Genomic DNA, 275,308 nt, shown 5'->3' on the forward strand with positions numbered 1-275,308 from the left:
CCTCTGCTTGCTGCAGTGATAAACAGTATTGGCATAAGTGAATGTCGCACAGACTTCAAATCAAATGGTGAGTTATTACTTATTTTCTTGTTTCCATTCACCCCGTCCCTATCCTTGACAATTGAAATTACTCAGACTTGGTGTATTAGCAATTATTTTTGCAGTCATGCAGACTAAGGTCTGCTTGGAGCTATGCAAGCTCTTGGAAACATCAACAGATTTTAGTTATTCTTCGTTTTGAGTTTTCATTGTACAGCTAAACTTGACATGAAGTATACAGAATATATGGGCTATATCCAGTTTTGAAATATTATAACAATATTTCTGTACTGAATTCATCATACAAGTATGCATTAAACTAGGAATACTACTGGCCAGAAATTACAACCCAAATGCTGTTAGCAGCTGCAGAGTATGCTTTTTGTGCACCTTTTCCAGAAAAATCATGAGTTAGGCTACCATTAGTATCTTACCAAAATTCCTGATATTGAGTCCATCATTTAGAGGTCTCAGAGACGAGAAATCTAATATTTTAAAAGGTTGTGAAATAGTCAAGAAAGAGCGACATGATGGACTCTGGAAATTTCCATTTTCCGTCATTCTCTTCAGCTAACAAATGACCTCGACACGTGTGGTCTGTTTCACCCTGTTCTGATGGGTGGATCCCTTTCTACACACGGGGCAAGCTGAGTGGATTGATATCGTCAGAGGTAAAATATAGTGTTCAGGACTCTCATGACTTAACTATTCTAAACACGTCTTTTTGGAGATTTGGAGACTGAATTTTGTGACGTCCGAATTATTCCGCGTACTTTGAGTACCATCACGATAATGAGACTTGCAGATTGAGACGTAAATATTTTTTTGAAAATATTGCATCACAGATTTTCGGCGGGAAGCAATCGCAATTATACTTGGTGCGGTCATGTTCCTTGACGTCATTCACGGGAAGATTTTCGAGGTGAAAGAACGTCAGTTTGAAGCAGCTCCGTGGGGCCGAGATTTTTATTACCAGAGTTAAGTCTGTATTTGAACTTCGAAACTGAACGAGTTGTCCCAGTGGAACATGCCATTTATTACAAGTTATCTTGGAAAAATTTTACTAAAAGGGATCAGAGTATGGGAGAGAACATTAGCACTGCTTTGGCAGTGTTATTCAACGTAAATAGTACTCAAGTCAGGCCGTGAGAAAGTAGTATTGTCGGTTAAAAGCAAGGAAACCGTCTACACTCTCGCGATTGTCCAAAGGGTGTTAACTGTTTCGTCGCAGTGAGCGAGATATACTGTACGAGGGTGTCTGCTTTTTAGTTCACGTACACAGAGCTAAAGATTATGAGGCAATTGTAAGTATAGCATGAGTGCGGGCGATACATTTCCGAAGTGGTTTATTTGCTTGTGAAGACGATTTGTGAGGGTACTTTGTATATGTTTTATATTTCAGATTCTTAGCTTAAGTCAAGAAATAAAAATCATAAATATGTGGAATGTCATGTCGGAGTTACATTTAATGGAAATCACCGCGTACATGATGTGTATTTAAACGACCAGAGGCCGCTGGCGAACTGAAAATGGAGCAGGAACGAGTTAACAAGATCTGTGCCTTAAACACTCTTCTCATGTAGTCCTGGGTATTTTGTTATGCTAATAACTCATTTCGTTATGTGAAGAGCTGTTGTTTCATTTAGTGGAAGTTTACCAAATGTTCAACTTTATTTACTTGAATGCTGATAACGTTCACGGGCGATTCGCGATATGTGCGTGTGTTAGAAATGTCACTGTTTTAAAATACAATTTTGTCATTTTTGTGCGTGGAGATGTTCAGTTTTTATTATTCTCAAAAAATCCGTTCAGATTCATTGGGAACCTGTTTACGGTAGAACAGTTACATTTAGAGTCTCTTCCGTGTCTTATGATGAAGAGGGATTTTTAACTAACTTACGTCATTTTTCGATATCTCATGTCCATAGTCGTAGAACCAGTTGCGTACGTGAATTTAGAGGTCTTGGTCAACCTGTAATTATGTAGATGTCATTAAATAATAATATGCAATGAAACACGTAATATTTCATGTCTGTGTGGTAGAATTCGCTTTGTAGAAGGTCATTCTTAGATATTTTTTGTCAGGAGGTAACAGTGCTCGAGTTCAGTCTACGAGGTCTGAGGTCAACATTGAAGTATGTCACGTGTTTCTGGACTATTATATTTCCGAGCGATGGATTTTGGTGTAGAGGAGTTGTGTTAATGTCCGATGTTGTATTGTAGCCTTGTTGTTGTTGTTAGAGATGTTGTATTTGGCTCAGGCAGTGGTGAACCCCTGCGACTCAAATAGTGAGGCATATTCCAGGTCGAGATTCCTAATATAATGTTTTAAATAATGCCAGGATTTTTGAGTAAAAAGGCCCGAGAGAAAGTTGTCATGATAGTGTAACTGAAATGTGGGACGACATGTCCAGAGGGATAGTTTGCTTCAAGTGAAACTCACCAAACGTGTATTATACTCCGCAGATTTCACTCGTTATAGCAGAGGTGGTCACGCTGGGCATTTCGTCCCGCGGGTCCCAGCACTGTAAGTGGGCGGACAGGCAGGCGATGGGCGTATGCTATTCAATCACAATGACGTTGTGGTTACGTCAGAAACCATGCAGATAGGGTGATGTTCTCCCAATCACTCTCATCACTCCTGCGATGCAGGAGTTTGAAATGGAGGCAGAAAATAATGAAAGAAAGAGGGCAAAACTCCACGTCACTTTCCATTTACGTTGTAAGAAATAACTTACTTATGTTCAATGCAGTTTACGTATTTTGACCGGATACAATAAAGAGTCCTACAACCTCAAATATTTTTGTAATGTACGTAATGAATTACAAATACAATTACATTTTATGAGGTACTTTAGAAACATTTATAATATAATACAGAGTTAAGGTGGTTAAGCTGTGGTTTGTGGTTGCTTGGGTTTAAATTATCTGATAAATTCACCAACAAGCCAATCATGCTTAGTGGGAACAACATGTGAAGACATACTGTACGTGTATTTGGTAGATACATTTACATCGTTGTTGTACTTTAATCTTGGATAATAAATATCTATGCCCCCCTCGATATGAAACTCCATCAGCATTTAGAGGCTAGCTATTATTATCGGACGCCTGATAAGTTTTAAATACTATTTTCAAATTCAGTGAGCAGGGAAATTTAAACAACACAACACTGTGCAAAATCGGGCAGTCAAATTGTTGAATTATGTAAATATATAACTTTTTGATGAATGAATAACAGAGGAGTGTGGCAGGCTTCGGCAGCCGGCACAATTCCGATCCTCACCGCTAGAACGGGGATCCATTCATTCCATTCCCGGCCCGGTCAAATGAATGGAAACAGGCTGTGAATTTTCATTCAATAGCTCTATAAGGTAGGTTTATTTAATATTGTTACAAAAGTGAAGGAAAATATTTTCTAGACTGCAAAAATAAAACAGAAGTCATGGCAACCCCGTAAAACACATTAGTTTTGAGCTGTGCACACTTTCAGGTTAACAATACATTCACTAGAGTGTACAATGACATTTAAAAATAGCAATAGTCAGTCATTTAAAAACTTCATCCTCCAGAAAGTCAGTAAAACAAAAGAATAACTTTTAGGACCATATGCAAAAGGTAATTGATTTCAATTTTAGTTGCCAAGCTAATGAAGAACACTAGGCGAAACTCAAATATGAATTAAACTATCAAAAGGGAGTCATCATAATTTTTTCACGAAAAATTTCATATTGCAGATTCTCGCTGCCTCCATGTTCCGTTTCTGCTCTTTGCAGCACATCCACATAGTATGGAAGCTCGGAAGGTGTTCTCCAGTTTTCACCGAAATTGGACAACAGCTCTGCAACGTCTCCACTTAACCTTTGTACGTTGTTCGTACATATTTCTATGGGTTTAATTTCAGACATGGAAGTGTTTGTTTCAGAACGGTATGCTGTCTCCCTATTACTTTCACATCGCACTTTTTGACACCCCGTTCTGGTATTAATCGTTTGCTTGGAGCAAATTTGAAGTGCCGTACTCCAGTTGTCTTCAGAACAGCAGCTGTGCTGGTTTACCAATCAGAATCTTTACAGCATTCTCCAAGATTAATAACCGTTCCGTGATTCCTAACTATGCCCAAGTAAGCTGATGGAGTAATGATCTCTATTTCATTCTTGATGTCTCTTTCGATATTGCCAAAGACAAGATCAGGGGTAATGACAGAGTGGTCTCGTACAGGTAACAGCAGATCGGTGAATTCAATTTTACTTGAAGCAGACAGAAGCTTTTCCACATACGGAAAAGAGGTTCTCATTTTTACTTTGACACCCACACGAGTCACAAACATGTCTCTCGTCTTTGTACTGTAATTTCTCGTGTCAGTTTTCATCAGCTTATCATAAAGCGGTGAAGCAATCTGATTAGAACCATTTCCATATTGGTCCTCCACCATAACTGTCTTTGGTAAGCCTGCTTTTGGAGGTACTTTGAACTACAGCAAAGGTGTGAAAGTAAAGTTGACGGGAGTAATAACCCTCTTGATCTGGGCCCTGGTATAAACGATGGATTTCCCGTAGTCAAAGGATAATAAAAGAGTCTCTTCACCAGCTTCTTCCAGCAGAGTGTAAAATACTTTCACTTTTAGTTTGTGGACACGCTTGTTCATCATTATTTAATTTCGTTTAGTGGAATTTTTCTCTTGTATTAGACGCTCATCAAGGTGTATGCAGAGAGAACAACAGTCCTTACTAGGGTCTTGAATCGAGCTGATTGGTTGTTGTGGGGATTGTCCCACTTGACCCCAACAGATGGCGGAGATCGTTCTGTTTGAAACCAACATTGTACTTCCATGCACTGAAACGGCGGGATTTCGTCCTTTCTAAAAATTGTGGCAACACATTCCTTCTGGAAGCATAAACGTGTTTTCCTATATTATTAATTCTTGTAAATCAACATTGTTTTGTGTTTCCTGAATACAGGAGCGAATTAATTTTGGAGATCACTCTCTTAGTTCTTCAGTAGCTTTTCGTTTAGCAGATGCTGTAATTTAAGGGCGAAGCATTGTGCTTCCTGAGCACGATTCATGGTTATGTACATCGGCACTTGTCGTTAGATTTCTTCCATTAGGCTCTTTTAAGAAAGAAAGAAAGAAAGAAAGAAAGAAACCTTACAAGTTATACAGTATGTACCTATTCTATTCGTACGGGCTGTTTGCTTTAGTATTTCAACGCACTGCCAGAAAATAATAAACTGGAAAGGATTTTATTCACTGAACATATATTCAACAAAGCTTTCAGAAAACAAATATCTACTGTACCTGTTTGCAATCATGTTAACAAAACATACAGCTTCTAATCAAGAAAAGCGCGCTCATAATCTTGTATCTTCCCTATTCGTACATGCAAATTGAACACTTGAAATAAACAAAAATATATAGGGTACCTGGAACCTGTTAGTATCTAGTGGAGTATCCCCTAGCCTTTATAACTGTCTGACATCGCCACCGCACAGAATACACTAATTTCTTGCACATGTCCGGGCTGATTTTCTACTATTCCTGAAGAATCACACGTTTAAGTTCATCCTTCGTACGCACACGTTGCCTACGGAGCTTCCTCTTCAACGTAGCCCAAAGATGTTTGATGGGATTTAAATCCGGAGACTGGGGAGGTGTTCTAAGCTGCTTGGGAATGTTCCAGATCAAACATGTCTTATTAACATCAGCAGTGTGTTTTGGGTCATTATCATGCTGGAACATATAAACAGGTGGCTTCCCCATTTTCTCGGCACTCTGCTTCACGTTTTCCCTCAGGTTTGCATTATAGCACTCCTTGTCCATTATTCCGTCAATGAAATGTATGTTACCCACACCTCTGGCTGACATACAGCCCCAAAGCATTACAGACCCACCACACGTATTTTACGGTTAGGAGTGTATTAGCCACATCATTGTCCGTACCAAATTTTCTTCATATTCTGTGGATGCCATGTTTATTTTTGTCTCATCAGACCAGATAACATCATTCCAGAATTTGTTCTCCTTATTTATATGCTCCTTAGCGAATGTAAGTCTAAACCGTCTGTTTGTTCTACTTACATATGGCCTTTTCCGATGGCTTCTTCCGTAGTACCCATGCCGATACAGGATCCGACGGATGGTGGAGTTGCTGATCTTTCCAGTTCGTTCCTCCGTGAGTTTCCTCTATACTGGTGTACTTAATTTGGAATCTGGCTTTATCAGCCGAACAGAAAACCGTTCTTCCCTTTCAGTTAAACACTTTCTACTGGGGTTTCATGGCGTGATGTTAATAGTGCCTTTGTGTTTAAATTTATCAACCACATATCGCACCGTATATTGTGTTCTATTGACCAGTTGTCCCATCTTTCGTAATGAAAATCCTTTAAGTGCCAGTTTAAGTATAGTGTTCTTAAGCTCCGTACTTAACTCTTCACTCCTACCCATGTCCACCACAGATACACTAGGAAGGAGAGTAACGCACTTGACCAGTCGTATGCGGTCACTGAGACTTTTCCGTGCATCACAACCAAACGGTGGGCATCATCCTGTCCATGTGTACGAATACAACTGGTACACCCATTCGTCGATGCCGGCACATTCATAGCAAATATTCTTGCCTGTATGTAAATAAGTATGATTTTCACCAACAAATTATCATTGACAAACCATGTTTTTACCCGCAAAGTACGTTTTATTTCAATTTTTCAATCGTTAATGTGAATATACGAAGCTTGATAAGAAATTGAAGCCTGTACGAATAACAGAGCCACGTACTGTATACTTACAAATGAAGAATTCCGTCAGAGGAGGAGCTCACCAAAAAAAGTATTAAAATATGCTTTGCACTACCGATTCACACACTGTCATTTTGTCTCCCCCGAAGGACCGAATTGGTTCCCAAATGGATTTGGAAGTTTCCGAGGTGGCTTTCAAACTGAGAAATAAGATAAATGGTTCCCTAATCAAACATCTAACAAATGTACCGATTTTTCTAGTGGTTATAATATAAAGCATTACTAAGTAGGTTGGCAGGCCTCGTATCTCTCTCGGTTGTTGATCTCCGAGCCTAGATGGAGGGTGGCGTATTCATCGGCATTCAGTTGGATTCCGATTTCTTCCAGGGGTTACTTCTTTTTAAACGTAACTTTGGTCGCCACTGATCACTCATAATTATGTAGATTGCTGATTTGATTCTTTGCTGATCGATTCTGTTTTAGCATCCGCTAAACCCATATTGGGTTTTATTAAATGTTTCTTTTAGTGTGCTACTTGCTTCGCATTGAAAGGGAGTGTATGAAAACTAGATGTCTTGGCCTGGTGTGGATCCTTGTTCGGTTTTACAGTCAAACGGGGTCAATCACTTAATAGTCTATTAGCCTCAAAGTTAAAAAATCAGGTTTCATAGTTTTTAACCATACCATTCGGGAGCCACCTCACCCTCACCCCGATGCATGAAAATGCCGGGGACGAGACGGATTCCTGGATAAACGAAACATACTTCAGCCGGGGACAAGACGGGTTCCTGTATTAATGAACCGTAATTCCAGATAGGGACGAGATGGGTTGTTTATTTACAGACCGGGGAGGAGACGCGTATCTCCCATCTGCAGTTTAGTGTAGCATTATCGTCCATGATCCAAAAATAGGAGCCAATAGCAGCTATGAATAGAGTCACGAAGGGAAGAATGATTTCATTACAGTACCGCGCTCCAGCACATGAAGCTCTGTACATAATGCCTCCACAGAAGAGAGCACCTGCTCCGCTTGCAGGACAATACCGTGTTCCAGCCTCTTGCCAGATAGACTGGCGTCCAGACTCATTGCAGTAAAGAGACCTACCCCTTGTCCAGTCCTTGTGCTCTTTGCACCACTGTAAATGGCGCTTTACTTAATGTGACATCGTTCTGGTCGCCAGGCACACAGTCCACTTCTGTGTAGTCTTCTGGCTACGGTAAATCACGCCAGTCTGAGCGCTGTGCCCCTTTGCACTTGGTGTACAATGTTACTCGTGGCCTGGCATCACTCCTCTTGGCTTTTAGGATTACAGTACATAGCGGTCCTCATTCGGTGTGGTTTTCCGTGAACGACCTCTGCTGTTCCGTCGTATAACTGTATCTGTCATTCTGAAGGCTTTTCGTGCTTGCCACACGATGTCCTGGGCTATATCAAATTCCTGAGCCTTACTTGACATACTCCGCCCTTCCTCGAGCTTCCCTATCATTCTACCTCTCGATTACAGTCATCCAGATGTTCTTCGTGAGCCATTTAGTCGTTTTGAGTGCACGATGAAATGGAGTGTTTCCCCTCTGGAAACTCTCATTCATGCGGTGCATTTGCATTGTATTCAAACATAACATAACAAGGTCAGAATATGTGTTGTTAGATCTTTCTCCATATACCTTTTAGTTTGGTTCTAACAGTTATCAATGACGTTAGGTGTTTTTGTAAACTTTGTTCTTAAGTTTTGCACGCCACTATATGCAGTATATTACTAGACACTCAATAAAATATTAGCATGTATGTAGGATATAATGAAACATATTCATTAAACATTGGACTGCATGCTGTTTTAAATGCCAAGGGTCATTTGATAGTAGCTTGAAAACTAGGGAAGTTGAATAATTAAATCATGATTCGAAAATAAGTCAGGGTGTTCAATGGAAGAAGTTACTTCACTCTATATGGTTCTTAAATTTTGTTTTACAGATTTGCATGGTCCTGTAGGCCTATTTCTGTTTGGAGGAAATACATATCCAGAATCTAAAGAGGAGAATGCTGTATGCCAGACGGCAGTATGTTATGAAACAGGTAAGAAATTACACCCGTCTCCTACAATTCAATTGGATACGCATTTTTCAACGGTAGTTGGTAAATTTTCCAATTTATATGAAGCTCCAGTATAGACATTGAAATATTAGATCATATACCAACCTCTGTAGGCACGTGCACAGTAGTTAAACATTGCCTTTGAAAGAACTAGGGAGTTGAGGATGAATTGCTGAATCCCATGGCATGGCAACTTCTATTGACGAAATGTAGTGCAATCTCCTCGTGTGGTTTAGTGAGTTATTTCAATTTCTAGAGAAATATAGTGTCAGAGAATTCCCGTGTACATCTCAATACTTGCGCAGGCTTTATACATTCAGCAAGTACTCATTTCTGAAAACTATAATCTGCTCACACTTGATACATGTAGCTGCTACAACTTTCGCACATTATTTGTTTACCCTCGTGCCACTAATATGATACTTCTTTATTTATCTTCTTTGGAACTGATGTACTCCCTACAACTACGTAACTTAAGGGTGTTTTAGACGTATAAAATACGCGCACCTCTCATACAATACGGTGGAGCACTACACTATAATGTAACTATAAAGCACGTTAAGCATGTTACTGCTCATTACCTTTGTATTCATCTAACATTTTTAACCACTACGTTTTTTAAACAATCATTCATATTTCTCACCATTATACTGCATTACTGATAAAATTCCCATTGGTATGACTTACAGTAGAACAGCAGGGAATATGAAATGACCTAAGCTAAGATTAGCTGAATCATAGGAACTAACCCGAAAAATGTGGGTAATTATCGAGCTTTGAAGTAGCAAATGCACTAACGTACATCAACGCGATATAAAGTGCTAGGAAAGGCGTAAAATATAATCATTCTAACGATAATATTACTCTCCATATCATCTGTAAAGTAAGAAAACTTGTAACTTTTACCACTTTCTCTGAATATGTTGTTTAATTTTTGAAAATTTTGAAGTGAAATTAATTCGTCGATAGCAGTTCAGTCTTGTGAGGTTCTGTAAAAGTCATTATTCAAAATGGACATTATCATCGCTCGTTGTTCCTTATAACATGCAATGTAAGTATCAATGCAGTATAGTCTAATGGACCGAATAACACTTAGGCCTACTTATAAAAGCATTTTTCAATGTGCAGTGTTTATCATTGTCAGTTATTTGCCAGGAAAATATTTCAATATATCCATGATTGTGTTATTATATTGTTAAATGATAATTCAAATAATCATGAATTTGCAACTACTAATGAGGTTTCTTCTACTTCTAAGTTTTACACATTGAAATCATACAAAATGGAGTCAAACCATCGTGTTCTAGTTCTCCCTTTGTTTTCTTAAACGATAAAGTTGCCTGTTGCACCTGTGTTGTATTGTGTGTTCGTATTTATTTACCTACATTGAATATTGTGCCCATGATTTCGAGCATCACAAAGAATCATTAAATAACATCAGTTTTATTCTGCGATTTTTTCGCGTATCCAAGCATGAGATTTGCAAATCCTAAAGCAGTTGCACACCTTTTGCTGCAGCATTATGGAGATTTGAATGGCGTTCCAACGAGATCAGATACTGGCATGTTCAACCAAATTAAGGGAATCCATAACAAGGAAGAAGACATTATCAAATGGATCAGAACATTTGGCTACAACAACGTATATATTCATGACGAAGATGAACTTAACTACTTTGGCGATTCTGATGAATAGATTTCCTCTCATCGTCAAGAATCCTGACAAACATAATATGAACCATCTTCAAAAACGATGAACATTTGACGACCCAAGATTAACTGATAAGAATCTGGAAGAAGCCAAGCTGTGTTGGACAGATGATGCTTCAAGAGTGGAGAAAGGATCTCGAAGAGCACGGTCTTCTGTTAACAATAGATTTAAAATTCTGAAATGTCATCTGATGAATAGTCTAAGTCAATACCCGTTTATCGGAAAGAATGCTACTTTGGAAAGGCAGGAGAAGCGCAACGGAAGCATTAGGTTCTTAATAAGTGGATAAATGTAGGGAAAAAGTAGACTTGATATGAGGGGAGGATCAAAAATGAATTGTGGAAGGAGAAAGAGTGTACGTGCCAACTAAAAATGACGGCAGTACAAATGACCCATCATACTAAAATAGGGATGTCAAGAGACTGAAAAGGCAATGTTGGATGGCAAGGAATAAAATTAGTGAAGGAGGTTGGAAATAAGGGGAACTGAAATTGCTCGTATCAAAATGGAATTAAATAAGGTAAGAAAGGAGGCAAAGGAAGTAGATAGGTTTATAAATACAGGTGGATAAATATATATAGTTATGTTAGAACACAGAAGAGGTGAAAAATAACGTTCCAAATCTAAAAGGGGGGGGAAAGGAAAGTTAATAACTGATTATGATGAAAAGACCGAGCTTTTTAATAAACAATATAGTGATATAGTTACGATTCAAGAGGAAGGGGAAGATCCAAAAAAAGAAATAGAACATTACTATGATTCTGGACAGCTGAAGATCAATAACAGTGGCATTTATAAGACAATTAGGAAATTTTCAGTTGTCTTTTATTTTCTAGGAAGAATGTTATTTATTTACATTATCTTGTACTTGTATAATGATTTTTTCTCTTTGTCAGAAGTATTGTAGTTATTTCAATCATATCTTCTATTACAGCCACCCTAATTTATAAGATACATTTGTTTCGTTAGATCAGGTTAGGTTATCATAAACAGCCGATATGGAAAAGGAAGGTCGAACGAGAGCGCCAAATTTAGTGGATTTGAAAATGAAATGCTCATTAGCTTACACGATTTCTTGGCGAAACAGGATTATTTCTACGAGTAGGGAACTCGAGTCGGTCACACTCTCCTTCCCGAATCGAAATCTGTTTTGAAACGAGGAGTCCATCCAATCTTTGAATGGATTGCCCCTGTCACTTTCTCTCCTTACTCGTGAGGTTATGTAGAGTACGTAGGAATTACAGCCTCCACTAGCTGCTTAACCGCTCGCTCACGACCGGTACACCGTGGTAAAACGTCAAAAATTTCACAACCTGGCCCGATGCAACCGAAATTCAACTTAACCATAGAATGAGACTGTGGTAGTACCATTGTACAAAGTGAAAGGAAATTAGGAAGACAGTGGTAATTACACACCAGTGAGTGTTACATGTATCATACGTAAAGTGATTGAAGTCATATTAGACAAACATATAAGGGCATGTTTAGAACATATATGTTGGCTTAACACCAGGCAGTTTGGTTTCAAGGCAGGGTACTCTTGCGAAGCCCAACTCACTGGTTTGCAGCAGAATGTGTCTAACGTTTTAGACAAGAGTGAGTAGCTGGAATTGTATGGAGTGCTCATCTTGTAAGACCTCACCTGGAGTATATTTTAGGCGTGTGGGACCCACATGAAGCTTTTTTGATAAAAGAATTGGAGCTGGTCCAGAGGAAAGCAGCTAGGTATGTGATGGGGCACCACAGAAAGGCAAGCGATGTTCTAAGGAAACTCGGGTGGGAAAGTTCATTGGTAATAATGTCATTGGCTTAACGTCCCACTAACTACTTTTACGGTTTTCGGATACGCCGAGGTGCCGAAATTTAGTCCCACATGATTTATTTTACGTGTCTGTAAATCTACCGACACGAGGCTGACGTATTTGAGCACCTTCAAATACCACGGGACTGAGCCAGGATCGAACCTGCCAAGTTGGGGCCAGAAGGCCAGCCCCTCAAACGTCTGAGCCACTCAGCCCGGCAAAATATTTATCGTGAAGGAGATCGAGAGCAAGTATGGGGTATGCACTTGGCAGATACAGGGAAAAGAGTTTGTGAGGACACTGGAAAGTGATTAGAAACGGAAGGGGTTTATATGAGTGGGTTTGATCATGAGTTAAAAATGATGTTAAATCAATGGCACAATATGGGGGGAAATATTAATTTGCGGGAAGGGGGAAAGCTTGCGAAAAGTATTCTTCAACCCTTTTCCAAAGGATGTGCACTCGTTCAAATGTAGAATTAGGTGTGGCAGTGTAAAGAAAGAGCTCAGCTGAGGAGAATTTTATGAGTAGTACGGTATATGTAAATATGTAGTTATTTTGTAGTTCTTATAATTTTGACACCGGGAAAAATACCCCATTTGAAAAATAAATGTTTTTTTATTCTTAAATCAACAGAACTCATGCTGATATTTAAGGAACTCGTTGCTGCTAATATCTACATTCATGACACTACATCACGTGCAATCGCTTTGAAACATACAAAGGTTGTTAATCCAATGTGTATCGTTTAGGGCATTGAAATCTGGGGTGGTAGCGCAAGCGATGGAATAATATGGTATTTAGAGTGTGGGACGTAACCATTCAGCTACAAACGTCGACCTTTAAAACAATGCCGATTCCTTAATTGAATAAGTGTGAAATATTATTTCGCAGGAACTTCAATCTCACCAGTTATTTATTTGACAAGGAAACTCACAGTTCACATACATTTTATGCAAAAGGCGACAAGAATGCCTTCGCTGCAGTAGGTTCGGTTGCTGCTGGCACTCATTCGTATATGATTATGCCAATAATATCTGCAGACAGTAAGCTTCAGTATCTCTCGTTTATGGTGGTTGAGAGTCAAATGGAATATTGCCTAACTATTTTCTAGATGCATCTGAAATCATCAAGGCCTATGCACATGCAAATATGACGAGAATGCTTTTGAATAACTTCCTTCGATATATTTTGTTTTCAAGCGGTCAAAATAGAGAGGACTCTCCTGTTTGTTGACTCGTGGAGCGGGTATACTGATAGAGATGGTTCTTGAAGACCCCTTATTCTGAATATTGACATTTCATTCGAACAAGTGCCTGAAAATATTCTGGTCTTGTTCAGACTCTTCATGTGTATTTCTTCCGTCCAGACAAGAATGTTGTCAAGCATATTAGAGACCTGCCTCTCATCGTAGCACCAGATAACAATGTGTGGCATAGGGATAGCTTAATCAAAATGCAAGCACTTTTCATTCCATTTATCCTTTCTTCGCTTTCAGAACTCAGTGAAGTATGCTTTTTACAAGCGTGAATATGAAGATGAAATACCTGCTCCATTCGTGACTCCTATACAGCTGAAGTTTATGCTAGGTACTCTTTATGCAAATTCTTAATTTTATCATCATGCCATCATTGATTCATATAATTTTAAATTGTAGGTAACACTAAACTGAAGACATGAAAAATGCCTTAACCAGCTCATATATAGCAGTTACCCGCGGCTTCGCTTGCGTGGATGTCGTAATTTGTTACAAGAAATCGCTCCTCGGTACGGTACTAAGACATTATCTGAAAACCCATTAAGTATAAAATCTCACCGAAAAATTGTTTCATTTACCCCAGAAACGCTTTGTAAACCACGTTTGTGGTATTGCCTTTTGAGGCTAAGATGACCATGCGACATAGAACTGTACACGTGAGAAACAGTCTTCTCACAAGTCGAAAAAAAAGACCAACATGTTTCGTTATTTTTAAAAGAGATTCCAAATACCTGGAGCCTCCGTGGCTCAGACGGCAGCACGTCGGCCTCTCACCGCTGGTTCCTTAGTTCAAATCCCGGTCACTCCATGTGAGATTTGTGCTGGACAAAGCGGAGGCGGGACAGGTTTCTCTCCGGGTAGTCCGGTTTTCCCTGTCATCTTTCATTTCAGCAACACTCTCCACTACCATTTCATTTCATCCGTCAGGCATTAATCTTTACCCCAAGGGAGTGCGGCAGGCCTCGGCAGTCGGCGCAATTCTCCTGCCCCGGTCACTGACTGAAAAACAGGTTGTAGGTTTTCATTTTCATTCCAAATACCTATTTCCAGGTCTATAACATTTTCAGTTTTGACACCCCCATAAAAAGAATTCAACCCATTTATCAGTCTTTGCGCTACCCCCACTAAGTAGACTTTTCGAAATTAAAGAAATACATGTTTCTTTGCTTTTAAAGGAGATACCAAATAACAATTTTCATGTCTGTAACATCCTCAGTATTTGAGATATAAGTATCCTCATAAAAATATTTCAGCTCTTTTTTCTCACGTTTCACCCACGTTAAGTGCCTTTTCCGAAAACAAAAGAAATGCATGTTCCTGTATTTTTAAAGGACTTCCCAAATACCAAGTTCCGCGTCTGTAATATGTTAAGTTTTTTACATATACTTTAAACATACGGGTACTTATATTAAAAATTCATCCGCTTTTTCAATTCTTTTCAGCTCCATAAGTGAATTTTTCGAAAACAAAAAAATACGTGTTCCTTTATTCTTAAAATAGATTCTAAATGCCAGTTTTCACGACTCTAATATCTTCAGTTTTTGTGATATAAGTATCCTCATAAAATCAAATTACTCACTTCTTTCCACCCCTCTCCCCACTTAAGTGGACTTTCCGAAACAAAATAATACGTGTTTCTTTATTTTTAAAGGAGATTCCAAATACCAATTTTCAGGTCTATAACATATTTAGTTTTTGAGATATAAGTATCTTCATACAAAGAATTCAACTAATTTTTCAATTCATTCACCCCTCTTAAGTGGATTTTCCGAAAACAAAGGAATACGTGTTTCTTTTTTACTTTGATAGAAGATTCCAAATTCAAATTTTCGTGTCTGTAACATCTTCAGTTTTTGATATAAGTATCCTCATAAAAAGAATTCAACTCCTTTTTCAACCCAACCCCGTTAAATTGATTCCTCCTCTCCCCCCCACCAAAGTCGTGTTTGTTAATTTTTTAAGAAATTCCAAATAGCAATTTTCACGTCTGCAACTTTCAGTTTTTAAGATATAAGTGCCCCGTAAAAATAATTCAATTACTTTCACCTTCTTTTCACCCTCCCCCTTCTTAAGTGAATTTTCCAAAAACAAAAATACGTGTTTCTTTATTTATAAAAGAGCTTCCAAATACGAAGTATTATTACTGTAACATCTTCAGTTTTTGAGATACATGTACCTTCATAAAAATAATTTAACTCCTTTTTTACCCTCCCCCTCCCAAGTTGATATCCCCACAAAATGCGTGTTTCTTTATTTTTAAAGAAGATTTTTAGTAACAATTTTCACGTCTGTAACATCTTTAGCTGTTTTTAAATGTAAGTATCCTCATACAAATAATTCAACTAATTTTTCAATTCTTTCACTCCCCTTACGTGGATTTTCAGAAAACGATAGAAGACATGTTCCTTTATTTTTAAAGGAGATTCCAAACACCAATTTTCAAGTCTGCAACATCTTTAGTTTCTGAGATATAGCTACCTTCATACAAATAATTCCATTAATTTTTCAATTCTTCACCCCTTTAGGTGGATTTTTCGAAAACAAACAAATACGTCTTTCTTTATTTTTAAAGGAGACTCCAAGTACCAATGTTTACCTCTGTAACACCTTCAGTTTTTGGTATATCACTATACTAATAAAACGAATTCAACCCCCTTTTCAGTCCTTTTTACCCCCATTAAGTGCTTTTTTCCGAAAACAAAAAATACAGTTTTCTTAATTTTAAAATAGATTAAAAATACCACTTTTCACGAATGTAACATGTTAAGTAAATGAGATGTTCTTTAGATATCCTCATTTTTAAAAGTGACCCCCCTTTTTGAGTTCCCCTCAAATGGATTTTCGGGAAATAAATTATGTACGTTTTTTTACTTTTACAGGAGATTCCAAATACCAATGTTCATGACTGTGACAATTTACTTTTCTGAGATATACTGTAGATATAGTCGTTTTAAAATATCAACCCCTTTGTAACTCCTGTTTTCCCCACCCCCAATAATTGGATTTTCCAGAAACAAACGTTTTTCTTTATTTTTAAAGGATATTCAAAAACCAATTTTCATGTCTGTAACATCTTCAGTTTTTGAGATATAAGTATCTTCATAAAAGGTAATCAACGCTTTTTGCACCCTTTTCACCCCCTCCTTAAGGGGGTTTTCCGAAAACATAAATACACAATTCATAATTTTTAAAGGAGATTCTAAATACCAAGTTTTACGTCGGTAAACTTTTAAGTTTGTGAGATATAGATCTGCTCATTTAAACAATTCACCCCCCTTTTCACCCCCTTAGCGACGGGATATACAAAAATCCTCCCGTTCGAGGACATGTTCGACTCGCCAGGTGCATGTCTTTCGATTTGACTCCCGTAGGCGACCTGCGCCTCGGGATGAGGATGAAATGATGATGAAGACAACCCCGTGCTAGTGAAATTAACCAATGATGGTTAAAATTCCCGACCCTGCCGAGAATCGAACCCAGGACGCCTGTGACCAAAGGCCAGCACGCTAACGATTTAGCCATGGAGTCGGACTACGCTGCCGATATTCACCCGCCTTGTGCTCCAGCCCTTAACCGATTCAGCCACGAAGTCAACATTCATGACGCTTGTTAGAGTTTATTCCTTAAGTACGGCCGTTCCACCTCGAAAGTTAACACACGTGCCAAAGTCTTCAATGATGTTTTACAGTGTTCATTTAACTTCCTTATATTACAGAGCACGTGGCATAACCTATTAATTCGATCGTATTATGGGCACCTGTGGCATTTCAAGGCGCAATAAATCACATGTTTGCAGAATGGTCCTTAGTATTTGGCGCGGAATTGCGCATAGTAGTTTCTCCTTTGCTGGGTCTATGGATCAATTTACAGTGATAACACACAGGGAGGGGAGAGCCTTGTTGACCATAAGGAGAAATTTCAAGTTATTTGGTATTCATAAACCCGGTCTCGAAAGCCCAGAATAACGGCCGAGAGGATGCGTCGTGCTGACTACACGGCCCCTCGTAATCTGCAGGCCTTCGGGCTGAGCAGCGGTCGCTGGGCAGTTCAAAGCCCTTTCAAGGGCGTTTAGTGCCGTGTGGTTTTGGTTTGGTTTGGTATTCATAAAACTAAATTATAAGGATCTTTAGGTTATATGCGTTATTTGGGTTGCCTATCCCCGAACAAATAAGAGGATGTTGAACCACCAGGTATAATAACATGTCCTGACTGACTGAAAAATGGGGGAGTGGGTTGAAAAGAAGTGAAAGAGATGAATTCTTTTTAAGAGGATACACATGTATAAAAACTGAAGATGTTACAGACGTGAAAACTGGTACTTGGAATCTCTTAAGGATTCTTCTTTTAATGAGGATAGTTATATTTAAAATACTGAAGACGTTATAGACGTGAAAATTGGTACATGGAAACCCCTTTATATACAAAGAAACGCGTATTTTTCGTTTTCGGAAAGTCTACCTATGGGGGTGAAAATAAGTGAAAAAGTGGGTGAGTTATTAAAATGAGTATATCTCAAAACTTAACACGTTATATATGGAATCTCCGTTGCAAATAAAGAAACAGATTTTTTTGCTTTCGGAAAATCCACTTAAGGGGTGAAAATTGAAAAAGTGGGGGAATTTTTAAAATGAGTGTATCTACTCTGCATATCAAAAATTTAACATGCTACAGAGGTGAACATAGGTATTTGAAACCTCCTTTAAAAATAAGGAAGCACGCTTTTTATTTTCGGAAAATCCACTTAATGGGGGAGTGGGGATGAAGTGAAGGAGATGAATTCTTTTTATGAGGATACATATGTATCAAAACCTGAAGATGTTACAGACGTGATTATTGGTATATGGAATCTACTTTAAAATAAAGAAACATATTTTTGTTTTCGGGAAATCGACTTAAAGGTGGAGGGGTGTGAAAATAGTGAAGGAGGATGTGAATTCTGTTCATGGGGATACTTACACCTCAAAAAAACGGAAGATGTTACAGACGTTTAAATTGGTATTCGGAATCTCCTTTAAAAATAAAGAAACGGGTTGATTTTTTTATGGTGATACTTATATAAAATTTGAAGATATTTCAGACGTGGATATAGGTGTTTGGAATCTCATTTAAAAAAAGAAACACGTATTTTTTGTTTTCGACTTTAGAGAGAACTGTTATCTGCCATGTAGCCTCATGTAGTCTCATGTTCCAGAGTTAGCTCTGCCATTAGCCTGGTCATCTTAATCCCAGAAGGCAATATTACAAACGTGGTTTACAAAGATGTTCTGGAGTAAATGAAATTCAGTTTTTCGGTAAGTGTTTATACTTTAGGGATTTTTTATAATGTCTTAGTGCAGTGCCGAGGAAGGATTATTACGAAATCCACGCGAGCGAAGCCACGGATAACAGCCAGTACAGTACATGTTTTTAATATGTTGCTACATGACTTTCAGCCTGATAAGTCTTCAACGCATAGACGTCAACCAAAAATGGACTTCACTTTAGGAGGCAATTACGTGCCTGTTTTCTATGAGCCAAGTTTAATTAAACTGCTCATCTTGCATCCATTGCACTCCCCTTGTGAGACATACCGTATGCAGGAATGTTTTCAGGACTGTTTCATATTACAATATGCTATTTGTAAGAAAGAAGTCGAGTGTCAAATTATCCATATATGTTTATGAAAAGTTACGGTATATGTCCTTGTTTGAATAAGAATAGCCATTGATGAAGACATGGAATATGTAGGACCATTGACTGTATCACTCCAAAGTGCTATATTGGAAATGTCTTCAATGGATTCAGTTCAGGAAGTAACATCACAATAACAACAATGGCACCGTTCATTACATAATTTTCTTCTAGCCGAGTTCAGAAAGCTGAAGATTATGTTATACATGTTAGACACTGTCCCTTTCCAGAGAATTTATGGGCGAGAATCCTGCAAATAAATATTGACACTTAGTTTATAACTGTAATATTATAGCACAGGTAACTTTTAAACGGGCCGATGACTTAAATTTGAAGCCCTTACAACAACAATAATAATGATTTGAATATTCGAAAAATGTACACATTTGAACTGATTTCATTCATCAGTGTCGATGTAAGTCAATATAGGCATGTCAAACCAGGAATACAATGTTCTAATTTTACATGCTTCTTTCAGCAAAGGACATTCTTCAGAGCCTCAATACAAGCGTCGATCCATGTGAAGACTTCTATAGATTCTCATGTGAAGGTTGGATAAATCGTAATCCAGTGGCCCCAACGGAATCATATTATGATCAATTTGACATCGTGAACGCTAAACTGAGTTTGCAAATAAAAGGTAAGCGCTGTATTATAAAATGTAATTAAAACTAATTAACTCTCTGGCTGGTGAACAATGTTAAGGTTCTTTCAAGAACAGTGGCTTCATTTCATCTCTTTGAACTCTTTCTTCTTTCCTGTTGAACTTGCATTTTCAAGTGTTACTACTACTACTACTACTACTACTACTACTACTACTACTCGACTTATTTCCTTTAATTCCTTGGTGGACTATAGGGCCTTGTCGAAATTTCTTCAGCGTGTTCTGTCCACTGGCAGTGCTTTCAACACTCTCCATGTCTTTTTGACTCCAGCTATCTCCCAGTCTATGGTTCTCTTCCAGATGTTTCTCGGTTTGATTTGCCTACGATTGTCTTGCGGATTTCAGTTCATTTCCTGCCTTGCGATACTTTATTGTGGTCTTCTCAGAGTGTAGCCGATCCACCTCCATTTTCTTCTCATTATCTATTGCTGTACGGGACACTGACTTGTGGCCTCCCAGAGGTCTTCGTTTGAGACAATCTTTGACCACAGTATTCTCTTACTGTACCTCAAGTAACGATTTGCCAAAGTCTGTAGCTTTGTGGTAATGCCTTTGGTCACTTTCCAGGTCTCATGTCCATACAGTAATACGGAATTCATATTTTAGTTAAATATTTTATAGGTCTAACAGGTTGAAAAACCTTATGGCTGACACACACACCGGCACTGGCTGTATGTCTCTTTCCCCCGTCACCATTGCTGTGGTACATAGTTGCAGTGCTCGTCATCTCCGGACGTGTGTATTTCTTCACACACATTCACTCCATTGATTATTCTGGCAATCTCAGCTTCAGTAACACAGTCGTGATTTGATTATTCTTTATCCTTAGCTTGCATATGCTCACAACATCTCTATTTATCGACCGTGTATTCCTGTAAAAGTTTTCGACATAGCTCCTTTTTTCTCATTAAAGAACCACCAACTGACAGTTGCACGACTTGACTTTTAATAGTACCCCCAAACCAGTTCAATTGTATTGAGATCTGGATAGTAAGATGGTAAGCGCAAAGGAATGTGGCCGTAGCTGTGAATAATATCATCGACTAAACAGAATTTTTCTTCAGGAGTGCTTTGGACTAATTTAACGAGTTCATCCCTACTCCTCGTGGCATCGAATGAAACTCGATGTTTCTCTAACAACTGAACTATGTCGTTTTGTAGAGAAGTTTGAGTAGGCACTTTGTTGTTCTCAATGCAGTGGTATGTTGCGTTATCCATGACGATAACACTTGGACACGGAAAAGCTTGGAGTAGCTGCGTTTTGAGCCATTCTCGGACATTCTCGAAGTTCTTTGACATGTGATAATCGCCTGATTTTTGTCCTAATATAAAAATCAACGAGGCTCCGTCCCAAAACCTTCCTCCCAGCTCCATGAATAATGATTACTCTTTGTCCATCCCCAATGTTTGCCGTTGCCCCTATTTATTCTTCCGATTGCCAAAATTTCGGTAAAATGTGCGACTGCTGAATGTACGTCTCGACAACGTAAACAAAGTTGTAACGTTCATGGCGCAACTGCCCGATTTGTTGTAGGTATCTTGCCCGCCACTTTTTAGACTCCCCTTAGACTGGCATTTCTTCCAACTGAAACCCAATTGTTTTATTCCTTGCCTTAAATATTCCCTTCCGCAATCAATCAGACCATCACCATAAAGAGAAATAAGGGGTTTCATAACATTTGAGAAGTGAATTTTTTGCCTAATTGCGTATTTTGTTAGACTGTATATTTCGAATCTCTTCTTTCTTGGCGCGTTTTTCCCCGTTGGAGTAAAAGATATGAGTTTGTTCCTCGCAAGATTTTCGTTGCCTTCTTTCACGACTGTACTTACAGTTTTTCAGAACTCACTTTTACTGTCTTGAATTATTGGTAAACTTTGTACACTAATTCTCACTCTTGAACCCTTAGAGTGGAGTAGAGTGGGGGTTTGCTCTTCCTCCGTGCTGGCGCACATGCGCAGACCGACTCTTTTTTTTTTACAAGCTGGTATATCTTTGTTTTTATGGACAGTAGCGGCGACTAAGTCCCCCCCCCCCACTTGGTAGAGAAAACATTACATTTTTATTCAATTTTAGCCGGCTGAAACTAGGAATTATAGGAATTATTAAAAAAACTGTGCAAATTTTTAATTATTAACAAAATTATTGTCGAAAATACGCACAAAATGTAGTTCGTCGTGGCTAACCGATTTGTATAGCGCCACAGCAAATGCTATGAGGAAGGGTAACAGGGATATATTTTTTGCCAAGATCGTGAACACTGAGGTATGATTCACCTGCTTGCCGCGTGCATTCGTCAGTCTGGCAGTATCGTTAATATTGTCTGTTATTTTGTTAGAGTGCAGTCAAATATATTTTAATTTTATAATCACGCCGTACTTCTATTTAATTGTAATTCTTGTGTAATATTGTTTCTTTGGTGAAGGTATAGTATTGAATCAAAATCTCAAAAAACTATTATTGCCGCACTTAAGTTAGTAAACTGTCAACCTTTACCTTTCTGTCGAAATTCGCTCAAAGAGCATCAAAAACTTACCATTTGTAGCTTTTTTGTTCAGTTTTGATGTGTATAAACCGCCCCCCCCCTCTCGCGCTTTATCCCTCAACTCGGGTACTTTCTGTTGTCTGCATATATTTCCCCCCCCCCCCCCCACTTCCTACTAATCCCCAATCGCCGCTACTGTTTATGGGATCTCCAAATCGGTCGTAACTGTGCGAAAACTCCTTTGCGTTCATTTATACGACTCCCCACCTCTCTAAATGTTCCCCCATCCTGACTGAGTAAGCTTCCTGTGTAACAAAATTCGTCTACCCTTCTTATATCCATTTAATCTGGAGTCAGGCTAGAATTGTTACGATGGTTTACGTTCATTTCCTTGGCATTTTCCTTATTTATCTTTAAGCCTACTTCATTAGGTTCTTTTTTCAAGTCATTCTGTTTGATTTCCATGTCCTGAAAACTTTCTGCAAGAAGACAAAGATCCTCCGCGAAATCCAGTTCTCCCAATCGGCTATTTAATCCCCACTGAGCGTCCCGCAAACTATTCGTCGGCTCTCTCAAAATGCAATCCACAGTCATGATAAACGAGATTGGCGGCAGGAGACAACTTTGTCTTACTCCTGATTTTACAGCAACAGGTTGAAACAGCTCCCCTCTATGTTCTACGTGACAAGTACCGTATAGACATCGTACATTGCCCGTGTAAGGCGGACTATCTTTGTGTGACTCCCTATGTTTCCATAGCCCTCCAACTTTTCCTCCAGTTAACAAAATTAGAGGCCTTTTCAAAAGCAATGCAAAGTATGTACAAAAATGTTTTGATACTCAGCAAATTGTTCAATGATTATTCGCATTGTGTGTATCTGATCTCCAGTAGAACTCCTCTGAAACCAGAAGAGGAGTAAATGATTACCGGAAATGTTTCAAGAAAGATTTCTATGTAATTGTATACCAAAAAAATACCACCCTTGAAGCTGTTCCTTCCCCAGTTGATTCCGGGAAGTTATACTTGCGTTCCATTATTATGTATGGCACTTTTGTAGTGTTTGGTTAGGCCGTCACCAGCTATTCTTTCAGTTGATGCGACACTTTCTTGCAGTCTTTTCACTGATATTTTGAACAGTTGCTGGTGGACATTTGGTACGATGAGTGATAAAATGAAAATGGGAGTTATTAGGTAGTAGATTTATAATAATAATAATAATAATAATAATAATAATAATAATAATAATAATAATAATAATAATAAATGTCCGCCTGTGTGGTGTAGTGGTTAGTGTGATTAGCTGCCACCCCCAGAGGCCCAGGTTCGATTCCCGGCTCTGCCACGAAATTTGAAAAGTGGTACGAGGGCTGGAACGGGGTCCACTCAGCCTCGGGAGGTCGACTGAGTAAAGGGGGGTTCGATTCCCTCCTCAGCCATACTGGAAGTGGTTTTCCGTGGTGTCCCACTTCTCCTCAAGGCAAATGCCGGGATGGTACCTAACTTCAGGCCACGGCCGCTTCCTTCCCTCTTCCTTGTCTATCCCTTCCAATCTGCCCATCCCCCCCACAAGGCCCCTGTTCAGCATAGCAGGTGAGGCCGCCTGGGCAAGGTACTGGTTATTCCCCCAGTTGTATCCCCAGACCCAGAGTCTGAAGCTCCAGGACACTGCCCTTGAGGCGGTAGAGGTGGGATCCCTCGCTGAGTCCGAGGGAAAAACCGACCCTGCGGGGTAAACAGACTACGAACGAACGAACGAACGAACGAACGAATAATAATAATAATAATAATAATAATAATAATAATAATAATAATAATAATAATAATAATAATAATTGCCGGGCTGAGTGGCTCAGACGGTTAAGGTGCTTACTTTCTGAGCCCAAGTTCACAGGTTCGATCCTGGCTCAGTCCGGTGATATTTGAAGGTGCTTGAATACGTCAGCAAAGACTGCCTGGCCGAGGCGGTAAAGGCGTGCTCGGTTCGCCCGGAAGGACGTGGGTTCGAATCCCCGTCAGGAAGTCAAAAGGTTTAAGAAACGAGATTTCCACTTCCGGAGGTGCATATGACCCTGAGGTTCACTCAGCCTACACCAAAAATGAGTACCAGGTTAATTCCTCGGGGCAAAGGCGGCCGGGCGTAGAGCTAAACACTCTACCACATCAAGTGCCAAGGTTACGGATAGTGGAAGCCTTTACCTTCCATTATCTTTACCAGGCCTTCATGGCCTGTACGGAGATAACTTTGCTTTGCTTTTTTTTAATACGTCAACCCCGTGTCGATGATGATGATGATGATGCTTGTGGTTTAAAGGGGCCTAACATCCAGGTCATCGGCCCCTGCAGCCCCGTGTCGGTAGATTTACTGGCACGTAAAGGAACTCCTGCGGGAGAACATTGTGGCACCTCGGTGTCTCCGAAAACCTTAAAAGTAGTTAGTGGGACGTGAAAGTATTATTATTATTATTATTATTATTAAATTACATGTTACCAAGCAAGGCTACTTTGCCTTATGAGCTAACTCATGGAACTGATAACATACTATACATCTCATGTTTCATCGGACATCATACTTGAATCCCTCGTCTAGAAATATCTGAATTAAATAAATTATCTGCATTTTAAGCCCCCTTTCTCAAATACTCCTTCATACATACCACAATGAGGACACTCCTTCTCTTCTCATAATTATTTCCATATTCTAATTTCATCTTTTAGTTTAAAGCTTTTGTTTTCTGTATTTAATTTCAGGAATTTTAGAAGAAGGTCCACTCCCCAGTGAGCCAACTCCAGTCACGAAAGCCAAGAAATTTTATGCTGCGTGCATGGACACAGGTACTGTACAATGTATTACCTAAAAATGAATATATTTGGTGATAATTGGTGACACTATTTTAAATTTAACTTGCAATTCACCTTGTAGACACATCCTAGTTCGTGAACCACGGGCAACGACTGAATAACCTACTCGATGGTCCTGAGAGTCGGAATACCAGTTAATGTTGAAGAGAAGTGAGCATCTCAGACATATTCTGAGTCGCCCCTCCTTGTGTTCAAATGTTATTATTAATGAATAATAATAATAATAATAATAATAATAATAATAATACCACCGGGCGAGTTGGCCGTGCGCGTAGAGGCGCGTGGCTGTGAGCTTGCATCCGGGAGATAGTAGGTTCGAATCCCACTATCGGCAGCCCTGATGATGGTTTTCCGTGGTTTCCCATTTTCACACCAGGCAAATGCTGGGGCTGTACCTTAATTAAGGCCACGGCCGCTTCCTTCCAACTCCTAGGCCTTTTCTATCCCATCGTCGCCATAAGACCTATCTGTGTCGGTGCGACGTAAAGCCCCTGGCAAAAAAAAAATACCGGGCGAGTTGGCCGTGCGCGTAGAGGCGCGCGGCTGTGAGCTTGCATCCGGGAGATAGTAGGTTCGAATCCCACTATCGGCAGCCCTGAAAATGGTTTTCCGTAGTTTCCCATTTTCACACCAGGCAAATGCTGGGGCTGTACCTTAATTAAGGCCACGGCCGCTTCCTTTCAACTCCTAGGCCTTTCCTATCCCATCGTCGCCATAAGACCTATCTGTGTCGGCGCGACGTAAAGCCCCTAGCAAATAATAATAATAATAATAATAATAATAATAATAATAATAATAATAATAATAATAATAATAATAATAATAGTCATAATAATAATAATAATAATAATAATAATAATAATAATAATAATAATAATAATAATAATAATAATAATAATAATAATAATAATAATAATAATAATAATAATAATAATAATAATAATAATAGTTACCGTGTTTGTGTGGGTCACAGAGGTGAAAGAAGGTGCGGGTATGAATGGATCGATATAAGACGATCCGAAGATAATAATAATAAGAATAAAGCATGTGTGATGATAATATGATACTCTACTTATCGGAGAACAATCGACCCCGAATTTCTAGAAAAGGTAGATAGAGATTTTTGGTCGGCCATGCGATGAATTCTAAGCTATGGATGGCTCCTTTTGGTCTAGTAGTTTCCGAGATATAAACTTTTAAATTGAGATGTAATTTTACCCCCTTACGAATTTTCATAATATAACCTATAAACAAAGAATGGACATTACATTTGTAATTTTCAGGCAAACCCACCTTATATATTTGAAAATACGGATGAAGGGTGAAACGTTATGTCAAGATATAGAGCTGCTAATACGAAACATTTCAAGCCAAAGAACCGTTTTCTAAGATTACCGGTTTGAAAGAAAATGAAGTTGTGTTTACTTACTTGAGAATTGTTTTAGTATTAGGTGGCCCATACTGGGCGAGTGTCTTTCGCTTCTAAGTTGCTACTACTTTCTTGTGATGTCATTATCAACCAGTCAACTTACTGCCTGTTTACGTGATTTTCCTTGAATCAGCACTCAGTCCGTCGCTTTATACACTGCGAATTTGAACTGTTATGATCTGATCGTGGAGAGTGCAACATAAATTGAGGTCTGTTCCTGGGAAAGATCGAACGAGGCTGGGGTAGCAGCGGTAGCAACGTAGGCAGATCATTTCCTAATATGTGACATTACCTGTGTGTGGCGAAGGGTGGATACTTGTAGCAAGTATCTATTAGGACGTCCTGCCTTTACCTTATTTTTAATGTAGGTTTTCCTCATTTTCAGTTAAGTCTATTATGTAGGTTTTCGAGGCTGTCTACAGACAGGGTGTAAACCCCTTGTGGGGACTACGTAAATTTAAGGACGTACGAGTGTCTACCCTCGTTTCCTTTATTCATTTTGCTTTCTGGTGACTAAGTTTTTAACTCTAAATTTCTACCCTATGTTTCGGACTTACACTTCTTTCTGGTCATAGTCACCTTCTTGTACGCTTTATAAATTTTTAATTACGGGGTAGTTTCATCCCTCAACATATTTATACTCTAAAATTAATTTGAAGTATAATCCGAGACTGTTTTCCACGTTGGAGATTATTTTTACCGGAAATTTTCAAAATAAGTAGTTAGGAGTGAGTTGATATATAAACTGTTCAGAGATTACTTTTAATAAATTTAAGCTATAGCAGTTTTCTAGAACTACCCATTTTGAAGATGAATGAATTTTTAAGTATTGTAAGTATTTTTACAATAAAAAGTAATTTGAAGTATAATCCGAGACCGTTTTTAACGTGGGGGTTATTTTTACTCAACATTTTGTATAGTCATATTGTTAAGTAGTTCTACCATAAGAAATATATGGCCTGCATTTACGGCTCTAGCAACTGAATAAATTATCGGACAAAATGAAACTTGATAAATTGGGTCGGAAACATACCACTTGAATCCGTTGGTGTAAGTTATAAGTTTGTAGCTCTTGCGGAGGAGAAAATAAGCAGTGTCAGCTCTGCTATAAAAATACATAAGTTACATTTAGGTCTCCAGCAGCTGAATAAATTATCGGACAATCATGAAAGTTGATAAACTGGATAGGAAACATGTCACTTGAATCTGTTGGCATCAGTTAGAAGTTTGCAGTGCAGCTCATGCATGAGAGAAAATAAGTATTGTCAGTTCTTCCATAAGAAATACAATGGCTACATTTAGGCGCTTAGCAGCTGAATTATCGGATGAACATGAAAGTTGATAAAGTGGACCGAGAATATATCATTTGAATCTGCTGGCACAAGTTATAACTAGGGTAAGGGTTTTTAGGTACTAATAGGTTAGAATTCAAACGTATTTAAGCAGGGCGCAAGTGTTTTCTAGTTCTCACAACGGTTCTGCATTGAGATCAGGCCTATCAGAAACCATAACATGTATGCAACTCACTAGAGCGGCTAGATGATACTTGCCTCTTTTTCAAATACGTTTGCATTCTAACCCATTAGTGCCTAGTTATGAGCATGTAGCTCATGCGGGAGAGAAAGTAAGCAGTGTCAGTTCTACCATAAGAAACACATTAGTTACATTTAAGCCCTTAAGATCTGAACAAACTATCGGATAAACATGAAAGTTGATAAATTGGTTCGGAAACATACCACTTGAATCTGTTGGCATAAGTTACAAGTTTGTAGCTCATACGGTTAGTCTGAGCGTCGGACTTGGTTCTCTCAGATTAGCGGCCCTGGGATGTTAAGTCTAGTGTCGAATCCGAGACTGTAAGGTTAAGCTTGAACACGTAGCGAGCGTTAGATTATGACGTCATGTGAGGTTAAACATGCACTCTTAGTTTAGCCCCTGCGCTAGCTCCCCTGAATTAGTGCCATAAGACCAATATATCGCGGCCATTTTGCCCATTAGCCGCTGCACCAGAAGCCCCTTTTTATAACTTCTAACATGGAGCAGATACGGAGACTACTGGGAACGGGAAGCGTTTACTCAACTTCTGTTGTAGTATAGAGTTATCTGTTGCTAATTCATCATCATCATTATCATCATCTGTTTACCCTCCAGGTTCGGCTTGTCCCTCGGACTCAGCGAGGAATCCCGCCTCTACCGCCTCAAGGGCAGTGTCCTGGAGCTTCAGACTCTTGGTCGGGGGATACAACTGGGGAGAATGACCAGTACCTCGCCCAGGCGGCCTCACCTGCTATGCTGAACAGGGGCCTTGTGGAGGGATGGGAAGATTGGAAGGGATAGGTAAGAAAGAGGGAAGGAAGCGACCGTGGCCTTAAGTTAGGTACCATCCCGGCATTCGCCTGGAGGAGAAGTGGGAAACCACGGAAAACCACTTCCAGGATGGCTGAGGTGGGAATCGAACCCACCTCTACTCAGTTGACCTCCCGAGGCTGAGTGGACCCCGTTCCAGCCCTCGTACCACTTTTCAAATTTCGTGGCAGAGCCGGGAATCGAACCCTGGCCTTCGGGGGTGGCAGCTAATCACGCTAACCACTACACCACAGAGGCGGACCTGTTGCTAATTCATTCTTAAAACGTAAAGCTATGCATGAGAGGAAATGACAAGTTTGTAATTTTTTACAAGTTGCTTTACGTCGCAACGACACAGGTCTTATGGCGACGATGAGGCAGGAAAAAGTCTAGGAGTGGGACGGAAGCGGCCGTGGCCTTAATTAAGGTACCAGCATTTGCCTGGTGTGAAAATGGGAAACCACGGAAAACCATCTTCAGGGCTGCTGACAGTGGGGTTCGAACCCACTATCTCCCGAATACTGGATACTGGCCGCACTTAAGCGACTGCAGCTATCGAGTTCGGTAGTTTGTAATTTTACGGGGCATCATGTTATACGTGGAATCCTAACGAAAGGGATGTGACTTTTCATTTCCAAATACATCACGTGCTCTGTCTTGGATTCAAACTGCGGCCGCCTTGGTGAGATATCAGTGACGCTATCACCCAACTACTACGCCCTCTACATACGAGAGGGTAGGAGTACCAGACCCATCATTGACTATATCAGAACTGAGTTTAAATTCAGAAAATGTCGCACTAGTTGGCTGAATGGTCAGCATACTAACCTTCGGTGCAAAGGGTCCCGGGTTCGATTCCAGGCCTGGTCAGGGATTTTAACCTTCATTGGTTAATTCCAATGGCTGGGGGGCTGGGTGTTTGTGCTGTCCGCAACATTCTTGCAACTCACACACCACACATAACACTATCCTCCACCACAATAACACGCAGTTACCTACACATGGCAGATGCCGCCCACCCTCATCGGAGGGTCTGCCTTACAAGGGCTGCACCCGGCTAGAGATAGCCACACGAAATTATTGTTAATTCAGAAAATGTATTAGGAATGTACGAATTTTCTGGAAATTTTTCGATGATGGATACCTGGTGCAGAAATTACAGTGATCTAAGTACAGGGTAAGAGAAGTCTGTCTGCATATTGATAAGAGAGGAGGTACCGGGCGAGTTGGCCTGCGGTTAGGAGCGTGCAGCTGTGAGCTCGCATCCGGGAGATAGTGGGTTCGAACCGCACTGTCCGTAGCCCTGAAGATGGTTTTTCGTGGTTTGCCATTTTCACACCAGGTAAATGCTGGGGATGTACCTTAATTAAGGCCACGGCCGCTTCCTTCCCATTCCTAGGCCTTTCCTGTCCCATCATCGCCGTAAGACCTATCTGTGTCGGTGCGACGTAAAACAAATAGCAACGACATAAAGCTCCAGGATGCGGAAATTAGACAGAAGTAGTTATGCGTTCCATGAAATTTTCCTAACAAAAGACAGCAAGCAAGGACATGATGTAGGAAGGGACGGACAGCCTACAGGAATTCTCTGAACGAAACGGGAAGGAAATTATTGTAGAAACAGTGTGTTAAAATGGGAAGAAGTGAACATCTTACGCACTAAATGGAATCATCTCGCCATGCTGGTTTCTCTTAAGGCAGTCAGTAATTTTGAGGGTATATGTCGTCAATGCCAGGTGCCTGGTTCCTATTTTGGTGTGTCACAGCTCTGTCGAATTCTGACCTCAAAATTGGGTCTCCCATTTCATTAGCATTAACAGCCTCTTCTTGTTCAGGAACATTATCGTCTACTCCTTTCCCTTGATACAATTGTTGGATACGTTCTTGCAATCTTACTTCCTCGACTTCTTTTCCTAGAAGTGGTCGTACTTCTGAGTTCTTAACATCGATACACCTAGTTATCTTGTCTCCAAATGTTTCCTTGATTTTCCTGTATGCAGCATCTACCTTTCCTACAACCATATACCCTTCTATATTCTTGAACTTCTCTTTCAGCCATTCTTCCTGAGCTGTCCTTGCACTATCTGCTTCATTTTTAATCGCCTGTATTCTTATCTGCCCTCCCAATTTTTCGCATTCTTGTTCTTTTACCGTCCGTCGATCAGATCTAGTACGTGTTGTGTATGAAGACAGTTATTTCACACACACGAAACACAATTTTATTAAAGGAGAATTGCAATGATGCAGTATTGTGAAATATGCGCCACTTGCACATTAAACCCAAAGCCCAGCTTCTGTTGAAGGAAAAGTCTTTTCATAGAAACGACGGTTTTGACACATAAACAGAGTACTACAACATTTGAGACAAATACAATATTTACACGTTGCCAGTACACAAACTAAATGAAGACTCGCTCAGGGAGAAATGTTCTATAGCAACTGACTTGCAAAGTCAAAGTGCTCATTCAAGAGCTGAAGACTTGAGAATGCTAAGCTTGGAGAGATGTCAGCGAATCCAGAGATGGAAACCTCACGAGTTAGCTTCAGTCCACTTGTTCAGTAAGTTGCTTATACAGAGCATCCTCTGCGCTTCTGAAGTAAGGAGTAGCTAGCCGTTGGACGAGTGACTGCATTCTCTCCCGGCTCACTCGCTTATATAGGGTCTCAAGCGGTGACGTGGAGCGTTAGCTGGTCGCCTGGCCAGCTCTGCCGGTGAGAACTGAATACAAGCCGCGCTGTGCGCGGGATTTGAATTCTGGTACCACAACACTCTACCCTTTTAACTTCGCTGGTATGGCATGGGGTGACGACGGCTGCGGCGTCGGCGAATTTGAGGTGGAGAGTTCGCCAAATTTGTTGTGGTGGCGAGAGGCTGGTCCATTGTAGGCAAGGAAGGTTCCTCCTGAAAAGGACTCATACCAATTAGTTGGTCCAATGCACGGTTCGCGATACCTTGCCTTTGGGGGTGTTGGAGAGTCCACCTCTGGTGCTGCATTGAAGCGTCGACGCAGATGATCTTGATGGCGGTGGATGGTTTTGTGCTCCGTATGGACCTGATATAATCGGGCCCCAAGGGTTTGGAGAATGGTACCTGGAACCCCGGGTGGATGTTGCTGAAAAGTTTTGGCGCAAACTTATCTACGGCCTGAAACTTCCTGGAACGGAGCGACTGATTTTCAGGAAGGGGCTGTAACAAAGAAAATCATGTTCTGTGAGGACGTCCATGTAGCTTTTGGGCTCAGTTGAGGCCGTCATTGTCAGGGATCGTCCTATAGGTGCCAAACAGCTGTTGTAATTGCTTGTTCCTTGTTGATTCCAGTGTGTAGAGATTTACGCATACTTCTCTTGAAGGTCTGCACAAACCGTTCAGCTTCACCGTTGGACTAATGGTGAAAGGAAGGTGCCAGTACGTGGCGTATACCTTTATACTTACAGAAATCTTCAAAATTAGCAGATACAAATTGTGGACCGTTGCCAGAAATAATAATCTGAGGTAAGCCTTCTTTAGTAAAGATTTTCTGTAAGACACGAACAGTGGCTTCTGTGGTGGTCGAGTGCATTTCCACCACAAAATGAAAATTAGACATGGCATCCATTACTATGAACCACATAGAATTTAGGAATGGGCTTGCATAGTCTATATGTACTCGTTCCCATGGTTTGTTTGCGGGAGGCCATGGCGATAAATCGAGAGGCGGCTGATTTTGAGGCCCTTGACATGTGTCACAATGTTGGATGAGCCGTTCAATATGTTTATCAATACCAGGCCAGTAACAATGATGCTGAAGATCCAACTGTTTAGTACGAACAATGTTCTAATATCCTTCAGGAAGTAGATTGAGGACTGATTGTTGAAGACTAGGCGGATTGATGACTCGGACATGAGTGCCGGTCTCAGGAAGGAGAACACGTGAGCGGACGGATAGGCGATACTGCATCTTGTGATATACTTGTAATTGATCGCAGAGCATCTCAGTCTCGGGCCATCCATTATGAACATAATTTCGAACTTGAGCAAGAGTCTGGTCACTATTAGTTTTCTTTGCTACTTTGCAAGCGTCTATCGGGAAAGTGGAGACTGCGTCCTCTAATTCGATGTCCAATTCTAAGCACTCTGTTTATTGGGAATCGAAGGTGGTATCCGGACCTGACGGAGGACGAAACAAAGCATCAGTGTTGGAATGTTGAGTAGTACTGCGGTACTTGATCTGATATGAATTTTCTGAGAGGAATAGCGACCACCTCTGGAGTTTGCGGAGAATGTGCTCCGGAACCTTGTTTCCAGAGTTGAACAAATGTACAAGAGGTTTATGATCTGTTATGATCAGAAAATGGTTGCCAGAGAGATATTCATGAAAATGCCGAACACCATAAACGATAGCTCAGGCCTCTTTCTCAATTTGGGAGTAGTTCCGTTGATGCTTATTCAGTGTTTTAGAAGCAAAACCTATGGGATATTCTTGTCCATTGCCATATTTTTGAGATAAGATTGCATCTAAACCGTAATCTGAAGAGTTAGTGGCTAGCGTCACAAGCTTGCCTGGTTGAAAATGTGACAACTTTGTAGCTTTGATCAAGGCCGTCTTTATCTTTTGATTTGCTTCTTGACAGGGTTGTGGCAATAGAAACTTAATGCCTGTCTTTCGCAACGCATTGAGAGGAGCTGTTACTGACGCGAAGCGAGGGAAAACTTGCTATAGTAGTTAGCTTTGCCTAGGAATGATTGTAGTTTCTTGATATTCCGGGGCACAGGTATGCGAGGAATGGCTGCTACGTTAGTCTCACTAGGGCGTATACCTTGCTTGTCAAAGATGTCTCCTAGGTAGAGGATTTGCGGACGGAAAAAGGTAGATTTCTCTAGCTTGGTATGCAATCCGTTCTCTTGCAATTTGGTTAGCAAGAGTCGAAGATTGTTCATATGATCCTGGTGATCCTTGGCTGTAACTATTATGTCATCCAAGTAGTTTGCGCAACCAGGGATCGAACCCATCATATGCTGCAAATACCTCTGAAATATTGCCACAGATGAAGCTACGCCGAAAGGAAGTCTCTGGAACGGTAGAAGGCCTAAAGGCGTATTCAAAGAAAGGTACTGTTTCGATTCTTCATCTAAAGGAAGTTTTAGATAGGCATCCTTAAGGTCTATCTTGGAAAAGAATTGTCCGCCTGGCAACTGCTGAAAACGTTACTCCGAACGGGGCATTAGAAACAAGTCGGTTTCTAGTTGACAGTTTATAGTTATCGAAAATCTCCACAGAGCCGAATACCTCCATATTGTTTTCTTGTAACTACAAGAGGAGTAGCCCATCGGCTAAAACGAACAGGGGAAACAATTATTTCGTTTTGCCATCGTGTCAACCCTTGCTTAACCTGCTCTTTATGAGCTAACGGGACCGGACGGGCTCAAAACACGGGGAGTAGCTCCTTGCTTCAATTGTATGTGAGCCGCAAACCCTTGAGCTCTACCTAAACTAGAGTCAAATGCGGCAGGAAATTGCTCTAGTAGCTGAGTCACGTCAGTAGTGGACTGCAAGTCTGAAAGTATATTAACTCCATCATGACGTTGGAAACCAAACAAATTGAACAGATCCATTCCCATAATATCAGAGAAGTTGCAGTTATTAACTAGTAGTAACGGTACTTGGCGGTGAATGCTGTAACGGTACATGGCGGTGAATGCCGCAACGGTACTTTGCGGTGAAGGCCTTTTTAGTCAGCGGAAATGCAGATTTGACCTTTAATGTCAATTTCCCGTTTATTGAAAGTGACGAGTTGAACGTCGGATGCTGAACAGGGAGGTGCTTCTTGGTGATGATATGTCGCTAGATTTATGATAGAAACAGGAGAGCCAGTGTCTAGCTGAAAATCTATAGACTGCTAGTGGAAATTGACCGGAATTATAATTTTCCTTGAATCCTTAGTAGGAACAACCGGGTTAAGTTGATCGATTGCCATCCCATTTTGGTCTGTTCTCTTGGAAGGCTGATTGAGTGGGACTTGCTACGACAAACTGTTCGGATATGGCCTTGTTTCTGACAATACGAAAAAATGGCCTTGAAGAATCGGCAGTCACGCCGAGTATGATACTAATGACATCCGTGATCGGACTGTTAGTTGCTCGTAACCTGTTGTTGACTATGCGTAGCACGCTGAGTTAAGTTATGCCTCCCGCGATGATTACTCTTCGCTACAGGTGGGCTAGCCTTGCGACCGGGAGGCTTAGCTTGTATGTTGCGGGTGCGTAAGCTGAGCTATCTCACCATTCTGAGTGATCTCCGCGGCAGTCCGTTTTGTCATCTCATATACGGTAGCTAAACGCTGAACATCTTCTAACGGTCGGTTGCTGTGTTGGACAGCGTCAAAGTGGACCTTGTCTTCAGGAATGTGTAATATGACCATGTCACGGATGAGGGAATCAGCGTAACTTGTACGACAGTCTGGTTTCTCGCAATGGAACTTGCTAGTTTTAGCAATGCCACGTAATTATGCAATCCAATCTGTATGGGTCTGTCCTGCTTTCATGCGGCATTGAAAGAATTTATATCTTGCTGCTACGATGTGAGGGTTTATCATGAAGTGTCCCGTTAATCTAGTAATTAACTGGGCAAAAGGAACCTCGGAGATGTTGTCTTCAGGACTCTATTTCCGAATTAAGTCTCGTTGCCAACCGAACTGAGGAACAGGGCTCTCTGGCTCACTTCGTCCTGAATACCGTGACATATAAAATGCGCTGGAGTCTAGAACGCGGGAACTGCAGGAATCTGCCGCTGAGCAGCGAATATCTTTAAAGCTTCAGCAAAGGCTGCTTGCTGCTGTTGTGTTTGTTGCAAGATAACCTCCAATTGAGTGGGCTTCGCCATGGTGAAGAAATAACGTCATAAGCCCTAATTGACAGGTATACTCCGAGAAAATACCGAACGGAGAACTGTATTGAGAGTCTGATTGTAAACAGTGTAGTGCCTGAGCGTTGTTGTACTGCACACATATGATGTCAGTTTCGTGGTGTACTGACGGAGGACTGATTTTGCTGTACGAACTTTTCCTCGTCACCAGTTTCGTGTTGTGTATTAAGAGAGTCATTTCACACACACGAAACAAAATTTTATTAAAGGAGAATTGCAATGATACAGTATTGCTAAATATGTGCCACTTGCACATTAAACTCAAAGTCCAGCTTATGCTGAAGAAAATGTCTTTTCATAGAACGGACGGTTTTGTGACATTTGAGGCATATGCAATATTTACACGTTGCCAGTACACAGACTAAATGAAGACTCGCTCAGGGGGAAAGTTGCATAGCAACTGACTTTCAAAGTCGAAATGCTCATTCAAGAGCTGAAGACTTGAGAATGTCAAGTTTGGAGAGATGTCGGCGAGTCCAGAGATAGAAACCTCACTAGCTAGCTTCAGTCCACTTGTTCAGTAAGCTGCTTATACAAAGCATCCTCTGCGCTTCTGAAGTGAGGTTTAGCTAGCCGTTGAACGAATGACTGCATTCTCTCCCGGCTCACTCGCTTATATAGGGTCTCGAGCGTTGACAATGAGTGTGTAGCTCTGCCGGTGAGAACTGGATACAAGCCGCGCTGCGCGCGGTATTCGAATACAGGCACCACAACAGTATGTCCTGAGTTATCCACTGAATCTTACTTTTCTTACCTTTCTTCAGCAGCCTTACTCATCTCATTCCTCACGACTGTCCACTCTTCATGTATTGTGTTTCCTTCAGCCTTTTCATTTAGTCCTAGTGCAACATGTTCCTTAGAACAATCCCACACTTCCTTCACCTTCAACTTGTCTGGATCCAATCTCCTTGCATTCCTTTCTTCAAATTCAGACAGTATTTCATGGCCACAAAGTTGTGGTCAGATTCCACGTCTGCTCCTGGGAGGGTCTTGGAATCCAACACCTGGTTTCCGGATCTTTGCCTAGTCATTATACCTTCCAATGTCTCCAGGTCTTGTCCACATATACAGTACAGTTGTTGTTTGTGGTGTTTGAATAAAGTATTAGCAAGGACTAAATTATGATCGGTGAAGAATTCTACCAGACAACTTCCTCATTTATTCCTTTGTCCCAGTCAAAATTCTGCTACTACATTATGTTCCTGCTGACGTACATCACGCATATCAACTACATCTAACTTTAGTCTGTCTATTTCATTTCCCTTTTCAGATTCTCTAACGTATCACAACGATTCAAACTCTGGCATTCCATGCTCCGACTCGCAGAATCAGTATTCATCTTCCTGATCCTTGACCCCTATCGTGTAGTCCCAACCCCGGAGATCCAAATGGTGTCTATTTTACCTCCGGAATATTTTACCCGGAAGGAAGCAATCATCAGTATATCATTCATTTATGTGGAGAGAATTGCATATCCTCTGGAGTTAGTTACGTCTGTAATTCCTGTTTTTTTTTCAGCCGTGTAGGAGTATCAACATAGCTAAACCATGTTAACCTTTCTCAGCTCGCGCCTCTAATCGGAACACAGTTGCATGAACGCATAATTGGGGACCGCATTTTTTTGTAACAACTACAAATAATATTCCTGGATTTACTTGATTTTTATTTTCTATTGTTATTGTAAACGCGATTGCCAGACGACTATTGTAAAATAAAACCAGCATTATAAAGAAATTAATTGTTTCGTTTACAAAAGTTCAGGAAGTCATGATTTTTGACAGAAATCAAGTAGATCGTCCAAATCACACTTGAACTTATTCTGAAGGATTATAGCGCTATAAATCTTCAACTTTATGGAAAAGACACATATTTTTTTCACAAATGTTCTGTAAGTATTATGTAGGCACAAATAATTTTTTTTTAAAATACCATGTACAAAAACACCCGCGCGGAATGTGGGACAGCAAGTCAAATTCTAGACTGACATGTTCAGTCGATAATTTCATGCATCATACTGACTGACGTGTCTGGCTTCCTGCAAGACAATCCGGAAGGATCCTTGATGCCTCAGCATTGTTGCCGAAGTAACAAGCCGAAAACGGCAGATGCGGGCTCGCAGACCAGGCGCGTGTAATTGAAGGTTAAATCGTCAATCGTCCAGACTAGCTGCCTGGTGACCGTGAAGGCGCGGGATGCCCCGCGTCATTCTCCTCCTTCCTGAAAGGCGTCGGCAGTGGGTGCTGGCGTCCTGGTGTGTTCCCTGTCCTGTAGGGCACAATGGGACGTCTGCATGGTGAAAGAAGCGCTAGCAGGCCGGGAGGCCTGGGTTGCAGCCTCGGCACGCCAGAGGTAGTCCTTCTCCACCTCCATGCTTCCATCCGCTCTCCGGGGCGCTGTCCTTGTTTGCGCCCGGGTGATGGGCTCTTCCTCTGCGGTCCGCACAGGTGGGTTATGTTCCTGGCTTGCGACCTCAGGCGCCTGCGTCCACTTGGAAAACCAGGGCAGGACGAAATGGGTTGGGCCGTCGTGACTCTCGGGAGCGTCACTGTCCCGTCTGGAACTCGCGTCAGTGGATTCCACGACTGTCCGTGCCACCTGCTTCTTTATCTTCCTCCTGGTAGTCGGGTGCCCGCCTCCTATTTCCTCTTACTGCTCTGACCTGGCTCCTTTTCCGGGTATCTGTATCTCCAGAAAAATACCAGATAAGTGCTTCTCGTATTCTTCGGGCCCTCGGAGCGGATGCTTATGGCCAGGGTAGCACAGACTCGATGATTCTTGATGGATCGTCACTCTCCACGTTCCACAGACCATCGAGGCCTGCAATCATATCGCATGCCTTCTGACGGCTATCTGCGTTACCCTACGGGTAGTACACCGTCGAGGGCGGATAGGCCTGGTCCACGTAGTCGGTCTTTAAGAATATGTTCTTGATGAAGTCCTGTAGGGCTCCGTATTGACAGGACTCCGTGTCCGTAGTTGGTCCTGTAAGAGAGTAAGCACTAATAAGTAATAATAATGTTATTGGCTTTACGTCCCACTAATTACTTTTACGGTTTTCGGAGACGCCGAGGTGCCAGAATTTATTCCCTCAGGAGTTCTTTTAGGTGCCAGTAAATCTACCGACACGAGGCTCACGTATGTGAGCACCTTCAAATACCACCGGACTGAGCCAGGATCGAACCTGGTGTCAGAAGGCCAGAGCCTCAGCCGTCTGAGCCACTGAGCCCGGCACCACTAAGAATTGCTGCTTGGGCAATGCTCTCTATTTGTACTTATAGCTACAAGTGTCCTGGCTGTACTGTAAGCCCTGGCGAGGAGAGGGACTGCACAGTCAGCTTACTTCGCACTCGAGAGCTTATGATCGCAGAAGCTCTCCTTTCAGCGAACGATATCTAGTGGGGAGAGAGCCCCGCCTTCTTCAACAGCCCTCTGATGACAGATGGCTAGTGGAAAGAACCTAGTTTTGAACTACGCCACCTGTTCACGAGAACTACAATCCATGGTTTCCATCACCACATTTGCTGCCAAAAGGGATACCATGATGTCAGGGAGAAATGTAAATGTACCGAGCGAGTTAGCCGTGCGGTTACAGGCGCGCGGCTGTGAGCTTGCATCCGGGAGATAGTGCGTTCGAATCCCACTCTCGGCAGCCCTATGGTTTTCCGTGGTTTCCCACTTTCACACCAGGAAAATGCTAAGGCTGTACCTTAATTAGGGCCACGGCCGCTTCCTTCCAACTCCTAGGCCTTTTCTATCCCATCGTCGCCATAAGACCTATCTGTGTCGGTGCGACGGAAAGCCACTAGCAAAAAAAAAAAGTAAATGTGTGCTGTGCGGACCACTATGTATGTACGCTGTACCATGTACTAGACTGCACAAATAGACTATTACCCCTCTCGTACAATGCAAATGATGATAATTTCACGTAAATGTAGTCCTTGTGCACAAAGGTTTTTATAAATATCTCTAACACTTAATGTCCGCTCGTACGCACAAAAGATTCAATAATAATAATAATAATAATAATAATAATAATAATAATAATAATAATAATAATAATAATAATAATAATAATAATAATGTGTTTATGTCCCATTAAATACATTTGCGGTTTTCGGAGACGCCGAGGTGTTGCCAGACTTTGGTCCCACAGGCTTTCTTTAACGTGCCGGTAAATCTACTGACAGGAGTTTGACGTATTTAGGCACCTTCAAATATCATAGAACAGAGCCGGAATCGAACCATCCAACTTGTGCACAGGAGGCCAGTGCTCTACTGCCTGAGCTACCCAGCCCGGTAGAAGAAAATTTATCGTACCTAACGGTAAAATGGACTTACTGTGGATCGCTCAGAATATTTGGGTTGTCAGCATAGGTCTGGATTGATGGCGAATTCATGTAAAACCTATCAGTAATAAGGTTATTATTTTTACGTCTCACTAACTACTTTTTACGGTTTTCGGAGACGCCGAGGTGCCGGAATTTTGTCCCTCGGGAGATCTTTTACGTGCCAATAAATCTACCAACACGAGGCTGACGTATTTGAGCACCTCCAAATACCACCGGACTGAGCCAGGATCGAATTTGCCAAATTTGGGTCAGCAGGGGTTAAACCTATCACCATACAACATTTTAAAACCACTCTTTTTGATACCTAAAGATAATATTAAGTTATTAAATTCTATGACTGTGTATTTCTGTCATTGTCTTTACCTATATGATGTAAGTTATTCGAAAGATTAATTGGGATATTCTGCAACCACTGCTTTATTACAGTGACGGTGGAAGCAGAGGGACTCCATATACTCAACGGAATTTTAGAGGAATTAGGAGGATGGCCCATTATCATGTCGCAGTGGACACCTGAAAACTTCAACTTGACACGTGTGATGGGGATTATGATACGTAAATATGCTATCCCATCGTTGTTTCGAACGTACGTGCATATGGACTACAAGAACTCCAGTCGCTACATCATTGTTGTAAGTAAAATCCCACAACCATATGCAAGGAGGCAGTTGATGATTATTTATTATTATTATTATTATTATTATTATTATTATTATTATTATTATTATCAACAAATACATCGCAATTGGGAAATATCCTTGTGGCAATGGTTACTTACAGTAGTGTGATAATAAAGTTAAACATAATTACACAACAACAACAACAACAACAACAACAACAAGCATCATCGTATACAAATTCACACACAACTTAAGTATTTCCAGTGTTTAACACTACGGTTTACGGTACTATAGGTTGAGCTTACTATTAGCTTAACATTACAAGTGATAATAAAATTAAGTCAAAACATAATTACCCAACAACAACAACAACAACAATAACAACAACGTGTACAACAAGCAATGCCATGGAAAGTAAATATTACAAGAAATACTACTAGTTTAACATTCTAAATCAAGCATCATCATATACAAATTCACACACAACTTAAGTTTCTCCAGTGCTTAACACTACGGCTTACAATACTATATATTGAGCTTACTACTAGTTTAACTTTACAAGTGATAATAAAGTAAAGTTAAAACATAATTACACAACAACAACCAACATCAACAAGAGTACAACAAGAAATTCCATGGAAAGATTATATTACAAGAAATACTGCTAGTTTAAAATTCTAACTTATGAATTCTAACTCCAGCATCATCATATACAAACTCACACACAATTTAAGTATTTCCAGTGCTTAACAATGTTATAGGCTGAGCTTACTACTAGCTTAACATTACATGTGATAATAAAGTTAAAACATGATTACCGAACAACAACAGCAACAACTACTACTACAACAATAATAGTACAACTAGCAATTCCGTGGAAAGAAAATATCACAAGAAATACTGCTATTTTAACATTCTAAATCCAGCAGAAAACCATATATTCGGTATCCGTCATTTACAACTTTCACTTTACACTAGCACTAATGATCTTCTTAAACGTTTTGATACCGGAAGGGAATCTATCAAAGACTGCTGCAGGTAATGTATTCCAATCCCTTATGGTCCTGTTTACGAAGGAAAACTTGCCCATATTCGTATGCTGGTAAGCAAAGAAGAAACTGATTCCAGAAATATTGTAATAAGAGTATTACATCTTACTGTGTAACAAGTGTGTTGAAACATTATGATCACTTTCCTAATACTGCATTGTTCCTCCGAGTGTTGCGAAAACATTCTATGCATGATTCCGGAGGATTTATACATGTTTCAGCAGAGATCTAATAACAGGACATTACGAAAAGTTTCTTTAACTCATCATTACAAAGATAACGAATTGATTCAGATCTTCCAAAATACTCAATCGATCTGTGATCGGGTGAATTTGGTGTCTAGGACCAGAATTAGAGATTTAGCAGTGTCGAGAGGCCCGCAGTCCTGCTAATGACTATCAGTACAAACGCTGTCGTGAAATGGTGTGCTTTCTCTTCAGTGATACTGAGGTTTGTGAAATATTTCAAAGAACCTTCCACAAAATATAACACAAAGAGCATTTATCGGCAGAACGCAGTCTAAACCACGTTGGTAATGTAATGCACTCTGCTTCATTATTAATTTCTATCCACACCTTCATCACAGCCATGGCAGTTTGAGCCCCAGTTGGCTTATACTTCACTACGAATATATATTCTTCCAGTACGGAAATATGTGCCTTGCCTGTTGCATTTTAAAGGAATTCTTATTGTTCTAACGTCGAACACATTCGGGTGGTACTCATCACAATCCAATGTTAAATTCGATGAGATATTTGGAGTTACAAATACTCTTATAGCGCCATCTGACAGTATCAGTAATTCCACATTTTAAAATCATTCAAGACTTTCCTGTTTTCTAAAACTGTCACACTAAAGATCGAATATATTCCGGGGGTACCCTTAATAATATTTTGTATTATCGATGAATGTACGAAATTCTCTACGCAAGATGCCCAAACTTCTGCACGTGTGGGTTTCACTGCATGAACGGAAGGAAGGGTGAAGATACTATCGTGAAAATATTATGGAACGATTTGGCAAGTGTGCATCGAGAAACGTGTGGGACATACGTCTCGCTCCATTTCGTTCAAGGAAATAGCTCGGTTCAGTATCTCAAGTCAGTCAGGTTCATTTCTTTCTCTGATACATATTTTCACATATTTCAATTTTTGAATGATTTTCTTTACAGTTTTTACTTTCTTTCCGGTTCCTTTGAAGTCGTAGGAACAAAGTTATCGTAACATTTTAAAATTTATCGGAAAATGTAAAATAAATCGAAATATTTGTGTCGATGGCTAGGTACGGAGACGACAAATTTTATGTTCCTTCTCCGTTCTCTTTTGTTCTGTGCTAGATGATGAACTTAACTAAGGGATAGTCCCAGTTTAACTTTCAATTGATCATCCCTAGAGGTTGGAGAGCTTCCTCTTAATCCTGTACCTTCCTCAGTTATTTCCTTCATGTCGTCTACTTTTCTAGCTGTCTCTCCCAGGAAGTGGTGATGTGATTGCTATATATGTACATACCAGAGTTCGAAAGGATTATTTCATTCGAAATGGATTAATTGCGCCAATGTTTCCTCCAAGATACTCTCACCTGTATACTCTTCATTCGAAGGTTTCAAGACTTTTCAGGTTAGATTATAAAGTATCTACGTTTCGCAGGCTTATGTTCCTATGAGAAAGATCAACGTTTTTACCAACATTACTTTGGTGTTATTTGTAATACTCGTTATCTAATTTTGCTTGAGATGTCCTTCTCGTACCTATTGTCTGCTTGATTCCTTAGATACAACCTCCTAATTGTCCTTTGTTTATAACTTGCGTTACGTCGCCTCGACACAGGTAAGTCTTATGGCGATGATGGGATAGGAAAGGGATAAGAGTGGGAAGGAAGCGGCTGTGACCTTAATTGTGGTACAGCCCTAGCATTTGCCTGGTGTGAACATGAGAAACCATGGAAAACCATCTTCAGGGCTGCCAACAATGGAGTTCGAACCCACTATCTCCCGAATGCAAGCTAACAGCTGAGCGCCCCTAACCGCACGACCAAATCGCCCGCTCTCAGGGTATCTCATTGTTAAGCTGTAAGTAATAGATATGGAAGTAACAAGAATGATTACTAGTACAAGAAGGTGGGAATAATGGCAGAATGTACTCGAAATGAGGAGGTAGAGGCTGAGTTAGAAAACTCGATAAACGAAGCTGTGCTTATAAAACGGCTTCGGTGTTGGGATCACGTATGGCGGTTGGATGAGATTAGGTTACCTAGGAGAATAATGGACTCGGTCATGTAGGGTAGGAGAAGCAGGAGGAGACCAAGATTATGACGGTTAGACTCAGTTTTTAATGTCTTAAAAATAAGACATGGGATGTTTCAAATAGATGATTGTGGTGGCGCTTAGTTAATCAATTCACAGCGGCTTGCAGACTGAACGCTGAAAGGTATAACGGTTTATCACGAATATGTATGTATGTACAGGGTGACCCAAAAGTCTGTTACCGGGTGAGTTGGCCATGCGGTTAGGGGCGCGGACCTCTGAGCTTGCATCCGGGAGATAGTGGGTTTGAACCCCAATGTCGGCAGCCCTGAGGATTGTTTTCCGTGGTTTCCAATTTTAACACGAGGAAAATGCTGAGGCTGTGCCTCAATTAAGGCCACGGCCACTTCCTTCCCACTCCTAGGCCTTTCCTATCCCATCGTCGCCATAAGACCTACCTGTGTCGGTGCGACGTAAAGCAAAAAAGCAAAAAAATATCCGTGAACATTTGACGAGGCAATACTTCACGGAATATTGGAGGTAATAATTGACAGTATGATTGGCAAGACATGAGGTTTTATTAACACCAAAACAAAGTACAGTAAAGCTTCACTAACAGTGATAACGACAACATGCCACGATTGCAGGTGTTTTTGACGCCCTCTATGCCGTACACGGCATCACTGACATGTTGCTATTTAGCGCCATCTGTTAGCCTGTTTGAGCACGCGTTGTTGGTGTCAATAAACCCCCATGTTATACCAATTATGTGTGTTAATTATTACCTCTCTAGCTCCAATATTCCGTGAAGTATTGCCTCGGTAAATCTTAACAGACTTTTGGCTCATATTGTATAACGTACGCTAGTGAAATTACGGGCAGTCCCTATGACCACACATTCACCAGGCTGATGGTCAAATATATCTCCATCCCCTAACATGAGTTCCAGTACATGAGGCCTGTGTGTTAGGCTAGTCGTGTAACAACAATGTAACGTTTCTCAGAGGGTTTTTGCATGTGGTGGAAGACGCTTTCTAAATTAAAGTTGTTGAAGCCTAACGTTGAGCTGAATACCTGCGTTTCATGAGTATCCGCTAATGTACAGTACATAGCCGTAATTATTGCGGTCTAGGAATGGAATAGATATGTGTGGATAAGTTAACATACGTCAGATATTTCCGGTTAAAATGTTAGGGAAAGAGAGCAAGGAAGTACGTTCTCTCTAAAGATAGGCAACTAAAGCTGTCGTGGACCAGAAAGAAATCATGCAAGTTTGCTTTTTGAGAACTATCGTAGAAAGAAATCATGCAAGTTTGCTTTTTGAGAACTATCGTAGGCTATAAAGTTTATCTCTTTAATACACTTAACGGTGTTGTAAGTTTGAACTGTGCGCTCTGTAAAACGGGTACGTATTGCAACCGTATCATTGACCTGCCCTGTGATGTGAAAAACTTTGTCCTACTAACGGGGCAATTGTCTTCCCTAAAATCTAAGCAGTTATTGTACTAACAACCAGGAATATTCTTTAACCTATTTTTTGCTGAGGATTTTATTATTTTGCAGTCTTGAGTTGGTTTTATTGAATTTTAGGTTTAGTTCTTATTCCTTAGTTTGAACTTAAACGTTATGCCACTATTTTAAACATGTATTGCTAATTTTATTTTAATGATAAGGGAATATCCGTCAAATTGTGATTTGACAGGCTGTTGTGCATGGCAATGTTCAGTGTATTTTTTCAAAGGGGAATGTACTGTGTTTTTGAATACGTAAATGTTAATTTAGTTTCAAACATTATGCTTTTTTCATCCTCAGCTTGACCAGATTCTTCTAAGTCTTCCAAGATCATTACTAACGGAACCTAAAACATATTCTCAATTTATTGAGGCATATCGTCAATTTATTGCACAGACGGCCATTCTGATTGCAAAATCGAGGAATGAAACCATCCCTTCGGAAAGCCTATTCAACGATACACGAGACATCGTGGAATTTGAAGCTCATCTAGCCCAGGTAAATATGTGATAGTCCATATCATTGATGTTGTCCATGAATACGAACTACGATATTTCCAGTTTGCAGCCAAGAATCATTATAATGGTTGTCTGTCATGCTGAAAGTTTTAAAGTGAGAAAGTGAGGAAAGGAGCTTGATAGTCTTTTAACTTTGTTCTGTTATTTTGTTTCCAATTCTGTAGCTTTAAATATAATTTTCAACTGCAATCAAATCTGATTCTAAGATACAGTAATTCTTACTTATCGAGCAAACTTTAAATTATGTTCACCCCTTGGAAAGCTGATTGATTACTCGTCAGTAGGCTTATTCGGTCGAAATGAGTGCACATTTCATTGTATGCCGTAATGCAGGAGGAATCTATTTCTACGGGTATTTATCAAAGTCTGAACGTTATGGGAAGAGATTTTATCAAGCATTGATAAAGTAGAAATAATTAAGAGCTAGTGCTTCGGTCTCACAAACAACTAAGCTTGTGGGTCGTTCGACAACCACTGTGATTAAAGATGATCAGGAATGTCATAAAAATGGGAAGATACTGTTCACTGACGAATCTGCAGAGGACAGCAGAAAATTGGTGTAAGAGTTGAGTGCAGAGTTGGGAAATTTTTAATAATAATAATAATAATAATAATAATAATAATAATAATAATAATAATAATAATAATAATAATAATAATAATAATAATAATAATAATGTTATTTGTTTTACGTCCCACTAACTACTCTTTTACGGTTTTCGGAGACGCCGAGGTGCCGGAATTTTGTCCCGCAGGAGTTCTTTTACGTGCCAGTAAATCTACTGACACGAGGCTGGCGTATTTGAGCACCTTCAAATACCACCGGACTGAGCCAGGATCGAACCTGCCAAGTTGGGGTCAGAAGGCCAGCGCCTCAACCGTCTGAGCCACTCAGCCCGGCGAAATTTGTAATGGCCAACCGCTATGGGGTTATTCAACAGAAATCAATCTGGAAGAATTCTAGCGTCGAACATTCACTCGTACAGGTTATCAATCAATCAATCAATCAATCAATCAATCAATCAATCAATCAATCAATCAATCAATCAATCAATCAATCAATCAATCAATCAATCAATCAATCAATCAATCAATCAATCAATCAATCAATCAATCAATCAATCAATCAATCAATCAATCAATCAATCAATCAATCAATCAATCAATCAATCAATCAATCAATCAATCAATCAATCAATCAATCAATCAATCAATCAATCAATCAATCAATCAATCACCACTGATTTGCATGTAAAGCTGTTACCCAGATGGTAGATTCCCTATTAGTTGCTTCTCTAGTTTTCTTAAATGATTTCAAAGAAGTCGGTAGTGTATCAAATATCTCCTTTGAAAAATTGTTTCAGTCCCTAATTCCTGTTCCTATAAAGGGATATTTGCCCCAGTTTGTCCTTTTGAATTTTGTATTCATATTATAATCTGACCACTTTTAAAAACTCCATTCAAGATTATTCGTCTATTATTGTCATTCCACGCCATCTCTCCAGTGACAGTTCGGAACATACCACTTAGTCGAGCAGCTCGTCTTCTCACTCCCAAGCCTGCATCATTTTCGTATTACTATTCTTTTATCGGAAATCACTCGGAGCTAATCGTGTCTTTCCTTTGTATTTTTCCAGTTCTCGAATCAAGTAATCCTGGGAAAGGTCCATACATTGGAAACATACGTCAACTAGGATCTTATCAGTGAATTATACGCCGCTCCTTTACATTCTTACTACGAGCCCTAAATACCCTCATACCATATGAAGAGATCTGTAAAGTTTATTTACATTCCGTTTATGTGATTGCCCAAGTGAAGATCTTTCCTTGTATCAGCAACTAGGCACATACACTGATCCCCATCAGCACAGCAATTAAAACTGGGAGGACTTCTCCTCTTGGTGAAACTTACAGCCTGACTTTTCACCCCGCTGTCTGCTGTCCATCTCACAAGATTGTCGAAGTCTTTTTGGGTTATGGTAACACATGACCGGTACACACAATCCATCAGCATTAAACGTCTCGCGTAAGACTGGAAGATGTTCTGATCTGATGAGTATATTTGTTTGTAGCTGTAATGATGTTTAGCACTGAAAATGTGATGATCTGGATCAATCATTCATGGCTTCAACAAAACGGACTAGAGGAAGCAGTAATATGGTATGGGACATGGTTGACTACTTACTAAGGGCACCCATCCTCATTAAATTCATTTCTCTGAATAAAATAGTGCCCTTAGAAATCTGGGCATGAATTAATACATTGTACCAACCTACGACTAACATGAGATATAAACTCGTACACAATTTATTATAGTAATTTGCATTGAGTTTACTTTATATTTCAGCTTGAGATACAGTGTTATGAAGTAGCATTGGGAAGAAGTACTATGGATATTAGATAAAGTCAATTTTTTTACAATAACCGTTGTTGATTCCTCCTTTCACATTACATGAAGACTCTTTTGAAAAGAAAAGTTATCATAATGGAATGAAATCACAGTTTGTTTCGAATGCTCAAAAGAACATTTTCAACTCTGTTATGTAACATAGAAGGAATTGTGTTACATTAGCATTTGCATTATATTACATAAAGCTTCACCTTATTCTCTCGGAAGCACTTACAGGTATACAGTAGGTGGAATACTGCTACCGAAGTGAATTTCAAGTTTCCAAACCCCAGGTCTACAAAGGATTTTTTTGCTGAAACTAACTCTTCGGGGGTTGCTGTATTTATATACGAGCGCTATCCAGTTATTCATTCAGTTCTGTTTTCTTGTTCGTATAGAAATAACACATTATCTTTTCCTTTTGGTCTCAGAGATTCACACACAAGTTTCTCTATGATTCTGTTCACACTATTTCAACAATTGAAAATCCACGCAAGCATTTCGCAGTACATTTCCACCCATAGTTTATTGATATACCCAGCTTGGTGTGTATCTCATCCAGCGACTCCATATTCAAGGATTTGCTTAAAAAATAATAACTCTCTAAGTTCCCTCATCTTAGCGGTGATTTTTTTCAATACCCTCGTAGTAAATTTCAATACTGTTTATCCTTCTTTACTGATTACAATTACATTCTGATGGATACAATTTATATATGTATTGCTTAGTGAATTTTAGACGTCACAGGTGCTTTCGATCCAATCTTTTGCAAATAACTTGCGGTAACTTCGGACTTTGTTCGGCATATCACTGAGAAATAACATAAATTACGTTCCAATGGTACAAATATGTACCACAGACTTAATTTGTCTAATTTCGTCTGAGTTTATACTTCTCTGCACCCTTTACATGGTAACTGTCAAAAACTTGAAACCACTCATACATCTACATTTCTTCCAAACTTTACTTTCTTCACCGTAACATTTTACCTCCCCTTTCAGAGCGTTCATTTATTTGCGGTACCCAAGCCCTCCCCGAGCAACTGTCTAACTTATGTTTAATGATTTTCTTGGTACTTCGCAATTTTGCCAATCCTCTTTCTTTCTTTTCTTGTAATAACGTCCAATGTGGACCGGTATACTTGTATTAGTTTCCTGTTTCTATTCGTATAGACAAAACAAGTCGTGCCATTTGTGTGCTTCCTAGCCCTCTACACATCAACTACACACACACACACCCACACACACACGCACGCACATACACACTCTCTCTTATGTGCGCAATTGCTACTAAATAATTATAATTAATTAATCATTTAATTATAAGTAATACAATACTTCTTTGTTCATAGTTGTCATCACCAAACGAGAAACGGCGTGATCCATACCGTCTTTATAACATCTTCACTTTGGAGGAACTTGGACAGTGGACGTACAACTGGACAGAAAGTAGCACTGGAATGGTAAGCCAGACTGAATGTACTGAGTGCATTCATGAACATCTGTGTGTATTTTCTACGATCAAATTGAACATTGAAAGTGTCAACTATGTGCATAAAAACGTTTAGGATCAAAGTTTCTATTTGTGATGTGCCTTGTGATTCGCAGATAGAAATGAGAGTCGTTGAAAAACTCTGCAGGGTTAGCCACCTAAGATATTGTACGTAAATAACTTCCAATCCATTGAAGTCCTCGATATTCTGTTTTCATCAAGGGGCTTGTGATACATTGTGCTACGCGTTTCCGTGCGATTGTTAATGACGGTAATTTCTACCACTAGCAGAAAAGTTTGAAGTGTTATGAATTTAGACACGTTATTAATCAGTACTTCAGTTTGTGACTCTAGTGGCTGAGAGTGGGCACTGGTCATACCGTATGGCACAAGGACGTGTTGACAAGTAAGATGTTTCCTGATTGCGATCCCAGTGACACAGCTGGTACTGTGCAGTACGTACAAGCACGTTTCATCTATCCCTTAGGTCTAAACATTTCTACAACAGGCGAATAATGTACAATTTGCTTTACGTCGCACAAACATAGATAGGTCTTATGGCGACGATGGGATAAGAAAGGCCTAGCAGTGGGAAGGAAACGGCCGTGGTCTTAATCAAGGTACAGCCCCAGCATTTGCCTGGTGTGAAAATGGGAAAGCATCTTCAGGGCTGCCGACAGTGAGGTTCGGATAAATGAGTTCATGTTTTTAACAGAAAAAAGATAATAGTGCTGGTTACAAAGGAAAGGTATTGTCCCTGCTTTGAGAATACAGTACATGTGAAGAGAAAAATGAAAATAACACAACAAAACTGAACAGCTTCTTAGAAAAGTAAATGAACAGTGTCCGAGTTAGACTGAAAGTGACTCAAATTTAGCAATTGTTATAGTTAGCATTTCAAAATTAGCAATTCAGTTTTAATTATGGTGATTTATTACATCGTAAGTTTCTCACACAAATATCATTTTTTAAATTTATTTTACCATAGCACAGTAGCAATGCTCATGTTAGATATACTTTTATTTTTTTACCACATTTTGATCTTACAAATAATTGAAAATATACAAATCATATTGAATCATTCCTTGTAAAATCAACAAGGCTCACAATATGACCCTGTAAGATTCTAGAAATTCTTTAGGTTCTTCTTACAAACAGCCAGAAATGGCATTTACAAAATTATATATCTCCCATATATTTATGGAAAGATTTATTGATAAATGAATTACTGAAAATATTGCTAAACTAGCGAATGTACCCGTGCTTCGCTACGGTATTCTACATTGTATTCGGTTATCGAAGTAAATAGTGTACATGCAGTACATAAGATTGTTTTAAAATTGCATGTGTCTTAGCGTTATCCGAGAAAGAGCATGGGGAGTTCCCCGTACGTTGTTTCCAATGTAAAGTGTTTGTTACGGATTTGTGATATAGCGGCAGACTCACTTGCCTACTGCCATTCACAATCGAGTTGGGATGATTACGTAATAATTGCAGGCCCCATTGCCTACTACGCGGACAGAATCGATTTGGGGAATTTTCGTTAATATGGCAGCCCCCTTCCTACTTCCAGACAGATTTCAGGTGAGGAGTTTTTATTATAATGGCAGGCAATTACCCTACTATCACTCGAAATTGAGTTGTGCAGTTATCATTATAATGCCAGGACCATTTTCCTACTGCCAGCCAGCTTACTTCCAGTCACACCAAGTTGGTGAGTTTCCATCAAAATAGCAGGCCACTATGCCTAATGCCAGTCACATTTTAGATGAGGACATTTATTTATAATGATAGGCACCCTTGCCTACTGCCAAACACAATCGGGTAGGGGAGTTTTAAACAAAACTGCATGCTCACTTGCCTTCTGCAAGTCAAATCGAGAAGGGAACTATTCATTATAATTGTAGGCTTTCCTTACTAATGACAGTTACACAGGAGTTGGAGAAGGAACCCTTTCCTACTGCCAGTCAAAGTCGGTGTGGGGAGTACTTATTACAATAGCAGACCCACCCTTTCTCGATCGCTAAAAATCGACATCAGTGAATATATATAGATCGACATACGAAAGTATATGCGTATTTACAATATTGAAGACCTTCATTTACAGATTAACTGCTACTAAACGTACGTCATATCGACAAAGGATTATACCATAAGACACGCCGGATTTAGTGGCCTAAATGGCTGGTCCTATGATATGTCATCTATTCTTGGGTCAGATTGAGTTAGAAACGTGGAACAGGGTAAAGGTTTTGTAAGATTATCTCACATTACATTACTTTTCGGATACATACATAGCATTTGGCTCACATATGGCTACTGGGTGGGCCAATTTTCGTGAAGAGTTTAATGATTCTGTATTTCTTATAAGTAATTGAAAGTATGAATTATGCATGTGAAAATTCCAAATTGACTTAACATCGATTAAAGAGAAAAATCAAACGTAAAAGGCATACAGATACGGCAAAAAGTCATAAGACCACGGTTGTAGATCATTCCAAATTGAACGGAGATTGTGCAATCCGTTATAGGATAGGAATTTCCGAAGGTCTGCACCATCATTAAAATTGCCTGCGTATTTCGATATTCTTCGGGGATTCAAAGTGAAAAATTTAATGATCTAGGAAGTTTTCCGTTCGTTACAGGCTTAAACGTATAATTTTGTCAAATTTCAATTATCTTCTTTTTCTTCTGGCAGATTATGGCGCAATTTGGATTTTGGGCGAGGCGGGTAAAAATTAGTACTTTCAGGAAACTAAACCAAAAATTATGGAGATGGACATTATTACCCCTTAAACGGAAAGCTGTACGAAAATTTCGCCAAAATAGTCAGTGTAGAGGCACACAGTCGTTACGATTTGATTTATATAGATAAGGAATCTGCTCCATGTAAAACACCTTTTGGGCTATGTCCGCTGGACTTAACCTGCAAAAGTGACCATTCATGATATCTCCCTTAGTAATCCTCCTGACGAAAGAATGCACATGAAAAAAAGGTTTAGAGGTGGAATTCCATCACGTTTGGTCGATTTCCAGTCAGGTTGGTCTTGTTCTGTATATGTTGTGGAAGAGTAAAATCACCATTTCGGTTCCCTATAAACCGCCAGTCCATTCCGGAACATGAAATGTTATTTACGTTTAAAACCTACCTTTGGACAGGTGGATGCTAAATATAAATTTTGGTTCGAATGTCTTCAGTAGTTTTCAAATTGTAAGGAGTACGCTTTACACGCACCCGCTCGGGAGTTAAGTCCGATGGGACTTGTACAGAAAAACGGTCCGTTAATGATATCTCCCTTATTAATCCTCGTATCGAAATGATGCACATGAGAAAAAAGGTTTAGAAATTATTATCTACCAAGGTAGGTAGATTTCCATTAAGTTTGGTTGTGTATATTTTGTGGAAGTGCAGAATCACTGTTTCGGTTTCGTATAAACCCCCAGTCAGTTCAGGGATTTAGAAACAATATTTGCCCAAAACCTATCAAGGACAGGTGTATTCTAAATATGAGTCTTGGTGGAAATACATCCAGTAGTTTGTAGCACTCGCGTACATACGGCGTAATTAAGGAAGAAATAATACAGTTAAGAAAGTTGAAAGTAATAGAAAATGGATTATAACTGCGGACAGCCGGATAACGACAAATATGTAAATGCCAAGTGAATGTATTGGAAAATCAAATGCCCCTCAATAAATTATGCTAGTGTGAGTAATGGATATAATAAAGCGGTAACAGAGGAGAAATTTAGGTCAGTGATTCTTAGGTAAACAAATAATAAGAAGATGACTAATGGCGTTATTACTTAATCTATTCGAGGGCGGTTATAATATCCAACGATATTCCGCCAATATCCCGCAGATAGGCCGATTGACGCCTCTCTTGCCTTCTACCCAAGGAACAACCACGAATTTAAAAGCATGATGAGGAAAATGGCAATACGTTACTTCCCTGCTGGCATGCAGTCAGAGACGTTGCCATGGTAACCTGTAGTTTCGTTGTCGGTCTGTCGGTCACTCAATGCAGAGCATGATACCAGCGGAAAATTGTAAATTTCTCCGTCATGTGAAGAGTAAGGTAAATTATGAACATAACGAAAGTTGTTTATAATGAAGAGACGTTTCACGGACGGTAAACGAAGTTTACAGAAAATCAATAGTATAAGAGAAAATGGAGGAAACCCATTCTGGTTTTCCTATAAACCACCCGTCTATTCGACGATTGTAAAATAATATGTATATAGAAACCTTCCCCGAGATGAGTATTCTCTAAATATGAAGTTTGGTTGAGATCTATCCAGCCGTTTCGAAGTGATGGTGGAAAAACCATTCAGATTTTCCTATAAACCCCCGTCTATTGAATGATTTTAAAATGATATGCATATCGAAACCTTCCCCGGGATGAGTATACTCTAAATATGAAGTTTGGTTGAGATCTATCCAGCCGTTTCGAAGTGATGGTGGAAAAACCATTCTGGTTTTCCTATAAACCCCCGGTCTATTCAAAGATTTTAAAATAATATGCATATCGAAACCTTCTCCGAGATGAGTATACTCTAGATATGAAGTTTAGTTGAGATCTATCCAGCCGTTTCAACGTGATGGTGGAAAAACCATTCTGGTTTTCCTATAAACCCCCCGAGTATTGAAAGATTTTAAAATGATATGCATATCGAAACCATCCCCGGGATGAGTTTACTCTAAATATGAAGTTTGGTTGAGATCTATCCAGCCGTTTCGACGTGATGGTGGAACAGACAAACAAACAGACAGACAAACAGACAAACAGACAAACAGACAAACAAACAGACACGAAACGTAAAAACCACCGATTCGGTCTTGAGTTGACCTAAAACGGATAAATATCTGAAAAATTGGCAAAACAAAAGAAATTACAGACAGCGGACCCCCTACAATTTTATTTATATAGATTTAGGGATGAACTGAAATGTCGTATGGCTTTTAGTGCCGGGATATCCCAGGAGGGGTTCGGCTCGCCAGGTGCAGGTTTTTCTATTTGACGCCTGTAGGCGACCTGCGCGTCGTGATGAGGATGAAATGATGATGAAGACAACACATACACCCAGCCTCCAGGCCATTGGAATCAACCAATTAAGGTTAAAATCCCCGACCCGGCCGGGAATCGAACCCGGGACCCTCTGAACCGAAGGCCAGTACGCTGACCGTTCAGCCAACGAGTCGGACAATTTAGTGATGCAGCCTTTCACATATTTTTTAAACCTTGGGTTCTAATTAAAAAATGGAACTGAGTTTCAGCTTAGTTTCTATGACAAATATTGGTCTTTAATTTTAGGCACTTTTGAGTTCCACAAAACTTATAAAAAATAAATACAAATTTCAATTTCTCAGAATTATACATATTACATTTGTAAAAAAATAATTCAAATGAGGCTAACATATTCTGAAAGTCTGAAGTTGGAACTAAAACAAATCTTGAGAGTTACTGTTTCTTTTGTTAGGTGGTGTGTTCATTTTGGGTCTGATTCATGAGTTTAACAATGAGATCACTACACTGGTGATTATTAGTTCTTTCTAACATGAAACTCTAACTGTTTTTATAATATTTTCTATTTCTGGAATAGAAGTCACTACTCCTTAGATATCTTTACAAGTACTTTCATAAACACGTAAAAATACACAAAGGTTTTCATTAATAATTTTATGTACATTATTATGTGGCACTTCGTCAGAATCTATGTACAGAAAAATAACACTCTGATTCTCATTAACAACTGACCATTTATCAAATACTTGAACGGAATAGTTTTCCCTTAATGTTTAAACTCTTGGTGATAGATGTCTGTAATGCTCTTGCTTCCTGCTTTTCTTCCTTTTATGATGGTGCATCTTGATGGAATGTGGATGTCTTGTTCAAATATGATGGATAGTTTGGAAGTTTGCATGGTACAGCCGTTTTAGTTAACTGTGATTTACTTAATGGCACAGTTAATTTCTTCCCGGTCGTTGAATCTACAGCTTTGGATTCCTAGAATAGGTCGTTTTCCATGAAATGTAAGTGAAACACCTGTGGAAAATTAATGAAATGGCATTAGCTAGGTACTCCTATTTTAAGAACCTTCTGTAGTAACCCAGGGAATGATAGAATATCAGTTTTTATCTATATGAGTCTGTTTAACTACACGGTGGGGTAAGTAATGTAGATACCTGACCTAAATCATCTAGACATAACCTCATTGCTAAATCTCTTATTCTTATCATTGATTTTATATGATATGCACCTGCTCATATTTGCGAGAGAGAGAGAGAGAGAGAGAGAGAGAGAGAGAGAAATTGATTGACAAGGACAGTATAACATAAGTCACTATAAATAAAGTCAATAGCTGTACTCACAACTCACCACTGAATTGTTTGTAGGTTGAAAATCTTTCCTCTTAATGCCTCTTAACCATTTCTCTTCAAATATTCATTTGGGATTCATTTTGGAGAAATAAAAAAATATGCATGTTGTTTGCAGTATTGTAATTCCCTCTGAAATTGAGGACAAAAGATGGAAAAGGGCGAAAGTGCCGAAATATGAAAAGTGAACAGTGCCCGACTTAGACTGAAAGTGATTCAAAGTTAGCAATTGTTATAGTTAGCTTTTCAAAATTAGCAATGCAATTTTAATTATGATGATTTATTACATCGCAAGTTTTTGACATTATATTTTAAAAATTTATTTTACCACAGCACAGTAGCAATGCTCATGTTATACTTTTAACTTTTTACCACATTTTGATCTTACAAATATTGAAAATATACAAACCATAATGAATCATTCCATGTAAAATCAGCAAGGCTCACAATTTGACCCTGTAAGATTTTAAAAATTCTTTAGGTACCTCTTACAAACAGCCATGAATGGCATTTACAAAATTATATATCTCCCTTATAATTATAGCAAGAGTTATTGATAAATGAATTACTGAAATATTGCTAAATTTAGCGATGCAGCCGTTCACATATTTTATAAATCTTTGGTTCTACTAAAGAAATCCCGGATTCAGCGTGGGATCTCACCTCTACCGCCTCAAGGGCTGTGTCCTGGACGTGGGAGTTTGGCTTGGGGATACAACTGGGGAGGAGGACTAGTACCTCGCCCAGGGGGGGCCTCACCTGCTGTACTGAACAGGGGCCTTGTGTGGAGATGGGAAGATTGGAAGGGATAGACAAGGAAGAGGGAAGGAAGCTGCCGTGACCTTAAGTTAGGTACCACCCCGACATTTGCCTGGAGGAGAAGTGGGAAACCACGGAGAACCACTTCGAGGATGGCTGAGGTGGGTTCAACTGACCCATCGAAGTTGTTTGTTTGTGAATGTTGGCATTACTAGTTGTTAATCATCCCCCCAATAGTTACCCGAAGTACAGTAGCGTTTAAATACATAATATTTAGTATAACATCCTTAACCCTCTCTTGTATGCAGTTCTCATATTCTCCAGTCTTTTTTTAGTGTATCAAGTGTTGCATTTGCTTGTATCTTTTTAAATACTTCTATTAACGCATTATATGCCTCATTCCTACAGTCCTCGTTTGCAGGACATGTCCCACAAACACCTGTCTCCTTTATAACATTCCAATAGTTCAATATTAATAATTCTACTTTCCTCGTCAGCTTGCGATGCCATTTCAAATCGAGCATCAACTGTCGCTTGCTAACAGGAAATGAAGCATCAAATTGTCGGCCGGTTGGCTCAGCTATGTTAAAGACTATACGATAAGTTTGGTGATGTGGTGGGGGAATCAGCCCGACATGCCCGCACAACAGACCTGCATACTGCACAAATTGTCGCGCTGGTCAAGCAGTTGGTCTGACAAGTTGGAGAGTGCGTAAGGGCCTTTAGTTGCCGTGCAGGCTGATCTCTTTGAAACACTCACTTCTTAGGACAGACGACGTAGGGATGATGTTGGAGAACGTTCGAATGTTGCCCCAGTTTCGGTCAGTTTTACTCCCGTTAACACTCTTAGTCTCTGCCTTTAGCATTTAGTGAACTAGTCTCTCTCACTTGTCAGCCTTTTATCTCTGTCGGGAACTTCAATGCCAGGGAATTCCTGTAGAATTGCTTTTTTTTTTTGCTAGTTGCTTTACGTCGCACCGACACAGATAGGTCTTATGACGACGATGGGACAGGGAAGGGCTAGGAGTGGGAAGGAAGCGGGCGTAGCCTTAATTAAAGTACAGCCCCAGCATTTGCCTGGTGTGAAAATGGGAAACCACGGAAAACCATCTTGAGGGCTGCCGACAGTGGGGTTCGAACCTACTATCTCCCGAATACTGAATACTGGCCGCCCTTAAGCGACTGCAGCTATCGAGCTCGGTGTAGAATTGCTTGTAGACGTCTTAAAATGATTCGGTTTTCACATATATGTCATGAAAATTCCTTGATCTAATGCGAACTTTCCGACTACCACTGCAGTGGAATAATAACAACGAAAACGTACTGTAAGCACACCGCAATTTCACTGACCAAAACCAGACAGCAATAAAGAATACAAACACGGACTGTTATTTGTACGTACTAGCAGGCGGTAGCACTACTGGAATTCAACTGATTGCACATAACAGTCATCCAGATTCGTGCCAGTAATGTGACCAGTGGAAGCCTCTGTGGCTCAGGCGGCAGCGCGCCGGCCTCTCACCGCTGGGTTCCGTGATTCAAATCCTGGGCACTCTATGTGAGATATGTGCTGGACTAAGCGGAGGCGCGACATGTTTTTCTCCGGGTACTTCGGGTTTCCCTGTCATATTTCATTCCAGCAACACTCTCCAATATCATTTCATTTCATCTGTCATTCATTAATCACTGCACCATAGGAGTGTCCGACTCATTGGCTGAATGGTCAGCGTACTGGCCTTCGGTTCAGAGGGTCCCGGGTTCGATTCCCGGCCGGGTCGGGGATTTTAACCTTCGTTGGTTAATTCCTATGACCTGGGGGCTGGGTGTTTGTGCTGTTCCCAACATCCCTGCAAGTCACACACCACACATAACACTATCCTCCACCACAATCACACGCAGTTACCTACACATGGCAGATGCCGCCCACCCTCATCGGAGGGTATGCCTTACAAGGGCTGCACTCGGCTAGAAATAGTCACACGAAAATATTATATTACCAGAGGAGTGCGACAGGCTTCGGCAGCCGGCACAATTCCTATCCTCGCCGCTAGATGGGAGCTTCATACTTTCGATTCCTGACCCGGTCGAATGATTGGAAACAGGCTGTGGATTTTCATGTTCAATGTAACCAGTGGAACCTAAATGCTTTGTCCCGGCTCCTGGCTTACCGCTACGCGAAGCCCGGCCGTAAGATAATCTCACCTCACTGTATAATGGAGGATATCAGTGTAGTTAAATGTAACAACAAATGCACAAGTGACCCATGGATAATGATTTTTTTTTTTTGCGATTTGCTTTGTCGCACCGACACAGATAGGTCTTATGGCGACGATGGGATAGGAAAGGCCTAGGAATTAGAAGGAAGCGGCCGCTGTCTTAATTAAGGTACATCCCCAGCATTTGCCTGGTGTGAAAATGGGAAACCACGGAAAACCATCTTCAAGGCTGCCGACAGTGGGTTTCGAACCAACTATCTCCCGACTACTGGATACTGGCCGGACTTAAGCGACTACAGCTATCGATCTCGGTAATTTTAAATTTTTAAATATTGTTTTCAAATAGAAAATGATTGAAGAATCCAACAAGTGATTTTGTAGATGGAAGTTGGCATTTTCCGTCAACATTCGAAGATCCACGAATCTAAGACGTGTTTTATTGCACGATCCAAATGTGACGATTTTAGTATCCAGTTACAGTATCATCTTTTAGTTTCTTGAACCAGTCGACACTTAAAACCCAGTGACGAGAGGTGAGAGTTATTTCCCATCTGCGCAAGAGGGTATGTTCCTTTTTTGTTTATTTTACAATCTGCTTTGCCTCGCTTCGACACAGATAGGTCTTATGGCGACAATGGGATAGGAAAAGTCTAGAAGTGGGAAGAAAGCGAACGTGGCCCCAGCATTGGCCTAGTGTGAAAGTGGGAAACCACGGAAAATCATCTTTAGGGCTGCAGACAGTGGGGTTCGACCCCACTATCTCCCGAATGCACGCTGATAGCTACGTGACTCAAACCCACGAAACACTTCACACCCCGCTACAAAATAGATTTTTGCCCTTAATGAGATTGTTAAGGAGAAAAATATTAGCGGGAAGCTCTAAAAAAGGAGCTCAGTACTCACTGTCAGCATTTATGAGATTAGAAATGTTGTTACTCAAAATTAAAGAAATAGCATATAAAAAGTGTTGCGCGCTACAAAGTTCTTATCTACCTTAATTAAGGCTAAAGTCGCTCCCTTCCCAGTCCCATCCCATCGTCGTCATAAGACCTGCCTGAATCTGGGGAACGTAAAACGAATGGGAGTGAAAAATGGAATCAGTAATATCACATTACCTGTGGCATCCTTAGGCTTAACTAAAGTTTTACGCTCAGGAGATTAAACAATACAACCTGACTTACAAGGGACGTGACGCACCTGCTTGCAACCATTCAAAATGTGAAATGGCTGAAGTTGTGTGAGACCGCACATTGGTTATCTGGGATGAGTGCACGTTATATTTTTCTTATACAGTATTTTGTATTTTATGTAGCTTTCAATTTACAGCAAAATTACCTTCTTATCTATAGTAGGCCTACTAGCATTGATATTCAGCGATAATGATGAAATCGATAATTTGAAACAATATACAGCATTCCATGATGTCCATCTCCTTGGCTGAATGGTCAGCGTACCGGCCTTAGATTCAGAGGACCCCGGGTTAGATTCCTTGCTCGGTCTGGGATTTAACTGCGTATGGTTAATTTCTCTGGTTCCGGGACTGGGTATTTGTGTTAGTCTTAATACACTTCTCTCCCTTTATATACAACACATCACACTGCCAACCACTACAGAAACATGCAATAGAGAAAATACCCCCTATGGGGAATGGCGACAGTAAGGGCATCCGGCCATAAAACTGGGCCAAATCCACATCAAGTGCCGACCCCAATAAAATGAGGAAAACGCCAAGAAGAAGAAGAAGAAGAAGCAGTATGTTATATACATTAGCTTGTGAAACTTCATCCAGGAATCTATTCGCTGGATGTAGGTCGAGAAAGATGTGGTCTAATGGAGATTCAGACTGTTCATCAATGCAGGAGGTGATGGAGATACAATCGAAGACAAAGTCAGAATTTATTGAGATTATTGCAGGTATGCGCGGTAGGCGATGAAGTTGGTCGTGAGTGAATAGAAGTTATTGTAAGAGGTATGGATTAATGCTGTCGCGATGTCAATGTAGTCTGCGAGCAAGAACTAAGCAATGTTTTGGATAGAACTGATGCCAGACTGTGAGGTGTTATGATTAGAGGATCTTATGTGATTTGGTAATTATTAACACTGTACAAGTTTCACACCATGGAAAGTATCCTGTGCGAAAAATGACCCCGTAGAGTGTAGCGAACAGTGTGAAGTAAGAAACACCTTGAGGTGTTGGTGTCGGAGGCTGACTCGTGCAGGTACCGCATTTCTATAAGGGCCATTCAAAAAGAAACGATCCGGAGGCTAAAAAATGAAAACCGCTACCGTTACTTCAAAAGTATTACCCAGCACTGTTGAGGCACTTGTCCTACTGCGACACACGGCGGTGCGTGGCCGTCTCGTAAAATTCCTGGGGCGGCGTTGTCAACCAGTTCCAAACGTACTGCTTGACGTCGTCGTTCGAGGTAAATCATTTGCCTCTCAGAGTCTTCTTTAGCTCACATTGGATTTTTTGGGTGGCGGCGACCCTGCATGCTTCCACTGGAGACTTCCTCGTTTTCGAAGTGATGACACCATGTCTCGTCTCCAGCGACCACTTGTGATTTCCTTAGCACAGCGCAGCAGATGTTAGAGAGGTCCTTTCGACATGCTTTCTTTGCTGGTTGAGTACTGTGAGGCACCCATTGGGCGCACCAGTAGCGAAATTTCAGTCTGTCCTTAATGATGGCGTGAACACTTCCAACGCTCACTCCGACCTCAGCGGCAAGGGCTGCTAGCGTAACTCGCCGGTCTTGTATAATGAGGACATCCACCTGCTGGACAATGGCATCGGCAATGCGGTGTTGCGTTCCGGACAGTGCATCATCGGTGAACGAGTTCCGTCCTTCCCTGAATCACTTCTGCCTAGCCTTGACCCTTGCAACGGACATGCAGTGCTCTCCGTACGTTTGTGTCATTCTTCGATGAATTTTCGTTCCCCTCACTCCTTCTGCTGTCAGGAAACGCTCTACTCAACTTTGCTCTTCTTTTGAGGCCTCCACTTCACTGTTTTCAGCACGACTGGGTGCAGTGAACGATCAAGGCATGCTCGCTCTGTCGTCACATGATGCCCACTCATGTCCCTCAAGCGGCGAGTTTAGGACCTCAGCACTCTTATAGGAACCATATCTTCTTCCGCAGGGAATTGTATTGCGATCATTTCAGCGATTTCATTTTATAGCCCCCCGGCTCGTTTCTTCTTGAATGGCCCTCAAAGTATGAGGCAGGGTGATATGAGTATTCTAGGAGTATTAAAGACTTTGTGGTTGACGGATGACAAAATATATGGTCTTTGTCTTATGGAGTTGATGAAGGAAGCGTCAATTTGATCAAATTCGAAGTCCTTGCTGTAGTTGAAGAGAGTTCCGATGCTTTGAGAAAAATGTGTGTGTGTTTACGGAGTGTGTCGGAAAGTTAACTACTATGCTGAGTGATAGGATGTGTGGGATTAGAAAATAGATCTATTAGGGAGTGGAGTTATTTCCAAAATGTATTGTGAGAAGGGTTCACTGGTCGGCGAATTGAAAATTGAATTCATTGGCGGTGTATCTAAGCACCGATGTAAGATTTGACGTGGTGTATTAACTGGCGATGAACTGTTAAGAAAAAGTGGTCTCGAATCCGTTGCAACTGCTGTAGGTAGGTATAAGAGAGCTTAAGTAAGCGATGTACATGGGAAGGATACGTCATGGAAATATTTAGGTCTGTGGATGTAAATCTTATCGAGAAATCTGAAATACTTTATCGGAACAAAGTTACCCACACATTCCTGTGTAATAATAAGTTGAAACCTAGATTTCGCTACGATCACACATGCACGTTAAAAGGGAGTCACAGTACTGAGTATTGTTCATCAATAATAAATAAATCTGTCTAGGAATTGTTCTCGCGTTGTCCAAATTGACTTTTGGTGGCATGATTGTTAAAGTGGAAACGTTAAGGTACAATTAGAACAAAACCATGACCAAGTATGTCGTGCTTAAAGATAGAGGTGGGTCGTGGAGCGTTAAAGAAAATATTCAAAATCATCAGACAGCGAGGGAAATATTAATTGTTGGTAAAGCAGTGCTAATAATTGTAGAGACGAGCACCATTACTGTGCATGGAGAGTGAAGGGGAATGGGATTTCTCCATTAAGAAGCTACCCATAAATTAAACACTTCTCCCGTGAACGGTAAAGACCGTCTAAAATTCTGTAAAGAGTGGCGCCACTGGAGAGTGGGCAAATGGAAATGTGTGGCTTAGAGAATCGAATTACGCTCATCCGCATTGCAGTCCGCTGGGAGTGTTTAGCTGCAAGAATACAAGGAGATCGACACTTGTCATTTTGTGCAGCGCCAACAGCGATATTTGAAGAAGATATTACAGCGTGGGCGTGTTTATTTATGGAATGAACTACGCCTTCTCACAATACTCCATGGAAATGTTGAAGGGTATAAGAACATTTTTACCAATTGATTAATGTGTAAAGCAGGGCAGAGTTTGGTAATGACTATTCCATGTAGTGTATCTACACGACAATGGTTCTTGTTATAAGGCTAGGTAATGTGCGGGAATGGTGTGTGGACAGTAAGATTCTAGACAAGGAATTAGCAGCCCAGAGCTCTGACCTGAGTCCCATAACACATGTTTGAGGTGAATTAGGAAACCCACTTCGCTTCATAGCCACTCCACGAGCTGTTGCGTCTACAGATCCTTAAGAAGAATGGACTGCCTGTCCTCCAGAGACGTTCAGCACCTGGTGGAAGGTTTCCTTGCTAGAGGTAGAGATGTTATTAAGAACTGCCATTACGTATAGGTGTCACAGGGACCGTATAATCCCCGTTTCAAGTAGATGTCCGGACACATTTCATCAGATACCGTAGTGTATATGTTTTTTGTGGAGTTGCTGGCTATTTCACATCGCAGAGAATATTGCTATATAGTCTTACGATTTTTACATTTAAATGATTAAATTCATTCAAAATAATTCAGGAATATAGCACAACGTGAATATTCTAAAAATGTTGACCCAGGTAATTGTTTAGCGTTTGGGTGGAATTCTTATGACTTTAACGGTAAATCGAGGAGTTTTGCTCCATTGAAACTCATATACGACAAACTAATTCATTTTGGCATTTAAAAATATGTGCAGAATATATGTATGAATTAGAGTGCCCACTTCGCTTCAGAGCCCACTGACCCGCACCACGAGCTGTTGTGTCTGCAGGTCCTCCAGAGACGTTCAGCACCTGGTAGAAGGTATATCATATATTTCAAGAATTAACTTAATTGTTTGAAACATTTAAAAATGAATTCCGTTTGAAACATTTAAAAATGAATTCCTCCGTGTACAGCGTTCAGACATTCCTTACTACTCAAACACAATCGGATGGACAATTATTAGGATATGTACTGCAGACACTTGGATAAATTGCATCAACGTATTCAACAAAACATATTAGTAATAATGTTTCCGCGAGGTATAATGAGACTTCATGTGTCTTTGGTCATTAACATGAATGTGCACGAGATTAGCTGGTATGTCTTACTACGCCCACAATGTTTGTCAGTCATTGCATCATAGGATTTCCACTTTGTTTTCTTTGAACGAAAAATCGCATGGTGATTTCACTGTTACCGAGTGAGTTGGCTGTATGGTTAGGGGTGAGCAGCTGGTAGCATTGCATTCGGGAGATAGTGGGTTCGAATCCCTCTATCGGCAGCCCTGAAGATGGTTTCCGGTGGTTTCCCACTTTTCACACCAGGCAAATGCTGGGGGTGTACCTTAATTTATGCCACGGCCGGTTTCTTCCAAATCCTAGTCATTTCCTATCCTATCGCCCATCGTCGCCATAAGACCTATCTCTGTCCGCGCGACGCAAAGTCAATTGTAAAAAAAATCACCGTTAAGAATATGCACTTAGTTGACTGATACGGTTACTTCCAAATTGACACAGTTCTATGCGGACAGATTTTTTTTTATCTTTTCGCCGTAAGGATGATATACGTTAGTGTAAAGGAATAATAATAATAATAATAATAATAATAATAATAATAATAATAATAATAATAATAATAATAATAATAATAATAATAATAATAATAATAATAATAATAATAATACACTTTGTTGAATATTTCCTTCATTACTCCAAAAAATATGTTTCACTTGTTCGTAAGAAAATGCTCAGATCTCTCCAAAGAAGTCAGTGCACTTGTGCATGCATAGCCCTAGAATCCTTTTCCTGCTCTTGGATCTTCACTGTTGAAAATTTATTGTTTTAGGTGAACTGGATGAATTTTCTTAGAGAAGTCTTCAGGGATGTAAAAGATGTTGAACTAAGTTACAATGAACCAATCATAGTAAAAGAAGTGGACTACATCTTCTCGTTGCTTCGTCTCCTCCATAAAACTCCAGTGAGAGTTATTGGTGAGTAATAATATTTTTCCCTTACATGAGAATAGTTTCAATGTAAACTCTTTTGGCCTAATAATGGTACTCAACAATAAATCTCTCCACTAAGAAAATGTTGGGCTATAATATGTACTAAACTGTGAGATAGATGGAAAGATAGATAGATAGATAAATGGAGAGAGAATACTAAATAACGTATGAGGAGAGTGAAATACTTACTATACCGCATGTAAATTGAATATGTTGTGTCGTTTACAGCACACCAGTCTTGATTGTAACGTTAATACTTTTTCTTTCTGGATCTTGATGATGTTTAGATTTGAGTCATGGTTACCTGTGTTGGATATGTGTTCATTCACGTTCTGTGTTTAGGCTATACAGTAGAAAATTTTCGAGTGCATCAAGTACAACCCGTCGGCACTAACATTTCTCACAACAATTATCTTATGATCTTATCCCTTTCTGGATCCCTTATTGTTTCCCTGAAACCTATTCGATAAAGGAGAAGAGTGTGCCATTTATATTGTGATTACTCAATCGGCAAACGCCACAGTTCGTTCCCTTCACGAGTACGTACTTCAGTGCAGGTCTCTAAATAAACACAAAAGCGCGGGCTGATTTGCGACGTTTAACATAGCGGTTGCTATGGTATAGCATTTGACCACCATCGGTACGTACAGTATACAGCTGCATTTCGTTTACTGCAGCCCATAGGGACAGTGGAATATTTCGGCTGTCTTCTAACACATGCCGGGACGATATTATCCGAACACTCCCAAATGTGTACGCCGGGCATTTTGCCTTGGTTGAACAGTGAGCACATTCCAGCCCCCGTAGCATTGTTGCCAATGTTAGTATCTCAGTCTCACGCTAAAACAAAATGAACCGAAGAAATATTTCCTTCCTTTTTATTCTTAATCTGTTTACCTCCAAGGTTGGTTTTTCCCTCGGACTCAGCGAGGGATCCCACCTCTACCGCCTCAAGGGCAGTGTCCTGGAGCGTGAGACTTTGGGTCGGGAGATACACCTGGGGAGGAGGACAAGTACCTCGCCCAGGCAGCCTCACCTGCTCTGCTGAACAGGGGCCTTGTGGGGGGGGGGATGGGAAGATTCGAAGGAATGAGCAAGGAAGAGGGAAGGAAGCGGCCGTGGCCTTAAGTTAGGTACCATCCCAGAATTTGCCTGTAGGAGAAGTGGGAAACCACGGAAAACCACTTATAGTATGGCTGAGGTGGGAATCGAAGCCCCTCTCTACTCAGTTGACCTCCCGAGGCTGAGTGGACCCCGTTCCAGCCCTCGAACAACTTTCCAAATTTCGTGGTAGAGCCGGAAATCGAACCCGGGACTGCGGGGCTGGCAGCTAATCATGCTAACCACTACACCACAGAGGCTGTCCGAAGGCATAATTATTTACTAGTATTTTGCCTTTAGAGTTGCGGCTACTGTTCTAACAGCTCTAACAAGAAGCTTACTCTCAGTATACATTAGAACAATGGTGTGCGAAGTATTATTTTATAGTTAAAATAAATCTCCGTTGTTAGAATGTGAGTCGTGGCCGCAAGGTGGAGTTACTAGGCCTAACATAAGCGTGTTTGAGTAGCACAGCTATAACAGTGAGCTCTTGGCCTTTTGTAATTACTGTGTATTGCCGTATGTTTGAAAAGGAAGTGAGTCTGATATTCATAGTTAGTTCATAAAAGTAAATACGTAGCGTGAGAGGTCGTACTTATGCACTGAAATCTCATTTTATAGTGTGAAAGAATAGTGTTCCCTCCAAGGCGTGTTTTAGCTTAGAACCCTCAGCGGATTACTTTTGTATTTTACGAGAATATCCGTTTTATTTAAATGAAAGGAGGAGAACATACATACATAGATTATCATTATAGACTGTTATGGCTTTCAGCGTTCAGTCTGCAAGCCTCTGTGAATTTACTAAACATCGCCACAATCCTCGATTTGCAACTAGTGTTGTGGCCTCATTTAGTTTTATACCTCTTATCTTTAAATCGTTAGAAACCGAGTCTAACCATCGTCGTCTTGGTCTTCCTCTACTTCTCTTACCCTCCATATCAGAGTCCATTACTCTCCTAGGTAACCTATCCTCCTCCATTCTCCTCACATGACCCCACCACCGAAGCCGGTTATTGCGTACAGCTTCATCCATCGAGTTCATTCCTAAATTAGTCTTTATCTCCTCATTCCGAGTACCCTCCTGCCATTGTTCCCACCTGCTTGTACCGCAATCATTCTTGCTACTTTCATGTCTGTTACTTCTAACTTATGAATAAGATATCCCGAGTCCACCCAGCGTTCGCTCCCGTAAAGCAAAGTTGGTCTGAAAACAGACCGATGTAAAGAAGTTTCGTCTGGGAGCTGACTTCCTTCTTACAGAATACTGCTGATCGCAACTGCGAGCTCACTGCATTAGCTTTACGACACCTTGATTCAATCTCACTTACTATATTACCATCCTGGGAGAACACACAACCTAAATACTTGAAATTATCGACCTGTTCTAGCTTTATATCACCGATCTGACATTCAATTCTGTTGAATTTCTTACCTACTGACATCAATTTAGTCTTCGAGAGGCTAATTTTCATACCATACTCATTGCACCTATTTTCAAGTTCCAAAATATTAGACTGCAGGCTTTCGGCACAGTCTGCCATTAAGACCAAGTCGTCAGCATAGGCCAAACTGCTTACTACATTTCCACCTAAGTGCATCCCTCCCTGCCATTTTATACCTTTCAGCAGATGATCCATGTAAACTACGAACAGCAAAGGTGAAAGATTACAGCCTTGTCTAACCCCTGTAAGTACCCTGAACCAAGAACTCATTCTACCATCAATAGGGAACATGCATGATCTGGGGTTTTAATTAAAAATATGCTAATCTGATTCAAAATTGCATGCAGAATTCAAAAATGTGATCAGAATGTACAAATAATAACTCCAAACATGATAAAAATCTACGAAAATGTCACGTCACGCAAGTACGCGATCTCATTGGCCTGACGTCATCGTACAGGTTGACTGAATTAGCAGACGAAATAACACATAGTGTGCTGTGAGAAGCACGATACACTTCGCGTATTTCTACTTTACGTTAGTGTCTAGTATGGTTAAATTCGAGGTCTATACATTGGATAATAATCTGAGTGGTATATTTTAGACTTAAAATGAATCCTGCGCAGACAGTGAGGCAGAAAACTTATAAATGGTGTAGAGTTCCGATGTGCAATAGCACATCGCATACCATACCAAACAAATTGTTTATAAACATTCGAAAGACGCTAAAACTAGGGAGAAATGGATTTTTGCGAGCTGGAGAAATGCTGGTGATATATCGGAAAAGTCTACAGTTTATTTTTTTGAAGATTTTAACGTAAGATGAATTTGTTTGAATTTTCAAATCACTTTTCCATGTCAGCTGTTCTAGTGGTAAAACTTAAAATTTTAATGTATGATGCTTTATTTAAATGCTTCAATTACATCTTGGAATATGAAAGTAATAAACACCGAGCGAGTTGGCCGTGCGTGTAGAGGCGCGCGGCTGTGAGCTTGCATCCGGGAGATAGTAGGTTCGAATCCCACTATCGGCAGCCCTGAAGATGGTTTTCCGTGGTTTTCCATTTTCACGCCAGGCAAATGCTGGGGCTGTACCTTAATTAAGGCCACGGCCGCTTCCTTCCAACTCCTAGGCCTTTCCTATCCCATCGTCGCCATAAGACCTATCTGTGTCGGTGCGACGTAAAGCCCGTAGCAAAAAAAAAAAGTAATAAACAGTGCATTGAATAATGCTGATTATTAAAGTATTCTCCAAACCTAACCTATGTTTTGTGTGATCCATGTCCAGGTAATAAATCGAAGGGGTTATGAACCATTTTGACAGCTCTAATTCTACCAATATATCTTGGCATGGGACAGTTATGTATGTCTTTATTGAAGAGCTTAATTGGTAAAGAAATTTAGTCTATATCTAAATAGGCTACTCTATAATGTAACAAAGAATAGGCGTGTACACCATGAAAGGAAACAACGTGAATTTAACAAATGTATAACTCTACACAAAACCAATGCTTGTCTGTTGGGGTCTTATAAGTTAACAATGCTCAATTATAATAATTATCATAATATTAATGAAATAAATAACATAATTGCACACAGGTGAAAATAGTGACGTAGGTGTTTAAAATATTATCCAACTTAGCCTAAGTTTTAGGTTATACAAGCCAAGTCAATAAACCGAAGGGTAAAAATACCGCGCGAGTTGGCCGTGCGGTTAGGAGCGCGCAGCTGTGAGGTCGCATCCGGGAGATAGTGGGTTTTGAACCCCACTGCCGGCAGCCCTGAAGATGGTTTTCCGTGGTTTCCCATTTTCACACCAGGCAAATGCTGAGGCTGTACCTAAGGCCACGGCCGCTTTGTTCCCATTCCTAGGCCTTTCCTGTCCCATCGTTGCCATAAAACCTATATGTGACGGTGTGACGTAAAGCAAACAGAAAAAAAAAAAGTAAAAGTCACAGCACCCAAAGTCATTCCTGTATTGAGCGACTTAAATGTCACCAGGACACTTTTATTTCCTGATATGCTCAGCTTGTTAAAAGCCAAATGTAATTAATGTTACTAGCTTCACGCCCCGCTAACTACTTCTACGATTTTCGGAGACGCCGATGTGCAGGAATTTAGTCCTGCAGGAGTTATTTTACGTGCCAGTAAATCTACCGACACGAGGCTGACGTATTTGAGCACCTTCAACTACCACCGGACTGAACCAGGATCGAACCTGCCAAGTTGGGGTCAGAAGGCCAGCACCTCAACAGTCTGAACCACTCAGCCCGACTTGTGAAAACTAGATGAAGTCATATTTATCTTTATCATGTTTAACTTTTTCCCTCCACAAAGATATTTAATTCTCTTTCATGGGCCCCGGAAGTGGGTAGGCCAGTTGTCCCAACCATAAATAGATTTTTTTTGGGAATGATAGATTATAGCCCTATGGTACTATGATCTTTCTTTCTTTCCTTCTTTCTTTCTTTTTAATCAGTTTATCCTTCAGGGTTGGTTTTCTCTCGGACTCAGCGAGGGATTTCACCCCTACCGCTTCAAGGGCAATGTCCTGGAACGTGAGACTTTGGGTATGGTGATGAAACTGGTGAGGAGGGCCATTACCTCGCCCAGGCGGCCTCACCTGTTATGCTCAACAGGGGCCTTGTTGGAGGATGGGAGGATCGGAAGGGATAGACAAGGAAGAGGGAAGGAAACGGCCCTGGCCTTAGGTGCCTGGAGAAGTAGGAAAATACGAAAAACCACTTCGAGGATGGCTGAGGTGGGATTCGAAACCCTTCTACTCAGTTGACCTCCCGAGGCTGTGTAGACCCCGTTCCAGCCCTCGTACTATTTGTTTTCAACTTTCATGGCAGAGCCGGGAATCGAAACCGGGCCTCCGGGAGTGGCACACATTAACCACTACACCACAGAAGCGGACTAGTACTATAATGCTACCTATATGTTTATGTTAGTGCTGAAATCCGATTTCTTACTTTACTAATGCTGAAAGCCCGAAAATGTAATGTTATTCTTTAATAGGGGAATCAGTCTAGAAGGAAATGTTGAAAGTGATGTGATATCTATCCAGGTTCGTTGTTATCCTAATACTATGGGTTACAGTACATTGCACGTATATAAAAGACGCCACTTACAAACTTGCTTGTTATCCGCGAATTTCTGCGGCCACAAAAGTCACTATGTTTCAAGAATGATGACATTTACACATGATAGATTGTCTGATTGTGCTGTTTTGAACCTTTCTTCTGTCATTTTGAAGTTATTCGCGATCATGAATAATAAACAATCGGCTTTTAGCAACGGCTGATGCACAACGGCTGGTAGAGCTCCATGCGGTACTGGATCGTGACGTCACAGCGCGCCGCTTACGTCAGAGGCCGTTTCACTCGCCTTGCGGAAAGGCACTATTAAATATTTTTTTAATGGTAGAAAACAAGGCAACATACCACAATGTAATACGTTTACGTACTATTTCATTGGTGTACTTTTCAAAAAAAAAATTTTTGAAAATGATGCATGTTCCCAATTCTCACTGAAGCCCAATTGTCAACATAAATGCCTTTGATTGATTTTAATAGCCTACCTTTAATTCCATAGTCCCCCAGTATGGCGAACATATTTTCCCTCGGTACCCTGTCATATGCTTTCTCTAGATCTACGAAGCATAAACACAACTGCCTATTCCTCTCGTAGCATTTTTTAATTACCTGGCGCATACTGAAAATCTGATCCTGACAGCCTCTCTGTGGTCTGAAACCACACTGGTTTTCATCCAACATCCTCTCAACGACTGATCGCGCCCTCTCTTCCAAGATGCCAGTGAATACTTTACCTGGTATACTAATCAATGAGTACCTCGATAGTTGTTGCAATCCTTCCTGTTCCCTTGCTTATAGATAGGTGCAATTACTGCTTTTGTCCAATCTGAAGGTACCTTACCAACACTCCACGCTAATTTTACTACTCTATGAAGCCATTTAAGGAGGAGAATAGAAGAGAAATTTTTATCAAGCAGTCATCGCCAACCACTTTTGACTTATAAAAGGAAAAGACGTTCTTATGGATAGATGTCCACGCGAAATATCCAGGTATCTTGGTATAGTAGATAGACTATCCGTGCTTATGCGGTAGCCACTATTTGCGGAAACATTTTTGTTGGCCTTGTCTTATTGTCGAAGTGAAACAGGGCAATCTGGAACCCCACAGACTTGAAAATATGTCCTGTGCTACGAGGTATTTCCAAAAGCATGAAGGTTCCTCGGAACATATAAAAATGTGCCGTGGGATCTAAAGAACTTTAAAATTGTCAGAATCAAATTGCTGACGCTTTAAGAGAAAATGCTTGTCTTCCTAACAAAAAACGTAATGAAAATGTGTGGTTTAGCAGACTTTCCATGCGATTACCAATCAATGCAGTTTTATTTAAGGTGGAAATAGCATTTAGAGACCATGATCAGAGCGACTCTTACTTAAATAGCGAAAATTTCAAAGAACAATTGAAGCCTGGCTGAGTGGCTCAGACGGTTGAGGCGCTAGCCTTCTGACACCAACTTGGAAGGTTCTATCCTGGCTCAGTCCGATGGTATTTGAAGGTGATCAAATATGTCAGCCTCGTGTCGATAGACTTACTGGAACATAAAAGAACTCATGCGGGACTAAATTCCGGCACCTCGGCGTCTTCGAAAACCGTAAATGTAGTTAGTGTGACGTAAAGCCAGTAACATGAATTATTCATTTAATTAAATATTTCTATTTGATGAGAAATCCTTCAGTCGTTGTACTTCAAACAGCAGTTTACATTCTTTACACAAAATAACAATTTTACTCCTTTATATATTATCTTGCACGGGAAAAAATAATCAATTGTTTTGAAAACTACGGCCCTTTTTACTACCGTATCCTTTTCATACTTCGTTGATATTTATCCAATCGTACCGGTAACGTAGGTAAGCTACTGTAATAATAATAATAATAATAATAATAATAATAATAATAATAATAATAATAATAATAATAATAATAATAATAATAATCCCGTGTGGGGATTTACCGGTTACCTCCATCGGGCGCGTCCCGTTGGAATTGGGGAAGCTCGCTGGCTCTGCCACCAGCAGAGTCAGAGGGTAGTAGGGAAATAAAATACCACCGTGAAAAAAAACTGGTCCCTTGCCAGGGTTACGGCGAAGACTGGTAAATGACCAGAAGCCAGAAAACATCTTGAGGCAACCTCTAGGGCTAACAACCCTAGTTGTAAAAGGATGGGTACCCGTCCAAAGCAAAGTCAAGTCAAAAAGCATGATGGCACAACATTTCAAGAAACATACCCCAGGGGGTAAATCTTCGGATAAATCCCTCGTCGTGAACGCCACGGCGCACGAGTCTCGTTCGGATTCTGGGGGAGACTCGACATCATGCAAGAGACGAGTTGGAGCGTCTCGGTGTACCCCGAAGAGTCAAAAACTCGGGCCAAGGTCTAAAACCTTTCTAGAAACTTTCAACATAAATTCACTTACACAAACTGGCAAGCTGAAAACCCTCACCAAAGCTCTTCACGAAAATCAGATATCCATAATGGCCCTACAGGAAACAAGGTACCCAGATGAAGAGATTTTTGAATCCGAAGGCTACCGATTTTTCAAGAGCAAAGCGCAAAGAGGAATCCTCAGTGGAGCTGTGATGCTTGGGGCCGCGTTTGCTGTTAGAACCAAGATCCTTAAATCGGTTGCAAATTTAGAACCTGTGAATGACAGATTGTCTATACTCACAATTAAATGCGCGAACAAAACCTACGCCCTAGTTAACGCACATGCTCCTACAAACGATAAGAACAAGTCTGATCCAGACGAAGTTGATAATTTCTGGGACCTACTGGATGAAAAATTAAACAAAATCCCCAAACACCATGTCAAGCTTCTTTTGGGTGACTTCAATGCCCAACTAGGTCGTGAACAGAAGTACAAGTAAGTTATAGGAAATTACCCTGCTCACAAAAGAACAAATCCCAACGGCAAAAGACTGGTGTCCATTTGCGAAAATCACAACCTGCAGGTCATGTCGACCCACTTTCGCCATCTACCCAGAAAGCAAATGACTTGGCGTTCTCCCGTCCAAGCTCTCGGAGAGTTCCAAATTGATCATGTTGCAATCTCCAGGAGAAACAGCCCTGAGATTATGAATGTCAAGGTAAAGAAAGGCATCAATGTGGCCTCAGATCATTATATGTCTCTTATCAAATTCAAACCAATTCCCGCAAACACAAGGAAGACAACCAAACAGATCACACGCTTCGACAATGATAAACTTCGGCAAAAGGTCGAGGAGTTCCAGGAGAAGGCTAGACCAAATGACTGTGACTTTAACAACGCCAAAAGTCTCCTTGTTGAGGCCGCCAAAGACGTTGCAGAAATCAAGAGAAGCAAAAAGCATGCCTGGTGGAATAGTACCTGCGAATCAGTCCTCCAAGAAAGACTCAGTGCGTGGAAACAGTACTACTCTACGAAATCAGAAAATGATTGGGGAACCTACAAAACCCAACGTGCCCAAGCAGCTAGGGTGTTCAGAACTGAGAAACGTAAATACGAAAAATCTCTCATTGAAAAGATAGAACATAACTTTAGGAAGAATGAAAGCAGAGAGTACTACAGAGCCTTCAAACGCAAACTCACTGGCTATAAACCACCATCTCTATGCTTTGAGCGAAAGGACGGCACATTGGCGACGTCAAATGAAGAAAATTGCAGCATTCTGGCAGATTACTTCAAGAATTTACTTAATTGCTCTAAACCGCAAAGCGCCATTGAGACCAAGGAACCCTTACTCAGGTACCCAGATTCCAGACCACCCGGTAGAGAAGAAATCAAGCGCCACATTGCCCGTCTCAAAAATAACAAAGCGCCGGGGGAAGACTCAGTAGTAGCAAAACTATGGAAATATGCCCCAGAGGAATCACTTAATATCTTGCAAAAGCAAATAGAAGAAATCTGGAACCATGAAACCCTACCCGAAGATTGGAAGATAGCTTTGATCCATCCATTACACAAAAAAGGCAGCTTGAAGATCATCAACAACTACAGAGGAATATCTTTGCTACCCGTGACTTACAAAATTCTATCACTTGCCATCCTGGAGCGTTTGGAAGCACAAGTCGAACATCAAATAGGTGAATACCAAGGAGGGTTCAGAAAAGGTCGCTCAACAGCTGAACAGATCCAAAATCTGTAAACGATCATCAGATATTGTACACTAAGGTCCAAGCAGTATGTCTGTCTTTGTGGACTTTAAGAAAGCGTACGACTCCATTGACCGGGAAGTCCTGTTAAACATCTTAAATGAATTTGGAGTTGATTTGAAACTGCTGGCATTAATTAGAGCCACCATGACCGATACAAAATCCAAGGTGAAGTTCCACGGATGTCTCTCGCATTCCTTTGACATCAAAACAGGAGTCCGACAAGGTGATGGGCTATCCCCGGTACTCTTCAACTGTGTTCTTGAAAAGATCATCAGAACCTGGCGGGTGAGATTACAGGAAACCAACTACAGTCCATTGAGAATAGGAACCAAATCCAAGGGGATCGCAACAGACTGCTTAGCATTTGCCGATGATATTGCTGCTCTCTCAAACGACATAGAAACCGCTAGAGCTCAAGTTGAAATTTTAAAGGAAATTGCCGAACAAACTGGTTTGCAGATATCGTTTGAGAAAACAGAAGTAATGACTAACATCAAAGAGGCTCCACTAAAACTCCATACAAAATACGGGGACATCACCCGAGTAGACAAATTCAAATACCTGGGTGAGATCATCATGAAAAATGGACTAGACAAAGAAGCACTTCAGGAGCGAGTACGCAAACTGGAAATAGCCTACCAAACATCTCGCACAATCTACAACAAAAAATGCCTATCCCAAAACACCAAGATACGTCACTATGAAACAGTTCTGAAGCCAGTAGTGCTTTATGCAGCCGAAACTCTGTCTCTAAATGCTAACAAAGGACTCCTTGAAGAACTGGAGAAAAGAGAACGCAAAATTGTGAGAGGAATCTTGGGATCAAAGTACAGAAATGGAATCTATCAAAAGAGATCCAACAAGGAAGTCTGCAGCAAAATAGAGAAAATTACCGACAGAATCAGAAAAAGACGGGCACGATTTTACGGTCATCTGAAAAGAATGGAAGGAAGAAAGTTAACTAAAGAAATCTTTCACTTTTTTGATTCAAACCCCAAAACCACAATTCCCTGGTTTAGAAATACCAAAGAAGACCTGCAAATGCTACATATCTCAGCTGAAGACGCCCTTAACAGAGATCTCTTCCGCAAGAAAATATTGACGAACGGGCTAAACCGAGACGAGCAACCGAAGAGAAGACACGGTGCCCCTTGGACAGAGGAGCGTAAGCAGGCCCACTCACAAAGAATGAGGGAAATCTGGGCTCTAAAGAAGGCCAAGTTCAGTGTCAAATGCAACAAGACTTAACGTGGTCCTTGATGGCCCCAGCGAATTATATAATAATAATAATAATAATAATAATAATAATAATAATAATAATAATAATAATAATAATAATAATAATAATAATAATAATAATAATCCCGTGTGGGGATTTACCGGTTACCTCCATCGGGCGCGTCCCGTTGGAATTGGGGAAGCTCGCTGGTTCTGCCACCAGCAGAGTCAGAGGGTAGTAGGGAAATAAAATACCACCGTGAAAAAAAACTGGTCCCTTGCCAGGGTTACGGCGAAGACTGGTAAATGACCAGAAGCCAGAAAACATCTTGAGGCAACCTCTAGGGCTAACAACCCTAGTTGTAAAAGGATGGGTACCCGTCCAAAGCAAAGTCAAGTCAAAAAGCATGATGGCACAACATTTCAAGAAACATACCCCAGGGGGTAAATCTTCGGATAAATCCCTCGTCGTGAACGCCACGGCGCACGAGTCTCGTTCGGATTCTGGGGGAGACTCGACATCATGCAAGAGACGAGTTGGAGCGTCTCGGTGTACCCCGAAGAGTCAAAAACTCGGGCCAAGGTCTAAAACCTTTCTAGAAACTTTCAACATAAATTCACTTACACAAACTGGCAAGCTGAAAACCCTCACCAAAGCTCTTCACGAAAATCAGATATCCATAATGGCCCTACAGGAAACAAGGTACCCAGATGAAGAGATTTTTGAATCCGAAGGCTACCGATTTTTCAAGAGCAAAGCGCAAAGAGGAATCCTCAGTGGAGCTGTGATGCTTGGGGCCGCGTTTGCTGTTAGAACCAAGATCCTTAAATCGGTTGCAAATTTAGAACCTGTGAATGACAGATTGTCTATACTCACAATTAAATGCGCGAACAAAACCTACGCCCTAGTTAACGCACATGCTCCTACAAACGATAAGAACAAGTCTGATCCAGACGAAGTTGATAATTTCTGGGACCTACTGGATGAAAAATTAAACAAAATCCCCAAACACCATGTCAAGCTTCTTTTGGGTGACTTCAATGCCCAACTAGGTCGTGAACAGAAGTACAAGTAAGTTATAGGAAATTACCCTGCTCACAAAAGAACAAATCCCAACGGCAAAAGACTGGTGTCCATTTGCGAAAATCACAACCTGCAGGTCATGTCGACCCACTTTCGCCATCTACCCAGAAAGCAAATGACTTGGCGTTCTCCCGTCCAAGCTCTCGGAGAGTTCCAAATTGATCATGTTGCAATCTCCAGGAGAAACAGCCCTGAGATTATGAATGTCAAGGTAAAGAAAGGCATCAATGTGGCCTCAGATCATTATATGTCTCTTATCAAATTCAAACCAATTCCCGCAAACACAAGGAAGACAACCAAACAGATCACACGCTTCGACAATGATAAACTTCGGCAAAAGGTCGAGGAGTTCCAGGAGAAGGCTAGACCAAATGACTGTGACTTTAACAACGCCAAAAGTCTCCTTGTTGAGGCCGCCAAAGACGTTGCAGAAATCAAGAGAAGCAAAAAGCATGCCTGGTGGAATAGTACCTGCGAATCAGTCCTCCAAGAAAGACTCAGTGCGTGGAAACAGTACTACTCTACGAAATCAGAAAATGATTGGGGAACCTACAAAACCCAACGTGCCCAAGCAGCTAGGGTGTTCAGAACTGAGAAACGTAAATACGAAAAATCTCTCATTGAAAAGATAGAACATAACTTTAGGAAGAATGAAAGCAGAGAGTACTACAGAGCCTTCAAACGCAAACTCACTGGCTATAAACCACCATCTCTATGCTTTGAGCGAAAGGACGGCACATTGGCGACGTCAAATGAAGAAAATTGCAGCATTCTGGCAGATTACTTCAAGAATTTACTTAATTGCTCTAAACCGCAAAGCGCCATTGAGACCAAGGAACCCTTACTCAGGTACCCAGATTCCAGACCACCCGGTAGAGAAGAAATCAAGCGCCACATTGCCCGTCTCAAAAATAACAAAGCGCCGGGGGAAGACTCAGTAGTAGCAAAACTATGGAAATATGCCCCAGAGGAATCACTTAATATCTTGCAAAAGCAAATAGAAGAAATCTGGAACCATGAAACCCTACCCGAAGATTGGAAGATAGCTTTGATCCATCCATTACACAAAAAAGGCAGCTTGAAGATCATCAACAACTACAGAGGAATATCTTTGCTACCCGTGACTTACAAAATTCTATCACTTGCCATCCTGGAGCGTTTGGAAGCACAAGTCGAACATCAAATAGGTGAATACCAAGGAGGGTTCAGAAAAGGTCGCTCAACAGCTGAACAGATCCAAAATCTGTAAACGATCATCAGATATTGTACACTAAGGTCCAAGCAGTATGTCTGTCTTTGTGGACTTTAAGAAAGCGTACGACTCCATTGACCGGGAAGTCCTGTTAAACATCTTAAATGAATTTGGAGTTGATTTGAAACTGCTGGCATTAATTAGAGCCACCATGACCGATACAAAATCCAAGGTGAAGTTCCACGGATGTCTCTCGCATTCCTTTGACATCAAAACAGGAGTCCGACAAGGTGATGGGCTATCCCCGGTACTCTTCAACTGTGTTCTTGAAAAGATCATCAGAACCTGGCGGGTGAGATTACAGGAAACCAACTACAGTCCATTGAGAATAGGAACCAAATCCAAGGGGATCGCAACAGACTGCTTAGCATTTGCCGATGATATTGCTGCTCTCTCAAACGACATAGAAACCGCTAGAGCTCAAGTTGAAATTTTAAAGGAAATTGCCGAACAAACTGGTTTGCAGATATCGTTTGAGAAAACAGAAGTAATGACTAACATCAAAGAGGCTCCACTAAAACTCCATACAAAATACGGGGACATCACCCGAGTAGACAAATTCAAATACCTGGGTGAGATCATCATGAAAAATGGACTAGACAAAGAAGCACTTCAGGAGCGAGTACGCAAACTGGAAATAGCCTACCAAACATCTCGCACAATCTACAACAAAAAATGCCTATCCCAAAACACCAAGATACGTCACTATGAAACAGTTCTGAAGCCAGTAGTGCTTTATGCAGCCGAAACTCTGTCTCTAAATGCTAACAAAGGACTCCTTGAAGAACTGGAGAAAAGAGAACGCAAAATTGTGAGAGGAATCTTGGGATCAAAGTACAGAAATGGAATCTATCAAAAGAGATCCAACAAGGAAGTCTGCAGCAAAATAGAGAAAATTACCGACAGAATCAGAAAAAGACGGGCACGATTTTACGGTCATCTGAAAAGAATGGAAGGAAGAAAGTTAACTAAAGAAATCTTTCACTTTTTTGATTCAAACCCCAAAACCACAATTCCCTGGTTTAGAAATACCAAAGAAGACCTGCAAATGCTACATATCTCAGCTGAAGACGCCCTTAACAGAGATCTCTTCCGCAAGAAAATATTGACGAACGGGCTAAACCGAGACGAGCAACCGAAGAGAAGACACGGTGCCCCTTGGACAGAGGAGCGTAAGCAGGCCCACTCACAAAGAATGAGGGAAATCTGGGCTCTAAAGAAGGCCAAGTTCAGTGTCAAATGCAACAAGACTTAACGTGGTCCTTGATGGCCCCAGCGAATTATATAATAATAATAATAATAATAATAATAATAATAATAATAATAATAATAATAATAATAATAATAATAATAGTAATGTTTTTGGCTTTACGTCCCACTAACTAATTTTACGGTTTTCGAAGACGACGAGGTGCCGGAATTTTGTCCCGCAGGAGTCCTTTTACGTGTCAGTAAATCTACTGACACAAGGCTGACGTATTTAAGCACCTTCAAATATCACCGGACGGAGCCAGGATTGAACCTGCCAAGCTGGGGTCAGAAGGCCAGCGCCTCAACCGTCTGAGCTACTCAGCCCGGCAGGTAAGCTACTGTTGGAAGGTAAACATGAATTCTGTCTGTTGTCACCTTGTTATTAATTTTGCGCACTTTCCTTTATAAAAATATTATCCATTTCAAAATCTTTACGTTCCACTGGACACACAGTCACAACGACCACCTTCATAGTTAACTTTTCACTGACGTTTAAACCACAGAAGAAAATCACCTTCTTAAAGCGAAATTTAGTTAGTGTACGTTATTTATTTCGTTCATTATAATGCTACTGAGTCCGCCTCTGTGGTGTAGTGGTTAGTGTTATTAGCTGCCACTCCCAGAGGCCCGGATTCGATTCCCGGCTCTGCCACGAATATTTTAAAAGTGGTACGAGGGCTGGAACGGGGTCCACTGGGAGGTCAACTGAGTAGAGCTGGGTTCGATTGCCACCTCAGCCATCTTGGAAGTGGTTTTCCGTGGTTTCCCACTTCTCTTCCAGGCAAATACCGGGATGGTACCTAACTTAAGGCCACGGTCGCTTCCTTCCCTCTTCTTTGTCTATCCCTTCCAATCTTTCCATCTCCCGCAAGGCCCCTGTTCAGCATAGCAGGTGAGGCCGCCTGGGCGAGGTACTGGTCATTCTCCCCAGTTGTATCCCCCGACCAAGAGTCTGAAGCTCCAGGACACCACCCTTGAGGCGGTAAAGGTGGGATCCCTCGCTGAGTCCGAGGGAAAAACCGACCCTGGAGGGTAAACAGATCAAGAAAGATAATGCTACCGAAAGCGATATTATACACAGCTATTTCGTCGTGAAAAGTAATTGCTAATAAGATACACAGTTCCTTTTCCTTTTTGAAGTTGCAGAGCTGATTTACCACGATTTGTGACATACAGCTTGGGGAAGTACAGAGGCTTTATACGAGGGCTGTAAGTAAAGTAGTGGCAACGTAGTTCAAACACTCACAGGAGATGGGCATGAGCAAATAGGATATGGGAGCGGTCAGGTGGCGCTGTTGTCGATGTGTAGTGTGCATGTGACGGGCATCCAATTGGGAGTATTGTAGCTGTGTGGCGTTGAAGTGAAGAGTGTCGATTTCCCCGCTCTAAGGCATATTTTGAAAAGGGATCAGAGTTCGTGGATTAAAATGGAGGTTGCCCGTGGAAAAAATGTATCAAAATGTTAGTGAAGATTACGTGAAGCTTGTGGCGAGAATGCATTACCGTATAAGACGGTCGTACGATGCGTCAAGGCGTTTCGTCCAGATCGGAATGAGACTGCGGATTTGCACCGCACAGGTCGGCCGTCCTTTCCTCAAGATCAGATTGACATCTTGAGTGATCTTGTTTCCGTAGAGCAGGACCTCTCACAGTGCAAAAGACGACTTCGCTTGGTTGACCAGAGTGCAGACCCGCACTCCTCGATTTAGAGCAATAGCGCGCGCTCTCTCTCTCTTTCCCCACGCCTGCCTGTCTTCCTCTTCCTCACTTGCTCCGTAGCGCTCCAAATCCGAGCCGAGTTGAGTCGAGCTTAGCCGAGTAGCCCAGGGACGAAGCGTTGGTCCGAGCCGAGGCGAATGGGACCGATGCACTGTGCACAGGAACTCTGCGCCTCAATTTGCACGCGTGAGATTTTGGGCGTTTGAGAGGCCCTGCTGTAGACCATCGATGGCCTGTCCGGGAATTTCCTGACGTGGTATCAGTACTCCGCGCGGAGAACACCCTCCCAGCGGTCCCCAACGGCTTCCCGACATTTGGCAAGAGGTAACAGACTTTGCGGGTGACTACACTGAAGGAATGCGATGCAGCTGTACTTGTTAGTTCTATTTACAGCCCTCGTAGTATTCATGAGCACATACTGTGGTTCATAGTCTTGGCCAAATTCACTTCCCGACTACTCCCCAGTAATATTATTGGGAGCGGCTAATGGTTTTCTTTGACGTACGCCTTAAGTTTTAAGGGACTTAATAATCATATTCTGCATATCAAAGAACAGGTGGACAGAGGGATACTAATCCGTATCGTACCACAGTTGTATATAAATTACAGTCACTGCAGTCACCAGATTCTAATGATTTATTTAAATCTAAGAATTTCATTTTTTGTCCGTATTGAACTGAGAACGTAAGATAGGAAACTTACAGATTCTTCTAATGATTTCAAAACTTTCTCCAGTAAACCGCACCGTACAGGGCACAATACGGCTTACTCGAAAACCGAGGTTTCAATTGTCTGGTTATGTAAATCCACAAAATACATGGAAGTAGACTAGCAACAACCTTCGCGTCATTTACTAATAACCATTAAGTGATTCACTTAATTCCGATCACTCGTAGATGGAGCAATAGGGCTCTCCATATAACTCAGTTTACTGCTACTGCCTTAATGTTCTTCCAGGACTTCCCAACCGTAGCCGCCTCTGCTCCCACTGCTCGACGGCACACTGTCCTTCTTCTTCTTCTAGCTACCTGTGGGTTTCATTCAGAAGCCTGTTTTGGTACGTTGTCAGGACCTCAGCACAGTGCAAGGCGTGTCCATACGTTCTTTTATCTGGACTTCAGACATGCGTTGTTAGGTGTGTTCCCACAGTTCTTGATTCGATATTGTGTCCGGTCATCGCACTCCTAGGATGGTTCTCAACCACTGGTTGATGAAAATATGGACTTAACCTCCGGTCACCGTACACGTCTCACAGCCGTAGAGTACGAATTTCACGTTCCATTCAATGATCCTCCATTTTGTCCTAGTCCTCAGTTCTCGAGACTTCCACATTGGTCGGAGCTGGGCTAAGTTCCTTTGGCCTTTGGATATCTTCATTTGCCGCTACATTTCTAGAAATAATGCTTCCTCGGCAACAGAAGTGAGCTCATTTCGTCTCATTTTCTAGAACCAGTAGGTTCATGTTTCTGCCATTTACCCGTAACTCCTTGGTCGTGACAAGGTTTATTTTGATTCCCCTCTTCCTTTTCAAGATCTTTCATCTTCTCGGACATATGCCTGAATAAATGGGATAATAGGCACGTTTTGCATTTCTTCAACAACCTTTCTCATGCAATGATCCAGAGTCAGCATGAATCCCACACATAGCGCAACAGCTTAGAAGGGCCAGGGCCTCCCAAGCGACCGCTGCTCAGCCCGAAAGCCTGCAGATTACGAGGTCTCCGGTGGTTAGCACGACAAATCCTCACAGGCGTTATTCTTGGCTTTCTAGAGCGGGGGGTCAGCATGAATAGCCTAGGTGAAAATGGGCATCCTTTTCTCACTCTTTTCATTAAGCAGAAGTAGACTAGATTAATTTAAATTAGATCGATGTTGTTATCTTGTATTTACATTTTGTGATTGTGCTATTAGAAGGCTGTTCCTGTCTACGGTGAAACAAATCTACAAATTCTTGTTAGTATGTCTCAAAATGTATTAATTTACTAGTATGGTACGGTATTTGAAAGATAGGTGTAACTGTTAATTATATATTTTAATTTCCACAGCCAACTATCTCCATTGGAGAACTGTGCAATATTTCAGCAGAGATATTAATAAAGAAATGAGTGCTTTATCCTTTGAATTTGATAAAATTCTCCATGGAGCTAAAGAAGATCCAGAAAGGTATGTAGAACGTTACTAACGATTTTTCTGTAATTACATATATTATACAACTTAGGACAGTTACATACATTTAACCTATAGGATACTCTTCTCTTGTACTACACATTACAATTTTCGGCTAGAAAATGTTACATTATTATCTTCTTGTTTCTTTTAAAGCAATTTTAAAATGTATTTTCAGTTAAACTAAAGGTCTTTGTCGGTCTGAATTGTCTTCCTTTTAAATTTGAAAGTTGTTGGACATGCCATATGAACAAACTTATAAGGGTAACACTTCGGTTAGCACTCGCGTTCCAAGGTAAGGGTGTTTTAGAAACAAAGTCTGAAAGAGGTCATTATTGAAATATTCAGAATGAGAAACAGCTTATTTTGATAACAATGTGATATCAAAGTAAATAAGAAATCATACACGCAAATAATTTCAATATCGTGTCTGCTACAATAAAAGCAGCAGGAACAATAGAGCGTGATTCCATAACATGATAATGTGCCTGTTTAGTCAAGTAGAGTCATGAGGATCCGCAGTTGTGGGCGTTCATAAGTCTAAAGTTTGAAAATCGAGAGATGAGGAAAAGTTTGGGTATGTCAAATATTCTAGAAATAATAAATAAGATGTGGAAAACCAATGGTTTCTTGAAACAATCAAATTCATTAACAAACTATCCAAAAGAAACTGAAATCACGACTCCAAAACTTTAGTTGAGCGTTTGTTACTTTACATGAAGGAATATTTAAATCGTCCTAATAAGTCATTAATCGAATTCTAAAAATGAATTTAACTTAATTAATTCTTGTATGCTCATTTAATAATTATTACAGCGTTTCTCGAAAATAATGAAATTCTCGAGCAATAACTTCGAAGAAGCAAAATATTAAATTCAATAACCGTTTTTTTAAAGAAATAAATCACAGATCCTTCAGATAATTAACACTTGTTAATGTTTAATTTAAGAATTGTTAATAATTGTACATTGTTAAATCTTCACCAAAGTAATTAAAATATGTTAACCGGGATGAGTAGCTCGGACGGTAGAGCGTTTGTCTTCCGAGTCCAACTTGGCAGATTCGATCGTGGCTCAGTCCGATATTATTTGAAGGTGCTCAAATACCTCAGTCTCGTATCGGTAGATTTACTGACACGTAAAAGAATTCCTGCGGGACAAAATTCCGGCCCCTCGGAGTTCCAAAAGGACCTTGAAATTAGTTAATGGGACGTATAACCAATAACATTATTATTATTATTATTATTATTATTATTATTATTATTATTATTATTAAAATATGTTGGGATCTCGTCTGGTTGAAGTTTCAGCTCAACTTAAGAAAAGGAAAAGTATTGACAAATTATTGAACGCTGTGGCATAGACACAGCAGCGACATCTCACAGTAAGGATCCACAACATCCACTACAGAAAATGACTTTCAGAACCATAAATAAATCACACAAATACAAGACAACGATGTGCTGGAAAGATAAAAATCACGACTAGTCATAACACAAATAAATCCAAAATATAGCCTACACTTATGGTACACAGTTCTAACACAGTTATGATTATCAGGGAAGAATAACGTCAAAAGTAATCCCAAACCAAATTCCATTATAGAAAATCGTACAATTAGTCTGCAACTGAATTAATATTAGGTCAATTATCCGGTCTAATTCGATGATAAAACTGCAAAAGTACCCACAAAGCGAAATTCAACTTGAATAAGTTGATGAGATGAGATGAATAAACGCAGCAGAATAGATCTCTCTATTTAACACGGGAAGGCATTATTCCTAACAACATTGTATCTTAGTTGAATGCAGTGGCGTGCAATGAAACCCATCTACCCCGGCGCTGCTGAGGTAAATAATTTTGTATTTACATTTTAATATTATTCCTTAGAACACTATTTAAAACGTTTAACAACTGCGAACATCTAAGCCATGCCAAGTACAGATGTCTCGACAATCCGCTCGCACTACAGCAGTTCAGCTTCTCCAGCGAGCTGGGTTTCCTGGCCGACGCGAAAGAGAGCTACCCCAGTGAAATTGCAGTCGCTTGGTCGATGCATGTACTTGAAGCTTCCATGTCCTGGGAGCGGGGCGGGGCTCTGGGCCCTCTGCCATCAGCAATTGGCGGCGACAGGCCAGCTAGCTTAGGTAAGGGATGTTAGTTTTAATACTTGACACTCGAAGTTTTCAGGGCCACACACTAGAGACTACAAAATAAATATCAGCGTATTAACAGTACAGCCACTTGCACATCGTCTTGCTAATTAAAATAGAGCCAGTTTATTGAATCAATATTGTAATATAGAAAAATATATTTTATTTTTGGATTTCGGCATGTATGAAGCTTTTTGAGCAATTCATTGATGGCACGTGTAGAGTGTGTTTTCCGATACCCGCAGAAAAATATTTAGGTTGCCCAGCATGAACACAGAGCTAAGCACGAAGTAAAATAATTTTGTATAGTGGTATATAGTGATGTTTTGTAGTATTCCTCTTGGATTATAGGTAACGTTTTCGTGAGAAAATACCAGTTAGGCTTTCTAAGTTAAAAAAATTAATATTTAGTCCCAGTGAACCTTTTGGTAAACTATGACTGTGCTATTACGAAGTACATTGTTTAAAATATGCTCTAGATTAAGTTATGATGGTGTCGTTACTGCCGTAAATATCAATTTGGAATTAGGTACGACTGTGTAGTTGACAATGTTCTTGAAAGACCTTTCTCAGGTAGACCTTCCCACGAAAAATGCAGCCTTATAAAATGGTAATATTGACTTTAGAGAGTGTAGTGGTGCTACGATTGCTTATATTTATAAAAACATTTTTGCAGCTGGGGTAACGAATGTTTTCACCGCACGCCCCTTGTTCAATGTGCAGTAGAACTACATAAGTTCATTAATATGATACTCCATAATAAAGCAACAACACTTGCTAACTTGTGCTGTAAGATGTTCCACTTCAATATCATAAAAGGACACAATGACCCAACTTAATTTTCCAACACCGTAACAAATTCACACGTATCAGCGTTGAACAGAAGACATGAACACACCTTATTATAACTGAGTATCACCATAAAATACCAAACAATATTAAAAATCAACTCACATAATTAATTAAATATGATTATTACCACAATTAAGGATGATGCTACATTTAATTAATTATTATTATTCACTCTAATAACTTGCCATGCCCGAATATTAAAGGAAATGTCAGATAAGCTGACTAACTGCACTTGACATGAAGTGGCATGACTACCAGGATGACTTCGCCCAAAACCATTTTTAATTATTTAAATCAAAGTATCACTCAACATATGATTTAATTGCATTAGTTTAATATCTCGATTCATGGTGATTAAAATCTTGAGAATTATCACTTTTTGACGTTTCACTTGAGAATAATCATTACGGAAGGAATCACTGACACGAATCATGACTACAAGACGTGCAAAGAACGAAATAGGACTTCCAATTCTACATCAAGTAAATACTGAGGAATATGAAATGGAAAGAATACTGTGATCAAAATCAAGCTAAAATGATTACATTACTCTACAGAATTAAAGGATAGATCGTAACATTTACAGCTAGGGAAGTCCAAGACGCCCGGAATTAATTAAATGATACTTAAATTATTTGCCTTGTTCATCCTCGGCCCCTTTAAAAAACAAACACCATCATCGCCAATGTTCCATCGTTGAGATCAAGGAGTCGCGTTCATATTTAGCCCTCCGTAGTCGCCATCCAGTTACAGTTGGAAACGTTCACTCCCACGAAAATAGGAAGATCATATTTGAAGTTGGTCTGACGATGAAAAATACAATACCGTAAGTCCTCTTCCAGATTTGGAAACTAAAACCAGTTCTAAGTTACGTATTCCAACTCACGTGGAAATTCAGCAATCAGACTAGCGATCTCTAGCGATCAATAAACGTTACACTTGGCAAGTGTTTATAAAATTTTATCGCTTTAATGACGTAAACGTAGAAACTAATTCCTACTGGTTCTCAGTGACAACATATTTTGGCAGACAGCGCAATATTTCCCAGGTCAGCTTCACTTGGAGGGGGGGCACAAGTTTCAAACCCCGGTCGGGTCGGGGATTTTAACTTCGTCTGGTTAATTTCTCTGGCTGTTTGTGTGCGTCTTAAATGTATAAGTTCAATTCATCAAGATAATTAATAATAAGAAAAATACAAAATTGTAGCTAGCTGCATGGTCCGTAAGACCGAAAGCAAAAATATTAATATATATTTAAAATATATTTTTACCTTCACTTGTAACAATATTACACCGCAAATTAACTACCCGTTCCGTCTTCGCACGGGAGCAGTTGTGAATGAAGCCAATAAGCTACTTTTAAACGAGAATTATTAAATTCCCTAGTATACGACATCAGTCGTTTTTCCTCTAGCACTGAACGCTAAAAGATTTCATTTTGATGCTGTGGCGTAGATGCGGCTTTTCTTGGAATAATAATAATAATAATAATAATAATAATAATAATAATAATAATAATAATAATAATAATAATATACGTTTAAATGGATAATTTTGCTAATGCAGGTTTTTATTATTTTATTACTTTACCTTCATAAAAATAATAAATGCATCTATTTATAATAATTAGTACAAGCTCCTCATTGGGTGGGGGGATATCCCCCATATCCACGCCACTGTTTTCATGTAACACGCGAAAACGATACGTAAAGCTGTCCTTAAGGAAAGCACTCTCCACTGAGATCAACACCAGCCACGCTAAATGTCTGACCCTGTGCTTTGTTTATTGCCATGCCAAACCAGACTCTTGCCGGGAATTGGACTAGTTTGAAATCAAAGGGAAAATCTGAAGGAATCGTAGGGATTCTTGTGTTGAGACCGTTTCTCCTGTAACACGGTCAGTTCAATCAAACAGTTTTTCAAAGGTTTCACTTCCAATCGCATCGCATTGCATAACTTTGACGGGTGTAGATTATGTAACAATATAATAGGCACCCCCACTCTCGAAATCAGCTTGTGTGGTTGCATGCCTGAAAAATGTTAGGTAATGAACAGCTCTTCACTATCTACTACTGTGTCTACTGAGTAGTATACTTGAACCTGGGCAGGTGAGTTTGGAGAAAGATGTCTCCCTATGTTTTTGTGAAGTCATTATTCCTCTGTTAGTGGCAATCGACAATCTCTCTGTTGGTTAGTTTCATTGTTACGTGATCAACGCACTTGTTTCTAGTGCAACGTGCTATGGCCTATATTCGCCTTCCGTCTTGACTGATAGGTTATCATAAATTTTATATATTTGGTGGGGACAAGAGTCCATTCGTATCACCATTTGTAGCGCCTGGAAGGTATGCATGCCCACTTAACAGTGTGGACGGACAAATTGCCGACGTAACTCCTGGCCATTCTAATGGAAGGACACCTGTGTTTATGTTTACATTTTCTCTATGTTAATAGGATAGAAGGAAGTAGGTTAGTAGTGCAACATCACCGAAACAATGGGAAACATTGATAATCTACCGAAGTAAACTTTATTTCTATCGGCTGTCAGGGAAGCAGGTAGAAGGGAACATGAATGCATTTATTGACATGTACATCAGGGTTTAATCAAAATTTTATCCAATTCTCTAAATCGGCATTATTTCATGCGCAAGTTCTAATTTTTACAATACTCTCCATTATTATTAATGACTTCTTTTTACCATTTCCAGTTTCGCAAAAAAGTTGCAGGCTTTTGTTGAATGAACTGTTCAACGGTCCTTCTGCAGAGTTGCAACGAATCAAGGCGTTTACGATTCAGAAAATTCTGCAGAGATAGATAATAATCTGATGGAGCGATATCAGGGTGGTAGGGTGGTTGAATTAACTCTTCCCAGCCAAGAGACCGCAACTTCTGACGAGACGCAATAGACACGTATGGTCTCGCGTTGTCATGATGGAGCAATACTTCACTGTTTGTTCATTCTGGCCGGTTCTCTTCAATGACTTCTTTCAGATGGTCCAACTGAGAGCAACATCACAATGAACTGATGGTATGTCCATTAGGAAGCAATTCGTGGAAGAGAATGCCTTTCCAATCTCACCAAATGCAAAGCAGTGGTTTTCTGGAACATTCGCCATGACGTTTTCCTCACAATGATGTCATATATGCTTCACTTCTCATCAACCGCCACCAGACGTTTCAGAATGGATCATGTTCATTGCGCCTTAGTAAAGAGTCACAAATGGACACGTGCTGTCACTGAACTCATGTAGCACCCAAACATCACAACAAAGTATATAACCAAGCCTCTTCCGGTGTTTCCTCACATTGCGAGACGATATATTCAGCACATGAACTACTTCCCCCTCTGTCACCCTTGGGTTACTTTCAATCACCTCCTTGACTCTTTCTTCGTCTGTAACAATGCCTTCGGTACGAGGTTTACCGAGCAAGTGGCTGCGCGGTTCGAGTCACATAGCTATCAGCTTCCATTCGGGAGATAGTGGGTTCGAACCGCACCGTCGACAGCCCTGTAGATGATTTTCAGGGATTTTCCATTTTCACACCAGGCAAATGCTGGGGCTGTGCCTTACTTAATCACCTATCTGTGTCGGTGAGACGTAAAGCAGTTTATGATAAAAAAGGTACGAGCTTTGCCCTGTCAGGAGCGAATTCCAGATCGAAACCTAGAAAACCATTTCTGGCATGTCCGCTCTGTTACCGCACCTTCATTGTAAACAGCACAAATCTTCCCCCCGAGTTTGTGTAGCATTTTTGCCCTTGCGATAACACGAGCACAATGTGTCTGAAATGCTCATTTAAGCTTGACATGAAAATAAGTCTAGCGCACACGAACTGCAGTGGATACTAGCGAGGTCACTGACAGACTGGTACACACTGAACAGGTGATGGAGAGTCATTCTTGCCTACCTGTGTGAATGAGTGATGCGGCAACTGCTCTATCCCTGCTGCAGAGCGGGTTGTGTCCTCCCCAGGATGAATATTACTGCTAAATGTTGCCACCAAATACTGTAGATAACGATAAAACACAGGGAAACTATTAATTATTGTGTCGCATCATCTGCAATGTTACGTTTACAGACGGAATTTCAAAAAGCCGAGGTGCATGATATTAAGAGCAACATTCCAAACATATCCCCGCTCCCTCAATCTCAACTCGACTTTGTAGCCTGTGCAAGGAAATGTTCACAGACTGAATGCAAGGAGCCGAGGTGCATCAAATTACCAGGGAAACTCGAAACAAACTGGAATAAAATGTTCTCAGATGGGATACAGAAAAGGTGAGGTGAACTGGAGTTAATAGTGAAACTTGCAACACATCCACTCTTCTCAGAAGTCTTAACTAGACGGTTAGCTGATGGTCGAAACCGTTGAGAGCTTGGGTGAGAGGCTCGCGTGCTGGATCGGAATCTATTCACTAGCTCGGAATCTACTCACTAGCTCGGAAACTGGTCATTTATATTTCCATACTTCAGAATGGATTTTGCGCGTTAAAATTAAGACGAACGATATCTCCGAAAGGATAGATGACAATTACGTTATATTTTAATCTACATTGGTTACTTGAGGTGAATAAACAATTCATTTTTATAAGTAATAACTGATTAATTTAAAAAGTTGTTTTCAAATTTGATGTTTTTACTGCAAACTGTAACATACAAACGGCTATAGTGGTCTATACATTAAAGAAAGATACATATTGTCGTGGCCATATTTTGTAGAACGTATTATACTAAACAATTCTTATCCTTTAACGGTTTATTCAGCGTATGCTAAAAAAGACGCACGGACGACCGTTTTTTCTTCGACTTGCTTCACTTGAATCGTTACATTTCTATATTTCAGAATGGAGAATGCGCGGAAGAATGGAAACGACGGTATCTCCTGAAGTGTAGATGAAAATGACGTACTGTAAATTACATTTTAATCTACATAAGTTACTTGAGGTGAATAAACAATTTAGTTTGACAGGGATAAATTGATTAATTTAAGAAGTACATGTTGGAATTTTACTGCAAACGGAGACATAAAACTCTTATAGTGGGATCTGTGTTAATGATATATATATGCTGTCGTGTACATTTTTGTATAACCTTTTATGCTGAACAATTCGTACGCTCATCTTTAACGGATTAGCCAGCGTAAGCTAAGACAGGTGCATGGGCGGTCGTTTTTCATTCGACTTGCTTCACTGAAATCGTTACTGCTCGGCTTTCTTTGGTCATATTTGAATATTTCTATACATGAAATTTTCTCTAGAAATGCTTTATAGAACGGTGAAAACCGAATCAAAATTCATCCAGTGATTCTGTAGATTAGCATCACAAATAGACAGAGCGGGTCGAGGACTTTATATATTATACTATGTAGAGATGAGATCGTTTAGTTTGTGTGTAAATTATAATAACTAATTCAAAATTGTTATAGTTATATATTAAACTCTAGTTGATATGGTTTTAACTGGTTTACGGAATGTCATTCTACATTTTGTCAAGAAGGCCTTAACCATGGTGTGTGGTGATCGCCTCCTTAGCTATTCCCTATTAGAACATCCCTAGTAGAAGGTATTACTTCCGTGCTTGTTGCTAACATGTAAATACTGTGTGTCCTCTCTTGAATTGACAGATTGCACTTTGTATGATGGGAGTAGCTATACCTAGTTGATGTTTTCTAATACTCGCAGTAGCTACCCCTTGCAGATTTACCTCATAAAATAGAAGAATTTTCATATACTTCACATCAAAATGTTTCCTGAAGTGGAAGCACCAATGCAAGATCTCTTTCTTTTCCTTCCATCTAGCTCTGTATTACACCATAGTATGCTGATTAGCATGTGGTGTTTGATGCTGCCAGAGGGCGCCATTACATATTTTCAGAGACTAATATTTCTAATTAATAAACATAAACTAATATTTATTTCAATAAGTGCTTAACCACAAATTCCATCTCTGGGAAACGATTAAAGATATTTTCTTATTACTTAATGTTTGCTGAATTGTATACCATATGATAGCATTATATAATACGGCTTTCTATGCGTTTCCAGATTTAAAGAGTAATATGCAATACAATCTTTGATAGTTAATATTTTTTCTGGCAGATTCTAATATTTGTCTTTGATGATTTAGGTGGCTTCACTGCACTCAAACAACATCAGGATCACTAAATTTTGCTGTTGGTTACAAGTACATTGGAAGATTTTTCGATAAGGCATCCAGGAAAAGGGTAAGCATTTATTTTACAATTTACCATACTGCCACTATAAATGCTAAGAAATGTTTTTGCTACTTAGGAAATCACTCAGACGCTGTATACAGGGTGTAACAACAAGGTACGAACAAACGTTCAGGACACATTCGTCACACATAGAAGAAGAAAATATGTTATATGGACATCGGACCCGAAACACTTTATTTCCATGTTAGAAATCATTTTCTACAACTCTACATAGTACAGTAAGCATAGGAAGCACAATGGAACAGAACATAGCAGCATACCACATGAAACTCTTCCTTACTTGAAATGTTGAATATGCCCTCCGGTAGCGCTGATACATAAATCAACCCGACGGAGAACACACTGAGACAATTCAAAATGTTTGTGCTGATGCTCTTGGTTTATGAAACAGATACTTTAGAACAGGGCCTCTCAAACGCCCAAAATCTCACGAGTGCAGATCGAGGCGCAAGAGCTCCGTGCACTGTGCATCGATGCCGCTCGGCATGGCTCGGATCAACGCTTCGTCTCTGGGCTACTCGGCTAAGCTCGGCTCTACTCGGCTATACTCGGCTCAACTCAGCCCGGATTTGGAGCGCTTCGGCGCAAGTGGGGCAGAGGGAGACAGGCGGAGCGAGCGAGACAGGCGTGAGGAAAGAGAGAGTAAGCGCTATTGCTCCAAATCAAGGAGCGGGGGGTCTGCACTCTGGTCAACCAAGCCAAGTCGTCTTTTGCACCGTGCACAGTGCATGCACCACGCGCATCCACCCTGAGAGGCCCTGCTTTAGAATGATACGCATCCCCTTTCTTTATAACTAAGGAAGAAAGAGAGCTTGCCTACTTTAGCAAGACAGTGCAGTGGGCCAGTCCAACAATGGAAAAGGTGTTTGGTGATGGAACAATCGGTGATAGACTATGCTCAGCTTGTTTCCTCGATATCAGTATGCGCGAATTTTACCTGTGGGGACATTTCAAACAGAGAGTTTACAGGAACAATCCAAAAACTGCCGACGTCCTGTAAAACGAAACTGGAAACTGGAAACTGGAAGAGGCAAGTTACGGATATTACGTAACTTTGTCTGAAGGTTCCAGGCGTGCTTGAATGAAAATGAACATCATGTTCAGCACTTACTATGATGTGCAGGTGTAACAAGGATGGTTCATTCGTGAATGAATTAATTAGTCATTAGTTATTAGATAATTGATTTCCTCGTTCCTTTCGCTTGTGACAGTCAGTATATGCACCGACTCAATACCGTACACACTTTTTCGTATCGTGATGAAGTTCCTCACCCATAGTACGTATCCACTGTGTTTCCTTGAAACCAGCTTCATCATTCGTGATAAGAAGAATACATATCTCTCCCCCAACCGCAGTATGCAACACCCAGAGACAGGCGTTATCATGGGGAATCTGATCCATGTGAACCACCAGCATTTCATATGAGTGAAGGTTAAGGATTTTATGCTTTATAAACAAAAAAGTTCGATAAAACGCCGCATTCCTGTGCAAGGTGGCTGGAAGATTTAAGTGAAGCCGGGATCGCATATCTTACAGCTTCTCTTCCATAAAATCAGTGTACGCGGTTGACGGACCAAGTCACGTGCATGGCACAATATTTACGAACATTCCCCCAAAGCGAGCAACAACAACTGCTAAGATGTGGAACTGAGGAAGTGCACTCTAGACTTTACAGCACGGATTTTCCGTTTACAAATTAATGGGTTGATCATAAAGTTCTCCGTGTATTAGAAATGTGAATTTTTACGTACATTATGTAGTAGCACTTTTTGTTTGAGGTAGAATCCATGTCACGCCTCTTTTTCAACAAATCGCGGACGTATAACTTTGACGTACTCGCAAGAAAACGTCAAAGAAACTTCCGCACACTCTTCACGAATGGCTTCTTTACGAGATACGTCTCAATAAATAACATTCCTTGCGCAATGAGATACTTCAGCATGAAGATAACGAAGCAATTTACAGTAATTATGCGCATCGAATTTACACGTTTTACTCGTACTGTATAGTACGGGAGCTCAACTTCTACAGTGTACAGTGTTTGAAGTGTAAATATGTACATTTAAAATTGCTTACATATGTAAATACTCGATTGATATTATGTAAACGTTCATGTGGGGATGGAGGCACTTCCATGTACGTGAGACTTGCCCTTTCTCCATCTACCATCCCTAGATTGTACATGCACAATTTAGGGAAAATAAATAAATAAATAAATAAATAAATAAATAAATAAATAAATAAATAAATAAATAAATAAATAAATAAATAAATAAATAAATAAATAAATAAATAAATAAATAAATAAATAAATAAATAATACCGGATGAGAGCTATTTGTGTGCAGGGGAAGCAGCGTCTGCGTTTATAATACCGTAAACTCTTGGAGGCAGGATGTTGCATTTGTTCTTACACACATAAGACCACTTTCAGAACTTTCTGGGGGACGAAATAAAATTATAAATGTTAAAATGAACTTATTTATACACTAGCCTAACAATCACTGTTCTTTAGAACTCTCTAAAATATTCAAAGATTATGGTAATTTCACAGGCTTCTTTTACAGTAGTTTAAGTTCAATTTTAGCAATAAGACATTATATTTAGAATCATGGATATCCTCAATGTATTAAAGATACGAACTTAAATATTTCTGCAGAGATTCCGATCATTTGACTGGCACAATAGAGAAAATGCAATACAAAACCACAAAGAGTTGTGGCCAATTTATTCCTCCTACCAATTTTACGGCGAGTCATTGGTTTTCTTGAAATCATTATTTCTACAGGCGATCGTTTAAGAATAGATTATCCTATTCCTATAGTTTCGGGGAACTAAAAGCGGAGGAGAGAATATTTGTTTATTGTAATCCACATATACGATACATGTGTATTGCAGTAATTAATTTTCGTATTAGGTTAACACCTATTATTGCCATTCAATTAAAGAAGAATAACTGGAACAACTTCCGAAGAGAAGAGAAGTGAGGCCTCTTATCGACTAGTCGTGCCGGTGGCAAAAGTATGTGATGTGCTTATTTAGAGATACTTTATTTTCACCCTGTGGACGGAAAAGTAGTCTTGAGTCTACCTGATTACTAACTTAACAATATACATTTTTTAAATACTTCACTGAATATTAAAGGTGAAAACAGATTAATAGGCAGGCAACTAGATTTATTGTGATTTCATTTTTAGGTCTAAATGTATCATATTTTACATATATACTAAGTCTAATTTTCCCCACAGAAGCTTCAAGGTGATCCACTTTTAGTCTGAGTGCACTATAGATAATAATAATAATAATAATAATAATAATAATAATAATAATAATAATGCTATTTTCTTTACGTCCCACTTACTACTTTTACGGTTTTCGGAGACGCCGAGGTGCCGGAGTTTAGTTCCACAGGAGTTCTTTTACGTGTCAGTAAATCTACCGACACGAGGCTGACGTATTTGAGCACCTTCAAATACCACAGGACTGAGCTAGGATCGAAGCTGCCAAGTTGGGGTCAGAAGGCCAGCGCCTTAACCGTCTGAGCCACTCAGCCCGGCTGCACTACAGACCTATTTATATAATATGTATTTCCAATATAAATAATAATAATAATAATAATAATAATAATAATAATAATAATAATAATAATAATATTGGCTTGGTTTTACGCCACACTAACCAATTTTACGGTTTTTGGAGACGCCGAGGTGCAGGAATTCTGTCCCTCAGAAATTATTTTATGTGCCAATCTATCGACAAGAGGGAGGAGTATTTGAGCAGCTTCAAATGCCACCTGACTGAGCCCGGTTCGAACCCACCGACATGGTGTCAGAAGACCAGCGCTCTACCGTCTGAGCCACTCAGCCCGGCAACATTTCTTCGGAGTCTGCAGCACATATTGAAGGAAGTCAAAGACATCATGAACACCATCTTCTTCAATGAGATATTTACTCCATTTTTTCCGAATACAGTAAATGTTGCGTTCTTGAAATAATGTTCCTTGCATAAATAACTGTATTCAGCAAGTTTTCCTGTTCTTTCTTCTTACAGTACCTATACGCTTCTTTAAAACATACAGCGTTTGAAAGGAAATTTATAAAATACATACCTACCTTACTTCACAACAAAATCAGCGTTAACTTAAAAAACTTTAGATACCGTGTTCAGACATTTTTATTTGGCATTATTTAGACTGCCTGCATGGCAATTTCGTCGTTCCATCTTGCTCTACCAGATGGCGAAGTAAACGGAAATCTTTTGTACAGTAACCTAATGATGAGTTTGATTAATTTTGTTAGGTAATCATGAAATGCGTCACCAAGGATCTTTTACATGCCGACATCGCACGGCATAGAGTGCCGAATGGATACTCTTCCATTCTTAATAAATCCGACTGGCGCTGCCTATCTTGAAATTCGGAAACCGACAGTCATTGATCCATGGAACTAGCTAACATGTACATTAAAAACTGATACCACAGTAAGTATCCCTTGACAAAATCTGATGGACAGAAGCAACAAGTACACACAAACTCGATAAAAATATTATTGTAGTTGGAATGCAAATGACATGAAAGTAGAAAGAAACTGTTGAAAAATAGGCCATCATTCTTGTAGCACTGCTTTCTTCAGTTTTCTTCCCTTTCCGTATGCTGTTAGGACAGTCGTACGCTCAGCATGAAATAGTCATTTTCAGTCACAAGTGTGAAATAAATAGTTTTCCTTGAAGAGGCAACTAAAAGGAGCGTCCAGGGGAGGATCGAATTAGAACCATGAGACTACTTGTAATAAGTACCATCACGCAGGGAACGCCATGGGTCGCTTTTACTTGCGCGTAGTATCACTATGTTACGTACACAATAGGTTTGTGATTAGTACCTACAGTTTGTGCTTCCGGCTGGGTATTACAGTACCTGTGATTAGTACCAATGTATGAGCGAAAACATGGGTCTGCCTTGCCTATGATTAGTACCCACTATATGAGGAACACCACGGGATAGTGTGAGTCCCTGTGGTTAGTACACTTACATGCGGAATACTATAGGTTTGTGTTGCCTGTAAATGGCGCCGCAATGTGGGAAACACCATAGGTCTGTATTACATGTACGCATCACATTACCTGTGAGTAGTACCATAATGAGTGGAATACCGCAAGTCTACGCTACTTTTCATTAGTACCGCAACATGACAAATACCATGGTTCTACTTTCCTAGCGATAAGTACCATTCTGTGTCATTTCTTGATGGATACAGTACTTTTGCATCCATCTCTTGGCACAGGCCAGAGTAAAGTGTAGCTTCCACCGAAGTCCCAGTCAACATCCATGGCTGTGACAATATGGAAGTTGCTGGGGTGTGGGTGGTGCTGAGTAATGACATTCAGAGCATGACTAGTGCATCTAAGTGTTACGAAAGGTGCTGCTCATAGGATCAGTCGTGCTGCAATAGTACTTTCTGACCCAGTGAGGAATGCAATGGCGAACTACCTCACTCCTCATCTTGCCTAGTACGCCTCATTTTGGTGCTGCCATTGGTTGTTGGGGTTTCCGCATAACCTTTGGTGGTGCTATTTGAGGATCCAACCAGCCTCTGGGCTGATGACCTAACAGACACAGACAAGTACCATTATGATTCGCCTATGGCCTGGATTTTGGACCCCTTTAGACTACAAGCATCATCGATTCAGTATTGTGATGTAGAAGCAGTCCCTTGGTCAGTAATACTATTGTTTAACGCTAGTTTCTGTGAATGCAAGACACTGCGGGTCGGATCCACTGTTTGTTTTAAATTCATATGCATCCATGAATTCTTCGTCCTTACGTTTTGAATTCTGGTCAGTGGAGGATTTTGGACTTTTAAATTGCCATTACATTTCGTCTCATTTCGTACCGTTAGGGGCCGATGACCTAGATGTTAGGCCCTTTTAAACAAGAAGCATCATGATCATCATGATCATCATGATCACGGCTGTATCTAGCCATCACCTGGCCCTCACTATGTAGCAACGTCGCAGAGGGAGGTGGTCACCGTCCTTTGTCTAGACACAAATGGGGGAAAATTAAGACTCGGCTACTTGTACATATTTCAAAACAGTTATGGATGAGTGTTAACCTACATCACTGTCAACATTGTCCTGTAAACTTAATATTTAAGAAGTCAATCAACAAAACAAATACCGTACATACGAGTACAATCTCATTAAATACTTCTTTATTTATAACATACTTCATTAATTTGCCTGATGACCTTATGACGATGATCCTATCTGTAATATCCTTGTGATGTTACGCTTGTCTAAGAATTATTTCCGAACGAGTCTTTCTAAATACATGAACACTGTCGTGGAGAACGAAGTAATTATGGGAAAATGTTCAATTTGAAAGGAGTAGGTAACTATTTTCTGAATCTTCAGTAAGTTCACGAAACATTAACATGATTCACCTTATTATTGTCAGTTATGACACACAATTTTTTTCAATCCACATAGATATATTTCTCGTAAGACATATTTACACATTGTTGCTAAATCTGACCCTGTAAGTTGTTTAACCGATATGAGTCTTAAAAATGATCAAAGAGAGAAGGCACTAACAATGTTGTTTTATTCCCGGCAACCACATACAACCGTCCATTTTTATAATCTACGGTTCCTTTTACATTAATTTCACCAACTTGAAGATCACGAATTTTCGTTCTCAGAAACATGAACAACATGCATAAAGAGGTGCGTATTCACATTTAGTGAAGAAGGAAATACGTCAAAAGAAGTGGATAATTTTCTAAAATATCGAGGATACGTCAGTGATAAAATATTACTTTATCTTATGACGTCATAGCCCTTTGAACTCTGTGTCTAGATTAAATATGAATTTGTAATCGTGGACAAACAATAGTTTGGTATTTACATAGATATGAGACTAAAAGGATTATGTAAAAATTCCTAAATTTTTAGGCAATTGTCATCACAAATGTCAGTGTCTTTCAATATCAATTCCAACTTTTATGAAGAGGCATCAATTTGGTATTCAAGACAGCTTCTGTTATTGACATCATCCGTAGCAGATAACAATCACAAAAGTCTGTGGGAAATGAAAGCTGTCTCCATTCTATGAGTAAAGATTTTCTATAGATTAGCCATTCGGAAGTTTTATGTCGCAAAATTATAATTTTGGTAGGCAACCATAGTTCACGTGCACGGTTTATTCTAATTCACACAAAATGGGGTGATCGCATTTACGGAAACACGTCTTTTCGTCCTATTGATAAATTTTGCAATAAAGCTCAAATCATTATCTCGAAAAGATCAGGATCTTCAGGCAATCGAAAACAACTCAAGTATAATTTTAATGTTACTGTCATATCGTAGTTGCTTACGCACCCTGGGACTGCACATCTATCTTGCATAATTATAAAATTTGTACATCGCCACAGCCACCATAATAATGGCTCCGCCTCATTGGCTGAATTGTCAGCATAATCACATAATGTTCAGAAGGCCCAGGGTTCGATTTCCAGTCGGGTTGGAATTTTTAACATTAATTTGTTAATTTCCCTGGCTCGGAGACTGGGTGCTTGTACTGTCCCCGACATCCCTAAAACTCAGACACAGCACTCTCCTCCACTGCAATACGCAGTTCGTGTACTCGGAAAATGTCGGCCACCCACCTGCACCAGGCTAGTAGTAGCCATACGAAATTATTATTACCATAAAAGTGGAATCCGTACAGATATACAGGTGAGGAGAGTGTCTTAATACAGGTCATACGGCACTCTGGTCAGCTGAATGGACGAGCCGCGGCGTCGGCACACTTACCACAACCCTGCCATGACTGGAGGCAGCTGTGAAAATAAACATAGTCGGACTGACGTTCGTAGCAGCCATGCTTTACCATGCATAACTAGTCGCAGGGCGAGGCCTCACATTCTAGAGCCACTTACAATGGTAGAAGTTCCTCCAGTGTACTATAAAGTTCAATGATTACTACAGTACATTTGAATGATATGTAATTACACACAGTTAGTGTGACTTCTTCTCTAAATGTACTTTATATCACGCTTATCTTGGGGGTTTAGAGATCTGATTATTGAATCCTTAAACACGAAGTTCACGGGACACAATTTTTTGGTTCTCATTTTTCTAACCATCTCATGAAATTTAGAATGAAGCAAAAATGAATTTCCATTTCTCTGTGCTAAGATACTTGTGAATAATAAAATTACATTATCAGTTTTGATTTGACTATTTATGATATCATTATTTTCTTACTTTTTTACTCAGAAATTGTTTATTTATTCTTAACGTCTACTTCACTGTAAGCTTAACTTTCTAATATAACAATGTTTATTTCATGCAGGCTATGGAAATGGTTCAAAGTATTCGTGGATCATTTATTGCTCAAGTACAAGCAATTGACTGGATGGATGATTGGACTCGCCGTGAGGCAGTGGAAAAAGCTGAGAGTATACTGGAGCTTATTGGCTATCCAGATTCCTATACTAATGAGACTGCTTTAGAAGAATACTACAAAGGGGTAAGTTTATACTGTGTTCATTGTTATACAGAGCTTCACACCAAAGAGTTCTGTAAAGAGCAATCATCACCTCCAAAGTGTAACGTGACTTAGAAAGTAATATACACAGTTAGTACTCATTGTAGGTATATTGTGGATGTGTGTATCAACTTTGGTAGAATTATGCCAGTGAGCTACCTTCAGTTAAATATGGACATTTAGAGTGCTGGCATAACTTGAAGATGGCATTGGCTGAGCTATAGTAATGTATTCATTTATTTAGTCGCTTCCTATGCATAAATAGTACAATACAATTAATTTTCAAGAAGATATGTTAATATTTTTATTATATGTGAACACCCAGGAAAATAACACTGATAACATAAATAATATTGTGTCATTTATTTGGAAATCGAAGAGATCTATAATAACAGAAGTAATAAAGAACGACAAAACGTAGAAACGAGAATTGTAGGGACCAGATGAACTACATTTAAATATACTACTACAGTACATACTTAACTTACACTAAGACTGAACAAGTGGCTGTGCGGTTTGGGTCACGTAGCTAACAGCTTGCATTCGGGAGATAGTAGGTTCGAACCCCACTGTCGGCAGATCTGAAGATGGTTTTCCGTGGTTTTCCTTTTCACACCATGCAAATGCTGTACCTTAATTAAGGCCACGGTCGCTTCTTTCCCACTCGCGCCCCTTTACTATCCCATCATTGCCACAAAACCTATCTGTGTCCATGCGACCTAAAGCAGATTGAACCTACATTAAGAGAAAAGTGGAGAATTATATCGAGCAAAGTTCCAGGTGTGGAGTATCTGACTTGAAGTATAAAAGTGTCTCGCCTGTCTTCTACAAACAGCGAGCGTTCCGCCCTCTTTCAGTCAAGTCCATTTCTTTATTTTTTCATTTTGTGCTCGTGTTGATAACCTACAGTATACCCACACAGGGGGGGGGGGAGGTCAAAGTGTACCTCCAGATCCCGGGCCCGGACTATGTGGAGGGCCGGAATTCTTAAAAGTTTTTTTAGTTGTTTTTAGTTTTCCAGTGGGAAACTACTCAGATTGGTGATGTTCACAACGGAAATATGTTGAGAATAATGAAACTGATTGGCAAATATGATGATTTAACTCGTGGACATCTGACCAAAGTAGAAGAAAACGAACCGAAAGACAACAAAAAGCATAAGAGGCCAAGCTCACCGCCTATCATAATATTCACAAAATGGATGTATTTCCCCAGGTGGTGAAAAACATTTGAAAACCATTCTGAATCAAAGAGAAGAGACAGTTTTTATGGAATAATTATTGATGCGACCCCCGACGTCTACCACCAAGAACTGAATGTTCTTATACTGCGTTATATTTTTCAAAATAAATAAACAAATATACTCGAAATTTTTGAGAGTTATTGAATTTAAGAACTTTGGTAGAAAAACAGGCGAGGCATGGACTGACGAAATAATGTCCACTTTGGAAACTCTTCAAGTGCTACTTGCAGACTGTCGTGCACAGGGCTACGACAAAGACTCGAATATACGGACACACATTGCTGAAATTTAATCCAGAATACCTGGATAAGGACGAATAGCAACTTTTTCCTGTTGCGGAGCACAGACCTTCAAACGAGTTGGTGTCATTGCTGTTAAAGTGAATCAGGATGTATTGATATTTGTTTGGAAACACTCAACTCTGTTTTCTAGCAGCCTTCGTCGCTGGGAATTTTTGAAATAACACGTCCCACTATTTCTGCAAAGCCTTTCTGGGATCCGTTGGAGTGAAAAACTACAGTGTGTGCGCCAGATACTATAGCACTATCCTTCGATTCTCAATGTTCTAGACCTGCTCCTGGAAGACATTGTTACTACCTTGACTCCATTAGCACGAAACACGTTTTGGGAATTAAGAAGTACTTTCAATCTTCCAAGGGTCTTTTGACATAATAAATTTGGCACAAAGTTCTGTATGCTATTGGCCAGAAAAATGCCATTATTCAAAGCAGAACTATTTCTCCCAATGTTGAGACCCAGGTCGTTAAAGATGCACTTGATGAGATGCAGAACTTACGAGATTCGTGGGAACTCGTTTTGCAGGAATGAAAATAAATTACCAAAGCAGTTGGCGTCATCTCTCACTTCGTTAATAGGATGCGACATAGCAGGCTACCAAATGCATATGAAAAATTTCTTGAAGTCGAACTTCAACAGAAGTAACAAATGAATTCAGGTCTTCTGTAACTTTTCCTGTTTTGGATTTTGAAATGAAAGCTTTGTCACCAATTTTGACTTTCATGGATTTCAACAGTCATCAACTCAAAATAAAAACTAAATATCTTGTTTCCGAGTGCCCTTAAGACTTAAGACAGCTTAAACGAAAAAATATTGCATATGAAGACCACCCATAGTACGGTGTGTGACTCAGAAAAGCTTCTCTCATCTCCATCTGTGAGAACAAACTTGAAGCTACTTTGTTAACTTGTGCACCGTAATCAGGGGTTTCTGCACAATTCCATAAGCAGTATCTACTGTTGAGAGGTCCTTCGGCATACTGGCCCAGTCAGTCAAAATATGGCAGGGAAGCATAACTGGCCAAAACCATCTGAACCATTTGGCAATTTTAGCCATAGAAAATGACTTGGCAAAAATTTTCGACTTTCCTGATGTTATTGATCTCTTCAGAGGAAGATGTATACTTAAGTTTAGATTAGTTTAGTGTCTTATCGAAACAATTAAGTAAGTTCAGTTCAGTTTTAATTCTCAGTATATTATAACCCATGTACTTATTTTTTCCAGTAGTTATTACGTTGTATGTAATGATGTGATACCCGGTATTCCTATGGCATACGGTTTTGTCGGGAGTATAACCTCAAACATAATCTCACACCACAAGGAAGCCTCGCATTAATATAAACAATTGAACATTAAAAAAGCTCATTTTATGTGGAAAAAATGCGTCCTATTAAAATCCGGACTTCAGAATTACACACACACGAAAAAATGGGTATCACATAATGATCCAAGCATCAGATTGATACTACATGATTACAAAAAAATAATGATTGTGCTAGAAAGTACACAGAAGAACATAAATGAAATATTCCATCTTCAGATACTCAGGTGTATACAAATAGGAAATGTAGGATTGCAGGGAGACTGGTAAAGAAATGAAAACCAAATTAAAGAGGCGTACATTTGTTATTAAATAAGTAGCAACAACCAACTGAAAGTAAGTTGTGTACCAATATAATTTAGTTCACAACTCACGTATGAGCAGTGTCTATTCAAAATGTGCTATTTCCACTTCAATTCTTTTTTAGTATTCCGTCCATAGGCATTGCTGTAGTTGAATACGATCAAGTGTCATGAACAATCGAGACCAGAAAGATGTAATTCCTTAAAAGTAGTACCATACTCGATCATGTATACGTTTTATGTGCCATTTATTATACATTTCCTTGCGTTCTTCCACAACTATTTTGGATGGGAATAGCGCCTTTTGAATACACTCTTCATATAACAACTTCGTCTTTGCACAATAAAATCATTTCACAAGATTCGTAGTAGATCTTGTAATAAAGGCCTACCACCAACTTAAATACACTTGTTCTGCTTTGTTATGGTAAATTACATACGTATCCACTGAAAGTCTAGCAGTATTGTAATCGGAACATTTTATTCACGAAATTCGGCAGTTCGGTCACTCCTTAATTTCTGTTGAACACATTTTTAGTTATGCAAGTATTAGACGACCTAATCACTACCAAACGTGCACATTCTGTCTTGAATTCGAAGCAAAGCTTTTCACACCTGAACATGAGAATATGTAAAAAAATGTAGGTATATTTATAAACAAATGGAAATGTAACTGCATGTCACAACATATTTTTAATGTCGTTAATAATTTCAAGAAGTATCGGAACAATAACACTTCATGTTATTCAGAACAACGTGCCACCATACATTTATTAACCTCCAGGGCGAAAGAGATATCCATGACGAGTGTACGTAGGCTCATTCACTAATACGGGAATACACAGCATCGAGTCCAGTCTGCAACAGGCACTATGAAAGAGAAGGAAATCAGTTCGTAAAGAACAAAAACTAATTTGAAGAGTAACTTTAAAAAATAAGTTCCAAACACTGGATTCAACATATGAAAAAAAACCCCAGCAGTTTCATAAGTCCTATAGCAAAAAAGGACTTTGTTACCTTTCGGTTGTTTCCAGAAGGTTTGAAATACTTCAGAAGGCAGGAATTATATTACACTTTATTCCAATTATTCAAAACCATAACAGTCCATCGCAACACACAAGTTCAGTCTTAACAAACAAATTAAAAATGGTGAATAAGGCGAATAGTCACATGTACTGAGAATGGTATAATGGGAAATATCACTCGCTTGAAATTGATCGTAAAAGGTTCGAACAAGTTTAATCGCTATCGCAATCAAATTCAATAACTCTCATAACTCCGATGACCTTCGATGATAGGCCCCTTTAAACAACAAGCATCATCATCATCAAGTTGGCATTTAAGGCCTAATTTTATTTTTGCAGGGCACAAAAACAGAGTGCTACTCTTTGCTGTTAAATACTGTCTCTTTATGTGTACCAACTTGTGGTAAAGCTCCGAGCTGGTCAATGGATCCCAGGCGTGTTGGGTCCTGTGCGTAAAAACTCCCTCTAAATAAATTTATGGCAAGGCTACAACCAATGGGGAACCTATAATAGTTGTTGGCGGACAAGACTAGGGTACGTTATTCTATAAATTATGGGCAGACTACGACGTAAGATTGAAGAAAACTTGATTAAATAAAACATTAATAGAATTAACGAACAGATCATGACGTAAGCATAACACAATGAGAAATTAAAATCTCGATAAAATTGATCGCAATTATGCACTTAACTCGCACAGATTATAACTGGGCTTGAATTAATTACAAAATGCTACAGCGGCTCTTAACTTATTACTGTATATTAGACTTCGGAGTGAATACTCGACATTACATCTCTGTGATAAACATCACAGTGAATTTCTAACACTGCGTACCTAATTGTCTCGGGAGAAAATGCACAAATAAGAACGCAATTTTTTTTTTGCAAGCTGCTTAACGTCGCACCGACACAGATAGGTCTTCTGGTGACGATGGGATAGGAAAGGGCTAGGAGTGGGAAGGAAGCGTTCGTGGCCTTAATTAAGGTACATCCCCAGTATTTGCCTGATGTGAAAATTGGAAACCACGGAAAACCATCTTCAGGGCTGCCGACAGTGGGGTTCGAATCCACTATCTCCCGAATACTGGATACTGGCCGCACTTAATCGACTGCAGCTGTCGAGCTCGGTCAAATAAGAACGACTTTACATAATAGCCTAAGGTGATCTAGAGCACACTACGGACATTACTCCACGCAGGGGGAAAACAAATAAACGCAAACATAACGTAGATTCGGACCACATACAAATATACAAATGAATCAAACACAACAAGAAATGTAAATGCTTAGATGTTGTCGAATTTGTCCAGCTACTAAACATGCCTCACGTTCACACCAACAAAGATCTCATTTCCATGTAGCAAAAATATACAGAAATACAAACACTGTTAGAACTTTGACCTCCGAAATAAATGGTCATGGTCATGGCAACACGAAATAAATATCAGTTTCACATAAATATCAGTTTCACACATGGTCCTGCATACTGATTCTTCATTATGATGGGAATAATTCTCCATAAAAATATAAAATAAAATAACTTCTAGCAACGTGGATGAGAATATACATAGGCAGCACTAAAACACATGACCCTCCTTGGTAGCAAAGAGATCCTCGTTGGAATTAGCCTTCAACGGAATTAAAATCAACAGAGCCCCTAGGTGTTAACACACGCAGCTAAGTAAATTAGGGATACCTACTCCCTCGCAAATAAAAAAAGAAACTGGCCTACACTGGTCCAAGTTCAACTGGACGATGCTGCAAATAAAAGTACAGTAACTACCCAAGGAAAGTCTAACTTAAATACACGTCCACTACGCTGACCTTTAACTGAAGAAAAATATACACTATCTCGCCGAATCAAATAATCCTCACGACCTACATTTTATTGTATATGACAATAAACAAAGTTCACAATATTTGACTCTCTAAATATGAATTTCGAACACTTAGTGAAAACCATACCAGCATGCGCGTGAAATAACTCCATCTTCTTTCTAACTCTAATTTACTCCAATGCTTAATTTAAGTGTAATTTTATGACTGCAATTACGCCGCTATCGACTCAACCTACTTCGATGAATACAGAACTTAGAAAATTGAACAAAATATATAAATAATAGCCGGGCTTCGATTAGAGATCAATTTTATTCAACACTCATCTCGCAACTGATGACAACACTTACGTATCACTAAACACATATGTACAAATCTGGATATCAGACGAGGAATCTGTCTGGGTATCGTGATCCTAACGTCACTGCATAAACATGTAAAATACACCACATCCTACTTACAATGTTTCCAAGACGACCCAGCAATAACGCAGAACTTAATAGCCATCCAGGAACTAATATAGAAACACAAACACTCACATGTATTGTCCAATCTGACTACATGTCTCCCCTTTTACTTCCCTAAATTTACATTATGAATTATAGTTAATTAAACTACTTGATGAATCTCCCTTATATATTACGATTTCCCACCGCAACACACAGCTTCAGTGTTAACAAAAATTTAAAAAAAACCCAGCTGAATAAGGTGAATAAGCACATGTATTGAGAATGGCATCGCGGTATCACTCGCTTGAAATCGATTGTAAAAAAATCGAGCGAGGTCAATCGCTATCGGCGTCGGGTTCAATTACTCTCATTTCCTTCACATAGGTAGCATTTATAGGTCTAATTTTATTTTTGAAGGGTACAAAAGTGGGAGTGTTACTAGTCACTATTGAAAACTTGTCAAATAGGCACTCATTATACAAGTTCGTACTTCACGATCAAGGTTGTAGCCTCTGTGAAGCTGGCTGTGAAGATCACCAGCGCAAACTAACAACGGATTCAAGTACTACTTGAAACTAGCTACAGATCGGTACCAAAAGTGTTTCACTCCCCTCTCCTCCTTGCTTAAGTTAATAGAGTAACACTGTTCAACCAGCGATTCAACGCCGAACCCCAGGCAGCGGTATATAACTTAGCTGCCTGAACGTCTCCAGGCACGGGAATTTTTGGAGAGATGTGATCATCATTTAAATGATGTAGGTGTGGATGCCGTGTGACACAGGAAGAAGTCATATAACATCGGATGCGAACGCGGAACGACCAATGACGTGGGCATTACTGCATCAGCAAATTTTGATGGCTCTCTTTCTGAAGTCCAGCGATACGATGACCACCTGATGAAGACGTCAACATTGCAGAAGGTAAAAAGAGTCCACTCCTTCATCGCCTATTCTCCAGAGGCAGGCCCAACCAAAACGGCCAAATACGGTTTCTGGGCGATATTTGACGAGAAGACCACAGAAGTGCCTTCAGAAGACTATCTTAACGTCTCGAGTGACCTCAGCGGACACGTTGGCTGCATCAAAGTAGACCATGCAGCTCACAGTGGACATGGATATGGTGAGAAGAACGATGATGGCCAGAAAATCCTCGATTTATGACTGGTTTAGGAAGCGTGATTAACATCTAAGTATATACTACAGTGTTAAAAACCCAAAGCAAATAGACTACATCCTCGTTAGGCATCGAGATTTTAAATGCGTTCTGGTCACTACAGTCGTGCCTTATGAAACAGTCGCAACCCAACACCGACCAGCTATTTTCAAGGTCTGTATAAACTATACCAGTTTGCACAGGAGCAGTGAGAGTCAAATAGTGGAGCTTTAATGAGAAGGAAACCAATAATTGTGCGAATTACTCTGCCAACAACCACAAGCGTTGAAGTTACCTGAACAAAATGAAGAATACTGTCCACGAAGCCGTGTGCTCTTCCTGGAAGAACAAAGCCAGGACTATATCCGATCGATAAAGACAAAGTTTGGAAGGATATAGTAAAATTTCTTTTCGTAGAAATAAACAACTGTATCGCAAGTTTCTGGAAGACAAAACATATTCCAATTGGAACGTTTACAAAATAGCCCGCAGCGAATCGAAAGAAACGTAACGGCGACAAAAATCACTTATTACGCAGACTTCTACCCGTCCAATTAAGACGCCTTAAAACAGAAGGTACCCAACACTTCTATGGCATTAATAACGAAAAGGGAAACGTGCGTGTTGCTTGCAAGAAACCCATAATCTGTTCATCACTAACACCTGATTTAAGAACCGTGCTTAACATCTAATCATGTACTACAGCGTTACAAACTCAGAGCAGATAGACTACACCTCATTCGTCGTCGAGATGCTCCTGGCAAAGTTACGTCAAGAAGATCTCAGCAGAATACTTCGCGCACCCTCCAGTTCCAATCAGCACTGTCGTCGAAGGAACCCGCACACCTCTCTACATCACCAAAAGTCAAGGCTGTTTTAAACCAAATGAAGTCAGAAAATGCCAGAGGTCTAGAAAACATAGCGGCGAATTTGTGGTGCTATTGAAGATATAATTCAGCAGATTGCTTAAAAAAGACTCTTCAGTCAAAGGGAGACAAGTGCCACGTGATTGGAAACGAAGCACAAAGAAAGTAAGTCCCAGTGAGAATGCCAATTACCCCCAATTCGACTTCAGAGCCACAGCATTAAAACGGTCAAGAGCATTTTTGACAAGTAAATTCGTGAGATCATCCAGGTGAACAATGGACACAATCCATACCACATGGCAGAGAAGTATCTTGAGGAGGAAAAGGCACTATATAACTCTTTCTTAGATCTCGAGAAGGCTTTTCATCGTGTGCCGCGTGACCTCATAGGGTTAGCACTTCAACAACACGGCGTTCTGAGGTACCTTGTCAACTGCATGCAGCTGATTTGCGCAGAGCCAAGAAGCTACATTCAAGCTGCTACAGGAGCATCTGATAATCATCGTACTACTGTCGGCGTTCATCAAGGTTCGGTCGAGCCACTACTGTTGTCCAGCTTTAGGACAGACCTGCACCAACAACGATGTCATGTTAACCACCGAAAACCAAATGAATATCCAAGTCTAGATTCAGGAATTTAATGATTGGCTTGGTCAGTACGGACTGAGATTCAAGCAAAGGAAGAAATACACTGACTGACAGAGCAAATGCAACACCAAGAAGGAGTGGTCAGAACTTTATGCCAATTGCAGGGTAGACTGACGTCACTGAGGTATGCTCATGATGTGAAATGCGCCGCTGTGCTGCGCACGTAGCGAACGATAAATGGGACACGGCGTTCGCGAATGGCCCACTTCGTACCGTGATTTCTCAGCCGACAGTCATTGTAGAACGTGTTGTCGTGTGCCACAGGACACGTGTATAGCTAAGAATGCCAGGCCGCCGTCAACGGAGGCATTTCCAGCAGACAGACGACTTTACGAGGGGTATGGTGATCGGGCTGAGAAGGGCAGGTTGGCCGCTTCGTCAAATCGCAGCCGATACCCATAGGGATGTGTCCACGGTGCAGCGCCTGTGGCGAAGATGGTTGGCGCAGGGACATGTGGCACGTGCGAGGGGTCCAGGCGCAGCCCGAGTGACGTCAGCACGCGAGGATCGGCGCATCCGCCGCCAAGCGGTGGCAGCCCCGCACGCCACGTCAACCGCCATTCTTCAGCATGTGCAAGACACCCTGGCTGTTCCAATATCGACCAGAACAATTTCCCGTCGATTGGTTGAAGGAGGCCTGCACTCGCGGCGTCCGCTCAGAAGACTACCATTGACTCCACAGCATAGACGTGCACGCCTGGCATGGTGCCGGGCTAGAGCGACTTGGATGACGGAATGGCGGAACGTCGTGTTCTCCGATGAGTCACGCTTCTGTTCTGTCAGTGATAGTCACCGCAGACGAGTGTGGCGTCGGCGTGGAGAAAGGTCAAATCCGGCAGTAACTGTGGAGCGCCCTACCGCTAGACAACGCGACATCATGGTTTGGGGGCGCTATTACGTATGATTCCACGTCACCTCTAGTGCGTATTCAAGGCACGTTAAATGCCCACCGCTACGTGCAGCATGTGCTGCGGCCGGTGGCACTCCCGTACCTTCAGGGGCTGCCCAATGCTCTGTTTCAACAGGATAATGCCCGCCCACACACTGCTCGCATCTCCCAACAGGCTCTACGTGGTGTACAGATGCTTCCGTGGCCAGCGTACTCTCCGGATCTCTCACCAATCGAACACGTGTGGGATCTCATTGGACGCCGTTTGCAAACTCTGCCCCAGCCTCGTACGGACGACCAACTGTGGCAAATGGTTGACAGAGAATGGAGAACCATCCCTCAGGACACCATCCGCACTCTTATTGACTCTGTACCTCGACGTGTTTCTGCGTGCATCGCCGCTCGCGGTGGTCCTACATCCTACTGAGTCGATGCCGTGCGCATTGTGTAACCTGCATATCGGTTTGAAATAAACACCAATTATTCGTCCGTGCCGTCTCTGTTTTTCCCCAACTTTCATCCCTTTCGAACCACTCCTTCTTGGTGTTGCATTTGCTCTGTCAGTCAGTGTAATAAATGACATCAGATCCAAAATAATTGGTACAATCCAATTAGATGCCAGTTATCTGCCCCGAACGACGAAATATACGTACCTGAGGTCTACAATCAATTATCATGGCCGACTTGCTGAAGAGGTAAACGCAAGAATTCATGCTACATGGGTGGAGTGGCGAATGACGACAGACGTCACCTGTGATCGTCGGATATTTCGAATGAACGAAGATTTACCGTAGTATCGTTCATGCCGTTGCATGTACAGTAATTAATGTTGGCTAACCTCCAAGGAATCAGAGCATCGGCTTGAAGTCATGGATGGATAGATAGATAGATATATAGATAGATTTATCATCAAATTGTTATGTCCCCAATTATAAATGATTCAACCAATACACATTAAATACATATAAAGGAATCTCCCAAAATAATTACCATGTTTGAATCAATTCTAGAGACCTTTATATACACATATTTACTGCACCTTAAATAATTAAAAAGGAATTTCCTAAAACAATTACCATGTTTAAACTAAATCTAGGGACATTTAAATACACATATTTACATATTTATACAGAGAGGACCTAACGTTCTTGGGGTCGATAGGTCACGTCCAACTTTAGAGGGGCGGTGAATGAAAAATGTCCATTGATTCATCCACCTCATTTAGTGAATGTAGAGCCCTCAGAAGCCATAAGTTTTCCCGAGCTACAGTTCTCATTTTAGGCGGATGAAAAATATAACTTTGCCTAGAAACGCGGAGAGGAACATGTAATAGAATCAACCACAGCAATGTTGAACAGTTCACTCTATTCGTCGGACACACATAAAGAAAAAAGGTACTGGAATATCTGTGGCGCAAGTGCAATGTCGTCGTACTCACAGTTTCACAAAAAGACTCGTAATTAGACGAAGAGAGAGAAACACCCAAACCTTTGTACCTGATATATTTCAAGAACCTCATTTGGACTCTTTCCAAGTTATGTATTATATACTGCTGAGAAGGTAGCCACGCCTCGCAAGAGTGTTCTAGCGATGGCCTGATTAGAATGCAAAACAAAGTCATCGAAGTTCTAGGAGAAACAAGTTCGGCGCATGTCTAATTTTAGATTTTAATTTTAATTTTGTCTAATTGTTTCTCGAAAGAAATACCGTAACAGTTTGAAAGAGTCACACCAAGATCACTTATTTCATTCACATGAGCTATTTTTAAATAGCGTAAATGGTAAGGGTAATTTACTGGTTCCAACTTACGTGAAAAAGTGATTGCATTAATTCCAACTTACGTGAAAAATTAATTGCATTACATTTGGAAGTATTCAAGTAGCTACTTTTGACACCAATTACTTAGGACTTACAAGTCAGACTTACAGTCTGTCTCACTATTTACCACCCTAAAGATCTTCAGATCGTCAGAATAGAGAAGGCAGTTGCTATGTTTTATAAATGTTATATCATTTATGAATATAACAAAAAAAAGGACCCAATAAAGAGCCTGGCGAACACCGGAAGTAGGGTGGTACGGCGTTGACATAATACCATCAGATTTTACTATGCAAACCCTGTATGTGAGATAGCTTCGAATCCACTCTAACGCACTTCCTCCTATGCCTTATGCTGACAATTTGATGAGCAGAACATCATTATGAAATGAATCAGCTTCCACTTGTTCAACCAATCAATCAGTCACTACTGATCTGCATTTAAGGCAGTCGCCCAGGTGGCAGATTCCCTATCTGTTCAGCCATATTGAACACGGTAAAGCGTTTCTGTACGAATCCGCGCCGAGCTACATTAATATACTGCGAAACTGAACTGTACAATCTGTTAATTACGATGGAGTAAAATATGCTTATCAACATCTGGCATTACCAGGTTCGATCGCATCTCCAACGAAACGTAGCACCAATCGAGAAAATGTGAAGGGCCGGTTTGCGATGGTATGGACGTGTGATGCTGCGGTCCGGAGTAAGCTCCATCGCTAGGAAGGGCTACATCTTGAAAGCTGCTGAGAAAATACCAAAGGGGTGACCGAGGCAACGATGAACTGATACGCTACACGAATACCTCAGAAGCGTAAGAAAAAGAAGCACGAAATTCTAGGTGTACGGCTTATTTATAATGATAATAGGCAACTTGATGTTTTGGGGGCATACAGACCTACATTGAAGCTGATGCGGAATTATTTGATACGATAATCAGTTATGTGGGGAACGATGAAGAATGGAACATTATTGTAGCGGGTGATCTCAATTTAGCATATGTTACGAACAATGGAAAATGGTAAAGTACTACGTAAACAGCCAATGGGGTGTGTTTAAAGCAATTGTTGAGGAGTATGAAAACAGTTGTGATATTTAAAAGTGGTAAGGGATGGCAAAGACCCATTATACTAAAACAAGAAAATGAAGAGATTAAGAGGGAGGTGCAGACAGAGCCGGATTAAGGTGTTTGAGGGCCCTGGGCTATTTAAAAATGTGGGGCCCCTTCTTCGTAACCAAGCCCCCCCCCCCTGGCAGCGCCGGGGAAGGTACCTGGGTCTTCGGGGATGGCAGTCATTATTGCTACCACTACACCAACGAGATAGGCGATAGGCAATTTATTATTTACGACTCCGAGTATTCCATACAATGTGACTGAAGTTTAAAATACACATTAGGATTCCCTTTCATTGTTCCTATGACCATCTTCCTAATGCTCATGTTTTCCAATTCCGTAAAGACCTAATCTCTCTTAAAACAGCAGACTTAGATATTACACTACCAGTAACAGTCTCATCAGGCGTCGATGCACTTGCAGACTTCCTATCAAGAATGTTGATATTTTCGGCAACTTATCAATTTCTATCAAATGTTGTTCTTTTAATTTGCGCTTTTTTGGGATATTTTCTATCCATTTTACAAGAACATTACAGTGGTAACTTACGAATGGTTCAATAATCAGAGGTGAACTGGAAGTTCTCTTCCTGATACAAAGATATAGTGTAGCATGCGCATTCCACCGTGCTTCCCCTGTCCCCTCCCGCTCACTTTCTAGACCTCTTCCCCCTTCCCCTCTGCCCGTACTCGCAAGCTGCCAGATTTAAACTTTCGTCAACAATAACCTTTACAATAATTACAGTGTGTAAGTAGCGAGGATTCGTGTCTCCGGACGGTAAGTGATTCTAGCAGTGATGAAATACTAACGCGGACAGCTGCTATTTGCTTTACGTCGCACTGACACAGATAGGTCTCATGGCGACGATGGGATAGGAAAGGCCTAGGAGTTGGAAGGAAGCGGCCGTGGCCTTAATTATGGTACAGCCCCGGCATTTGCCTGGTGTGAAAATGGGAAACCACGGAAAACCATCTTCAGGGCTGCCGACAGTGGGACTCGAACCACTATCTCCCGATTACTGGATACTGGCCGCACTTAAGCGACTGCAGCTATCGAGCTCGGTAACGGGGACAGCTGATAAGAAGGAAGGAAGGAAGGAAGGAAAAGTGCGTGTTCGATATTTTGCGAGCGTAAATATTCATATACATGCACGGAGGTGGAGCAGCAGGCCTTTTTTATACAAATTTAGGTTCGGCCAAGGGCCGGGGCCCCTTTGCACGCGGGGCCCAGGGCTGCAGCCTTTTTAGCCCCCCTTAATCCCGCCCCGGGTGCAGATTAGAAAGAAATATACTTAGGAATGGTTGCGGGAGTAAGGAGAGATTAAAGTAACGTACCAGGAAATTGAATTTAGCAAAATAGTCAGCTAAGGATAACATGATGGACTTAAAGGTAGAAACAGGTTCCTGGGAGGACATTCCAGGGATCATTAATAAATGAATTGAATTGTATTGAATTTATTGATAATGATTTACATGCCACTGAGGCTGAAAAGCCCCTTTATGTAGCGTCTCCGTATAAAACAATACAGGTTTATGAACACACTAACTACATTTTATAATATTAAACATTAAACTTAAAAAAATTAAAATACAGATACTAAATCCAATAAAATTAAAACATAAATTATATAAGAAGTAAGAAAGTACCTATATCATCTTATTTATTATTTTAGACGACAAGAATCTAAAGAATATAAAGCTAAAACAGAAACAATATTCTTAGAAATGTACATATTTCTGATTGTTAGATACAAGAATGCCTGATCTCAGCCCCTTGCGTACTCTTCCAGGAAGATAGATGTTAAGGACTGCTTTAGTTGGGTACAGTTAGTGTCATTTGCGAAACGGTGAAGATTAAAGACGTTAAAGACGATGGAAGTGTGTATGTGAGGACTTACAGAGGATAGAAGTATTCAGTCAACGGTATGTAAAGGTAGTTGGATACAGGGTTAATGTCCAGTTTGAGGAGGTGACTATTACTGGCGAATTGCTGAGATTAGGGCCTACTATGATAATAAAGATATTTACAAAAAGATATAAGTTGAAAGCTAGAAAAACAGCTGGGATTGATAAGATTCATGGGGATATATTAAACGCTATGCGTTGGGTTACAGTGCCATATCTGAAATATCTGAATACTTATTTGATTACCGTTTGCGTGCGATACCAAATGAAAGGAAAGTTGCAATAGTAGCCCCAGGATACAAGGGAGACGGTGATAAACATGGAACAAAGCAAACCTCATGCCACGACAGCCCCGAATGGCCATGGCCAACCAAGCGACCGCTGCTCATCCCGAAGACCTGAAGATTATGAGGTGTCGTGTGGTCAGCACTACGGATCCTCTTGGCCGTGATTTTTGGCTTTATAGACCGGGGCCGCCATCTCACTGTCAGATAACAACTCAATTGTAATTAAGTAAGCTGAGCGGCCCTCGCACCAGCCCTCAGATCCAGGTAAACTCTCTAACCTGCCGGAAATCGAACCCGTGGTTTCCAGATAAGATGCAGGCACACTACTCATTCACCGCGGGGCTGGTGGTGATAAGCGTAACAGATAATTACAGGCCAGTTAACTTGATGTGTGTTGTTTGAAAGGTCTGGAATATATATATATATATATATTTACAAGTTGCTTTACGTCGCACCGACACAGATGGATCTTATGGCGACGAAGGGATAGGAAAGGGCTAGGAGTGGGAAGGAAGCAGCCGTGGCCTTAATTAAGTTACATCCCCAGAATTTACCTGGTGTGAAAATAGGAAACCACGGAAAGCATCTTCAGGGCTGCCGACAGTGGGGTTCGAACCCACTATCTCCCGAATACTGGATACTGGTCGCACTTAAGCTACTGCAGCTATCGAGCTTGATGTATATATTATATTAGACACGTTTGCGAAATTACTACTGGTTTGATGGTAGGCTGTTCGAGTTTAGGGCAGTTTATTCCGGTGAGGCTCAACTTGTAGAATTCTAGCAAGATATAGCAGATATTCTAGATTCAGGTGGTCAAGTGGGCTCTGCCGCTATTGACCTGACCAAGGCTTTTGATAGGGTAGATCATGGGAGATTGCTGACGAAAATGAGGGTTAATGGACTAGACAAAATAGTGGATCCCTTCAAATGGTTATGAGGGTATTTGGGGTTGTAGTAAGGATGTAAAGGAGAGGACATATAAGTCTCTGGTAAGACCCCAGTTAGAGTATGGCTCGGTGGTATGGAAGCCACACCAGGATACGAGAACTGGAAAAGATCCAATGGAAAGCAGCGCAATTTGTTCTTTTTGATTTCCAGCAAAAGAGTATTGTTACTAAAATGCTGCAAACTTTGGGCTGAGATGATGAGGAATAAGGGGACGAGCTGCTCGACTTAGTGGTATGTTCCGAGCTGTCAGTGGAATGACATTAGTAGATGAATAGGCTCGATTGAAGCTTTTAAAAGTAGGAAAGATCATAACATGAATATAAATTTGGAATTCAAGAGGACAGACTGGCGCAAATATTCATTTATAAGACGAGGAGTAAGGAATTGGAATAACTGATCAAGGGAATTGTTCGACACATTTCAAAGTTTAATGAAAACATTTAAGAAAAGCTAGGTAAACAATTAATAGAAAATCTACCACCTGAGAGACAATCCTAAATGTGGGTTATTGACGAATGATGATGATAACATAACCCATGACTGGAAGAAATGGAGACAACCTGCCACTTGGCAAAACGAACGCTAAAGCGAAAGAAGAATGCAGTAGCACGGATATACTGGGTTTAAGTCATTGTTGTCATTTTTTATATTTCAACCGGGCTGGATTTGGGTGTTCAAATTTGGTTTATTAGACATTACATCATATCCAAGCACTCTTTTCCCATCTTGTTTCACAATAACTAAACCCTGTTAGTCTCATATTATCGTATAACATTCTACTGAAAGATCAACTGTGGAATGTGCATCATATTTCTTTGTTGAGAGCGTGTCTCTGAAAGTTCATTCACACTTTCGTTTAGGAAACATTTTTCAAATTACATTTTACAATTAACGTGGTCTTTGTAGTTTGGACAAAAAATTGGTTCCTCGCATCAGACCAAATTTAATTAATCAATCCCTCATTGCCTTACCTCACTGCCACCTGATGATCGATATGAGCTATAAGGTTCCGAATATCGAACCATAGAATTGATTATAGTGCCATCTATTGGATGTAGTAAATAATTCGTCAATGTTTTACGTGATAATTAAAATAGTTTTAGGAGGTGGATAATGTGGAGTATAAATTTAAGAAGATTAAAGAAAGACAAATTTGGAATAACATACGGTAACGGGACGCTGGTTTTGAAATGGGACTTTTGGCACCCAGAGCACAATTTTCTGGCGGCAGCGGATACGACGGTCAAATAAACGGCCAATTCCGTCAAAAGTGAGTCGTCTGGTCACTCTACACTGTACGACAGCCCTTGTAAGGATCAGTTAGCTCGTAAATAGCACCTACTTGAGAGACGAGTATACAGCTCAATCAAGATGCTGTAGTTTATGGGAGGTGTGTGTGGTATGTCGTTGTTTTTTGTCGGGTGGCTTGGGCGACTATTATAATTCTCGAATCAGGTGCCATATCGAGAGCTTCCATACTGAAATTAGTCTACTCGTCCTCACCAACAGAATACGTTCTCTTTCTCTGCTACTCGTTTTACATCGCGCCAATAGTGACAGGCCTTATCATAACGATGGGATAGGAAAGGGTTAGTATTTAGAAGGAGGCGATCGTGGCCTTAATCAGGTCATGGTCACCCAAACTGTGTAGACAAATTGCTCGGTACTCATAGAGAAGAGCAGCACCAATTGACCTAGACGTTGTGCCATGCCGCATTCCGAGATAAGAATGAACCTGAGGAAACACAAAAGTTGGAGGATTATGAATCATAGTTGCGTCGACTGCCACAATAAATGTGACAAGGCTGCCAATTTCGGAAGATGTCACACCGCCAGTCTGCCTTATTCTTTTTAGAGCTTCTATATTTCCTTGTGTTTGAACTGTAGACACTCTAGTCTGGTCGCAGTTCAAAATTTGTTCATGTGGGATGGGTCCAAAACTACAATAAATATCGTCGAATACAACGATATATTTTGTTAAAACTGGCCCCCCCTGCTTAAACTTATTGCTCTTGGGGTTCTAATGGATATATAGGTATGATGTTTCATGAATTCCCTCATTCATTCCTCTTCAGCTATTTTTTGTTTATTTTATTTGCTGGCACGGACAAACTTGTAAGCCAGTTCCCTAACACACTTGTTTGGTCAAAGCTTAGTTAATTTTTACGATTGTTTCTATATAAATTAAGAAACAATTTTCTTCGGTCTCAGAAAATTTCGTACTTTTCTGATGTAGGTTATTACATAAAGTTTCAGCTTCAGGGTTTCAAACTTTCGACAAATGCCTTGACATAGTAGCTAAAATCACAGAGTACACTTTGCATGTTTCTCTACCATCTGTACTACCCGTTGGCATTTTTGACAAATTGACTGAGTTTGAACTCGGAGGATAAGTGCACAAGTCAGAACAAAGAATGTTCCAAGATACGCCGTGCTCAAGTTAAAACACTCTCCCCTACTGTCCGAGCCGATGCTCAGAACATCGTTCCTTACGACAATAATATCTGTTTTGCTTTATAAATACTGAAGGCTATCTTACTACCTGCAACTTGTAAAATATGTCCCTTTCTGCAATTTATCATAGTATCTCAATATATAGTGTCTCTGAAAGAAGGACATATGTGATCCTCTTTGTCATTAATTCAAGATTACGATTATTATTCAAATGAACGCCAGATTTAGGACAGGATCAAGAACAGATCACTCAGTCTGGGAAGAATCCAGCTAAGATCGTCTTATGGGTGTTTTAAGGATAATTGTTTGATTTCTTGAAGATATATTAAGGTCGAGTGAACTGACAACAATACTGGTATTTACACGCAAACACACACATGGGTATAGATTGAAAATGGGGGCTAACTTCACATCGTGCTATCACATGAAATTTTCTTCTCCTGTCGTGTTTCTATGTCCCATAATGTCCCCGTCGTTACAGACGGAAGGAATAGTACTTGTTAGAAAGGAGCACTAACGCTGCTAATGGCAATTATAGCATACTAGCAAACTCACCTAATTATTTTGGGCCTTGTGATTTGCATAAAATATGTTCTTTCTGTTGCAGGTTACAGTAACAAATGTCCACATGGCTAATCTGGTAACAATCAGAGGTATTATCATACATCGCAGTTTATCCAGATTGAGAATGGCTACAGATCGGAATGAGTAAGTGAAATTCATCTGAAAAGATTGCATGCTGTGCGAACAAATGCTGTGCAATAGTTATGAAAATTAACTTAGCCTCTTATAGCGGATTGGCTTTCAGACAAGAAGTTAGTATGTTCAGGCTAGTTTGAAAGTATGCAATGAACAGATCATAACCCAGAATAACAAAATGCCTCATTCTATGCAATGTTTGAGAATTAATCTAAGCTAGCAGATCAAGTGTATCCGGACACCTTCTGGAAACTGTCGTCTAAGTACTCCTCGGACATTCTGCCCAGTGGACTTCAACACCGGGCCACGGACTAGTGTAACAAATACCGCATATCACATGCTACGACCCACTGCTACCCGTGGAAAGCGTGAAGACTATCATAATACCAGCAATTTGGAAAATATATCCCTTTGTACGATTTGCAATAACACCTCAATATATAATGTTTCTGAAAGAAGGACATATGTGATTCCCTTTCTCATGAATGAAAGGTAACGAATGAAGCGAATGCAGTTCGAGGCTATTGACTGAAAACTTATTGTCCACAAACCACTCATGGACAAACTCCGTACACAAGTCCATACGGCATCTATACGACATCAGGAGATATGGTGTAATAAATACCACATACAAAATGCTACGGTACACTGCTACAAGTAGCTGCCCTTAATAAAATCTAATACGTGGTGCGGTACCTATTAGGAGGTTACAAAACTAATTGTCGCCTATTTACAATAACACTCTTGGTAACCCGATGATTCTTCTCACCCTGTACTCATGTTACTGATGCTTGCTTGCTTGCTTGCTTGGTTGAAACATCGAACACTTACTATGGTACATATAATTATCCTTGGGTCTAGGATGGGGAAAGGCATCCTGGGACTTCAAATCAAATCAAAATCTCTTTATTTGCAAATGAGGTGTCTACCTCGGTGGCAAATGGTACACTAAAATACATTATTGTCAAGCACTAAATTTTAAATTAACAAGAGAAGAAAATTTATTTTTCTAGAATACAATAATATACAATTTATGCTAACAATTTTTTTCTATTAAGCAAACAGATCATCCTTAATAAATTTATATCGTTTACAAAATTCTACTTATAATATCTCCTATACTTACAAACATAGTCAACTCATATACAGTATGTGGAATTACTTCAAATAATACTATGCAACTGGTATAAGATTAAAATTTATATTGCATTTATTTACTTTTTTTCTTTTACCCATTTTGGAACCTAAGTAGCATAACGACCTGCTGCGTCTTAACCAGAGCCCCCTTTTGCCACCACTTTTCAGAGTTCCTGAAGGGCCTTCACAGCTACCGTAGCGGTCCCAGGGCCCTCGAAGTCCCCACTGTACTTCACCCCTACAGGCAGTCCCCTACTTTGGCTGTCCAAACTCCATGGACCAGGGGATGGAATTAATTTTTTTTAACACACATTTTTTATTTACAGTAGCCTGCACTGGTCGAATGCCCTCTAACATTTCATTTACTTTCCCTGTTGCTGTTTATTCTCTTCTTGAATACCTGTACAGATTTTGGAAAAGGATCAAACACTACCCCTGGTAAACTGTTCCACTCCTTCACGCCCTTCCCAATGAATGAAAATTTACCCCAGTCGCTTCTGCTTAATTTCCTTCTAATTTTATACTTGCGGTCAGTTCTGCCAATATAATTATTTTCCAACTGAAGCCTCTCACGGATTTCTCCCCATGCTTCTTCTCCTGTATATGCTCTATATAATCCTATAAATCTAGTTTTCTCCCTTCTCTTACTTAAAGTTTCCCACCCAAGTTCCTCTAACATTTCTGATACTCTACTGTTTCTCCTGAAATCCCCTGTTACAAATCTTGCTGCTTTCCTCTGCACACTATCTATTTCTTTTATTAGGTATTCTTGGTGAGGATCCCAAACACTGTTTGCATATTCCAATAATGGACGAACCATACTTAAGTAACTTTTTCTTTTAATTCTTTATTGCATCCTTTAAGTAGCCTCATTATGACATGTAACGATCTGTATGCTTTCCCAACAATGTCATCAACATGACGCTTCCAGTGCCAATTACTTTCAAATCTCACACCTAAGTATTTGCACTTGCCATTTTTTGGGATAACTACATCATCCAAAGTATATTCAAATTCAGTTTTAAAGCTCCTGTTTGTAAATGTTGTAACAGTTGATTTGCCTCCATTAACCTTCATATTATTTTCTTTAACCCACTGTTGGATACTTTCAAGGTCCCTTTGTAATTCTGAATAATCCTCAATGTTATTTATTTATTTCCCTATAAACAATTATATCATCTGCATACAATCTTATTTTTGATGTTATATTGTTCCCTAAATCATTTGTGTATATTAAGAAAAGTAACGGACCGATTATACTACCCTGTGCGATTCCCTTCCAGACTTTCTCTTCCTGTGATATATTATTTCCTACTTTGACTTTCTGAACCCTTGAATTTAGAAATGTTCTTATCCAACGTATAACCCTTACATCCAATCCTATTCTCTCCAATTTCTTTAATAATATTCCATGTTCCACTCTATCAAAGGCTTTGGAAAGATCTATGGCTATGCAATCTAACTGGCCTCCTGAATCCAACTGATCTGATATGTCCTGCTGAAATCCCACCAGTTGTGCCTCACAAGAAAATTTCTTTCTAAATCCATACTGCCTCCTCATGAACCAATTTTTATCATCACATATCCCTCTGATGTACTTAAAAATGATATCACGCTCTCACAGGCTTAGCTTCAAGTACTAGCTGTGTGGTGTTCCTAATCAAACACTCGCCGTCTATGTTCAAGCTTATGAGATCGATTCGCAGCACAATCGGCTGGCATTTAAGAATTCATAAATGAAAGATATCTGTTTCAGCAGAGTTATGGTACATTGCAAACCCTAAGAAAGGGTAAAATTATGGCACGGCGCCTCTTAACATCTACTGTATAACGATTGTAGGAACACTAAGTGCATAATACTTACATTATTATTATTATTATTATTATTATTATTATTATTATTTATTATTATTATTATTATTATTCATGATGTGAGTTGCTGTAGTCACGTCCTAGTTCGTGAACCATAGGTAAGGGCTGAGTTGCCTAGTAAGTGGTCCTGAGAGTCGGGATACCAGTTGCTACGGAATAGGAGTGAGCACCTCGGACATATTCTGAGTCATGGCCCTCCTTGTGGTCAGGCGGCTAGGGCTATACAATCCACCGGTGGTCCCTAACCCGTTAGAGGAGAGATCCGCACTTGGACTATGAGTAAGTAGGGTAGCATCCTGCTTCATGAATTTACCGAGCTCAGGACATTTTAAGCAAGCGTTGGACCCACGGACCGGACGAGTTGGCAGTGCGGTTAGGGGCGCGCAGCTGTGGGCTCGCATCCGGGAGACAGTGGGTTCGGATCCCACTGTCGGCAGCCCTGAATATGGTTTTCCATGGTTTCCCATTACCTTAATTAAGGCCACGGCTGCTTCCTTCCCGTTCCTAGGCCTTTCATGTCCCATCGACGCTATAAGACCTATCTGTGTCGGTGCGACGTAAAGCAAATTGCGGACCTACGCAAGTAACGGAGCCCCACTCCCATTTGACAGGCGAGAGACTCCTTGGAAACAACTTGGCGAACGAAATGGAAGTCGATGGGGAGCTATCAATATTAATGGGGCTTATGGAAGAAAGAAAGTAGAACTGGCTGAGTCATCGGACGGGATGTATCTGGATGTGCTAGGAGTGAGTGATATTCGGTTAAGGGGAAATAACGAGGAAGAGATACAAGATTATAAAGTGTACTTGACGGGTGTTGAAAAGGGAAGGGCAAAGTTTGGTGTACGACTGTTCATCAGGAATACTCTTGCACCCAACATAGTTTCTGTTAGACACGTAAATGAGCGAATGATGTGGGTAGGTTTGACAGTTGGAGGAACCAGGACAAGAAATGTATCAGCGTATTACCATGTGAGGGTGCAGATTAGGATGAAATTGACAAGTTTTATGAAGCATATTGGGCAATTTCAATGCGAGAGTCGGATATAGAACTGAGGGATACGAAAGGGTGATTGGTAAATGTGGGGAAGATATGGAAGCTAGTAGGAATGGAAAGCGTTTGCTGGATTTCTGTGCTAGTATGGGTTTAGCAGTTATGAATACATTTAAGCGATTCACTGCTACACTTGGGAGGGTAGGGGTATCAGATCCATAATAGACTATATCTTAACCGACTTCGAATTCAGGAAATCCGTTAGGAATGTGCGGGTTTTCCGAGGATTTTTCGATGATACAGACCACTATCTGATCTGTACTGAACTACGTATCTCTAGGCCTAGGACAATGAAAGTGAAATCTGTCTGCAAACGAATAAGTGTAGAAAATCCCCAGGACGAGGAAATTAGACCGAAGTACATGGATATAATTAGTGAGAAGATCCGAACAGTGGACAGTAAGCAGGTTCAGGATATAAAAAGATAATGAGTGGCATACAAGAATGCTGTAGTAGCAACAGCGAGGGAATGAATGCCTAAAAACAACTGTGTGTAAAGATGGGCAAAGCGAACATCTTGGTGGAATGATGAAGTGAGAGCAGCTTGTAAACGTAAAAAGAAGGCTTATCAGATATGGCTCCAAACAAGGGCTGATGTAGACAGAGAATTGTACATACATGAAAGAAACCAAGCGAAACAAATAGTTGTTGAATCCAAAAAGAAGTCGTGGGAAGATTTTGGTAATAACCTGGAAAGACTAGGTCAAACAGCAGGGAAACCTTTCCGGACACTAATAAAGAATCTTAGGAAGGGAGCGAAAAAGGAAATGAACAGTGTTTAGGGTAAATCAGGTGAACTCATAAATAATTGAATCCCAGGGGATCACTGGACAGGTGGAGGGAATATCTTCAAAATCTTGTCAACGTAAAATGAAATCTTCCTGGTGGTGTCACTAACAGCGGAGCTCATGGGGAGAAGGACAATTATGCTGGTGAAGTTACGCTTAAATAAGTGGAAACGATGGTAAATAAACTCCATTGTCATAAAGCATCAGGAATAGATGAAATTAGACCGAAATGTTGAAGTATAGTGAGAAGGCAGGGATGAAATGGCTTCATAGAATAATAAGATTAGCATGGAGTGTTGATAAGGTGCTTTCAGATTTCACAAAAGCAGTAATTGCACCTATCAATAAGCAAGGGAACAGGAAGGTTTGCAACAGCTATCGAGGTATCCCATTGATTAGTCTACCAGGCAAAATATTCACTGGGATCTTGGAGGGGAGGGTGCGATCAGTGGTTGAGAGGAAGTTGGATGAAAATCAGTGTCGTTTAAGACCACAGAGGGGCTGTCAGGGTAAGCTTTTCAGTATGCACCAAGTAATTGAATAATCCTACGAGAGGAATAGACAGTTGTGTGTATGTTTCGTAGATCTAGAGAAAACACATGACAGAGTACAGAGGGAAAAGATGTTCACCATACTAGGGGACTATGGGATCAACGGTAGATTATTCAAATCAATCAAAGGGTTTTATGTTGATAATTGGGCTGCAGTGAGAATTGATGGTAGAATGAGTTCTTGGTCCAAGGTAATTACAGGGGTTAGACAAGGCTGTAATCTTTCATCTTTGTTGTTCGTAGTTTACACGGATCACCTGCCGAAAGGTATAAAGTGTCAGGGAGGGATTCAGTTAGATGGAAATGTAGTAAGCAGTCTGGCCCGTGCTGACGACTTGGTTTTAATGGCAGATTGTACCGAAAGCCTGCAGTCTAATACCTTGCAACTTGAGAACAGGTGCAATGAGTATGGTACGAGAATTAGCACTTCGAAGACTAAATTGATGTCAGTAGGTAAGAAATTCAACATAATGGAATGTCAGATTGGTGATACAAAGCTGGAACAGGTAGATAATTTCAAGAATTTAAGATGTGTGTTCTCCCAGGATGGTAATATAGTAGATGGATGGACTCAGAATATCTTATTCATAAGTTAGAAGTAACAGATATGAAAGTAGCAAGAATGATTGCCGGTACAAACAGGTGGGAACAATGGCAGGAGGTACTCGGAATGAGGAGATACAAGCTAAGTTAGGAATGATCTAGATGTATGAAGCTGTACGCATAAACCGGCTTCGGTGGTGGGATCATGTGAGGCGAATGGAAGAGGATAGGTTACCTGGGGGAATAATGGACTCTGTTATGAAGGGTAAGATATGTGGAGGGATACTAAGACGACGATGGCTAGACTCAGTTTCTATCGATCTCAATATAAAAGGTATAGAACTAAGTGCGGCCACAGCACTATTGCAAATAGAGGATTGTTGCGACATTTATTAAATTCACAGAGGCTTGCAGACTGAGCACTGGAAGGCATAACGGTCTATAATGATGATGTATTATTATTATTATTACAAGCGAATGGACCACTAAGGTCCACGCTACAACTTCATTTCTTTCTCTTCGTGCGGAATTTTCTCTGCGTCCAATACTCCTTCATGCGTTCGCTGGCCTGCTTGTGTTGTTCATCTGTCCAGGCTCTTCCGGTCTTCCTAGTTCTTCCTGCGGCTTGAACATCTTCCATATTCTTCAGTGTGTCCCTAGACGCATTACTTTCTAACAGCTGGTCTTCTAAGATGCATAACCTTTCCATATCCTTCTTCGTTTCCTTAATCAATGCTGTAGTGGTCCTTTTTCTCCAGAAGTAATTAAATATCTGTTTGGTAAGTCTGTTTGCGTTAATTCTGTATAGATATCCAAGAAACGTCAGCCTCCTTTTCTTGATGATTCATGTTATTATTCATGTTTATTATTTTTCTCGAGATCTACAGTAAACAAATACCCTTTTATCTTATAAATGACAACAATAACAATGTACAACCTACAGCCATATTTAAACTAAAATGATATAAACAACAAATGCTGATAAATGGCCATGCGCAACTCCTTTCCGGAGATCCAATGGTCATGGCATTACGGCAGTAATGGCACACGTCTTTACAAACAGGCAAAATTAAATTGTTAGAATATAATGGCAAAATTAAATGCAGTAAGACAAACTAAAATTATATGAAATGCGCCACTGATAGGAGCAAAATTAAATGACAATGAACAACAGATGCTGATACTAGTTGACTTGACAATGTTGCGTATCCACTGGGACATTAACACTGTCCCAGATTTTCTGCCTGATTCAGCTAGTCTGGCAGCACACTTCCACTCCCAGCTAACCCAGACAAGATCGCGTTTACTGCTGAGTGCGCTGACTTTTCTGTTTACACAGGGCAGTCCTCTATAATTTAAATTCCTTAATGACATTCTTACACTTACTCAGTCTGCAATGTTGTACTACCTCTATTACCTCACAAGCATTGCACCATTTAGAGTTCCAGCTTGTCCTCAATTGAACAATGAGAAGGCAGTCCAACGTTTCAACCTCCTCAACTATATACTCTGCCAACTCTACTTCCAATAAACAAACAAAACTATCGTATAATCCCCTAATTACTTTTCCGCATTACCTTCAGATTTACAAATAGCACCATACATATACATCTATCATTCCACCAATTACTCACTTTCCTCAACATTATAATGTTATTCATATTCCAGATCATTTCCAAATTACCTTACTACATATCAATTGCAACTTATACTTCATTATCTACCAAAACTCCATCCAACTCCACAATCATTTACTTACACTTAACACTCCTAATCAATTCCACGTTACCCTACTACATACCAGATGATGACATTATTACACTTACTCAATCTGCTGTCCCGTACTATCTCACCAGCACTGCACTCTATTTAGATTTCCATCTTGCCCTCAATTGTGCAATGATAAGGCAGTCCAACGCTTCGAACTCCTCGACCACATACTCTCCCAACTCTACTTCCAATTTCCATTACGTGCCTTATTCACTCAATAGCTTACTTACCGTTCTATTTACTCTAATGCCATATACTTATATCCAATATATCTGCTCTTCTAATTACACAACGAACATCAAATACCAACTATCCTTACACCAAATATTCACTTTTCTCATCCCTACACCACCATAAACAACCTCCAAACAAATAGCACCATCAATTAACCCACTAATTGCTTTTCCACATTACCTACAAACTTACAAGTAGCACCCTACATATACCTCCATCATTACACTAATTATTCCCTTTTCTCAACCTTCAAATTGCCTTCAAGCTTTCATCGTCAATACGTCAATTATTTACTTTTCTCACCTTATGCTACACTATTCATCAATTCACTATTCATACCAAATACATATTCACATAACTTTGCCATACTTCACTCCAAAATCCAATAAACAACACACTAATTACTTGCCACATTTCCTTACAATTCATACCAAACGCATATTCACCTAGACTTGTCAAATTTCACTCCTGTATCCAATAAACAACACACTAATTACTTTACCAATTCCCTTATACCTCCCATTCGCCTCTTATTCCTACATCATACCAAACACAGATTCATATACAAATAACATAAAAATTACCATAGGCCATTTCACAAAGATACCACATTTACCAAAAACTCCATCCAACTCCACCCCACTTAACATTCCAAATTAATTCCAAATTACATTACTACATATCAGTTACTGTACCTATTATACCACCACATACCACCGTCACCATTCACTTACACTTAACACTCCAGATCAATTCCCAATTACCTTACTACATACCAATTACAACTTACTCCATTAATTCACTATACCTATTTTACCAACACGTACCACAATCACCATCAAATTCACTATATTCTCATCCCTTTCAACACTTGAATTCTGTCATTACGTCTTCCACCGCTTCTCCTTCTCCAAACTTAAATTTAGTTCCATTATACAAACACGTAAACTACCGATCACTTACCGTCATATCCACTATACTCTCTCCTCCAAACCATATTTACTACAACTACTTACTAACATTATTAGAGTTTTTACTTCTTGTTACAATACCCTCTTCATTTCGTTTTAATCCTCCCAGTTCACTTAAGCTCTTGTTCCTTCCAAAGCCGCCTTTGCTTCCTCTGCTCAAACACATTTCAATCCTCTTCCTGGGTACCTTTGCGTTATTCTTTTCACCCTGCACCTCCATAACACTGCATTCTCTCCTATGCCTATCTTCACTTGCTGCGTCCTTAGCTGCATCCCTAGGCCTTCCTAATCTCACCCCATTGTCTGCCACTCTTCCTTTTTCACTATTAATGACCACGCTTTCACTAAGCTTCACTCTCTGTCTTCCTTCATTCCGCTTTCTGTTTTCCTTGGTATTTCCTATATCACTATCTTTCACTTGCCTACTTTCCCTACTAATCGCTACTCTTCTCTCTTTTTCATCTTGTTTTATCTTCATTTCTAGATCCATCAATCTATTCGCAGACTAGGTTTTACTCCAGCTGCTGCTTGACACCACTAGATCTTGTCCTTTGATAATTCCTCTCAGCCCTTGAAGTCTAGCTCGTATCATATGTTTCCTCAGGATTTTATCATTCCTGATCGCTTCTGTTCCCGCGTCCCTCTGATCCATACTTTTCCCCTCTGCATGTTACCCGCGTTTCCGATCACAATATCAGCCATCAACGTAGAAAACAGTTGAACTTTGATAGGCCTGTTGCCTCTAATTCTTCCCACTTTCTGCACATCGTCAATGTCCACTTCGCTAAAATTAATTTCAATTTTCCCCTGAATTAGGTCCACTACTTTATAAATTGTCAGCAATTTGTCTTCCCTCTTCTCCTCAGGCGCACCATATATAAATAGGCATTTCTTCGTGCGATTTAGAGTGTTGGCTTCCACTTCTGCTTTCAGTTTCATCGTCTCCTCTTCTAAGCGTCCTATTTTCTTTCTTAACTTCTTCGGTATTTTTCCTCACTTGCGATGTTGTGTCGTCTGCCCTTTCTCTGAACCATCCCTTCATTTTTCATACTCCCTCGTTTGCTCTTGTATCATATATTTGAGTTGCTCAAAGGGGCAGACTTCTACGACCACCTCTTTTACAACTCTTCTAATTGCTTCCATGTGTTCCCAGCTCATATTTCCACTGGAAGTCGGACCTGGGTTCAACTCGACCCCCCCAATCCATAGCAATATTATCATCACCGCCGTTGCTAGCATTAATTCTCCTTTCGTTTCCATTTCCTTATTACACCCTCCTGGTTTCGCTTCTTCTTTCTTCTTTCTCCCCTGCCATCCTCCTATGGTCGCCCTGTATTGTTCCACACCAATCATTGCCAGTACACTCCTCACTACCTTCCTGCACTCAGCACCTTCACTACATTCTCCCACTCCAGGGACCCTCAACACGTCTGCACTCGTCAGTGGCTTAGGCTGTACTGACTTCATGATTTTTTCCACCTTCTGGTAAACTTCTTTGTTGCTCCGAAGTTTCCATCTGCTTTCAGTTTGGACAGCTACCATCATTTTTCTGAGGATTCTTCTTTCCAGGACCTCTAGCTTCTCCAGTTTGTAGTTCATGGACAGGTATTCACTGGCATTTAGGCATTCTGTTTTGACCACGGAGTTGTAATGTTGGAATTCCAGGATAAGCACTTCTTATTGTAGGTGTTTTTTGTCAAGCCGTATGTTCTCTCCATTTTTGGGATCCGATCTTCCACTGCAGCTTTTTCTAGTCCATTCCCCTGTATCGTCTCACCAAGGTACTTCAACTTCTTGACCCTATCTATCCGTCCTATCTCTGTTACCAGAAATTTTGGTCCATCTTTGATGTTCGTCATGAATTTGGTCTTTTCTGCTGAGATCCTCAGTCCTGTTTAGCTGGCGATTCTTTCCAAGAGGTTAATCTGGATGGTTGTGACCTCTGGACTTTCTGATAGTATAGCAAAGTCGTCAGCAAAAGCCGAGCAGTTGATTTCGGGGATTTGACATTTTATCCCAAACGGTAGGACACCCCTATGATGAATGTAAGCATCACAGAAACATATACCAAATATGGAGTTTTCCGGATGTGATGAGGTAAGAATACGTCAGTGAGTTATTATCCTTAAAGGATTGGCTAAACTCTATTGATGTAAATGTGAGGTAATGGTCAAGAAATCAAGGGTTAGCTGAAGGTAATGGAAGAGATGATCCACAGCACACTCTTCTACACATTTTATCTCCATACCAGAACACTACGATCTGTTTATGACTTCTGACTGATATACGTTAAATTATCACGCTTCCGCGTTGTTAGGAAGGTATTTCGATATTATTCACAGTGAATTAATAAAATTATTATATATCCTCCCAACCCCCTCAATTCTTGCAATCCCCCGCTCGACTCAGTGACCGGTCGCCATAGACAGAAGAGTGACGGGTTGCCTCCTGTACATCTTACATTCACCTCTACATTTCTATTCACCTCTTTCACCCCTGAAGTACGATTTCATTTCGGTATTCATCATCTAATACACACAGAGATCCTATCTTCCAACAATGATCATCTGGAGTACACAGTTATGAATACTAGATTGTATTTGTTACCTCATAACCCCGCCATTTCTCATCACATTCAAGTCAATGTTGTACTCGATGCGTTAAAAGGAAAGTTGTTCTTTTACCGTGCAATTTCTTTCCAGATATTCGTGTTCAGGCCTGGAATATTATTTTTACGTACCCATGTACTAGTTTTGTTCGGTATAAATTAAAGGGAAAATGTTTTCTGATAGACCTACATGGTACCTTGCCGTTTCATTTTACAGTTTCGTGTTTTCTATTATTGTTCAAAAGCCTGCCGAGTTATTTTCAGGTATTTTTGTTTCTTCTTTATTACAGTCGAAATTTAAAATAATAATAATAATAATAATAATAATAATAATAATAATAATAATAATAATAATAATAATATTTTCGTTATATTTTTGCTCTCTGTGTCCCATCAATAAGTTACCATTGTGAATAAAACACACTTTGTGGTCTGCCCTACCCATCAGTTGAGATATGACATCTATCCTCTCTCTGTCCTTATGTACTCCGGGTCGAACTAAAGTGAGCAAACGCTTTAAAGAAGCCAGTTTTTCTAATATAAATAATTATTTCAACTTTAATGTACCACGGCCCGAATTGTTTTAAGCAAATATATAGTTGTACATAACACTAAACCCTCACGACATTGCCATCTTGCTGTAAAAATCTTGGTATTGTGATTTACTGTTAAACGTAAGTAAGTCTGTAAATAAGGCAGCACAGATCATAAAAATGAATAAGAGGATTTGAATCTGAACGTAGCGGATGCACTGCGAAATTTTACCTAGGGCTAGACTTGAGAACAATTAGGAGAGAGAAAGTAAAGCATTTGCACCATACCAGCTAATTAAATAAATATCTCCTAGTTATTACTTAAGAGGAACTTCTACAGTATCATGATCATACTGTATATCCGCGGTCGAGTAAGTACTATGAAAATTAAATAATGAAGTAAATTCTTCTTCGAATAAGACGATGATAATACAGATCATATGAGCTATACATTTAAATTACTTCGCAATGAATAACGCAAAGTCCAAGTGTACAGTAGTGCGCATGCGTGAGCATGTGATCGCTTACAACCTATCAGTAACCAGAACCAAATCTTCGATTTCTGTTCTGTTGATAAATGTAGGGCCAATGCCGTAGTGATGGGTCGAACTAGCTCTTTTGTGGGAGCTAGCTCATTCGCTCCCGCTCCTAACTGAGAGTCGTTCAAAAGAGTCGACTCTTGAGAGCGGGTAGGTTGGAGCGAGCCCAGGAAGTCGGCGCTCTCCGCCTCCGGGTTCGTTCGTTCATTCGTTCTTCCGGTTTAGGGCAGATGGCTCTTTATGACTTCCGACCGCTCTGTATGACTTCCGGGAACGAACGAGATAGCACAAATAGTTTACACTTCCCACACCAGATGGCAACGTAATGTCCGGTTTAGAACGCTACAGTTGGGCCACGAGAGTTGAAGTCTGACATTTGAGCGGCGAAAGCTGTAACTACGAAGTAAGCTGTGTTGTCATAGTTACCTCAATCTGCGGCATATCACTCTTTCATACAGGCTGAATATTTAATCAACTATGTTGGCCTAATGCAATTCAATAAACTTTGACCCGTTCCTAAGCTCATGTTAATAATTCCGGCATTTATGACAGAACACGTAAATACGAGATTTCATATTCACTAACCTCACAATAACCTCAACAAATGTACATATCAAATAGAGAATAGAATTGTACAACTAGCCACTAACTAATTTACAAAAATAAAATAACAAGGACAATAATATTTAGGTAACAAACATGTCAATAATTACATAAATCAGCAACAACTAACGCAACTAATACAGTACGACTCCAATTAATATCACAAAAGCGAGTGAGATTAAGCCAACCCACGTGGCGATAGGGTTCTTAAAAGTGGCAACTCTGTTACTGTTGCCATAGCAACAGACCATTTTCGAGCAGCGTTAGTCAACTTTTTCTCGCCGGTGGCGCTAAACGTCAGACTTCAACTCTCGTAGGCCCTACTATACTCTTGAAATAAAACTAATGACTAATATATGCACTACTGGCAACATTGGCAATTAATCTAACGATAAAGCTTTATATACAGTAACGAAGAAATGTATCACAAATATACAGTATTTTTTTTTTTTTTGTTAGGGGCTTTACGTCGCACCGACACAGATAGGTCTTATGGCAACGATGGGATAGGAAAGGCCTAGGAGTTGGAAGGAAGCGGCCGTGGCCTTAATTAAGGTACAGCCCCAGCATTTGCCTGGTGTGAAAATGGGAAACCACGGAAAACCATTTTCAGGGCTGCCGATAGTGGGATTCGAACCTACTATCTCCCGGATGCAAGCTCACAGCCGCGCGCCTCTACGCGCACGGCCAACTCGCCCGGTAATTATTAACGGATGACATCTAATATTACTTTACCTAAGTTCCATTCTTCTTAAAATGATGTCTTTCAAGACTGAATGCACCGTAACGAGACATATTTTCGAGATATTAGTACTACTTACACGTTAATAAATAATTGTTTAAAAATGTAATGCGATGTAAGTTGTTATAATTTATACTAAGGCTGAGTTATTTATTCATGATAACCCAAAAAGTGTTATTTTATATTAGATTGCTCATGACTTCCGTTTTCATTTGTAGGAACGAGATAGCGCGAGATAATTCACCTTTTGCACAACAGATGGCAACACAATGTCCTGTTTTGAACGCTACTCCTCTGGAAATAAAACAAAATGATATATACACTGCTGGCAACATTGGCAGTTCATCCAATGTTAAATCTTTATATACAGTAACGAAGAAACGTATCACAAATATACAGTGTTAATCGATGACACCTAATATTACTTTGCCTAAGTTCCATTCTTCTAAAAATGATATCTTGCAAGATTGAATGCACCGTATGGGACGTGTGGTCGAGATATTGGCATTACTTACGTTCGATCCCGGCAGTCTATTAAGGCGAGTCTCTATTCCTGTTCACGTAGTTTACATTTCACTCAACAGATGTCATCAAAATTTCCTCTATCGACTGGAGTTGCAGAAAGTTTTTCGTTCGCGTTGGAACAACAGATTCTTTCATTCAATAATACAGCGTAGGAAACATAACTTATTAAATGCGATCACAAATGCGATCAGCACAAATGTACCCATCACCATGTATAAAATCTCTTAGTACGGTACGCACAGTATTTTTTCCTTTTTTCGCGTACAGTATGTCACACTCTCTTCTATTTTTTCCAAGAATGATTACAAAGTAGGAGACGTATACGTTCGATATATTAGCACTCCTTACACGATTACACTATTTCTTCTTCTACCGCTTTTCCCACACTTGTTTGGTCGCGGCTGCGAACTGTTTCGCACATGTGGATTTGGCCCTGTATTATAATAAATAATGATGTTATTGGCTTTACGTCCCACTAACTACTTTTACGGTTTTCGTGGACGCCGAGGTGCCGGAATTTAGTCCCGCAGGAGTTCCTTTACGTGACAGTAAATCTACCGACATGAGGCTAACGTATTTCAGCACCTTCAAATACTACCGGACTAAGCCAGGATCGGACCAGCGCCTCAAGCGTCTGAGCCACTCAGTCCGGCTGGCCCTGTTTTACGGCCGGACGCCCTTCCTGACGCTAATCTTATGCGGAGGGATGTAATCAATATTGCGTGTTTCTGTGGTGGTTGGTAGTGTGGTGTGTTGTCTGAATATGAAAAGGAGAGTGTTGGGACAAACACAAACACCCCTTCCCGAGCCAGAAGAATTAATCAGAAGAGATAATGATCCCCGACTTGGCCGAGAATCGAATCCAGGACTCTGTACCGAAGGCCTCGATGCTGACCATCCAGTTAAGGAGTCGGGCTCCTTACACGACTACACGTTAATAAATAATTCTTTGAAAATATACTGCGCTATACACTTTGGCATGAGTTATTTAGCCTATATTTTAAAGCCAAAATTAGCGTTATTTTCTATTTCCCTTCATTCGATTTAAAACTACGGAGTATCATTTTATCCACTGTGCCGTAGAACCGAATAATTTTGGCAATATGTTGATTCATAAATAAACAGGTGAGGATTTGTCGGAGTATTTCTTAATTATTTCAGACAGAATAAAACTACGCCGTTTTTACTTGCCGGGTGGTATATTCAGCATTCTGGATAGTGACTGTTGTTCGTGTTTTAGTTGAGGATAATTAACCTGAACTTGGTGTCGTTTATTTTCTCTTAAAACCTGCTGGATCTACAGTACATCTTTCATAAATTGTGGGTGCATACAGGAAGTGAACTGGTAAGTATTGCTCTATAACATGTTGTTTATTTCATTTTATTGTTTCAGCAAGTTGCCAGAAGTATGGCACAAATAACGTACCTAACCGACACACCAGGCACCACAACCACTGAGTGCACTCAGTGCACTGACTGACTCAAAGAGGGACTGACTGACAGTGTGGGAAGAGGCTGGACGAAAGCGGTTTCTGTATGTCACGTGATTATCTGAAGCATGGTATTGGCCAGAAATGAACGAGAGTCGATGTGACGAGCTATCTCTTTCTTGGAGTCGCAGTTGATAAAAGAGTCGGCTCGTACTAGCTCTCAAGGAGCAAGGAGGGAACTAGCTCATACAAGAGTCGACTCGTAATTGAACGACTAGCTCTCGAGGAGCTAGGAGGGAGTTAGCTCTCACAAGAGTCGACTCTCAATGAGAGAGCTAGCTCTCTCTCAAATGAGTCGTTCAAAAGAATCAGTTCGTTCAGGAACGACCCATCACTACAATGCCGGGTTAGTGGTTGGGAACACGTCGAAGACAGCAGTCGACTGACCTCAGAAGGGAAACCAAAGCTATTACCCCAGCTGTCTAAAATACAAGGAGGACTCTATGTCGGTTTGTTTAAAAGTAGGTCATTGACCCTTGTTGTGCGGGTTGCCTACTTCACAGGCGCTACCTTCATTTTCAATTCAACACTTGAATACCTTCCTTTACTCATATCGTATTACTTTATTTCTTTCTTTATTTATTTCTTAACCTGCTTACCTTCCAGGGTCAGTTTCTTCCCTCGGACTCAGCGAGGGATCTCACCTCTACCGCCTGAAGGGCAGTATCCTGGAGCGTGAGACATTGGGTCGGGGATACAACTGGGGAGGAGGACCAGTACCACACCCAGGTGGCCTCACCTGGTATGCTGAACAGGGGCTTTGTTGGGGATGGGAAGATTGGAAGGGATAGACAGGGAAGAGGGAAGGAAGCGGCCATGGCCTTAAGTTAGGTACCATCCCGGCATTTGCCTGGAGGATAAGTAGGAAACCACGGAAAACCACTTCGAGGATGGCTGAGGTGGGAATCGAACCCACTTCTACTCAGCTGACCTCCTGAGGCTGGGTGGACCCCGTTCCAGCCCTCGGACCAATTTTTAAATTTCGTGGCAGAGCCGGGAATCGAACCGGGCCTCGGAGAATGGCAGCTAGCACACTGACCACTACACCACAGAGGCGGACATCGTATTACTTCTGAACCATTTCATTCACATTGTCATTTTTCAGAATTCCTTAGTTCATATTTTTTCATCCGCCATATTTCATTGTAAGTTTTTGAAGCCATCCATGTTTCCGTCATGACACCTTCTACTCAGCTGTTCCTATTGGGTGCCCTGCATCTCTCACTTCCTTGGTACCGTACTCCATCACTAAAAGTTACATTCATTTACTATTCAGTAAGAATTCTCCGTCCTGCTGGGGTTCGAACTCTAGTGCTCAGCATTTATAGTCCAGTGCGTTACCCCCAAGACTGTACATAACTGTCGTACGTTATCGTTGAGACACTGGGTGATGAATTTCTAAAGCGGAGAAAGCTAAAAGATCCATTCACTCAAATGTAAGTACCATGAATTTGATTTAAGTAGGCGCAATGTAGTAAAAATATATACGTAATGAATGTATTGACTTAAATAGGAATGAGCTATTTACTATTCAGAAAAATCTCCGCCGTACATGGATCGAACCCCAGCGTTCAGCATTTATAACGCAGTGCGTTACCCCAGGACCGCACATACGTTTGGATTGAGACACTGGGTAATGAAATTCAGAAGAGAAGGGAGCAAAAATATCAATTCGCCCTGATAAGAACGGGCTAGTTGTTGGGAACACGTCAAAGGCAACTGTCGTCCGACTCCAGCTGTCTTAAATACAGGGAGGACTCTTCGCGGGTTTATCCAAAATACTGTGCGGTTTGCCAACCTCACAGGCGCATGTCTCACTTTCAATACAACCCTTGAACGCAGGCCTTTACACATATCATATTTCCTCCTAACCACTTCCAGCACTTCCGTTCTTCAGGCTTGTTTCTTCGTGTTCTCACATCCGTCATATTTTCAGACATCCGTTTCCAAGGTTCTCTAGTCCTGCATATCGACGATATGACAATCTATTCAGCCCTTGCGTCTAGCTTCCTATTGGCTGCTCTTCTCCACTCACTTCCTTGACACTCCCTTAATAAAGGCTCTATCCATTTATTGTCCAGTAAAAATTTCCCGCCTCACTGGGATTCGAACACCAGCATTCGTTACCCGCACTCCATCGCGTTCCCCCGAGACGCCGGCTGGGAGCTCCCCGGTGGGCTGACTTACTAATCCCTTCCAGAAAGTACCGAAAAGGGCTGCCAAGGGCTTGCACTGAACAATATCATAATAATTATCTAAAGAATGCTATAAATCGTCTTCTTGAAATGTGACACCGAAAATTTAAAATGTTGGTGTGCATATTTATCATTTTAATAGATCGAGTTTAAGTATCGTATAATAACATTTGATATTATAGTGAATAGTCCGCCTCTGTGGTGTAGTGGTTAGCGTGATTAGCTGCCACCCCCGGAGGCCCGGGTTCGATTCCCGGCTCTGCCACGAAATTTTGAAAAGTGGTACGAGGGCTGGAACGGGGTCCACTCAGCCTCGGGAGGTCAACTGAGTAGAGGTGGGTTCGATTCCCATCTCAGCCGTCCTGGAAGTGTTTTTCCGTGGTTTCCCACTTCTCCTCCAGGCGAATGCCGGGATGGTACCTAACTTAAGGCCACGGCCGCTTCCTTCCCTCTTTCTTGCCTATTCCTTCCAATCTTCCCATCTCTCCACAATGCCCCTGTTCAGCATAGCAGGTGAGGCCACCTGGGCGATGTACTGGTCATTCTCCCCAGTTGTATCCCCCGACCAAGAGTCTGAAGCTCCAGGACACTGCCCTTGAGGCGGTAGAGGTGGGATCCCTCGCTAAGTCTGAGGGAAAAACCGAACCTGGAGGGTAAACAGATGATGATGATGATTATAGTGAATTACGTGAGATACCACAAAGTTCGACTATACAATCCTAACTACACAGTTTATACACTGGTGTCTAACCTAAGAGTCGTTAGATGCCTTTTCTCTGGTGTTTCGGAAGATATCTTCAATTTCGTGTTTTTATTGTGTAGGTAGAGTCAGCCCAAAGAAGGACGGTTCATTCTGTACGTCATGCGACATCCAGTGTCAACGAAAAACGTCATCTACCTTCTCACTGCAAAACAAAATCTTGTTTAAAGTGTATTCCGTTCAAGGTTATTTCTTGGCGGTGACAGTAAAGCTTCGCTGGTCATGCTGCCTTGTTAGTGCGCCGTGCCATTCGAGCTTAAGTAAGCTGTGAAAGCGGATGTGCTGAGTGGTTAGTGCGGAGATATCATTTCAGTTGAGCAATATCGAGCGGTAATTGGAAGATGGCAGAGGAGTTCTAAGAGAAAAGCAACAAGGAGAATGGTGTGCAGTTGGTGATTTGGGAAGTATGAGAGAGGTGGCATTGGTGGCAGTTCTACTAGTTATTGGGGGCGTGGAATTGAATCCCGGCCCGAATACAAGTCGTAACATCAGTTGCAATGATATCGAAGCCATTCAGGAGGTAGCTAATGAGGAGTGTCAAACGGACCAAATTAAGGAAATGATAAGGGATCAGTCGAAAGAGTTAGATGACATGAAGAGGTGGATTCAAGAAAAAGGTCCAAGGTGGGAAGTGATGATGATGAAATAGTGCCACTGAGGAAGAACGTGAAAATTCTGGAAGAGGTGGTGGTTAAATTGAAGAAAGAGGAATGAATCAGTAACCAGGAACGTACTAGGAAATGTATATTTATCCATGGTGTTCAAGAGGGAGCGAAGGAGAATAAAGTGGACTTAGTGTACAAAATGATGGAGGTGATGCAAAATAAAATGAAGATTAACTTCAGTGAAGTGGACATTGACGTTATGGAAAGGGTAGGTAAAGTCAGAGGTTATATCCAATTAAGGTCAGGTTGTTATCTACCTTGATGGCCGATATTGTGGTGAGGATCGCTGGAAATTTACAAGGTGAGAATGTACGGGTGAAAAGAGACATGGGGAGTGAAGGTAGTAAGAGCTTTAGAATTTTAAGAAAGCATCGAGTGAAAGCCAGGTATCAAGGACTGAGAGCGTACATCAGGAGCCAACAGTTGGTTGTGGCAAATGGAAGATGGGCTAGAACTTGGTCAGTGGCTAAGCTACAGGAAATGAATGAAAAGCTTAAACAGGAAGAGTGTCTGGTGACGAGGCAAGGTGAAGGAAAAGTCACAGAGCGAACGTAGGGACATGACGAGGCAAGAGGTGGGCGCATGGTAGAGGACAGAATCCAGGGCAGCGCAGGAGCGGATACGAGAAGTCAGCAGGTTTTGGTGGAGGGAGAAATTGAAGAATCAGCAAGTACCGTCGACAGTGTGCACGTGCATGGAAGAGGTGAAGGTGCGCGAGAAGAAACAAAAACAGAAGGGGAACAAAAGCAGAAGGGGAAGTTTGAGTTTAAGGGACCAGTGGGGAAAGAAAACAAAACGTTTGGAGGAAAAGACGGATAAAGAGAGTCACAAAATACCTAAAAATGTTGGGACCGGGTGAGTTGGCCGTGCGGTTACGGGCGCGCGGCTGTGAGCTTGCATCCGGGAGATAGTGGGCTCGAATCTCACTGTCGGCAGCCCTGAAGGTGGTTTTCCGTGGTTTCCCACTTTCACGCCAGGCAAATGCTGGGGCTGTACCTTAATTAATGACACGGCCGCTTCTTTCCAACTCCTAGGCCTTTCCTATCCCACCGTCGCCATAAGACCTATTTGTGTCGGTGCGACGTCAAGTCATTAGCAAAAAAGATTGAATGAAAGTGGAAAGCGAGAGGGCCATAATAACAAGAAGTAAATCAAGTAATGTGGCGGAGGGTTGTAAAAATTAGGGGGGGAAGTGGTGATGCAGGGGAGGATATGTTATAACTGGATCGGAAGATAGGTTTTTTAAATATTGAAGGATTGTTAAGTAAGATGGGTAATGAAGAAGTAATAAAGTTAGTAGAAAGTTTCGATATTGTGGCGCTTTTAGAGACGTGGTTAGAAATAAGGAAGGTGTTAATGTGGAGGGGATTTTTGATCAAGTATAAATTAAAAAGGAAAGAGCGGAGGAATGGCAGGACACCGGGGGTATAGTTGTTTAACTAAAGGAAGGAATTAGTGAATTAGTTGAAGACATTGACAGTGAGATGGAAGAGGTGGTATGGATCAGGTTCAATACGGGGGAGGAGAAAGTGAGTGAGAAGAAAGTGTGCTTGGCTTTTCTATACTGTCACCCCAAGGGGTCGCCATACGCTAATGAAAATTTGTTTAGGATACATTATTGGAAATAAGTGTCATTGGGGGAAATATGAGGAAGGTGGGATGTTGTTATTTGGTGAGTGGAATGCTAGGATAGGCGGCCTTTGTCCAACATACACATAGAGGTTAAGTTGATGATGAGGGGAATAAGGTGTAGTGATGATAACGAAAGGAATAGTTATGGGTTAGAACTGTTAGAATTGTTCGTGGCAGGCAATTTTTATATTTTGAACGGCTGGTGGAAAGGGCAAAGGAAAGGAAAGCTTACGTACATTACATCGCAGGGTGAAAGTGTTATAGATTTAATAATTAGTTCGTAAGACATGTTGGAGAGAATTCAGATAGAAATAGGGGACTGGGTTGGATTCCATCATGCCCCGGTGTATGTCAAGCTGGAAAGAAGTGAGAGAGAGGAAGAGGAAGGAGAGAAAAGGAGGAGTGTAGAGAAGGGTAGAAGATATATTAAATACAAGTGGTCAGAAAACCTAAAACGGGATTTAGATACTCTTATAGAAAATGAATTGCAATTAACCAAATGTGGATGGGAGGTAGCTTTAAGGGAAGATAATGTTGACAGAGCGCTTGAATTAATTGAATATCCAATAAAGAGGGTAGCTCAGATAGCTAGATGTAAAAAAGAAAGAAGGAAGGGGAAGACGGTTGGTATTATAAAGAGTGTAAGGAAGTGAGGAAATTAGTCATGGGTGCTCTTAAAGAATATAGGAAGCACGGAGGGAGTGAAAAAGAGAATATTTTTTGTAAATTAAGGAAAAAAATACAAGCTTAAAATTGCAGAGAGGAAGTAATTATGGCTGAGAGAACAAGCAGAGGCAATAAACAGGGAGTGTAGAATGAAGCCACCTGAAAGGGTGTGGGACAGAGTAAATAAAATTAATAGGAGGGGAAGAGGGTTGACAAACCGAATATTGACTATGATTCATGGTTGGCCTACTTTCGCGAGTTATTAGGAGGGAAGGATGGGTGGAGAGATACAAGGGGGAGAATGTCGTACAGAGGGAAGTGGATGTACAGATCTATGACCTTGATAAAGAGATACCAGAAGAGGAGGTATTGGGAGTGATAGGAAAACTAAAGGGTAGGTCGGCAAGAGGAAGAAATGGTATCAATAATTTATTTAGGAAAGAAATAGCGAAATATAGTCAGATGATAGAGGGCATAGTAAAATTATTCAACAAGATTTTCGAGGGTGATAGGTTTCCAAAAGAGTGGAAAATCGGGATTATATGCCCAATTTACAAAAAGAAAGGTGAGAGAAATCTCCCGAGTAACTATAGAGGAATAACATTACTGGACTCCTTGAGGAAGGTTTATACAGGTATACTAGCGAACAGACTGAGAGACTGGGCGGAAAAGCAGTCGATATTGTCAATTTTTCAGGGTGGTATTAGAAAGGGCAGAAGGACGATAAATAATATAATGAGAGTCAAGATGGCCCTGGATAAATATCTAAATACGGAATGAAGTAAAGTATATTTAGCTGCCATTGATTTTCAAAAAGCTTTCTATGCAGTGAGTAGAAGAGCGTTAGTAGTAAAATTAGGAAAGGTGGGGGTTTCAGAAAAGATGATCCTAGCGATTGAGGCTATACAATAAAGTCCATTGTTGTATTAAACTGGAAGAAGACTTAGTAAGCGACCTGATTGAATGTAAGATTGGACTGAAGCAGGGCTTTATTTATATTTATTATTTATAAATGACATTTTTGCATGCTCACGGAGAAAATAACTGGGCATGTCTGGTTGTAAGCGATAAAGGGATCCCAGGATTGAATTTTGCTGATGATGTGATATTAATGACATTAAAAGCGTGGGGTTTACAGAGAAGTTTAAATGCGGTTTCAGAATGTGCAAGTAAGTGGTCCCTGAAAATTAACTGTAATAAGTCGAAGGTGTTGGTAGTTCGAAGAAACAGATAGGTAAAGAAGAGGAGGAAATGGGTGATCCAGGGGGAGATGATTGAAGAGGTAGAAGAGTTGGGATATTTAGGAGTGCTTATAAACAAAAAGGGGGATGGGAAGATTACATTAAGAGAGTGAAATGGAGGGGGTGGCGGCTCTCTCAGTTGTCAATATTTTGGAGATAAATGATAATATTCAAAGGTTTGTTCTCAAGACATTAGTGTTGAACAGAATACTCTATGGAGCTGAACTATAGGGTCTAGAGGAAGGAAGGGATACGCTAAATCAGGTTACTTGTAAATTTAATAAGACATTGATGCGACACCCAGAGTGTACAGCAAACGCGGGGGCGATAGTAGTTTGTAGGGAGTATATTGAAGTTGACTTTGTTAAGATGGTACTTAATTATTGGGTGAGATTAAAGAGAGGGGAGGGGGGTATAGTGCGACAATCTGCTTATCAGCAACAGATTAAACGTATGTATGATGGGAGCTGGCTGGCAAAGATCAAAATGTACGTGGAAAGGATGGGTATGGGATATATACAGAATGCGGTTTGGGACGAAAGGGGTAGTAGGATTAGGAGAGTGACTTTAATGAGGGTAATGGATATCCAATTGCAACGACAGATGGACGAATGGAGGAAGAGAACGTCTTTAAATATGTTTAATAGGATAAGTAAAGTATCAAGATGCCTTTGCTGGCAGGACCTAATGTTTACAGTGCACTATGTCTTCTGGTATAGGCTAGAGCAGTTTTGTTACTTTCATAGATCTGTCTCTGTCTTATCCTTCGCTTTGACAATATGAAAGTGACTGAGGTATGAGCGATGCTAGTAATGCCAATCCTTATGCAGCCAGTCCCTGCTATGAATGGTGTGAAAATTTTGCTCATAGGGTCGGTTGGTGTATGCATTTCAGTGGGCTTGGCAGACTGATATGTAATAGCAACTCTGGCTCGGTGAGGAAAGCAACGGGAAAGTATCTCACTCCTCATTTCCCTAGTACGCCTCTTCAGTGATGTCTAGGCCATCTATGACAGCTGATGGCAGAGCTGTTGAGGATCCCACCAGCGGAATCGCTGACGGACTGAACATACAACATACAAAGTATTAAGGATAAGTATTGTTAATGTAGATAAAGCTGTGAGAAGAGGTTTACTATGGTGAATTTGTGGCTTATATAAAAATAAAGGGTGGATTAGGAAAAAGGATAATTCATTATGTTTATTGTGTGGTGAAGTGAATGAAGACCTGCATTTGTTAGGATGATGTAAAAAACAAAAAGTGAGAGTGAAAATATTGAGTGAAAGTCAGGAGGAACTTTTAAAACAGAGCGGTAATGATCAGAAAATTATTGGTTGGTTGATAAAAGACTGGAATAGGGTAGGAGATTTAAATTGGTATTTAAGTGCAGTTAAAAAATGATGTGTCAGGAAATTAAAGGAAGTGGACGTGTGAGAATGCTAAAGAGACAATTTATTGGACATGAAACTGAATAGGTATGACAATGTATGTAGGAATTTGATATAGTGGTTTTGTATGATTAAATAACTTGTGTTGTCGATATTGGGGTTCTAGGTAAGTTAGGTAAGTAATTACGTAAGAGGACATGAGGAATATAGGGCACTAGGCTCAGCAGGATGCGGGAGGGAAGAGGGATGAATCAGCAAATGTCTTAGATTACGGTGAGACAGGTCGCGGCCTTGAGCATCTAGCCTTCTGGAGAATCAATGAAATATGATTCAAGGACGAGGTTATGCAGTTTTCTACGTCATTGCCGGCGAGTGTAGAGTTAGAGATGGAGATTAATACTTGCTGATTCAACCAGGGTTCGACAGGCAGGCAATTGTTCTTTTGTTTTTGTTTTGTGTTGTGTTTGCCGTTTTCCCGCCGAGTTTTGTTTAATAGGGTTTCATTTGTACAGGTATTTTCATGGTGTTTTATATTTTCTAAGTTTTGATTGTCTTCATTTGGTTTTGTTCTTTCTATTTTCTTCGTAAAGATTAAGGTTGAAAACTGTAAAATCTGGAGAAAAGAAATATACCAAAGATAGAGTGCCGTGCTGCCTCCAAACTACCATCATAAGGCAGCCTCACTCAGCCGCTACTGGAAATGCTGATTATTCATCTTGTTGTGCGATAGGATCTGCAACATTAACTTATACACAAATGGAAATTTGCTGAGCAACTTCGAAGACACGAAGGATTATTTATACATGATAAGCATAACGTAACCTTAATCCAGAGTTCTCTTGAGTCAACACACGTTCAACTAGAAATTTCCTGAACAACTTGAAATGCATAAAACAATATTTAAAAGTGATCAACATAACCTATGTACACATGATTAAATATGTAAGCTAGCCTAAAACACATGAAAAATATTTCTTGTTATACACACATAACCTAACTTGCATCATGATGGTACAAAGAAGCTGTTACCTCCAGGCAGGTAAGCTTAGCTTCTTGCTCGTCCCTTGAATGAGGGAATGCAGTCTGTTTTTACCATCAGCCCGCCATGCATTCATCACTTGAGCTTGTCATGAACTCTTGTTTGATGGTCATTGTATACTGTACCATTGTTCGTCAACATGTGGGTCTGTTGATGTTCCAGATTATAAATCCAAGGAATGCAGCTGAAGGGCATTAATTCACATTATAACAGATACGAGGTTTGCAACTAATGTTTGGCTTTTCTGTCTGCAGTTGTGTTAATGATAAGGTTGATTGGTTCTGATTCTGTATTGTACATAAAACTAAAATTATTATTTGCAGATGGGCTATGGGACCGGACGTCGTTAATGCTTACTACAGTCCACAGACTAATGCTGTTGGTGAGTAAAATTTCAATGTGTTCCTTAAACGAATTTAAATAAATAATTTAAAAAAAGTGACTATTCTTAATCCCATTATATTGAATTAAATATTACTGTTCTTCCATTTAATTTGCAAATCATGAATATTAATCTGAATCCAAACACTCAAATAGGATCTGAAGATCCAAACACAGAGTAATCTCAATAAAATGTTGTTCTTAGGAAACATGCTTATTAAATACAACAGCCTGATCGTGTATATTGGGAGATCAACTGATGATCATAGCTCGGAAAAACGAAATATAAAGCATCAAAATAAAGCAGTGTATTTGGGCAACAGAATAAGAAAAAGACGTGTTAAATTGAATTGTTATACAGTTTATTCACTAGAAATGCGAAACTACAACAGCCTACATCCACGTTTTATTTTATCATTACATTTATTCTTTACTTATTTGTCTTTTATTTTTAATATGCCAGTGACGTTTGCTTGGATAATTGCTATATGCTTCTATTTAGTTCTACAGCCATGATATCCATCATCAATTCACGAGCAATTGGAATGAAGAGACTTATTTCTCTTCCATCCCTTCTATTTCTTCTTCATTGGTATTTTGATCTTCGTCACTATTCGAGAACTCTCTCGGTAATATATTCATTTCTGAAAGATACCTAAGGGGCTCGACACTGAAATCTGTTGCCATGCCACTCCAGCCATTAGGGGTAATAACACCGTAGAACAAACCATAGAGACTGTATGTCTTTTCTTGAAATTCCGCAATTTTCACGAGAGCTGTTATCCTCAGTACAACGCTCTTACTTGCAATTCTGAATGTTAGCTGGGCTAATGTTTTTCATTTCACTAGCAATGGAGATTTTTCTCAGGGCTAACTTTTCACTATGTTTTATCGTGATTCGCAATGGCATGTCGTCGTGCTATGTGTTTGTTTTATATCGAGTGAACTGTGTGTGAATTTGTGTTCTATTTGCTACAAGTCTCCTTTGAATGTGAATTCTGGTCGACGTTGGCGAGTATATTAACATAGAAATACATGCCCTTCATGTTGGTATGCTAATGCACAAATTACGTGTTCACCTAGAAAAATGCGTATATACAACCTGTGACAATAAAGTTCGGTGAATAGTCCTGTACTATCAACATAGATGAACAATGCATGACAGTGGCCTTACTGTCTTTTGAAATAGTCCCCTCCCATAACTATGCACTGCTGAGATCGGCGATACATACCCTAGAAACTTTGCAAGAAGGCTTCCTTTGGGATGGTGTTCAAAAGTCTCGTCACGTATTGTTGGCTTTCAGGAATATCGTCAAATCTCTTTCCTTTCAAAGCAAGTTTGATGAGTGACTTTTCGACTCTGACATTTTTCCGACGAGGGGATCCCGAAGAACGCCATTCCATGCTTTGCCGTTTCGTTTCGGGGTCGTACCTGAGACACCAGGTTTCATCCTCAGTGACAATACAGTTCAGGAAATTGGTATCGCATCCGCCGTTTCGACAAAATCCTGTGAATCCTCTAAACGTGCCTGCTTCTCATCGTCAGTCAAGTGATGTGGCACAGGACGAGAACACGTTTTCCTCTTCCCTAACTTCTGGGTAACGATTTGTCGCACCGATTCACGGTTAATCTGCAGTTCATCCGCTATCATGCGCACAGTTAATCGCCGATCGTTCGTGATTAATATCCTCACCTTCTCAATGTTTTCGTCACTGACGGCGGTCGCCGGTCTTCCGCTACGGGGGTTGTAAGAAACACTTTCCTGGCCTCCTCGAAAACGGGCGAACCACTCGTACACGCGTCTTGCCAAGCTTAAAACAAAACTGTACATTGATCTTTTGGTTGTTCATGTTCCTGTTCGCAGTTCAGAACCAACGCACTAAACACGCACTGTGTCAAACTGGTCTTACACGGCACACACACGATGCTCAACTGAACAACGTTGGGAGCAGGTGGTCAAAACCTGCTGTTAAGCATTGTGTGTCGCCAGTATTGCCGGATCGACCGTTCTGACCTCAATCACCGAACTTTATTGTCACAGGTTGTGTATATATATGTTTTACACAAACTTCTCGACTACAAGGAACGTTGACCATAATGCCCAATACACTGGGATAAAATAGTGATAAGGACAGAAATTTCAACATTTCCTGATAGGGTGCCTTTTAGGCGGCCTGCCTAAAAATTCTTTTACATCCCAAGTTTGCTTCGGTCTAGCGAGTAGTACAATCAAATGAATTTTTTAATGATGCAAAATATTGGTTCCAGCTAAATAGCTTCCTCCTAAATATCATAACATTTACACAAAACAAGCAAAAATGGAAACCATGTCAAACTACTAGGACTAAATACATCCATAGATCCAAAATCGGCATGGAGTTTGCTTAGCAAAATCCTGTGCTGGAGACTATTGAGGGAATTATATTTTATCCACCGCTTTTGAAAATGTTGTTTTAAATTCAAATGTTTGTATGTAATACATACCTTGGTTACATCCCAGGACTCTTCAGTAACAGTTTGCATATCATCAGGGTTTTAAAAATGCAAAAGAAAGCTATTCGTATAATCACAAAAGTTCTACCAAAGACACGTTTAACACCTCCCTTTATTGAGCTTTATACTCTAGGTATTAATTTAGTAGTATGGGAGGTTACGACATAATTTGTAGTATTTCCTGAGGCTTAATATCTTTCTTCTTTTACAGTATTTCCTGCTGGCATTCTACAGGCTCCATTTTTCAGCATAGGAAGACCTGAGTAAGTAATTTAGGCACTCTAGAAATAAATAAATAAATAAATAAATAAATAAATACATAAATAAATAAATAAATAAATAAATAAATAAATAAATAAATAAATAAATAAATATAAATAAGTAAATATTAATAAAATGGTGAAGATCGTACGGTTTGGAAATATTCTGAATATTATTCAGATTAAATAATAAGAGATACAATGGGTAGACCTGTTTTAGTATGTGTTCTTTTTGCGGTTAAACAACTGGACATATTTCAACCTAACTACAGATTTATAAATTTGGCTTTCAACACTTGGTTACAAATTACAAAACCAAATTGACTGATTGCTTTTCCTTGTTCAGTATAGAATCAATAATGGATATAAGAGTAAGCATATACGAATAATGGAATCATGGTAAGTGATGTTCCAGACAGCACTGTAGCTGCTAGATTAAGAATGAAGTATAATCATAGATAACCAACACTGGTTTGCAGTAAATCAGTCCTGGGCATGAAATTAAATGAATAAATAAATAAATAAATAAATAAATAAATAAATAAATAAATAAATAAATAAATAAATAAATAAATAAATAAATAAATAAATAAATAAATAAATAAATAAATAAATAAATATATAAACAAAAATAAATATTCCTATGTTCTTGAAGAGAATATATTTTTCATTCGTTCCATGTACTGATCTTTCACCGTGTCCACTCCACGATCTTATTTCTTAAGGGAAATAATGGAAAAACTCATCCTTTATATGGACTGTAGAAAACGTGTGATACTTTTTAGAATGGACATAAGCACTAGTAGATTTAAGCATAATATTTAGTTGTAACAATGAAAACCTAATGCATGTATCAAATAAATGGATTGCAACAATTTAATCTTCTTTCCTCAGCTTCAGGTGATCCGAAACTAGGAGAGAGGAGTATTATATTATATTATATTATATTATATTATATTATATTATATTATATTATATTATATTATATTATATTATATTATATTATATTATATTATATTATATTATATTATATTATATTATATTATATTATATTATATTATATTATATTATATTATATTATATTAAAGACTGAAGCTTTATCCCAGTTGTAAGCAAGGACTTGTAAGTGTAACCTACATTATATATTATATACAGGGTGGAGCACGAATAGTTGACACATTTGAAAAGCAAATATAAAATGCAACTGATGCACTATGTTGTTAAAATTTCTCGCACACCTTCCCAGTTTTATGGAAATACCTGTAGAGGTGACATTGCTGCTTTGTCTCCACAAACGCCTGCATTCCAGTGAGCTTTCTGCCACGGCCGGCCACGGCTGACTCTTCGTTCAGCAGCGCGCCAAAACAGTAATCTTTTAATGCGAATCAAAAGGTGTTACGGCGACACAAAAGAAATTTCGAGCTGCATTTCAGACTAGGTGGGCACCAGCAAGGAACACCATCCTTCGCTTATACAGAAACTTTGGAAGAACAAGGCAGTGTGAAGGAAGAAAAGCGACCACGTGCACCAGCAGTTCAATATCCTGAAAACATCGCTGCGCCGAGGCACGCCATGTACCCGTACAAAATGTCTGTGCTACACAAGCTAACAGATCTTCACAGGCAGAAGAATTTGCAGTACGTCTTATGGGCTCAAGATAAAGATGAAGTACTGTTTGACACTTGGTTCTCTGATGAAGCCTATTTTCATCTCAAAGGGGCAGTTAATAAACAAAATGTGCGGTTTTGGACTACAGAAAACCAGACATTATTCACGAAAAAAATAGGGATGTGTCAAGCCATGGGTTAATTGGACCATTTTTCTTCAGCCAGACAGTTAATGCACAGCGATACAAGAATATGCTGGGGAATGAATTCATGCCTTAAATTCTCGCTGTACCTAGTCATACGCAGTGGTTTATGCAAGATAGTGCAACACCTCACACAGCTAACGATGTTCTTGCGTTTTTGAGGGGAGTATGTGTTGATCGAGTAATGTCTCATCTTTACCCACAGTACAACAATTATGACGGATTATTCTGGCCTCCTTAAAGCCCAGATTTAAATCTTTGTGATTTCTTTTTGTGGGGCTATTTGAAAGAAAAACTCTTCGCTTCAAGACCTCAAAGCCGCATGGAAATGCGTGCTCGCTTTGTGCAGCCCTCCAGTGAAATTCATGAAGACCTGTGCTGCAAAGTCGTCAGAAATATGCGTACTCGTCTTGAAGGAGTTATCCACCGAAGTGGAGGCCACATTGAACATGTGTTATAGTGAAATGTATTTCCAGGGTCCAAGCTGCCTGTATCTAAAATCTCATTAGTGTTCTATGAAAAATAAAGTTGTTATTCTAAAATCAAATGTGTCAACTATTCGTGCGCCACCCTGTAGTACATTCTCGATTTGGGCACTAACGGAATGAAGGACAGATCTTAAGTACCATCTTCCACGAGAAATGTTCCTTCTAGATCAAGAACGTTCTTCCTACTGGTGTTTCATGTACAACATGACGAACTATTGCAATTCATTAATTTCTGTAAGCGCGATTTCATATATTTTCTTCTGTTTGAAATTAGACTGCAGGTACATAACACAAAAATATTTGCTTTTCAAGCAATTATAAAGCCACCATAGCAGAATAATATTCTGGCATTTAGTATAAGAATGCTCGGAGGAAGTAATAGAAAACTGTTTTCCCTTTGTATACCTAACACTTCATGAGATATTTTAATGTACAATGACGATGCCACATAGGGAAATCATTTATGACCTGCTAATAACTGTCCTACCAGTGAAGGCTGGTTATTTCTTAGGCCATCATAAACAGCTGCATCACCAAATTTAACTTAATATGACAGTTTACAGTTTTAACAACTCCACCATATCTTACAATGGCCTGTGACAATCAGTGGTAATTTTACGTGTTATAAAAGCACTGGATGATGTGATTTTTAACATTGTATATACCTTACCTTGTATTGGTGAATAATTCTAGTCATCGGAGTAACGGTCTCTCTCTGCATGGACCTTGGGTTTCAGTTTCATCTCTGCCAACAAATTCTTCCGCGTATGAAATTTAAAGATTATCTCTAACTTTTAAACTAAAACCCAGTTAAGTACTGTAATGATCGCTTGCCTGTATTGACCACTTACACTTTCCCATTCTGCGTAATGCAATTGCTCACAAAATGTTGGCCCAAATATTTGGAAATTTAATCAATATCTTGTCCTTGAACATTTAATTTTCAATATTGAAAGCAATTGCCAAAACTCACAATAATACACCAGATCCTTGGCTAGATCGTTGATTTATGTCATTCGAACTGCACACATCTGAGCTTGTTCCTGGGCTAGATAGCAATCTGGATAAATGGATCACGTTGATTCGAAGGAATTCGAATAACTTCGAGTGTAATACTTGTCTATATTGGTTTTATTTACGCGACGACGAGTCAGGTACGAAGCATGCTGTCTAGAGTTGATTCTAATGTATAAAACAGAAACACGCATATGAACTGTAATATTAATATAGGTCTATACAATACATCCTGGCTTATAGATTATGAATTGTTTTAGAGGTGAAACGTTTGCAGTGTAATAATGCCTCTCCCTTGTGACCGGGTGAATAAAGACACCTGCAGTCATTTTGTCCACTATCCATACAAACCAGTTTAATTTGTTCTTCCTACATGGCTTCGCGAATGAAGTCATACCGGTACATTATACTTATGCACTTTGTTCTCTGACAGTAAAATATAGTTAATGCAGCGGTTGCTAAGCCTAATGTGCTACTTCAACGTGAGGGCACAAGTTAATTTTTAACCATTCCTCTAAATCACGTTGTGCAACAGGACTAATAGGCAAGGCATTCAACTTACACAAACCTTCCATACCTACATACATACATACATACATACATACATACATACATACATACATACATACATACATACATACATACATACATACATACATACATACATACATACATACATACATACATACTGTACCAGGAAAGCCTAGGTCCTGGTCCATATTAATTGAAAGAAACATTACTTCAGCATAAAAGATCCGACCGACGTACGAACATCTATGTAAAGAATGTTCCAGTATGTGCCAGACCCTACGAGTGCACTAGGCGGAGTCAGGTGACGTCACCTGTCGCTTGGAGCTCACCTCCCCTAGAGATATTTCTCGAAAGAATTTTTCTTTTACCAGCTTTTTAACGCCTTAACCAATTTCAACGGGACAAACGCTGAATTATAGCGGACGTCATAAAAGTTAATCCCTGTGAATTTCGAATTAATTCATCCCATGGTTGTTGAGTTATAATAATTTAAAGTTTCAACAAAATTACGTAATCACGGTCACATGGCCGAGAGAGATGCTACCCCTCCCAGCGCTGGTATCTATATATGCCAAGGCCAGCCAGCCAGCAAGCCAGTACAAGGACGAGTAGACAGCTGTGTGAGTGAGACAGAGGAGAGACCGGCCCGCGTACAGTATGTTCGCGCAGTCACGGTGAAAGTACTTTCCGTCGTATTTCCGGAACGCGAAATTATATCGCCGACAGAATTATAAAAGACGTCGCACTATATTTAGTATATCGCGTCGCGACTACAGTCTAATCCTAAAGACATTTAAGAATGTAATACGAGTGAACTTATTGAAGTGCAAACATTAACTATTTTACGTTCACAGAATATGTCATTACGTGTAGACTTATGATTTTGAACTTCTGCAGAACCTAATGTGTAGAATCACCAGAACTCGTTTCTTTCCGAGTATTGAACTGTATTCCTTTATTCATGCCACGTCAGTATACGACTCACAGTAATTTGAGTGAAAATTAAGAACTTTTCTGAGGTAATATAACATTATAAGAACAAGATAAGCAGAAAATAATTCTTAGTGACTTAATGACTGTGTTCAAAGACTGTGATTATCGACTTGCCTTTTCAAGTGTGAACTGTGCATTTATGAACGTTTCAATAACGACTGTAAATAGTAATTCATACAGGAAGGACTGTGATTCTTTCAATTACGCCATAAATAGTGTTCAACAGTCAATGACAGTGTCAGGGTTAACTACTCGCACTAAGTGAATTTTTCGTGTGCGAAAAATCACCCTAACGAGCTGCAATTCTACATGATCCAGTTCCAGCCGTCATCACCTCATCGGGAACGTCAACATGGTGTGTCAAGGGAACATCGCCGATCCTGATTCTCCACGGAACATTCCAGATGTCCATCCTTCGACATTTTGTAGCAACATTTCTTGCCATAAGTGAGTAGTAACAAACTGACTAAAATTTTGTTTTTCATTAATTTGTGAACAGTGGAAACTTCAGTGCCGCGTGTGAACAAATATTTCAGAGTTCTCAGAAGTGATTAATTTAATTTCAAATTTCAGTTTCATATCTCGTAGAAAGACTTTAGGCTTTTCAAGTGTGCTATATATCAAGGGTGACGAACTGAGAACTGAAAACTATTAACCAAAATTTAATTTCTCATATCAACTTACAATTATAAGTGTGCTTAGGTTTAGAAAGACTTTAGGTGGAAATTCAATACCTCATATTCTCACATATGAAAGACTTTGAAATCAGTAGTATTTATGCCATTTTCATGAACAGAATTCAGGAAGATTACTTTCAAACTTTTAATTTCAATGCCAGATTTGAATCAAAAATCATATCTCAGGGTGAAGAATTAATAAATTGTTTGAAAAAGATTTTTTAACCATCTATTATTCGCTCTGCGAGTCTATCCTACTCTGTATCAGCTCCAAAACCAAGTTCCACTCCCTGAGGTCCTACTCATGCCCTTTGCCCACAACTTTTCCTGGTACAATACATACATACATACTTATATGCATACATTATCATTTTAGATCGTAGCTGTTGATTGTTTCATAAATTCTATTATAAATCAGTCGCTCAAGGAGTTTATATATGACACTTGGAAGTACTATTGGACGGGAGCTTTCCACTTTAGATGGATCTTTATTTGGTTTCTGTATGGCTATTATCTTTGTTTTCTTCATCAAAGGTGGGGTGTTTCCAGTTTGCAGAATATGAATGAAGAAGTTTGTTAACCATTGTATTGTGGCTGGTCCACAATGAGCCAAAAATTAAGGATAAATTGCATCAAATCCTACAGCTTTTCCAAGTTCCATACTTTTTATTGCGGCTTTAGTTTCCCCTTCTTTGAATGGAGTAGAGATTCCAGAAGACTGCGGCGCTGCACTTTTCTTAATGTTCAACTTTGAATATGATATCCTTTTTGTTTCACTTGTCTTTCATATTTATGGAAACTGATATTAGATGATTAGGAAAATCATTCAGATTAATGGCTGTTTTCGATCTTTTAGTTTCAGGGTTTGAAGAGTCCAATTTCCTAATTACAGACCAGGCCTTCCTGCTAGAATGGGTATAATCTAGGGATTCTACTGTTTCATGCCAGATCCTTCTTCGGCTCTCATCCAAGGATTGGAGGAGACCAGCTGCATTGTCGGAATTAGGATGTTCTTAATATTCTCTTAGTAATTCCTCAATCTCTGAACTCTAGCCAGGGATATACCCCTTACTATATCCTCTAGGGATCTATCATCTGCCTATGATACTGTCTGACGAGAAGGACTCCTTCTAAAAAAATTAGTGTTATCCCATGTCATAAAACGGCCTTATTTAGTACTTCCAGATATACGCTGATATTGACAGAAGTACAGTGTTTAAATTAAACGATTGTTTACCTCAAGGATCAGTCCTGGCTCCCCTTCTTTTCAGTCTGTACATATACGATTTCCCAGACACATCATCAAGAAAATTCATTTATGCTTATGACATTTGTTTGGTGACTCAGTGCTCAAAGTTTTATGACGCTGGAACCACTTTAGCCACTGCTCTGGAAGCCTTGGATGTATACTTCAAGAAATGGTGCCTTCACCTAAATCCTCAAGAAATAGTTATATCTACATTCCACTTACGCAATAGACAGTCTAATAACAAACCAACAATAAAATTCTGAGGTTAAGTGTTGCCGTTCTGCAGTATACCAAAATACGTGGGTATAACACTTGATAAAACTTTGACTTTCAAGCAACCTCTCTGAAATGTTGCTGCTAAAGTTAAAACTAGAAATAATATTCTTCAGAAACTTGCTGGTACATGATGCGGAGCCAATACTCATGTTCTAAGATCATCAGCATTAGGCTTATCATATTCTGTTGCTGAATACTGCCGCCCCTCTTGGATCAATAGTGTTCACACTACGAAGATTGATGTACAACTCAATCAGGCAATGCGCATAATCACGGGATGCATTCGGAGTACGAACACGCTATGGCTTCCTGTTCTCAGCTACATTCCACCTCCAGCCCTAAGATGATCTGAAATGCTCCTAAAGGTGTGGAAAAACATTCAGCAGAACCCCCAACTACCCATCCATCAAGATATTACAAACACTGAACATCAACGACTGAAATCAAGGAAACCACCCTGACGTACAGCAACAGATCTTGAAAGAACCTCTTTTCATGTTAACAGTTCATGGAAAGCCCAGTGGGATCAGTCTTCAGTAGTCAACAAACATCTAGTTGAGAATCCTTCTAAACGTGTTCAAGAATTTGATCTTCCAAGGCGATAGTGGAGAATCATCAATCGGATAAGAACTGGACAAGGCAGATGTGGTTATCTATTGTGCAAATGGGGTTGGACTAGCTCTGCAGATTGTGATGGTAGTGCCCCTCCTCAGTCAATCCACCACATGGTTGCTGACTGCCCAATTCGAGCTTTCAAAGAAAGATAATGGACATTCGCCGCACATCGGATGAAGCAGGTGATTGGGTCAAAATACTAGACCTAGAGTTGTAGTATTGTACGGACTTGTGACTACGCACATTTATCCTGAAACTATATATATGTACATACATTCATCATACGATAAATAAATTATAGACCGTTATGCCTTTCAGCGTTCAGTCTGCAAGCCTCTGTGAATTTACTACACGTCGCCACATTCCTCTATTTTCAACTAGTGCTGTGGACCCATTTAGTTCTATACTTCTTATCTCTACATCGTTAGAAACTGATTCTAGTCATCGTCGTCTTGGTTTCCCTCTAATTCTCTTACCCTCCATAACAAAGTCCATTATTCTCCTAGCTATCCTATCCTTCAACATTCGCCTCACATGGCCACACCACCGAAGCCGGTTTATGCGTACAGCTTCATCCATAGAGTTTATTCCTAACTTAGCCTTTATTTCCTCATACCGAGTATCTTCCTGCCATTTTTACTACCTGTTTGTATCAGCAATCATTCTGGCTACTTTCATGTCTATTACTTCTAACTTTTGAATAATATAATATAATATATCCTGAGTCCACGCAGCTTTCGATCCCGTAAAGCAAATTTGGTCTGAAACCAGACCGATGTAAAAGATAGTTTCGTCCGGGAGATGACTTCCTTCTTACAGAATACTGTTGATCGCAACTGTGAGCTCATTGCATTAGCTTTACTACACCTTGATTCAGTCTCACTTACTACGTATATTACCATCCTGAGAGAGCACACAACCTAAATACTTGAAATTATCTACCTGTTCCAGCTTTGTATCACCAACCTGACATTGAATTCTGTTGAATTTCTTACCTTCTGACATCAATTTAGTCTTCGAAGGGCTAATTTTCGTACCATACTCATTGCATCTATTTTCATGTTCCAAGATATTAGACTGCAGGCTTCTGGCACAATCCGACATTAATATCAAGTCATCAGCATAGGCCAGACTGCTTAGTACATTTCGACCTAACTGAATCCCTCCCTTCCACTTTATATCTTTCAGCAGATGATCCATGTAAACTACAAACAACAAAGGTGAAAGGTTTAAGCCTTGTCTAACCCCTGTAATTATCCTAAAGCAAGAACTCATTCTACCTTCAATTCTCACTGAAGCCCAACTATCAACATGAATGCTTTTGATTGCTTTTAATAATCTGCCTTTAATTCAGTAGTCCCCCAGTATGGCGAACATCTTTTCCCCCGGTACCCTGTCATATGCTTTCTCTAGATCTACGAAGCATAAACACAACTGTGTATTCCTCTCGTAGGATTTTTCAATTACCTGGCGCATACTGAAAATCTGATCCTGACAGCCCCTCTGTGGTCTGAAATCACAGTGGTTTTCATCCAACTTCCTCTCAACCACTGATGCCACCTTCCCTTCCAAGATGCCAGTGAATATTTTGCCTGGTATACTAATAAATGAGATACTTCGATAGTTGTTGCAATCTTTTCTGTTCCCTTGCTTATAGATAGGTGACATTACTGCTTTTGTCTAATCTGAAGGTACCTTACCGACACTCCATGCTATTGCTGTAGGAAAGAGATAAAGCTGTTTTTTCGAGAATGCACGATCAAGTAGCGACAAGTTTAAAAGGTGACCCTGACACAAGAGATTACGGCGTTTATTTCACGACCATTTTTAAACACTCCGTGACTATCTTTGCCCATTTTGAATTTGTCAATGTGGGGCTGAACACTAACATGCTTCTCAGGCGCCTGCATGGCGTGATGAAACACGTATACATGTAGGCAAGAGGCCCAAGAAGCTGGACGTTGCGATCCATGTCCTCGTGAGATTTGTGAATGATAAACTTTATGACCGCCTTATTTACATTTTAAAAAGGTAAACTCACGCATGCCAATAGATCATTTACGGCGAGTATGTATGAATTGATCCGTCTGGGAAAAATGGGGAATTGTATTCGGTCAGAAACATGGATGAAGTGAATTGATAATGTGAACTACGAGGTGTGTTCAAAAAAAGACCGAACTGTGGCTAGAAAAACTTTATTATGTAGCTTACATCATTTCACAGACTGTCCCCTTCAAAATAGTCCCCTGCACTATCAACAGCGTGTTGCCAACGTTTCTTTCACTTTTGGAATGCTTCCTGGAATGCACTTTCTTTGATGACGCGAAGTTGCCTCGTCGCATTCTCCTTGATCTCTTCAATGTCTTGGAAACGATGTCCTTTCAAGGTGGTTTTCAATTTGGGGAATAAGAAAAAGTCTGCTGGAGCCAAGTCGGGAGAATAGGGCGGATGGGGCACAACAGGAATTTGGTGTTTTGCCCGATAACTGCGGACCGAGAGAGAGGCATGTGATGGCGCATTGTCATGGTGCAATATCCAGGATTTGTTTTCCCACAGTTCAGGCCTCTTCCTGCGCACAGGATCTCTCAAATGCGTTAAAACATTCTGGTACAGTTCTTTGTTCACTGTCTGGCCTCGGGGTACAAACTCGTGATGGACAATGCGGTTTGCGCGCAAGTTACAAAGTTCGGTCTTTTTTTGAACACACCTCGTACAGAGTACAGAATGCAACATCTGCAAGTATTCATATATTTCTACATACCAGGACTCTTCCATTACATTTAATATGTGCAAACATATACATTTAATGCAAAATATATTGGTGGTGTTAATAATCAAAATTTAGAAATATGCACTAATTTAATACTTCAAGAAGTACCCTGATACGAAGAAAAAGAAATTATTCTGAAGGACTTGCGTTCCTCTGAAAGGAAGGTTAAATGAAGACATAGAACAAAGCAATGCCAAGCTCCGACAAAAGCATACTCGTAACAATAAAATGATCATCAGAACATTTCCAACCAATAATCTCAGTTAAAAGGTGCAAATTCGAAAGCAATGATCGGCACATCTCATATACTTCCCGTTTGAACAGGTTTTTTGCTCCTCTTAGCAAAATACGAGTACGTTCCATTTGAATACAGTTGACTTTTTGTAGAAGATGCACGTGATATACTAAAGACAACAACAGAACAATGGGCGTACCGATATGGGTGAACTGTGTTAATGTTTTGTGAAATGTAAAAATATGTTGTGACCCATGTAAATATTTTATGAATTGTGTAAATACTTTCTGATAACTACAGTATTCGTGAAGAAACTTCCAAACAGATGAGGTAATGGTGTTAAATAACAAGCATTGTTCGGCTAAAGGAGCCCAGACTCGTGTTTGGTAAGTTTCATACTATTAGATTTATTCTACTCGTAATGTGTTTGGTCTATTGTATAAAATGTGTATGTAATACAATTTCCTATCTGATGAAATTTCTGTTGCGCCTTCGTGAAAAGAAATTGTAATGATTCACCCACTCATGCTACGGCTGTCCACCTCGCGGATCTGCTTGGTCGGAAGGGGTAAAGAGCAGAGAATCCTCGAACAATCCTGAGCATAACCGATGACGGCAGCACCTCCTTATTCCTTGGATACAAATAAACAAATAAACAAATAAAAGCATGCTGGATATAAATGTTCCCAACAAAGAAAAGAAGAAGATACATACATACAACCAGGACGAATAGGAATAACTAGCGGGACGACTTTCGCTGAATTCCATTTTACCGCTCTCCGCCGCCTTCAGCGCTGTCATCGCTACGAAGGCAAGGAGGCGCGCGTATTGTTCCCTTAAAATGGCAGTGTGTTTGTAAACATTCTCCAGTTCTTTTCGGTGATAGTAAATAGGCCTACGTGAAATATCTGGTGTTATCTTTTAGAGAATTAAAAAAGTTAATAATATTAAGTACAAGATTTTCCATCCAAGTTAATGGTGTAGAATTTCACAGAGCTATAGTTCAGATACCTGGGATGGTACCTACAGGATGAGGATAGAATCGACGGTGACGTCAGAGCACGAGTCAGAGCAATATGGCCAAAGTGGAGGGTAGTCACAAGTACTTTGTGTGACCGCAGAATTCCAATCCACCTGAATTCAAACATCTACCGAACTGTTGTGTGTCCAGTGTCCATATGGTACAGAGTGCTGGCCCGCGACCAAAACTAACAAAAGTCCAGTTCATTCAGTGGAAATGCACATGGTTTGCTGGACAATGGGCGTCTCCTTCAAGGATCACACTTGGAACGATACTCTCAGGCAGTAGTTTGGTATCGCCCCCTTTCAAAATAAAATGCGAGAAGGGGGACGACGATGGTTTGGCCACCGTTTTACGCGAAGTGCCTAGAACAGTTGCCAATAAGTGCTATCACCTTCCCGTCTACGGCCAATGACATGTGTCAGACCGAAGCAGCGATGGCAGGACACTATCAACAAGGCCATGAGAAAGTGCGGCATTCATCCAACTGATGCCCAGGACCGAGTGAAGTGGCGATCGAAGATTCTAAAAGCGGACCTCACTCCAGCGGAACAATACTAAGCTGATGATGATGATAAGAGGAGTAGAAATAGGACGTATACTTCGCTATACATTTCAAATAACACCGCACGTGAAAATGCCTACAACTTTCTGTATTCCGGGTTGCATATCGGTTCACGATGAAGGCGAATGAAAACTACAATTCTTGTTACCACTGGAATATCCAGCTCTGTTCTTTAAGTAGTCGAAGACGATTCCACCACAACATCTGCCTTTACATAGTGAACATGCCAATATATAAAATGTCGGTTCTGTTTCCAAACAAAAGGATAAGAAACGAAATGCAAGCTTGTACTACCACAAAACACACCCGGAAAATGACTACCCGACTGCTGGGGAGAACTGCCAATAAGACTCTTAATTAGGTTGAACATGTTTGCTCGTGAATTAAATACTGTAGTTATGTAGGAATTACATGAGTATGGCATATTTATACCAATTATGTCTCAGCCTGTAGAGATTTAATACATTTATTACGAAATATTATGTAAAATGTGTACTAAAGCAGGTAACATATATCTTTTAGGCGTTGACTAACCGTTGCAAATGAGTTTAATATGCAGCCAGTTTCGAGGTGGATGGCTGTACGATCACTCAGTTCAACCAGACACATAAATGTGTGAGATATTGATAAAACTACTGAAGAACCAGTTTCTAAAGTAATGCTGTTAAGCCATTACAAATGTAAAATATTTCCTACGCATTTTTCACCGATTTATTTCGAAATAAGGAATATTGTATCTTATTTTGCAGCAAACACATAAATAAGCACAGTCCCGGGTCGGTATAAAGCGTAAATCCTGAGAAACCACGATAATGAATACACTGTTTTAAATCATTTAAACGTAAAATTGTAAATTGAAGCAGTTCACATCGCATTTAAACACACATGATTACAGTCAGCTGTTCTCTAATTAACTACACTTGCGCCACGTAGTGAAGAACGTATCAACCACCTCCAGTCGTCACACAATTTTTATTTCTATTCTTCCTGATACAACTATAATATGTACAAAGTAAAACATGTTTCGCCGAGCAGAAATAATTTGCACATAAGAACATTTGTAACTGTAAATATTATAGGATTATGTACATTATCTTATGAGAAGTGTTATTAACTCTATTTTTCAGGGCGTTGAACTATGGCAGTATGGGTGTGGTGATAGGTCACGAGATGACTCATGGATTTGACGATGTAGGTTAGTATTTGAGTATGATTAGTTAATGTGTGTTAGTTATATACATGAATTGAAAATTGAATTGAAGTGAGCCTATTGTTTCAGGTCGTCAGTATGACAGAGTTGGCAACCTTGCACAGTGGTGGACTGAGCCAACCGTGGATACATATTTGAAAAAAGCTGAGTGTTTTGTCGAACAATACGAGCAGTTCAAGTTTCCCGAATTAGATGAACTGCATGAAAACACAACTGTGAGTTGATATTTGATCTAGCCTATATAATTTTAAACATATACACTGGGGGAAAATATCCAAACCCAATGAAATAAGGAATATAGAATATGGAAATGTTGACAATATATTTGTCGAGGTAACATGTTTAATTGATTAAAGGTACAAGACTAAAGGTTAATATCCGCGCGAGAAAAGCCACGCAAATTTGCCGTGCTGCTTCATTAATAACTGGTGTAATCGCCTGACTGTTGAATGCAGGCATGCAAACGTCAACTTGTGGAATGGAGTTCCATGCATGTTGCAGTTGGTTGGTCAATACAGGGACGGTTAATGCCGGTTGTGGATGACGCTGGAGTTATCGTCCGTTGATGTTCCATACTTGCTCGATTGGAGACAAATCGGGGAATCGAGCAGGCCAAGGCAACATATCGACACTCTGTAGAGCACATTGGGTTACGAAAGCGGCATGGGGGCGTACATTATCCTTTTGGAAAACACCCCCAGGAATGCTGTTCATGAAAGGCAGCACAAGAGGTCGAATTACCAGATGGACGTACAAATCTGCAGCCAGGGTGTGTGGGATAACCACGAGAGTGCTCCTGCTGTCGTAGGAAATTGCTCCCCAGAGCAGAACTCCCGGTGTAGGTCCAGTGTGTCAACGCTGCAGACAGGTGGAATGCAGGCGCTCACCTGGCCTCCTCCTAACCAACACACGGGCATCACTGGTAGCAAGACAAAACCGGCTTTCATCGAAAAACACAACGGACATCCACTCCATTCTCCAATGAGTTCCCGCTTGACATGACTGAAGTCGCAGACGGTGGTGGTTTGGGGTAAATGGAATGCACGCCGCAGGGCGTCTGGCTCGGAGCTGTCCTTCAAGTTGCCGATTTCGAACAGTTCGTTGCGTCACTGTGGTGCCAACTGACGCTCGAATTGCTGCTGAAGACGCAGTCCGCTTCTCCACAGCCACACGCCGAATACGGCGGTCCTCCCTCTCAGTGATGCCACGGGGACGTCCGTAGCCTGGTCTTCTTGCGAGCGTACCTTCTCGTGGTCACTGCAGCTAGCACGCGCGCACAATGGAGACATTCCTGCCAAGCCGTTCTGTAATAGCGCGGAAGGAAAATCCACTTTCACTTAGCCCTATTATACTTCCTCTTTCAAACGCAGTGAGCTGTTGATACTGGCCTCTTCGTCGTCGTAAAGGCATTCTTGACCCACTCACAGTCACTCCGTTCAATCTCACAGGTAACTAACGCTCTCGCACAGGGCAGCCCGTATTTTAAGTTAACCTGATGTGCAAAGTCATGGGACCGCTACTAGAGCAACGCTAATGCGATGTGCGGGAAATTTGAATCAAAGCCATCTTTTATATGTATACAAGTAAACACGCCTGCCAACGTTCGTTAATCTAGCACAACCCCTTCTTGGTATTTGGATATATTTTCGGCTAGTGTATATAGGCACTATTGTTGGGCATTACTTAAAGCAGTCAGTTATCTGCTTTACCGGGCAAGTTGGCCGTGCGCGCAGAGGCGCGCGACTGTGAAGCTTGTATCCGGGAGATAGTAGGTTCGAATCCCACTATCGGCAGCCCTGAAAATGGTTTTCCGTGGTTTCCCATTTTCACACCAGGCAAATGCTGGGGCTGTACCTTAATTAAGGCCACGGCCGCTTCCTTCCAACTCCTAGGACTTTCCTATCCCATCGTCGCTATAAGACCTATCTGTGTCGGTGCGACGTAAAACCCATAGCAAAAAAAAAAAAGTATCTGCTTTAGTGTATGAAAAGGTAAGACAAAACTTGCCATGATCATGTAATCATGTATTAGAGGTCACTGGTGAAAGTAAGGTTTATCAAAGCAAAAGAAAAGCTTGATGTTGTAACGTGCAAGGGGTAAAAAGTTTTATTGTAAAGGCAGCTGCTATTTCCAGTGTTATAGAGCTATTAGGATTCACATAGAAAGTACGCCAGCTGCAGAAATTACACTCATATTGTGCCATTGCTAATACCAACTTGCGATACTTCAGTCTGAACAGGCGAATTCGTCCTTGGACGCGCTACGAGACGGTTCACTCCTGATAGCTTTGCGAACAGGGGCGTACACAAGGGGGGTTACTGGGTGATAGAACCCCCATCCCATGGAATTTTTATAAAATAAAATAAACAGAAACTGCCAATAAACAAGTGAAAGTCGACTCAAAGGGTTGGCTCTTCTGAGTATTCATAGCGACAAAATTGTAAAACCAACAACTCTCTTGAACCTCTTTTCTAAGATGCCTCAAATTTTGAATTTTAAATTGAAATCTGAACATACCATTCGCCGTAAAACTACTTTGATCCTGTTGTAGTTCTGTATTTTAATGTAAGGTTTTGTAATGTACCGGTACTGCAATCTGAATATCAACAGAATTTACTTGTATCAGTGCCCTTATGACTCTCGCGTATGCGCGCACCAAAGCATCTTCATTCTGTTCCATCATCATTTTTTATCCATTGCACTCCCCTCTCCCCGCCCCATCGACCCACTCTGGCTACGCTACTAGTATTTTGACAGATGACATTAATAAGAAACACAAAAAACCAAGTCGTATAGGATGGAGTGATATTCTGTAAATTGCGTGAGCATGCGAAATGATGAGTAGCATCTAAGATGTGTAGATGTACTGGAAAAGGATAGCAGACTTTTGTACCAGCGTGGAATAAGCGACATTCTTTGTGGAAACTTTTCATCTGGAGATTTCCAGGAATTTTCTCTATTCAAGTACGCTCCTGTTACGTCATGTGACGTCGAAAGATGTTTTTCTTGCTACAAGACGATACTCATCGACATCAGGAGAGGATTCTCATTCAACAATCTTAAGATGCATGTGGTCAAATATTGCAACAATCCTAATAATGGAGACTAGATCAGGTATGAAGGCTTCATTCACATCACACATATTTTGTGTATAACGCTCCATGGCTAAATGGTTAGCGTGCTAGCTTCTGGTCACAGGGGTCCCGGGTTCGATTCCCGGCAGCGTCGGGAAGCTTAACCATCATTGGTTAATTTCGCTGGCACTGGGCCTGGTTGTATGTGCCGTCTTCAACATCATTTCATCCTCATCACGACGCACAGGTCGCCTACGATTGTCAAATCAAAAGACCTGTACCTGGCGAGCCGAACATGTCCTCGGACACTTCCGGCACTAAAGCCATACGCCATTTCGTTTCATTTGTGTATAACGAAAAATTGATTGAATATTGAACAGTGAAAGTAACTTTAGTGTTTATGTCTTTCACACAGTCTGCCCTTGCCTAGAAGTATGCAGTGTAACCTTAATGAGTTCTTGAACTATTCAGCATTACAGTTGATTATTAGGTTAACGTTTTCAAAGAATTAAAATAATTATAACTCTGCATAAATTGCAACCTGTAGCAATTGTAATAAAAGTGTTTCTGTATGTAATGTAGATGCTATTCATGAAGTCATATTTTGACAATTTTTATGTATTCAGTAGATAAATGAATACATATTTCATATATTTTAGGTCATAGAAATTCGCCCATTATTATTATTATTATTATTATTATTATTATTATTATTATTATTATTATTATTATTATTATTATTATTATTTACTATAAGTCCCACTGATTACCTGTTTTACGGTTTCCGGAGATGCCGAGTTGCCGCAATTCAGTCCAGGAGGAGTTCTTTTACGTGCCAGTAAATCTACCGAGACGAGGCCTCGGGATATCAACTGAGTAGAGGGGGGTTCGATTCCCACCTCAGCCACCCTCGAAGTGGTTTTCCGTGGTTTCCCATTTCTCCTCCAGGCAAATACCGCGATGGTACCTAACTTAAGGCCACGGTCGCTTCCTTCCCTCTTCCTTGTCTATCCCTTCCAACCTTCCCATCCTCTCACAAGGCCCCTGTTCAGCATAGCAGGTGAGGCCGCCTGGGCGAGTACTGGTCCTCCTTCCCATTTTTATCCCCAGACCCAAAGTCTCACGCTCCAGGACACTGTCCTCGAGGTGGTAGAGGCGGGATCCCTCGCTGAGTCCGAGGGAAAAACCAACCCTGGAGGGTAAACAGATTAAGAAAGAAAGAAAAGTAAATAAAGTTCAGTTTAACGAATAAAAGAGTAAGCAGCGATTAGTGGTGTAATAAGGTTGACGTTCGCGGCTGTGGTGTGTTAAATACTGATAGCGAACCACAATTTCCAACAATTCATAACTATATTGGAAATAGCTCAATAAAAATAAATACGGTATTTTTTCTACATTTCTCTTTATAAATTCGTTACCCGGCAATAGCGTAGCCAGAATCGACCGATGGAGCCGGGGAGGGGTGTTATGGTTACAAAATGATTATGGCACATAATGAAGGTGCTTTGGTGTGTGCATGCACGAGAGTCATGAGGACACCGATACAAGTAAATTATGTTGATATTCAGATTGCAGTATCGCTACATTACAAAATCTTACATTAAAGTACAGAATAACAACAATATGATCAAAGTAAATAGTTTTACAGCGAATGGAACGGTATGTTCAAATTACAATCTAACATCCAACTTTCGAGGCTTCTTACAAAATAGACTCAAGAGATTTGTTGGTGTTACAATTTTGTCTCCATGAATATTCAAAAGGGCCATACCTTTGAGTCGACTTTCGCTTGTTTATTGTCGGTTTCTGTTCTTCTTTTATAAACATTCCATGTGGGGTGGAGGTTCTAACACCCAGTAGTCCCCACCTCCCTCATCACTTGGCTACGCCCCTGCACAGCACATCTCACTAATTGCTCTTACTTTATTTGAACTGACTGTTGTCATTCCTTGATGGATACAGTAGTTTTGCGTCTGTTTCTTGGGACAGGGCAGAGCAAAATTTAGCTTCCTCCGAAGTGTGCGTCTCATCATGGCTGTGATAATGTGGAAGGTGCTGAAGTATGGATGATACTGAGTATTGACATTCGGAGCACGGCTAGTGCGTTTGAGTTTGTTACTCATAGGTCAGTCATGGTGTTGTAGCACATTCTGGACTAGTGAGAAAAGCTATTCAGAATTGTCTGTTAATGCAATTCACTCCTCCTGAAGCTCTCAACGTACAACATTGTTTAAATAGTATGGGTACCACGGCATGAGGTATAGCAGAAATGGAACTGGCCAGGAAAGGGGCATAAACACATTTTGTAAGCCCAGAGCCTGTATGCAGGATTTCCTATGGACAAGCCCTACACTACATAGGAAAATGGGTACAAAAAAAATGGTGAACTGAAAAAAAAATACTCCAGGATGCAGGCTTGCAAAGGAACTGATAAAAGGTCCAAACAAGAAGCATACTAAAGAACTGTTGAAACTCAACAGAGAAAATATAAGATGGGTAGTAGGACTATTGGCATGACACTGCCATCTGAAAAAACACCTACATAGAATTGGAGTAATAAGAGACAATATATGTAGGAAATGCAATGAAGCAGGGGAATCGGCCAAACACATACTTTTCGAATATGAGGCTCTGGGTAGAATCAGACTCTCCACTCTAGGAGTGCCACGTGTAGAGAGAGAAAAAATCCAAGAAGTTCAAAAAAGAACAGCCTGCAGCTTTGTGAAGGGAGCAAGTATATCTATGTGGGAATGAAGGAAAAACATGGTAGCAAAAGATCTTAGAAGTGGACGCTAATTAGGAACTAATATTTAGAGGCCACATGAAGAAAAGAAGAATAAGAAGAGGTAAGAGAAGAGGAAGAAGAAGGAGAAGAAGAAGAAGAAGAAGCGAGGAAAGCAATAGCAATTCACCTCACTCCTCATCTTTCCTAGTAGGCCAGATTTTGATTCCGCCATAGGTTTTTGCTTTTTCTTTATAAACACACAACCTCTGGTGGTGCTATTTCAGTATCCAACCAGCCTCTGGACCTTATGACCTAACTGAAAATCATCATAGAAATTTCCTTTTCATACATATATGTATTCGTTATTTTGATTAAATAATCAATAATCGCCGTGACATAATTTGTTCAGGAAATTTTAAACGTCATTCTATTACATTACGTTAAATGAACACAGAATTGCTGTATATATTAGGTAAAAATGATAATTTCTTGAGTTAAAGTGGCGGGGCACTTAATTTGAGGTGCTGCCTGGCCGAGGCAATAAAGGCGTGCTCCATTCGCCCGGAAGGATGTGGGTTAACTTACCCGTCAGAATGTCGAAAAGTTTAAGAATCTAGATTTCCATTTTCGTAGGTGCATATGGTCCTGCGGTTCACTCAGCCTACACAAAAAGAATAATATCAGGTTAATTCCTGGGGGTAAAGGTGTCCGGGTGTAGAGCTAAGCACTTCCTTCCTCCAAGTGCCAAGGTTAGGTATAGTGAAAGCCTTTACATTCCACCCTTACAAGGGCCTTCGTGGCCTGTACGGAGACGACTTTGCATCTGTTGTTTTGGCGCGTTCCTTGACGATTCAGGTGGAATGCACACTACGTGACGCCATTTATGGTGATCGATAAGAATCTGTGAATTGTACTTTCCTGTTCAGAGAGTTTGGCATTTAATGACACTTGGATTTCTTCACTTAATCTATTCAAAACTGTGTGTTGAAAACAAATAGTTAACAACACAGTGATGAATCATAGGCATGAGTAGACAGAAAAAGATCCAGCCCACTCTTGCACAAGTACGCGAGGACTTTATTGACAAAATGAGCGCTTATTTCGAAAGAGAAGCGTCTACTGGCAGCTCATTATGTATCGTTGTCAAATGTGTTGAACGAAAGCTGCAATATGGTGTGTACGCTTTAGAATCGTGCAACGAGTTGTTCGAGAGAAAAAAGTTATCTGAACATATCTCTGGCAATTCGGTATTTCATTCTCCTTGAGGAAAAAGCACGCAAAATGCATAAACCGGTAATGGGAATGGATGAATTTGACATATGGATGCTTTATTGTAATGATTTGGGATTTTATGACAGAGGGCAGTTTTTTCCAGCAAGAAAGCCGTTGTCCGAAATGAATGAAGCTACAGGATTTAAGAAAAGTGAAACATCTATATTAAGCATTTTGAGGTCCTTCATATGTTACAAATGTAACGAAAGCAGGACACTTTTTTATATTGAGAGGGGTGATATATTTGCAGAAAGGGTGACTTGCTTAGAACAATGCAAGAGAAAATGGCATCTGGAAGCACAAATTTTTACCACGTTGACGAATTAGGATAAATCTCAATCATTCTCGTATACGTTGTTAGCAGAGTAGAGATGGGTTTAGAGGCTTGAAGGTCCCTAAAGTAAAAGACAGGCCAAGAACCTAACCGCAATGCCGCATATATAAGACAAACGAAGTGTAATTTCCACACAAGATACAAAGAACACAGAAACGCGATCAGATATAATCGGCATTCAGCCATCGGGGAGCACATATATGACTGTTCAAACCATTTCACAGGCATCAACACTGATCTAAAATTTTACACATCGAAAATAACAGTAAATCGTTGAATATAAAGGAAGCAACAGAAATTTGCATCGCAAAAAATGCTAATGTAACTAACCTAAATGACCATACACATTTAAAAAATTCCCCCCTCTTCGCTCTACTCACATAACATGTAGACAAGAATTACTCTTTAAATTAGCCTTTACCATAATAACATTTAATAGTTAGTCTTTATTTCAATTCCTTACTTTATTCACTAAAAATCATTAATTTGCATTCATCCATATTACATAAAAGTAAATTTTATCATGAAGTAGGTCAATGACCTTCTCTCCCCTCTCCAGTGTTGATACAAGGTTACACAGCGCTTTACTCGCTCCGCCCTACTTCTCCCTTATCTCTCCACAGTACAGTATACTCGATTTTATCATCCAATAGGAGAGATCCACAACGCTCCACAAGGCCCCTCCCTTGTTTCCTCTCCCCTCTCCGCGAGCAGTGTGCTTTACCCAACACTTTCCATGACCACAGTCCTGAAATAGTGTTTGGTGACAACGGACTTACCACCGGCAGTCTAGATAAGTACGCAAGTTTTTCATTATATTAATACTTGTAAATTTTGAGGGGGGATTACTGATTAATGTTATCTATAAACTCTCTATCGTTGACAAGTTGACGCAATGTAAACAAAACTGTACATGTTTCAAGTGATTTGATAGAATCTGAGGATATTCTTGTAGAACGAAACATGCCATTCTTTGTACTATAGTCTGCACTTTTACAGGTACGTTTATAGTGTTATAATTTATATTGAAATTGCTATGTGTTTGACAGGATGAAAAGTTTTTGTTACATTTCATCTCATTGAAATCAGACTCAAGTTTCAATTCGCAAAAACAAAACATCTCACAATAAAGGTCACCAAGACGACGAGAAAAATAAAAATAATGTGATAAAAACATGTGACAAATCCGTAATAATAGTCGTGGTTTCATTTTTTTAATACGTACTTCATGACAACGATTACCACCACAGGGTGACTTACGTTAAAGGTAAGATTTCAGAACAGATAGGCATAATTAAGACAACGGCCACCGGCATTTAAAAATCAAGGTTAAATAATGCAATTTAAGAAAAAGGCCGAAAACATCTCATTAAAGATAATATTGCACGAATAGTATCTGACACTTTAGAAAAGTTAAATATAGCTTAATAAAAGGAGACGTTGAAAGGATAACTAACGGATACAGAATTACAAATGGATAAGTACAAGACTGAATGCCTTCACGAGAAGGACTGAAACAAAATAACTAACTAAATAACTAATAAATAACTAATAACTATATATATATATATATATATATAAAACAGCTTGCCTGACTGACTGACTGACTGAGTCATCATCGCCGAGCCAAAACTGCTGGACATAAAGAAATGCAATTTTGGGGATACATTCATGCCAACATGTAGGTGCTCGTTAAGAGAGGATTTTTGGATATTCCGTAGCTAAGAGGGTGAAAAGGGGGGGGGGGCATTTTAAAATGCGTATATCTATATCTCAAAACTTTAAAAATTTACAGAGTTAAAATTTGGTATTTAGAATCTTCTTTAAAAATAAGGAAACACATATTTTTTGTTTTCGGAAAATCCAAATAGGAGGGGTGAAAAAGGGTGAAAAGGGGGTTGAATGATTTTCATGAGGATACTTACATCTCAGAAACTGAAGACATTACAGACCTGAAAATTGGTATTTGGGATCTCCTTCAAAAATAAAGAACCACGTATTTTTAGTTTTTGCTGGAAAGAAAGATTAAAAGATGGGAGGAACTTTGCCGTAATCTCTCAGAAACGAGTCAGATCACGAATTTTGGCGGATTCTCTCAAAAAGCGATTTAGATCGCGAATTTCGGCGGGTTATATATAAAACGTTATGCATTCAATTATAAATTTCATTATCATACCGTAGCGAAGCACAGGTACCTTACTAGTCTATATTTATAAAATAACTTGCCCTGACTGACTGACTGATTCATCATCGCCGAGCCAAAACTACTGGACATAGAGAAATTAAATTTTGGGGATACATTCATATTAACATGTAGGTGCTCGCTAAGGAAGGATTTTTGGATATACCGTCACTAAGGGGGCGAAAAGGGGGGTGAAATTTTAAAATGAGTGTATCTATATATCAAAACTTTAAACGTTTACAGATATAGAAATTGGTATTTAGAATCTTCTTTAAAAATAAAGAAACGCGTATTTCTTTGTTTTCGGAAAATCCCAATAGGAGGGATGAAAAAGGGTGAAAAGGTGTTGAATGCCTTTAATCATGATACCGGTACTTATATCTCAGAAACTGAAGATATTTCAGACCTGAAAATTGGTACTTTTGTACTCTTTTAAAAATAAAGACACACATATTTTTTTGTTTTTGGAAAATCCAATTAATGGGAGGGTGAATAGGGGGTGAATTATTAAAACAAGTGTATCTATATCTCAAAACTTTGAAAGTTTATAGATGTAAAAATTGGTATTTAGAATCTCCATTTAAAATAAAGAAACACGTATTTTTTGTTTTCGGAAAATCCCAATAGGAGGGGTGAAAAGGGGTGAAATGGGGTTGAATGCCTTTAATGAGGATACTTATATTTCAGAAACTGAAGATATTACAGACCTGAAAATTGGTGTTTGGGATCACCTTTAAAAATAAAGAAACATGTACTTCTTGTTTTTGGAAAATCCAATTATTGGGAGGGGTTAAAAGGGGGTGAATTTTTAAAATGAGTGTATTAATATCTCAATACTTTTAAAGTTTATAGATGTAAAAATTGGTATTTAGAATTTCCTTTGAAAATAAAGAAACACGTATTTTTTGTTTCGGAAAAACCCAAAGGAAGGGTGAAAAAGGGTGAAAAAGTGGTTGAATGACTTTAATGAGGATACTTATATCTCAAAAACTGAACATCTTGCGGACCTGAAAATTGGTATTTGGGATCTCCATTGAAAATAAAGAAACACATTTTTTTTTGGAAAATCTAATTAATGGGGGTTAAACAGGAGTGACAAATTGGGGTGAATTTTTAGAAAGACTACATCTACAGTGTATCTCAGAAACGTAAAATGTTACAGACGTAAAAAGTTGGTATTTGGAATCTCCTGTAAAAGTTAAGAAACATAGGTGATTTGTTTTTGGAAACTCCACTTAAGGGTAACTAAAAGGGGGTTAAATTTTAAAATGAGCATTTCTACAGTATATCTCAAAAACTTAACGTCGTACCGAAGTGAAAAATAGTTTTTTTTTATCTCTATTGAAAATAAAGAAACATGTATTTTTTGTTTTCTGAAAAACCACTTGGGTGGAGGGGTAAAAGTGACTGAAAATGGGGTTGAATTCTTTTAATTAGGATACTGATATCTCAAAAGCTGAAGATGTTACATACGTGAAATATGGTATTTGGAATTTCCTTTAAAAATAAAGGAATACGTATTTCTTGTTTTCGGAAATCTACCTAAAGGGAGGAGAGAAATTGAAAAATTAGTTGAATTATTTGTATGAGGATACTATTATCTCAAAAACGAAATATTTTGCAGACATGAAAATTGGTATTTGGAATCTGTTTTAAAATTTAACAAACACGTATTCTCGGAAAATCCTCTGAAGGGGGGGATGAAAAATTGAAAAATTCATTGAATGAATTGTATGAGGATACTTACATCTAATAAAAACTAAAGTTGTTACAGAGATAAAAGTGGATATTTGGATCTCCTTTAAAAACAAAGAAAAAAGTGTTTTTGGGCGAAATCATTTTGGGGGCGGGGGTGACACATATCTCAAGAACTGAAGATGTTGGTGTCGTGATAATTGGTATTTAGAAGATCCTTTACTATTAAAAGAGACAAGTATTTTTAACGGGCTGTTCACTTAAGGGGGGGGGGGAGTGTGAAAGGGAGTGAAAAAAGTGAATTATTTTTATGGGGATACTTATATCCCAGAACTGAAGGTAACAGACGTGGACATTGGTATTTAAACATAAGGAAACACCTCTTTTTTTGGGCGGGGAGGGAATCAACTTAACGGCAGTGGGGTGAAAGAGGAGTTGAGACCAATTGATTTTGCCGTTCATAATGTACTTATTCTGATCATAAACTGATCATTTTAAATCTTTCCTGGGTTCGTTTCCAAGAATCATCCTTTCCTTTGGAGTACATGAAGTTACATTACAGTAGATCCTCCTGGCATATAAATAACAATTTAAACACATTTGAAATAAACGATATGAATGATATTGACCGTGCAATTGTTCACCTCTATAATAAGGTCAATAATTCACGGAAGTATATCATTCGTCTCGTCAGAAATCTCGCGCACTTGCCTACGCGCGACGATGGTGCTGGCAGAGGATGTAATTTACCGCCAAGTAGCGGTCTTGCATCCTGCTGGGGGTTCCAGACCATCAATAATAATAATAATAAGAAGAAGAAGAAGAACAATGTTCTGGACCGTCGTCAAAATGTGCGGACCGCGCTGGAAACGGGTCCTGGACGGGTAATGACTACGATTGCAGGTTCAGTACGGTACCGCCAAGGCACCCAAGACGACACAACGCCGGATCCCCTCAAGGATTTGATACATATTAAAAATGCTTACAGGAAAAGGTGGCAAAGATTTAGGGAACCAACTGACCGGGTGGAATACCTGGACCTAGCCCGGAAGTACGAAATCGATTGCTGGAAAGAAAGATTGAAAAATGGGAGGAACATTGCCGTAATCTCTCAGAAAACGAGTCAGATCGAGAATTACGGCGGACTATATATAAAACGTTAAGCATTTAATTATAAATGTCATTATAATACCGTAGCGAAGCACGGGTATCTTGCTAGTATAATATATACTAACGAGAATGCCGGTAAACCACGAGAAGGTAGGAGTGGAAATACAGATCAGAGCAATAAGACATAGGGTTTAATAATTTACGTACCAAACGCGATCAAATAAGTAGAAGAAGGAGTAAATAAAACGGCACACACACAATTCCCACCCAAAAGGGGGAGGGAACCGGGATAATTTCCGGAAATATATCGCAGCCTACATAACTCGTCTGTCTCGCACAAAGAACAGAGATCAACTGCAAAATGGCTACTCCAGCACTCGACAAGGCCGTCCGGACTCCCGTTAGTAATAGCGAAGGGGGTGGGGAGATAGACCAATCAGGTGCGGAGCACAACACAGGACTATATGGAAAAGGATCCTCCTGTCTTTAACAGACATGGTTAAAGAAATACCAATGTTAAGGTATCATTACTACAGCAAACTCTCGTTTAGCTGGGTGCGGATTACCGGTTTGCAGATTATCTGTGCATAGTTCGGCGATTTAAAAAATAAAAACGAAGCCGAAAGTACTGTATACGGTTATAATTAGGACGAATATTTTCTTTTACAGTGCACTATTATGCATGAGATTCACCTTAATCACCGGAAGAAGCTACGGACACCATTCCCACCTTCGGTCCTACCTGCAATATTTTCCGTTGTTTCCCATTTTATCTTCACGTGAATGCCGTGACTCTAATCTCGTAACATATGCGCGGCCGATATATTGTCTGTATCTTTGCCAAACCACTTCCCTAGGATTTAAATGTAGGTAATTTGCAACAAACCTACAGCCGAAAGTAAAAGAAAAACATTCAAGTTTTCTTCTGGGACGGTTCCCTTCAGTATTCTTGCTCTGTGTAGATACGAAACATCGCCAGGAGGAATGCATTGTTGATACTTTTCTAGTCGCCGCCGACAGTTCTCAATAATATTTTCTAAAATGAATCATTGACAATGAGTGTTAACCTGTATGACATTTTTTGTTGTGAATGGAAAACAGAAACATAAAAATCGGACCCGTAAGACAGTGGGCTTTCAAACGTAATACGTAGCAAGTTATATAAATACAATAAATGTACAGTTTCCGGTAATAACACGCGTATTTTGGATTATCCGTGTTTTTCGGTTATCCGTGCGGTCTTCCGTCCGTACTAACCCGAATAAGTGAGAGTTTGTTGCATTTCACAATTTTACAGGCATCCCGTTAAGTTTTATATCATGTATTCCTACAGATATCGATGGATCTCGTGTAGACGATACTTACGACCCTCGCCGTCAGTAGCGTAGGCAGGATTTCGGTTAGAGAGGGGCATTAAGGTGGTCATCATCCAGAAATTTATTTTGGTAGGTGTACAAACTTCCAGAGAGTTCAGGTGGTATAGAATACCTAATAAGGAAATGAGTGTCCTTGGCTCCAAGTAAGAGTGGTGGATTCGTGCAGATTCCGGAAGCTAATAATAATATACATCCTTATTTGTATATATAAAAGTGGATGTTTGTATATTTGAGATTAATAGACTCAAAAACTACTGGACCTATTTTTCTGAAAATTTCACAGTTTGTTCTTATTTGTCCTGGGGGTATTTAGGAAGTCGTTTGAACGAAATCCGATGGGTAGTTAGATGGGTAGTTTTTGTGATGTGTAATTTTTTGTAATTAATTTAATTACAAAGCCGCACCAAGATTGGATCGACTTGATGGACAGATTGTCGCTAGGCGACAGCAGCTTACGCTATATCATGCTAGTCTGGTAAGAAATGATGTATATAGGAGGATGGGAACACGCTGCCATGTTTTCTAAAGTTCCTTCCTTGCTACAGGTTCATGACCGCGCCTCTTATTTGGAGATAGCAATCCAACGTGCCGTGATCGAGGTGTACTTTCATGCCATAGGAACAATTTTTATAAGTCTTCCCAGTTTGAAGAATGCATCTGTGTATTAGATGTGAAAAGATAATATTTAAAATATTGTGAAAAAAGTATAATATCAACAGTGGAATGAAACGAGTTATCACTCACTCCTAACGAGGAGCACCTGGGTATTCCCATTTTAAAATTTTGCATGCATCGACTGCGATTCAAGCCTCGGGCGTTTTGATCGGAAGACAGAACCATTGGAACTGATTTATCACGCCCCCCAATTTACAAAATCGTTACCCGCACAGCACATCTCAACCGTGGTACAACCCGACAATCGCGACCACGCTGTGCCAGGGCCCTGGAATATTGTTGTTTCCAGGAAACGATGTACAAAAGCTGACACGATGATATAAGCTTGCAACTATTTCTGGCCGTGGCCACCATTACCTCGGTGGTCACGTTCCAGACTGCTACAGAACAATCCCTTGCTAATTGCCCTTTTCCTCATCTCCTGACATTTATCAACAGACGGTTATATTCCAAATACTGAGGCCTCTACAGGGAAATATCCACGCACATCACAATCCTAAGTGCTTTCCTTCCATTCAAGCTCCTTCAAGCAGTACAGACATGGAGAATTATGTATGGTCCTACTGAACCTCGGTAGTAGATTCATTCTCGGTACCGTACGTTAATTTAACATTACGGCGTAAGTTCTTAATTTTTTCGTACCGCACGTAAAACAACGGCTGATCTTCACACTAGTTTCAGGAAACCTTTTTGGGGAGCATTCCACTGCCCCCCCCTCCCCCCCCCCCGGCAATGCCAGTGTTCGCCGTTCGTGCTATTACGTCGCAGTGCCGGTTTATACGAATTTTCCCGTATGCTCGGCCGAATTCACCACAAAATAGCAGATGCTCAATATTGCGCCGTTTTTATAGTTCTGAAATTACCTAAGGAAGTCTGGTGAACACTTTTTTGCATACACAAATTTTTACCAAGGGACACAGTACTGACAAAAATTACTGTGTATATGTATTCTACGTCAAAATAGTTTGTCAGTACCTAGACAAAATTTATCAAAGGCTGCAGTGTTAATGTGGAAAAAAGATTAAACCTCTTTTAGAATGGACGTAGACTGTTTTATCACTCCAACACTGATTCTACTTATCTCTTCAGACAGCTTGCGGCGGGTAATAATAGGCTCATGATACGGTTCCGAAAAAAGCCTGAATGACTCAAAATTGTACAAAAACAAGCACCCTCTGATTTTAATATCACAAACTAAATTAATTTCTATTTTCGGTTTTTAGCCCAATTTAATTGCTTCTAATTATACTTACATGTAGCACAATTGAAATAGCAGTAAGTTGGATTGGATGCTGGGTGCGTTCTTTTTAAAAATACGAAGGCAAGGATTCCAACAATTATGAAATAAAACCCACATATAACGGCTGTTATCAAGTTCTCCTGTAGACAAAAATAAGAAGGCTACCCCTACCAGTTCAGTTTCAGCATAGAGATTAAACATGAATAAACTAATCCATTAGTAATGAGGTTAGAAAGTTAGTCTGCGCACAATCCATCTGAGGCGCTGACGAATGAAGTTTATTCAGTCCTATACCATATGCCTAGAATCTGAGTCCGAATTTTCTTTTGATACCGGTAATTAAATTGCGCGAAGTCCCAGTCACTTCCTTGTTACTTTTGTGGAAGAAATTTCCGTAAAAAACTGCGTCAGCTTTCATAAGCCAGACATGTCAAGGTCACGAGCTGAATGATAGTTCTGCGTGCACAAGAAACAGATCTTACGAGCGCTAGAGCAGGATTGCGCAAGCTTAGAGGGGTGTACATTACTGGTTTAAAACTACGCTACTCCGTACAGTACATGTATATATTCTTTCATGTAAGGATATACATAATTAAATTTCAACACGGTGTTTACATGAAAGTGTGCGAAACAACATGCTTTGTAATCAACGTGTATCAGGAAAATAATTAATTAGTTTAAAGGCTGCATATAATCAATGAAGTGCAAAATAAAAGTTATATTCTTAGGGTCTTAGTATGTTCAAGACTCCTATGAACAATTATGAGGCAGAAGAATGCGAATACTATGCAGCTTCTATATCGCTGGTTTAGCAAAACGTAATGTTTCTAGAAACTTAAAGGAAAATGCTCTACGATAAAAGTAACATTGCTTCAAATAACTGTGCTATTAATACTAAGGAGGTAAACTAAAGGAAGCAGAGCACATATCGCCTAATATCGTCCGCCTTCGCTGAGTTAGCAGTTTCAGATATCTAGGTGTAGCCTTGCAGACCACATGCAGCAGTTCCAGGATCCATATAAGAGCTGGAATGATTGCAGCTCTGATAGCGATGAATGATATTGAGAACATCGCACAAATTGCAGTAGAGACAACCATGGTGCTCTTTCGAGTAAAAGTGCTACCAGTGTTAACCTGCGGGCTTGAGATCATAGGAGGATTTCTGAGTGTGAAGCAATTAGAAGATCTGGAAATGATAAAATCCAGGTACCTGAAGCGAGTCCTGAGTGTATCAAAGACTGCAAGATCTCGACTTGCATATGAGCTCGCGAGAGAAACTTTCCTGATTGAGGACCTGAAAAACAATCTTATTTTACCAGAAGGCGCAGCATATGATAAACTATTGCATAAACTAAGAGAAAAGAAGAGGGGCATTTGGGAAGAAAGCGACCTCTCAGCACTGGCAATTGAGACAGGGAGGGTGGCAAATATTTTGAAGAGACAATGCATTGTGGGATATTATTCCATAGAACAACCAGCTAAAGAACTAAGAGCATTATCTGATCTTGATTGTTTCTTTGTTGATTTGCACTTTTGTAACCACAAACTAAAATCTCCCTCAACTCACGTGTTACTTATATATTCATTGAAATAGAATGACAGACCATTTAATCTGTCATCATATTTTCCTCTAGATTTCTGCGCAAAATCATGTTGAAAGATGAGATCATATCTCAGTTTGCTTCAAGTCGTAATTTGAGATTTGAAGTCAGCTAATCGGCGCAAGGTATAAAGATAGCTCTGCTGAAATACTATTCCAGTTCCGATATTTCTGCCTGGTAATTATCCCTCTTTGTTTGTTTTCCTGCAAGTCTTGGAATTATAGTTTCACAGTCGAAGTGATTTTTCATTTTGAATGAATTCTGCTCAAATATTTTATGAAATTCCTAGTCAGCATCTTCTCTCAAAGTTTTCAGCCGCTCTTTTATATCAGCAGCATATTCCATGACCGAACCAAGAACATACTGGCGGTTTTGCAAGTAAACTGACAAATGGACTGCAAGAAACAGGAGATTCTCGCTTACCAATAATGAAATTAGAATGCACTTTCCTCCATTGATGACAATAATTGCAGTGCAGTGTGGGAAACAAATTTTGAACTTCCTGAAAGAGACTGCAAGCTAACAACAATAACTGGATCGAGAAGCTCAACAAAAATAGTTGCACAATCATTCCTTTCTACAAATCTTTTGTTGCAAAGGCCTACTTGTTTGGACTTATTGTTACACGATGACAGTTCATTAATATCATTTTTCAAAGTGACACCAGCAAAACTGTTATTTCTGAATAGGTCACAAAAATCACTCATATTTCCCAAACAGTTGCGAATGTTGGTGATACTCATGACACTAGAGAGGGTAAAGCTCATCGTATGGTTAGCACAGTGTACGAACAAAGCTTTCGGGTAGAGTCTCTTAACTACAGCACAGACTCCATTGTATTTTCCAGCCATAGATGATGCACCACTGCACCCTTGGCGTACTACACTGGCCATATCTAAACATAATTTTTCACGTTCAACTTTATTATCTTAGCAATATCCTCGCCACTAAGATCATGTAAAGGCACGAAAGCCCCAAAGTCTTCTCTCAACGCATAACTGGAGTTCCATATCGTACACAGAGTAAAAGTTGCTCCATTCCTGAAACATCCAATGTTCATCTGCGATAACACTGAAAGCCTTTGCTTTATTTACGTCGGCAACAATATTCTTTCACATTAGTTCCCAACAAATGCTCAGAACTTCATTTTGTATGACAAGGCTGATGTATGCAGCGTTCCTATTTGCACTTTATAAATGCATTTTTAATGATTCGTCACCAGCATCAACACGAAGGCGCAAAAGAGCCCGAAATTTGCCATCTTTATTTTCAGGCTTTGGACCACTGTCTGCGTCACTCCTCAAAGAACGTTCTTGTTCTCAACAAAATTGAACCCATGACCTTTTTGTCATAAGGAACCATAGTCCTAAAATAGTTACATGAAGTCCAATATAAATTACAAGTCATGAGCTCTAGCTACATTTTTTATCTCTGACCAGGGATGGCACGTGGAGGAACAGGTGGTTGTTTTCATTCTCACGCTAAAGAAACTACGTCACCCGTACGTATAAAAGGGGCGTGGATATGTTGGACTATTTGTTCTAATAAAAAGTACATTTTAAGAAGAGTTGGCGGCGAAACTGCCGTAGTAAACGTTAGGAATTGTAAGTGAAACAATTTGGTCATTATTGATAATAATTTTAGACCGCTAAATAGCGGAAGGAAATTTGTGAAAAGACCCACCTGTTCGTTCGAACTCTGTTACATCGACTAAATATAGTGCCTATCTTATGAGGTAATTTAACAATTCAGTTGGTTAAAAGAAATCCTTAAATGCTTATCATCAACACCGCTACTAAAGTAAATATCTATAATATGTTACATCGTGACTTGCCATCAGTACATTTTACGGGTTAGAAAAAGTGTCTGTAAAAATTTTGGCGGTAAGTGCAGACGGCATGAGAGAGGGGAGTAAATGGTATAAAAGAACGGTGCACCATTTGCAATCTCGCAATGTGTCCAGTAAATTCGAGGCGACTCCACCCATTTCAGAGAATAACTTTACAAACCAGCGTTTAGAAGACTAAGTCCCAAAAGGGAAGATAGGTTTTAGCCGAAGGTGGATGTAACATCATCTCCAAGTCGAGATAGGTTTTAAAAGTACGGAATCGCAAACATTCCACGAACTACGATTTAAACGGTTGTTTTGAAGGGTTGAGGTCGGCAGTTGCCGAAAGTTGCATAACGTAAATCAGTCAGTCAAAGTTTTCTTCGGTTAAAGGTAATAGACCATATTCCAAGTGAGGAATCATCACGTAACTTCAGGGACAGGAAACAGACGGTCATTCTAATGCCGCGATCCTGCAATTCCTGCAATTTAAGCTGTATATATAGTTGTTGTATTCTAAAGTATTGCGTGTGCGGTTCGGTGGTTTGACAAACGTGTTCGGTCCGCGCAAGGAAGAGAATGTGTGAAGGGCATTTCTTTGTTTATATCATTACTTTCGGGTGAATGGAAACAAAAATAAATAGGAAAAATATGTTTTGTAAAGCCACTATCTGTCGAGATGGCTAAATAAAGAGATGACAGACTGGTGAATATGTTATGATGGGAGACGACGTACGACTACAGGTATGTCAATTACCACATTTATAAAGTGCTTTTATTTATTTCATGATGTCACCATATTTTGTGTGTGTACCGGTGACGCATTTTGGTCACCCTTATAATTCGTGAAAATGTCAGAGAAATATGACAAAAGGTCATTTGTTTCGGTGTTTCTTGGATAATCGGGAAAGTCACGAAACGAGCGTGTGAAGTGTTGTAGAGTAGTAGATTTGATGGTTGAGAAACGAATATAATATCTAATGCAAAGTATTATTTCCGTTCATTTGTTTTCTATATTTGTGGTTTGCCAAAGTTAAGATATTAATTTATCATAAAAATCTGTTCGGTGTAAAGATGAAATTCATGTAAGCATAATCCGTGGTTGCTCAGTTAGAGCTGGCATGAAGGCACACCGCTGTGTTCGGCGACGTAAATATTATTGAAGGGAAGTTACGAGGCGAGACCGATAAAATTTGTTACAGGGATTGCTATTCCAAAGTCTGTTGAAATCTGTGTAGAATTGATGAGAGGAAAAAGAAGATAACATTTTTGTAAGTCAAGTTGTGAGTTTCGGTTTGGAAACATTAGCTCAGATATGCGGGGAGAGATGGTTAGTTGTCACAAGAGTGTTTTGTGTAACAGCATTGTGGGTCACCCAAGAGAGATATTCCATATTATTGTCGTGTACAGAATTTGTGATAGCGAGTGTTTCAAGTCTTGCGAAATGGGGAGGAATGAAGGATTGTGGATCAGGTTGTTGATAACCTGGAGTGTTGATGCTGTAATGTTCAGTGTAGGAGCCCGAGGAGTTATTTTGTGTAATTTATTGAGATGGGAATAGGGTCAGTCCATAGTTAGAATTCCACGTGAAAGCGTAGGACCCTGCTGGATAAGAATATTTGAGGAGTGAGGTCTTAAATTAAATCTCTTCGCATAATCCATATGGGTCAAGAATTATATTTCATGTGAATTGCCAGCGAGGCGAGTTTTGTTGTTTCATTTATTGCCAGTTAAACTACGACTAGCACTTGTGTGCCTAGCGATAACGAGGGGAGAGCTTGTGTTCCGTTTCTCCAGCCAGCTGTTAGGTAGATGAGCCAGCTTACTGCTGGACAGAATGTAACTGTAACTGCGACGTGTCATTTGTAGTAAAATGTTTGGAATTAGATTTCATTATTTAGAGAAGACTCGTTTTAATTGAGACTTGAATTCATTTTTGAAGCGACGGAAATGAGACGATGGTATGATAGGTTGAAGATAACCATTTTCAGGGATGTCAAAATTTGAGAATCGGTAGTATAAAAGTAAACTCGTGTCCTCATCCCGAGGTGGTGCAGCTCTTTTCAGGCACACCCCCAGTGGAGGTGAGCTGCATGTACCATTTCAACTAAATACCAGCCCTCCTGCCATTCTTTAATTCCTTGCAGTACCGGGAATCGAACCCGGGCCCCCAAGGACGGCAGCTAATAACACTAACCGTTACGCTATGAAGGCGGACAGAATCGGTAGTGATGTTGTCTGATATTATTTGAGGGTGTACAAAGTTTTATTTGAAGGTCACGAAGAGATGTGACAGGGATTGCTTAATTTGAGTTGTGTGTTAATTTGTGCAGATTGTAGGCTTTAATGTTAGGATTATCCAAGCTAGTTTCTTAGTATCGTCGCCATAAGACCTATCAGTGTCGGTGCGACGTAAAGCCCCTAGCAAAAAAAAAAAAGTTTCTTAGTAACTGTTAGCGTAATAATGTAAGCTTTTGAGTGACGTCATGAAATAAATAAATAGTACGGGTAATTATGACAATCTAAACGTTTTCAGCAGCGATGAAGAAAGTATGAGCATAAACAATACTTTAATTAAATAATTAGGTATTTTGAAGAAACCATTCGTCCGGGGTAGATAAAATTTGTTGTTAATTAGGATTATGGGATTACTTAATTTATTGAATTCAGTGAAATTGTATTTTGAGAATTAGCTTAAAACCAAATGTGTAACTTCATTTTTTGTAGTGAAAGAAGAGTGACAGAAGTCGGGGTGGGAGTCCGGACCCCCAAGACCCCTCGTAAATACGTTCTTTGTAAACAGTGATTCATTGATCCTTAAAAAAGTCTCTTCTAAAGTGTACTGGGTTTTTGAAGCGACCAGCAATTCTACCAGCAATTCAGAATATAGCAGTTGATACGTCATCCGGTACTGATCTTGTGACAATGAGAGTTGTCGGAGATAACATGGTTGCTGATATAATTGCTCTTATAGCTACACGCGTATTAGAGGCATCACATGTCCTTACTTGCATCAAAATGAAAGAACAGTATTAATATTTAAATCAAACTGGCGGCCAGAAACAATTGTTACAATTCTAGAAGAGTGATCGACCGAGTTCTCGACCGGAGATTAAGGACACCTTTTTGTATTTGATGCTCACCAAAGAGGCTTCACAAATTCATCTGGTACAGTACTGAACACATCCATACTGCAGTCGATATTAAAATGTGCGAAGAAGAATAGAAGCAATGCAACTACTGTATAATTTTTCGTGGCATTCACAAACCCTTCGACAATACAGGCCACGAACTTCTTAGAAGAACATTGCGAAATTCTGCTGCTCCCTCAAGACTTTCTTCTCTGTTTTTCTCGTTACGGAAGCGAACTCAAACACATACCGAAAGTAAACATTTAAAAACCAACCCAGTACTGCTTAGAAGAGACTTTTTAGGGATAACCTTTAGCACTGTACAATCTTGCAACGGATCATATTCTGGAAGAACTCAACGAGGAGCCTGTTGCAACAGAGTATGGATTTCCCTTAACACCCGATCTTAACCCGTTAACAGTTTTAGGTTTCGCGGATCATACCGTTATCATCGGCAAAGATAAACAATCTGCTCTCAAACTTGCATGAATGGCAATTCAAGGATTCCATGAGATTGGCTTGAACATTAATCTGTCCAAGTCAGTATCAATATTGTTCAAGGTAAACTCACTTGTGAAGGTATCTCACCTTACGGAGGAGATGTCAAGAGTATCTCTCCGGGAGAGTCAATCAAATATTTGAGAGCAAATTTTGAGAGTATTATCAAATTTAACCCTCAGGCTTAATGATTGATCTACGATACAATGTAGAAGCTTTTTCAACCTCACCACTTTTTCAAACCATTAAAAATGTATGTAATCTCAATAACTCAGTTTGCCTATCTCTCGTATACCAGAAGCAGTTCCTCGCCGGTCAGCGGCTTGACACCAACGAAGAAGTGAAAACGGCAGTTGAGGATTGGCTTCAGTCATAGACGGCAGATTTTTACGATGAGGGAATACAAAAATTGGTAGAATGCTATGATAAATATTTAAACGGACACGGTAACTCTGTTAATAAATAGCTTGATTTGTAAAGGGGGCATAATAAAAAGATTTTGGGAATTTCGTTATTACTTTCGTAACAAGAGATAAGGTAATCCCTAAAACACATGCATACTATCTCAGTATCAAACAAAAATGTTATCATATAATATGGCCAAAATTTGAAATTTTCCAACCTGATAGTAGATTCGGCCCACTGTGCACAGACAAAGGAATATTTATGAAGCACTAAACTCTGTTACACTTTTCATATCAACTTGTAACTACTATATTCCCATTAAAGCTCTTACAAACATTAACTATGCTAATTGACTTGCATCAGATAAACGAAACATATTTTTTATATCCTTAAAAGTTGCAGGAGAATAACATCTCTACTCTCTACAATTTAATTAATGCACATATTTTCCTATTTTCTATTCAGATAAATGGTCGTAATACCGAAGGAGAAAATATTGCTGATAATGGAGGTCTGAGGCAAGCATTCAATGCATATCAAGAATATGTGAAGCAAAATGGTCCCGAGGAACTCTTGCCGGGCCTGGAGAAGTTTTCCTCTGAACAGCTTTTCTTTCTTGGATTCTCTACAGTAAGTATATTCCGTGAGTTTTTGCTGTTGGTTTTACGTCGCACCGACACAGATAGATTTTATGGCGACGAATGTCTGTGGTTTCATTCTCTTTTTTTTTCCAATTTATATTTTCCTATATCTCCGTTGAGTTTTAGTATGCTTTTTAGACATTAAATAATACAACATGAAATAAGGAAAATAATTTTAATGCCATTTAAATTACTCTGAAGAAGAAAAATTACACCAAGACTGAAGTTTTGAGGATGTTTCTGAATTAACTTAGAATATTTCTCTTAAGTAAATGTATACAGTATTTCAATACATGACATGCAAATGTCATAAAAGCCTCATATTAAAAAGAAAACAGTTTTGGGGACATAGTAAAGTAGACTGACCTACAAATTAAATGCCATACAGTGGCGAGCATTGTCGGTACTCTAGATAAACAGCGTCTACCTAGAAAAGGAATAAATTGGACATCAATTCAATGTGTATTTAAGGGGAGGTGGTACACCCTATCTTGGCAATGTTAAATTGTCCATATTCAAAAGTATTTTCATACGAAACTATGAAGCTTAGAATGGTGAAACTTGGTATGGCTCAAAAGGAATGTTTATTGTATATACTGACAATTTTATAACTTCATCTAACCTCACACATAGCAGAAACATATTTTTTAACTTTACTGCTAAAAATCATTGCTTTATGTGAAGTGTTATACTCAATAACTTTGGAACTATTTGAGTTAGAGGCATAAAATAATGTCAGTATGTTCATCAAACACAGTAAAATAGCTGGTAAAAATTTCATTTATCTGGATTAAATATATACTGAGAAAAATACCTGAATATCTTTAAAAATTATACCTTCGGAAAAATTGAATTAAAGTTACACACTGCCTAATGCATCCCTGGTCCATATTCTGGATCATCTGGATCATCACAGTCATTTTCCCTTGCTCTCTTCCTGTTCCTGCTCATTACCCTGTTTCTCTGGATCACCATATCGGCCTGTAAGTCAGCCTTTCTCACTCGCTCTGTATCAATTTCACTACAAATTTGTCGCATTTTTTCTGCCAGGATTAATTCCTAAATTTTCCAGCACTATCATCTGTCCGTGGATACTACTGTAAATCTGCCAAGAATACAACAAGTGAATGCCCAAAAGGAAAAGACGAAATTCAGCAGAAGAATAGACACAATCTAATTGCCCTCATCAACACTTCTTGAACAATCTAGTTGAGCTAGGCATCCTAAAAAAATACTTCTTTACTTTTTGTTTACTTTCCACAACAGGACGTGTTCAAAACAACAGCCATGACACAAAACAAAAGACAAGCGCCACCCGCCAAGCCGCAACACTTGTACCAACCCTAGAACGAGAGTACATGCCGTGAAATACAATTATTTTTTTTAAAAAATGCGGCAAAACTATATCTGTTATACAAAAAGTGGGCGTGTCCACAGCTGTCAGAGTGACATTTAAATGGCATTTGAGACCTTACGGGATGGCTTGTTCAAAATAAACAAGCAGTACATTATAAAATAAGGTCTAAACTATCAAAAAATATGAAAAACGAAAAAAGTGTTTTTTGGACATGAAAAGGTGTACCACCTCCCCTTAAGGATATGTTACTTAAGAAAATCCAAGGAAACATTTAACCAATTTCAACACATGTTGATATCATAAAGTTAATTTCGTTTCGGCCAGTGTCAAGCGCCGATTTTGCATGGGTGTTTTCAACTGTGTGGTCCGCAGAATAGAGGGTCGGTATGATCATTAGAACAGTCTCTGCCGCTCATCTTTGAAACGATCTTGCTAACCGTGGGAGGAGTGAATACTTTACGTGTTACTAAATAGTGCTAGAAATTACTGTTAAGGAGGCTAGTTCGGTAGCACAAAAATAACCGACAAATTGACAACAAATGGAATAACACATGTTTAAGTCAAATGAATAATAATAATAATAATAATAATAATAATAATATATTATATTACATATATATATATATATATATTACATATTAATAATAGTAATATATTATATTACATTATATTATTATTATTATTATTATTATTATTATTATTATTATTATTATTATTATTATTATTATTATTATTAGCTTCATACCTCGTATTTAATTATCTTCTATCTGTAAATATACCTCTGTGCTAATAACATTACACTGAGTGCCAAAAGTCACGGGAAAGGGGTGTCACTTTAGAAAATGTGACGTGTATGGGCCCTGAGCGTTGCGGCTAGCTGCGGCGTAGCTGAGCTGTCAGTCACAGACACCAGTGTGGTGAAGATGGCAACACGTCGCGAGTTAATCGACTTTGAACGCGGGATGGTCATCGGCGCATGGCGCTTGGGTCATAGCATCGTGGAGATTACACGCGAGTGCGGGTTTCCGAGGTCAGCAGTAACGAGGGTGGATCTTCAATATCGCAGAGAGAATGTTACCACTCGCGTAAACCGTCGCACGGGAAGATCACCGGTGTTTAACAAACGGACATCACGTCACCTTCGCAGAACCATACTAGGCACTGGACTGGCTACTGTGAGCCAGATCACCGTCCATTTGAATGGTGGGAATAAGGAACCCATTTTTACCCGGACTGTAAGGAGGCAACTGCACCACATACGCTTAAACAGCTGACGACCAACTCGTGTCCATTTGCTGAAACCTCGACACAGATGTCAACGACGTGCATGAGCCCGTGAACATCGGCAACTCTCTAGGGAACAGTGGCGGTGTGTGGTATGTTTCGACGAATCTCGGTTCCTGTTGTATCGAGCTGATGGGCGCGTGAGAGTGTGGCGTATGCCCCATGAAGCTATGGATCATGCGTGTCAACAAGGTTGTGTCCAGGCGGGAGGTGGCTCAGTTCTGGTCTGGAGGGCGTTCTCATAGTCACAATTAGGCCCCATTTTCCGGCTGCAGGTAGCGCTGACATGTGCACGTTATGTGGATATTCTTTCAGAACAACTGCATCCCTTTCTGGCCCTAGAGTACCCTGATGCAGATATGCCATATTTCAACAGGCCAATGCGCCATGTCACCGCTGTGTGGTGGCTTGCAGGTGGTTGGAGGAGCACTCTAGTAAAGTTACGACTACGGATTGGCCTTCCAGATCCCCCGAGCATTTATGGGATGCTGTCCATGCTGGTGTACGCTCCATGAACCACGCATCAACTATACTAGACCAATCGTGGGTAGCAGTGTAAGATGCATGGGTCCAGATCCCTCCAGGACGGTTCCAACATCTTGTAAGTCGATGCATCGCCGTATTGCTGACGTTTTGAGGGCTCGCGGAGGAGCGACTCGTTATTAACATCACATTCAGTGTCTTCCCATGACTTTTGGCCAATCAGTTCATATGGCATTCGTAGATCTAAAAAGGGCATTCGATAATTCGAGATTCTGAAGGTCATCGGGATCACATACAGAGAAATAAGCATTATATACAATCAATACAAAAATCAGTCTGCAGTGATGTGATGGAGGGCTTTGAATAAACAGTAATCCGTAAAGGAATGAAGCGAGGCTGTCTTTGTCCCCTCTCTCTTTGAATGTTCATATAGAACAGACGGTAAAGGAAATGATAGAGGAATTTGGAAAAGGAAACACAATCCAAGCAGGGGAAATTAAAAACTCTGAGATTTGCCAATGATAATGTAATTATATCTGAGTCTTCAGAAGATCTGTTTAAATTGTTAAATGGCATAGGCACAGTTTTGGAGAAGGAGTAAAAGATGAAAATAAATAAATCGAAAACAAACGTAATGGAGAAGGGTCGTACGAAGAAATTATTTTCAAGAAGAGGAGAAATTAGATATCTTTATTCGAGGACTTCTATAAAATAATGTTCAGTACATCTTGTGAAATTAGGAATACTGAATTAAAACTTTCAAAATATCACAATTATTTAATTAAAACACATTTGTATTCGTCTTGATGATTACACTAGCAGATTTTTTCTTTTTTCTTTAATAGTATTTTTACATGTATCTTTTAGTGTAATATTTATATTCAGCTTGTGTGTTCGACGGACTGAAAAGCTCTTAAGTTACATTACAGTAGCAGACGTCTTCTGGGATTTTGGAGAGCTCATGAATTATATTTCCTACGGTCACATGTACTTCTTTGTGTGTATACAAAAGAGCTAACCCATTCAATCTTTCCTGTAGAGTCATATTCTGCAAATAGCCTTTTAAACACTTCAGGGATGAAAAAGGGCGTTCTGGTGTGACAGTAGTTAATTGTAAGACAGCAAACTGTTTCAGTACTCGAATTATTGATGGGAAAATATCACTGTCGCAAAATATTAAGTGCAGAAATTATTTCAGGACGATTTCTTTTAGAAGAAATCTTCTTTTCCGCATTTTAGTTCACAAGATAATACTATTTTACTCACTTTGATATAATCTGGCCATTGAGTCATGATGACATCGACAGCAATATTTATTTCATCATACGATGCCTTCACAAGGGAGAATTCTTTCCATGTTGTTCAGTATATAGGCCTATCTGTGTTTCAGAAATCGACGAAGGGGAAGAAAATTGATATCCCGTAATACTCCTTTGAAAATCAGATTATAGTAGATGTAGGATGCAGTAATTACGTACAATTGAAAACGTAAGTACAGGATAAGGTGGCATGGACTTCTGCATCAAACCAGTCTATGGAATGATGACCCAAACAACAACAACAACAACAACAACAACAACAACAACAACTCCATTACCAGTTCTTACCCCTGAGAACCTGCAGCAGTCAACAACGATCGTTTTGGCCTCACCATCAATGTACAAAAAACTAAGATCCTTCCTTGCCCAAGATGTCCCAGGTACTAGCCTTGCAGAGTGCAATGTCTCTGTCTCAGACGCCATTCTAAAACAGATGCAGTAAATCACTTCTCATACCTTGGCAGCATCTTGTCTAAACTACGCACGTAATAAGAGGGCGTGCAAAACAGACTCCGTGCTCTTCTTCTTCGTCTTCTTCGTGGGTCATTGGGCTTTGCACTACCTTCGCCCAGTTTCCATGCTTATTTTCGATCTTCAACTATTATGTTTATGTAAATAGAACTTGTCCTGGGTGGTGTAGGATGATCATAACAAACAGAAATCACTTGCAGAATTAGAGAGCAATCAAATAATGTATGTGTTGTGTATTTCACCCAATGAGCATGAGGCTATGATTTCCACACGATATGCAGAGAGCTTTTATCGAGGAATTCTCGTAATGCATTTACTATCGCAGGTGTAGGATTATATACTAGCCAAGAGACACTGGTAGGAGAAACAGTGTTTTGTTTAAGTAGTTGCTGTAAGAATATTTGACGATAAGCTGCAAATATTTCATATTAGAAAATTAGGTGACTGGTATCACCAATCGTCCGTTTACAGAAGTATAAAGACGAGTTATGTAAATTAAATCTGAATTTGTATGCAAATGTGAGGGCGTGGTTACAGCAGAGACGAATAACTGTGGTTACGTGTCGTCTTGTGTATGTGCCGTAGTAATACCACGGACGTCTATGTATGTAAGGTCGTATTGTGTACTTAGACCTACTTTTAGTTGAGCAGATTTTCCCATAGCTATGTGGAGCTCTGATAAATAGAATCCTTAATAATCATGTGATAATCGGCATACGAAAGGGCTATATTGTAATTTAGACCGTTTCCAGTTGCCGCGTCATGTGATCAGCATGTATATTTCCATTGGTATTGCAGTGTTCGGGAATCCAAATTAAGGTTATATATTGGCCCCGGACCTCCAAGTAAAATAATAATATTTTCTTGTTAAGGATGTAACAATCAGAATGTAAAGATGTAAATTTTGAGATTGTATAAGGAGTCAGAAAAAATAATAGCCTTTGTGATGTCATGCTGTTTTATATACAGTTATACCTGTGTTATGGCGAAAGCTTCAGATGTAAAGATTGTCGCCCGTTTTGGTAAAGTAAATTTACTTTGAATATTACGACGGGGAATATAAAAAGCAGCGCCTGTTCCTACTTTGCATTTAGAGCCAACAGTATAGATTAGCAGATCCAGCTCCTGGAAAGGTAACCGGACGCTAATTGTTTTAAAAAATAACTGGTTTTGTTGGATGTTGGAACTTATCGGGGCCATATGTGGATGTAAAGAAGTGAGGCCTGCAGTGATTTATGGAGTAGGGAAGTGTGTATTAAGAAAGTGATGGACATCGTATATTTATGATATTTTTGCGATGAGGGATAGTCATTTTATAGGCAATTAATGGGGCAAGTTTTTGCGCGTGAATGTTATTTTGAAAAATATTCCGATAACAATATCAATTCTGGAAGTAAATTATGTTGAACCAGAGAATTATTTTAATCAATAACTTTCAGGCAAGAAATTTTCTTCTAAGGGTCAATGATAGTTCACCTGTTTCTACTAATAGTGCATTAGTAGAGGTGGATTTTAATGCACCAATACAGGGACGCAATGCTTTATATTGAATGATATTGAGTTGTTGAAAGGATGATAAAGAGGCGATATCAAAATAAAAACATCCATAGTCATGTATAGACTGTATGGTAGTCAGGGGCGTATTCTCCTTGAATGCAAGGCATTCATTGCATGCGTTATGATAACACAAAGAACTGTCTGATTTACGATTTTAGGTTGTTTCAGGTCAAATATTAACGATTTCATCTCTCAGAAGTTCAAAAGGTCCGCGCAACTGTACTAGTTCCGTTGCTTGATTACGTGTGGTGCTGGTGTAGTCTCGCCGTCTACTCCTCTCTCGGAAGAAAGAGACAGCAAATGCAGGAGTTAACGACGTAAGGCATTCAATCTTAAAATTGCATTCAGTGGCAGACGTAGTTCTGAAACCCTCCGAACGATGTCGCTGCAATTGAAACTTGGTCAGAATTTGTCACCCCATACCCGTGCTACCCTCTGCCATCTGTTAGCAACTTGGAGAAAGTCGACATGTTTACAGCGAACGGGACACACAGATTACCCCCTAGCGAGAACCCAACGTGACGAAACTGACCAATGCCGCTTACCTCCAGTGCTTAAGTTGTGGCTAACTAGTGAGTTAATTCATTGTGTGTTTTGCTGATTAGTGAGTTCATTCTGTGTGTGCTGTTCCTGTGCTATTCGTCGTTTTATTATATTTTGCGTAATGTGGTATTAACGATGGATGAGTCTAAAACGGATATAATTGTAAATCAGTTTGAAAAGCCATTTACTGGCCGTTCGTTTGATGAAAAGATGCAAATAGTTAAAGCCGCGAGACCTCTACCTTCCCTCGTAAATTTCTTCTTCTTCTTCTTCTTAATCTGCTTACCCTCCAGGGTTGGCTTTTCCCTCGGACTCAGCGAGGGATCCCTCCTCTACCGCCTCAAGGGCAGTGTCCTGGAGCTTCAGACTCTGGGTCGGGGGATACAACTGGGGAGGATGACCAGTACCTCGCCCAGGCTGCCTCACCTGCTATGCTGAACAGGGGCCTTGCAGGGGATGGGAAGATTGGAAGGGATAGACAAGGAAGAGGGAAGGAAGCGGCCGTGACCTGAAGTTAGGTACCATCCCGGCATTTGCCTGGAGGAGAAGTGGGAAACCACGGAAAACCACTTCGAGGATGTCTGAGGTGGGAATCGAACCCACCTCTACACAGTTGACCTCCCGAGGCTGAGCGGACCCCGTTCCAGCCCTCGTACCACTTTTCAAATTTCGTGGCAGAGCCGGGAAGCGAACCCGGGTCTCCGGGGGTGGCAGCTAGTTACATTAACTACTACACCACAGAGGCGGACCCTCGTAAATTTAAAAAGAGAAAACAAGAATTGTGTACGCACGTTCAACCCAGAAACTTACAGTAAAACTGTTTGGCTCGAGTTCACCTACATGTAATTAGGGTGAGTAGAATTGAAATTTACTTAATACATTGTGTTAACTGCATGGTTACTGTTGTAACCAAGGTTGAAGTTTACAAAACACAACTTTTATTGCTTCACTTTATGATATTTACACAAATAACTGAAATTTATTTTGAAGCAAAAAGGAATATTGAATCTTGAGAAAAGTCTGTCTTTATACAATATGTACAGGTTTGCAGTCTTTATATACACTTCTATCTTGAAAAGATAGTCTTTGTGAATTGACACGTTGATAGTCGAGAACTATCTGGCACACTAACATAAATGTTCATGAGAGTCCTTGTTTGTTGAAGTGCCTGAATTCCTAAAAAGCAAGTTCAATTGATTGAAGAAATTCCACCTAGCGAAACTAAGGGAGCTTGCATAAGTTAGGGAATGAAAATGGCTTGTAAAAGAATTACGGAACATAGGCAGCGGAAACAGGTAAGGGAGCGGTGACCAGAGGTGAAACCTCGTACTGCCAGAAATTCAGTCCACCTGGTCGAAGCACATTTTCAAGAGGAGTAGCCTCCGTGCTCGACGTAGGGTGTATTCTGGAGCTGGACACCGGGGCAAGTGGGCAAGTGAGCAGGCAGGGAGCTCCTATTTATAGTACACTCGATGGTCAGGCACGCGCACTGAGGGCTGCGCGTCGAAGCTAGCAGAATGATACACAGGCGCGCGTGCAGCTGGCAGGCGGAGCGAGAAGGAAGCGCCGGACATACAACAGTTACTAGTTGCATGCCTCAGTGGAGATTCCAGGATACGCTACTGATGGTAGTCCTGTATAACATCATTGCGGTGGCAGGATCCGAACACCAATTTCTCATCACTATTCCTTTAATGATATTAATAAACTCGTTTGCTTGATTTGCTATAACCTCAAAGTTAGTCTTCCAAGTTAATTTATTTTCGAGGAAAATTCCTAGAGACGTGTCGTACGAATTATAATTGTAAAGTAGGTTGAGCTTATCGGCGAACGATCATATGTTCTTCAATTGGTAAAGATCAAAACTGCACTTTTGGATTGTTGTATTTCTAATCCATGGTTTAGAAACCAGCAGCTATGTGCATTTGTTATAGCGGCAGAGAGGGCTTGTCTGCATTCACTTAAGGAGCTTTTACTGCGCTTGGTATTGAAGAATTACTGCATATGAACTGTGTATTTACTGTATGTTAGATAATTATTTGGTGTGAAATTATTCTTTAGTAATTTTAATACGTTTTCCCTCCTTTTTACCATTGTGCCACATTGTTTAGTCCACATTTTAATTTTCTGAGATTTAGAATTTGGCAAACACGTGACGATTTTAATTAGATGGTATATATCTCTATATTGACATGTAAAAATGAATTATGTAGTATAGAAGCTGAATCATAAATTTTGATTCGTAAATTTAAAAATGAAATAGATCATAATCAAAAGTTTTAAGGGATCGTATGTACCTATATTATACATTGTTATTTACGTAAGAATATTGTGTACCCATTACAATCTACATATCGCACCCGTAAGATGAATAGGCTCACGGATAAATTAACTAATTTATCAGATTTTGATATGTGAATACTGCACACAGCGAATTCAGTAAAGGTATTTCCCTGGACGGCCACAAAGAGACCACTCATGGAAGTAATAATATCAGTTAGTTCGTTTTCGCTACTGAGAGGTGAATTAAGGACGAAATACAGTGCTCTTCTCTTTATGTGATTAGGAGTAATTTTTTGACGATTTAAGTGCTGAACTATAACATGGATAATTAACACCCGTTTTAAAACGCGAGAGGTCGCGCGTAGGCAAATTGCTCACGCTTAATATTCTACTGAGCTGCTATTTTCCTTTTGCAGTGAATGCTCTTATAAAAATAAATATGTATCCTGTTTAACTGCCTTTCAACTAGTACTAACATAATTACCCAGTAACAATATTTTCTCAATGTAAAAAATTAATGAAATATTTTTGCAAAATGTGGTAAAATTACGTGAGGTTTTTAAAGAACGCGGGAGGTCGCGCGTGAGCAAATTGCCTCAAGGTTTGCATTTGTACACTTCAATGAATTATTTTTGTCACAATTCAAGATAAAACTACAGCACCACACTTCACTGAAAGCCACCATAAACCTCATGAACTTTACTTAAGAAACATTCTTGGAAATGCAGTCATGTAAGAATTACACTACGCGAGGGGTCGCTCGAAGGCAATTTGCCGCGGCAGATGCGAGAGTGAAAGACAACTTAAATTAATCCGGAACGCAGCAGGCAATACACTGACGATAAACAACGTCAGGCGGGAGAGAGGGAGGGGAGGGATGAAACGAGCGCCCTAAGCCCTACAGCGGCTAGCAACGAAATTATTAACAAATATTTTAAACGTGCGGCAAATTGCCGCGGGTGCGACCTCTCGCCTGTTAATTATGTGCAACTACGTCGTAAAAAATATGTGAAGTGATTTCGTTCAAGGGAAGGCACCGGATGGCGGTAAGTCGTTACAAATCCACTAGGAGAAATAACACCAGTGACGCTTATCAGTTTATTTAAATATGCACGAACGATTTTTATAAATTTTGGAGCAGTGCAATGGCACCAATTTTTGGAGTCATAGACAATATTTAGTTGATTAATTAAGCTATGGACATTAGAGCAGTCAACGTGAATTAATCGTATCACTCCCCCATCCCCACTCCAAAAATGAGTTCTGGTTTGAGAATTTTACAAAGTGAGCCGAGGACGCCGTGAACGAGTCAGTGTTTTTGATCAGTCTACAGTGAGTGGGTTTTGAGAGTCTTGGAGAGAATCTTACAGTTATTTGTACACTCATTCTTACAGTCAGTCATCAGTGTGTTACGTCTCGCAGTCAATTAGCACTGAGCTATAATTTTTCTATTAGCGGGATTTGCCAGTTATTTGATATCAGTTTCTTCACAGCGATATTAACTTCGTGTAGGAAGCGAGTTGGAAATATGCCAAGATTTCCGCGGAGCAGTGCCTTGCGACGGGTCCGACTCGACGAACGTTTGTAAGTGGCACATCATAAACTTTAATCAGACTTGCATCACTGGAAAAGTAATGTGGGATGAAGTCATGTAATTAATTTAACAAACTCAAACATGCTGAACATTTAAGGTAGCTTGTTGTCAGAGAAGCGGCCACAATAATCAAGCGATTGATAAAATTAAATAAAGAAGGAAGCAGTTGAAAGACAGTACGGGTAAACTCATTAACGTCACAGTTTGTACAAGATAAGGGTAGCCTGCAGCCAGCCATTCACATACCGGTAAGCGAAAGAGGGTCAAGGACACATTCCTTAGAGTCTAGTTCGAGAGAAAGGGGTAAATGACCATTAACCCTGTTTATAAACAGTTGACAAGAGCCGCAATCTGCAGAAGGGAGGAGAAGTCTGAACAGCTGATCGGTAAAGGATAATTTCGGCTAGGTGAATCGTTTTATTCCAAATACAAACTTGGGTTATAATCTAATTGTATACATTTTTTATTTGTGTAAGTAGCCTATACCATAGAATAAGCGTCAAGATTTAACGTGCGAAGAAAATTATTGCGTGTAATCTGTGAATTAAAAATGCATTCCATCGGTGAGTGCTACTGGTCATCAGTGCCGGATTAAGGTGTTTGGGGGCCCTGGACTATTTAAAAATGTGGGGCCCCTTCTTCGTAACATCACGTAAGACTAGCATACTGAAGTCATTATAGAACTAATTCCACTTAAATTGATGAAGAGGGAAGTGTTGAAATAGACTACATTTTTTGTCTATTTTTCATGTTAATATTTCATAATGCCAAATCATATTTTACATTTGTCTCATCATCACTATCAAATCGACATACAAAACAGAACTTACTACGATCTCATTCCCATTATCTTATTGTTATTACATGAATTTAAAGTCTAAAATTACCGGGCTAGTTGGCCATGCGCGTAGAGGCGTGCGGCTGTGAGCTTGCATCCGTTAGATAGTGGGTTTGAATCCCACTGTCGGCAGCCCTGAAAATGGTTTTCCGTGGTTTCCCATTTTCACACCAGGCAAATGCTGGGCCTGTACCTTAATTAAGGACATGGCCGATTCCTTCCAACTCCTAGGCCTTTCCTATCCTATCGTCGCCATAAGACCTATCTGTGTCGGTGCGACGTAAAGCCCCTAGCAAAAAATCTAAAATTGAAAACTAAATCAACATGTAAAAATCAAGCACAAGTGGTATTATGAGATAACGAAGGACATTGTAGTATTATGGCTTGTAGGCCTACTACTTTATTAAAAGTCATAATACTACAATGTCCTCTATCATATCATTGGCAAACTCATTCCTGCCTGCAGTAAAGTATCGATTATCCGAATGTCGATCATTAGGAATATCGGCTAACAGAAAGTGTCACAGTCAGCAAATTCAAATATCTGCGTTATTTATATCCGCAAGTGCTGAGACAAAGTAACGTTTTCTCCTTCCTGCGTCAGGAGCCTCGCATCCAAAAATACAGAAATATCGTTAAAATATATTATAATTGTAATCTAAGTACATTTCAGCCAATTGTAAATCTGTTCATCCAAAGCTTACCTATTTTTTACTCCGACGTAGTTAACAATACTGCCGTTGCCATCAGTGGCGCATGAATCTTCGCTTGTGGCAGGTATTGAAATGAAATGAATGATTGTACAGTTCGCAATGACGTCTAAAGGAACAAAGGTCATTTTCTGTTTTCCGATAAATTTAAAATAGACTAGTTAAAGATGGTGTTGGCGGATCAAGATTAGTTCAAGAATTTGGAGCTGGAAGGGCACAGTAATGAACATTTAAATGAAGAGTGATACCTATTCAAAAATTTAAAGTGCATTTGACAATAAGGACGGAAGCTTGAAACAGAAAAACTTTGAAAGTGTTCAGTATCACTGCATTGTTCTTATGGCGTAGGAGCAGACTTTGTCACAAATGATAGGCTACCCGAAAACTCACTTATCTGATCGTTCCTATTCCCGAATTCTTTCAGATAATCGATACTGTACTGAACTGACCTAATTGGTAGTTGAATAACTTTTACATTAGAAATGTCTTTTTCCTTGCCTTCAGATTTGCAAATCACTGTACAATCATCGAATTACAACTCATTTGTTACGTCATGTTATGTTAAGGCATAATAGTCAAAGCGTCCAGTCTTGGTTGAAGCATGGTTGACCGTAATTTATTTTTAATTAGTGCCAATTTAGAGAAAGAACGCTGAGCTTCGCAATTGGTCATTGGAATTACAAAATACAATTTCAATGCCACAAATACATTTGAAAATACACTAATCAAATCATTTTCGTATATGTATTTATCTATCTCCTGGCAAGTAACTACACATACACTTTTAACGAAATGATAAAAATGTTTACTTTCTAGTTTCAAAGATTCATCAAGATCAACTCGGTAAAAACGTAAACAGTTATTAAGAGAAGTTTCATACACAGTACATGAAGCCTTACAGTCTACTAGAATCTGGAACGATGACTGAAATGTTTTGTAAGACTGAAGACAATTATTAAAACCACTACATAAACTATCAATTATCACCAAAATGTTTTTACTTCATATTATTTTCTTCCTTTTAAAATAGTTTTGTTAAGGGCATTACCATCAGCACATCTCTTCTTTGATTGTCTTTCTGATGTGCGCTCAAAACCTGTGATATATTTTTTACATAACCTTTAAACTTCCTCTTCATATTTGTCAAAATGACCTCTTTCATTGGCTTTGAATGTAACCAGAGACTCCAAAAGTTTACAACCTGTTAACAAGTCTAGTGTAGGTTTCTGTAAACTCACACTAGCTTTATGAAATCTTTCCGAAATTTCATGCCAAAAGATACACATAAAAGCCGAGTGCGTGTTCAGATATTTTACGAGCGTAAATATTCATATACATCCACGGAGGTGGAGCAGCAGGCGTTCTTATACAATTTTAGGTTTGGCCAAGAGCCGGGGCCCCTTGACACGCGGGGCCCGGGGCTGCAGCCCCTTTAGCCCCCCCTCCGTTAATCCGGCCCTGCTGGTCATATATAATGTGATTACGATCTTCGTCATGGAATAACTTCGCCATGGAAGCGAGGACCAACAGAATGCAGTAGCAACCAATGATCCAGTAATAAGGTAAAGAAATTATTGAGCTTATTATATTTGTAATTAATATGACGGTGAGCAAAGCGTTGTCCATGTAGGTTAGAATGAGTAGAAATTGAATTCACGTACCTAATAATAATAATAATAATAATAATAATAATAATAATAATAATAGATTATAATAATAATTTTTAATAATATAATTATTATAGTCCATTTGAGAGATTGGAGCAGTCAGATTTAATCTCCCATCGCGGATGAGATAAATGTTGAGTGTATCGTTGTCAATTTTTTACATTTGTGCTTATAATCTGAGACATCCGACGTCCATCAGAATCAATATAACAGTCATTTGTTCGAAGGAGAATTACCACAATAATAATAATAATAATAATAATAATAATAATAATAATAATAATAATAATAATAATAATAATAATAATAATAATAATAATAATAATAATAATAATAATGCGAAGAAAAAGTCAGTTCAAGTGTGTCAAATATACGAAATCTTTGTAGTTAGCATGTACTTTGTAATAGTAGGTCACGGTGATAATTTATATCCATTAATAAATGAATAACCGACTAGGTGCAAAAATGAAATAAAAATAATAACAAATTTAGTTTTTGAACGTGTAATGAATTCAGCTGAGGTAGCGTATGATATTCAAGTAGTAATGTATAATACAGTGCATTTGAAATAATGAAAATAACAATCCTATATCAGAATTTATAAGGAAAGATTCGTAATTCCGTGAGTTTGAGTTGTAGAACCAAAAATCCATTGTGTAGACAATCATATTTGAGTACAGAAATAGTAATGCCGTATCGGTAAATATGGACCCCATTGCTAACTTGTAGGGGGTGATAATAATTGAAATGTATACAATTAAGAGGTCCAAGTGAGAGATGCAAAATACGATCACGAGCACAAAATTATATCCCTAGCATATTTAAGATGAAATAAGAAAATAGAGGCTGGAACGGCTGCGTCGTGAAGAAAATAAGTCATAATCGTCTTTAAGGTATAGAAGACGCATGTCAATATAATATAATTAGCTCGATGAATCGGAGCTCAAATCTACGTGGATAAATATGAAATTAAAGTAAGGAGAGGTGTTGAATGCACCAGTAATTAGCAGGGATGACAAAGTATTAGAAGAATGAATGAAATTTATTATTCCAGCCCGGATGAAAACACATTTCTAATGTTGTAAGTAAGTGGAAATGAATGAAATCTTACTTGGGCTGCGTCTGAGAGGAGAGATGTGTTCATTGCGATGCCCAGGAACCCACCATCCCGCCCCAAGAAGTACATTTACTTTTATAACCTAATGAAGAGTATTGCACGACATTTTCATTTCTGAAGTAGCTACTTGTATTCCTATTGGCCAATGTAAAGTGGCACGTGATCTCGTTCCCGTCAATAATATTAATCAAAACCTGTTACCGACCCCACCACAATAAAAGCGCAACAAAATGTGTCTAGACCAATGGTCTTGTCCAGGTCCTATCCTTACGTTCGCACGGCAAGAACCAGTCCATACCAATCGCGTTTCAACACGAAACTAGAGGCCTAGGGCCGCTTCTCGGCATCTTACCCCCTTTGCTTGTCCCTATATCACTGGTCTTGTCCAGGTCCTATCCTAACGTCCGCACGGCAAGAAAATCTCCTCATCCATCGTGTAACAATAATCACCACCAGCAGCTATCGTAGCACCACTCATTCATTAGTTCCTAAGTACAGAGGTTGACAGCACTGAACACCGCTTGACAACATCCTTCCCGAAAAGGCTGCGAGCGTGTAAACCAGGGCCTCTAAAACGCCCAAAATCTCACGCGTGCAGATAGAGGCGCAAGAGCTCCGTGCACTGTGCATCGCTGCCGCTCGGCATGGCTCGGATCAACGCTTCGTCTCTGGGCTACTCGGCTAAGCTCGGCTCAACTCGCCTATGCTCGGCTCAAGTCAGCCTGGATTTGGAGCGCTACGGCGCAAGTGGGGTAGAGGGAGACAGGCGGAGCGAGCGAGACAGGCGTGAGGAAAGAGAGAGTAAGCGCTATTGCTCCAAATCGAGGAGTGGGGGGTCTGCACTCTGGTCAACCAAGCGAAGTCGTCTCTTGTACCGTGCACAGTGCATGCACCACGCGCATGCACCCTGAGAGGCCCTGGTGTAAACAAACGACAGTCGTTCCGCGGGTGTGAAAGTCTTGTCAGCCGTGCTGGAGTAATGATGAATGAAAGATTAAGTCATTATTTCGGAGACGAATATGCTCGCAGATATTATAGTGGAAACAAAAATAGACCAAAGAAGATACGAGATCAATAAGCAAGATACAAATGAGATAGGAATGATGTGATGCTGATTAAATTATTATGAGATGAATATAGTAAAATGATAGGAGTATAATAATTTATGGATTGATAGCCGACAGTAGAACCTCAGCGTACATAAATAAGTAATAATAAATGTTGTAACCGCGTGAGAGACTATAATTATAAACTGTGATCTAATTTGTATTGTATTTGACGCGGTAACCCGAGCTATTTATCATTTGACCATAAAGTAAAAGATTTAATTAAGCGACCTGGATTAATAATCATATGTAGAAATGTGGGTGAATGTCAGATTATGTTATAATAATTCAATGCAGATATTGTAGTTCAGGATTGTGTGCTTTGGTTATGCTATATTTTTATGAACACTACGTTGACAGTGTTGTGTATATTTGTATATAACATTTCAAGGGCGCTTTGATCCCTCAAATTTTAGTAATATCAGGGAAGGACAGCCCGGTGGTCATCGTCAATAAATAGCAACATTTCTCATTATTTTAGTAAAGGTATCGGAGACAAACATATAAGTTATCACAACCATAAATCTAAATAAAGTAATCAAGTTATGTCATTGAACCGACCTTAACAAGATAACTCTGTAAAAATAAATCCCGCAAAGTGTTGATTAAGATTGCGGAAACCTATCGCCACTGTACATAACGGTAATATGTTGTATATTAGTAGGATTGCTGAACGTGACCAGCGGCATAATTTCCATATGTAGAGAAAAGCAAGTTCAATTGATCGATGGCAGAACAAAATGTATTTGATAACGTTTAAGTGTCCAATAACTGTCACAGTAAGTGATATTTTATTTTATATGGCTGATAAATGAATCGGTCACTGCAGAAAGGTCATGCGTCTCCGTTTTTACGAAAATTAGTTTTGTGTAGGATATATACTCGCAAGGGTAGATCTAGCAGCCTGTGCAGAAAGGTCGTGAGTAATTACTGAGATACAGTGTAGGCTGGGCCTAGAAAATCATGGTCCTTGCAGAAACGTCATGAGTCCTTTCTGCATAGATCGATTTGAGTTATCGTTAGTATGATAGTCTTTCCGCGCGCTTAAGTTCAAGAATATTAACACTTGTATCATAGTAAATTGTTGTTTAATGAAGTTTAAACAGTTACCATCATGTCTCAGAGCATAACGGACAGTGATTCCTCGAGTTCTCGTAATGAACATAAAGGGAAAAAAAAGAGAATGCGGAAAATTATAGAAGGAATGTTATACGTAATTACAAATTGAGAGGATTGGAACATAAGAACTGGCGAGGAGAAATTGTTTCTTCGCGGAAAACGAGTGGAGATTGCAAGTAAGTTGTTATAAATAGTGCATGGAATTTTAGTATTATTATGTTATTAGTAACCTGGTTTAGTTATTTGTCCTGTTTGATGAAAATATGAAAGGTGTAGATATCAAGTAAAAATTTTATTTCAATTATTTTCGGGAGAATTTTAACTTTAGGTTCGGACGACCACAAGTTGACACTTGTTCGAAATGTGAAGAATTTTCAGCAAAGATACATAATCCACACTGTTCCAAATCTGTCAAGAGAGCTGCAGTTGCAGAACTAGTGGTTCATCTTAGAAGGTCAAATACATTTTACAAAAAAATGGAAGAATTTTTAGGTCAGTGAAGGGAGGAAGACAACGTTATAGGCTTAACGTTTGATTATATGTAGGCAAAATTTACCCCTGCTGAACATCCTTGTTCAGGAAATTTTCTACTTGAGATAGCACTGGGTCAATGTATAAGGTATACAAAATCTACAAACAGGACATTCCCATTATTATGTGTATCATGATGGCAAGGCAAAAAAATGTGGTAATGAAGTGTGTTATTTTCAGTTATCATTACATTCGTAAATACATCCCAGAAAATGTGACAGAGCTACATTTGTCTCTGACGGCTGTTCTGGTCAGAACAAAAATGATGCAATGGTTAGTTTCTGTCTATCTCTGATCTCGAGTAAGAGATTTAATCAAACATTATTTTCCCATAAGAGGGCACAGTTTTCTTCCAAATGACATAGATTTTGGCATCATAAAGAAAGTTGTAAGGCACCATGATAGGATCTACCCCCCTGAGGAGTAATGTATAATGATAAAAAGAGCTTCATATAAGTTTACATTTGAAGACATTGACACCATCCCAATATTAGACTTCAAACGTTGATGGCCTGTTAATTATAAGAAAACATGTCTTTCAGTTTCAAGCATGGGAAGAATTTCAAAGGAAATGAAAATATATTTCTCCTCTTCCAAGTGGATGATTTTTTAATACAGCGCTCGCACACCTAGTCAAGTGGTCACAGAAGAATTCATTGATGGTCTTAACAGAGAATGCTTCCATCTCCTTCATAATATGAATGCGAAACCTACACTTACTACAGATTTTGCATATCCATCGTGTAGAGTGCCTATCAATATCAGGAAAACAGAGGGCATATTAAAATTAATTGAATTGTAATGTGGCCAACTGAAACAGCTAATGATCATAATGATGGGGAAGATTATATTTCCTTTCTGATAACCGACTTAATAATTCATTCTTAAAAATGATATAAACATAGATTTTAAGTTTGTTAATAGTAAATAGCAAGCAGAATGCATTTTTGATTTTTTTTTAGTTTTCACAGATAATAAGGACTTTATATATAGCGTCTCATTCACATTTTACCTTCACAGATTGTTCGTCCATTGCAGAAAGGACATGAGTCTTTTATCAAAAGGCAAATTTGTCGAACGAAGAAAAGATTAACAATCGACAACTAGTAGTGCATTCTGGTCCTTTACTGATCTTACACCTAATAACATTGCATTTAGAAAAAAATATCCATTTACAAACTGCTTAGGATGTTTTATATCTATCCTGTAAAATTAAAATCTTGTGACTCCTGCCCTTTCTGCAATGACCGGTTCAAATTGTTTTTACACTTCATTGTATAAAATTTAAAGACAGCCATGAAAGGCAACAACCAGCCATTTGATAATAGTAAGTGTTTATAATAACAACAAAAGCAATTATGTTTTAGAGATAAGAGTGTGTGTGTTCATGGGCGAATTGGTTTCAAAATTGTACAGTCTGCAATGCTAGGTTACGTAACTGTTTCGTATCAATTGGTTTATCACTGTAATTATCTCATTTTATTGATTATGTCCGTCTTAGGAATTTTTGGTGTCAATTCCCTTAACAGTGGAATTATTCTTATTAGCAATTTTTAGTGTAATTAATTATTTAATTTAAGTTTGATGTTGAGTCATTCTTGAGTATAGTTAGGTGACGGTTTTTGTTAACGTTTGGCCTACATTTCAAGATAATGTTATTTATTCTGTTGCATTGGCGCTATTTTGAGCGGTAGAAAAGTTATTCCAATTTGCTAATTTCAGTTAACTTTAAAATTTTGTTTGATTTCATTTTTTTGTCAATAAATTTTATTCCTTGGCTTTAAATCAGTCTGGGCTACGTTATTGTAGATTAGCCTGACCAATTACAGTTGTTTATAAACCCCATCGGCCATAAGATCGAGGAAATATGGACGGTCAAGCCCTGAGGCAAGTTTCTGCGTGTGCGGTGAGCATATCGTCTTTTCAGCAACCAAGGCAAATATCAACAAGAGGATCGCCGCTGCACATGCCATCGAAAGGACACAATATATATAAAATAACGTGTCCTGATTGATTGACTGACTAACTGACTGATTCACCATCGCCGAGCCAAAACTACTGGACATAAAGAATTGAAATTTTGGGAATACATCCATATTAGAACTTTAACGTTTACAGGCGTAAAAAAGAAACACGTACATTTTTCGGAAAATCCCCTCGTAAAAAAATAGTGAAAACGTTGTTGAATACATTTTATGAGCATACTTATATCTCAAAATGCAATACCATAAGCGTGGTTTGCAAAGTGTTTCTGGGGGTAAATGAAACTCACTTTTCTCAGCGAGTTATTTCATAGGGATTTTCACATAATGTCTTAGTACAGTAGGTACTTTTAAAAATTACGAAATCAACGCGAGCGAAGCCGCGGGTAACAGCTACTTTGGATATAAAGGAAAATGGAAACTTAAATGGGTATCTTTGATCGTTTGCCAACTAGTACGGTGAGCTAATGGGATCGTGTAAATGATTAGAACGATCGCACTGCCAGCCTGCTCTGGAGAGGTGAGCCTTGTCGGTGATCCATCATTAAATATTAGTAATTGGTTAAGGTGTGTGGCACTGAACATGTTTCGAACTTTTTCAGATATCCTGCATCCCCAGTCTGTATGATACGCATTAAAGTCGCCTCCATAGGTACCTGAAGTGGATTCAGGAAATTGGGTACAGAATTGTTGCCATTGAATGGCATTTCCTTGTATTCCAGTGGTATTCCAGTAGGTTTTCACGATTACGATATTTTGAACTTGTATAGCAAGTAAGAAAGTATTAGTTATGTTAAATTAAATTTGTGCTTTCTCATAGTGTAGGTTACATGCGATTAATGTGACTCTTCCACCAGAACCGTCACCATCTACGCGCTCAACGTGGTATCCAGAGATCTGAAATGAAAATATATATTTTAACCACGTTTCTTGTAGTAATATCATCTGAGTGTGAAATTCGTTAATAAGTAGGAAGAGCTCATGTCTCTTGCCAAGTATACTTATACAGTTCCAGTGAAGTAGAGCAATCGTCATGATCAAAAGTACTGTTGAATTTATCATTTAATTTTAAGAAGAAGACGCCAGTGAGCGCTGTTTCCTATAATTTTCATTAGTTTAAGAAAATATTGTTGTAGCTCTAATTGCAAATTCAGAGTTTCAGGGGTGGAAGTTGTTTCCCCTCGGTAATGATCAAGTTATCTGTAGAGGTTGTGGGGAAATGAGGTGCTGGTACCATATTACTTCCATAAGGACAAGAGGCAGTTGTTGTACTAAGTGGAGATCCATCCTTAGAGGGGTAACCCAAGATATTACTGTATCCCCCCCTCTCGTATGCTGGAAGTGATGGACCTTTAATATCCTTGTACACGACTTCTGTATACTTCCTTTTTCTGAAAGTTTATGTTCGTTGTTCTGAAATTGGTTATCTTAGTTGGAAAAACTGATGTGGTAATTGTAGGGGTGCGTATGACCTTGGTAGTAATCTCTCCCGTGCGTCATGAAAGGAGATGTTTACGTACACATGATTTTTGTATGGTTACCTGTTGGTTTTGAATCTCACAACGGGCCGATCCTACAGTATGATTTTATGCACAGGGTACACATTTGACCAAGGTTTGCTGGCATTCTTTCGTTTCATGTGCCATTGAACACTTCCCGCATCACGGGTTGCTCGCCCAACAATGTACAGCCGTATGACCATATCTCTAACATATTTTCCATATGATCGAATTTTACAGAAAAATCTGAACCTCTAAGACATCACTGAAAATAGATACATTACTCTACGGATGTGAAACCTGAACCCCGTACCGCCATGACACCAAGAAACTGGAACGCTTTCATCCGCAGAAACTTCCTTCAATTTTAAATATCAAATGGGAGAAACATGTCTCAAATATTGCAGTTCTTGAGTAAGCGTGCATGAACAGTGTAGAAGACTCGATCATTTGCCATCAGTTTCAGTGGACTGGACATGACACCAGGCTTCCTCGCCAGTTCCTTTGCGGTGAACTGTCCTCAGGCACAATACCCCACGGTGCCCCTTTGAAGCGCTGTGAAAGTCAGCTTAATCGAACCACGAATGTCACAAACGTCAGCCCTCAAAACATGGATATACTTGTCAAGGATCGCTCGCTTCGGTGCCAAACCATCTCTACTGCTACTGAACTGCTCGAGCAAGAGCGTCTCAGGAATGAGGAGGTTAAACGACAATTATGCATACTACGTTAGATACAGGCTCGTTCCCTCCATCCATCGAGTGCAATCTGTATGGGCGCGTATTTCATGCTAGAATTTCATTGTTCAGTCTTTAAAAATACAAGCACAAACACCACCGAGTGCTAGTGGATTGTAAGCAGGAGAATGTGTATCCTCAGAAACGAGCAGTAGTCGACTACGACGATCCAGTAACTAAACTGTAAGAAAACGAAACAGTTCAGTTTCTATCCTCTTTGCCCAAAATGAAGATCATACAACTGTAGGTAAAGGTCTCAAGTTCCGGTCTCTTTGTAAGAGTCAAGCATTGTTACAGATTTCTTAACCAGTAAATTTCTTTGAGTTTGCTTGGAATTTGGTTAAAGAGCCATATTGCTAGATAATTCAAGTGCATAAAGGATGAAATGTTATTTTATAAATGTTTTACAGATATCATAACTTGATTCATGTTTTAGGTATGGTGCCAGTCCATTAACAAGAAGGCCCTCTTACATCAAGTTCTCACCGACTCTCACAGCCCACATAAAATAAGGGTACAAGCAACACTTTCAAATTCAGAGGAATTTGCTCGAGTTTGGAACTGTCCTTTAAAATCATCTATGAATCCAATTAAGAAGTGTTCAATTTGGTAGGAATTAATTTTTGTAGTCTTTTCATGCTTCTTGATAACAATGATGATTATGATGATGTAAATGCAAGTTTATTTATTTTGTTTGTTTCTATTATTTATTTATTTATTTATTTATTTATTTATTTATTTATTTATTTATTTACTTTAACCATATTTAGTAATATAAACATGTCTAGACTGGCGATACATGTTAAAAGTTAAAAAAATTGAGTTACTTTTGTCAATTGATGTGATTCAGTAGCAGTAAGTAAATACTTAGGAGGTTTAGTCAATAAGAAATTCACTTAAGGAAACCTATTAAAACATACACGTATTAGAATACTGGTATTGCTCCAACTCAGGACTTGCTTTGAACACCACAATATTTTGATGGATAATAATTATCTTCATTCAAATATGAAAATCATATTTACTCTGAAATAGAGATATAGAATTGTATTCGTTCATCAATCTTGCAGAATTGCAGAAATTATTGCTTGTAATGCTGCAAGTATCTTACTTTCTAATCAAGTTAAGAGTAGATACTATAGCCTGATATGGATACTTCCAACTTCCACATGTAATATTAAAACTTGTTTACCAATACTTACTCATTCCACAAATAAACCAGCATTAAGTTTAAACCAGAACAACATTAACACTTCTCTGCACAATATTAGTTTACTATTTGTGTTATCTTATGATGTCATATTTGCACACCTTTACCTTAAAATAATTAAAAATTCGAGTTTTGTTAACATTCATAACTAAATACTAAATGTAATGTAAGGTGATACTTACTGTGCTTTATTACCTTTCAAAGACACAAATGTGCGAGGAGTGCAGTTATACTCACTATCTTTCATAATATCAGAGATTGGTCAGCTAATTAAAAAGCTGATTGGTTTTTATATTATTTGATTTTGTAACTAAAAAGCAGTCTCACAGAGAAAGCTTAACAAAATGGGTAATATTTTACTAACTAGAAGGAGAAAGCGTCAATGAAAGAAAAGCAACATGTAAGCATATTATTGTACTTTAAAGCAGGTTTTATCTTTAGAGACTACATAAAATCTTTCAGTGAAAATTTCCGATAGAAGAATACAGAATGATGTTACACTCTGTTGAAACTAAATAAGTAAGCTAGTTAGTTATATTTCTATGCAGTTCTTGAAGAAAGAAATATGTAAATTGTATAAATGTTACATATCTGTTACAACAGCAGTATAAAATAGTATTCCAATGTATCTCTGATTCCTCAATATCTGAACTGTCCATCACCTTGATGGTCAATTATTATTTAAAGTCATACAACCATAGGCAGAGTGAAGTGTAAATAATTCATAAGTACATATACTTATCATCACTATGTAATGGGTAATAGCATTTGAAATATTATTTTTCTGATAACACTGTTTTAATTAAAGAGGTAAACAGCTATGTATCTACACAATTCTTGAGGAAAGAAATATGCCAATTTTACTAAAGTTAGTTATCTGTCATAACAGTAGTATAAAGGCGTTTTTCACACTATTTCCGATCCTTCAGTAGCTTAACTGATGGCCATTTGTCATTTGCACTGGTATAGTGAAGTCTAAATGATTCATAAGTACATAATGCAATGGATTACAGCATTTCAAACATTATTTCTGTTGAGTGAGTATTGTAATGAGTCACATGTTTAATGTAATGTACATTTTGTGAATAAAAACTTGTACATAATCCAGTTTTGAGTTATTTAATGAGGTATTACACTACCCGTGCTTAAGAACAGCCACGGTACTTGAAATCTATTTTTTTTTAAGGAAGCTCCCCAGTTCCATGTGGAATCCAAACGATAGGTTTTTATGCTGAAATATGGTTAGCTGATGAGATATTATTGTTGTTTTCAAGTAATTTGCATGGTTAGATTAAAGAAGAATATATTTTATTAAGAGTAACCAGACAAAAATTATTGTAGCAAAGGATGAAAACGAATAGCCGAAGAAAGTTGTTTACTGAAACTCAAAAATAGATTCAGGTGTCGATCTTATAATCCTTGTCTAAAAGATTCCTTCATAATCTACCCCATATATATACTTGTAAAAATTTGAGTAGACTTCAAGCATTTGTAATATATTAGTTTCACATTCTTCAAAAGGAATTATGGCATGAGTAAATAAAGTAATTGAAGGTATCCAGAAGATATCACGTTCCTGTTAAATTGGAATATTTCAAAGATCATTTTAATAAAAAATCAAAATGTGTATATAGAAGAGTATAAGAAAAGATTAAAAGAGTGGAAGAAAATGTTAAGGAATATCGCTGAGATATTGGAAAACAGCAAAGACTCAGGAAATCAGAAACAGATAAACCGAAGCAAAAATAATTTGTAGGAAAGTGGTTTCAAAAGGAAAGAAGTGAAGTGGGAACTGTTCAGTCAGAACATGGGAGACGGCTTGAGCAGTGGAAAGAAACTACACTTCTCAAGAAAGGAATTTGGTCACAATTTTAGATGTTCCTAACAACATTGTATGAATGCATAGTGGGATGGGGATTGGACTAATACGGAAATAATATGCCCTGTTTACATAACAGAGGGCTCCACTGTCATCTAGCTGTTTCAGATGCGTTAGCGTCAGTTGAAAGGTTCCAGATCCTCAACTCAAAGTGTGTGCAAGGGCTGTTCAGTGTGGAGTGTAATGTTTAAAACTCGTGACTGATCGTGCGGACAGATGTCGGCAATGAGGAAAGCAGTTTCGTCCAATGAAGCCACTTTTACACTTACACTGCTTCAAGAACGCTACTTGCAGTGGTTCAGTGCCAGAATACTAGGGGTTGCTTAGAATACGACTTGTATCTGTGGAAACATTTGCAGGACACTGGAAGAGTTGCCAGGTGGCCTGGCACGGGCCGCCAAAGGAAAACAGCCGGAGGGAAGGTTCCTTTTGTGCTTCTACCAGCTCTCCAAACCTGCGAAGTCGCAGCACGAGCCCCACAGGTGGACTTACGGTAGATTTCTCGAGGAGGAGGTAGTGACCAAACGGTCAAACAGTCCGAAACAGGCATTGAGAGGCAAATTTAAGATCCTGATGACCAACTCAAGTACCTGCACTGGACAGACGACATCATGGCAGGAGACTGCAATTTGCTCAAGATCATCTGGACGGGCACATAAGACAGCGGCGCCCTGTGCTGCTTTGGATGACCCCCATTTCACTCTATATCGTTCAGGTAGTCGTCTTCGCGTCTGGAGCATTTTCATCCGATGGCTGAACAATCTACTGCTGCCGCTGGAGGTGGATCTGTTACGGTGTGGGCAGGCTTCACACATAAACCAATCACCTGATCATTCGCAATGGATCCTTAACTGATCGATGGTCCATAGAAGAGATCTAAGTGCCACATGCGATTATTAATGTTAGGCACCTAGCAGATAATGCAGTATTACTGAATGATAATGCTAGACCGCATGATGCTACCACATTCACAAAGTCCTGCAAGAGCACCATGTGCAACGAATTGAGTGGACATCCAGAAGTCTCGAACTGAATCCCATTGAACAAGTCTGGGACCAAAAGGAGTAACGCATCCGAGCGAAAAATACACCACCCTAAACACTACAAGACCTTTGAAGACGCCCTTTTGTAAAAGTGGGGACGTCTGCCTCACCTGAACGTGCAGTACATTGTTAGAAGCATGAGAAGGTGTTGTGAAGCTGTTATCCATGCAACGGGTAGCAATACTCCTTAATCAGACGCTTAATTACCACATATAGACAATTTGGTGTATGACCAGGGACCACTTTGTTTACGACACGTTGCGCAAATAAACCATGTATTGAGTGCCCAAAGAACAAGTTTCATTTCAATTCTTAATTGTTTCAAAGAAGATGATTTGTTTTTCTTGTATGTGTATCATGGAGAAATGAACAACATATAAAACAGTGACCAGCAGTGTATTATTCGAACTTACAAAACAAAAGTAGTAGTAGTAGTAGTAGTAGTAGTAGTAGTAGTAGTACACCAATAGTTGTTGTTGTTGCTTTTGTTTGGGTCATCAGTCCACAGACTGGTTTGATGCAGCTTCCCATGCCAGCCTACCCCGTGCTAACCTCATTTCTACGTTACTACTGCATCCTACATGTACTCTAAACAGTTATATTCATACCTTGGTCCACCCTCGCCTTAGTTACCTCCTTCACTTCCCTCGGAAACTGACTGAATAAGTCCCGAGTGTCTTAAGATATGTCATCATTCTACCTCATCTTCTGGTCAAATTTAGCCCAATCGTTTTCTTCTCACAAATTTGATTCAGCATAACTTCATTCACGATTCGATCCACCAATCTCACCTTTAGCATTCTTCTGAAACACCACATTCCCAAAGCTCTTATTCTCTTCCTTTCTGAACTAGTTATCGTTCATGTTTCACTTCGGTACTTCACCTCTAGGCGAAAGTCTTCAAATACATCTCTCTAATTCCTACCATTATTTCAAGTGAGCAAATTTCTTTTGTAAAAATATTTTCCTTGCTCGTGGTAGTCTGCATTTTATGTCCCCCTTACTTCTGCCATCTTTTGTTATTCTACTATCCAAGTAACAATATAAATTCATTTCCTTTAAGATTTCATTTCTTAATCAAATATTCCCTGCATCACCTGACTTCGTTCGACTGCATTCCTTTATTTTTGGTTTGGATTTATTTATTTTCATCTTGTACTCCTCCAAGATTGTGACCATACCATTCAGCAATTTCCTCCGATCTTCTGAAGTCTCAGGTAAAATAACTATATCATCGGCAAATCTCGGAGGTTAGATTTCCTCTCTTTGAATAGTGATTACCTTCCCAAATTTTTCTTTGATCTCCTTACTGCCTGCTCTGTATATACATTGAAAAGGAGAGGGAACAAACAACATTCCTGACTCACACCTTTATGGACTGTTGCTACTTTTTCAAACCCTTGATTCTTATCACGGCAGACTGATTTTTGTACAGATTGTAGATAATTCTTCTTTCTTGGTATTTGATCCCGATCACCTTCAGAATCTCAAACAGCTTGGACCAATCTGTATTACTGAACTAGTTTTCAAGGTCTACGAATGCCATGTATGTGGGCTTGTCCTTCTTAATTCGATCCTCTAGGATCAGACGTAAAATCAGAGTTGCTTCACGTGTTCCTACATTTTTTCTGAAGCCAAACTGATCTTCTTCCAACTCGGATTTGACTTGTCTTTCCATTCTTCTGTAAATAATATGTGTTAAAAATTTTCAAGCGTGGGGTACTAAACTAATGGTGTAGTAGTTTTCATGCTTATCAGTACCTGCTTTGTTGGGAATAGGTATAAGAACATGCTGTCCAAAATCGGATGGCACTTCTCCTGTAACACACATCTTACACACTAAATTAAATAACCTCGCCTTGCTGGTTTCTCCTAAGGCGGCAAGTAATTCTAAAGATTTGTCTCAATTCCAGGTGCCTAGTTGCTATTTAGGTCTGTTAAAGCTCTGTCAAATTCTGTCCTGAAAGTTGTGTCTCCCATTTCATCAGCATCAGCAGCCCCTTCTTGTTCCAGTATATTATCAAATTATTTCCTTTGATACAGTTGTTGGATATGCTCCTGCCATCTTCCTAACGCGTCGTCCTTCTCTAGAAGTCGTCCTACATCTCAGCTCCTAATACTCGTACAGTCAGTTTTCTTTCCTCCAAACGTTTCCTTGATTTTTCCTGTATGGACCATTTATCTTTCCTACAATTAGACAGCCTTGCATTCCTCTTCCAGCCATTCTTCGTTACCTATCTTGAACTTTTTCTCTATTTCATTATTTTTTGCATTGTTGTACTATCGTCGTTCGTCAATCAGGTGTAATAGCTCCCGAGTTATGCACTGACTCTCACTAGATCTTAACTTTCTTCAGCAGTCCTACTGATCTCATTCTCCACAATTGTCCACTCTTCGTCTACTACGTTTCCTTAAGCCTTTTCATTTATTCGTTGTGCAACATGTTCCTTGAAACAATATATGACACTCTTCTCTTTTAATTTATCTAGATACCATCGTCTTGCATTCCATATTTTTCGATATTGTCAAATTCAGGTGACACTTCATGACCACCAAGTTGTGGTCAGAGTCCATGTCTGCTCCTGGAAAAAATCGTGCTAACTAACATCTGGTTACCGAATCTCTGCCTCATGATAATGAAATGTATTTGAGACCTCCCAATGTCTCCATTTCTCGTCTACGTATACAGTCGTCGTTCGTGGTGCCTAAACCAAGTATTAGCAAGAACTAAATTGTGATCGGTGCAGAATTCAACCACTCGACTACCTCTTTCATTCCTTTGTCACAGTCCTAATTCTCCTACTGCATTACATTTCCTTCCTCGGCCTACCACTGTATTCCAGCCTCCCATCACAATTAGATTCTCGTCTCCTTTGACATACTGTATGACATCTTCTCTCTCGTCATATATTCTTTCGATTTCTTCATCATCTGCTGAACTTGTAGGCATTTCTTCAATTTCAGGTGAGGTTTCATGGCCGCCAAGTTGTGGTCAGAGTCCACGTCTGCGCCTGGGAAGGGCTCTCAGCCCAACATCAGGTTTATGGTGTCTATCTTGTCAACAATAATTCGTTCACTACACTGATCGTAGCAGCTAACCCGCTGCCCTATTTTCTTATTCATTATTAAATCAACCCCAGCATATCCCAGTTTTATTTTGTGTTGTCTGACCAAACTTCTTGCTCTTCCTTCCAGTGTACATCACTGATAACATCTACATTTAACTTAAGTAAATTCATTCCCTTTTTCAGATTATCCAACCCACCACAATGATCCAACTTCTAGCATTCCATGCCCCAACTCATAGAATACCAGTATTCATCCTCCTGATGATTGCCCCTGTCATGCATTCACTAACCTGAGATCCAAATGGGGACAATTTTTCCTACGGAATAATTTACCCGGGTGGAGGCCATCATCGGTACATCATTCATTCATACAGATAGAGCATAATGCCTTCGAGAGTTAGTTTTATGCTGCTTTCAGCCGTGTAGCAGTATAAACACAGCTAAGCTATGTTAAGTATTATTAGAAAGCCACATTAGTCAATCATTCAGCCTGCCGCCCTTGCAAATTTCAAACGGCTTCCACTCCTTTTTCGGTGAACTATTAGTTAGTCTGGTCTCTCGACAGATACCCATCCAATATGGTTGCACCTATGGCTCGACTATCTGCTTCATTGGGACGTACAAGCCTCCCAACCGTGACAAGGTCACATGATTCACAGGGGAGGAAAACTAAGGTATTGAACTAGATTTATGTAGGGCAAGAAGTAAATCTGACACCATCACCAGAAATTAAAAGCAGATGGGGAGAATGTTTTCATAATTTGGTAAACATAAGGGCAAGATACGAATTGAAACAATGAAAGGTACCTAACTGACAGGGGTAATGTTGGAACGGACATAGATACGATAAAGCTGAAGATGTGGTAATGTTGTGAGCATACATGAAGTTGAAAAAGAAATGCTAACTGCACCTGGACATTTACGGCTGTAAGATACATAAGTTCTTAAAATGTATTATTATTGACATTAATTTGTACTAATGCTAGCAAATATAATGTATTACACCAGCTTCACTACTGTTTTTTGTTGGTGGATGGATTGCCGCATTGGAGTTCTTTCTGTCCCTTAGTGTGACACAAGTTAGGTAGGTTATGTGTGTACAACTGAAATAATTTTGCATTTGTTATTGTATTTAGGTTTAATCATTTGTATTAGTTCATGTACTATAGTTTAGACCAGAGATCTTCAAATGGCAGACTCCAATTCGGATCCGAATCCCAATGCTCTTTTCCCTGACCTGCATGGTTTATAGAATGTCAAGAGTAAGAAAGAACGATATTTGCTCCACAGGTGACAGTGATGGTTTACTTGGTTTTTCTTCAGTCCGAAGCCTCTTGCCTGCATCAGTTAGCAGTTAGCTGTTGCTCGCTCTACACTCAAATTCAAAAATTAAGCATGACTTATACATCAGCGTAAGTTGTCAATTACAACTATTTAAGTGAACCTATTCGTCATGAGAGTCATGAAGAAACGTAGTGGATCTTAAAATCGTATCTTCAAACTCGTATGAGAATTGCTATTCTTTTTAGTCTTTTCTGAACCACCACCGTCTCGATCATCTTATACTGCCTGCTCTATGCCACTAGTTTGTCACAGGAAAGGTGATTTATTTCGTACATATAGTAAACGTGCCTATTAACTTCTGTTTGTAAAAGTTATATTTTGTACAGAACGGTGAAATGAATTACTCATCTCATGCTTTTAGATATTTTTAATGTACTTGTTCCCTTCCGTTTTTGCACATTATATTTTTGTGTAGAACTGAAACGTGACTTATTTTCTGAAATATTCAGTTGTTGTGTACCGTTTTGCAAATCTCGGCAGGGCGGTTCGTAGCCAGAAGCGATACGATTCCATGAAATATCGTCTAGAAATGAATTAAGAGAAAAGAGGCGAACGGTTATATCTAAGCAAGTCCTAACAAATGAAGCAGAAGAATGCCCTCAAATGCTCTCGCGTCTGTATCCTTCACTTCCGCAATACACACTATTAGGAGAACGTAGAACTAAAGATTTCAGAGCCAGGTGTCATAACATGTATTTACCCTTAATATCCGAATTATCTACAGCCCCAGAATGTTAAATCATGTAAGGAACGTGCAACATGCGCAACAAGCAGCTATGTGATCGTCTGCGAAGACAGCACCGATACGCATTTTTCGCATTATATTACTAATAGCATCAAATGGGCAAGTAAGTCTACGACCCTTAGTTTGTAATCAAGGAAGGAAACAATTGAGGTTTCTACTTCTTTTCTCAAGTGGCAGTAATAAAGAACACCAGGAGATTAGTCAGTGGAATGAGGGCCATGTCAGTGAACTTTGAAATAAAAGTGAACTTGGAATTCAACTGATATCATTAATGAAAGTATTTCCACTCACCAGTAAGGACAAATCAACAAGCTTCGATGTCAAATATTTAGACTTCAAAGGAAGATGGTAAACATGAGAAATGAACTGGAAACTATGCACCAGAGGTTAGATAAAAATCCAGAATTTGACAAAATCACTGCTATTAAAAAGGCCGCTGAAGAGAGAAATCAAAAGGCTGTTTATTTGATTGATCAGATAAATAATTTTGGAAACGTAAAACAGAATCGTCAGAGGAGAGTAGTCGGTATTGAGGCCATGTTGATCAGTGATCCTAAAGGATACGAGCATCCAAGTCTTTCAAAATTATTGTCAGTCCATTCGTGCAGCACATTAGATAGGTATTTAGGAAACGTGGAATGTGATACCGGAATACTGTACCTCCTTAAATTAAGATTAGTTTGAAACCGAAGCTGAAAACCTGCAACCAATGGAGAAATCTGTGTCTGTATGATAGAACTATTGATAAATCTTATAGAGTGATCATCGCAGAGGGGTATATGATCAGTGTATAGATAAGTGCCCCTCATTAGCCAATAAGTTAAGTTTCGTCGTGAACGGTCTCTCAAAAAAGTCCAGTATCACTGCCTGATTTCTGATTTAAGAAGGCTATTAAGGCTGTGGAAGATGGTGGATTTATTGTAATAGGAATTATGCCGGACAGGTCACAAAACAAACGTCTCCATACTTAGACATTTTGAAAATGGTGATCTGGAAAGTAGTGCACCGCATCATTTTGATAATGAACATATATATTTTTTAGTTTTGACTAGGCCTATTGTCATTTGATTAAGAGTATCATGTCGAAGTTTCTAGATAAAGAGATGACCGACTGAGCTGGAATAATCTTAGCAGCGTACTAGAAGAAAATATATATGATGAAAAGAAACTTGGAAATGAAGCCAGTGCGCTACTTAACAAGAAAAATATATCGAACCACACTCGTTCGAGGAAATTAATGTTTTATACGCCGTGCAAGTTTTCTTTCCTGCTGTGATGGCCAAAATTGAATTAATGAAGAATAACCATACCCATTTCGTGACAGCTGTCGAATTTTCGAAAGCAGGCCCAACTATTAATTTAATGACCATAATTAATAAATTCTTCACTTTACACGATGTGAGTGACAGGACCCAAGGCTTGCCGCAGAACAATCCAGGTTGTATTACGTAGATTTATTCTGCAGCCATCTAGTGAGGTTACGGCAATATTACGTTCATTACATCGGAAAACTTCAGAGTGAATGGAAACGGGATAAGATGAAAAGATATACTAGGGACACAGCCGAAGCACTCCTTTCCAATGTGACCTTCACTGACTGTATAGTTCACTTCCATCAGAATGGATTTTTCTACGTCCTCACGAGAATATTTTCTGAGGGTCACGTTGAATCTCTTTCCAGCTGTGTAAGAATGCAGGGAGGAAGCAATGACATTACTGATGCAAGAACAGCAGCATATGATATCAAATAGAGAGTGAAGTCGGGACTAACACGTCACTGACATTGTGACGATACTGAATTTTTGCAGCGAAATCTTGATAAACGAAATTGCGAATACCTACAGAGAGGGTGAAATTGTTCCCTCAGATCACGTCTTGGTTCCTCTGAAATACCGAAATGATAATGTCCCAATAAGTCTAGGAACAGTTGCTCAAGTCCTAATTTGGGAATACTTGGTTCGTGTTTTTGACGAGAGGATGGAGTGTGACATTTGCGTTTTGAGCAAGCAAGTGTTCGAATAGAAGAAATATTCACTGAGATCCACTCCCAATTTACTCGCCATATCGAAGAAATTAAGAATACTATTAAAGATCAAGTCTTAGAAGCTGTTAAGGAAGATTTAAAGAAGGTTGCTCCTTCCGTTCAACAACTTTCACAGGGCATTGAGGAATTTCAGGAGTCTCATGGTCAGCTTTCGCAAATGCAGGGAAAAATTGTTTCCGTCCAGGATACCTTAAGGGAGACAGTTAAGAATGATATTTCCAGAGTTGGAAACGAAGTTGCTCTATTAAAAACTAAACAGGTCGAGTTTGACAAACGATTCACTCAGCAAGCAGATAATACGACCACACAAATTAGTCGTATTTGCAAAGATGTGGGTGAACTTAAAACCGAATTGAAGAACGATGTCAAACAAGTCGAAGGAGTAGTCCAACTCCAATTAGGAGATGTCAAAAGTAATCTCGAACAATTAGCCACTAAGGTCGTTAATCTTGAATCTCGAGATACTTCCAGACCTATCTCTAGTTCGATAGAAGGAGTCGAAGGAACGTCGTACCAGACGACTATTGTTAAAATCCAAGAGGAAAACCTCCTAAATTTTCTGGTAAAGAAGACTATACTGTGTAAGGAATTTCTCATAAATGTAGCGGAATATTTTCAAGAACATAAGATTGGCGAAGATAGAAAGCTAAGGACAGTTGCCCGATTACTAGAAGGCAAAGCTCTTTCTTGGTTTTCCGTATTCAAGTCCAATTTCAAGGCATATTCTGATTTTGAGAAGGCGTTAATTGACCGTTTTTTGGAATGCAGAAACGCAACACCTTATCAAACTTCAACTGTACTCGAGAAGGTATAAAACCTCCATCAATACTTCTCGATACGCAGACTTTCTACTATCCCAGTTGAAGAAAATGCAATACTTAGATCCTGCTTTGCCTGAGAAGGAACTTATTCAGGTTATTACTTTGCAATACCCTTCTCACGTCCAAGAAATTTTAGTAGCTGCTAACATACAGAACTTGGATCAATTCGACGCTGTATTACGACGTCTGGATACTGCTCATGCACAGGGCACTTTAAAGCCGAGCAAGAATAAAGACATAGCTGCTCACCCAGTGCAGGTTAATGCTTCTGAGCAACCACGTCAAAGTCCAGAATGAATGGACAACAAGGAAGAGAGAGATACTCAATCATCACCTCCGCGGTATAGAGGGTATAGAAAACGCCCATACCGTAGTCAGATGCCATACCCAACCAAACCTACTTGGTTGAAACAAGAAAGAAAACAAGAGAGTAGAGACTCAAATAATCCGGACTTACACAAACGATGGAAGGAAACACAGGACTACCTCCATCAGTTGAAACAAGAGGGTCATCAACCTGGAGCGACTTCTCTTGAATATCAAGAATATAATAAGAGAAACAACACCTTTGGACAAAGTCCAGAATCCACGGGTGCTGTTACAAAAAAACTTAATTTTTTAAAAAACAAGATTGCCTGAAAATGAGGAGGTCGGGTCATTTCACGTTGATATAATTAATTATTGGCACATCGATGATGACTTACTGTTGGAGGACGAGTCACCTATTCGTCAACAGGTCCAACGAGGTTTACCTATAATTAATATTACCATTGGGGGAGTCCAAGTATCATCATTGGTGGACTCGGGAGCGCAAGTGTCCCTGATTGCGGACAAACTGATAACATTGATTAAGGATAAATGTGATCTTCTGATTTTGCCAGTTACACAAGTGAAGATCAAGGGCATTATTCCTGACCGGAATATTAAGTGCAAGCAGCAAGTATTCTTTGAGTTTACCATTAATGAGGAAGTGTGTGAACATGTCTTTTTGATAATTTCGCCTATGAAATTCAACCTTATCTTGGGTTCAGACTTTTTGTCTAAGTATAAGGCTACTATTGACTACTCTGCCAACACCATTCATCTATGTAGGATTGGGTCTGTAGAGCTGCAGCTGGTGGATGGTGAAGACTATAGGTTTCAAGGGGTTGATTTGCCCTATACCCAAGTCGATGGTGTGATTGGCGAAGCCGCCCCAGTCGACCAGGTATTGAGAGAAGAGGGTAATCCCGAGGAAGAAGAGGGACCCGTGTCAGAAAAAAGAAGGAGATCCCGATGAAGATGGACCCATTGAGGAAATTTTACATGCCAAAGGCCCGATTTTCTCACTTATATCTCCAGTGTAACTGAAGCGCCAGATCACCACCCTGACATAGCAGCGGCAGAGGAAGAAATCTATCAGGCTTATTCGGACGTTTTTGATGAAAAGCCTGGAGAAATTAAGAATTTTAAGCACCACTTCAACGTCAAGGATACTTCGCCTTATAAGCGCAAACAATATCCAATGCCCGAGAAGTACATGGAAGAAACCAGGACACTGATTCGCCAGATGGAGGCTGATGGAATTATTTAAAAGTGCGTCACGCCTTATATTACTCCGCTCACCATAGTAAGGAAACCCGATGGTAATCTTCGTTTGTGTTTGGACGCCCGTGCCTTAAATGACCGCCTGATCCTTGAACATGACCACCCTCCTCCGCTTAAAGATGTCATTAAGCGATTTTATGGAAAGAAGTATTTTTCAGGCATGGAGATTTCTAGATCTTTGGACAACGGTGCTTATGAGATCGCAAGATTAGATGGCAACCTTGAAGGCATTTACAATGCTTCTAATCTCAAAAAATACTTCGAATAAGGTTCATTGAAGAAAATCCTCATCGTATTTTCTTTTTCCTGAGAGGGAGGGATATGTACCGGTTACGACCTGTACATAAGTATAGTCCTGCGGAGAGACATCTACGGACATAACCTAGTGCCCTGTGTGCTTTACACCTCATATCCTCCACGTGCTTATTCCATTTTAGATCCTTCGTAATATGAATTCCCAGCAGTTTGATCGAGTTGGAAGGCTATATTAGGATTTTGCATCCAGGGTGATTTTTTCCACCGTGTACAAACTCTAGGGATTGATCGAGGAGATGATGCGAAACAGAAAAGATCTAATATGAACGTATGTCCGGAAATGCACGGTTTGTTTGTTAGGGACCATTTATTCAATCATCCATTGTTACAGAAACGGCGGTCTAATATGCGCTGTACCATGAAGCCACAGTTACAGTATGTGTTGAAAATGGTTTCGGCGGGCTGAGTGGCTCAGACGGTTGAGGCGCTGGCCTTCTGACCCCAACTTGGCAGGTTCGGTCCTGGCTCAGACCGGTGGTATTTGAAGGTATTCAAATACGTAAGCCTCGTGTCGGTAGATTTACTGGCACGTAAAAGAATTCCTGCAGGACAAAATTCCGGCGCCTCAGCGTCTCCGAAAATCGTAAAAGTAGTTAGTGGGACGTTAAGCAAATAACATTATTATTATTAAAATGGTTTTCATGTGCCTCCACGCGTGCGCACACGTTCACATCGGCCAGGATGCATCCAAATAGCGTCAAAGGCAGCATGAATACGCTGCTCCAATATCTCCTCATCTGGAATGGGCTCTGCATACACGATACTTTTGAGATGGACCCATAACCAGAAATCGTACGGGTTGAGATTTGGTGAACGAGCAGGCCATGCAACTGGACCTCCTCTTCCGATCCATCGACCAGGGAAGACACGACTGAGATGAGCGCGGACGTTCACGGCGAAGTGGTCTGGAGCGCCATCATGTGGCAACCACATAACCTTGCGAATCTTCAATGGTACATCTTCCAGCATGAGATTCAAAGTCACCCGCAAGAAACGCCGATAGTTCCGGCCTGTTAGGCGACGTGGAAGGCAGACTGGTCCTAAAACACGGTCGCCAATTATCTCGGCCCACACATTCCGGCTGAATCGTTGCTGATGATTCGCTAGCACCAAACCATGTGGGTTCTGAATACAATCCCACAGATGATTGGTATGAAAGTTGAAGATTCCACTCCGCATAAAGGTGGCCTCATCTGTAAATAGGATGGATGCCAGAAATCCAGGAATCGTGGTTGTCTGGTGAATAAAACAATGACAAAACCGCTCCCGATGTGGAAAGTCTTTCGCTAGTAAGCCCTGCACACGCTGTAAGTGATAAGGATAGTAACAATTGTCATGGAGAATGTTCCACACGGTCGTCTGGCTTACCCTGTACTTGTGGGCCAACTGCCTGGTACCGGCATGGCGGATGCCTTCCACAGTGTTAATCACATCTTCCTCCACGTCTGGTGTCCAAACAGGGCGGATACGTCCTTCATGATTTCCTCCTTTCCTATTTCAGACAAATGGCGAAACACTGTTGCAAACATTGAATGCTGTGTTCGTTGTCGGCGGGGATAGGTCTCTCTATACAACCGTGCTGCCCGCCCCCTGTTGCCATTTGCCTTCCCATAAGTAAACTCCGTGTCTCTAAGCTCTCGAGTCGAATACGGAACCATTGTGTAGAATGCTGCAACACATCCACTACCCGGTGAGTCAGCACGAGAAGTGACTCGGACAAAACTGTACCACCGATTATGGCAGGAGAGGGCGCTAGGGCGTGACGTATGAGGAACAGTACCACACACTAGGAGGAAACCACGCATACTGTAAGTGTGGCGGCATGGTACAGCGCGTACTGGCCTGCAGTCTCTGTAACAAAGAATGATTGAATACATGCTCGCTATCATGGAAACCTCGCATTTCCGGACATACGTTCATCAGACCATTTTTGTTCCGTATCCTCTCCGTGATCAATCCCTAGAGTTTCTTCACGGTGGAAGAAATCACCCTGTAGAGTAGGCTGGTTCTGGAGTGTGGTGAGTTGTCGTAGTACAGTCGTATCAATACTATTCCGCGGACTGATCGTAAATCAATGTGTACATATTTCCAGTGCTTAACTTCTAAAATTTTAGGTTCCGGGACGCATACCCACACATTTTTCTCCCTTTTCAATCATACCCCCATAAAAGTCACTTACAGTGAGAAATCATTCTTTACAAAATACTTTTCTGAAATACAATTTTTAAAACAATTTCTTATAATCAAAACAATTAAACCACAAGATTTAATATAAACAACGGGTGGCGTGTAATATTCTATAGTTAATGTATACCTATTACAGTTACGTTACGATTTAATATACCTATAGGGTACTATTTTAAATCTCCGATGTAGAATATGTTCCAGTAACTTTTAACTGAGCAATTCCCTTTAAAAAACTGTGGAAAACACAATCCCTGGGAGGTGCCGGCGCTCTCTGGTGGAAATTAAGCATTGCATATTTCTACGCTATCGCACGGAATGTAATTTTAGTGGAAAATAAGTATATGTATGTAGTCAGTTATAGTAGTGGTGTTATGTTTGCTATGTCACTGAATCTATGTCAAGTGCCATCTTCCCAGTACCGGTCTTTAAATATAAAAATTAAGACTTGTATCCCTTACTGATATTGCAAATAGAAAAGCAGTTTATTCAATATGATTATATGATATGATTTATATCAGAGAGGGAGAGAGAGGGGGTCCTTTATACTGATCTAGAGCAGGGGTTCCCAAACTTTCCAGTCTGCAGACCCCTTGAAAAAATAATAGAATTTCATATCCTCCTCTGAGTTTTAACATAAAACAAACAGCAAATGTGCAATAAAATCTCTTTAATTCATTCTCCCCACTTGGGTTTACATTGCACCAACCCAGTCAGCTCTTATGGGATAAGAATAAGAATAAGATTAAGAATAATTTCGTGTGGCTATTGCTAGCCTGGAACAACTCTTGTAATGTGGAGAATCCAACGTAGGTTTACGGAAAAATGCATGCTAATGTGGTGGTGTACGAGTTGCAAGGATGTTGAGGACAGTACATATACCCAGCCGCGAGCAAGGGGAGTTAACCGTTTAAGGTTAACATCTCAAATCCTGCCAAGAATCGAACACGGGGCCCTCTGAACTAAAAGAGACTATGATGACCATTCTGGTAAGAAGCCAGACCGGACTTATGGTGACTATGAGGATGGGATAGGACTTGAAAGGAACGTTGCCAAAAACCTTTTATGTGTTAATGCGATGTTAAAATAACTAGCCGAATAATGCCTGAAGTAGTGCATACTGTCTGACAGGCTGCCACAATCTGCACGTAGAAAGCTTGCTCATCGAAAACAGCAGTCGAATACATGGGAGACACAATAGAGCGTCGTGGCCAAGCAAACGTAAGATTAACTCTACAATTATCTATTTCTAGATCCATGCTGTCATACTTTTTTTTCTATGTATATGAGGAGTCTCTTTCTGAAGTTGTGCTACTGAGTCCTCACGCAGCTTGTATAAAAAAGGCAAAAAATTAATACCAAAGGCATCAAACACATCTGCATTTTTGGGTTTAATGTCTGGTAATTTCGATATTAACCCTGCTTTACCCCAACTTTGTTCCAGTTCCGGTGGTACCGAGAAGATCGCACATTGCCTTAGTCCCATGATTTCTGAGAAAACATGTAAGTATACGCACGCTGCTAGTGCTAGTTCAACAATTCTGCAATTGCCTTCTGGAGAGACACATAGCACCCCCTTCCTTGATACACATAAATTTAAGTTTGTGTCAACTTGTCATTTAAAATTAAATATGGCAGCTAAAGTAATATTCGCCAAAATTGAGAAGGACGTCCATTTAGCTGTGATTCACTTGTTCCCCTCAGCGGAGGTCAAAGGTTGCCGTGTTCATCTGGCGCAAATTTAGCGGAAGAAAATCAAGACTTCCATTTGACTGTAGAATAATGCAATAATGATTTCGAAATAGGACAACTACTTAACTATTTTTTGGACTTTGATGTTTATCACCAGATACTGTGGACAACTGCTTTACAAATAATTTGATGGCAACACAAACCAAAATGACATAAGAGTTCAACAACTCTGCAGTTGCCTTCTAGAGAGGCACAAAGCATCAAATTCTGAGTTTCCACCAAATATATGGACTGAGACATTTCCTTCAACAATAACTACAAATTCCTGTGAGTTATTTCACTTGAAAATCGACAGCATGAGTTATTATCCTAATCCAAACATTTTTTGTGTTTATCAATTCACGAAAAGGACATAGAAAGTGACACTTAAATATTCGCAGTAATATCCCTAGAAGAAAGCAAATGCTGGTAAAAGAAAAGACCACATTATACCACAAATAGACAAATACTATTATAATGTGGTGTCCCGCGAGAATTTGTGAAATCAGTTGCTTTTATATAATCGCAACCAGTACATTTTAATTTACTTTATTTGACAATAGGCAGTATCTTGCCTAGAATTTGTGTACTCCGTTTCTTTCAAATGTATTCATTTTTATTTAAAAGTTATTTTACTTGACAAGAAGCAAAATGCTAGACAAAATTTTTAACCATGCGTGCACAAACTCTGCTGATAATCCTAGGTCTTTGAAAGTGGGAAAGAAAAATTTTGTGTAACATAGTATATGTTTCCGGTCTATAAAACCATGAATAACAACCGCTGACCACACGATAACTCGTAATCTGCAGGCCTTCGGGCTGATCAGTGGTCGTTTGGTAGGCCAAGGACATTCGGAGATATTTTGCTTAAGGGGTTGGGTTTGGTTATAGTATATGTTTGGCCGGTGACTGAAATTAAGTACAACCTGGGACTGGATTGATGTGTAGCCCATCCTTCACATTTCCAGGACTAAGTTCGTGTTCCTTGGATATGGGACCGAGCTGAAGAGCATCGATGAAGTCACTCTCTACTACAAGTTCATTCCTGAACTTTGATTTGAATGCGTTAGGTGGGAGAATGCGGTCTCACACAAATAGGCAGTGGGAAACATAGGTTAGCATAGCAAAGCTTGAGAGTTCAAGATAGTCATACATGACATGTAACTAAAAGTCAGCTAGGCCTAGTTGTAATTGTGAGAATTGTTAGTTAGTTAACTGTTAATGGGAACTTCTGTCAAAGAATCATCTCCTTGCAGAATGAGATGTACTGTAGTTCCGTTGATATCAACAACGGATATTAGGGATGGGAAACGAGAGTGCATGTCTCCACAACCTTTACATGTCTTGCTCAGAAGACTCTTGAGAATAGTAGGTACACTTCTGAAGTAACAAGGTACATGCTGTGACATTACAGTCGACCAGACTAGTCATGTGGTGGTTTATCCTTCTGCTCATAGCAAAGACGCTGTGTTCAAACAGAGGCAAAACGTGGTGCAAGGTCTGATTTACACTAGCTAACACACGAGCTGGAAAATATAATATTTAATTTCATTTGAGCCTGAGCCTTCTATTTACAGTGGTCAGAAGGATCTATGCTTTCCAACTCATAATTTAATGAATGTCGTATTTTTAGTGCACATTGATGGTTACTAAAACGAAATCAAAAGCCTAGGAATATTTCACAGAAGTGTCAAAAATAAAGTGCATTGTAATATTTGCTTCCGGTGTTAGTTCCAAAAGCGAACATAAATTCGACACGATTCACCATTTGAGGAGTTGTAAGACATTTCAAGGCAGTCAAGCATCCGCTAGTAGCTCTTTTACTTTACGGGGTGCGATTGTAGCTTAAGCTACAGTAAGATCTCTTCTTATTTTCTTTGCAAAAATTTTAATTTCCATTTTACATTTTATACAAATGTTTTCTAAGACGGAAAGCATAATTGAATGGGATAACAATACTCTACTCAATTTTTATTTTGTTGTAAGTAATATTTCATCTGTTTTTGAAGAATTTCTAAACTGGGTTTTGTTCTAATGCATTTCTGTTTGCAAATAAGCAGTTCAGTTATGTATATATTAACAAAAAAGATACAACTTACAGTACTCTGGAAGCAATATATTCTAGAAAGATTTTGCACATGTGTTACGATATATTAAACTAAAATGTGATTCCTCTTCCTCTTCTCTTCCGTACTTTCTTGGACACCACACAGCACTAAGTCCAGTCACTACTTTGTTTTTTGAATTTTCATTTCTTCACAGGGTTAACAAAAACCTGGGAAATAACGCTTATGAAGTGGACAGCCTGGACGGCAATTTCAAGTCGATTTATAATGCTGGAAAACTCCGTGTTTAATACAGACCGTATGGTCCAATATATATAAGGGTGCAAACTTAGCATAGAACTACCCTACTGGATTTGAGATTGCCGGTTTACGGATTAGAACATATTCACCGACATTCAAAGCACGATGAAATCGTTTCTTCCGAACCCTTCGTTGTCTTCTTTCGGCATGCTCCACTAGGTTTTCCCTTGTCTGTAAGATGGTTTCGGCATGGGTAGGTTGTCTCTGATCTAGTCTCGGAATTAAAACATCCCATGGCATGGCTTAAAATAGATTGAAGTGGACCACAGATGGGATTTGCTTCGTTGCCTCATGTATAGTATGTTTCACTACCTCCATCATGATCGGCAACACGGTAGCCCATAAGTCATGTCGGTCCTCAATTAGTGAATATTCAAGATAAACTTAAATATTATAACGAAGTGGTCCGCCTATTCAATACAATATACCAGGTGGCTCATGAACGCCGTACTTTCAACATATAAATGTCCCGCATGCACAAATGATGAATGGGGTATCTACCAACTGATTTTCACAGGGGAACTACCAGGTTACATCAGAATATGAAGAGATAAGAATCGGAGTGTCGCTCGCAGCATGTTACACAGCGACACCGGTCTAATGCACCCCTTGCATTAGTAAACCTCGTTTTCCACCGCATACTTTTAGGCTGGTGTATGGTATAGCCGTACTATATTTGCTGTCTGCATATCGACAATGTGTTCAGCAGCGATGAATAGACAGGCATTATTTTAAACTGGACAACCTGTTCGGAATGCAACAGACGCTCTAAACAGACGTATGCCTTCTACTCACGTGTTTCGCCGAACAGTATTAGTTTTGGTTTCATACAATCAACTCTTTTATCGAGTGTAATGTCTACAAGTGTATAAATTAATAAGTTATTAAATATCCTTTACTGCATCTTTGGCGTGTCTACCAACAGCAGCGGCGATTTGATTAGGGGGTGGGAGAAGGAGGGACAATCTCCCCCACTCACGTTGTGGAGTAGACATTACATTTTTATTCCACTTTAGCCAGCTGGAACTAGGAATTATTTTTAGAAAGCTCTTTGTACAAGTCTTGTTGTCTTATATGCTATAATCTTTCCTTTATTTTTTCTAATTAACATTTATTATTAGTAGGGGTACATACTTTTTGCCAAGGTCGTGGCCAATTAGTTATAATTCACCCGCTTGCCGCGCGCATTCGTCAGTCTGGCAGTCACTTTAGTGTCTGTTAGTTTATTAGTGTGTACTCAAATAGTAAATGATTTTAATTGCATTATCATGGCGTACTTCTATGTAATTATACCGGGCGAGCTGGCCGTGGAGTTACGGTAGCGCAGCTGTGAGTTAGCACTCGGGAGATAGTGGTTTCGAATCCCACTGTCGGCCGTCCTGAAGATGGATTTCCGCGGTTTCCCATTTTCATACCAGGAAAATGCTGGGGCTGTACATTAATTAAGGCCACGGCCGCTTCCTTCCTGCTGTGTCAGTGCGACGTAAAGTCATTTGTAAGAAAAAGATAAATTGAATTGTAAATTGTAATTTCAACGCGAGAGAATACCAAATTTACTTTCACCGGACTAAATTCTTTCGTCTTTATTATGTTATTTTATATGTAAATGTAATTAACCTGCACCGTAGATTATTCGTAATAATAGTTTTCTTTCGAGAATTTGATTCAGTGCTGTAGACTATAATCAAATTTACACCAGGTCTCACAAACATACTACGGGGCAGGTTAAATACATTTACTTAATAAATAACATAACACAAAGAAATAATTTAGCCCAGTGAAAGGAACGTCGGTATGATCTCCCGTTGAGATACAATTACAACTGAATATTCTTTTTTTACAATTGGCTGTACGTCGCACCGACATAGATAGGATTTATGGCGACAATGAGACAGGAAATATCTATGCGTGGAAACGAAGCGTCCGTAGCCTTAAATAAGGTACAGCCCCAGCACTTGCCTGGTGTGAAAATGGGAAACCACGGAAAACCATCTTCAGGGCTGCCGACAGTGGGATTCGAAACCACTATCTCCGGAGTGCAAGCTCAGAGCTGCGCGCCCTTAACCCCACGGCCACTTCGCCCGGTACAATTAAATAGAAGTACGGCATGATTGTGCAATTAAAATCATTTTGTATTTAAATACACACTAAGAAACTAACAGACATTAAAGAGATTGCCAGTCTGATGAATGCGCGCAGCAAACGGGTGAATTATAACTCAGTGGCCACGACCTTGGCAAAAAATGTACCCCTACTACCCTTCCTCACAGCACATGAAAAGTTTCCACTCCTTGCCGTATGCTATACAAATTGGTTCGCCGCGACGAACAGCATTTTGTGCGTATTTCCGTCAATGATTATGTTAATAATTAAAGAAAACAAACCAAGGAATTAGCAGATAAGATAACAAGGTTTGTACAATCAGCTTTTTTTAAAATAATTCCTAGTTCCAGCTGGCTAAAGTGGAATAGAAATGTAATGTTTACTCCACAAAGTGGGGGGGGCGACTGTCCCTCCTCGCCCCACCCCCTAATCGCCGCTACTGTCTGTAGACACGCCAAAGATGCGGAAAAGGAAATCTAATAACTTATTAATTTATATACGTGTAGACATTCCACTCGATAAAAGAGTTGCATGTATGAAACAAAAACTAATACTGTTCGGTGAAGTCCGTGTGTAGAAGGCATACATCTGTTTGGAGCTTCTGTTGCATTCCGACCAGGTTATCCAGATTAGAATAATGTCTGTGTATTCGTTGCTGCTGAACACACTAGCAATTGCCGATATTCAGACAGCAAATATAGTGCGGCTCTGCCATACACCAGCCCAGAACTATGCGGTCGAAAACGATGTTTACTAATGCAAGGGGTGCATTTGACCGGTAGCGCTGGGTAACATGCTGCGAGCGACACTCTGGTCCTTACCTCTTCATATTCTGACGTAACCTGTCCGCTGGCAGTAGTTCCCCTGCGAAAATCAGATGGTAGGCATCCCATTCATCATTTGTGCATGCGGGACATTTATAAGTAGAAAGTACGGCGTTCGAGAGCTACCTGGTATAATTTATTATATTTAGTGCATGTTTCGTCCCCTAAGGGACATCATAAGCTAATAATAAATTAACATTAATATATCAGAAATACAAAATAGATATTATTAAAATTGGAAAGACACATTAAAATATTGATGTATGGTTACAACATTTCAAATAAGATCTTCGGGATTTTGTTAAAATTGTATGTCATATGATAGATAAAACAGTTAAATTGTCCATTTTACTCTTGATGATATTCTTGGAAAATACCAGTTTTGCTTTATAAAATCCTAAATGATCAATTGTTGTAAATAGCACACTTGATTTGTATCCCTTGATGACATATTTGTTAAAATTTCGATATGCAAACTTTAGATAGTATAATCTATTGAATGCTTCCAGAATTTAAAGTCAACCCTGGGGCCGTAGTTGCAAAGTTCTTTGTAGTAATGGATATATTTTTTTCTGAAATAAAATGAAAATCTAGGATTGAATAGGCGGACCACTTAGTAATGATATTTAAGTTTATCTCGAATATTCACTAATTGATTATAGTCAATACGGGCTTAGTATAACTTTAAAGGAAGCTGTTAAAGCTTATTACTTGTAATGTAGATGCTAGCCAAGCATATAAATATGCTCACATATATCAGAATTTAAAGATCAAGATTGGCAAAATTGGTAAAGACATAACTTTTTTAAAACAATGTTAACTCACAATCTCACCCCCAACGTTTTGAGACATAGGAAGATGAAATTCAAAAAACCTGAAAAAATTCTCAAAACTCAAAAGAAAACAAATGAAATTTGGATTAAAAGTGAAATCAGATTTCTCTACAAGAAAAAAGCTCATTTAAACTCAAAGCTTTATGTGGCACACCTCAAAGCCCCATTATCATTGGGCCCGATTGAATGGGACTCTTACCCAAAACATCTAAACATTAAACTCAGCCATATTTTAAATTTAAAACAAAGTAATTTGGATAATAAATTAAGAGCATTATTTAAACAACGTGAAGTCTCTCACGATATTTCCCCGAAACCAAGGGAGGACATAATAATAGAAACGTAATTCCATCCACCCATCAAGAATTTATCTGATATATCCTTCAGTACAACAGAAGAAACTATCCTTAGTAACGGACCCAAACATAATTGGCCCCACTCAAATAAATTAAAAGATATATATTGTCCCCGACGAGACAGTCAGCGAACATGAGACACCCCAGGGGTGCTCAGTTCGATGGCTGTAGGCTTATAAAATAAATGAATGTGGCAGGATTAACATAGGGTTCGAAAAATAAGCATGTTCAAAATGTAGAACAAATATTACACTTTTATTGAATAAAATGAGATATTAGCCATCCTGCAGTCTGTGATAATGGATAGGATCACTACTTTACGTAATTTACTGTGGCTCTTGATGTACCAAAATCAAATGCAAACAAATGGGATGGTACACGTAAGTTGCTTTCCCTACAGTTCTAACAGAGTATTTTACATTAGTGTATTCCTTTCTTCGATTTAATGTTATTAAATTAGTAATTTAAAGTCGAATTGAAATTTGTTATTAAAAATGAGGCCTTGACCAAACATTCCTCGAACAATCTGGAAAAATGCATTAATTTTAATAACGTGTATAAAAGGAGATATCCAAGATTCATTAGTTTTACTTTCATGGCAATATAAAATTGAAATTCGTTTTATCAAAATTTTGGTTGACATAAAAAATATGAAAAGTTGAATTTGCCTTTATTTTTTCTAATTTAATCTGAGACGTCGGATATATCTGTTCATGTCGTCTCACATCTCTTTTCGTGAGAACTAATACAGAACTTATGATCATTTGGTTATTAACTGAACAAAATAACACGCCTTAGGAGCTTGCGAAAATTAATAAATGAAGAAATATCATCAGTGTGGAAATCCCATCCACAATCCATCAATACTGTCAAAGTGTCACACATCAGCACATCAAAACACATAGAAAATAATTATCTTACAACTAGAAAATCACTACATCTACTACTAACTACTGAAATTATCAAGAAGAAAATATCTACAATATTTACACGTCGTCGAGTGTCGATCAATCTTATCACTCTCCTGTGAACAAATTCCATTATGTTCCAACAAGATCGAGTTACCACATGAGTGCGAAATACTACTTTGAAGAGTGAGCATGCCCTGTTATGAACCGAATATTATTAAAATATTTCATTGAAGATCTGTTCTCCAGACATAAAGTCTTCATGAACATTTACCCATACCTTAACTCGAAATTATTGCATTTCCTAAACACGATTGGGATATTATTACGAATTTGGGCGTACATCGAGTAACATGGACTTTATTTTATCATCTGAAAACACTATTATCTTAGCTAAACTGCATAACGTCTCGAAGATTCCATATTTTCATTACATCCTGATCAGCATCAGGCACAACAGTATTACAATATTAACGTGTGAAAAAACTCAGTTTCACGAAGATTCATATCATTCGCAACTATTCCACCTAATTTACACGTACAGTGCATCACAATGACGACTCTAACTTGTCGTATCCCAATATCACACGTGTAGTCGCGAAACATAAGGACCTATCATCGTCCAAAAATACATCATATCCTCCTTAAATGCGTCTCGATGATTAATAAATCCAATTAATTATCACATGCTACAATGCACGTACTCTAATTAAATTCATACCTGTAATTCAGAATTAACATCCAGATGACAAGTTATCTCAAATGTGAGGTACAAGTAGAAGTCCTATTTCCATGAAAATGTCGAAACCATTATCAAAATATTACCTCATTGAACTCGCCAGACATAGATTAGCTCACATTCGTAACGAAATTCACACCATAAGCAAGGATGGTTTCGATAACACATGGATAACTATCGGAACCCTCGCTGTCAAACTCATTGCCACGTGGTCATTAATCAGTCAAGTGTGCTAATTTTACGACATATTCTATCGGAAGAGACAACCAGAAAAATGCCTAGAAAATAAATTACTAGATAATGAAGGACAAATCTAAGAAGAAAGAAAGAATAGAATAAAGCTACATAGAACAGATATAAATAAGACGTAATCGACTTAACTTAGGAGATGTCTTCACATCAGGAAGTCTGGATCCTCAATCTGCCATTCTAGGGTGAGAGACTCTGCATCCAGCCGCCGCTGACGGTGGTCGATGGTTTAAAACTTCATGGTGACACACTTGTAGTCCATAGCACGAAATTCCATCTTTTCCTGGAGATGATTACGTAGAGGTCCTCCTTCACGTTCACTCGTGAAATTGCTGAAACTTACACAAAGCGTGTTACAATAAATTCTAAACACACACGTAATTGTATGCTGGAAATAACACGTACATTAGGAATTAATATCTGCACATTCGACGTCTGATCACAGCACTATTCCAAGTCGTAGACTGACATAATCATAGGAAGTGTAGAGCACAGGAACGAAGCCAGTATCCCTGATGATAGCATTCCAAGGTGTTCTGCGTTGAAAATCCGCTGGCAAGGTCTCCGAAGCAACTGAAGGTAATAGTTCAGAAACACGTCAGCATGTGTGTGCATGTACTCGTATGACTTGACTTAGATATCGTGTCCGGCGCTCACGAACGGAAGTGAAGTCAGCTTAAGTACTGTATTCTTCTGCGGTATGATTATATCGTTTTTATCATCATTTTAGCCAAATGTCGTGTAAATTAATTCAAAAATTTTAGTTTTTTATTTATATAATCTATATGTGCAATTCCTAATCCAGTTTATTATAATATGATCCATGAGCATTCCATAGTTATACATGTTACGCCACCACAGATATTATAAATATTTCATTCATATAGTTCCATGTAATTACAGGTGACACGCGCTAGTTTCTTTTTATCTCTCGTCCACTTTTATTTTTATACTTTTATCGGCCGTACTGCCACCCTATTCACACCAGAAACCAGTTCTCTGTCACCAAGTCAAGGTCGCTCGCACTCCCTCGCCAACAAGTGAGCTCGGGCAGTATACTAACACATACACAGTCAGCTGCGACCTACTCACGGTCACAATATATACAGTTGCAGAAATAGAACACTCAATACAAAAATTACCCTTTGATCAACAAGAGGAAGCACGATATGAAATCAAAAAGAAACTAAAGGATATTTTAGTGAATCCTGATAGCAAAATTGAACCTAAACATACTAATAATAGACAATTAAAAGAACTTAAACGAAAGATTCAAGATAATAATCTTAAAATTACAAAAGCCGATAAAGGTCATGTTAGAGTCATTATGGAAAAAACTCAATATGTTGAAAAAACTGAACAATTCTTCACAGAAAGCAATATTATAATAGTTAAAGATCCCACTAATGGACTCCAAAAAAGTTAAAACAAATTTTGAAAAACAACATATTTCTGATGAATGAACAGGAAACTAAAAAGCTACTTAATATGAATCAGAGAATTCCTACTGATAGAGCGATGCCAAAAATACATAAACCTGGGGTACCCATCAGACCTATTATTAAATACAGGACTAGTCCAACATATACAACTTCACAATAGGTACATAAATTTCTTCAAACACATTTCAAATTTCACAACAATAAATCTATAAAGCACTGTCGAATTGTGTAACGTTACCAAAAACTTAGAATTAAATTCCAATCACACAATACACTCGTATGATATAAAAATATGTATCGTAGTATTCCAATAAGAGAAACCATCAACATTACTAAAGATAATTTGATCCAATTTAGCCACTTGAGCCTACAAGAAATAAATGAATTTTAATCGTCCTAGACTTTGTCTTCAACAATAACTATTTTGATCAACAACAAAATCTACCAACAAAAAGGTCTTCCGATGGGCGCCCCAGCATCAGGCATCCTAGCCGAAATTTATATTTATCACATGGAAAAAATTAAAATTATCGATAAACTTGAAGGTTTGTACTATTGGTCTAGATTTGTAGATGACACTTTTGTAATACTAGATGAAAGAATTACTAATGGCCAGACCTTTTTAAACCAACTTAACTCTCTTGATCCATATATCAAATTCACACTTGACTCTGAAGTAAATAACACTTTAAATTATTTAGGCTTGAAAATTACTAGAAATAATCAAAATCTTTCGTTTAATATTTTTAGAAAACCAACGCAGAACGTCAACATGATCAAAAATGATTCTTTACAGCCGGGAGCTCATAAAAGAACCGGCTTCTTTAGCATGATTTACAGAGCTTTTAATATTCCGCGTTCAACCCAGGATTTAGAAAAGGAAATTAATACTATACACTATTTAGCATATAAGAATGGCTGTAATAAAGAATTTGTAAACAGGATTATAAATAAAGTAAAAAATAAGACTATGACTACGTTAGAACAAAAACGGAAAGAAAAAGAGAATAAGAAATTGGTCGTACTTACATATAATAGCAAAAAAATATATAGTATTACGAATCTATTCAAAGGTCATAATTTAAGAATAGCTTTTAGGACTAACAACACAAACTCGATATTATTTTATAACACTCACATCGTAATAATAATAATAATAATAATAATAATAATAATAATAATAATAATAATAATTACGGTATTATTATTATTATTATTATTATTATTATTATTATTATTATTATTATTATTATTATTACCGTGGTTTGGTGGATTAGCAGAGGTGAAAGAAGGTGCTGGGATGAATAGGTCACAATATACGAAATTAAAGTTAATTTAAAATTTAACAAGGTTATATTTTCTTTTTAAGATCAAGAAATAACAAATATAACAGGTACTCAGTAGCCTAGCAACAAATCGAGAATGTACAATTACAGTGTTACAGGATTTGGGCTCCGAGAGCCAGACACATAATTCTTGAGCAATTAGCCCAACATTATCCAGATACCAGGTTTGACAAAGGGGCAGAAAACTCCAATCATGCCCAGGAGCTCTTGCTCCCTATTACTCAGTAAAGCCTGCTCGAGGCACACAGAAATCAAAATTTTAAGAAAGAGCAACCCGCTCTTAAAGTTCACGCCTATCAAAGGCCACACCAAACTCCACCTTCAAGCTGAACTCCAAGCACATGAAAACAGGGGTAAAAATACCCAACCTACTGAGGCCTACTCAATAAAGAAACAGGACAATTACATGGCCTCCAAAATACCAACTTGAGAGGAGGCGTCCTTGCACTCCTAATACACTTTATTTAAAACCTATTTGGCACCAGGCCGCATATGCAAGGGCTAATCCCATACTAAGAGGTGACACGATAGGAAAAATTATTATTACATTACGAAACGAAGAAAAATGGTTGAGAAAACGTAGCCACCTCAAAAACAATATGAAAGGGAGCTCGAGAGGGTTAGGCACTCTCTATCCCAATTTGTAGTTTAAAGAGATAGAATTTATACCAAGAGTCTATTACATTTTAGAGGAAAGTTACATGATAAAAGGTATCGAACCTGCCCCGAGAGTTAAACTGCTGAGCTAGCAAGAAAAGAAGTTATTAAAAGGCCATTACCTTATTGATGAACCGCTGCCCGACGAAAGAGGCGCTTCCCGCCCCCTGCTACATAATTTACACAATGATAGATGTTACTGAAGTGGCGCAGAGACCCGAAAATCAGCCGTTTATATACCCTCGTGGAACATTCGAGACCTTTCACGAATGATAACACCCGCCCACAAGCATTTTATTGGACGGCCAAAACATTACAAGTCAAAACTGAAGAAGACATCTAGGATTGGTGGAAAATTAATTACAAAAATTACTCATTGGTCGAATTCAAAACTGGCGGAAAGACAAGGGTTATATAGCCAACCTAAACAATGACTGAAAGAAATTTAACAAAGAACAAACTTTTGCATACTAAAATTCTTCAAAAAAGGTTCTTTCACTTCGCACTAGGGTGCACCGTTGTATTTCTTCAGTAGTGCCATCTAGAAGAGAATGTTCACACTTCTCACTACAGAGAAAACAAAAATAAATCGAGAAAGACACAGTTCAGAACTCTTCAAAATTTACAGATCGCGACATCTTCTGATAACCTTTAGAATTAACATGGTTGTTAGAGTTCAGGCTTCCTCCAGTAGAGGAGTTTCAACTGGCGCAAAGTTTGAATTAGCGGCGCGCAGATGTACCGCCTGGTACAGACCTCCCCCCCCCAAAAAGTCCCTCCCAGGGGTAACACAGAAGAACATAAACTTTTGTTTTAAAATAAGGTTCAAGTTATGCTGTTGATATGATATAGACGTTAATTGCTGAAGTATTTACAACCAAATTTTCTTAAATGATTGGATCCAGTTTCAAAATTCTTTGTAGTTACTTTTGATGTAATGTCTTTATGCTTGTAGAAGTTGAATTCAGAAGGAAAACTTTTAATTCTTGAAAGGGTCCACCAAATATTGCAGTTGAATCCAAAAAATGTAGTAATGGTTGATATTAAATGTCCATGTAGCTGATAAAATACATTCAATGTTGATTAAGTTTGACGGGCAGACCGGCCGCCGCTGCTTGTGTCCAGAGGAGGCCGCTCGGATCCCTCAAGTACCCTGAGATACCGCTCGCCCGCACTATGAGAGGAGTCGTGGAGTTGAAGCACGCCACGCCCGCGGCGAACATACAGGTCGCGGGCAAGTTGCAGGTTGTGCGCCGCACATCAGCCTTGGCCGGGAGGAGGGCTCCGGCTCGCCGTACACTGGTTGGCCTCACTGAAGAGGGGCGGGCCCATACCCCACCTCAGTGGCGGTACGGCGCCGCGCTGCTGCGGGGGCACTGAAACATTAAGATCTCGGCGGCAGAATTTGTTGGACCATAATGATTTTAGGGTACAGACTTTGTGGTGAAGTTGAGGGGCCAGCGGCGTGGAGATATTTATTTCATTCCAATTAGCCACAGTTTTATGTGAGCAGGAGACGGGAGCATGGTTATGGCCATGGCAAGGACAGGATGGCAGTTTAACTGGTCCGGGAGGGTGTACAATAAATGCTTAAATAGAAAGAACCTGACTCCAAGGGCAGAAGGCCTCAAAATGCAACAAAAAAATATAACCTTCCGAATTCTTTCAAAAATGTTAAAGTAAATATAAAATCAGCAACGTTAGCGCGGAAGCTACACAGGTTTCACCTGCGACGGGTGAACCCTAAATATCCTCTCGGTGGCTGGATTGCTTAGCAATAAGTTAACGAGTGTAAGGAAATCGAGAATAATACACGGCCCATGAAATCTGGGGGCAAGCTTGCCCGCGGGAACAAAATTTTTGACCATCACCTGGTCACCTACCTTCAAATTGGTGGGTCTCCGTCCACGATCATATCTTTTCCTAACCTTTTCATGGGACACTTTAAGATTGGCTTTAGCCTTCTTCCAAAGATCTTTAATATTATCTGGATCTATTGTCTCAGGTAGAATATCACTCAAAGACCAAAGGTTGGAGAGCGGCGTGTTGGGAACAAACTTGAACGTCAACGAAGCTGGAGTAAATCTATGTGATTCATGAACAGCCGAATTCAGAGCGAAAGCTAACCAATGCAGGGACGTGTCCCACCCTGAATGGTCTTCATGATGATAAGCAATAAGAGCCGACCTGAGATTACGATTAACTCTTTCGGCAAGAGATGGTTGGGGATAATAATCAGAAGTAGTCACATGAGATATGGACAGATCAAAACAGAATTTACGAAATAGATTGGATGTGAAAGCCTTAGCATTGTAAGACACAATATATTGACACGGACCAAAAGAAGCAAAGATAGAATTTAAACAAGTAATGGTGGACTGAGCGGTAGCCACCTTAGTCGGGAATAACCAAGAAAATCTTGTAAAACCATCTACACATACAAGGATGAACTTGTTGGCCTTCCCCTTTGACTGGGGGAAGGGTCCTACGTAATCAATATACAGGCGTTCCATTGCGCGCGACGCTTGATGAGAGGAAAAAAGGCCTATCTTGGTAGATATGGTGGGTTTACTAAGCAAGCAAGTTTTACAAGCCTTTACTAGTTCACGAATTTCACCGTCCATACCTTTCCAGATAAACATTTCACGGATCTTTTCACGGGTTTTAAAGATGCCTAAATGCCCCCTAATGGAGTCTCATGATAGTACTTGAAGATAATAGGTACAAGAACAGCTGGAACTACAACTTTCATCATCTTATCATGCCTCGAAAGGCAACATAAAACACCATTCCTCAGTACATAAGGGACAACATGTTCCCCAAAAGAAAGGGTTTCCATGATCGGAGCCAGCGTTGGATCTTCACGTTGATATTTCTCAATATCCCTAAAGAGCATGGGAGCATCTGTTCAGATGGCATTAACCTCAGATAGTATGGACTCGGGAGGTGATGAACTATTGACCAGTTCATGGATCTCGACGTCGTTGGAAAACATACGGCTGAGTCCGTCTGCGACAACATTTTCAGTACCTCTGATATGCCTAACGTCAAATTGGAAGGCAGAAATTCGGATGGCCCATCGGGCTATACGACCAGTACGACGCGGCCTACCTAAGACCCAGCTTAAGGCTTGATTATCAGTCTCCAGGTCGAATTTGACATGTTCCAGATAGAGACGGAACTTTTCTAAGGCAAATAAGACTGCCAAACCTTCGAGCTCATAGATGGAATACTTGGCTTCTTGAGCCGATAGAGTCCTAGATGCATAGGCGATGGGGCGCCTCCCTAGTTCAGTCTCTTGAAGAAGGACTGCAGCTACCGCCGACGACGACGCGTCGGTTTGGACGATGAATTTCTTCGAGAAATCTGGCATAGCAAGGACAGGGGCATTACAGAGAGCTAATTTCAGGTCTTCAAAAGCGGCTTGTTGCGAAGGCCCCCACTCGAATTTTATGCCTTTCCTACGAAGAAGGTTCAAGGGCGCCGCTCTATTAGCGAAGTTAGGAATAAATTTCCTGAAGAAATTCACCATACCAATGAACCTGGCAATACCTTTGATGTCCTTGGGAGGCTTGAAATCACGGATGGCCTGTGTTCTAGAGTGATCGACTGCGACACCATCGGGCGAGATAATATGCCCTAGGAATGACATAGAGGGTTTAGCGAAGGCGACCTTGGACAATTTCACAGTTAACCCAGCTTTACGAAGGCGATTGGGAACTTCTCGCAGATGATCTAGGTGTTCTTCGAATGTTTCCGAAAATACGACGACATCATCCAGATAGTGGTACAAGTACTCAAATTTGATGTCGGAAAATACCCTATCTAGCAGTCTGGTAAGTACGGCTGCTCCCGTGGGGAGCCCGAAAGGCACGCGGTTGTATTCATACAGATTCCAATCCGTGGCAAACGCTGTAAGATGTTTAGATTCTTCAGCCAGAGGAATTTGATTATAGACCTGATTTAGATCCAAGATGGTAAAGAACTTAGCTTTACGAAACCATGAAAAACAAGAATGAAGGTCAGGAAGGGGCACAGATTGTAACACCACCTTCCGATTCAGAGCCCTATAATCGATGACAGGCCTGAAGCCACCTTGGGGTTTCGGGACTAGAAAAATAGGTGAAGAATACGCCGACTTAGAGGGCCTAATAATACCATCCTTTAACATTTGATCGATGATTTCTTTCAATGCCTTCATTTTAGGTGGAGAAAGCCTATAAGGTGGAAAACGGACAGGAATCGAATCCGTGACCTCAATTTTGTATTCGATCAGGTCAGTAACACCAAGAGTATCAGAGAACACCTCTGGAAACGACTTACACAACTTACGAATACTGTCAGCCTGCTCCTCAGGTAGATGTCTAAGATCTAACATCATCTCATCCTGGGTAGGCGAAACAGATGAACATGATACAGAATTACATTTCAATAAGGTGATTTTACAATTAGAAGCAAATTTGAATGTGCATGGCTTACTTTGAATATCGAGCACTAGAGACGTATGGAACATGAAGTCGGCTCCCAATATAATGGGGCAAGATAAGAGCTTTGCCACAAACAATTTAACTTTCCAAGTAAATTTAGAAATACGAATTTTGGCTTTTAAGGAACCTAAAATTTCTAATGGAGAAGAATTTGCCAAAACATATTGAACAGAAGATGAGCAATAGTCAGGAAGTTTACACATAGATTTCAATTTCGAATACCATTCAGCCGAAATAATAGAACAAACACTGCCAGAGTCTAACAGAGCTGTAACAGGTTCATTATTTAATTCAATTTTGAGAAAAGGAACAGGTGCGGGGGTATCCGCCGCAATCCTAAGACATTCTCTGGGTCATTCAAAAGACAAATTTGAAGACTGAGTTTTCCCTGAAATTTCGACATGTTTACAAGGGGCTGAGCCTCGGGAAGATGGATTAGTCGACTCAGCCGAAGCCACTAGTCACTTATTATTATTGGCATTGGTGGAAGTTGCACCAGAAGTTGAGCAGGAGGGGGTGCTATTCAAATTTGGGCAATTCTTGGCGATATGTGAGAAAGCCCCACATTTAAAACAGCCTTGTGATGAACCTGCTCCATTATTTGTCCTACTAGATTTGACCAATGGACATTTATTGGGAAGATGGTCAGGCGACCCGCAAGCCTAACATTTACGGGGTGTGACTAGTCGGCGAGGTGGAGGTCGGGGATTACTAAAAGAAGGAGGGGGTTCTTTCGAGACACGCAAGGTATCGGCGTATCTAACTCCTTCAGCGGAGACGACCATAGCCTTTAACTCGGCAAAAGTTTGCGGACGCGACGCAAAACACAAGTATGATCTGTAAGATGGAGAAATGCCTTCCACAATGGCCTGTACAAGCTGATATTCAGGGAAGTGAAGAGCAAACACCCTGGTATAGAATTTAATGTCTTGTATGAAATCAGCAAGATTTTCATCCAGTCTCTGTACTCGATAATAGTACTTCTGAATCAGAGATGACCTCGCACGAGCAGGGATGAAATTTGCAAGAAGGTGTGCATGAAAATCTTCAATAGATGACTGTTCCGCTATTGCCCTAACAATTTTGTCCGAGAGAACACCAATTGCATAGGGATAAATTATCTACAAAATTTGACATGGAGAAAGAGAAAAATCAAGAGCATGGACCTGAAATTCAACTAAAAACCTTAAGAATGAAATAACTTCACTGGTAGAGTTAATCGAAAACTTAGAAATACCTCCGAGCAACATTGCTAATTGCTGAGGTAAGCTGCTGAACCCGGGTGACATAGTAGGTAAAGGTTTAAGTGGCAAAGAATCTAATTCAGAACGTACATTATTCAATGAGGTACGTCGTTCAGATTCATGGTCTAATGGGGCAGAGGTTTGTTGAACTCCTATCGATTTAGTATTTTTTTCCCCGGTGGGAGAACGGTCCTCGCTGCCTACGTTTACCGTAGCAGGTTGGTCGGTTTTGGGAGGAACCTCCCCAGTTAATGATTGGGTAACCTTACTGGACAATTCAGAAAGATTTTCAAGAACAACGCTAGCTTCCTTCCTCTGAATGTCATTCAACTTCAGAGACAATAGATCGTTAACTCTATTAGAAAAATGAAATAACCTGGCTTGCACACGTTTAATTTGATTGGGAGAAGGATCATTTTCTTCAAAAAAGGTAATTACAGATGCCAGCTCAGTAGTGTTTTCCGTGATCGTGGAGAGAGAGTCGTCAATTTCTTTCCCTCCCAAAGTGGGGATGGAAATGGGCAATTCAAGGGACTCTCTAAACTTATTTGTGTCTATCGCAACCGTGCCTACAGATTGCACATTTCTAATTGTTCATTCATAGATCAACTCCTCCTTGCGCAAATAGTTGAGATGGAGGACATCGCGAGGGCCGGGTGATGATTACAAAATTTAAATATTTAGAAAAATGAAAAGGAAAAGTCCAGCGACAGAGAAAAATTGTTAGAGTTCAAGAGCAAGATAATGTTTAGCCGTCAAAAGGGGCTAATTTGAGACCCATTCAACCACGCTCTGCTACCACTTGTTACCGTGGTTTGGTGGATTAGCAGAGGGGAAAGAAGGTGCCGGGATGAATAGGTCACAATATACGAAATTAAAGTTAATTTAAAATTTAACAAGGTTATATTTCCTTTTTAAGATCAAGAAATAACAAATATAACAGGTACTCAGTAGCCTAGCAACAAATCGAGAATGTACAATTACAGTGTTACAGGATTTGGGCTCCGAGAGCCAGACACATAATTCCTGAACAATTAGCCCAACTTTAGCCAGATACCAGGTTTGACAAAGGGGCAGAAAACCCCAATCATGCCCAGGAGCTTTTGCTCCCTATTACTCAGTAAAGCCTGCTCGAGGCACACAGAAATCAAAATTTTAAGAAAGAGCAACCCGCTCTTAAAGTTCACGCCTATCAAAGGCCACACCAAACTCCACCTTCAAGCTGACCTCCAAGCACATGAAAACAGGGGTAAAAATACCAACCTACTGAGGCCTACTCAATAAAGAAACAGGACAATTACATGGCCTCCAAAATACCAACTTGAGAGGAGGCGTCCTTGCACTCCTAATACACTTTATTTAAAACCTATTTGGCACTAGGCCGCTTATGCAAGGGCTAATCCCATACTAAAGAGGTGACACGATAGGAAAGCTTATTACATTACAAAACGAAGAAAAATGGTTGAGAAAACGTAGTCACCTCGAAAACAATATGAAAGGGAGCTCGAGAGGGTTAGGCACTCTCTATCCCAATTTGTAGTTTAAAGAGAGAGAATTTATACCAAGAGTCTATTACATTTTAGAGGAAAGTTACATGATAAAAGGTATCGAACCTGCCCCGAGAGTTAAACTGCTGAGCTAGCATGAAAAGAAGTTATTAAAAGGCCATTACCTTATTGATGAACCGCTGCCCGACGAAAGAGGCGCTTCCCGCCCCCTGCTACATAATTTACACAATGATAGATGTTACTGAAGTGGCGCAGAGACCCGAAAATCAGCCGTTTATATACCCTCGTGGAACATTCGAGACCTTTCACGAACGATAACACCCGCCCACAAGCATTTTATTGGACGGCCAAAACATTACAAGTCAAAACTAAAGAAGACATCTAGGATTGGTGGAAAATTAATTACAAAAATTACTCATTGGTCGAATTCAAAACTGGCGGAAAGAGAAGGGTTATATAGCCAATCTAAACAATGACTGAAAGAAATTTAACAAAGAAAAAACTTATGCATACTAAAATTCTTCAAGAAAAGGTTCTTTCACTTCGCACTAAGGTGCACCGTTGTATTTCTTCGGTAGTGCCATCTAGAAGAGAATGTTCACACTTCTCACTACAGAGAAAACAAAAATAAATCGAAAAAGACACAGTTCAGAACTCTTCAAAATTTACAGATCGCGACATCTTCTGATAACCTTTAGAATTAACATGGTTGTTAGAGTTCAGGCTTCCTCCAGTAGAGGAGTTTCAACTGGCGCAAAGTTTGAATTAGCGGCGCGGAGGTGTACCGCCTGGTACAATTATTATTATTATTATTATTATTATTATTATTATTATTATTATTATTATTATTATTATTATTATTATTATTATTATTATTATTATTATTATTATTATTATTACTATTATTATTATTATTATAAAAATCCGAAATACGGGTGTTTACAAACTGAAATGTGCTAGATGTTTAAAAAGTTATATTGGACAAACAGGTAGAAACTTCATTAAAGTGTATCAGGAACAAACCAGGGCCAAGAAATACAGCAGATTCTCGGCCATCAGTGAACACATGACAGACTCCAATCACGTGTTTACAAACATAGATAATGACATTAAAATACTGAAAACCGTAAATAAAGGTCATTTATTAAACATTTTATATGAGGAAATTTACATTTATCTAGACCAAAGGAACAATCCGACAAATACTATCAATGAGCTTTCGGAGAAGTATAACATTTTATAAGAAGAACTAATAAAAGCGAGAGTTAGGAAGAAACGTCAGACTCTTACACGTCACACGCTCGGTGACACTCAGGTCGTTCACCTTAGGACACACCCTCCTACTTTCACTCCTGCTCGTCGCCATAAGACCTATCTGTGTCGTGCGACGTAAAGCCCCTAGCAAAAAAAAACTTTCACTCCACACTCCCCGCTCTGCGTAGTAACTACCAGTGCTTGTTTTAAAGCAGATGCACACTCACGTCGGTAGAAGTGAGCCCTTCTGCACACATCGGGGCCAATGATAAGGAGTAAGTAATACGATTTTATTACATTATATTCATTTCATCTTCCATTTCACATTACTTACACTTAGTTTTTCATTTTATTTCAGATAAAATTATATCCATTACTACAAAGAACTTTGCCACTACGGTCCCAGAGTTGACTTTAAATTCTGAAGCATTCAATATATTATACTATCTAAAGAATGCATATAAAAGTTTTAACAAATCTTTCATCAAGAGATACAAATCAAGTGTGCTATTTACAACAATTTGTCATTTAGGATTTTATCAAGCAAAACTGGTATTTTCCAAGAATATCATCAAGAGAAAAATTGACAATTTAACGGTTTTATCTATCATATGACTTACAATTTTAACAAAATTTCCAAGACATTATTTTAAATGTTGTAACCACACATCAATATGTTAATGTGTCTTTCCAATTTTAATAATATCTATTTTGTATTTCTGATATATTAATGTTAATTTATTATTAGCTGATGAGTCCCTTAGGGGACGAAACATGTACTAAACATAATAAATTATATATTGTATTGAATAGGCGGACCACTTAGTTATAATATTTAAGTTTATCTTGAATATTAACTAATTGATTATAGTCAATACGGGATTAGTATTACCTGAAATGAAGCTGTTAAAGCTTATCACTTGTCATGTTGGTCCTTACAATAAATTCTACAATTTTTTGAAATTTCTTGCATCATCGTTCAGCGGGATTGCTTGCTAGATTACGGATGGACTTCATGACTTGCTTAATTTCCCGTTCTTTCAATCTTCATTTGAACTCATCTGAAGTAAACTGCGACTCATGGTCAGTTAGTAAAACTTAGGGCTTTCCCCATCATAGGTATTATATTCCTTTTTAGCCTCCACGGAATCGACTTTGCATTAGCTTTTTGGGTTGGAAATAATGTTAGAAATTTTGAGAATACATACACAGTCACGACCATGAATTTGTGTTTAAACCTAGTGGTCGGAATCGGCACGAATAGGTCCATTGCGAATAGCATGCACGGTCCTTCAGGAGTAAAGGCAATCGGCTTCTGCTTTGTGAGATGTGAACTGGATTTAATCCTCTGGCATGTATCACATGTACGTAAAATATTTCTTACTGATTGGCGGAGTCTATCCCATATAAAGGTTTCCTCGATAGTTCCTACAGTTTTATCAATTCCTGCATGACCCGTGATCCTATGTACATGCCATATTAGACCCCTCCCTGATTTCCTTGGGTACCACTGTTCTCATTTTAGCCTGCATTGGATCTATACATTTATAAAAGGATGCAGCCTTGACTTAGGTATCGTTTAGCCTTTTTCCTAAGAGAATCGTCTCACCTAGTTCAATTTTACTTGATAAATAATCAATCGCGGGTCTTAAAGTTGTATCCTTTCTCTGCAGTTGTGGGAAATATTTTAGTCTGCGTAGAAATTCTACATCGTCTGGGATTAATTCAGCATAGTTGATTTCAGCAATATTATTCTCCGGATTGTGACTTAAACAGTCTGCCAATGTATTTGATTTACCAGAGCAATGTTCAATTTTAATATCAAATTGCTGGACCAAGAGTGTCCATCTCATTACTCTCTTGCAGCTCATGGTCGTGCGCATCATAAATGTTAATGCATGATGATTCAATCGGATTATTGTGGGGAAACCATAAATTATTTCCTTCCGATGAGTCAGTGCGTAAACTATCGAAATAATTTCCAGTTCTGTAATCGTGTATTCTCTTTCATTATTACTCAATTTTCTACTCACAAAAGCGATATAATCCTTCACTTCAGGTTTCTCCGTATTTTCTTAAAACAGAATCGCTCTTCCTCCAACCTTCGAAGCGTCTGATTGGACGATAAAGGGCCTTACAAAATCTGTATAGCTAAGTTTAACGTTATTTCCTAGCATCTCTTTCGCTTGAATAAAAGATTCCTCTTCTGTTTGTGACCGTTTCCATTTCCGATCATTTCTTAACAGTTCCTGCAAAGGTGATACCGTATCAGTATTGTGAGGACAAAAATTCGCAAAAAGATAATGGGCATATGCCAAGAAGTTGACACACTTGTTCTACCCTTTGTGGTCTTGGAAAATTACAAATGGCCGTTATTTTCACAGGGTTTGGTCTGATATTCTCCCCACCGATTCCATGACCTAAGAAATTTATTTCTTTTTGGAAGAACTTGGATTTCTTTAGATTAACACGAAATCATACATTGGTCAAATTAGTGAGTAGCTTCTCTAATTTAAGCATGTGCTCCTCAAACGTCTTATATGCAATGACCAAATCTTCGACACAGCGAGTAGTAACGTCTAACACTTCGGGTGTCTGGCATCTGTCCAAGGCCCTGATCAATGCTGCTCCAGCATTTATAATCCCGAATTGCAACCGGACGAAAACATAGGTATGCTGCCCATACAAGAATCCTGTAAACAGTCGGGATTTCTCCTCTAACATGATGTGGTAATATGAAGCTGTTACATCCATGATTGACAACAATTCCATACCTGCAAAAGTCCGGAGTATATCTTTGACATTGGGCATTCTATCGTTTTCAGGGATCAATCTTTCACTAATTACCCAAGCGTCTAAGCAGATCCCTAATGAACTATTAGGTTTAGGACGAGTCTAACCTAGTCGGCTATCGAGGGCAGACGTACTGAGTTGAGTGTGCCGGTAGAGCGCGAGTGGATTGGAGAGTGAGCGGTGAGTAGAAAAAGGAAGAGGGAGGGAAGAGGAAGATGATTGGTGTGGATCAATATCGGGTAGTTATTGAAAGATTTAAGGGGGGATGGAAGAAGGAAACAGCCAGGAGTGAAGGAGGTAAAGTGGAAACAAGAATAATGGTGAGATGATACCGGCGGCAGCGGTGATAATGGTACTGCTAGCTATAGGGGGTGTGGAAGTAAACCCCGGCCCGACTTACAGTGGCAACATGGCTGGAAAGACGTGGAGGTCATAAGAAGAGTGGTTAAAGAAGTTGTGGAAGAAGTATGCCCGTTTGAGCAGATTAAAAATATGATGAAGGAACAAGTGAAAGAATTTGAAAATATGAGGCGTTGGATACAGGGAAAAACAGACGAAACAATGACCAAAGTGGAAACCAACGAGAGAGAAATTATATCACTCAAGGTGAAAATAAGGGAATGGAGGAAGAGGTGGTGAAGCTGAAGGCAGATATAGAAGACACTAGCCAAGAACGCAGGAAGAAATGCTTATTTATATATGGAGTGCCGGAAGAAATCTACAAAGTTGTGGAAGTCATCCAAAAAATGATGAAAATTAACGTTAGTGAAGTCGATATTGACAATGTGGGAAGGATAGGTAAAGCACGGGTTAATAGGCCGATAAAAGTAAGGTTGTTTTCCACCCTGATGGCGGAAATAGTTATAAGAGGTGCGGATAATGTACGGAGTACAAACATTTGGATTAAAAGAGATATGGGAAGAGAAGGAATTAAGAATATAAACACTCTGAAGAAACATTTGGTCCGGGCTAGATTGCAAGGGTTAAGACCCTACATTAAGGGTCAACTATTAGTGGTAACCAATGGACAATGGACCAGATTTTGGACAGTGACGAAATTACGGGAAATGGAAGAGAATATGAAGAACGAAGTGGTAATGGGGAAGAGAGTGGAAGAAAGGCAAGTTAGAGACAGTAAAGATTGTGAAGACGGGCATGGGGATAAAGAAAAGGCCAAGGAAAATAGGGCATTGGAACAGAGCTTGCAGCAAGAAGAAAGTAGCAGGACAGAGGAGGACGCGCATGCTATCTTCGAATCGATCATAGAAGGAGCCAGGGAAGCAGCAATTGAGATGAGGAGGGAGACCAGGGCATTAGTTAAGGAGCTGAGGACGGAGACCAGTGTGAGAGAAGAAAGGAAGATAGAGGGAGTGAATGTTGGGGGGGAGGGAGCACAAGATGTGACAAGTGCACATAAACGAAGTTAAAATACGGCTTGGAGGGAGAAAGCGGAAGCAATAGATGCCTTGGCGAAAGGGAGAAGCTTGAGCCTAAAAGAGATGTGGGGTAGGACGAGTAAATTGGACGTAGGCGTAGTGACAAGAAGTAAAAAAGACAAGCCGCAGCAGTAAGTAAATTGCTTAAGCACGTGAGAGTAGTGGAGTGCGTGACTGTAAAATATGGACAGGTGATAAGGGTAAAAGCTAATTGTAAAATATGATGACATAATTTGATATAGTGAGATGGTAACATGTAGTGGCATAATTGAATATGGTGAGAGGCTTGTGAGGCTATAGTTGAGATATTTTGGCTGGTGAATACAAGTGGTTGCAGGATGAGTGTGATTTAAAGTTGCGATGGCATGTGTGGTGACTGAGTAAATAATCACGAGGTTTCGTGATTTAAGTTAATGTGTGGAGATGGATGGTATAAGGTAGTATAGTGGATGTAAACATTTGTGAAGAGTTAAGGTTGGCGGATGAATAGGGAGACAGTGATGTTTGGTTGGAAATGTATGGAATGGCAAGTGAGATGGTTTCATTTATTGTGGAGAGTTACCTGAAATTTTAAAAGAAAATAAGTGTAGCGAGGAGATAATGGAGTTTAACAGTGGACAATAGTAATGAAACGTAAGGAGAATAATTGCACACCGGCACGACAGTGGAGGTAACACGAAAGCTCGGTTTGCAGCTCAAGTAGAACAACAGAGATTTTAGTATTCAGGAAGGATTGCGCTGAGTTGCGAACCAGACCGGAAGTGATATGCAGTTTGTTTAAATTACAGATGCCGTCTGCTGACACTATTGTACTCTACACAGTAATATGTTATTATTTTAGTTTCTTATTAACATACTGCCATACTGCCTTCTGCCATGGCCAACAGACCACCAATAAGGGTTGATCTCGAGCCAGGCGACAGTGTTTTTTCCTGCCTCATTGCCATGTTATTATTATTATTATTATTATTATTATTATTATTATTATTACATATGGTTTTGTTCATGTGTCTGCCTGTCTGGTGGCATTCTTTTCCTTTTCTTTTTGTGGGCTGGTTTAGGTCAGACTTGTTATTTTTCTCCCCATTAACGGGTCATATATATATTATGCAGATCTGGAGAAAGAATAAAGATACATACGTACATTAGGTTTAGGAACTATAACTATGGAATTCAAATAGGGAGTTCTAGTCTTTTCAATTATCCCATCTCTTCCCATTTCTTCTATCTCCATCCCCACTCTGTCATAATATTTCTCCGGAATCGGATATAACTTCCTCTTGTACGGCGACCAGTCATTAGTTAACAGAGCGTATTTGAAGTTTGGTATCACACCAGGATTATCATCAAATGCAAACTGATGTCTCCTCAGTAATGCCTCTACCATCGGCTTTTGCTCGGTTGTTCTTTCAATTTCTTGAGCCTTTGTTCTTATTTCTTCCAGGCGATTAATTTCTTCATCTGGATCTAATGAATTCGGATTGATCGATCTCGAACTATCACCTTGTTCGTGATCTTCATTATCGTCCCACGATGACAATTGGTTGGAAACCATCTCTTGATTCGTAGAGTAGTTATTCTCTCCCAAGGGTATAATTTCTGAAAAATCGTTTCTTCTCAAAATAACTTGGTTAGCTTCAAATTTAATTTCAGCTTGGTAGTACTCACGAAAATCGACTCCAAGAATCACGTTGTACTGAATTCGCGACATTACCATAAAAATATGGGGAAATTCAGATGTTCCTATTTGTAGGGTAAGGAAAACTTGCTTTTTACACTCCAAGGATTTGTCCGGTATAATACCATTAATCTTGGTGTTAGATACTGGAATTGACGGAATATCTCCTTTCTCTCGTAGTTCGTTTAGCAAATTTTTAGCAATAATGCTAATAGTAGCTCCAGTGATAATCAAACAAGATATTGCCTCATCACATATTCGCGCTCTGATAATGGGTAATTTTCCTCCTTCCGGGACGGTTATTTGGTTTCTTCCCTCCAGTAATTCCTGAGGTTGTGTAATCCACGTATCCATCTGAATTATCACTAATTCACGCCCTTGTCTACGTCTTACCATTACATCAGTTTCGTCAGCCGTTAAAATTGGAGTTTCTCCACCCCTTGATTCATCTCCAATTTGCGGGCTTTCTCTTCTTCTGCCTTCTTCTTTCTTCCTGGAAAGCAAGTGATACAGCTCTGTTTACAACAGGGTCTGTATTATGCTCTCGAATAGCAGGTTTCCATCTTTCCTTCTCTTCCGTCTTTCTCTTCATTTCATTAATATACCTTGGGGTTTCTTCATCAGTATCTTCTCTAGTCCCCCTCGGTTGATTGAACCGGTAATAATTTCTCCAGTTCTCGGCGTTATATCTCATTTTTCGAGAATTTCTGTCGAAATGGCAACCGTTTCCTTTTATCCTCTCCGGGTATGACTGATATCCACGGAAATTCCCCGTTTGCTTCGCTCTTCCCTCATTTAGGCTGTTTCCTGCCTCTCTTGCGGTTGAACTTCTTTATTTTCCTTTGGGGTATCCGTTATTTGCTTTTCGCTGCGTATCGTGTGAATTTCTTGACTTAAAGCTCTCGAACTTCGAGCAAGATCTTTGGATGTCATATCCAACTGCCTCAATCTTCTTTAATGTTCAATCGCCGTCCCAACATAAGATGCTAACAATATTCTATGAACATCTGGAGGTAATTGCCGAATAATAACTCGACATAATTCCTCCTCTGGAAGTGGATCGTCAAGTTCTCTGATCTTCCGAAGTTGATTTGCGAAAAATTCAGAGAATTTTGTCGGTAATGACGATGCATGCTTTCGAGCGTACCATTCTGTCTTCAGATTATGTTGGACGTCCGAATTCCAGTACTTGTCAAAACATGCAGCTTTATATCAGTCAAAATCGTCAAAGGTGTACTTAAAAGCCATAAACCAATTATGAGCCGAGGATTCCTAATATTTCTCCGTTATTCGTCATTGACGTCCCGGCGTTATTTCATTATCCCTAAAATATTCTTGCAGGTCCTTGATGACTGTTTTATCTTGGAACCTCTCCTCTGCAGTTATCAGAACGGATAAAAATGCCAACGCCACCGGAAGCCCGGTGAGCATAATGTCGTTCTGTCGAGTATAGTCGAAAATTTCTCAAGACCGTATGATGACCTGGTCTGAAGTTTGTTTCCTGAATACAGATTATACTCGCGGCGTACTCACTAATGAGCTGACGTAGCTCAGCAAGATGCCTCTCGTAACTGTTACAATTCCACTGTAACGGTGCCATAGTGTGGGTGTGGACTTCTGAGGTTTAGGTTAGAAGCAGCGTAATGCTACCTAACCTACACTCACATCACCATCCGAAGATAGAGATAAAGGCTCCATGTGCATCACCTCGTCACCAGAGGTAAGGGCGCTCTTCTTCCCCGCCGTTGATTCTTGTTTAGACGGCCTGGGAAGTGATTTCCCAGGCCTGGTCGACGATGCGGTCTCCGCCGGCTTAGGCGTGGCTTTCGCCGACCTTGGGAGGGAAGGATACGTTGTCTTCTTCCCCTGCTGTGCCGGCGTATGTTTCTTAGCCGGCACAGGCTTATTGGTGGTCGAAGGCCGGGATGGACCCGCCTTCGAGCTCGTTCTCTTTGCCCCGTTGCTCACAGGAGCAACTGCCGCCTTGGGTGCAGCGATCTTCTGGGAAGGTGTTCCGGTTGAAAATGAGGAACCTGGGAGAGACTGTGCTATCATGCTGAAGTCTAGTGTCTTCACCGTTGCATTCAGAGAATTAAACTTACGGTGCGCTTCCTGGTAGGAAAGACCATCAAGAGTCTTGATCTCCTGGATCTTCTTTTCACTCAGATAGGCCGGATAGGTCCGATCTCGAGGAGAATGAAGACCAGAGCAGTTAGTGCACTTGTACGGAGTTGTGCACTCCTCCGCGCCGTGAGCTACTCTTCCATATGTACCACACACTGGCTGATTCGAACAACGAGATACCATGTGTCCGAATCTCTGGCATTAATAACATCGCGTAGGAGGCGGAATGTACGGCCTCACATCGCAACGATAGGTTGTTACCTTGACTTTCTCTGGCAACACTGACAATTTGAAGGAGACTATGAACGCAACCGTGACATCGTCTTCACCGTTGACTTTGCGTGCGATACGCCGGACGTGGGTCACACCACGGTGCTTCATGTCTTCCATCAATTCATCGTCAGTGTTCAGAACGAGATCACGGCGGGAAATAACTCCACGAACCAGATTCAAGGATTTGTGCTCTTCCACTTTGACGGGGATGTCGCCAAAGTGGTCGCACTTATGCAACAGATCTGCTTGGAGCGCAGTGTTCGTCTTTAGAAGCAAACCACCAATGCACATTTTCTTAAGGTCTTCAAGTTAGTCGTATACATCTTCAATGTGTCGACTGAAAAGAATGGATTTAACCAGCTTGAAGTCGTGTCCATCGGTTCTGGTAGCGACCAGGAACCTATGAAAGCTGGAACCCAGATTTATACGCTGCCGCTTGTTCCCAAGGGGTTGCCCCCTTAGGGAATCAAAAGTTAAAGACTTGGGTAGCGAATTACCTTAGGCAGCAGGTGGAAGTGGTTTCGACGCCATGCCCGAAATCATCCTCCCCGAATGCCACCCACTCCGATCAGGGGTCTCTGTAGCCGAACCAAGCAGCCAAGCCAGTACCCACCTGGTCATAGCCAGTACTGCCCGGGGTCCGATGTTGGACGATGTCTAATATGGGAGGACTGAGGCAAGGAGCCCGAGGACTCCCTTCCTCCAGTCACACGCAATAGCAAGTACCCTATAGCGTGTACAGAGCACTAAGTATAGGTAAAATAATTAAGAATATGTCCTTCTGGCATTCGGCTGTGCGGTGACCTGTGTTGTCAGGCGGATACTACTGCCCGGATACATGACACTCCCACCCGCCGCTTCCTAGGTGGTTACTGACACGGGCTTTCGAGCGTAGTTGCTCACGTAGGAGGTCCATCTCCGAGCGGCACGCACATGAAATTTTTTGAAATGGTCTACACCTGACTTTCGAAAATCAATAAAAAAAAAGAGGGGACCATGGCCACATGGCCCTTTTAGCCGCCTACTACGACAGGCAGGGATTACCTGTGGATGTATTCAGCCTCTCCCATCCACAGGAGGTCCAACACATTACTCCAAACCGCAATCCATATCCGCGCCTAGGTCGCCCCTTTCAGTCGCCTCCTACGACAGACAAGGGATACCGCGGATGTATTCTACATGTGCGTCCCCACCCGCAGAAAGAACGAAAGTAAACTATATTTACACTGGATTCACAGTCAAATATCACATATAATAACTAATAGATATAATAAAAACACAGCAGAAAATACATGACATCCTATTTCTAACTCTACTCTCAATTATCTATACACATTTATTTCACACACGACTGTACAAAAAACAATTTCGCAATTTATAAATGTATGATTCGACGAAGCTTACTAATTTCAGTATCCACAGAGCTAAAAACACTGAAATTATCGCTTGCCATGACCATAAGTGTTATTTCATGACTATTTCTCAGGGTTATCAATAATAAAATAAATTCCCTTATCAAACAGAAATGAAATACATTTTCAAGCGACATGACAAATATGTAAACAGGCGATGATACAAATTTTTTTTTTGCTAGTTGTTTTACGTCGCGCCGACACAGATAGGTCTTATGGCGACGATGGGACAGGGAAGGGCTAGGAGTGGGAAGGAAGCGGCCGTGGCCTTAATTAAGGTACAGCCCCAGCATTTGCCTGGTGTGAAAATGGGAAACCACAGAAAACCATCTTCAGGGCTGCCGACAGTGGGGTTCGAACCTACTATCTACCGAATACTGGATACTGACCGCACTTAAGCGACTGCAGCTATCGAGCTCGGTGATACAAAGCTTTACATCGTAACAAACTCAAAAACAAATGTCATGCATAAAAAGTCCTGTCCCCAATATCCTTGTATCTCAATTGTGTGTTTTCGGGATAAATTGACAAATTTTACCATAATAAAATCTTAAATGGCTTAAGGGTGTAATTTTATTAACTTGCGATGTTGCGTCACCTTGGTTTTCTTAATCTATCATACGGTCCTTATTATTTACATCTGTGAGCATGTGCTCCACATTATTTTCCTCAGCTCATCAGCTGGGGTACTAATTAATTTATCCTCATATACAATTGTATTTTATTCCTCAGCTCCAACTGCCGGCATTTTTTTCTCGTCAGCTCCCCGGCTGATATTTAAATTTCATCAGCTTCATGGCTGGCATTTATATCTTCTCAGCTCCACGCCTGGCCTATGAATTCTTCTCAACACTCAATAATCGACTGATCTGGACCTTATTCATATTCAAATAAACCTCGCCACTCAACATCGCATTTTCTAAGCAAGTTAACTTCTTCAAAAACATTACACAGCTTCCCAATTGGTTATCATGAATTGTTTACTGTAAAACACAAACGCGTTTGAAATATCATCACTAATTCCATGATTGCGATCGATGATCCACATTCTCATAATCAACACTAAGTTACCTTTGCCTGTCTACCTCGCTGATGATCTCATGAAAACACTTTTTTGCTAGTTGCTTTACGTCACACTGACACAGACAGGTCTTATGGCGACGATGGGACAGGGAAGGGCTAGGAGTGGGAAGCAAGCGGCCGTGGCCTTAATTAAGGTACAGCCCCAGCATTTGCCTGGTGTGAAAATGGGAAACCACGGAAAACCGTCTTCAGGGCTGCCGACAGTGGGGTTCGAACCTACTATCTTCCGAATACTGGATACTGGCCGCACTTAAGCGACTGCAGCTATCGAGCTCGGTTCATGAAACCACAATCAAATATAAAATACAGAAGGTTCATAATAGACACATGTAAATATTACTATATTTTCCATGGCGCGTCTCGCCAGTTACCGTACTTCTACATTAAAATTTCACCATGAAATAAAAATCAAACGTTATTCCACTCTTCAAATTCATCAAATGCACACTTTCGGCACCTAATTTTGGACTAACATGCAGGCTTTTACATTATCGTCTAAATGAGTGTTGTTAATCTGGATTAAAAACAGAATAATAATAATAACGGTGTGTGAATAAAGAAACTATATATACACAAAGATATTGACTGCGCTCCTACATATACCAAATAAAACACTGATTAAGCATTATTAACGACATCTCACGTAATAAATACACATTTACAGTAAACTACATCTTAGATTTTTATTAATAATGACGTACTCACATTATTGCAATCTCGTTCAACCCATGATTAAGCACTTCTCACTCCTACCGACTTTCATGTGATTCAACGCGAATGTTATGTACTGCGCATTTGTGTTAGCTGTCTTCCTGTACATTCAACAAATACTACAATTCCTAATTTCTCTACCTGCTTTGCGGAATGTCTCCGCGTGAAGTCTTATTGTGTAAGGTCGTTCGCCTGTGCTGGAAATTCCGTTCTTTCACCGACACTCGATTGGCCACGTCAAAACAGTTGTACTGTTGTTTGTGTATTGCCAACCCTCGGCTAATGCTTTCTACATACGCATGAAAGCAAGAATGTTCCTTAATTACTGGCTGGCTGACACTGAAACTGTGTTCCGTTTGCCTGTGAGACTGTTGTGAGATGCCGAGGACAGCGTAAGACTGTAATACGATTTAAAATGTTATTACGATTTATACAATCTCCATCTTATCGTTATTAATTACTGCTCCTTGTAATATATACAGGATGTTAGAGGTATACGTGCAGATATTAAGCTAGTCGGCAAAGAAAAATACATCTCACAATACATGCTATGTACGTTTTACCTTGTCCTAATAGTTTGCCCATAACTGAGCCAAATATTTAAGGACCGAATGTGTTTTGAACGGTCGTAGCAGGATATGCCTTTTACGTCATTTTGTCCACGCGTAGTGGAAGTACAGTAGCAGAGTATAGGGCTTGTTGAACCTTTTTCTTATGGCAGGCCAACACATGCTGTTGTTCACTTCCCCTAAAGGCTTGGCAAGTAGGAGAGGATGACTCACGTGCCAGGCCACTTGCTGTACTCGAAAACCGGTCTAGGGTACTCTGTGTTAAATGTACACAGAATCCTTACAGTGACCTCGAAGATCCGTACCAGCACATACGTGCGAATCAGGTATTGTGTGGTTGTGTGTGATGTATAAGACGTCAATGGCATTACACAGTGATCCAAGCTGACAAAATGAAAGGAAATAGTTAATAAGTAAACGAAAAATGGGCGCAACATTTATGTGCTGTTATTGCGACAGTCTACGATGAATTTATGACAATAGACAATGCCAGTTGTCTGTGCTTATTCATAAACTTTTCAGGTCAATGAAAGGACGGTGGACACTGAAAGAAAGGGCTGTAAGTATTCAGTGAAATTGTTATTAATGAGACAGATGTCAAAAACCGTAGTTGCAACCATGCGTGAACATTGCTTGAAGGAAAAATAGCTACAGTGCATTTTTTGCTAGTTGCTTTACGTCGCACCGACACAGATAGTTCTTATGGCGACGCTGGGACAGGAAAAGGCTAGGAGTGGGAAGGAAGCGGCCGTGGCCTTAATTAAGGTACATCCCCAGCATTTGCCTGGTGTGAAAATGGGAAACCACGGAAAACTATCTTCAGGGCCGCCGACAGTGGGGTTCGAACCTGCTATCTACCGAATACTGGATACTGGCCGCACTTGAGCGACTGCAGCTATCGAGCTCGGTCTACTGTGGAATTGCCGTCGGGCATTTCTAATAGACGGCTTATTCTTCTCTTTTCTAATCTGTTTACCCTCCAGGGTTGGTTCTCCCTCGGACTCAGTGAGGGATCCCACCTCTACCGCCTCATGGGCAGTGTCCTGGAGCGTGAGACATTGGGTCGGGGGATACAACTGGGGAGAATGACCAGTACATCGCCCGGGCGACCTCACCTTCTATGCTGAACAGGGGCCTTGCGGGGGAATGGGGAGATTGGAAGGGATAGACAAGGAAGAGGGAAGGAAGCGGCCGTGGCCTTAAGTTAGGTATCATCCCGGCATTTGCCTGGAGAAGTGGGAAAATACGGGAAACCACATTCAGGATGGCTGAGGTGGGAATCGAGCCACCTCTACTCATTTGACCTCCCGAGGCTTAGTGGACCCGGTTCCAGCCCTCGTACCACTTTTCAAATTTCGTGGCGGAGCTGAGAATGGAACACGGGCCTCCGGGGATGGCAGCTAATCACACTAACCACTGTACCACAAAGGTGGACAGAAGACTAATTACTGGACAGTAAGTGCCGATAGGTAATGTAACGGACCCGTTTAATTAAAACTTCCGTAATAATAATGTTACTACTGCTACTACTAATATCTTTACGTTCCACTAACTAATTTTCATGGTTTTCGGAGATGCTGAAGTGCCAGAATTTTGTACCGCAGTACTTTTTTAAATGCGAGTAAATCTACAGACACAAGACTGGCGTATTTCAGCACCTTCAAATACCACCGAACTGAGTCGCCATCGAACCTGCCAAGGTGGGATCAGAAGACCAGCGCCCTATCGTCCGAGGTACTTAGACCAGCATTGGAGCTTAGATTAAGTTGATCGTGAGGTTAGGCGCGCGCAGCTGTGAGCTCGTATTCTGGTGATAGTGGGTTCGAACTCCACTGTCGGCAGCCGGGAAGATGGTTTTCCATAGTTTCCCATTTTCTCATCAGGGAAATGCTGGGACTGTTCCTTTATTAGACTTCGAACGCTTCCTTCCCACTCGTATCCCTTTTCTCACCCATCGTCACCGTAAGACCTATTTGTGTCGGTGCGACGTAAAACAATTTGTAAGTACATGTTTCGGTAATTTCGGAGATATGTCTGCAATTATAATATTAATAATAATTCGGACCTGTTAAAAGTTCACTATTTTCTTTAGTGTTTTCTGACAGATTACGAGCTACGAAGTTTGAGTGGGCGATTAACTTTTATTTGCATAATAGTAATAATAGACTAACACAGTTTTTATAATAATATTGTTAGTGGCTTTTCGACGGATGCAAGCTGACAGCTGCACGCTCCTAATCGCACGACCAACTCGCCCAGTAATAGTAATAATAATAATAATAATAATAATAATAATAATAATAATAATAATAATAATAAATCTTTACGTGCCAATGAAGACGCGCGGTGTCGGAATTTTGCCCACAGGTATTATTTAACGTGCCTGTAAATCTACCGATCAGAAGCGGTCGTATTTGAGCACCTTCAAATACCAGCGGACTGAGCCAGGATCGAGCCTGCTAAGTTCATGAAACCAGTGCTTGAACCATCTGAGCCACTCAGTCTGATACATTTAATAGGCACTGCAAAATCAGCAGTAAGCTAGAAGGCTTTCATTTACATTTAAACACGTTCTCTTCGGTTGGAAGCACGAAAGGAAGGTACGTTTAATTAATTTATTTTCATAACATGTCGCTTACTGGTATGAAGTAAAACGTTCGATGTGTTTTGACATTTCAATTCCGATACTACTCACTTGGAAATCCTATCCCATGCATTCTTTCGTTGACGTAATAAACTTTATTTACGCACACGTCAACACGGGATGTTTCTGCATACGGCGAGTTGGACTCCCAAAAGACCATTATATTGAAATCGCACTGTGGGAGAATATTCCACGTAAGCAGATCGACAAAAGCACTAGACCTGTCACGTGCTGGTTCGGTTGTCTGCTGTACCTAGTGACGGGGATGTGGCTGGACAGGTTCCTCGCCCCTACATGAAACCGGTCGGTCTGACCTTGACCTGAATAACAGCTGCCAGAGATGAGAATTATCGTCCATACTAGTACGCGAGTTACTTCGTAGTAGTAGCATCAGTAGTAGTATTTGAATAATGCCAGTGTATGAATACCACGAATACCATGATATGCTGCTAGTGTATCGTGTGACAGAACAGAACACGGGTCACCCTTCATGAATCTATCGGGAAAGGCTTCGAGCAATTTATATTTTGTTTCTTATTCACTACGAGTTAAAACAGAGGACACTTTGCGCTTTTAAGGGACGATGACATTAAGACAGCAATCATCATCATCATCACCATCATCATCGTCGTCGTCGTCGTCGTCGTCGTCATCATCACATATAAATAATCAATAAAATAGTTTTATATTCATCATTACTGAAATAGGAACTATAAGTTAACATTTGACATAAGAAGGTTGCCTAGAGTGTTTTGTTAATTTACAAAAGAAAGTTTAAAATTTCTTTTAGTGTAAGGCAATCTGTGTGTTTTTGTTTTCTAAACTGTTGTACTGTAATTTTTAACATAGGTACATTTTTTTGTTCACAGGCGTTTTCGTGTACGTTCGTAAATCCGTACTTTTCTATTCGAGATAGTTTTGTTACCGTCCACCTGGAATTACGGAGCCCGTTCTGTATGTTAGTTCATTATTTTTCTACAACAGAGTGTTACTGAGGCGACTGTAGTTCCTACGACCACGCCACTCTTATGTCTGTGTCACTAATGTGCGTTTTGTTCGGCTCTGTTCTGCTTGACAATGTGGCTCGCGTTATTTTCTTCTTCCTCTTCTTCTGCTGCAGCCTTATGTCTTAACAGGTATACTGTATTCTACCGACATCATCTTAACACGCAGTAGCGTAATATGCTGCGATTTACCGAGCTCGATAGCTGCAGTCGCTTAAGTCCGGCTCCATGGCCAAATGGTTAGCGTGCTGGCCTTTGGTCACAGGGTTCCCAGGTTCGAGTCCCGGCAGCGTCGGGAATTTAACCTTAATTGGTTAATTTTGCTGGCACGGGAACTGGGTGTATGCGCAATCTTCATCATCATTTCATCCACATCACGACGCGCAGGTCGTGGATACAGGTGCTTATGTACCACAACATCACCGGCTTTCAGGCCGGCTCCATGGCTAAATGGTTAGCGTACTGGTCCTTGATCACAGGGGTCCCGGGTTCGATACGCAGCAGGGTCGCGAATTTTAACCATCATAGGTTAATTTTGCCGGCACGGGGGCTGGGTATGTGTGTTGTCTTCATCATCATTTCATCCTCATTACGACACGCAGGTCGCCTACGGGTGTTAAATCGAAAGACCTGCTTCTGGCGAGCCGAACTTGTCCTCGGACACTCCCGGCACAAAAAGCCATACAACATTTCATTTCAGTGTGGCCAGTATCCATTATTCGGGAGGGATTGGGTTCGAACTCCACTCTCGGCAGCCCAGAAGCTGGTTTTCCGTGGTTTCCCATTTTCACACCAGGCAAATGCTGGGGCTGTACCTTAATTAAGGCCACGGCCGCTTCCTTCCCTGTCCTAGCCCTTTCCATTCCCATCGTCGTCATAAGGCCTATCTGTGTAGGTGCGACGTAAAGCCAATAGCTGCTGCGATTTGTTATTAGCACCATCATAGAAATGTAATATATTTGTGGCGGAATATTCTTAGATACGTTCGACATCTGTGGATTGTGTATAATTTGATAACTCATCTGTACTCATGAAAGCGACCGTCTGCCTGGCGTTCAGGTTAATAGCTACATGTCTCTAACGTGTAACCTTATTTATGTTTCTTAGATTTGTTGATGTATATGTTTGATGTTTATACACAATACGAGATTACAGCTGACTCATCCCCACGAGCTCGACCTGGTTCTCGTCTTACGCATAGTAATCTGTAGGTAACTACTGCGACCGATGCTAACTCACGTGACATACATTTCATCTTGTTTCCTCTTAAACCGCGCATATTTTACTATTTTCTTCCACGTATTTCGGCTTTTAACGACCTGATAATAATAATAATAATAATAATAATAATAATAATAATAATAATAATAATAATAATAATAATAATAACGTTCAACATAAACAGTTTAATACAAACTGGTAAGATGAAACAGCTGACCAATGCCCTCCACGAAAATAAAATCGCAGTAATGGCTCTGAAAGAAACTCGCTTCACTGACGAAGATACGTTTGAGTCTGAAGGGTATCGGTTCTTCAAGAGCAGATCCCATAAGAGAGTAATGAAAAACACCCCTATCTTCGGTACAGCTTTTGCTGTCAACACCAGAATTCTTAAGTCAGTCTCAAATTTTGAAGCTGTTAATGATAGGTTATGCCTACTATCCCTGCGTTGTGCAAATAAAACATATACGCTAGTCAATGCACATGCTCCAACTAATGAACAAAACAAAAAAAAGACCTGGAAGGCACAGATAGATTCTGGAACATCCTGGATGCCAGATTAGCGAAAATCCCAAAGCACCACCTCAAGATCTTATTGGGTGATTTTAATGCACAGGTAGGACGTGAACGGAAACACAGGAAAGTTGTTGGGCTCTACCCAGCACACGAAAGAACCAACAAGAATGGAGAACGCCTCGTTGAACTATGTGATAACCACAACCTCCAACTGATGTCAACACACTTTCGTCACTTAACAAGAGAACAGATGACATGGAGATGCCCAAACAAAACAATAGGAGAATTCCAAATAGACCATGTTGCTATATCTCGAAGATACAGTCCGGAAATCATGAACGTTACCGTAAAAAAGGGAATAAACATAGACTCAGACCACTATGTATCAGTAATCAAGTTTCGGCCAATCCCTCTCAACAAAAATAAGAACGAACCTACCATAATTCGCTTTGACACAAAAAAGCTTAGAGAAAGAGAGAATGAATTCAAAGAACTTGCCCAACCAGTGGAAAAAGACTTCAACAGCACAAGAAAGCAGATGATACAAGCTGCAAAAGGAGTGGCGGAAATCAAGAAGAGGAAGAAGCACACGTGGTGGAACGATAACTGCGGGAAGACCTTAGGGGATCGTCTGAATGGCTGGAAAAAGTATTACACCTCGAAAAAAGAAGAAGATTGGAAGATGTACAAAACACAACAAGCACAAACAGCAAAAATAATACGCAGTGAGAAACGCAAGTATGAAAAGGAACTACTGGACAAGATTGAGCAAGACTTTCATAGAGGTGAGACCCGTGAATACTTCAGAAATTTTAATAAGAAGGTACAAGGATACAAGGCACCTTCCCTTTGCTTTCTAAGGAAAGATAGAACTCTTGCAACATCAAATGAAGAAAACTGCAAAATCTTAGCTAAGTATTTTAACGACCTTCTAAACTGTGAAAAACCAGCCAACCCCATCAAAACAAACAAACCAGTGAGCCAAAACCTGCCATCTTCTCTACCAAATCGCGATGAAATCAAACGCCACATAAAGAGACTGAAAAATAACAAGGCTCCTGGTGAAGACTCCATGATTGCAGAACTGTGGAAACATGCCCCGGAAGAAGCAAATGACATCCTACACCAAACCATTGTAGATATATGGGAAAAAGAACAACTACCAGAGGACTGGAAGCTAGCTTTGATCCATCCTTTACACAAGAAAGGAAATATAAGAGATGTGAACAATTACCGTGGAATTTCTCTTCTGCCAGTAGCCTACAAAATCCTGTCACTATCCATCCTTGAAAGACTAGAACAGCAAATTGAGCACAAACTCGGGGAATACCAAGCAGGTTTTCGGAAAGGCCGATCAAGTGCAGAACAAATACTTAACCTAAAAACCATAATAAGATACCATATGCTGAGAGGTCGAACCTATGTATCTACATTTGTAGACTTCAGGAAAGCATACGACTCCATCGACCGTGATGTGTTGCTTAATATCCTTGCAGAAATGGGAGTCGATGAGAAACTGCTGGCGATAATAAGGGCAACACTAACTAATACCAAATTCAAAGTAAAATTCCAAGGATGTCTCTCGGAACCCTTTGAGATCAAGACAGGCGTTCGACAGGGAGATGGGCTGTCACCTCTTTTGTTCAACTGCGTACTTGAGAAGGTAATACAGGAGTGGCGAAAGACGTTAAAAGAAAGAAACCTTTACAAACCCGTAAGGATTGGGACAAAGAAAAATGGAGTGGAAATAGATTGCTTAGCGTTCGCTGATGATATAGCCCTTATGGCAGAAAATTTTGAAAGTGCAACAGAATAGATCAATGTGTTGAAGGAAGTAGCAGAACAAACAGGTTTACAAATTTCCTTTCAAAAGACAGAAGTAATGTCAAATATCAAAGATGATACGGCACAACTAAACACCAAATATGGAATGATAAACCGTGTTAGTAAATTGAAATACCTTGGGGAATGGATTCAGCAAAATGGACTTGACAAAGAGGCCATAGCAGCAAGAATCAAGAAAATGGAAGTCACTTTCTAAACCACCCGCAGCATTTACAACAAAAAGTGCTTTTCCCTGAACACAAAAATTCGTCACTACAACACTGTCATCAAACCAGTATCATTGTATGCATCTGAATGCCTTATCCTGTCCGAGAAATGTTTGCTTGCGGATTTAGAGAGGAAAGAAAGAAAGATCTTACACACCATACTTGGTCCAAACTACAAAAATGGCATCTACATTAGAAAATCCAGGCAAGAAATATACTCAAGATAGAGAAGATCACGGACACAATGCGTAAAGACAGAGTTCGCTTCTACGGTCATATACGACGGATGATCGACTCTCGATGGACGAAACGTATCTTCAGTATATTTGACGCAAAACCAAAAACGGCAATGCCATGGTACGTTAATGTCAAGAAAGATCTTAAAGAACTGGGCCTACAAGCAGAAGATGCACAAGACCGAAATCTTTTCAGAGCAGCCATCAAGACTTTTGGGACTTTCCGGGACGAAAAACGGGCAACTGGTGCTAAATGGACAGAAGAACGTCGTGCTAAACACAGTGAGCTAATGAAGACGATGTGGATCAAGCGAAAGACGAACAAATGCCAGAATGTAAAGTGAGGCTTATCGTGGTCCCTAGTTGGCCGATTAGCGAAGTTGAATGAATGAATAATAATAATAATAATAATAATAATAATAATAATAATAATAATAATGTTAAGTGCTTTACGTCCCACTAACTACTTCTACATCGAGCTCGATAGCTGCAGTCGCTTAAGTGCGGCCAGTATCCAGTAATCGGGAGATAGTGGGTTCGAGCCCCATTGTCGGCAGCCGTGAAGATGGTTTTCAGTGGTTTCCCATTTCCACTCCAGGCAAATGCCGGGGCTGTACCTTAATTAAGGCCACGGCCGCTTCCTTCCACTTCCTAGGCCTTTCCTCTCCCATCGTCTCTATAAGATCTATCTGTGTCGGTGCGACGTAAAGCAAAATAGCAAAAAATCTACTTCTACGGTTTTCTGAGATGCTGAGGTGCCCGAATTTAGTCCCGCACGAGTTCTTTTTATGTACCAGCAAATCTGCCGACACGAGGCTGGCGTACAGTATTTGAGACCTTCAAATACCACCGGACTGGGCCAGGTTCGAACCTGTGAAGTTGGAGTCAAAAGGCCTGAACCTCAACCGTCTGAGCCACTCAGCCCGGAAGGAGGCACAAAATGTAGGTACGTTTAATTTATTTAGTTGTATAACATGTCCATTATTCCTTTGAAACTAAACGTTCGATGTGTTTTGATAATTCAATTCCGATGCTACTCATTTGGGCATCCCATGACTGCTTTCGTTGGCGTAAGGAACTGCCATCTTTCTTCTACCTTTACGCAATGCACAACGGGGATCGTATCGTATTTCACGTCCCGGCGCGCCTATCCCAACCAATAATTATATCACACGCTCGTACAGGTCCCGCACCGATACAGGTTTTCAGGTCATTTCCATACTCACTAGACCACGGGGCTGATGACCACAGATATCCCAATCCCCTAAAGGACATAACAGCAAATGAACCAGTATAAACGCTGAGAATTCGGTACATCTTCAGGGTCCGAAACCGATGACCAGGGTTGTCTGAAGCCCCTAAGACGGAAACTAAATACTGACAACAACGAAACCAGTCTGGCGAGAATATAACGTAATATGGCATACACTACTGTAGTAGCCACCTTCAGCTGATATCGTAGCTCAGTTGCTCTTAAACATTAAAACCAGTTTGACAAGTATGTTACGTAACATCTCGTGCTTTGCATAGGTAGCGTTCAGCTCTTACGGTAGTACATTTGCACGTAAACATAAACAGAAACCAGTTTGGCACGAATGGCGCGTGACTCGCCTGTTCTCAAAGGGAAGCTATTCATTCCCAATAACAAGGCATACTACCTATTCCAAAAACATCGCATCTCTTTGCTCTCGAAAATAACTAAAAGTTTGATATATAGTGGTTCGTCACATCGTTCTCTATTGCTAGAAGAAATATCTGCAGGTATACACCTAACATTCTGTATATAAAATAAGTGTTTTGTCTGTACATTGTACATTGCTCAGAATTTGAAAATAATGGTATTTCTGTATCGGTCATGTCCACAATAACAAGGAAATTAACTTTTTACTTTTCCGTAATTTCTGTCTGTCTGTCTGTCTGTCTGTCTGTATGTATGTATGTATGTATGTATGTATGTACGTATGTATGTATGTATGTATGTATGTATGTATGTATGTATGTATGTATGTATGTACACGCATCACTAGAAAACGGCTAAAGAGAACTTAATGAAAATCGGTATGCAAAGTCGGAGAGTAAGTCGCTACAATCTAGGCCATAAATAACTTTATTTACGCTGACAGAAATGGTAGTTTAAGGGAAGGCCTAAAATTTAATTTTCAAATATTTATGTTATTAGAGGACCTATCGTAATGAAAATTGGTATTCAAAGCCGAGGAATGAGTCGCTACAATCTAGACTATAAATAATTTTATTCACGCTGAGTGAAATTTAGTTTAAAGGGTCAAAATTTAATTCTTGAATAGTTACGTCATGATTTGTCCTATCTCAATGAAAATTGGCATGCGTAGTCGGAGAATAAGCCATTATAATCTAGGTCATTAATCATTCTATTCACACTGAGTGAAATGGTAGTTTAGGGGAAGGCCTAAAATTTAATTCTCAAATATTTAAATTATTAGTGGTCGTATCGATAAATGCTACATAACCAAAGTTATATAGAATTAAATTCCGACCATTTATGTCTTATATATTTTTACCGTACCGACTGTGATAAAACAGATATTCATGAAATTGTAAATTTGTTGCTAAGTCCATATCGACACCACGAGAAAATGGGTTAACAGAGTTTAATGAAAATCGTTATATAGAGTCGGGGAATGAGAAACAACAGTCTAAGCTATAAACAAATGTATTCACCCTGGATGGAATTGCAGTTTAGGGGAAGGCGCTTAAAATGTAATTTTTAAATACCTATGTTATTGGTGCTATCGAAAAGTATTAGCTAACAAAAGTTATATTGAATACAATTTCCGATCATTTATATTTCAATCAGTTTTACCGTACCGACTATGGTAAGAGTGGTATTTCAAAGTCGGAAGAAAACTAAATGTGAAGACCTACAATATCAAAAGCGCATAGCATTGATCAACAGCGACATTACATTGACCATTGTTCGATGTGATGTTCTTTGTCTCTTATGCTGCCTCTCAACTCCAATAGATGGGATTACTCCTGCGTACCGAGTATAACAGCCTGACTGAATATTAGCGGAAAATAGCTGGGGAGATATAAAACTTTCTTCTTTAGCATGCCATTCCTCTGGTTCAAACACTTTCTGATACAACTGGTACGTAACACACAGGTTCATCATAGTATTCCAGCTATGTGATCCCTAATCTGACGCGCTGTTTTGAATGAGCAGCGTGCATACTTAAGGCAGAGGCTCACTTAGTAGTAGTAGTAGTAGTATGGCCTGGTATAGAATAACAATTTAGGCCTATTCCAAATTATAGCACCACAATTCACTAAATAACTCAAAATTCGGCCCTGAAAAGAGTCGTTTCTTAATTAAAGCTTCTTCCTCTTCACTTTTATTAAATTCTACATTCATTTTATTCCAACTTAGCAGTGAAGAGTGGGTTTCTCCTCTTGCTTGGAGGAAAAATTTGTCTCCAACTCAGATAGATTTTTCCGCCGTCAAAGTGGTGAATGAAGATTTTCCGACTCATCGGGCACTCCTAGGAAAAAGATTAGTAGAAGGGCATAGTTTATGCCGTGGGAGTCTCCACTATTCGACCCCCCTCCCTGCTGAAGAAAGACGAAGGGTGTTCACCGATCACGGCTATCTGCAGCTTTGATCATTCCAGCTCTGGCACTTTGGACTGTTAGATCGGCAGCGTAGTCCTGTTCGTTGAAAGTGAGAAAATGTGCGGGTTTTTTTCATTTGATCGAGTATTTTATATGATATCATTGCTTTTAATCGCTACTTTCCTACCGACGTTTTTGTAATGACCTATGTTGACTTCAGTTAGGAAGTAGCGAAGCACGGGTACATCAGCTAGTCTTGCTTATATTTGTAAAGTCACTGGTGTTAAATAGGCAATGCCGTCTCAAAAATGAAACTAGTGGACATCGTCCCGAGATAACTACTTGCGAATAGTGCAACTATTCACTTAGTGTGGAGCGGTTTCAACTCACGTCAAACCGGACAATTCAGAATACGACTGACTTGCCAAGAGCGGCTTGTCTCATAGCTTACTTAAGGTTTCGGCGGAATGATATCACTAAATTGCTCGGGGATTCCTGCTACACAGAGCGTCACTTACCCACACCAAAAGTCGTATCACAACACTATCCTCCTTGTATAATTCACAAAATAATCGCATTTCGATTTAAATGTCCTGGCTAAAGAGTCGATCGCTAGATTTTAAATAACTCTGATGGCTTGGGTAGTGATAGGCCTATTTTGCTCCGCGGCTGTAAAATATGGTGAAGATCTATAACCCGTTCGGTTTCGAGCGACAGATTTAGGAACTACGTGTTGTTTTTGGTTGTTTTGTACACGTACGGTACCTCGTACCTGTGACTGGCGAAGGGTCCAGCACGTGACCAAAAATGTATACAGACCGGAGCGCTGTATAACGTCAACCATCTGGCTGCCTTTGCTCTACAATGCAAAGTAGAGATAAGATCTGACCGGAAGACTAACAATTATAGAAGCGCGGCACCCTCGAGAAGAGCTGGACATTTTGGTCGTGTTTTCATTTACGACGCACAGCTGTTTGCTGACGCTAGAAACCGAACAAGTTATAGTAGTAAATATATATATATATATATATTTCTCTTCAAAACTACATTAACAATTAATATATATATACAGTAATTGTTTTCTTAATAATTGAACTCACCTATTTTTTGTACATCAAGTCGATCCTCCAGTCCTTTAAAGCTGCAGATTTGTCGGTAACGTCTTCATAGAATGGTTGTTTGTTCATTAACTGCAGAAGTAGTTCTTTCCGAATGGCAATATTCCCAAAATAAGGAAGTATCTCTTCTGAAATTGCTTTTCTAAGGTATGTTTTTATACGTTTTAGGCAAGAAAAGCTTCTTTCCACTAACGCAGTAGTAGATAAGATGGACAGAATAAGGGAGAATAATTTATAAGCATCTGTAAAAATGTCTTTATCTGATTGCAGCATTTGGAACATCTTTTCAGTAGAAACACGTCTGTACTTTTCATCGGCATAGAAAATAGTGTGTTCGTTTCTTAAGCGATGCATCTTGGGAAACACAAATCCAAAGAAATTTTGCACGTTTCCAAGAGCGCTAGAAGGAAAGCACGTGTTGCATTCTTCAAATTTTGTGTTATCGGCTAAACAAACACATTTAATTTTTTCACAATCCCGAAATCTCCCATCAATTTCCATCAAAATGTTATCCAAAATTTCAAAATATAAAACTCGATACACCTGAACACATTCGTCCTGAGTAAGGGTGCTATACTCTCGGGTTTGGCGCATATCCGTCATTTTTCTGGCCTTTTCAAATATAATTAGAAAATGTTCATCGGTCCCCTTGTTTCATAGAAGATCACATGATGTTCTTATTATTGATATACAATAGTTCACATCCAATGACTTCTTTTGCAAAATATCATAAAGAATATCAGTTAAACAAAAAATGTCATGAAACCCTACTGCCAGAAAAGTGAATTCAAAACTGTTCATGTGAAGAAAATCTCTGGCAAGTAGAATACATTTGTCACCGGACTCTTCACTGGTAACTATATTTTCGAAAACTTATTTCAGCTTTTCCCAGTCATCCACAATTACACTCAACAATTTTGAGTTCGAGCTCCGGCGGACAGGAGTCACGGTTGGAATGCGTGCCCCCGATACAGCAGAAATGGCATAAGTTCTCTTCGCAGAGTGATGGAAAAAGGATGGCATTCCAGAAATTGATGAAAAAAATTTACGACACTTCCGTATTGATTTACAACTCTGTTGTAAGAACAAATTTAATCGGTGCGCCAAACAATGTACAAATACTGCAAGATGAGCTTTCTCTTTCACCTTTCTGTGGAGTCCATTTAAATGGCCAGACATCACGCTAGCACCATCGTAACACTGTCCTACTAATTTGTGCTCGTAATCGAATGGTCCCAAAATTTTGTCCAATAAAGCAAACAAAGCATCCGAGGACCTGTCAGTACTTACATCATGGACACCTAAGAAACGTTCCACTATAGTCCCGTCAGCATTAACAAACCTCACAATTACAGAACACTGAGAAACCTGTGTGATATCTGTCGTATCGTCCACCTGAAAAAAAAAAAAAAAAAAAAAAAAAAAAAAAAAAAAAAAAAATCAGCACTCGTCAATTCTGTTTTTACGATACCATCGATGTATTCTGAAATGCACTCGATTAACTCATTTTGAATACTCTTTGATTCGCCACTAAACACACCTTTTATCTTAGAATACTGGTTTTGTATTTCTGCAGGGCCTACACCAAAAATGAGTACCAGGTTAATTCCTGGGGGCAAAGGCGGCCGGGCGCAAAGCTAACCACTCTACCCCATCGAGTGCCGAGGTTAACAATGATGGAAGCCTTTACTTTCCACTCCTCCAAGGGCCTTCATGGCCTGTACTGAGGTGACTTTGCTTTGCTTTGCAGGGCTCCTTGATACCAGCAATGTTAACAATTCCTTAAAATTACCACGATTTATTGAATTTAATGTTTCGTCATGACCACGAAAAGTTAGTTCTTGCTTACTTAAATAGAGCACTGCATCAATTACCAACTGAAAGAAAAGCGCCTATTTAAACGTACATTTTCATTAAACTGTACAATATATAGTCTAGCATTTTCCTTCAGGGCCTCAGAGATCGTATTTTGGTTTCTTTCCAAAGTCTTCAAATCTAGCTGGCATTTTATATGTTCTGCAGCAGAGTCTGAGTGCTTATGTAAAGAACGTGTTATGTTCAAAAGGGCTAAAAATCCTTCTTTATTCCAAACGTTATTTTTATTGCTAAAAAGCAAACAGGACCAACAAAACAACTTATCTAGAGCTGGAGAGGAGCCCAACCATGGAAATTCCTTAAACCACGATCGTTTGAAAATAAGATTGTAGGATTTACCGGAATGTTTCGCTTCTTTTGTAGCACAAATCTGCAGTGATTCAGTAGGACGACCAAAAGTAGAACTTCATTCTGATCTTCGTTTCTCCAACGTGAAAATGGTGTTTCTAATAAAATACACACTATGTCATAAACAGGATACATGTTTAAATAAAACAGCACGACACTTCGAATTGTAAGTACTCGTACTTCACACAGGATGACGCAAGGAAGACAAAACATTCCGATCTTCCCGCAACTTCACTAGCACATTCCGCCATGAGTAAAGTACGCGGGTGACGTCACGGTTGTCATGGCAACCGCCAAGGCCAAGCGGTACGAGGAAGCACTTGGGAGGTTGAGCCAGCTGCGGAATCTCTCATCTTCACTCAATCTCATGCGCCGTACTGTGGCCGACAGCCGGTACCTTCGTGAGTTCCCCTGGTTCTCACCACGCAATGCGGGCTCTTGGTGCTCCAAACGCCGTACACGAGAACATTTTCTTTCCGTAAAACCAACAAATGTCATAAGAAAAATAAATTTTTAAAAATCATTCTGGTAAAAATAAATGGTGAAGTGGCACTTCACCCCTGTTAGCTGGTTGCCAAAATGATTTCACCGGGCGAGTTAGCCGTGCGGTTAGGGGCGCGCAGCTCTGAGCCCGCATCCGGGAGTGCGCTCGAACCCCACTGTAGGCAGCCCTGAAGATGGATTTCCGCGGTTTCCCATTTTCACACCAGGCAAATGCTGGGGCTGTACCTTAATTAAGGCCACGGCCGCTTCCTTCCCATTCCTAGGCGTTTCC

At 39.9% G+C, this 275,308-nt stretch overlaps 1 protein-coding gene across 1 annotated transcript; it reads left to right on the plus strand.

The window, feature by feature from the left end:
* The first annotated feature begins 6,154 nt into the window (after positions 1-6,154).
* LOC136863764 (neprilysin-11-like) lies at positions 6,155-210,176 on the plus strand. Its single transcript, XM_067140117.2, has 18 exons — positions 6,155-6,212; positions 8,747-8,848; positions 19,785-19,946; positions 25,203-25,298; positions 40,778-40,971; positions 46,063-46,260; positions 50,021-50,131; positions 65,779-65,923; positions 84,282-84,399; positions 93,535-93,631; positions 101,997-102,173; positions 121,354-121,454; positions 147,314-147,372; positions 150,077-150,128; positions 163,497-163,564; positions 163,649-163,794; positions 187,191-187,355; positions 210,000-210,176. Exons 1-18 carry the CDS (start codon positions 6,155-6,157, stop codon positions 210,174-210,176), a joined length of 2,226 nt encoding a protein of 741 aa, XP_066996218.2.
* The last annotated feature ends 65,132 nt before the right edge of the window (positions 210,177-275,308 follow it).

This window comes from Anabrus simplex, chromosome 2, assembly GCF_040414725.1.
Source record: "Anabrus simplex isolate iqAnaSimp1 chromosome 2, ASM4041472v1, whole genome shotgun sequence".
NCBI classification, from domain to species: Eukaryota; Metazoa; Arthropoda; class Insecta; order Orthoptera; family Tettigoniidae; genus Anabrus; species Anabrus simplex.

Bases quoted from the DNA above. Each gene is read 5' to 3' on its own strand.
- LOC136863764 (XM_067140117.2), top strand. From the start codon at position 6,155: ATGCCGATACAGGATCCGACGGATGGTGGAGTTGCTGATCTTTCCAGT. The intron at 25,299-40,777 runs GTATTACCTAAA...TGACGGTGGAAG, and splicing joins GGACACAGGTACTGTACAAT to CAGAGGGACTCCATATACTC. The intron at 93,632-101,996 runs GTAAGCATTTAT...TATTTCATGCAG, and splicing joins ATAAGGCATCCAGGAAAAGG to GCTATGGAAATGGTTCAAAG.